This window comes from Oculina patagonica, chromosome 4 (assembly GCF_052425735.1).
Source record: "Oculina patagonica isolate OP01 chromosome 4, crgOcupat, whole genome shotgun sequence".
Lineage (NCBI taxonomy): Eukaryota > Metazoa > Cnidaria > Anthozoa > Scleractinia > Oculinidae > Oculina > Oculina patagonica.
In genome coordinates, this window is record NC_135761.1 from 10,825,819 (window position 1) to 11,114,176 (window position 288,358).

Genomic DNA, 288,358 nt, shown 5'->3' on the forward strand with positions numbered 1-288,358 from the left:
TATAAGTTTAATTACTTTTCCAGAAGGTAAATGACATAAATATTTATTATCAAAAGAGCCTAGCACCAGGAGACAGATCCAGAGGTTGTCAAGCGCGGGCGCGCCTAAATTTTAACGGTCCCAAAATGTTCAAAATGCCGGCCCTTATTCGTTGATCCATTTTCATAAGGTCAAAGCATAAAGACGTCAAAATAGGAAAACCGTTTGCTTATATCTTTTACAGGTTGAATAAATTGTCTCTTTTTCGGATTAAGCGAGCAATGAAAAATAAGTTTTAATGACTGCAGTCCTCCAGCAAGGCATCAATAGTTTCATGCAGGTGAAAGCTACACAAAGTAATGTTTAGACAGTACTTACAATTTGTGGCAGCTTAATTAAAATTTACCGTTATACGCCACTTGAATGATCTTGAATGTACTTGAATAACTTGCGTATTTTTTACATCACATTGTGCCGGCGGGCTGCAAAGTTAAACACGAGATTTTATACATCAAACGCCTCTCAAACTGCTCAAGGCTACTAAATCGACGGAAAAAAGCCGCTTAATACTCACCTGTTCAAATCACTCTGAATCATTCACAAGCTGGTATTACATACAGAAAAGGAAACAGATCTGTTTTTCTCTTCAGTGACAGAAGAACAAGCGACAAAAACAATAGAAAAAAGTTAACAATTACTTTTTGCTATATTTACATCAAGTTATAGTTAATTATTAAATTATATTTTTGCCGTGCGTCGTTTTCTTCTGTTTATAAAGATTTTGGTTGAATTTTTCCTGACCAGGTAAACAAACTTCTTCACCGGGGAGAAATAAAATTGACCAGGGATTTTTCAGATAATCACCAGGTACCAGGGAGGTCAAATTTCCACCAGGGAGGGCAAAATAACCCACCAGGTAGGGTTTCACCAGGTCTGTTACAGAGGGGTGTTTCTTACAAGGACACAATTTAGCGCCGGAAGATGTTTTGTTTCATAACCGAATAAGCCGCCATGCTTCCTGAACTACATCCCATGGCCAATTGGTCGGTTTTGCAAATAATTTTGGGTTATTGTCGTCTTTAGTTAATCCGCTAGTTTCCTTGGTGAATGTTGTCTGTTTGCATCCTTGTTTTCCGGCATTCTCGGCTGTACTGTGGTATATTTTATCCTGTATTCTGTCGATCAACCTGGTTGACTTGACCATTTGCTGACAGATCGGTATTCGAGTATGTTGATCTCTGGCGAAGAGGCGTCAAGGAATTTCATTCATACGTGTCGAAAAATCTAGACCCCCTGCTAATTTTCTGCAGTAAAACTGCAGAACAACGGTAGGGGTCCACGATTTCAAAGTCGCAGAAATACCTTGATAAATTAATAGATCTGTCAGGGCTTGACCCTCCTCCAGCGCTCATGGTAAATTATATCTCTTTTAAATAAGCTTTTACGTGCATTAACCCTGATCTGCAATGCCCTTCAAGTGTCCAATTAAAAACCGCCATATCATGAGTCACTGTAATGTTCAATTATTATTTTCTTAGAAGACTTTGTACAGTTTTTTGTTGTTTTATGTAGTTTTGATTATAGGATGTGATAAGTACTAGCGGAAAGTGATTCCATTGTACTTTTCAACGGTAAAGGAGACACTTCGCTTATTTCGTGATAAAAAGTTGTTGTTGGAATTGTTCTCTAAAGTAAGTATAACATGACCTGTAAATAAGCTTTGAACTCAGTAAATAAGTCTTTTAGTTCAACAAATAGCACATGCCAGTCATTTTGTCTGTTAAGATTTATATGCGAAATAGATAGAAAGGCAACATATATGGGGAAGCAAGTACTAGACCGGATTTCATTGTACTTTTCACTACGTGAAGTGAGTTAGAAGTCGAAAGTACGTTGATGTACAATTCTCTGTGATAATAGTCTTGGTCATTTCGTGTTTGAAGCTGCTGGAATTAGTTAGCGTCTACTGATAAATCCGCTTCAAAGTAGACTTTAAGCTCCCGCAATCATTAAAATTAGTAAGATCCTTTTTGTCAGGTCAGATACTGTGTGAAAACAAAAACGAATTTAAAAGTCCCGGCCCGCCCTCAGCTTAAATTAGAACGCAGAGCAAAGTACTCTTATGGTTTTTTGAGGAAACAATTAAAGCTGTGTCCTATTCAGAAATCACTTTCGAGAGCTTCGAATAAAAATTTAACTACGGTATAGCTCGGTATTGTCAATTGTCAAAGCGTGCTGACAGTAATCTCACGTTTTCTCACTTGAACCACAGGTACCCCATTTTGATGTTTTGTGCGTGCTGTACAGTGGCTTGGAAGTTTGTCAGAAGTCAAGCGATTCTTACTCACTTCGTGATACAATTTGAAACCTGACATCTCCAGTGTGATTTTAACCTGACCTGTAAAAATCCAGTTGAAAACAATGTGTTTGCTAAGAAAGGCAATATTTCTGCTTACGTATGAGACCCATTTGAAGAGATATAAATTAAGACTCTGACAGGCCCAGAGAACAGTGCACCTTCTGACTCGTCAAGATGCGCTTGGCAATGTATCTTCCACCTTCGCCTTCAGTTTTGCTGCTTTTGGCCATACTGGGATGTCTCACTTTAACAGTAAATGGTAAGTCTGCTATCAGTGATCCATGTTCTGGAAAAAGTACTTTACATGAACTTCAAAGAAGCACTCAATATAACCTTTGTTCAAAAAAAATCTTACTGCTTCTTTTCAACCATAAAATAGTTTTTGCGGGTTTTATTTTGGGTTGTGCCTCCTTTAAGAAATACCTCGAAAGTTTTAAATCTATACTGATCATATATTTTCGCTTACGTTTGCATTTAAGCACTTTGTTAATTAATGAAAGCCAAAGCAAAGGGAATAGGAGACAAGTTTATACGCAGGCAGGCAAATATCTCTGCTGTTAAAGAGGTTACGAGTATTTCAAAGACATGCACGGGGCAAAGATCTTGTTCTTCAATCGTTGGCAGCTGAGAATGTTTCCCAAAACCTAAAATGTCATTTTATCAAATCGTTTTTATTCGCATTGTTTTTTAAAAAAGGCATCTAATATTTTGTCTATGCATTGGCAGCGAGTACAACTTTTTATCGCATTTTTCATATTTGTAACAGACTAAGTCGACACACCCCCTTTTAAAGGCAAAGAAAGGAGAACGCTTGCTTCAGGTTTTTCTGCATGAGGCATAGAACATTTTCCAAAATAAAATTGTATTATGTGGTTTATTTTCTGTATAAGTTCGTAGCGCAGGCATTTTTTTCCTATTACTGACAACAGGCACCAGGCTCGTGTGTTAAAGGAGAGATTTGATTTGAAAATAGCACTATGATTGGTAAGCGGACATGACCCAATGATTTTGCTTTCTAACTAAAAAATTCCTTTTCTGAAGACGAAACCTACTGAAACTTCTGACGCAGTAAAGGTCACAAGCTTCGCATCTTATTACTTTGTTTTAGCTGCGTTACTGATGACTATTCAAATATGTTTTGTGTCTTTGTCAATGGACAGTTCACGTCTAAGAATTAAGGAAACGTTCAACAAGTAGCTAATCACATTATTTTCAGTTTATAGGGGGAACTGCATGAGGTGGTCGAGGGTGGGGCGCGGGAGGTAACGTTAGCGGAGATTTTTGCAAAAAACTGTATGTTCTCGCTCCCCATTTGGGTGTTTTGGAGGTAACTGGATTAATGTTGAACGTTTTGAGTCGCACATCAAAGCCAGATAAACGAGTCGAAGTGCATGCATCACGTGAAATATCTTCGGACGTGCAAGAACGCACCATGTGAGTACAAAACCTTTGTCTGCCCTGATCTTTCTGAAAATCGTTGAGTGATTTTGTTGGATTAGTGGATACTTTAGTGTGGAATCCTTTTATCGGCTACTTATAAATGTTTTTTCTGGAGGCTTATATGTGAACGTGTATCACTAAGCCCTCTCAAGGACAGTTTAGTTGTGCATTGTTTTTCTTTGGTATCATTCCAATTTCAAGATTTGTACTGAGCGCCATGCAAGTAGCTTGAACTTGTCTTTTTAATTCGTTAAGTGGACGCCAGTGAATAACCTACGATCAACATTAAATGTCGCAATCTTATTTTCTCTTGAATTGGTTGCGTACTGTGACAGTATTAAATTAAAAGCGCGGGAAAACTGATAAGCTAATAAATTAACAACTGATAAATTAAAAGCGCGGGAAATGATAAGCGTGATCTCCGACTAGAACTTAAAACCTCGGATGTCTTTTGGCCTTTGCAAACTGTCGTAACACAACAGATCTGAAACATATCATTTCGTGACAATGTGAAACTTATTTATATCACTACAAATAGCTGTGAGATATTTTATTGTAAGCTTTTGCTTGCTCGCGTACGAATCTGCTTTGCTTGAGAACTAAACATAAATGGTTTAGTCTTATTCAGTCGCAAATCCATTTAACAGTGGAATTGGTTTTTAAGTTGTTTCCTAGCTATTTGCAGCAGTCTGTTTAAACACGTTTATAAAAGTCACAGAAATGAGTTAATCCATCAGGGAGAGATCGCACGCTGCAGATTATTTTTGTCACAGAGATGACTGATTTGGCTTTTTAAACTAATCTTGCACCTTTAAAAATCGTGTTTCACCCGCACACATTCTCTGTTATTCTATCAATATGTTGTAGTATATATTAAAATTTTATTAAGTTTTAAAACAAGTTACGTTGATGTGCGATTCTCAGTAAATATTTCAGTTAACAGACGTTTGTCGTTCTGTCTGTACATGAATGAACTTTGCTTTCTAGCTACAAATTCCTTTTTCGAAGACCAAACCTACTTAAGCTTCTGACGCAGAACGTTGCCCATCTTGTTACTTTGTTTTAGCTGCGTTACTGATGACTATATTCACGCCTCTGAGAACGACCTGGATTTGCAAATGTAGTTTTAGTCTTTGTCGATGGAAAATTTAAAGGAAACGTTCAACAAATAGTTCCTCACATTATTCTTTATGGGGAACATTGCATTTTGGAAGTAAAGTTAACAGGAGTCTTTTCGCAGAAAGCTGTACGTTTTCCCCATTCGAGTGTTTTGGAGGTAACTGCATTAATTATGAGTGTTTTGAGTCGAACGTCACATCCAGAGAAACAAGTCCAATTGCCACTTCTGCGTGTGTGAGTATCATGTGAAATCTGTAAGGACGTGCGAGAACGCATCATGCGAATACAAAAATAGAAAACCTTTGTCTGGAGTGAGGTCGCCGAAAAGCCTTAAAGGATTTGGTTGGATTAGTGAATACTTAAATGTGCGGAATCCTTTTATCAGCTACTTATAAATGATTTTTTGGAGGCTTATATGTAAACGTGTATCACTAAGCCCTCTCAAAGACAGTTTAGCTGTGCATTGTTTTTCTTTGGTGTCAGCCCAATTTCAACACTGCGCGCCATGCCGCAAGTAGCTTGAACTTGTCTATTTTAATTTGTTAAGCGGAAACCACAGAGTAACCTACGATCAGGCTTAAATTTGGCAATCTTATTTTTTCTTTAAGTGGGTCGCGTGCCGTGAAAAGCGCGGGAAAACTGTAAGCGTGATCACTGTCTGAAGCCTGCCTGTCGGAACACACTGTAAATGGCTGTGTGAGATATTTAATTGGAATTAAAGCTGTTGCTTGTTCAGGTACAAATCTGCCTTGCTCGACAACTGAATATATTAAATGGATTTGCCTTAGTCATTCACAAATTTATTTTGCAGTGGAATTTGTTTTCAAGTTGTTTTATCATTGCTGGCTACCTTCAAAGACTTTAAAAGCGGTCAAAGTGCCTTTGACCTTTAATAATGACGGCCGAGTATCGTATAATATATGTCACGGTTCAACATAACGCACTTCTTGTTGAACAACAATAAAAGGAAATGTAAACGCAAATGGGTCCGTGTAAAAGCCTGAGGCTTTCTTGTTAGCCAAAGAAGTGGTTAATCATGGACCACCTGTATTCAAGCTATTTTCAGTAGCTTTTTGTTTGGGAACGAAGTTGAACCTAACCAAGAATGCACTTTTATAAAAAATGTTTCACCTGCATACATTCTTTATTATTTTATCAATATGTTGTAGTATATACTAAATTTTATTAAGTTCATGATACAACAAACTACGTTGATGTGCGTTTTTCAGTATGCTAAATATTTCAGCTAACAGACGTTTGTCGTTCTGTCTGTACAGGGCTTTCACTGCAGCAAAGTGGCAAGCTCAATATGTCAAGAACGCTCAAAGACTGGACCTGCAGCAGTGGATGTTCACCTCCTATAAATTGTCGACTGCCTATTTGCACAAATGTTGCATTTCCTCGTGCGTTCACTGGATTAGGAAAGGTTAGTGCGTTAGTGCAGAACAATTGAAAATCAATTCGAGAGTGAAACAGTGGGCATTAAAAAGAATTTATAGGCAAGTTTGAACGGTCTTCTATGCCGCAATATACACTGGATATCTTTAGCTTCCAAATAGTGGTGTGTCCTGCGTCTAAATATATGGCAGGGCTCAGCAGGTTTACGGAATTTAAAAATTTTTCTACTTCAGTTCCAGACTTAACACAACTGTTTACGCTGGCTGCATTATGCACTGAAGGCCAGAATTAAGCGAATCAAAAGATATAAAATGTGCTTTTGTCGAATTGGGCAGAGTTTTATCTCGACATAAACGGGAGTTTCCTTTATGAGGTAGTAACTAAACGCCATCCGGTCACTTCGTTCCAAAGTCACTTTTTTCCATGCTGATCGTTTTACATAACATAGTAAGATCGTTTTAGAAAGAAATATTAATTTAGTTAGAAATAGTTAGAAACAATGTCAAACTAGTGAAAATGTTCCCCTTTGCCTCGTCATTTCCGTGCTGGAAATTTGTGCGCATGTTTTGTAGTGTGAAGTTTGTTTATATCGTGTTCGGTGAATGAGGACTCACCCATCTGCACCCGCAACTGAATGCATGTGGTTTTCGGGCTTTTAATCCTCCGAAATTTCTCTAAATAAAATGTTTGTTGTTAATGTTAGTTTTATTTTACGTCCTTTAGGTTCAAGTGCACGTGTCATTGAGCCATGGTGAAGAGTTTTCACGTGTTCACTCTCCTTCTGCTGTGTGGGTTCAATCCGTCAGTACACGTGGATTTGAGGTGTGTGCACGTGAGTCAGGCATTGGATCAAATGGAACTGGAATCATCAACTGGCTGGCTTTCCAAGATCAACCACAAATGACACATGGTAGTGTTACTTTTAATGGAATATGGACAACAGAAAGCAAATGCGAGAAAGTTACGTTTTCACAGGTTAGAAAACAATATCGTTAGAAGGGAGAAAACTGTTTAAAAATCAGTAAGGCTTTTTGATAGAAGAAATAGAAAAATAAGTTGTAGTTTCTTTCGTCTGTTTTGATAGCTAAAGTTATAACGAAATTCAATTACTTCTTATTGGAATAAGGTGGAAACTGAATAAATGCACAAAATTTTTTTTTCACGTTTTCCTTTTTGAGTTATTTTTTATTCCATCCTTTTCATCGAGTTGTTCCCATCATCAGTTCTATCAGCCGATCCTAGAAAATGTCAGAATATAGTGGCAATTTAAAAGAAAAAGGGGATGAAGGTGGCAGGGGGTGCAAGCCAAACCCTCGTCACACAATTTTAAAGGGATTGTTTAGTGCTTTTATTCGATTTAAATAAATTATGCACGGGAAATTTCGCAGGCCTCTGTTTTTCTTCCTTCCCTGCTTATAATTCAACTACATCAATCAAATCTTGGACTCTCATTATATAGTTTTGTTTAATTATACAGAGCTTTAGTGGAAAGCCTTCTGTGTTTGTCTCAGCTAAGTACACTCGTAGTACAAAGCCTGATGACGCCATGTATATCTGGCTGGAGAATGTGAAGCCCGGATCCTTCGAAGTTTGCATCCGCGAGTTTCTACAGTTCGACGGGAAACACCAGGATGCAATTGTGGTGAGTAAAATTATTTGGACATTTTTGAGAGTTGCATAGATTTAACTGAAAATAACTGTTAGAATGGGAATGGAAGTTAACACAGCACTTCACTATAAAATGACTCTTTTTGCTGCAGCTCAAAATGCTACACGATGCCTGTTTAGCAAATGTTTTGGGTGGAGCAGTGGTTATTTATACGAACCTTAGTTTCAATTTTTACAACTTCCTAGAATTCGGTAGTTTATCGCCAGGGCTCGTTGTACTTTGTTCCTCATCAATGGTACTCATTTGGAATAAGCTGAAATAAGAGATATTGATATTTTTTCTATCAATTTTTCTTAATTTCCCCACAGGATTGGTTTGCTTTCCATGGCAACGGTTCTGATTTGAATTTTACGCTGGCAGGAGAATCGTTCTTCCCTAACACAGGAAATCCAACCGCTGAAGACAACTACGGCTTCTGTCAAGTGAGTGTATTTGATAAGCAGGTGTCAATCACGTCATCGTGTATAGGCTTATCTCAGTAAACAAAAATAAACACCTTAGACGTTTTGTTTAATTTTTTGTATGTCTCAAATTATGAGCTTTTGCCAATTAGTATAAGATCCAACAAACAAGTTAATGTCTTCAACCAATGATTTCATAAACGTGATGGTTTCAAGATTGTCGTGTGTTTTTTTTTGAGAGTAAAATTTCACCATAGAGGAAAATATTGCGACTTTAGTGCACTATGTATCGTTTCTTTGCATCAAATGACGCCTTTTTTGTCTATTTCTGTTCACAGGAAGTGCAGTTCAACACAACATTCTATACATCGCCAGTTGTCCTTGTGTCTGTCAATCACTATTACGGTCGGAAAGTTAAAAACTACATTTTACCAGAACACAACATTATCACGGCATGGGTTGAGGTAGGACATAGCTTTTTATTGCATGTATTTATGGCAGTTTGGCCCTCATTGCTGTTTTGTACAACTACACGTTAACACCCAAGAGACACTTTTGAGCCTGTAAGGAATGCATTACAACTACTTATAAAAACATTGATAAAAATTCACAATACTTTCATTTTCATTTTAGGAAGTTGGACTCACATCCATGCGGATGTGCGTGAAAGACCTGAGTGGAACGGGAGCCCAACACGACCCTTTGTCTGTTAGTTTTATTGTAATTGGAGGTTAGTTATTATGCTATCTTTAATCTAAAACTTGGCTAAAACTAAGGCATACCTCTGATTAATCAAGTGATCACCTTGTAAAAAAGTTGGAGCGATCTAAAAATTAACAATGAATTATTTATAACTGATGATGCTCAGTCGTGCACCTATCCTCCAGTTCTAAAAATAGATCGTTCAAACTTGATCACGTCAGTATATTATCTGTTTTAGTTAAATAATAAAATGGAATTGTAATGCAGCTAGTCTTGAAAGCGGTAAAAGTACAACTTGTTTTTTTACCAATACTCTTTTGTTTAACAGATCTCGATCGATCCATTTCGTGAAGTGCATTGTCCATCTTCTGGGGCAAATATAAGACTCAATCTTGTACTCCTTTGTTTTACAGATCTCAATCCATGTCTGGGCGTACATTGTCCTTCATTTGGTGTTTGTAAAACTTACAGCGCCCATGAAGCTCGCTGTGTGTGTTTTGAAGACTGTCCTTCCTATCAGGACCCAGTGTGCACCGCGAATGGTACAACATACGACAACAAATGCTGGCACGAGTTGAACTACTGTAGAGGACTTGAGAATAATCTTGTGTACCACCCAGGAAGCTGTGAGGGTAAGTCAGGGTGTCTGTAAAATTCTGCACAACCTCATGAATCGCAAAAGCCAATTGACTTATTGATGCAAACGGGTAAGTGGGGGTTTTGCTGTGTAAAAAGACTAGTAGTACTTTTGTTTTCTCCTTGGATAGGATAGCCCATTTGCCCAGAGGGATGAATTATAAGAGTAACGTTTATCCTTGCTCAAAAACTCAATGCAAATTTTGTCATCTTTATCTTATGCATCGCTTGTTCACTGATTTACACATTATTCAATTGAAGTTGAATTGAAAGCCAAAAGAAATGGCTTAGAAAATGCCCACTGTCTCTTTTAAAATCCTTTTATCATGTTTTCTCGGGCCCGTAGGGAGGGAGGTGCGATGGGTGCGTCCGCACCACCCCCTCCCGCCCCCCCCCCCCCCACGAGCCTTGGATGTCCGCTCATTGTGAAATTTTTGTGAAGGGAAATGGTATATCTGTACTTCGACTATTTACATTCAATATAATCTTTTGGGTTGAAGGCCCACCATTTGTAAAGTCGTGTCGTACGTTTTGGACCACATTGTGTGATTCTAGGTTAATTTCAACGATACGTTCCACTTAATGTCCTTCCTAGTCGAGAGAGACTGGGTACTTGTTCATTGGGCTCGGAAGCACCCAAGAAGGTTGGAGCTTGCCACAGTGCTAAAAGATAAAAAACCCCGACTCTGGCTGATTTATGTAATTACCATTTGACACAGAAATGATGAAAGCTATCTTTTTCCTGTCTTCCTTCTATGTACTGCCGTCATTGTTAGCTAAATAAATTGTAAGTTACGTTTTCAAGTTTCTGTTTCGAAAAATATGATTTGATTTTTAAAGTGTACCAGAATTATTGTCGTTGTTACCTTTACTTTTACCTGCCTTTTTTCCCTAACAAACTGCCTTCAAAACGCATGAAATGCTGTCTCTGATCTCATTTCCTAGGGAAGGATACCCCTAGAACACCCCTACGTTATCGCACCTGCGGCGCTCAAAAGCACCCCCCCCCCCCCATAAAAAATCCTGGTTACGGGCCTATTGTTACTCGAGCTTTAAAAACCACAGCAAATGATTAAAATAAGTCTTTATTTTTTAAACAGGTTTTCCAATTGAGCGTGGTCGTGTGGAACTTCTTCGTGTTCCAAAGTGGTCTGATTCAAGCTGTCAGACGGTCGCTTTCCCGCCATACCGGTTTTATCCGGACAAGCAAGTTCATGTACAGATAACAGTCAATCATATGAATCTGAACGATTCTGAAACAGTGCACGACGCCATAACTTCCTGGACTGAAAATATCAATACGAATAACTTCACAGTTTGCGCAATGCAATCTGGGAGAAAGAGCAAGAACTTCAATCCATTTGCAACAGTTGGTTGGCTGGCGTATCAGGGAGCACCGCCCAAAGGAATGACGGGAAACATCAAGATCAAGAAATGGTGGTCTGGAACAAATTGCGCAGATGTGACTTTTCCCAAGGTTGGATTGTTTTTATGTTTTTTTTTTTCTAAAATGTAATAAATTTTGTAAGATTTCAACATACTCCTTGAAATCTTGAAGCTCTAGTATCCCAACTTCAAAATAGGAACAGTAAAAGCATAAGGTTTTGTATGGGAGAAACAGTTGTATTCTTTAACCTAAAAAGCACAATTGAGTATATCCTTTCCAAATTGACTACATTCTTCCTTGGTCTACACTCTTAAAAAAAACAACAACAAAACAAGACTAGTTTTACAAAAATTAAAAAGTTTTGCATTAAAAGTTCACGCGTCGCTCGTGGTTTAAATAGACATCTCATGACGTCGTTTCTTCACCGCAGTAGAAGAAGCCATTCTTCCCATTATGAGTAAAAAAGATGTCATATAATTTCTTATTTCATCTATCTTATTGTTTCTTAACGCAGGACAAGTTTAAGGAGGAGCCTTTAGTTCTCGTGACGTCAGAACATTTAAGGACCGGAAAGGAGTATGATGCCGCGCTGATCTGGACAGAGGATGTAACCAAGGACTCATTTAAAGTCTGTCTCCGAGAGTTGCAAAACTTTGATGGAAAGCATGAAGATATTAGCGTGGTACGTACTTTTAAAAAATAACACGACCAATAGTTTAGTTAAGTTATATGTGAAGAGAAAGGTTAACCATTTAAACACCTACAACTTGTTACAAATTGCTTTAAAAATTAAATAACCGACTTTCATTCTGACCTCTCTCTTTCGCAAATTGTTGTTTAAACTCTTTCTTGTAAATGGTAGTTGCACATCGAGTTCGTAATGTTGCAAAACAGGGCCTGATTGTTCTAAAGCCGAATACCGCTAGTCCAGGAATTAAAAACAAATCGAGGTTTCAAATTATTTCGTATGAAAGTGTTCCTCTGGTTTAAGTTAAAAAGAAATCAACGTTAAAACTGAAGGAAAGCAAAAATATAGACAGAAAATCTTGTTGAAACTTTGCACTAATCTAAGACTAGCTTAATTATGTGTTACTGTAATTTGTAAGAAGCGGTATTGAAGAAAAACGCGAAGCTTTTAGTGGTAGACATGAACTTGTATCTAAAAACGGGTTGCATTCAGAAACCCCAGTCATCACGTTTAGATCAACTTTAGTTGCCAGCTCCATATAAATGTGATTAAAGAAAATATAGAAACCTTTTATAACGGACTTCTGTTTATTTAAACCAAAACCGTTGCATTTTATTACAGAACTGGTTGGCGTTTTCTAAGCTACACAAGCCGCTCTTTACTGAATATGGCTCTGTTAAGTTTCCAAACACCAACCCACCAACAGATGAAAATAACAACGCTTACTGCGAGGTAAGTTTACTGAAAAGTGCATGGAAAGAAATCAACAGGCTGAGTGGGAGGCAGAATAAAAAGAAACTTTATCAGTGAAGTTGTTTACTTGGTTAACTCGGACTAATTATATTATTGGGAAACAAATGATGTATGAAGTTGTCAGAAATAATTCCCTGTCAATTACAGAAACTAACTCAGCCTCTATACAGACCAATAAAATGTCATTAGATAATAAACACTCAAATAACAGCTTATTGACGTTTTATTATTTGTTATACAGTAAAAACCCGCGTATAAGAACCTAACATTTAGGCAAAATTTTATTTTTAAGCACCCTTCATATAAGAACCATTTTTGGCTTAAATTCTTAAACAGGTTCTTATTTTCAAAAAAATAAAAAAACATTTTCTCACAAATATAGAATTAAAAAATCGTCTCAAAAATATATTTATTCACAGTCTGTACACATTATAGTTACAGCATTAATTAAGTTACATAAAACTTGTCCTCCTTGAATTTAATTATTAACTGAGATGAACAGATGAATCTTATGAAATCACAGTACATGAATTCAAAAATAAATCTGCATCCATGCAGAACAAAAGCAACTTCCAGATAGTATTTTGCTTACCGAAGCCTCCAAGAATACTCTTATTGGACATTAAAGACCAGATCATTTAAAAATTCTACTTTATTTCTTGACCAAAAGTTAAGAAGCTAATTAAGAACCTAGTTAGCCTAATTTTACACTAAATACCATTTATATAAGAACCTGTTTAGGCTAACTTGAAAAAAAGTAGGTTCTTATACACGGGTTTTTACTGTATTGCAGTTTGTGCAGTTTAAACGAAGTTATAATACAACACCATCCGTTCTTGTATCAGCCAATCACAGCACAACAGCAAGTGGAAACTCGGCACCAGTTCATAACGGTATCACGGCATGGATTGAGGTAAAACTTTGTTTCATTTTACGCGTACACTGGCAAAAGGCTAGTTTCGAATTACGCTTTACTGTTCCTAAACAAAGGAGCGAAGTCGAGGTTGAGGTGAATAAAACAAAAGAAAATTCTTCCCCTGAACCTCGACTTAATTCCTTTTTTTGTGATCAGTGAAGCGTAACTCGAAACTAGCTTGTTCTGGGAAAAGCTGTCGATAATGAAGCTTTAGACAGTAGCAGTTAAGTGGTAACAGTAGTAGTAGCAACAGCAAGTTGTGGCAGTGTTTGTGGCAATGGTGTTGGACAGGTGTGGTAATGGTAGCAGTCACTTAGTGTTAACTTTACATTTGCAGAACATGAACGCCTCTGGATTCAGGGCCTGTGTCAAGGAATTGTACGAAACCAGATATGATCCTGTGTCAGTTAGCTATGTGATCCTTACAGGTTAGTGAATACTGAGGGCCACACAGGGGAAGGGAGGGGGCCTCTGTTTCCATGTTCGCAGGAACATTTCCTCTTTGTTCCCTTGTTCCCTTAAAGTATTTTGTCGATATTCAGCATTTTTTTGTTTTGAGTTCCCTTGTTCCCAATTATTTTATAGGGATATTCCCTTGTTCCATGGAACCTGCGGGGAGAGCCTCACTATTACTCTTTTACTTTAAACTGAATAACTAAGAAATAACCTCCTTTCACTTAGTAAGACAAAACGCAAACAGATGTTTTCTATTTTTTTTGCAGATATCTGTGATCCTGGATGGGACTATTTTAATGGCTTTTGCTACTTTACCAGTCAGACATGTGCCAATTGGACCACAGCATTGCAAAAATGTCGACAAGAAGACTCCGTCCTTGTTGATGTCAGCAGCAATGAAGAGAATGTGTACTTGCAGCATCGACACAATGCTGCAAAGTCTTGGCTGGGGTTGAATGATCGGTTTGTGGAAGGCAACTTCACTTGGGCGGATCGAGGAGAAGGAAACTTTACGGCTTGGGCTCAAAATCAGCCAAATAATTTCAGAGGAGAAGACTGTGTTCACGCACTTGGTGTGCAACACAGCTACGAGTGGAATGACGTGCCGTGCAGCGATTGTCATCAGTACACTTGTAAGAAAGGTGAGATGTCAATCAGTGTTTCAATGACGAGCTTAGTCCTCAAAAAAAATTATGCAAATTAGATCTTAATCCCCTTAGTGGAGAATATTTCTCCATTAAGGGGATTAAGATCGGTAACATAAGATCGTAGTTCGCACGTTGAACTGCCGCAATGTACAGTGAGGTGTCAGTCATAATAGCCGCGGCTTCTCTGTGGAGAAAGAAAAAGCAGATATTAGCCGGATTTGGGTTTTAATGTTCATGTCTTAAAACAGCTCAATAAAATTTCAATCGCGGATTGAAAAAAAAAATAACACAAGATAAATATTGAACTAACCAACGAAGCAAGAAAGAAAAATTTAGCGTGAGGTTAATATTCTGCCCACAGATAACAAGAGCTCAGTAAAGAACTCAGCTCACTACCCCAGTAAGACAGAATAATTTAGCGCGAGGTTATATTCTGCCCACAGATAACAAGAGCTCAGTAAAGAACTCAGCTCACTACCCAAGTAAGGCAGAATTTAGCGCGAAGTTAATATTCTGCCCACAGATAACAAGAGCTCAGTAAAGAACTCACTACCCCAGTAAGACAGAATAATTTAGCGCGAGGTTATATTCTGCCCACAGATAACAAGAGCTCAGTAAAGAACTCAGCTCACTACCCAAGTAAGGCAGAATTTAGCGCGAGGTTAATATTCTGCCCACAGATAACAAGAGCTCAGTAAAGAACTCACTACCCCAGTAAGACAGAATAATTTAGCGCGAGGTTATATTCTGCCCACAGATAACAAGAGCTCAGTAAAGAACTCAGCTCACTACCCAAGTAAGACAGAATAATTTAGCGCGAGGTTAATATTCTGCCCACAGATAACAAGAGCTCAGTAAAGAACTACCACCCAAGTAAGACAGAAAAAAATAGCGCGAGGTTAGTAGAGCGAAATAAGTCAGCGCGCGATTAGCCAGGTTTAAGCACCGCAAGCTGATTATTATTACAGCGCTTGACATAAGCGACCGTAGTGAAACTAAAAACCCAAGCTCAAGTTTATATTCCACAAATAAAAAAATACAACTTACCATTGTGCTGCGGTGTTTGCCTTGCTTCTTTCTTGGATGAACGGCGGCGAGCCGCGCTGCTTGCGAATTGCGTTACCTCGTATTTCCCGCCAGAATAAATTAACCCGGCAACAGTAACTATTAGACGAAAATGCCGAATCTCTTTTCGTTTATTAGACGAAACCCTTGCACAATCTTGCATGGCTTTCCTGTTTCGCATTCACCCATACGAGTTTTGCAGTGTAGCAAGGAATATGTCACAAAAATGCGATAAAAACACTTTTGAAAATTGGTAACAATGCTACTCAATTCATGTCGTGAAGACTACAACAATCGACTCCTTGAAAGCCCCAATCTTCATACATTCAACTTGTTTCCGCGGCAAAAATTACTTTTGATTTCGCTTTTACTGATATTATTTTCGTTGACTCGCTTTTACATTTGTAACTTACCACAATCCACTTATACGTTCGGCTGTCCGTCGGATATCCAATGTCGTATAGCTGATACAAAAACACCAAAACGCCGACTCAAACTTGACCGTGTTGCCCGGAAAACTTATGAAACATTTATCATCGATTTAAGGTCGCAAACGATGCCGATATCGACAATTTAGCAAATAATATTCTTAAAGAAGATTCACCGGCACGTTTCAAAACCGCGAAAGCAGAAACTGCGTGACACAAGAAACAGATTACGTACACATAACTAGGACCGGTTTCATTTCACATTTCCTGGCATGCGGTGACAAGTTATGTACAAGATTAAAAGACCTCCTGGACAGAATTTTTTTTGAGGGCTAAGCTCGTCATGCGGGCGGAGAGTAGGCCGAATCAAAAATCTTAGACAGTGTTTAATCTTATCAATGTAACAACCCTGGCAAAATTAATCCATGCAACCACTATAAAGGAGCATCGATGGTTGAAATACTTACTATTGCCCAATAATCTTATACGTTATAATCAAACACAATTTACATGACAGAAGATTGGCGTGTCCAGGAACAATTTGTAAAATTTAACGCATTGTTATTTAACCCTTTGATTTCAAGAATGATCATCCTCTAATTTCTCCTTACAAACAGACTGGTGATTAGTTAAGGAAATCATAAACTAAGTGATAGACTGTCAATTGATATTGTCTTGATCTAACACTAAATTCTCTCTACTAACTTTAAAGGAAATGTATGACACTATCAGTTTTTTCTACTCGCTTTTGGGCACCATTACACATAATCACGTCTCTTTGATTATATTATTTCTATTGTTGAGCTTAGTTAAATTCATCTTGTCTGTTCAACAGACCTAAATGAATGCAAAACAAAGACACACGACTGTCGTCACATGGACACCTGCACAAATGAACGTGGATCATATTCGTGCAAGTGTATCCACGGTTACCTTGGAGATGGCTTGAAATGCCTTCATGGTTCTTGTTCTGTAATTAGGAAATACGTCAGCAGCGTCAGCGGAAACTACGTTATTGATCCAGATGGCGCGGGAGGCCTGGCACCATTTACAGTTTACTGTGACATGAGTGACAAGAGTGGCGTTGGCGTGACAGTGATAAGTCACGACAGTGAAAGCAGGACACACGTGCAGGGATGTGAAAGTTATGGTTGTTACTCGCGTGACATTCATTACGCAGGAGCAAGCCTGTCTCAACTGGCAAGTCTCACCAGAGTCTCCTCACACTGTGAGCAGTTTATCAAGTATGAGTGTTATGATTCGGCAATTTTTGGGTTTGGAGGACTTGCTTGGTGGATTTCACGTGATTCTAGCAAGATGACGTATTGGGGCGGAGCATCACCTGGCAGTGGTAAGTGCGCATGCGGGATGACCAACTCATGTGCAAATCCCAGTCTTTCTTGTAACTGTGATACGAATGACTCTGCATGGCGTGAAGACAGCGGTCTCCTCACTGACAAGACACATCTGCCAGTTAAACAGCTGAGGTTTGGGGATGTATCCAGTCCCGAGCAAGGTTACCACACACTGGGAAAACTGAAGTGCTATGGCATAGCATAAACACTCTTATCGTGATGTAGTTTTCCAAACAAGCACAACCAACATTAACTTTTCAGTTGCAAAAATGTTTGGCTAGGCTGCAGTATTTGTAGTAATCAGTAGTAATTTAGCCAGGTACAAATGAACTCATACAGCGAATTTGATTTGTTCAAGTTATTGTAAGGAAACGAGCTTTTTGCTGTTATTTACTGAACAAATCTTCTTTTATAACAAAAAATAATTAACAACACTCGAAGCTCGAAGCGACGATGCGCATATGACGTCACGGACCAACTCATGCGTAAATCCGCTTTTCAGTACAGTCGCTGGCTCACTTTAGACGTCCGAGTAATGGCGGACGGGTTTTCCACGATTTTCGGCAAGCTATTTCAAGGCTTATATTGCTCGCAACGTTCTAAATTCTAGCGCGCTAGTTAAATATAGACTTATTAAAAAACAAATTGACTTTAGAAAAAGACGAAAAGAAAAAAAAAATTTTGGTCATAGTAGCACTTTAACTTGTTACGCTTTTTCGGGGGCGGGGTCATAAAAAAATTTAAGATAACGAAAGTGGGGGCGGGGGGGGGGGGGGGTGGCAGGGAAAAATATCTGATGATCAGGGAGGTCCATTACATTTCACAGGCACTGTCGATCAAATTCCACCTCCACCCCATAACAAATGAACGGTCACTTAATTTAGGCAATAGGGAATAATGAATAGTAAGAAAAATCTAAAAAATGAATTATAGATGAATGAATAGTGAATAAGTCAGTTTCAATAATTCCTCTTCCACACCCGAACATGAAAATCGTAAATTTATATTCTATGGAATAAAACCATCACTTTTTAATTCCATGTGTAATTTAATGCCTGTTCCTACGATAAAGACATCTTAGAAAAACTGTTTCAAGTTTGTAATAACAAAAATAATTCAGTATTAATTTGATTCTTTCTTTTGTCAGAAGAAAATAAAAAGTTATGCAAATACTTCCTCGGCAAACTCTCCCTTTATGTGACACTTTCTTTTCTATTTTAATTTCTTACCTGCAGAACAAACATTAGTAACATTGCTCCTTGTGGTCAAAACAAAAAAGTGAGCTTCGAAAAAGAGCCCAGGCAAAAAAAAAGTACCGTAATGATTCGACTTAGCGAACGGGCACTTATTTACTTTTGGCAGCCCAAGGGAGGGCGCTTATACGGGACAGGGAGCTTATTTAATTTTTTTGAGAAATAACCAAATGTTCGAAACAAAACTTTAATAAATATTAAAATAACTAACAAGAACAGAAACACTAACAGTAACAAATTGTTGAAAGTTCAGTTACTTTTAAAATAATTTTTCATTTTAGCAGTAAATATATACATGTACGGTGCGGTGATCATGAGTTTATCTAGTCGACGTCGATGACTTCATTAGGGGCAGTTTTCTACAATAGGCCGGACGCTTACTAGAAAAGGGACCTCATAAAAATGGGAGGGGGCGCTTATTGACAAAAACACATCTGAAGGGGAGCACTGGCGCTAAATCGAAACATTACGGTAATAAAAAATATAACGCATGGTACGTTTTGGGCTGCTTGTGAATATTGGTGGTTGATCTCTCGATTGCTTTGTTACCCACGATAGCCGGCTGTTTCGTTGTGCTGATCGAGTTAGAAAGAAAGGTAAACTGAAGCTGTGAAATTATCTTTCAGTGGAGTCAGTTTACTATTGATAGAGTTGTGTCTAAATTTCTCCGCTTATGCGTTTTTTCTTTTTGTTACGAACGCGATTTACGTCAGACATTTTGCCCATAAAAACTATTAATGAACCGGAAAAATTAAATGAGCTGGGAGAAATTCAACTATTCTAAAGGATAAACCAATATTTTATTGGAGGGGAGGGGGGTATGAAAAATTTTCCTCTGCAAACGTTTGTTTTTTAGTTTTTGCACATCTGCACCCTTTTTTTGAATTGTTATACATGTCGTGTTTGCAAATAAATTAATTTTGTCGTTTTAGGCCCTGCAAACATCTTTTTCAATATTTTTCAAACTCCCCTCCAACAAAATAGTGGTCTGTCCCTAACAGAGGTCTGCAAGACCTCTGTGAACGAGACCCATGGGCTAGACTGAAAGCCCGCCAAATAGACAGCCATAACTGAAATGTACCTTTTATAACGATTCAAATGAAAATAAATCTTCCTTCACGGCCACAAATGATCCTTCAACTCTATCCTGTTTTTAGTAAGCCGTTAGTTGTAAAATATTCATTTACCCACCCCTCCCCAGAACATCGTATCGTAATATTATCGCATGCTGTGGTAAATAAATCTGACCTCAGTTAGTCGATAATATACTTCCTGTGATACTGAATCTTCATAATAAGCCCAGACAAGTAAAGCTGGTTTTACTTCATATCGGTTGACGCAAGATTCATGTTACACTTCCATCGGTGAAACTCGGACACAACAGCTTTCTATCGTCTTTACACCGATTAAACCCGCAGTGAACTGATCTGTAAGCAGCTCAAAGAGGAAAGAAAACGTCTTCAGCATCAGTTTGATATCTTAATTTTGTGGTAGCAGCCGTTACGATGAAGCAAGATAAAAAAGAGAAGCGGACGAACAGAAGACAAACACTGAACAGCTTGTGTTCCGCGTCAGGCTTGCTGTTGTCTGTTGTGTGTTGTATCGCGCTAATTATTCACGTGGAACTCAGAATACAAGAACATCATCGACTGATATCACACTCAGTAACATTCTGTGATAAGATGGAGACAGAAATCCTTCGAAAAGTACAACAAAATTACGGTAGATGGCAAGTTATGGCTACAGGCCGCCATAATTGGCAAGGTACCAAAGGTGAGCATTGTTTCGCCAAAGAACGGTTTTTGCAATAGTATTCTATATCTTGGCTTCTTCTTATTAATAATCGTTGACAATAATTGTCACTGTGCCCCTGACAAGAATGGCAGACGTTCTGAGCTTTCATGACAATATACTCCGATCCAAGAAAACTTATTAGTGAGCTCACTATTATAACACCCCTCTGTAACAGACCTGGTGGAACCCGACCTGGTGGGTTATTTTGCCCTCCCTGGTGGAAATTTGACCTCCCTGGTACCTGGTGATTATCTGAAAAATCCCTGGTCGATTTGTTTTCTCCCTGGTGAAGAATTTTGTTTACCTAGTCAGGAAAAATCAACCAAAATCTTTCTGCTGGCTTAAATAAACAAAAAAACGACGCGCAGCAAAAAGATAATTTAATAATTGACTATAACTCGATGTAAATATAGCAAAAAGTAATTTACTGATTGTTTTCGTCGCTTGTTCTGCTGACATGCACGTCACTGAAGAGACAAAACAGATATGTTTCCTTTACTGTATAATTTACGAGCTTGTGAATGATTCAGAGCGATTTGAACAGCGCGCGCGGCCCAAGATAAATGTGTGGAAGTATTTTTGACCCGGCTTTTTACAGCGTTTTATCGAATAACTACGCAGAGGATAATCAGCTTGACCCACATAATTCTTGGTGAGTATTAAGCGGCCTTTTCCCTTCGATAAAGCAGCCTCGAGCAGTTTGAAAGGCGCCTAATGTATAAAATATCATGTTTAACTTTGTAGCCCGCCGGCACAATGTGATGTAAAATATACGCCAGTAATTCAAGTACATTCAAGATCATTCAAGTGGCGTATTACGGTAAATTTTAATAATAAAGCTGCCTTAAGATGTAAGTACTGTCTAAATAGAACTTTGTGTAGCTTTCACCTACATGAAACTATTGATGCCTACGGCTGGAGCCCGGGGCTGGGGGACAGCAGTCATTAATTTAAAACACATATTTTTCGTTGCTCGCTAACTCCAAAAAAGAGATATTAATTTATTCGACATGTAAAAAATATAAGCAAACGGTTCTCTTATTTAGATTTTTTTATGCTTTGACCTTCTAAAAATGGATCAACGAATAAGGGCCGGCATATTGAACATTTTTCAACTTTAAAAGTAAACGGATGGCACAGTTTAAATTTAGGTGCGCCCGTGCTAGGCAGTCTCTGGATCTGTCTTTAGCCTGCGAGCAGGCTCACCTTGGGGCACGCGCGAATATATCTTGGCGCTGATTCTGTCTCTTGACGCTAGGCTCTTTTGATAATAAATATTTATGAAAAAATTTAAATTTAATTTACCTTAAAAATTTAAAATTTAAAATTTAATTTACCTTCTGGAAAAGTAATTAAACTTGTATTCAGATTAGCAGGGCTAGATAGACGTTCAAACTAGGAAGTCGAGAAAATAATTATAATCCCACGAAAAAATCTCCCAATTTCTTTGAAAAACTGTCGAATATCTGGCTGAATTACCGCTTACCTAGACTTTCTCAAAGTCCTTCGAGTAGTATAGGAGTTGGGGGTACGAAATCATTTTTGCAAAAATGATCTTGAACTCCCCAACTCCTATACTACTCCCAGTGCTGGATCCAAAATGGAAATCAAATATCAGATCCCAGTGCTGGATCCAAAACTGAACAAAATCTGGATCCAAAATGGAAATCAAAATCTGGATCCAAAACTGAACAAAATCTGGATCCAAAAATGGAATCAAAAATGGATCCAAAACTGAACAAAATATGGATTCAAAAATGGAAACAAAACTGAAATCAAAACTGAAAATCAAGCCTTAAAACAATCACTAACTCAACCCTTTAATCTGAATGAAAAAAACTTCTTATACTCTTTTTCAAAATTTTAGATACAGTGCGTTTAAACAAGCCTTGATATCATAACTGAAATATCAATCTGGAAAACCAAGCGAAGCCGAGTTTTATGATGTTTTTGAAATTTATTTCAAAATCTCTTATACTCTTTTTCAAAATTTTATATACAGTGCTTTTAAACTGAACGTCTTATATTATATTTTCAATATAATATTTTTGTATTTTTATCAGATTTTTGAACATGTTTTTATGTAGGATCATATTTGATATAATACCGAGATCAGTACAAATGTTAGCTAATCTATCTGATTGTTCCTTTTCACTTAATTGTAAGAAATGTATATTGTCTTTAATGCAATGTTTTTCTATAATATTCATCATATCAACAAATTTTTTTTTGATGTAATTTGATGTCATTATAATATTTATTATACATTATTTTTTATATCATTTATAAAGTGCATTTAATCTGATTTTTTGTTGTAAATGATGCTGTTATTAATATGCTTTTGTGTTAAAAGATGTCTCCATTTACCGGCTAGTTTATAGTTATAATTATTACAAATGACACAAAACCATTCCTTTTTAGAAGCATATACTCTTTTCGATCTTCTTTTTGCATTCATTTTGTCCTTTTCAGTAAAATATCTCCGGACTTCAACCATTTATATATATATATATACTTTAGAAATTTTTATATGGTTTTATGCGTTTTTTACTAAAAGTTATATCAGTAATATTCATACTAATTTAAAATATAATTTAAAATCATTAAGGAAAAAACGCATAAAACCATATAAAAATAAAATCTCTTTGTAATATATATATATGAATGATAAAAGATTTATAATCGGTTTAACCTCGGATAAAAATGATAGATCGAATGATATTAAAATAATTGCTAAAATCTTAGAAGATGAATTTAATTTCAAGCACATGGTATTTAATCAGCCAAAGAGTGTAGTTGTTATGGATGGTGGTGCTAACCCATGGGCTGATTATATTGAAGCATATTTTGATAATTATAAAGATACTAATTACGTAATATCAAATTTGTTTAATTTAGATATTGTCGAAATGCTTTTTGATAACGGCTGTAGTATTATAAATATTGATACCTTTTTTTATAATGAAGATCAATTGGATGAAAAATTAGTTGTTGATAAATTCAATGTTTTTTTAAAATGAATGTATGTCCTAAAATATTTTTTGTAATCAAATACTGATTTATAAAAATATTATACTTAATATTTTTATTTGCATGTGTAATACTTGATAATTGATTTTAAGGCACTCTTAACATATACTCCATAAATAAAATTAAAAATTGTTTATATATCTTTCAAATCCTTGATTGGAATCCAACTGTTGAAGTCATCACTGTATCCTTTCCACTTAACTAAAGCTTGTTTCTTCTTATAATCTCTACGGATCACTTTATCAATTCTGAATACATCCTGTTTTGCTTTTAATAATTCAGGTTCATAAAAGCTTCCTTGTATGTCTTCATTATTGAGATCTTTCAATTTGTATGTAATGGGATTAGTATGTTGGATCTTAGTAATTACGAACATTTCTTCACTCCAATTCGGTGTATAACCCTTATCGAAAACAATTCGTTTATACTTTGATATTCGGACCTTGTCACCAACCTTAAATTTTGGTTTAGTTGATAATGACTCCATATCGCCGTATAGGTTAAAGTAAACAGTTCCTTCATTCTTTTTATTTGAAGCTTCTATGGGTGTCATTTTGATAGAGCTATGTTTTGTATTATTATATTCTTTTACTATTTTTGGTAGCATTTCAAGATACTGTGTATTACCTTGAATAGTAAACTGTTTGTACATTTTATTTTTCAAAGTTCTATTAAATCTCTCAATAACAACAGCTTTACCTTCATTAAAAGTAGAATACATGTTAATATCATTTTGCTTTAGCCATTCCTTGAATGTTTTGTTATAAAATTCAGATCCCTTATCGACCCAGAGATATTCAGGTTTACGCTTGTCATTAATGACAATATTGTTGAAAGCGTTAGTTATTGATGCACCTTTCTTATCTTTCAATTGTATAGCCCAAGCGAATTTACTGAATACGTCAATTATAGTCAATAGATATTTATAACCTTTATTCCATTTTGAAAGTTTATCCATAAAAACTAAATCAGCAGACCATATGTCGTCAATTCCATTTGATATTACTCTTCTAGTTTTAAATTTTCGTCTGATTGGTTTATGTAACTCATCGGCTAATTGTTGAGACCAATCATTTTTACTCAACGCCGTTTTCCGTTTTTTGGCTTTTTTAACACCCATACCTATTTTAGCCTTGGTTGCAATGGTATTACGAGCAATAGCATGACCCCATTGTCTGTCCTTCCATGGGATAGCATCAAGGGCTTTTACCATCTTTTTATCAGCTTCGTTTTTGCATTTAACCTGATCTTTTGATGGTTTGTCAGTACATACAGAATAATCTACATCATGTTGCATGCTAACAGCGTCTGTTTTGCCAGTTGGTTGCTCATATATTTTTAGTATTTTACCTGTTTTTGGATCCCATTTTACCTGTTTTTCAAGAGGATTTCCAGGTCCGGTATATTTATGCCCTGGAATAACAAAACCCTTTTTGGGTGCTACTTTCAGAATAGCTTTATGGATATCGATACCTTTTCCCTTTCTGTAGTAATCAACATTGTCTTTCACTCCTTTGAAAGCTTGCCCAGCTAAAAGTCTAGCCATAGCACCAAAACTTGGTGCTGGGGTAACAAAATTTGAAGCCATGTATGCTATTTTATCAGTTGTAGATGGTCCTTTATAACGAGCAAGAGCTCCACCACTTTGACTTTTGACAAATTTAGTTTTAGTGATTCCACATTCAACACATTTACATTTAAGCATTAAACGTCCATTTTTAGCCATTACAAATTGTTCAGACTCTGGTATACACTCAGTCTGTTTCTTCTGTTTTACACAATATGATTTAACCATTATATATATATTGATTAGATATTAATCGCAGTATGTGTTTCGCCATTTTTTAGATTTCTTATCCCAAATAGTAGCAGAGCATGACGGATCTTGATGCTCACTTGGGGATGTCCAGAACTTTTTTGAAAATAATCCATTTTTATTGTTAAAAGCCCCTTTAGCAATTTCACCACTCCAGTATTTATCAAACAATTTTTTATCACCTCCGGTAGCGCCCATGATGAAAGATGCTACGTCTTGAGCTTGTTGAAATCCCGGAATTTTATCGCCGATCTTTTTGTTGATGGTTTGACCAACTCCCCGACCTTGTGTCTTTTTTTTATTGCTTACAAAACGGGTTTTAACGCTTTTACATTCAGAGCAAATGCATCTCATCATAAGTCGCCCATTTTTGGTTTGAACATATTTTTCACTTTCTGGTACGCATTCTGTCTGTTTTTTCTGCTTTACGCAATACGATTTAACCATTATATATATAAGTTATATATTTCTGAAATAATGTTGAATGAATTTCTCATTCTTCATTGTGTCATATATGTCAAACACTTCCAACAAATTAGAATACGTATTCCCATTGTTCATCTCATTCAAAAAGTATAAACAGAAGTATCCACAGGTGGTAGTCTTTATGCTCTGTATCTGATTGTTTTGATGTATCAATGTTAAATTCTTCTTTTTTTGCGTGATCGACTATTTCTTGAAATGGAGGCATACCAAAACTATCAAAATAATTGATTACCTTATCTTTTACATAAGTAGCAACCCAATGGCTTCCCCTCATATATGAGGGTTGAAGATTGTATATAAATAATGCTTGTTTATGGTTATGTGGTACAGTCTCGTCTCTCATTAGTACGTTTTTTATTGGTATATTCAAATATGAACACCATTTTATTAGATCAAAATTACTCATGGGAATATTCTTATGGAATTTTGGCTTGTTTACTTTTTGGGTATTAAAATCTTTTTTTTTGGAACAATCAGACCTCCCGATTTGAGGAACCTATTATACTCATTCCATGATCCTATTACTGGAGGACTCCTATAAGATAATATCTCTTTCTTACTTGGTAGTTTAATTTTTCCCCCATCCTTCTTTGTTGTGTTATCAGTTGTTGATTTGTTAGTTGTTGACCTTCTTGATCTTGTTTGCGTTTTCGGAGCACTAATTCCAATCATTGGAAAACCAATTCGCGGTGCCCCATGACCGACCCTAATGACCTTTCGAATTTGTGTCTTTAAGATGTTTAAATCAGATCCAACACCTAACTTCTTAGCCTTATTCAATTTATTGATTTGTCGTTGAGTTAGCATTAAACTGTCATTGCCAGTCAGATCTGAATTGCTTAAGCGAATTGTAATTTCACTTTTATTTCTATAAGCAGTCAAAAGCTTCCTTCGCTGTCCTTCTGATAGATTAACTTTATGAGAGTGATAAGTTGTCATTACTTGTATATATACTACGTTATATAATTTCTTGTTTATAAAACGTATACAAAATAAAATGGTTTATACATAATATTCAATTGATTGATTTATACAATAACCAGCTCATTACCCACCTTGTCAATGACGATTGTCTCATCATAAAGAACGATGGCATGGACGTTGAAAGGACTATCTCCCGCACTATTAGCGTTTAGTTTATATCTGAATATCAACTGCTTTGGGTCTCTAGTTACTCGCTCTGCTTGATATGATAAATCAAAAAAGATAATAGGATAGAGAGAGTTGTAATTTGCCAAGTTGAGTTGTGTACCGCTGTTGTAATCATTCTTTCTCATACCATAAGACATCAAATCATTGAAGATCCTAACTTTGGACTCACTATCATATTCGGTCTCAGGATAAAACACTCCGTTGCCGTATTCCAATCGGCATGTTGTCAAATAACTACCATTCCCACGGTCAAGATTGATATTGTAGGTATCAAATTCATAGGGATTTTCATCTGCATTGTTTGATTTAGCTCGTTGTAGATATACAAAGATAGCCTTAACATTATCAATACTGGATGATATCTGGAAGAATCCACTGCTATTCGTTGGTGCGGAAACCTCATACATTTCGCGCATATACGTCCAAGTGTTCTTTACCAAGAAGGAACTAACAAACTTATCATATAGGCTGTCCTTTGGAGTCAATTTTGGGACCCATAGAAGGAATCTATTAAGGACCACTCGTCCATCAGCTACATCATCGGCCTTTTTAAGTAATTCGGCGTCATTCTGTAACTGTATATTGAATTGGAGTTGCATTGGGAGTAACATTCGACCTTCCAGCTCTTCAAAGAAACTGTAACGATTTAGAGGTATAACAACATTGACATCATTGAGACCTGTCGTCAAAAGTCGCCTAGCCTCAAACCCTGCATTCTGATTAGCATTTGCTATCCTATGGTCGGTATCTAGATACCAAAGACTATTTTTTGCTACTGAGCGACTAAAATCGTCACTATATTCGAGGAGGTTCTTAACGAAAGTAACTTTATGGAGATTATCGGTATCATAAACGATTTTTCCTGCTGATTTAATCATCATGTGGGCAATCAATGAATGTGCTCCATTAATAACTGTGATACGATTCGCCCCCGTGGTTGCTCCATCAGCTAACATTTGCACCTGAAATTGCACCTCGAAATACGCATTATACCAATCGTAGAATGAACTTCTATCGTTAATCGTGAATTTATACCCATTTTTCAGTTGATGCTGACCGTTAGCTGGGGCTCGAATAACATCATCGAGTTGAAATCGAACCAACTCATATCTCTGTAAGTATTCACTTGTTCTGAAAGACATTATATTATTATGTTACATAATTTTGCAATTATGTACCAATTTTTTTAATCATTTTATTCATTTTACTCAACGCCTTCTTTTTACACCTGATCCTGATATTAATCTATTGATGATCATATCAGTACTTTCATTTTTCTGTTGGTGTCTGACAGGTGAGGCATTTACTTTCTGTAAGATTGGGGATAGTGCCTTTTGCCCTGCATTCCCCTTCCTCATATTCCTAAGCCTTTCCATTATAAGGTCTCCGGCTTTTTCTGATGCCCTTTTACCCAGTTTATCACCTGCATGAGAAATACCTGATTTTATCGCCTTCTTACCTAAGGGCTTGACAATTTTTTTAACAACAGACGACATAACACTCTTCATCGGTTTGAAAATGTTATCAACGATAATCCCTGACCCTTTGTGCTTATATACAAATTTACCAAATTTTGGATGGTAAAACCTCTTGAATTCATATGGTTTCATTATATACTATTATGTTATATTATTCTATCCTTTTCAAAATTAATGAAAAAGACGTATCCGCTCCATTCAGGTTAATTAACCGTCTCTTCCCATCTGTGATGTATATTCGAATGCTACTTATCTGTTGCTTATTAACCGGGTTATATGTGACCCTACGAGGCTCGATTGTAAACGAATAACTCGGCTGTAGTACGCTGGTCGAAAAAGTATAAATGATATCCGACTCTTCGCCATCGACTAAAGAAGTATTGACTAGATCGCAATGTACATTTAATATATCGGTATCTTGGCTTAGATTTGGGACTCTTGGACCAATATTAACCGCATCCTTTAATACCTTTTTATCAAACCCTATAAGGTCGTTGAAATTGCTATGCGTCAAATCAAGTTGATAATTTTGAGATAAAGTGATTGTTACTCGGAATGTTGTTGAATCAAAATCAATAGAGATGGGATATATAGTGTTATCATCATCTCCCGTCTTAGTAATCTCTTTAATATATTCATCAAATTCAGAATAATTCCAAACACCTGCAGGAAAAGTTATATCTTCAAATTTATTCCCATTATCAGAACTATATTTAATGAGCTGATTACCATATGAGGGATTTACATTAAACCATGTAAATGACATGTTAATAATACGATTGAGGCCTATCATATATTGGTAATTGCTATCCAATGTTATAGGCCTGTTGAATTTAGTTGTAAAATTTTGAGGAGTGTTATTCCCTTGATTTTTAACACTATATGATGATAATACTAACTCGCGATCCATATATATAATACAGTTACATAAATTAGACTTTAAAGTACTGATTATACAATTTATTATATTGCGGTCTATTGATTGTCGACATTTTCAATAACGTGTCCAATATATTAACTCCCGTATTCCGCATTTCAACTGACGTATTTCCAGCCATTGTTTCACCGATGATCAATTCTAATATCTTGAGAAGCTGATTTACATCACTGAAAAATATAACGTTCCCACCTCTATGCTTTCTTCTAATCCCTGAACCTTTTTTTTGAATAGTTTGAAGAAGCTTTTTGTTATCATTAATATAAGCTGTTAAAACTTTATTTGAATTATCCAACTGATAACCAGTTTCCTTAGCTTCTTTAGCACTAATTTTTTTTGCTGATAATTTCTTCGTATTGCTTGCTTTGAAACCTTTTAATCTGTTTCGTTCATGGGTTGCTTGTGCAATGATACTCTTCAAATATGTTGTCTTATTCTTTTTATCAACTAATTTTGTTTTGATATCGTCTATAGAAGGTAGATAAAAATCTTCGGGTGTTATTTCATCTTCTGATTCATCTTCAACTTCTATATCATCATCAGCGTCTTCTTCACTTTCTGCTTCTACAATCTCACCTTCATCTTCAGTAAAAGTCCCATAATCAGGCCCTTCTTTTCCAAAAACATCTGAATATCTAGGTGGTTGCTTTGGAATTTGTTTTTGTTGTTGAGGTTCAAAGATATTATCTACGTCCATTTCCTCAAAAGGATCAACCTCGGGGGCGTAATCTGGACCTTCTTGTTCACCTTTCATCACCTTTTTGACACGCTTTTTTGGTACTTTGGGAATCTGCAAATTACTTTCTATTACCTCATCTAATTTACTTGTAACTGGTTTGAATACCTTCGCTAATGACTGTTGGCTTGTCTGCTGACCGATATTATTTTGTGTGATTGCATTTTTAACATAATTGATTTTATCGCCCAAATCAGATTTACTCTTTGCAAGATCTTTCCATCTAAGTAAACTCATTTTATTTTATATTATTACGTTACATAAAAAATGAAAATTGAATATAAAAATCAACATTTAACATAGCGTTTAACACCTTGATGTACACCGTGTTGAACACCATGTTGAACTGAAAATAATATACCCATATAATATAATGAGAATACCGAATTATGACACTAAAGACGATATGGCCTCAAACTTTAGACAACTATACGATTTCATGCCAAATCAATGTTTCAGAATGTTGATTTCTTCTCCCTCGGGTGGGGGTAAAACCAACCTTTTACTTGATATGATATACCGGCTTTTGTTTTATGATAAAATATATCTTTATGGGAAAAATCTTCAGCAATCGAAATATCAACATCTTTTCAATACCTTTGAACCCATTAGTCAAGAGGCTGGTTATTCTGTTATTGAAGCAAGTAATGATAAAATAATACCGCTTGAAAAAATATCAGATGAAGGCCAAAAACTAGTCATCTTTGACGATTATCTCAATACGGGATCAAAAAATGATAGCGAAATACGCAACTATTTTACAAATTCAAGAAATAAAAATTGCAGTTGCATTTATTTATCTCAAAGCTATTATAATACCGATAAAACAATCAGATTAAATTGTACTCATCACTGTATTTTTGAATTCCCATCTAATAATGAACAAGGAATGATTTGCAGAGAACTTGGAATCAGTAAAAACGACTATCTCAAAGCAACTGCAGACCCATTTAGCTTTTTATATATTGATAAGCCACGAAAATTCGTAACTAAGAATTTCAATGAAAAAATATAATATAATATAACTGATTGATATAATATGAGTTACTCAAACGGTTTATTACAATCAAATAACACTAATATTACACCAATTAAAGGCCCTCGAGGTGAAAAGGGTGACCCAGGAGTCGGCTTTGATGTTACGCCTGAAGGTAATTTCAATTTGAACAAAAAGAGAGTAATAGGGCTAAAAACGCCTGATGACGTTGCGATCGATGATTCAATTGAAAATTATTCAAGGGATCTCGAGACGGCCGTAAATAAACGATATCTTAACCAATTCTTCCTTAAAAAGAACAGAAATGAAACAGTGTTTGATTGTGCCGGCCTTTCATTGCAAAATACCGAAGTGTATTATCCAAGTTTATATAACGATCGATCTGTACCAAACGTAGGCTATGTTAGTGTTGAGGATAACAAAGTAAGGACTGAAATTGATACCAAACTTGCTACTAAGGCTGACAAATCGTACGCTGATAATACATATTTAACGAAGAAATCAGGAGGTGTCTTAGCTCAAAGCCTTCAAAACAAAGCAGACAAATCGTACGTTGATAACAGTTTTTTAAAGAAGGTCGTAGGACGCGTTTTGACTCAAAAAATTCAAAGCAAGCTTGATATTCACGGTAGTAACATGATGCAGGCAAATCTCCATATGGGTGGGTATAATATAACCCATCTAAAAAACCCAACCAATGATACAGACGCTGTAAACAAAAAATATATGCTTGATCATGTTGATAGCAGTCATATAACTTCCGTTGGCCAAGAAAACACGTTTGCCCATATAATGGCCGATAGTATCAATCAATTAAGCGAGGAAGATGATATAAAGTTAGGCAGTTTAATCGATCATCCGAATTCATACCATAAGATCAATACGAAAGTTGTAGACAGTAAGCTGGTACTTGACAGCAATAAAGGATACTACTCAAGCAGATTAGGTATCAATGTATATAGTTTACCAATCAATCGATACACAATGGTTTTCGAGCTATTTTTTCCAGCTGAAATAGATCATGATAGTCTAGATATCGATATTGTATCATCAATCGACAACATCGACAAATCAACTACGCGAGTTTATGATGGATATAGTCGAACAATAGCACAAATTAATAAATATCAGCAACATCCTAATAATTATCTCTATGTTGATATCGTTTTAAAGATGAAATCAGGGAACGCATATGTCCCAAAATTACAAACATATATCGTGATTTATGGAATAAAAGGTTATCAGAGTAACGTTGATCCTAGGATATACGATCAGCTATATTATGTTGAAAATGATAGAATAGCTTTCAATGCATCGATTGATATGAAAACAAAGGCTATTTATGGTATTAAACCAGCTACTACTAATGACCAAGCTGTTAATTTTGAACAGTTAAAAAATTTTCGGGACAATTTGAAGTCTGATCTTGAATTAAAAATGGATAAAAAAAGAAACATCAGCTATTACCATAAAATTTTCGAGTATTTTTATGATCTAACAGATCCATCTGAATTCATCATGTCAGATAGTAACGGTGCTGTAGTGTCTGGATTAAATGGCAATCTTGTCTTTAATCCCACAAAATTGTTATCAGATTTTGATCCAAAAAAGGGCTTTATGAGTGGTTTCGAAATTAATTTAAATGAAAATGTCACTGAATCCGATGACTGGACTATATATATGGTATTTAAATATGACTATAAATCCGCTGAAAGAATTAAAATTAACTTCGACAATGTTAGTAGTTTTTCCTATCCATGGGTGAAAGTAGAGTCTAATAAGTTATCACTCGATTATGATTTAGATGTATCTTATGAGCAAATTAGAGCTGGTTATATAGGTAAATATTTGAATCTCTGGTATACTAAAATAGGTAATCAATTTAGAATAGGTATTTGTAATAACGGCATTAGTCTCGATAAAATTTTCTCGGGGTATACGCTGAATGCATCTAGCCTTCAAATTTCTTCAGGTTACTATATACAAAGAATCGGTTTTAGTAAAAATACATACCCGATAAATGGGCCCATCTATCATAAAATTCAATTTTTAGATAAAACATACGATGTATTCTTTGAATAAATTATCTAACTCCAACGATTTTATCTAATTCACTTATATGAAAACAGTGAAATTGGTTAGCAATATTATTGATTCTATTGATAGATTAATTCAAAACATAAGGAAGCTGTATTACACAATAAAGAACAAGCGCAATGGTAAAATAACAAAATGATAAAGCAAAAAAATCATATATAACTAATATATATGACTAAACATCGAAAATGCATATTTACATGGAACCATATATCAAGCGAACTGACTGAAGAACAAATTATAGAATTGAAAGCTTATTATCAAACATATCATCGAAAATGTTGGGCTTATAAGCAGGCTGTTAAACGTTTCAAAAAATGGAAATTATTAGGGAATTCATTGTCTATTCTCTTTGCATCCGGCTCCATTTCATCAAGTATTGCTACAGGAGGTGTTAGTTTGGTTGCAATTAGTACAATAGCGCTTTTAATACAAGGCTGGATGCATCATCAAAATCTCGATTTAAAAATTCAAAATAGTACATATGCATATCAGAGCTACCAGCATTTACTCAACTCAATTAAAAACACGATGAGATGCGGTGATTACAATCCGTCTAGCGTCATAATTTCAATGAAGAACATTGACGATTATGTGACGGATACCTGTCCGATAATCGACAAGTACCTACGAAAATATGATAAGAAATTTATTGGATGATCCGATTTATTTCGCCAAAATTTAATGACAAAATCTCATTCCAATACAATCGATAATAGGCTAACGTTTTCTTGCTTTTGCTAATTTTGATAAATTCACAAGGTAGATTCATCATCAAAAAAAGCTGTTTAATTATGAATTTGGTTGATATAAGTCTTTTTCTACCTTTGTTTACAACAGGAATAGCGCCGGATTCGATAATATCAAACACTTTATAAATTCGATTCCTTTGATCACTAGTCAATTGTACCCTATTTTTAATACATAAATCGTTTAAAACATTCTCAACGTGATACTTCCGATGATATACCGATTCTCGCCGTATTCTATGCATATTTTCATAAAAATCAATGTACTCACTGACATAATCATAACTATTAACCAAACCGCAATTTAGACAGACATCCATACCATTTATATTTTCTATATCCTGCTTACTACAGCATTGCTCAGCATCCTTGATACCTTTTATCAATAGTTGATCACAGAAAGGGCATATAGGTTCTTTTAAATTTTTTAATTCATCGTGGATTTCAGAATTACAAACCATTATATATATAACACACATAACTTCACGGCACAGCTGTGTTTGGCAGTAAATTTCAGAATAAACTTTTTGAGTAAACTTTTGAGTAAACTTTTGTGTAAACTTTTGTGTAAACTTTTGTGTAAACTTTTTGAGTAAAATTTGTTGAAATATGATTGGTCAATAGAAATCACACCAGATTAAAATACCTGCTGACGCGTCAGCAGGTTTTTTCGGTCAATGGTTTAGTCATTAATCATTTATAACTTATGGCTAAAACCGTAAACTGAATAATTATTTATTTAATGTTGATCTTTACGAGGTCTTCCACGTCGTCTTTTCTGGTCTTCAGGTATACACTTTAAACGTACATGATTTTTGTCTTCATTTGATATGTCTGAAGATAGCATTTTAATAATACAAATATTTGTTTTAAGGATGCTCTGAATACAATACATTTTATTAATGAAGGCTATATCATTCGAGCTTTGATCAGATTCTAAAAGGTGTTTGATATTTAATGTTATATCAGTCATTCTATATATATATTAAAGAAAATAATTATCTGTTTATATCTAAACGCACTATAACAGTCACATATATAAAGACAAGTTATGTAACATATATTGAAGAAGGCTATAAGGCTGGTTACACAGTATTGATATGATACTGTTATTGTTGTTGATGACAACCAATAATATTTTATTACTGGTTATTTTTAAACGCACAATATATTTATAGTAAAAGATATAAAGAAATATCATTTATAGTATAATAAGAGAAAATGGGAAGAAATTTAAAGTATGATAACGACGCTGATAGAATAAACGCTATCAAAAATTCAAAGACTAAGTATATGTTAAATAAACGATGGAAATGCGATATATGTAATTACGATAGTTCATTAGCAGCTAAATGGACACATTTGAAGTCAAAAAAACATATCAAAAATGCTGTTATCAAAGCAATAGAAGATGATGATAGATTTGAAATAATTGATAATAACAATACACAATAAAACACTTTCATGCACTTTAACAATGACTAAATATATAAATATATCTAGTTATTCAAAAACATGAAATTAAAAAAATAAAAAAAAATAATTTTACTATAAGACACTTAAAGAAATAATAATTTCATATAGTATAAAAAATGGAAAAAAAAATTTTAAAAACCCGCTAAAAACTCAAGATGTGATCTCATCAGTACTCACATCTAAAAACGCTATTAAAAATAATATCTCTAATTATAATATGAACGAATCAGATCTAGCTAAGCTATCGAAAACCGATCTTATAAAAATGATATTATCACTAAAAGCAAACCAACCTAATATTTACAAACCCCGACCTCCAAAAGCAACCCCACGAAGAAACGTCAAACAAATGATTAAAGATTATGAGGAAAATATCATTCAGCCACCTCCTAAACCCATGCCACGGACTATAAAAACAGCCCCACTACCATTACCAAGGACAAAGATAGAGGAAGTTGCTAAAGCTATGAAAGGCTACACAAAGTCTTTTGAAATTAGTATAAAAAATAATAAAGACCCGTTATTACAGCTTCAAAACACAAGAAAAGCTGTAGAAAATCACATAATAAAAGAGCTATCAGTAATGAAAGGTGTTAAGTTCATTGAAACGCTCAAGGTGAAATTCACTAAAATGTCTGGGGATAGTGTAATATATAAAACCGCTTATTTCAACAGTAAAGCACAGACCATAATTAATAATCTGGAAATCGTTGAATCACTACAAGCATCTAAACAACAGATATTAAATTTCGTAGCTCAATGGATATCTGAAGGCTCAGGATGGACTATTGAATCAGTTGATGGTCATTATATAAATTTAGTTAAATATGAACCAATGAAAGGCGAATCTTATATTCAGCTACCACCAGAACTTAGAAACAGTGCTAAAGGATTAATAAACATGAAAAATGAAGATAATGAATGCTTTCGGTGGTGTCATATCAGATACATAAATCCTCAAGATAAATATCCTCAACGAATTAAAAAATCTGATAAGGCATACATCGAGAGATTAGATTACTCTAAAATTGAATTTCCAGTAACAATAAAACAGTACAATAAAATTGAGAAGCAAAATGAGATTAATATTAATGTTTTCGGTTATGAAAACAAACAACCATATCCCATCTATATATCAAAAGAAAAGTATGACAATCAGATGAATTTATTATTGATAACTGAAAATGAAAACAAGCATTATGTTCTAATAAAAGATTTTAATAAATTCATGTATAACCAAACTAAACACAAAGAGAGGAAGCACTTCTGTATGCACTGTTTACAATGCTTCAGTTCTGAAAAAGTATTAAATAATCACAAAGATAATTGTATTCAAATAAATGGAGTACAAGCAGTAAAAATGCCTGATAAGGATAACAACATACTAAAATTCAACAACTTCCATAAACAGCAACAAGTGCCATTTGTCATTTATGCCGATTTTGAAGCTATAACAGAAAAGATATCCGGCTGTAAGCAAAATAATGATAAATCATATACTGAAGCCTATCAAAAGCATACTGACTGTGGATATGGTTATAAGGTTGTTTGTTGCTATAATGATAAATATTCCAAACCGATACAAATATATAGAGGAGAAAAAGCTGTTTACAAATTCATGGAAAAGATGCTAGAAGAAGTTAAATATTGTAAAAATACAATGAAAAAATACTTCAAGAAACCATTAAAGATGACTAAAGATGATGAAAATGAATTTCAAAAAGCAGAAGCATGTCATATCTGTGATATAAAATACATAGATGAAGATATTCGGGTTAGAGACCATTGTCATATTACTAGCAAATACAGAGGGAGCGCTCATACAGAATGCAATCTGAAATTAAGAATAGAACCCGATAAAATAAAAATTCCAGTAATTTTTCACAACTTAAGAGGTTATGACAGCCATTTCATAATGCAAGAGATAGGAAAAATTGTAAAAAATCATACATACAAAAATAAAAAGGGAGAAATTAAAGAAATGAATATCAATGCTATACCAAATAATACAGAAAAATATATGGCCTTCATGCTCGGTAATCATTTAACCTTTCTAGATAGTTTTCAGTTTATGAGTTCAAGTCTTGAGAAGCTGGTTAGTAATCTACCTAAGGAATCCCTAAAATATACTTCTGAAATATTCGAGAGTAAGCAACTCAATCTGATGTCAAGAAAAGGAATATATTCGTATGACTATATGGATAGCTTTGACAAATTTAATGAAAAACTACCCAAAAAAGAAGACTTTTACAGTATATTAAATGATGAGCATATATCAGATGATGACTATAAGCATGCTAAAAATGTGTGGAAAACGTTTAAGATCAAAAATATGGGTGAATATCACAATTTATATCTTAAAAGCGATGTACTTTTACTTGCTGATGTATTTGAAAGCTTCCGCAAGACCTGTCTTAAGTATTATAAGCTAGATCCATGCCATTATTTTAGCAGTCCCAGCTTGTCTTGGGATTCAATGCTTAAAATGACAGATATCAAACTAGAGCTTATGACAGACATTGATATGTACCAATTCATTGAAAAAGGAATGAGAGGAGGTATTAGTTATATAGCCAATCGATATGGTAAAGCAAACAATAAATATATGAAAGAATATGATGAAAATTCAGCCTCAAAGTATATCATGTATCTTGATGCTAATAATCTCTATGGTTGGGCTATGAGTCAATATTTACCAACAGGTGGATTTAGATGGTTAACACAAAAACAGATAGATGAAACAAACTTAGCTAAGTACAAAGAAGATTCTAATAAGGGTTTAATTTTAGAAGTTGATCTAGAGTATCCTAATGAACTACATAACCTTCATAATTCATACCCACTGGGGCCAGAAAAAGTTAAAGTAACTAATGATATGTTATCAAATTATTGTAAAAACATAGCAACTAAATACAATATATCAACAGGATTAGTTCATAAGTTGATTCCAACTTTAAACAACAGAGAAAAGTATGTACTACATTATAAAAACCTTAGATTGTACTTAAATCTTGGATTAAAGCTAAAAAAAGTTTACAGAGTGCTTGAATTCAATCAATCTCCATGGTTAAAACAATACATCGATTTTAATACCGAAAAACGTAAAAATTCTAAAAACGCTTTTGAAAAAGACTTTTTTAAATTGATGAATAATTCAGTATACGGCAAAACCATGGAGAATTTGAGGAAGCGAGTCGACGTTAGGTTAGTGACTAATAAAAATAAATTATTAAAGTTAGCTTCAAAACCAACATATGTCAGTAGCAAAATATTTAATGAAAACTTAGTAGCTGTCCATAAAATCAAAGAAACATTAACCCTCAATCGACCTTCATATGTAGGAATGGCTATATTGGATTTAAGCAAAACACTAATGTATGATTTCCATTATAACTATATAAAAGAGAAGTATGCAAACAAAGCCAAACTGCTATTCACAGATACAGACAGTTTAACTTATGAAATTCAGGCTGAAGATGTATATAAAGACTTTTTTGATGATAAAGAGAAATTCGATAACAGTGACTACCCTGAAAAATCACCATTCTTTGATAAAACAAACAAGAAAGTCATTGGTAAATTCAAAGATGAAGCTTCTTTTATTCCTATTTTAGAATTCATCGGTCTGCGATCAAAAATGTATTCTTATATTAAAGACAATCTACAAGTAGGAAAGACAGCCAAAGGAATCAAGAAATCCGTTATCAAAAAAGATATCACACATGAAAACTACAAAGAGACCTTATTCAATAAAACACAGATGCATCATACTATGAAAACCATCAGAAGTCAAGGCCATCAACTTGGAAGCTATGAGATTAATAAAATATCACTGAGCTGTTTTGATGATAAACGGTATATACTTGATGATGGCTTAACAAGTTATGCTTACGGGCATTATAATATAAAGCAATAATTTTCATTATGATTTCAAGTATAAGAGATTTTTAAACGCACCTTGATTTCAAAATTTTAAAAAGAGTATAAGAGATTTTTTTATTTTGATTAAAGGGTTTAGCAAGGGTTGGTTTTTAAGGCTTGGTTTTTTCATTTTGGTTTTCAAACTTGATTCCATTTTGGTTTTCAGTTTGGCTTCGAGGTTTGGTTTCATTTTTGATTCTATTTTTGATTTCATTTTTGATTTCATTTTTGATTCCATGTTTGATTCTATTTTTTGATTCTATTTTTGATTCTATTTTTGAATCCAGTGCTGTGAGTAGTATAGGAGTTGGGGATGTAAGAGATAATAAAAATTTTTATGATCTCGTACCCCCAACTCCTATACTACTCCTTCGACGCGCAGTTGAGGAATTTGGTAGTCGTTAATGTATGTTTTGGCAGGTGTAATTCGTCGAGTGCAAAGTTGATTGCCTGGTGAAGTGCGTCCAGTTTCCCTTCCAAAAATAAGACGCTTTGATTTTAACTAAAAAGGTCTAGAAATAATCGTGTTTTTTTAAGTTTACTTTTAGGTGCCTATTTGCATATGAAACTCCCTTTAAAACGCACGAAAAGTGATTTCAGCCTGTCTATTTTTTTTCAAAATTTCCCAGGGAGGACCTAGAGTAGCTAGGCTGTGAATAGGCTCTCGAGAAGGATTACGCGAGCGAAGTGAGCGGAAGAGCTCCCGAGTAGCTTACATCTTCGGCGTTCACACGATTACATCTTTCAGATCCGTCGTTTCGTCGTTTGCATATTTCAGAACCGTCGTTTCAAATCCTGCCTGCAATCCTGCTAAGACCTGGAAAAGTAACATGCATCAAAAGGAAGTGTAATCATTTTCCGGCGATGATGTCAGTCCATCACCTTATATCATAAGGTTATTGGCGGAATTTGTTCTTCTTTGTCATCGCCTCTGCATGCATTGCGTGCCTTGTTTGATGCCCTGATGGACAAAAACGTGCATGCGAGAATTTCAGAGGTTTTTAGGAATATAACCCCGGCGACTGCTTCAAGCCCAAGGGTAGACTTTTTAAAAGTCGTTCGCTTCTCGTTTCTCGTTTCCGCGCTCTGTGTGCTCTTCTCTCTTTGCGCTTGCTGAGCTCGACTTGTAGGCAAGTCTAGTCCAAGGGTAAACTAACCCTGTCAATAGTAGGGCGACTCGTTGGCTCATTGCGACAATTATTTGCTAAATTTGACCCATTGCGGATCTAGTGGCGGTAATTCACTGTTCGATACAAAGAACTCACGGGGATCTCAAAACGGCCCGTTTGCCGTTTCTATGTTACTTCAGTTGTTTACGTACAAGCCGAAAAAAAGCGACGGTGTCATCTACAGCCCTTAGACAACATCGGTGCGAAAAATCGTGCATGATAACCCCGCTAAGTTTATTGCATACTGGCTCACAGAGTTTGCATCAATAATTGGTTAGATTTAATATATCAACACCCTCCCTGGTGAACAAAAGTAATCAACCTGGTGGATTTTTGACTGCCCTGGTCGATTTTGTGTTGAAAACCTGGTGGAAAATCAGGTGTCACCAGGTCTGTTACAGAGGGGTATATTATAATAATGGTAATTTACGTAAGCGATAAAATTAAATAAGGACAACGGATCACTAGCCAGTCATTGCGTCTGTTACATACACAAACATAACTATTAGGACTTTTCTTTACCATCTAGTCAGTCAGTCTTATAGATGGTTTTCTGCACTTTCGACCTTCGTCTGCTCTGTCTGTTTGTTCAGACCTTTCATGTGCTTATGCACATGTTGGGCTGTTCATTCAGCGGTTTTTCCGGATCGTTGTTACTGCAGTCTTCATATCCGTTACTTACATAAACAGTAAAAGCTCCGAAACTTTTTGGTGCAGGGATATGAAGCAAAAGGTAGTTACACACGTGACATTCATTACACAGGAGCAAGTCTGTCTCAGCTTGCGAGTCTCACCAGAGTCTCCTCACACTGTGAACAGTTTATCAAGTATGAGTGTGTTGGTTCACGCTTAACTAATGGAAATGGCTTTTGGGTGTCACGTGATTCAACTCAGATGACATACTGGGGCGGAGCATCACCTGGCAGTGGTAAGTGCGCATGCGGGATGACCAACTCATGCCTTGACTCCCGGGGTGCTTGTAACTGTGATAAGGAAGAGTATGTATGGCGTGAAGACAGCGGTCTCCTCACTGACAAGACACATCTTCCAGTTAAACAGCTGAGGTTTGGCGATACAGGCGATAGCGGCGAGGAAGGTTACCACACACTGGGAAAACTGAAATGCTATGGCATAGCATAAACGGTGACTTCGTTATGTACAGTCCTCTAATGTAGTAGTATCACCTTCGTACTAAAAAATACAAGTTTTGTATTTGTAGTGACAATATTGATATGTTGAAGTTATTTGGGTACATAACACAACTGTTTGAAAAAGGCGACCTTTAGATTGGACTGCGAGAACGAGATTGAGTACGAGTACGAGTTTTCAAAGCAAATTCGTGTTCCTCATATAATTGCTAATTCTAACGTTTATTTATGTGTTAGTCACCAACAGGATGGAGTTATGGTTCGTTTTGTGAGGGAAGTAAATGTAGGGAGAATAATTAAAAAATAGAAAAATGGAAAAGCCGACGTAGAAAACATTTCTCTTAACCACTACCCGTTGTTTTGCTGTCGATTAGACTTTAATTAGCGTTGAAGTGTTAACAGTATCGTGAAGAAGCCTTTTGTTAAACTGTTATCCACCTGTATAATTTTGAAAGCAATTAATTTTGCAAAGCTTAGATTCCGTTTTTTCCAAAAGAGTTTTAGAAGTATGCGTTTTTACTTTATAATTATCCTTTTCTTTGGTTATGCTGTAATCTCGCATCGCGTCCATTGTTGGTCTTAAATAGAGTTGCACTGCAAAATGTTTTATGGCTACAGATTAAAGTTAACGTTGGACCCAAGTTTACCCTCGGTAACCGATTTAGCACAAATGCTACTGGGGCCGACCATTCAAACATTAGATACAACTGAACATTCCAAATTAAACATTACAAAGTTAAAAATACCAACTGGTAGGAGGCAAGCCAGTGGGCTATTTACAAGCGCGGCTGAGGAGTTGAACTCGCGTGTACCATGAAACAACTCATGGCAGTGGTCAGAACGGGACTCAAACCCGGGACCTCCGGATTTCAAGTCCGACGCCCTAACCATTCGGCCATGCTGCTTCCAATAGTACTCCGAAGATTTTGTTTGCTCTAACAGATCCCGGAGTTCCCGAACTTCCCAAGTTGACACTGCTAGGCAAAAAATAAATAAATAAATAAAAAATATCGCGGAAAATTGATCGGGGGAGGTGTGTGTGTGTGTGTGTGTGGGGGGGGGGGGGGGGGGGGGAAATAGACCAGAAAAGAAATGTTTTTCACCCTTTTCGCGGTCTCTCATTCGCTCTTTCTTGCAAGCTCGCTTCGCTCACACTCTCGCAAAACGTATTAAAATGAGGACTGAGAATCCCATTATACAACCTCACCGACCGAGTCAAAACTCGGAGCTACGCGCCTCACTGGCTATCTACCATCTTATATCCAACGCGCAATATCGGTCACTGGGTTATGCTAAAACTCGATAGACAGAAAGCTCGACGCACAGTACGGTCGTTAATGTAAATTGACCTAATTTGATAAAAGCAATTTTAATTTGGCGCGTCATGGTGTCTCTACCTTGACATTTATTCTGTTAGTTTAACACGAAATGGTTTTCTTAAATTCGTAAAACTCCTTATCATGCAATTGTTAGGCTCAGTAAACCTGGACTGTGGTGTTTACAATTAAATTCTATTCACGACTTAATGTCAAACAGGACGCTAAAACAATAACAATGAGACAACAGAAGGGAAGTAAGACAAAGCAAACGTAAGGAACGAAGGGAGGATACAGGATAAGAAAAGAAAAATTAAGCGTGACTTGTGCTAGCTTTCATGCACATCTGATGAAATGATACTTCCAAGCCACGACTGACTGTTGTCGAGCTGCCGGGAAAAAAATGGAACGTGTCGTGCCCAGCCTGGCTGTGAATGTATGAAATACCTTGATAAATTAATAGATCTGTCAGGGCTTGACTTTCCTTTAGCGCTCATGGTAAGTTGTATGTCTTGTTAATAAGCTTTTACGTACATTAACCCTGATCTGCAACGCCATTCAAATGTCCAATTAAAAACCGCCATATCATGAGTCACTGTAATGTTCAATTATTATTTTCTAAGAAGACTTTGTACAGTTTCCATTGTTTTGATGTAGTTTTGAATGAAGGATGTGATAAGTACTAGCGAAAAGTGATTCGTTTGCATTTTTCAGCGGTAAAGGTAATTCCGTGATAAAAAGTTGTTGTTGGAATTGTTCTCTAAAGTTAGTATAACATGACCTGTAAATAAGCTTTGAACTCAGTAAATAAGCCTTTTATTTCAACAAATAGTACATGCCAGTCATTTTGTCTGTTTAGTCTTATATGCGAAATAGCTAGAAAGGCAACAGATATGGGAACGCAAGTACTGGACCGGGACTTAATTGTACTTTTCACTACGTGAAGAGAGTTAGAAGGGGAAAGTACGTTGATGTACAATCCTCTGTGATAATAATCTTGGTCATTTCGTGTTTAAAGCTGCTGGAATTAGTTAGCGCCTATAAATCCGCTTCAAGGTAGACTTTAAGCTCCCGCAATCATTAAAAGTAGTGAGATCCTTTTTATCAGGTCAGACATGTGTGAAAACAAAAACGAATTTAAAAGTCACGGCCCGCCCTCAGCTTAAATTAGAACGCAGAGCAAAGTACTCTTATGGTCTTTTGCGGAAACGATTAAAGCTGTGGCCTATTCAGAAATCACTTTCGAGAGCTTCGAATAAAAATTTAACTACGGTATAGCTCGGTATTGTCAATTGCCTCACTTTCTTACTGAATTGGATCAAAGTGTGCTGACAGTAATCCCACGTTTTCTCACATGAACCACAGGCACCCCTTTTTGATGTTCTGTGCGTGCTGTACAGTGGCTTGGACGTTTTGCAGAAGTCAAGCGATTCTTACTCACTTCGTGATATAATTTGAAACCTGACATCTCCAGTGTGATTTTAACCTGACCTGTAAAAATCCAGTTGAAAACAATGTGTTTGCTAAGAAAGGCAATATGTCTGCTTACGTATGAGACCCATTTGAAGAGATATAAATTAAGACTCTGACAGGCCCAGAGAACAGTGCACCTTCTGACTCGTCAAGATGCGCTTGGCAATGTATCTTCCACCTTCGCCTTCAGTTTTGCTGCTTTTGGCCATACTGGGATGTCTCACTTTAACAGTAAATGGTAAGTCTGCTATCAGTGATCCATGTTCTGGAAAAAAGTACTTTATATGAACTTCAAAGAAGCACTCAATGTAACCTTTCTTTAAAATAATCTCACTGCTTCTTTTCAACCATAAAAGAGTTTTGCGTATTATATTTTGGGCTGTGCCTCCTTTAAGAAATACCTCGAAAGTTTTAAATCTATACTGATTATGTTTTCGCTTACGTTTGTACGCTTTTAAGCACTTTGTTAAATTACTGAAAGCCAAAGCAAAGAGAATAGGAGAGGAGTTTATACGCAGGTACTAGGCAAATCTGATCTCTGCTGTTAAATAGGTTACGAGTATTTCAAAGACATGCACGGGCAGAGATCTTGCTCTTCGATCGTTGGGAGCTGAGAATGTTTCCTAAACCTAAAATGCCATTTTATCAATTCAATTTTATTAGCGTTACTTTAGAAAATATAAGGCATCTAATATTTTGTCGACACAGTGGCAGCGAGTGCAACTTTTTGTCAAAATTTTCATACCGTATTTGTAACAGCCTGAAGTCGACACGCCCCCTTTAGACGAAGGAAAGGGGACCGCTTGCTTGTTTTTCTGCATGAAGCATAGAACATTTTCCAAAATAAAATTATATTATATTTATATGGGTCGATTTCTATTAAAGATCTAGAGCTCTGGCAATTTTCGCTTCACTGACAACACACGACAGTCTCGTGTAAAAGGAGAAGTTTGACTTGGAAAGATATTGTTGAAAAAATCACGTTAATGATCTAAGAGCATTGTTGAAAAGAAGACACGATCCATTGACTTTTCTTTCTAGCTACAAAATTCCTTTTCCGAAGACTAAACCTACTGAAGTTTCTGACGCAGTAAAGGTCACAAGTTGCGCATCTTATTACTTTGTTTCAGCTGTGTTACAGTTAACTATTCGCGTCTGAGAACGGCTGGATTTGCAAATATGTTTTGTCTTTGTCAATGTACAATTTACATCTAAGATTTAAGGAAACGTTCAACAAGTAGTTCATCACATTATTTTCAGTTTATAGGGGGAACTGCATGAGGAGGTCGAGGGTGGGGTGGCGATTTTTGCAGAAAACTGTATGTTCTCGCTCCCCGTTTGGGTGTTTTGGAGGTAACTGGATTAATGTTGAACGTTTTGAATCGCACGTCAAAGCCAGATAAACGAGTCGAAGTGCATGCATCACGGGTGAAATCTCATCGGACGTGCAAGAACGCACATGTGAGTACAAAACCTTTGTCTGGCCTGAACTCGCTGAAAATCTTTGAGTGATTTTGTTGGATTAGAGGATACTTCAGTGTAGAATCCTTTAATCAGCTACTTATAAATGTTTTTTTTGGAGGCTTATATGTAAACGTGTATCACTAAGCCCTCTCAAGGACAGTTAAGTTTTGCATTGTTTTTCTTTGGTGTCAGTCCAATTTCAACACTGCGCGCCATGCAAGTAGCTTGAACTTGTCTTTTAACTCGTTAAGTGGAAGCCACAGAGTAACCTACGATCAGGCTAATATTTCGCAATCTTATTTTCTCTTTAAGTGGGTCGCGTGCCGCGTATTAAATTAAAAGTGCGGGAAAACTGCAAGCGTAGTCTTCGGCTGGAGCCTAAAACTGCGCATGTCTTTTGATCTTTCCAAACTGTCAAAAAAACAACAGATCTGAAATGTATCAGGTCGTGACAATGTTAAACTTACTTGTATCACTACAAAAAGCTGTGAGATATTTTATTGTAAGCTTTTGCTTGCTCACGTACGAATCTGCTTTGCTTGAGAACTAAACATGAATGGTTTAGCCTTATTCAGTCGCAAATCCATTTAACAGTGGAATTTGTTTTCAAGTTGTTTCCTAGCTATTTACGGCAGTCTGTTTTAACACTTTTATAAAAGTCACAGAAACGAGTTAATCCATCAGGGATGATCGCACGCTGCAGTTTTTTCTGTCACAGAGATGACTGATTTGGCTTTTTAAACTAATCTTGCACCTTTCAAAATCGTGTTTCACCCGCACACATTCTCTGTTATTGAAGTATAACACAAATATTTGTCTGTCGCTGACTAATAACAAACGTTTTAAACAACGTTTGTTTGAAACTCTTAAAAAGACGTTTCGGTCGAGAATCTTCGGCCTTCCTCGGTTTTGAAAAAAGGCAACGGCGGTTACATCACGCGCGTGCGAGAGTGTCTCGTAGAACACGCGTGTCATGGCGAAAGCGCGCAATCACGCTGCGCGAGATTTTAAATGTCACACTAGCGATTTGAAAATGTCGGGAATGTCTATATGTTCATTCCCCGCGTCCTGGTCCCTTAGAGAATGCCATGCCTCAAGGAAGAGCCTCTTGTGGTAGCCTCTTGTTGAAGTATATATTAAAATTTTATTAAGTTTGATGTGCGATTTTCAGTGAATATCTCAGTTAACAGACGTTTGACTTTCTGTCTGTACAGGGATTAACTTCGCTTTCTAGCTACAAATTCCTTTTTCGAAGACCAAACCTACTTAAGCTTCTGACGCGGTAAAGGTCACAGGTTGCGCATCTAGATATTATTACTTTGTTTCAGCTGCGTTAGTGATGACTATATTCACGCCTCTGAGATCGACTGGATTTGCAAATAATTTTTTTGTCTTTGTCGATGGAAATAGTTCATCACATTATTCTTTATGGGGAAAATTGCATGAGGTAACGGCTTGAGGTAACGTTAACGGAAGTCTTTTCGCAGAAAGCTGTTCGTTCTCCCCATTTGAGTGTTTTCGATGTAACTGGATTAATTTTGAACGTTTTGATTCGAACTTCATAGCCAGGGAAACGAGTCGAAGTGCTTCTTTTGTGTTTGTGTGTGTGAGAGTATCAGGTGAAATCTGTAAGGACGTGCAAGAACGCATCATGCGAATTCAAAAATAGAAAACCTTTGTCTGGTCTTAAGTCTCTGAAAATACTTGAAGGATTTAGTTGGATTAGTGAACACTTCAAGAATGCGGATTCTTTTTTTTAGCTCCTTATGAATGTTTTTTTTAGGCTTATATGTTAACTTGTATCATTAAGTCCTCTCAAGAACAGTTCATTTGTGCATTATTTTTCTTTGGTGTCAGTCCAATTTCAATACTGCTCGCTATGCAAGCAGCTTGTCTTTTTTAATTCGTTAAGCGGAAGTCATAAAGTAAGCTACGATCAGGCTAAAATTTCGCAATCGTATATTCTGTCTAAGTGGTACGCGTGCCGCGTATTAAATTAAAAGCGCGGGAAAATTGCAAACTAAATCTTCGGCTGGAGCATCCTCGTTCCCAGAGCCCGCCGGTCTAGGGGGACGCGGGCTCTGGGAACGAGAATGCGGCTGGAGCCTAAAACTGCGCATGTCTTTTCCAAACTGTCGTAACACAACTGAAACGTATCATTTCGTGACAAAGTTAAACTTATCACTGCAAATGGCTTTGAGATATTTTATTTGAAGCTATTGCTTGCTCACGTACGAATCTACCTTGCTCGATAACTGAATATAAATGGTTTAGCCTTAGTCAGCCACAAATCCATTTTACAGTGGAATTTGTTTTCAAGTTGTTTTCTCATTGCTGGATAGCTATTTGCGGCAGTTTGTTTAAACACTCGTATGGAAGTCACAGAAACGAGTTCATCCATCAGGGAGAGATCGCACGCTGCAGATTTTTTTCCGTGAGATGACTGATTAACCGAGTGTTGTCTGGTGCCTTCTGGTTCATAACCTTGCTTCCCACTAGAGGGATTAAACTTCCGTGCGTTACATAGGCGTTTTTCATGTATTTAACTCAACAAGGAATCCTCGCTTATACCACAGAGCAAAATAGAATTGCTGGGTAGTACGAAATGACCAGAACGAGATATAAATGAAAGAGACACGTTATATGTTATGAGTTTTAGAAAACAACTCTGACATCTCTTCCTTCAAAGTATTCAAAAGCGATCAAATTGCCTTTGACCTTTAATACTGACAGCAGAGTATCGTATATTGGATGTCACTCATCAACATAACGCACGTCTTGTTTAACAACAACAAAATGAAATTTAAACGCCTTAGGCTTTCTTGTTAGCCAAAGAAGGGGTCAAGCTATTTTCAGTAGCTTTTTGTTTGGGAACGAAGTTGAACCTAACCAAGAATGCACTTTTATAAAAAGTGTTTCACCTGCATACATTCTTTATTATTCTATCAATATGTTATAGTATATACTAAAGTTGTATTAAGTTATACAACGAATTACGTTGATGTATGTTTCTCAGTAAATATTTCAGTCAACAGACGTTTGACGTTTTGTCTGTACAGGGATTTCTCTGCAGCAAAGTGGCAAGCTCAATATGTCACGAAATTTTCAAGACTGGACCTGCAGCAGTGGATGTTCACCTCCTATAAATTGTCGACTGCCTATTTGCACAAACGTTGCATTTCCTCATGCGTTCAGTGGATCAGGAAAGGTTTGTGTGTTAGTGCAGAACAATTGAAAATCAAATTGATATTGAAACAGTTGGCATAAAAAAGAATTTATAGGCTAGTTGGATTGGTCCAATTTGATGCTGTTTTTTTATTTCTGAAATTGCCAGTTTTTAAAAGAAAATATATCTTCTATGCCGCAATATATGAGTCCAGCGAAGGAAACCTCAACATCCTGGATATCTCTAGCTTTCAAATAGTGGTGCATACTGCGTCTAAATATAAGGCTCAGCAGGTTTACCGAAATTGAAAATTGTCTTCTTCAATTCCAGAACTAAAACAACTGTTTACACTGGCTGCCTTATGCACTGAAGGCCAGAATCAAGCGAATCGAAAGATAAAAAATGTGTTTTCATCGAATTGGGCATAGCTTTAACGCGAAATAAGCAGGCAGGATTTTGCTTTATAAGGGGACTTAACTAAACTTCGGATAAAAATTGTTTATTTTGTCCTTGTGTACAGGAAAAACTCAATTGCTAACTAGATATATACCCAGTTCACATCAAGACTTGAAAATGTTTTGAAAGCTGTTCTCAGTTTTTAACGCGCGGATTCAGTTGCTTGTTTAGGAATCATTTCGCGAAAGAGGATATGGAAAATACAAGTGTAAAACGTTTAGTTGCCAGCCATGCGATTTTCGGGTTTTAAACCACCGAAATTTTTCTAAATAAAATGTGTGTTGCTAATGTAAGTTTTATTTTACGTCCTATAGGTTCAAGTGCACGTGTCATTGAGCCATGGTGAAGAGTTTTCACGTGTTCACTCTCCTTCTGCTATGTGGGTTCAATCCGTCAGTACACGTGGATTTGAGGTGTGTTCACGTGAGTCAGGCATTGGATCAAATGGAACTGGAATCATCAACTGGCTGGCTTTCCAAGATCAACCACAAATGACACATGGTAGTGTTACTTTTAATGGAATATGGACAACAGAAAGCAAATGCGAGAAAGTAACGTTTTCACAGGTTAGAAAACAATATCTTTAGAAGAGAGAAAACTGTTTATAAATCAGTATGGCTTTTTGATAGAAGAGTAAAATGGTGTTTCTTTCGTCTGCCGGTTTTGATAGCTTAATGTTTAATAAAATTCAACTAATACGTATTGGAGTAAGGTAGAAAATAAATGCACAAAAATGCTCCTTTTAGCGACTCATTGCAACAAAATTTCTCGTAACCCCTTTCGAATTACTTTTTATTCCTTTCCATTGAGTTGTTCCCAGCATCAGTTCTATTAGAAAATACTATAAAAAAGACAGATTATAAGGACAATTAAAAAAAGAAGAAAAAAAAAGGGGGGGGGGGGGGGGAAGAGGGGAGCAGGTGCAAGCAAAACTGACCCTTGTTATACAATTGAAAAGGGACGTTTTAGTGCTTTAATTCGATCTTTACTTTTTTTTCTGTTATTACTGTCAACATGCCAAAAATAAACCATGCACCGGTAATTTTGCGGGCTCCTATTTCTTCCTTCACTGCTTATAACAGAACTACATCAGTTGAAATCTTTGACTCTCATTATTATAAATTCTTATATAATTCTGTTGAATCCATACAGCGTTTTGGTGGAAAGCCTTCTGTGTTTGTCTCAGCTAAGTACACTCGTAGTACAAAGCCTAATGACGCCATGTATATCTGGCTGGAGAATGTGAAGCCCGGCTCCTTCGAAGTTTGCATCCGTGAGTTTCTACAGTTCGACGGGAAACACCAGGATGCAATTGTGGTGAGTAAAATTATTTGGACATTTTTGAGAGTTGTATAGATTTAACTTTAAATAAATGTTAGAATGCATGGGAGCTGCATTGGAATGGAAATTAACACACCACTCCACTATAAAATAATTCTTTTTGCTGCAGCTTAAAATGCTACAAGATGCCTTTTAAGCAAATGTTTTTGGTGGAACAGTAGATCTTTTAGTAAGAATCTCAGTTTCAATTTTACAATTTGCTAGAATTAATTTATACCGCTAGTTTATCACCAGGGCTCGTTGTGTCTCGTTCATCATTTGGTTTTCATTGAATATTTTACATTTCATGTATTTTTTTCATTTTTTCTTTATTTCCCCCCAGGATTGGTTTGCTTTCCGTGGCAACGGCTCTAATTTGAATTTTACGCTGGCAGGAGAATCGTTCTTCCCTAACACAGGGAATCCAACAGCCGAAGACAACTATGGCTTCTGTCAAGTGAGTGTATTCGATAAGCAGGTGTCAATCACTTCATTGTATATAGAAAGGCCAGGACAACAACCACGTGGTCGTTTTTCAACTCAGTTAACAACAATAAACACTTCACACATTTTGCTTAATTTTTTCATAAGCCTTGCATTATGACTGAGCTTTTGTCAATTGTAATATCCAACAAACACGTTAATGTTTTCAACCAATGATTTTAATAAGCGTGTTGGTATATGGGTGTCAAGACTATGGTGTAAAATCTCACCATAGAGGAAAATATTGTGCACTATGTATCGTTTCTTTTAAATCAAATGACGCCTTTTTTGTCTATTTCTGTTCACAGGAAGTGCAGTTCAACACAACATTCTATACATCGCCAGTTGTTCTTGTGTCTGTCAATCACTATTACAATCGTAAAGTTAAAAACTACATTTTACCAGAACACAACATTATCACGGTCTGGGTTGAGGTAGGTCAATTATTGCATGAATATATGGCAGTTTGGCCCTCATTACTCTTTTAAGCACCTACGCGTTAACAACCAAGAGACACTTTTGAACCTTAAGGAATGCATTACAACTAAACCCTTATAAAAACAATGATAAAACCTCACAATACTTCAGTTAAAATTTTATTTTCATTTTAGGAAGTTGGACTCACATCCATGCGGATGTGCGTCAAAGACCTGAGTGGAACGGGAGCCCAACACGACCCTTTGTCTGTTAGTTTTATTGTAATTGGAGGTTAGTTACTATGCTGTTTATAACCTAAAACTTGGCTAAAACTAAGCCAGATTTATTAATCAATTGATCACCTTGTAAGGAAGTAGTAGTGATCTACAAATTAACAATGAGTTAATAATACTGATGATGTTCAGTTGGGCACCTATCTTCCAGTGTTAAGATTAATTCGTTTAAAAAGTAAAAGTCGTGTAAAAATCGAATTGTTATGCAGCCAGTCTTGAAAATGTTACAAGTAACACTAGGTTTATGACCAATACTCTTTTGTTTTACAGATCTCAATCCATGTCTGGGCGTACATTGTCCTTCATTTGGCGTTTGTAAACCTTACAGCGCCCATGAAGCTCGCTGTGTGTGTTTTGAAGACTGTCCTTCCTATCAGGACCCAGTGTGCACCGCGAATGGTACAACATACGACAACAAATGCTGGCACAAGTTGAACTACTGTAGAGGACTTGAGAATAATCTTGTGTATCACCCAGGAAGCTGTGAGGGTAAGTCAGGGTGTCTGTTGAATAGTAAAAAAGTAGCATTTTAAAACGACTGGGAGTATTTTTGTTATCTCTTGGGTAGGATATCAGCCCACTGCCTGTTGCCCTCTGCACTTTTAACAATTCGAGAATACCCGTTTTCTTTCTAAGCGGAGGGAGGAATTATAAGAGTATCGCGCATCCTTACTCAAAAACTCAATGCAGGTTTTGTCATCTGTAACTTATCCATCGCTTGTTCACTGATTTAGACAATGTTCTATTTGAAGATGATTTGAAAAAGATATGGTTCAGAAAATGTCAACTTTCTTTTTTAAAATTCTTTTATCATGTTTGCAACTCGAGTTTTGACAACCAAAGCAAATGATTAAAATGAGTCATTTTTAATTTCTTAAAAGGTTTTCCATTCGTGCGTGGTCGAGTGGAACTTCTTCGTGTTCCAAAGTGGTCTGATTCAAGCTGCAAGACGGTCGCTTTCCCGCCATACCGGTTTTATCCGGACAAGCAAGTTCGTGTACAGATAACAGTCAATCACATGAATCTGAACGATACTGAAACTGTCCACGACGCCATAACTTCCTGGACTGAAAATATCAATACAAAAAATTTTACAGTTTGCGCAATGCAATCTGGGAGAAAGAGCAAGAACTTCAATCCATTTGCGACTGTTGGTTGGCTGGCGTATCAGGGAGCACCGCCCAAAGGAATGACGGGAAACATCAAGATCAAGAAATGGTGGTCTGGAACAAATTGCGCAGATGTGACTTTTCCCAAGGTTGGATTGTTTTTTTTTTTTATTCTCTTTTTCTAAGATGTTTATGTAAAAATTCAACATATACATCTAATTTAAGTGACTGTGCATTGTTTGAAAGTTATGGTTGACGAACAGCATATTAAACCATTAAAATTTAAAGCAACGCAACGCTAGGCAAGTTTTCCAAAAGACATTTAATTTTTTATTTCATCTATCCTATTGTTTCTTAATGCAGGACAAGTTTAAGGAGGAACCTGTAGTTCTCGTGACGTCAGAACATTTAAGGGCCGGAATGGAGTATGATGCCGCGCTGATCTGGACAGAGGATGTAACCAAGGACTCATTTAAAGTCTGTCTCCGAGAATTGCAAAACTTTGATGGAAAGCATGAAGATATTAGTGTGGTACGTACTTATATCACGACCAATAGTTTAGTAAAGTTATACGTGAAGAGAAAAGTTAACCATTTAACCACCTACAACCCGTTCTGACCTCTCTCTTTCGCAAGTTGTTGTTCAACTCTTTCTTGTAAATGTATATGGTTGTAGCACTTCGACGTCATAATGTTGCAATGCATGACCTGATTGTTCTAAAGCCGACTATACCTAATCCAGGATTTAAGAACAAATCGAGGTTTTAATTCATCTCATACAACAATACAATACAATACAATACAATTTTATTGTCCATACGTGGGACGAGGTCTCCCTCAATGTGTTTCTCTGGTTTAAGTTTGAGATCAATCAACTTTAACTTTAAAACTGAAGAAAAGCAAAAATATAAACAGAAAATCTCCCTGAAACTTTGCGCTAATCTAGGATTAGCTTATCAGGTGTTACTGTAATTTGTAAGAAACGGTATTGAAGAACAACGCGACGCTTTTAGTGGGTTGACAAACTTAATCTAAAAACTGATTGCATGACAATAACTCCAGACATCACGTTTAGATCGACTTGAGTTGCCAGCACCATAATTATATATTTGATCAAAGGAAATATAGAAACTTTTACAATGGATTTCTGTTTCTGTTTTGCAGAACTGGTTGGCGCTTTCTAAGCTACACAAGCCGCTCTTTACTGAACATGGCTCTGTTAAGTTTCCAAACACCAACCCACCAACAGATGAAGATAACAACGCTTACTGTGAGGTAAAGTTTACAAGAAAGTGCATGAAAAAAATCAACAGGCTGCGTGGAAGATAGAGAAAAAAAAATTATCAGTGCAGTTGTTTACTTTTGATTAACTCGGACTAAGTATTATTATTGGGAAACAAATTATGAAGTTCTCAGAAATAATTCCCTATATAGCATGCTAAAGTGCACTGAACGTATTAGGGCGCGCATTTGCAAGAACTTACTCAGCCTCTATACAGATAAATAAAATGTGGTTAGATAAAAGTCACTAAAATAACAATGTATTGAGATTTAATTATTTGTTTATATTACAGTTTGTGCAGTTTACACGAAGTTATAACACAACACCATCAGTTCTTGTATCAGCCAATCACAGCACAACAGCAAGTGGAAACTCGGCACCAGTTCATAACGGCATCACGACATGGATTGAGGTAGTTCTTTGTTTCATTTTACACGAACACTGACAATTATGGATAAAGCTGTCGATAATAATTATAACACTGAACGAAAGACATTCAAAACAAAAGGTAACATTTTAACATATTTTTTTTTAATCTCGTCGATAAATTTAATTATCAGTATCCCAGATCCCCCTGCGGAAATCTACAGTAGCAGTTTAGTAGTAACAGTAGTAGCAGCAGCAAGTTGTGGCGATGGTGTTGGTGTGGTAGCTGTAGTGGTAGCAGTCACTTAGTGTTACCTTTACATTTGCAGAACATGAACGCCTCTGGATTCAGAGCCTGCGTCAAGGAATTGTACGAGACAAGATATGATCCTGTATCAGTTAGCTATGTCGTCCTAACAGGTCAGTAAATACTACATTTTTGACTTTGTACCGGTTAACTTGATATAGCAACCCCTTCCATCTATTAACACAAACAGCTATTTTTGCAGATATCTGTGATTCTGGATGGGACTATTTTAAACATGTGCCAACTGGACCACAGCATTGCAAAAATGTCGACAAGAAGACTCTCTCCTTGTTGATGTCAACAGCAATGAAGAAAATGTGTACTTGCAGCATCGACACAATGGTGCAAATTCTTGGCTGGGGTTGAATGATCGATTTGTGGAAGGCAACTTCACTTGGGCGGATCGAGGAGAAGGAAACTTTACGGCTTGGGCTCAAAATCAGCCAAATAATTTCAAAGGAGAAGATTGTGTTCACGCACTTGGTGTGCAACACGGCTACGAGTGGAATGACGTGCGTTGCAGCGATTGTCATCAGTACACTTGTAAGAAAGGTAAGATGTCAATCAGTGTTTATTTGGCCGAATTAGAAATCATAGACAATAGACAATGTTTAAATATTTCAAATCAATGAGGTACAGTAACTTTGCTGTATCACGCTGCCTTCGTTCGTGTTTCGGAAGAAGGTAGGCTTAAAATATAGAAGAAGCCGTGGTAGAGACGATTTTAATATTAACACAACAATAGGGACCCTCAGATCGGCGTACGAGTATACCAGATCGAGAACGACTACGACTTTCGAAATTCCATCAAGCTACGTTCCCAGAGCCATCGCTCCTCCAGTTCAAGACTGGGTGTAAATTAAAATTTGCTTATAGAAAGCATAGGCACTAGGTTTGATAAGTCGTACTGTGGTTGAAACTATTTACAATTGCCCAATAATTGCATAAGGTTGGAGCGTTCAGAAACAAACTGGAAAATTTAACACATTGTTATTTATCTCTTTTAATTCTCTAATTTCTCCCTACAAACAGAATGGTGATGATAATTAACGAAATCATCAACTAGTTGATAAACTGTCAGTTGATATTGTCTTGATCTAACACCAATTTCTCTCTACTAACTTTAAAGGAAATGTACGACAATCAGTAAGGAGAATTACTGTTATCAATTTCTTCGACTCGTTTCCAGCCTTGGTTTTCTGTGCCGTGTTACACATAAACACACGTCTTTGATTATATTTATTGTTAATCTTAGTTTAAACGTAACTCATCCTGTCTGTTCAACAGACCTAAATGAATGCGAAAGACAGACAAATGAGTGTCATCAGCATGCCAGCTGTACAAATGAACGTGGAACATACTCGTGCAAGTGTAACCAAGGTTACATTGGAGATGGCTTGTATTGCCATCATGGTTCCTGTTCTGTGATCAGGAAATACGTCAGCAGTGTTAGCCGAAATTACGTCATTGATCCAGATGGCGTGGGAGGTCAAGCACCATTTACAGTTTACTGTGACATGAGTGACAAGAATGGAATTGGCGTGACAGTGGTAAGTCACGACAGTGAAAGCAGAACCCACGTGCAGGGATATGAAGGTTCGGGTAGTTACTCACGTAACATCCATTACACAGGAGCGAGTCTGTCTCAGCTGGCGAGTCTCACCAGAGTCTCTTCAAACTGTGAACAGTTCATAAAGTATGAATGCGTTGGTTCACACTTAAGTAACGGAGTTGGCTTCTGGGTGTCACGTGATTCAACTAAGATGACTTACTGGGGTGGAGCATCACCCGGAAGTGGTAAGTGCGCATGCGGGATGACCAACTGATGCATAGCCTCAGGGTATAGCTGTAACTGTGATAAGCAAGAGTATGTATGGCGTGAAGACAGCGGTCTCCTCACTGACAAGACACTCCTTCCAGTTAAACAGCTGAGGTTTGGCGATACAGGCGATAGCGGTGAGCAAGGTTACCATACACTGGGAAAACTGAAATGCTATGGCATAGCATGAACACTGTCACCTTGATATAGTTTTCTCGTCAAGCACAATCAACATTAACTACAGCTTAAATTAGTTACAAAAAATCACACACTGGGGAAACTGAAGTGCTGTGAAACATAAACACTATTTTCTTGATGTAGTTTAATATACAAGCACAACCAACATTAAGACTAACATTAGCTTCTCAGTTTCAAAAGCTGAGCTGACCAAGCACAGTATTTGTAATAGCCAAGCGGTGGGGTATCTTTGTAGGAATGCACGGAATACAAAAATGAAACCCTCCTTAACCAATCTTTAGTAGGACGAAAGGCAAAAAGAAAAAAAATGAAAACGAGAATAAGAAATCATAGGTTTATAAATGTCTGTTTAATATGTTTAGAGGCTTTCACTTGGTGGCCAGAGTAGAAACGTTTGGAACTCTGTGCCATTTAATGACAAATGTGAAAAGTGACAGCTGCGTGAACAACTGTAGGCAACCAGACACAAATGAACTAATAAAGCAGTCCTATCTTCAAGTTGTTGTATTTTCATTTGATTAAATTGTTTATCCGCCAAATTTATTGATAGGCTTGCAATAATGTTGTCTTGATTAAGAGCCAAATTCTCCTAAAGGGAATAAAGTTAAATTTACAGAAGCAGTAAGGAGAATATTTATCTGATCTCGGCAATTGTAAAACTTTGCAGCATTTCTAATGAACATAGAAGCTCCATGAAATGGTCTGGATTCTTGCTGCCTTTGATTGTTGTTTACTGAACAAAAGTTTTCTATTTTACAACAAAAATAATCAATATAATGAAATTTATCTACTCCGTTTTGTAATGTAATAAAGTTGTTGTTGTGCAGGTTTATTGTAAAAGTCGTGATTTTAAGCATGAAAGAAATTAACGAACACGCAAATGATTATTTTTGGAGTTTCTGCGAGTATTATCCATCTACTTTAAACCTTCGTTTCTTACTCCTTCCTCCCTTCCAAACTAGGGTGGGTCCAAGTTACTTCTTTCTTTTGCACAATATTTTGACAAAGCATGTAGTTGACATTCATTCTTCAGCAGTCCAGGTGTCTTATCAGTCCGTATTGTAAAATTTAGAACTTTTCAACTTTACAAGTATGTCATATCGAATGCGCTAGGTTTTTATGTGTCACAAACGTTTTATTGCTTTTAAAACACGTTAAGAATTTTACGCCTCACGCAGTGCAGTGTTATTTAGATCAAAGGAACCAGTTCGATAGTTCACGGTTTTTAAAAATGTGTTCATCACGGTATTCAGTTGCCTACTGAATGAAAATTATTCACCGAAAACGCTTGCAGCGTTTAACCTATTCGGATAAAAAAAAGAATAAGGAAGTAGACACAACTCTTTAGTAGCGGAAGTTTCGGCCTTTTTTAGCTCCCTATATTTAAAACGTCTAATTTTTGCTGTAAAAGCTATTAAAATCGTATGGTAATTACATGATGTTCACCTTTACAGTAATTTTTGTTTCGTCTTTAGGCCTTTATTTTTTAGGCAACTAACTTTAGCGATTACAGTGAATTCTGTAGGTCTACATATCTAATTCTGGCCTTAATGGGTATCTCGTTTAACTGTTTAAATTAAGGTTTTTTAATTAACCGCGCCGCAAAACCCCGAAACTCGATTTCGTTTGGTATCATAGTAACTGATGTGACCACATTAGGATTGAGCAGTCAAAATAGAGGCAGTACATGAACTTAAAACTTGAGCTTGTTGATGTAAACTAAATAACTGGCCATAAATATACGACAAGGTGCCATGCAATGACCCCTTAAACAAATTCATTTTGGACTTACATAAATTTAAATCTATTTTGTATAGAATGAAACTCCTATAAATCACTTCGTAATTCCGAGTGCAATTTAAGGCCTGATCCCTGACGAATAAAGCATGGTATCAAGGCTATTTCAAGTTTCAACAAAAAATAATTTAGTCACTATCTCTTCTGATTAGAGTTACTTTATAGTCAAACTGAAAGATAAATTACAAGTTGTTTGAGGCTTTATGCCGTAATTATTCGTAACTGTCTTGAACGGATACAAACTGAAATTAAACTATATTAAACTTACAATTCTTGTGATCGTTTTCCCGGTCGTAGCCTTGTGTTAGGTTATTTCTCCTTCCCTGAGTTAACTTAGCGTCTCTTTCCCTGATTTAACTTAACATCTTTTACAAGATTGCGTCGCTACTGCTCGTCTCATACCGCGTGTTGGTTTATATATAGATATCCCCCTAGGGACTAAGCATAACCACGATAGGACTTAACATAATTTCGTGAACGTGCAAAACATTAGTATCATCTTGATTATTTTATTCAAAAAGAAAATAGAGCGTTATGCAAATACTTGTTTGGTGAACTGTCAGTCATTACAATGTGACATTTTTTTCTACTGTTTTGCTCATGCAGAACCAAAAGAAAAAAGATTGTGAGCTTCGTAAAAGAACCCTGTTAATGATAATAATACATAGTACGTTTTGGATTAAAAAAATATCGGTGCTCGATTTCTCGAGTTCTGTATTATCCACCATAGCCGGCTGTTTTGTTGAGTCCCCAGCAAAGGCTGATCAAATTAGTAAGAAATAACTATTCAAAGTGGCTATGAGCCACTAAACTCGGAAAATTTATTATGAAACAAGAATCGAAAACAACAAACTGACAAATAGAGATTTGCTAAAACAAATGATGTTAAACTTTCCACAATTCAGTTCACTTCACTTAGTATCATTGTCATCTAGCTGCTCATCGAGAGCAGGCCGAAAGGGCTGAGTGATAGAGTTCCCAACGGTTGCAAATTGTTTTCTTTCTTTTTATTTTTCCTTTTTGTTTTTTGAAGGTTAGGCAAAATAATAATATCATTAGAAAAAGTAAGTTTTGGTCTATTTCAAGAAAACTGACATTAATACAATATTTCGGCTGGTAGTTAAGCATGTATGTACCGTATTTATTCGGCTATAAGCCGAGACCCTAGTCTTTTAATTTTTGGAACCAGTTAGACTCTGACAAAAAATAAACCCCAATCACTCGGCTATAAGCCGAGACACTATTTTTCCTTTAAACTATAAAACAATCCACGTGCAGCGAATCAACATTTTCGTTAAATCACAACTATGTAATTGAAAAACAACAAATCACTGATAAAGAATGAATTTATTTATAGAACCGTACACAAGCGTGACAAAACATTCACCTGAGTTCAGAATCCCATCTCAAATCACGCATTCTTCTGCAGTTATCGATCATAATGCCAAAAGCTACTGGTTTTCAAACAACAAAACCTTTAAATTAAAAGTTGTTGCCGAAAAAAAAAAAACAGTTCAGAACAACTGCAAAATCGCCAGAGAATACGGGATGATTCCTGATGATTCAGTGAATCTTCAGCTCGTCGCAATTGGATGCTACTAAAAGTGGTAACGGGGAACGAGGAACCGGGAACGACCGGGAACAGGGAACCGGAGTCTGGGAACGAGTGTACAGCGGTAATCCGTATAAGAGTTCAAAATGGCGGACGAAAAGACAGAAACAAATGCTTTATAGTGTTACCAGACCAGATAATCCCAATATATTTGAACAGGGCCAACTGTCCTTTCAACAATTCGGAAGCCGCCTTTTGGTTCACCGATCGTGTATAAAAACACGCAGACAGAGCGATGGTTTTCGAGTTGTAATGCGAACTTATGGACGTGTATTAGAAGAATACGAATGTTTGTTTCTTTTCTAGAAGGAATCTTTCAAGCAAGGCCAGTATTCGAATCTACATTTACACACGACGCAACGCAAAGGACGGCTCTGGGAGCAAGGAGCTTGCACGCTGATCAACAGCTTCGATCGAAATAGCACATTTCGAAAATCAAATTGTTTTATTGAAATGCAGTCGAATAGTAGGGTAAGTCATAATATGCTGTATTTTCCACTACAGTTACGGGATTGGTTTCATTTGACAGGATGGAACCTATGCGTTGCGTAACATTAGCAGATATATATTTGCTTGGTTTGTTATCCGATCGATCATACGTTCGTAAATTGTCGAGTCATATTTATGCATTGTCCAACTCTCGTTAACGAAGTTCCCAAGTACATCTATCTCTTGACTTAAAAACAGTTTTTTCTGGCATTTGTAGGTTGTTAGATAGTAATATGAATGGTGAGTTTTGTTTTGCTTTTGAACCAAACAATATTTGTAGGCCACACTGAATATTTGTAGCATTTCCAAGATGCTATTCAGTATAATACAGTGTTCATCATTGTCCCTGAAAATCACTTTTTCTTCGTACACATGGTATTGCATAACAAGAAAAATTTAAATTTAACATGTGCTATCAAAGCTGTACTGTAAATTATAAAGAACGGTTCTCCAGGGGTGTCTAATTGTACTGATTTACCCTTTTTGCAACATCCACGGAGTGTTAGGATGGACATTGAAATAAAGACAATTTTGCAATGTTGTGATTAATATTAATTTTCTGTATTTGTCTTTCCCCAACTGCATGCATTCATTCCGAATTCATATCACAGTGAAAAAAATTAAACTGGATGCCTGCCATAAATATCAAACTGCTTACCAATGATGTGTTGTGTTGTCCCACTGCATGGTCATTTTTACAAGACACATAGTGTTTTGAATTCATTTACAGATTCACAAAAACATATCATAGTTATGACACAGAAATATATTGTAATGACACTGAGCTTTGCACGAGGCCGTCAAAAGGTGTGGGCTGGAAAGAACATCCCCAGTCACTTGTACAAAACACAAAATGATCAGCAGACAGAATGAGAAAAAGAGAGTTTCCAATTTATTTTCATTTTGCAGTAGATAAACACTGGTATCTATTTGTTGTCCTTTAGCCAACTGCCGAACCTGCAAAAATGAAATTCAGCTATGATCAGTGTGCTGAAATATAACAGCAAACAATAAACTGGTGAAAAGCCATCACCAAATAGTTATTTTCTTTTCAATAATGGAACAAATTGACATGCAAAGTCCAAGATACCATCTGTTGTGAGAAGTACACATGATCACTTTGTATCATGATTGCAATAGGAGTTATGGCATCACAGCTATTGGTTAAGTCTGCGTTTGATCCCAGTGGCCCATCAAGCCTGAGCTTAACTCGGTTTCCATAATCAGTTATAGCATAAGAGACTGGTGGTTCGGGGAGGGGTGTTGGAAATTTTCAGAAAATATTGCATGGCCTTATTAAAAGTTTTGTCTTTTCTATTACTAGCCACAAGATAAACATTAATTGACATCGTAAAAGTATTTCAACAAGTAAATTGGTGATTTCCAAGTGAGGAATTGTGCTTGAACTTGGTTAAGCATTCCTCAAGATTCAATGTGGTTCACAACTGCACTTGCCATAGTATGAATAAAAAAACACAAAAATTCTCCCATTGCCGAACTGTCTAAAAAAAATTCTTATACACAGTTGCATGTCCTGCTGACACGAGGTTTACAACCTAGTCAGTGTTTGTGACAGAAGTTCTCTATTATCTCTATTATTGTTACTTAACAACAGCAGCTGATATCAGCATGCATCAGTAAGATTTGGTGAAAATATATAGTCTTTGTGTACTTCATATATGCGCATGCGTTCAGCACAAAATTCCGTGTGCTTGGGTCTACGCCTGGAAGAATGCATACCACAAGGAGAACATTGGGTTTTCAGAAACAAATATATAGCCTTTGTGTACTTCAAATAAAGTAATACAGATAAAGGTTGTATTTTAGGTAACCCCCTACCCACTTCACAAGATTAATTGATTAATTCAATTTGACATTAATTAATTAATTAATTAATTCAATTAAAATGTTTACAGGAATCGAGTGAAGGAGGGAAGGAGTGAAGGAGGGAAGGAGTGAAATCGGCCCACTCACCAAAACTCGAAATTTTCCGAGTTAAAAAGTGTATACTACAACAGTGATCGAGAATTTATCTTTTAGTGATTTTCACGGTTTGGTTTGCGAACGCACTGAATTTGGCCGGCTGATTTGAGAGACCGAGCACGAAACTGCATGGTAATCTGAGAGAATAGATTATTTTTATCTAGTGTAAAGAAAATCAAGATTTTGCTCAGGTTTTCCTGACCGAATGGTTTTAAATAATTTTCTGAATCGGCAACTGTCCGAGTTTACTATCAAGACGCCACATGCAAACAATGAGGAACTGAAGAAATTTTAGATGTCAATTCGTCGCATCCAATGCGTTAGGATTCCATTTTGTCACAAGCAAATATTCTGGTGATTGGAATATTTAAAAAAAAATCTTCTTTACAAGCGGTGTAAAAGCGGTAAACGGAGCACTCCATACATAGTACACGGAAGAAATTCGATGTCACTCGCATCGAATGCGCTAGGATTCCGTTATGTCAAAAGGAAATAGTTTTATTCCTAATCACGTTTTAAAGATGCCACATCACACGCAGTGTCAATTTAGATGACGAAATGAGCCAGCTTGCATTGAAAGTACACGAATAAAGTTGCAATCGCAAACAGTGTGCCGTAATTTGTATAATATTTATCGTTGACCGAAATCGCTTGTAGCTTAATAAAAGAGTACGTACTTTGAAAAGGATTAAAACTTGGCGTAAACACAACGAGTAAGAAGAGGCGACGTTTCTGCTTTTTTTACTTCCCATCATATAAAACGTTTGTCGAGAAAGCTATCGAATCGAATCGAATTGATAAATGACGATGAATAGATAATATTCATCCTTACAGTAAATTTTGTTCTGTCCAAGTATATAATTATGTAGGATCCGATTGCCATTGATTTATTTTTCACTCAACCACACTAAACATGAATGCTTCAGTAAGTTTAGGCTACCATATTTAAACCGAAAAAGGGCTTACAAAATCTTTTGAGCTTGTTGATTTGAACTGAATTACCTGCTATAAAAATAGGCCAAGGTACCACTGCCCTCATGAACATTTCAGTTCGGTCTGAAATTTATTTGTATGTACTTGATGTATAAATTAACGCTGAGAACGGCATCGCTTATAAAAGGCTGTTTCAAGCTTGCGAATCGCAAAAGTAATTCAGTATTAATTTAATTATTTTATATAAAAAGAAAATAAAACGTTATGCAAATACCATCTCGGAAAACCGTCACTCAATGTGACATTTTCCTTTCTGTTTCATTGCTCATGTGGAACCAACGTTGCTCCTTATAGACAAAACAAAAAGAATTGCGAGCTTCGCAAAACGGCCTTAGTAAAAAAAAAAAAAAATAAACGCAAGGTACGTTTTGAATTATTTTTCAAAAAATTTTGTTTTTTTTCCTTTGTCACAGACTGGCCGGTTGTTTCATCGACTGCTGATCGAGTAAGTAAGGAAACATTTTCTTTTTCTTTCATCAAATTGTGCGATTTTGTACAAATTCTGTGAATTTTTATAAATTATGCAAAAAGTTGCGATTTTGAATCAATTATGCGGAATCGTACCATCGCATGATATCAGAAGCTCTGTACAAAATGGTCACCTGAATTAGCTTGAGTCTCGGCAATTTTCGGCCAAGTCTCGCTTTTAAAAACGAGGTCTCGAAATCCCGCATTCATTTGAATTATAAGTGTCTCGGATTCTCGAATTTTGAAAATCTCCGGCTGGAAGGCTCAGAATTGTGCTAGCATTTCTTATTAGTACGAGGGAACATCCAGTGGAAGCTGAACAAGTGAAGAAAATGCATAATAACGAGTTCAATTTGGTTTCTCATGTTTCTAAATCTTTTGATTTATTCTCTGTTTTGGAAAATATGGTCGAAGCGCTATCAGTTACTGAAGGTTAGCTAAGATTACGAAGCATTATGAGTCTCTGGCTTGGATTTTTTGACACAAGATTCTCGGGCTCCGAAATGTTTTAGCCTTAAAGTCTCGGTCTCAAATTTCAAGGATCTCGCCTTCTCGCAGGGTCTTGGATTTATCATTCTATTTCAGACTGCGCCGGCGGTTTGCGAACGGCGTAATTAAATCGGCGAAATAAATCGGCGAGCGAAGTGAGCTGAGCTTTTTACCCCCTTCTCCCCTTGGGAGCCTGTTCGCAGGCTAGATTTTAGCACGAAAACGAATTTTCTATGATGTAATGATCTATGGCGGAAACTACTTCTTTTCTGACAAATAACTATTAATAAGCTGCAAAACGAGAGAGATGTTTTTTCAACTAGTCTACTGAAATAAAGATTTTGCTTGGGTTTTCCTGACTGTCGCGAATGCCAGGTTTGACAAATGACCAAGTTAAGTTCGCTATCAAGACGGTGATGACGCCACATGCCAACCAAGAATTTTGTTACTTCGTTTTTCTGAAAGAAAAAGGGTTGGCGCACTTCGAAACGGTTTGTTGTCTCACTTGTAGTCTACTTTACTTTCTTTGAACTCACATCAAACGCGCTACGATTCCATTATGTCACAAGAAAATATTCTACTAAGTGTTTGGACACGTTTTTTTATTTAACTGAAGCAGTGTTATCGTTAGGCAAACGACACACTTGATAGAACACGAAAGAAATATCGCATGCGCTAGGTTTTCATGGTGTCAGGCCTACATGGTTCGATTCGAAGTAGCCTTCTTAGTATTTAATAGTTAATATTTACTTTATTGACCAAAATCGGCTGCAATGTAAAAGTATTATTTTGATAACAAAATTGAGTTGACAATAACGCCACGTAGACACAACGAAAATTAAGCGGCCGGCAATATTTCGACTTCTTATCAGAATATCCAGTAAAACCTAATAAATTGCCACCCTATAAAACACACATTTTCATTTTTTGTTAAAGCTATCGAATTCGAAATTTTTTCATGATGTTTACCTTAACTGTAATTCTTGTTCCTTCCCAGTATATATTCTGGCTAGATGCGATGACAATTCAAATGATTTCAGTTTACCCAATAAAACCGACAGTTGATGTATAATCATGTGTTTATGTAGCTTACCTACCACTATTTCGGCAACTGTAATTGTTATTGTTTTTCTTCAAATATCAGTACCTGTAGTAATTTTTAAAGGCTAAAACTATCTTTTTTCCTCAGTTTATTGTCAAAAATATTGTTCGAAATTAATGATCCCGACCCAGACTTTAAATCTGGTCTCCGTTTGCCTATTTTAGTTTCAAAAAATCGTTAGGGGCCTAAATTTGGCGTTTTTTCTCTTGCTTGATATTCCTTTAACCAAAGCCAAAATAAATTGGTGGCTGAATAAAGTAATTTGAGGACCATAAGATTTTAGATTAATAAACAACAAAAGATAGCCTTGAAATATTCCACATTGGCTTGAACATGTTTTTACGCCTCGATCAAAAACGCGAATTTTGATTCGATCGTTTTGTGTCGTTGTTACTGATGCGACAACAGAAGCGGCTCGAGTGGCAGCGAAAAAGAGTTTCTAATAATTTTTTGAGCGCGTTGTTTTGATCTGAATCTCCGCCGGCCGGCTCTAAAAACTACTAGCTGTGGACCAAATTTCGGCCTTACATGAATTTAAATCTATTATGTACGGAATTAAAACAATCATTGCGTTATCATTTAATGGGTAAAATGCGTCGTACAAAAGTGTTCAAATCTTACTAATGGGGACATCAGTTGATTATTTTTATCAGTTGATTATTATTTTGAGAAAAAGATAATAGAGCGTTATGCAAATACTTTCTCGGCAAACTGTCACTCACTGTGACATTTTCCTTTCTATTTTATTGCTCATGCAGAACTAACATTGTTCCTTGTTATACAAAAAATAAGAACTTCACGAGACTAGGTAAAAAAGCAGTATCACATAATACTTTTCGGGTTATCTCTGATTTTCCAGAGTTGTATTACACACCCTGACCGACTGTTTGATCGAGTCTTTGACAAATGTTTGTAAGAAAAAAAGAAAAACTCGGCGGAGCACACGTCAGTGCCTACAGTCGTGTTGAAAATTCATGCGCTCGTATCTCGTCGTAACTCGTTTTTTCTATACATAAATTATGTTGTTTTTGACGTCCTTGCTCAGTAGCAGTGAAGAAACGAAGTCAAACACTCTACTTTTAAGTCTTATCAGACTTACTTCCCCTGGAAAACTTATTAAACTTTCTTCGTTGGAAACGGACGAAGGATGAGGCATTTTGCGTGTTTCCTGATTTTCTTCAGTAGCTTAACAGCTACATCAGGTCAGTAAACAATAGCCGTTTAAATATGTCCAGTCTCAAATAATCTACAGCGCGTCCATGAAGATGTGGTTGAAATTCGAACATAAGTCGTGTTTCCTAATCTACAAATTCGACCGATTAGTTTTTTAGATTGGCCGCACTCAGTTAAAATAAAATGGCAGTCTACAAAATCAGATAACTTCGACTGAGAATATAATTGTGTAACAAATATCGAAACAAAGAGAAAATCAAAACTCAAAACTAAAAGTAAGTTTATAAAAATAACTTCAAAAGCAAAAAATTCACAGCCGGTTATCAAGTTTCGTCTTCTGGGTCAAAATAAAAGATCGACAAACAATTGCAGTTACTTATAATTTCTCTTTCCGTTTTATACGAAATCAATCACAAAAAAGAAAATCGCTACCTTTTGTTGAGCACAGGCTCACACTTTCGTTGAGATCATAAGTTTTATATACAAATTGAATAAAAATTTGGACACGAAAGCAAACGAAATTAATATTGTAGAGAACGGGTCATTCCCTGAAAATTCATTGATTGCCATGAATTTTACGTTTTCCTTGACACCCTATGTTTCATGTATTTCTAACGTTTGCTGTACTCCTAGCGCACCGCACTACATCCAGTGTTCCCTGTATATCAAGTGTACCCTGTATATCCAATGTCCCTGTATATCAAGTGTTCCCTGTATATCCAGTGTTCCCTGTATATTTAAGTGTTCCCTATTTATTCCCTGTATATCAATTGTTGTCTGAATATCTAGTGTTCCCTGTATATCAAGTGTTCCCTGTACATCAAGTGTTCCCTGTATATCCAGTGTTGCCTGTATATCAAGTGTTCCCTGTATATCCAGTGTACCCTGTATATCTAGTGTTCCCTGTATATCAAGTGTTCCCTGTACATCTAGTGTTCCTTGTATATCAAGTGTTCCCTGTATATCCAGTGTTGTCTGTATATCAAGTGTTCCCTGTATATCTAGTGTACCCTGTATATCTAGTGTTCCCTGAATATCAAGTGTTCTCTGTACATCAAGTGTTCCCTGTATATCCAGTGTTGTCTGTATATCAAGTGTTCCCTGTATATCCAGTGTACCCTGTATATCTAGTGTTCCCTGTATATCAAGTGTTCCCTGTACATCTAGTGTTCCCTGTATATCTAGTGTTGTCTGTATATCTAGTGTTCCCTGTATATCTAGTGTACCCTGTATATCTAGTGTTCCCTGTATATCAAGATTTGTCTGTAAATCACGTGTTCCCTGTATATCAAGTGTTGTCTGTATATCACCTGAACCCTGGATATCAAGTGTTGTCTGTATATCACGTGTTCCCTGTATATCAGGGGTTCCCTGTATATCAAGTGTTCCCTGTATATCAAGTGTTGTCTGTATATTAAGTGTTCCCTGTATATCTAGTGTTCCCTGTATATCAAGTGTTCCCTGTATATCAAGTGTTGTCTGTATATCAAGTGTTCCCTGTATATCTAGTGTTCTCTGTATATCTAGTGTTCCCTGTATATCAAGTGTTCCCTGTATACCTAGTGTCCCCTGTATATCAAGTGTTGTCTGTATATCACCTGAACCCTGGATATCAAGTGTTGTCTGTATATCACGTGTTCCCTGTATATCAGGGGTTCCCTGTATATCAAGTGTTCCCTGTATATCAAGTGTTGTCTGTATATTAAGTGTTCCCTGTATATCTAGTGTTCCCTGTATATCTAGTGTTCCCTGTATATCAAGTGTTCCCTGTATATCAAGTGTTTCCTGTATATCAAGTGTTCCCTGTAAATCAGGTGTACCCTGTATATCTAGTGTTCCCTGTATATCAAGTGTTCCCTGTATATCAAGTGTTGTCTGTATATCAAGTGTTCCCTGTATATCTAGTGTTCTCTGTATATCTAGTGTTCCCTGTATATCAAGTGTTCCCTGTATATCTAGTGTTCCCTGTATATCTAGTGTTCCCTGTATATCAAGTGTTCCCTGTATATCTAGTGTTCCCTGTATATCAAGTGTTTCCTGTATATCAAGTGTTTCCTGTATATCAAGTGTTCCCTGTATATCTAGTGTTCCCTGTATATCAAGTGTTCCCTGAATATCAAGTGTCCCCTGTAAATCAAGTATTCCCTGTATATCAGGGGTTCCCTGTACATCTAGTTTTCCCTGTATATCAAGTTTTGTCTGTATATCACGTGTTCCCTGTATATCAAGTGTTGTCTGTATATCAAGTGTTCCCTGTGCATCCAGTGTTCCCTGTATATCTAGTGTTCCCTGTATATCAAGTGTTCCCTGTATATCAAGTGTTCCCTGTATATCAAGTGTTACCAGTATATCTCGTGTTTCCTGTATATCTAGTGTTCCCTGTATATCAAGTGTTCCCTGTACATCAAGTGTTCCCTGTATATTCAGTGTTGTCTGTATATCAAGTGTTCCCTGTATATCAAGTGTTCACAGTATATCAAGTGTTCCCTGTATATCAAGTGTTCCCTGTACATCTAGTGTTCCTTGTATATCAAGTGTTCCCTGTATATCCAGTGTTGTCTGTATATCAAGTGTTCCCTGTATATCTAGTGTACCCTGTATATCTAGTGTTCCCTGTATATCAAGTGCTCCCTGTACATCAAGTGTTCCCTGTATATCCAGTGTTGTCTGTATATCAAGTGTTTCCTGTATATCCAGTGTACCCTGTATATCTAGTGTTCCCTGTATATCAAGTGTTCCCTCTAAATCTAGTGTTCCTTGTATATCAAGTGTTCCCTGTATATCCAGTGTTGTCTGTATATCAAGTGTTCCCTGTATATCTAGTGTACCCTGTATATCTAGTGTTCCCTGTATATCAAGAGTTCTCTGTACATCAAGTGTTCCCTGTATATCCAGTGTTGTCTGTATATCAAGTGTTCCCTGTATATCTAGTGTACCCTGTATATCTAGTGTTCCCTGTATATCAAGTGTTCCCTGTACATCAAGTGTTCCCTGTATATCCAGTGTTGTCTGTATATCAAGTGTTCCCTGCATATCTAGTGTACCCTGTATATCTAGTGTTCCCTGTATATCAAGTGTTCCCTGTACATCAAGTGTTCCCTGTATATCCAGTGTTGTCTGTATATCAAGTGTTCCCTGTATATCCAGTGTACCCTGTATATCTAGTGTTCCCTGTATATCAAGTGTTCCCTGTACATCTAGTGTTCCTTGTATATCAAGTGTTCCCTGTATATCCAGTGTTGTCTGTATATCAAGTGTTCCCTGTATATCTAGTGTACCCTGTATATCTAGTGTTCCCTGTATATCAAGAGTTCTCTGTACATCAAGTGTTCCCTGTATATCCAGTGTTGTCTGTATATCAAGTTTTCCCTGTATATCTAGTGTTCCCTGTATAATCAAGTGTTTCCTGTATATCAAGTGTTTCCTTTATATCAAGTGTTCCCTGTATATCTAGTGTTCCCTGTATATCAAGTGTTCCCTGAATATCAAGTGTTCCCTGTAAATCAAGTGTTCCCTGTATATCAGGGGTTCCCTGTACATCTAGTTTTCCCTGTATATCAAGTTTTGTCTGTATATCACGTGTTCCCTGTATATCAAGTGTTGTCTGTATATCAAGTGTTCCCTGTGCATCCAGTGTTCCCTGTATATCCAGTGTTCCCTGTATATCAAGTGTTCCCTGTATATCAAGTGTTCCCTGTATATCAAGTGTTCCCAGTATATCTCGTGTTTCCTGTATATCTAGTGTTCCCTGTATATGAAGTGTTCCCTGTACATCAAGTGTTCCCTGTATATCCAGTGTTGTCTGTATATCAAGTGTTCCCTGTATATCAAGTGTTCACAGTATATCAAGTGTTCCCTGTATATCAAGTGTTCCCTGTACATCTAGTGTTCCTTGTATATCAAGTGTTCCCTGTATATCCAGTGTTGTCTGTATATCAAGTGTTCCCTGTATATCTAGTGTACCCTGTATATCTAGTGTTCCCTGTATATCAAGTGCTCCCTGTACATCAAGTGTTCCCTGTATATCCAGTGTTCCCTGTTTTTAAGTGTTCCCTGTATATCAAGTGTTCCCAGTATATCTAGTGTTCCCTGTATATCAAGTGTTCCCTGTATATCCAGTGTACCCTGTATATCTAGTGTTCCCTGTATATCAAGTGTTCCCTGTACATCTAGTGTTCCTTGTATATCAAGTGTTCCCTGTATATCCAGTGTTGTCTGTATATCAATTGTTCCCTGTATATCTAGTGTACCCTGTATATCTAGTGTTCCCTGTATATCAAGAGTTCTCTGTACATCAAGTGTTCCCTGTATATCCAGTGTTGTCTGTATATCAAGTGTTCCCTGTATATCCAGTGTACCCTGTATATCTAATGTTCCCTGTATATCAAGTGTTCCCTGTACATCTAGTGTTCCTTGTATATCAAGTGTTCCCTGTATATTCAGTGTTCTCTGTATATCCAGTGTTCCCTGTATATCCAGTGTTCCCTGTATATCTAGTCTTCCCTGTATATCAAGTGTTCCCTGTATATCTAGTGTTCCCTGTATATCTAGTGTTCCCTGCATATCCAGTGTTCCCTGTATATCTAGTGTTCCCTGTTTATCAAGTGTTCCCTGTATATCAAGTGTTCCCAGTATATCTAGTGTTCCCTGTATATCAAGTGTTCCCTGTCTATCTAGTGTTCCCTGTATATCCAGTGTTCCCTGTATATCTAGTGTTCCCTGTATATCAAGATTTGTCTGTATATCACGTGTTCCCTGTATATCAAGTGTTGTCTGTATATCAAGTGTTCCCTGTATACCTAGTGTCCCCTCTATATCAAGTGTTGTCTGTATATCACCTGAACCCTGAATATCAAGTGTTGTCTGTATATCACGTGTTCCCTGTATATCAGGGGTTCCCTGTATATCAAGTGTTCCCTGTATATCAAGTGTTGTCTGTATATTAAGTTTTCCCTGTATATCTAGTGTTCCCTGTATATCTAGTGTTCCCTGTATATCAAGTGTTCCCTGTATATCAAGTGTTTCCTGTATATCAAGTGTTCCCTGTATATCAGGTGTACCCTGTATATCTAGTGTTCCCTGTATATCAAGTGTTCCCTGTATATCAAGTGTTGTCTGTATATCTAGTGTTCCCTGTATATCAAGTGTTCCCTGTATATCAAGTGTTTCCTGTATATCAAGTGTTCCCTGTATATCAGGTGTACCCTGTATATCTAGTGTTCCCTGTATATCAAGTGTTCCCTGTATATCAAGTGTTGTCTGTATATCTAGTGTTCCCTGTATATCAAGTGTTCCCTGTATATCAAGTGTTTCCTGTATATCAAGTGTTCCCTGTATATCAGGTGTACCCTGTATATCTAGTGTTCCCTGTATATCAAGTGTTCCCTGAATATCAAGTGTTCCCTGTATCTCAAGTGTTCCCTGTATATCAGGGGTTCCCTGTACATCTAGTTTTCCCTGTATATCAAGTGTTGTCTGTATATCACGTGTTCCCTGTATATCAAGTGTTGTCTGTATATCAAGTGTTCCCTGTGCATCCAGTGTTCCCTTTATATCCAGTGTTCCCTGTATATCAAGTGTTCCCTGTATATCAAGTGTTCCCTGTATATCAAGTGTTCCCAGTATATCTCGTGTTTCCTGTATATCTAGTGTTCCCTGTATATCAAGTGTTCCCTGTTTATCAAGTGTTCCCTGTATATCAAGTGTTCCCTGTATATCAAGTGTTGTCTGTATATCAAGTGTTTCCTGTATATCAAGTGTTGTCTGTATATCGAGTGTTTCCTGTATATCAAGTGTACCCTGTATATCAGGTGTTCCCTGTATATCCAGTGCTCCCTGTATATCCAGTGTTGTCTGTATATCAAGTGTTCCCTGTATATCAAGTGTTCCCTGTATATCAAGTTTTCCCTGTATATCTAGTCTTCCCTGTATATCAAGTGTTCCCTGTATATCAAGTGTTCCCTTTGCATTTAGTGTTCCCTGTACATCTAGTGTTCCCTGTATATCTAGTGTTGCCTGTATATCTAGAGTTCCCTGTATATCAGGTGTTCCCTGTACATCTAGTGTTCCATGTACATCCAGTGTTCCCTGTATATCCAGTGTTCCCTGTATATCCAGTGTTCCCTGTATATCCAGTGTTCCCTGTATATCTAGTGTTCCCTGTTTATCAAGTGTTCCCTGTATATCAAATGTTCCCTGTATATCTAGTGTTCCCTGTATATCAAGTGTTCCCTGTTTATCTAGTGTTCCCTGTATATCTAGTGTTCCCTGTATATCTAGTGTTCCCTGTATATCAAGTGTTGTCTGTATATCACGCGTTCCCTGTATATCAAGTGTTGTCTGTATATCAAGTGTTCCCTGTATACCTAGTGTTCCCTGTATATCTAGTGTTCCCTGTATATCAAGTGTTGTCTGTATATCACGTGAACCCTGTATATCAAGTGTTGTCTGTATATCACGTGTTCCCGGACGTATACAAAACATGGACCCGGGTCCATGGACCACCCCTGTGGACCCGGTCCATGGACCACCTTGTGGACCCGGTCCATGGACCACCCCTGTGGACCACCCGTAATTTTCGAAAGAAAATCAAAGTGTAGAATGGGGAAAGGGTATGAATTGACGGCAGGTACTAAAACACAAAACAACGAAATGAAACAAAACCAAATTAGCGAAACCACTGAAACGACCAAAACGAAACCGCCGAAACGGTTTAAGCGAGCGAAACGAAACATAATCAACTAGGACTCCGGTTAGTCTTTTTACGGTTAGCTGGTAAAGGTTTTGCTTGTTTAGGTGATTTTGTCTTGTTGTCTAGCAGAGTATTTTACTAAGCAAAAGGCAATTATGAAGGCTTTAGGTCGGGTAAAAATATTTGATTTAAAAAAACTGTTCATTCGGCGGATACATGCAATGTAATCACGTAATCAAACGTAAATATTCTTACGGCAGATTCTCTGTTTTTAAACATCGTTATTCGTTTGAAATAGCTTTATAATGCTACAAAGAACTAAAACGAAATCTTCTTGTCTTTTGAGGCCGACTGTAAACAACGAAACGTACCAAAAGTGAATATATTATGATTGCGTGCATGATCTATAATTTGCATAAAATACAGATGAATTCCCTTGGGGCCGCATCGCACGTTCAAATTTTAGCGCTGTGACAGCCATGCTTTGAAAGAGCCAATAAAAAAAAATGAATTTTCTTACTTGGCCAGTCTCGCCTTCCGGCTTCGTCTACCCGCGAGATGCGGGAACGAGATTACTGTTTCAGTTGTTTCGGCGGTTTCGTTTTGGTGGTTTAGCTTGTTTTGGTTGTTTCGTTTCGGTGGTTTCATTTCGTTGTTTTGGGTTTTGGTACCTGCCGTCAATTGATTTTCTTTCGAAAATTAGGGGTGGTCCACAGGGGTGGTCCATGGACCGGGTCCACAAGGTGGTCCATGGACCGGGTCCACAGGGGTGATCCATGGACCCGGGTCCATGTTTTGTATACGTCCCGTGTTTCCTGTATATCAGGGGTTCCCTGTATATCAAGTGTTCCCTGTATATCAAGTGTTGTCTGTATATTAAGTGTTTCCTGGATATCTAGTGTTCCCTGTATATCTAGTGTTCCCTGTATATCAAGTGTTCCCTGTATATCAATTGTTCCCTGTAGTAGTAGTTGCCTTTATTTAAAAACACGATATGGATAAAAGCTTACAGCTTGTGGGGTCGTGTAAATTAAGTATTTAAAGTTAAAAATATTTACTTACAATTAATTAGGCCATTTACATTTGTATTTGATTTTAAAATTATTAAAAGTTAAAAATATTTAAACTTATAAAACTATTTACATTTGAATTAATTTAAAAACTAGCGCTAAAAGTAGGTAAAATCTTTTTGTTTAAAGTTCGTGGTTGATACAGATAAAACATTAAAATTGAAATCAATAAAAGCATCCGAAGTTTTCAGCATGCGGACAAGGTCCTTTCGACGTGTTACATAAGCCAGATCTTTGTGTTTTGTTGATAGCGTGTTCCAGAGCACGGATCCTCGGTATTTTAATGAGTCTTTCATGTATCGCGTGTTGAAACGCGGCACTATCAAAGATTCGCGTGCCCTAGTTGAAATCATATGATCTCGCTTGACAATCATGCATCTACTTAAGATGGTGGGTAGTGTGTCATTATATGCATTTTGCACGAGCTTCAACACGGCGAATTTGTAATGGAAATTAATATTTGTCCACGCAGACCGTTCTAGTACTTCGGTAGAAGCCATATCTTTAGGCAGATTATAGATAATTCTAGCGGCTCTACAGTGCAGTCTTTCAATGGAATGAATAAGTTCTGTATTGCAGCACGATCCCCACAGAACTAAGCCGTAGTTCACAGAGGGCAATATGACTTTAAAGTAAAAATCTTCAAGGACGTCTTTTGGTAGAAACCTTGATCTCTTAAGCAAGCTTAATTTGTTCGCAAAACTCTTTTTCAGCTCCTGTGTGTGTGGGACCCAGCTGAGATTCTCATCCACTGTTATTCCTAGCAAGCGTGTTTTGTTGACCCACTGAATGGCAGATTCGCCAATGATAATTGGCGCTAGAGACTTCGTAATGTTTCCTCTATAAATGAGCATCGCCTCGCTTTTACCTGGGTGGGGTGTAAGCCTGTTAGCAAGACACCACGAGTGTAACTCACTCAATGCCGTGTTGAGTTTTGTAATGGCCCCATCTGCCGTGTCACTTATGCAGTAGATTGTTGTGTCGTCAGCGAACATATAGACTTCTCCGGTTTCTACAGATGATGGTAGGTCGTTTGTAAACTGGGTGAAGAGTGTTGGACCCAGAACAGACCCTTGTGGGATGCCGAATGTGACTGGGAGAAAGTCTGATTTGGTTCCGTTGACAGTTGTGTATATCAGCCTTCCTTTTAGATAGCTCCTAAGCCAATCTAGAATTTGGCCCGTAATACCAAAGTTCTTTTGCAATTTCATTTCTAGGACGGTGTAAGATACGCTGTCAAACGCTTTTTTAAAGTCTATAAAGGCGACTGCTACAACCAGTCCAGAGTCAACAGCTGTATATCAGGTGTACCCTGTATATCTAGTGTTCCCTGTATATCAAGTGTTCCCTGTATATCAAGTGTTGTCTGTATATCTAGTGTTCCCTGTATATCAAGTGTTCCCTGTATATCTAGTGTTCCCTGTATATCTAGTGTTCCCTGTATATCAAGTTTTCCCTGTATATCTAATGTTCCCTGTATATCTAGTGTTCCCTGTATATCAAGTGTTCCCTATATATCTAGTGTTCCCTGTATATCAAGTGCTTCCTGTATATCAAGTGTTCCCTTTATATCAAGTGTTCCCTGTATATCTAGTGTTCCCTGTATATCAAGTGTTCCCTGTATATCAAGTGTTCCCTGTATATCAAGTGTTCCCTGTATATCAGGGGTACCCTGTACATCTAGTTTTCCCTGTATATCAAGTGTTGTCTGTATATCACGTGTTCCCTTTATATCCAGTGTTGTCTGTATATCAAGTGTTCCCTGTATGTCACGTGTTCCCTGTATATCAAGTGTTCCCTGTATATCTAGTGTTCCCTGTACATCTAGTATTCCCTGTATATCCAGTGTTGTCTGTATATCAAGTGTTCCCTGTATGTCACGTGTTCCCTGTATATCTAGTGTTCCCTGTATATCAAGTGTTCCCTATATATCAAGTGTTCCCTGTATATCAAGTGTTCCCTGTATATCAGGGGTACCCTGTACATCTAGTTTTCCCTGTATATCAAGTGTTGTCTGTATATCACGTGTTCCCTTTATATCCAGTGTTGTCTGTATATCAAGTGTTCCCTGTATGTCGCGTGTTCCCTGTATATCAAGTGTTCCCTGTATATCTAGTGTTCCCTGTACATCTAGTATTCCCTGTATATCAAGTGTTGTCTGTATATCACGTGTTCCCTGTATATCAAGTGTTCCCTGTGCATCTAGTGTTCCCTGTGCATCTAGTGTTCCCTGTACATCTAGTGTTCCCTGTATATCAGGGGTTCCCTGTCAATCTAGTGTTCCATGTACATCCAGTGTTCCCTGTATATCCAGTGTTCCCTGTATATCCAGTGTTCCCTGTATATCCAGTGTTCCCTGTATATCCAGTGTTACCTGTATATCAAGTGTTACCTGTATATCAAGTGTTCCCTGTATATCAAGTGTTGTCTCTATTTCAAGTGTTCCCTGGGCATACAGTGTTCCCTGTATATCCAGTGATCCCTGTATATCAAGAGTTCCCTGTGTATCAAGTGTTCCCTGTATATCTCGTGTTTCCTGTATATCTAGTGTTCCCTGTATATCAAGTGTTCCCTGTATATCTAGTGTGCCCTGTATATCCAGTTTTTCCTGTATATCTAGTGTTCCCTGTATATCCAGTGTTCCCTGTATATCAAGTGTTCCCTGTATATCAAGTGTTTCCTGTATATCAAGTGTTCCCTGTATATCAAGTGTTCCCTGTATATCAAGTGTTCCCTGTATATCAAGTGTTGTCTGTATATCAAGTGTTCGCTGTATATCTCGTGTTTCCTGTATATCTAGTGTTCCCTGTATATCAAGTGTTCCCTGTATATCAAGTGTTCCCTGTATATCTAGTGTTCCCTGTATATCAAGTGTTCCCTGTATATCAAGTGTTCCCTGTGCATCTAGTGTTCCCTGTACATCTAGTGTTCCCTGTATATCTAGTGTTCCCTGTATATCTAGTGTTCCCTGTATATCAGGGGTTCCCTGTACATCTAGTGTTCCATGTACAACCAGTGTTCCCTGTATATCCAGTGTTCCCTGTATATCCAGTGTTCCCTGTATATCCAGTGTTACCTGTATATCAAGTGTTACCTGTTTATCATGTGTTCCCTGTATATCAAGTGTTCCCGGTATATCAAGTGTTCCCTGTATATCAAGTGTTCCCTGTATATCTCGTGTTTCCTGTATATCTAGTGTTCCCTGTATAGTATCAAGTGTTCCCTGTATATCAAGTGTTCCCTGAATATCTAGTGTTCCCTGTATATCAAGTTTTTCCTGTATATCTAGTGTTCCCTGTATATCCAGTGTTCCCTGTATATCAAGTGTTTCCTGTATATCAAGTGTTCCCTGTATATCTAGTGTTCCCTGTATATCAGGGGTTCCCTGTACATCTAGTGTTCCATGTACATCCAGTGTTCCCTGTATATCCAGTGTTCCCTGTATATCCAGTGTTACCTGTATATCAAGTGTTACCTGTATATCATGTGTTCCCTGTATATCAAGTGTTCCCTGTATATCAAGTGTTCCCTGTGCATCCAATGTTCCCTGTATATCCAGTGTTACCTGTATATCAGGTGTTACCTGTATATCAAGTGTTCCCTATATATCAAGTGTTGTCTGTATATCAAGTGTTCCCTGTATATCCAGTGATCCCTGTATATCAAGAGTTCCCTGTGTATCAAGTGTTCCCTGTATTACAAGTGTTCCCTGTATATCTCGTGTTTCCTGTATATCTAGTGTTCCCTGTATATCAAGTGTTCCCTGTATATCAAGTGTTCCCTGTATATCTAGTGTTCCCTATATATCAAGTTTTTCCTGTATATCTAGTGTTCCCTGTATATCCAGTGTTCCCTGTATATCAAGTGTTCCCTGTATATCAAGTGTTTCCTGTATATCAAGTGTTCCCTGTATATCAAGTGTTCCCTGTATATCAAGTGTTGTCTGTATATCAAGTGTTCGCTGTATATCTCGTGTTTCCTGTATATCTAGTGATCCCTGTATATCAAGTGTTCCCTGTATATCAAGTGTTCCCTGTATATCTAGTGTTCCCTGTATATCAAGTGTTCCCTGTATATCAAGTGTTCCCTGTGCATCTAGTGTTCCCTGTACATCTAGTGTTCCCTGTATATCTAGTGTTCCCTGTATATCTAGTGTTCCCTGTATATCAGGGGTTCCCTGTACATCTAGTGTTCCATGTACAACCAGTGTTCCCTGTATATCCAGTGTTCCCTGTATATCCAGTGTTCCCTGTATATCCAGTGTTACCTGTATATCAAGTGTTACCTGTTTATCATGTGTTCCCTGTATATCAAGTGTTCCCGGTATATCAAGTGTTCCCTGTATATCAAGTGTTCCCTGTATATCTCGTGTTTCCTGTATATCTAGTGTTCCCTGTATATCAAGTGTTCCCTGTATATCAAGTGTTCCCTGAATATCTAGTGTTCCCTGTATATCAAGTTTTTCCTGTATATCTAGTGTTCCCTGTATATCCAGTGTTCCCTGTATATCAAGTGTTTCCTGTATATCAAGTGTTCCCTGTATATCTAGTGTTCCCTGTATATCAGGGGTTCCCTGTACATCTAGTGTTCCATGTACATCCAGTGTTCCCTGTATATCCAGTGTTCCCTGTATATCCAGTGTTCCCTGTATATCCAGTGTTACCTGTATATCAAGTGTTACCTGTATATCATGTGTTCCCTGTATATCAAGTGTTCCCTGTATATCAAGTGTTCCCTGTGCATCCAATGTTCCCTGTATATCCAGTGTTACCTGTATATCAAGTGTTACCTGTATATCAAGTGTTCCCTATATATCAAGTGTTGTCTGTATATCAAGTGTTCCCTGTATATCCAGTGTTCCCTGTATATCCAGTGTTACCTGTATATCAAGTGTTACCTGTATATCAAGTGTTCCCTATATATCAAGTGTTGTCTGTATATCAAGTGTTCTCTGTGCATCCAGTGTTCCCTGTATATCAAGTGTTCCCTGTATATCAAGTGTTCCCTGTATATCAAGTGTTCCCTGTATATCAAGTGTTCCCTGTATATCAAGTGTTCCCTGTATATCAAGTGTTTCCTGTATATCTAGTGTTCCCTGTATATCAAGTGTTCCCTGTATATCTAGTGTTCCCTGTATATCAAGTTTTTCCTGTATATCTAGTGTTCCCTGTATATCCAGTGTTCCCTGTATATCAAGTGTTCCCTGTATATCAAGTGTTCCCTGTATATCAAGTGTTCCCTGTATGTCAAGTGTTCCCTGTATATCAAGTGTTGTCTGTATATCAAGTGTTTCCTGTATATCAAGTGTACCCTGTATATCAAGTGTTCCCTGTATATCCAGTGCTCCCTGTATATCGAGTGTTGTCTGTATATCAAGTGTTCCCTGTATATCAAGTTTTTCCTGTATATCTAGTGTTCCCTGTACATCTAGTGTTCCCTGTATATCTAGTGTTCCCTGTATTTCTAGTGTTCCCTGTATATCAGGGGTTCCCTGTACATCTAGTGTTCCATGTACATCCAGTGTTCCCTGTATGTCCAGTGTTCCCTGTATATTCAGTTATCCCTGTATATCCAGTGTTACCTGTATATCAAGTGTTACATGTATATCAAGTGTTCCCTGTATATCAAGTGTTGTCTGTATATCAAGTGTTCCCGGTGCATCCAATGTTCCCTGTATATCCAGTGTTCCCTGTATATCCAGTGTTCCCTGTATATCAAGTGTTCCCTGTATATCAAGTGTTCCCTGTATATCAAGTGTTCCCTGTATATCTCGTGTTTCCTGTATATCTAGTGTTCCCTGTATATCAAGTGTTCCCTGTATATCAAGTATTCCCTGTATATCTATTGTTCCCTGTATATCAAGTTTTTCCTGTATATCTAATGTTCCCTGTATATCCAGTGTTCCCTGTATATCAAGTGTTCCCTGTATATCAAGTGTTCCCTGTATATCAAGTGTTCCCTGTATATCAAGTGCTCCCTGTATATCAAGTGTTGTCTGTATATCAAGTGTTTCCTGTATATCAAGTGTACCCTGCATATCAAGTGTTCCCTGTATATCCAGTGTTCCCTGTATATCAAGTGTTCCCTGTATATCCAGTGTTGTCTGTATATCAAGTGTTCCCTGTATATCAAGTGTTCCCTGTATATTAAGTGTTCCCTGTATATCTAGTGTTCCTTGTATATCAAGTGTTCCCTGTATATCAAGTGTTCCCTGTATATCCAGTGTTGTCTGTATATCAAGTTTTTCCTGTATATCAAGTGTTCCCTGTATATCAAGTGTTACCTGTATATCTAGTGTTCCCTGTATAGCAAGTGTTCCCTGTATATCTAGTGTTCCCTGTATATCAGGTGTTCCCTGTATATCTTGTAAAAATTTTACCGCGATCGCGCCGCGACTGACGCGATCGCGCCGCGATTTGTTGTCATCGCGACGCGATCGTGCGTGACGCGATTGTAAATGAACGCGAACGCGCCGCGATAGTTGCGATCGCGCCGCGAATGTCGCGATCGCGCCGCGATTGCCGCGATAGTCGCGATCGCGGCGTGATGAGTGCGATCGCGGCGCGATTGATTACCACCGCACCGCGATTTGGGGGGCTGGAATAAATCTCGGGAAGTGTTCCCGGCGAGAACTCACTTCTCAATCACCGGGAGAAAGTCAATATGCTTTGAAACTCTCACAAATCATGCTGTGGTCGTAACGCAAATCATGACTTGTATTGATGAAATAAACTTTAAGTACTAATCAAAGTAGTTATAAAACTAGTTTGATTTAAAATGTCGAAAAACATTTTATTACGTGACGGTGAGCCGTGAAGACGTGATTCCCACGAGAAAAGTTTTATTTAGTTTTAGTCTAGACGAACTGGCGCGACAAAGCGGCGCGTGATAATGAGTAAAGATAAATTAAAAGATAAGAATTTTTATTTCTTAACAGTCCGTTTTTTAATCTTTTCAAACACTTTGTTTCTTTCTTTTCTTATCTTTGAGGAACCTTAATACCTTTGAGCAATCCAATGACAAATGTCTCTCGGCCATTTTCTTCAAATGCAAATACAATCAGGAATTCGCTGCAATTTGCGTCTTTTAATGCATTGAAAAATCCTCTATATGGCATTTAATTTAATTGTGGCTCCGAAGAGGCTGTCAGAATGAGCTTTTTTTAGAGCTTTATAATTTACCTTCCCGTAGATCACGATCGTAGACCACACACATCGAAGTCCTTTCCCGCCTTTTGCCGCAAGGTGTCGTGAACTGAGCGTTACGATTGGCTGAGTTAGGTCACGTAGTGCATAGTACACGCAATCGCGACGCCATCTCAAGCAGAAAAGAAATTTTATTTCGAGAAAGTTATGTTTTCTCTTCACAATCAGGACTGGAAAAATGTGTTCTTTTTTAGCTGCTTCTGTTAATAACAAGAGTTTAGAAGCGACCTAACTTGAGGGAAAAGCGTCTCTGTGAAAACTGCTAGAATTTGTTTTGTTAATTCGAGCGACAGCTTGTTTATAATTTCAACAGCGCTTCGTCATGGACTTTGTTGAATTGACTGAACTACAGCTGAACTGTGATTTTTTTAAAAAAATGCAAAACTCGAACAGTGGAAAGAGGAAAACATTTTGACGGTAAGGACCATTCAATGCGAAGTTGTACCTGTTGATGCTTGGGACTTAAATGTTGTATTATTTAAAAAAGCTTCGGGGAAAAGAAAGCACATCTTCGACGGTTGGGCTTCTTCGCAGATGCATGACCAAGAGATAGTTCGCTCGTTTGGTAGATCACATCATTGCATCTTCCTTCGCTTGAGCACGAGTAAAAGGTTAGTTGCCGTTATGTATGTGTTGTTCACATTTCACAGAAGAACTGTTCACTTATTTGCTTGTAAACTAAAGACTCAATCACGCTCTCCGGCTTTGCGAAATATAATTGTGCTCGGCAGCTTAACTGGCCGTCTTTTTCTGTAAGCTTCTGTAAATAAATGATGTTGTTTCGATACAGTCTGTGTGTTTGTTTTGTCGGTATGCAAAACGCCAAGATAATTGTTTTTAAATTTAAAGATTTAGGCGCGATCGCGGCGCGATCGCGGCGCGATCCAAGCCAAATCGCGGCGCGATTCCCGACCCATCGCGCCGCGATGCGAGAATCGCGGCGGCCAAAAACGCGGCGCGAATCGCGGCACGAATCCCGGCACGAATCGCGGCGCGATCCAAGCCGATCGCGGCGCGAATCGCGGCGCGACCGCGCCAATCGCGGCGGCCAAAAACGCGCCGCGAATCGCGGCGCGTTCGCGGCGCGATCGCGGTAAAATTTTTACAAGGGAGTGTTTTCTATATATCAAGTGTTCCCTGTATATCAAGTGTTGTCTGTATATCACGTTTTCCCTGTATATCCATTGTACCCTGTATATCTAGTGTTCCCTGTATATCAAGTGTTCCCTGTATATCTAGTGTTGCATGTATATCAAGTGTTCCATTATATCTAGTGTCCCCTGTATATCAAGTGTTTCCTGTATATCAAGTGTTCCCTGTATATCTAGTGTTCCCTGTATATCCAGTGTTCCCTGTATATCAAGTGTTCCCTGTACATCTGGTGTACCCTGTCTATCAAGTGTTCCCTGTATATCCAGTGTTCCCTGTATACGCAGTGTTCCCTGTATATTAAATTTTCCCTGTAAATCAAATGTTCCCCTGTATCTAGTGTTCCGGTATAAGCAATGTTCCCTGTATATCCAGTGTTCCCTGTATACCCAGTGTTTCCTGTATATCAAGTATTCCCTGTATATCAAGTGACCCCTGTATATCAAGTGTTCCCTGTATTTTAAGTGTTCCCTATATATCGAGAGTTCCCGGTATATCCAGTGTTTCCTGTATATCAAATGTTCTCTGTATATCCAATGTTCCCTGTATATCAAGTGTTTCCTGTATATCCAGTGTTCCCTGTACATCTAGAGTTTCCTGTATATCAAATGTTCCCTGTATATCCAGTGTTTCCTGGATATCAAATGTTCCCCTTAATATTAATTATATTATTTGACAATTTGTCCATATAGGGATTTCTCTTCAAGCTGGAAAACTCAACGTATCGAAAACGTTTCAAGACTGGACCTGCAGCAGTGGATGTTTGCCTTCACAGCATTGTCGTTTACCACTCTGCACAAATGTTGCATTCCCCAAAACCTTCAGTGGATCAGGAAAGGTGAGGGTTGTTGCGCAAAATCACCTCCAATAAATTTCTTATGAGCTTAGTTAGTTACACGCACCATTAACATATCGAAACATATGCTTTAGGGCAACGAATATTCAGAACTCACCGAGAGACTTTGTTAATATATCATACTATGTACACAATATTTATATGATAAAGCACCCTTGGACACAAAAGTTATGTTTGGAAAAATAAAGCTACTACTTATAGTTTATTTCTGTTTGACGTCCTTCAGGTTCGAGTTCACGTGTCATTGAGCCATGGTGAAGAGTTTTCACGTGTTCACTCTCCTTCTGCTGTTTGGGTTCAATCCATCAGTACACGTGGATTTGAGGTGTGTGCACGTGAATCAGGCATTGGATCAAATGGAACTGGAATCATCAACTGGCTGGCTTTCCAAGATCAACCACAAATGACACATGGCAGTGTTACTTTTAATGGAATATGGACAACAGAAAGCAAATGCGAGAAAGTTACGTTTTCACAGGTTAGAAAACAATATCATTAGAATGGAGAAAACTGCTTTTTGTTAAAAGAATAAATTGCAGTTTCTTCCGTCTGTTTTAATAGCTAAATCAGGGATCGCGCAGGAAGAATTTGAGTGAGGGGGCTTAATTATAAAGTCGAATTGGAACGCGGAAGCGTGAGCCAACTAGGATGTGGGGGGAGGGGGGTCTGGGAGCATGCTCCCCCGGGAAAATTTGGATTACAATTTCTTTTTGATACCGGAAAATGTATTAGAAATTAAAAAATCAAACGTTTAGCGCTTAAATGTTTTTGGTAAAAGTACCGCTTAAAATGACAAAACGTTGCGATAAAGAGACGTTGCTCCACAAAACTTTCGAAAAAAACTGTACTCAATGACCCTTAAAACCTAACATCAAGACACGAACCTTTCTTACCATGTTGAAGTACCGGCAACTAAGATGTGACCAGAACGAATGAATACGTAAAAGACAATTTGACTTTCATTGTTAAAAAAGGAATTACCTTCAGCATGAACTCGGAAACAAACCGTACTTTCTCATAAACTTAACCCATTTGTTTGGATCGAAACTGAGAAGTCCACTCGACCTTAAAAAAGCCAATTTTAAATAAAGGGCATGATCATGTAGTAGACTAACTTTTTTCGATAATAGCTGAAAACCTTGCATTGTTTATTTTAATGTATTTAAGTTGAAGGCGAGTCTATTTTGGTAATAGTAACTGCTGTTACGTTCGTTCTTTACAAACTGATGGGGGGTTGGGGGCTAAAGCCCCCCTAGCCCCTCCTTCTCCGCGGTCCCTGTGACCCCGGGTATACAATTGTAAAGGGACTGTTAATGCTTTTATTCGATTTTTACTGTTTCTTTTTTCTGTTATTGCTGTCCGACGTGCTAAAAATAAATAATGCACGGGTAATTTCGCAGGCCCAAATTTTCTTCCTTCACTGATAATGATTCAACCACCTCAGTTGAAATCTTTGACTCTCATTATTATTAATTCTCATATAATTCTGTTGAATTCATACAGAGCTTTGGTGGAAAGCCTTCTGTGTTTGTCTCAGCTAAGTACACTCGTAGTACAAAGCCTAATGACGCCATGTATATCTGGCTGGAGAATGTGAAGCCCAGATCCTTCGAAGTTTGCATCCGCGAGTTTCTACAGTTCGACGGGAAACACCAGGATGCAATTGTGGTGAGTAAAATTATTTGGACATTTTTGAGAGTTACATAGATTTAACTTGAAATAAATGTTAGAATGTGAGCTACCTTAAAATGGAAGTTAACTTTCCACGTCACCATAAAATGACTCTTTTTGCTGCAGCTTAAAATGCTATACGATGCCTTTTAGCAAATGTTTTGGGTGGAACAGTGGATCTTTTAGAACGAATCTTAGTTTCAATTTTACAATTTGCTAGAATTCATTTATACCAGCTAGTTTATCGCCAGGGCTCAGTTGTGCCTCGTTCTTCATAAATGTTTCTCATTTGGAATGAGCTAAAAAAAGATTATTGAATATTTTTTTATTTTTTTATTTTTTCTTTATTTCCCAATAGGATTGGTTTGCTTTCCATGGCAACGGCTCTGATTTGAATTTAACGCTGTCCGGAGAATCGTTCTTCCCTAACACAGGAAATCCAACTGCTGAAGACAACTATGGCTTTTGTCAAGTGAGTGTATTTGATAAGCAGGTGTCAATCACTTCATTGTTTGAATTTTTTGCATTATAACTGAGCTTTTGCCAATTGTAATATCCAACAATCATAAGCGTGATGATCCCAAGACTGTCGTGTGATATTTGTTTGTAAAATCTTACCATAGAGGAAAATATTGCGACTTGAGTGTACTATATACCGTTTCGTTGCACTGGAATGACGCTTTTTTGTCTATTTCTGTTCACAGGAAGTGCAGTTCAACACAACATTCTATACATCGCCAGTTGTCGTTGTGTCTGTCAATCACTATTACGATCGGAAAGTTAAAAACCACATTTTACCAGAACACAACATTATCACGGCCTGGGTTGAGGTAGGACATAGCTTTTTATTGCATGTATTTATGGCAGTTTGGCCCTCATTGCTGTTTTAAACACATATGCGTTAACACCCAAGAGACACTTTTGAACCTGTTAGGATTAATGCATTACATCTGAAAGCCAAATAAAAACAATGATAAAAACTCACAATACTTCAGTTAACATGTTATTTCCATTTTAGGAAGTTGGACTCACATCCATGCGGATGTGCGTGAAAGACCTGAGTGGAACGGGAGCCCAACACGATCCTTTGTCTGTTAGTTTTATTGTAATTGGAGGTTAGTTATTATGCTGTTTTTAAAAACTCATTAATAATTCATAAAGAAAATACAAAAGAAATTAATGTTTAATGAGTGTCTTTATATCTGATAAAGACACGGCTAAACTTTATGTCTAATTTTCTGGGCCAAAATAACCCCAAATCTAAATATTAGTGCAAGAATGATTTTATCTACATCAGAAGATTTTTAAGCCGTTCAATAAATTCGCAGTTCGCGTTTTATCAAGTCTAAAACACTCGGCTGCGCCTCGTGTTTTTAACTTGATGAAACACTGCTGCTCATTTATTAAACATTACATAATCTAAAACTTGGCTAAAACTAAGGCATACCTATTAATCAAGTGATCAGGTTGTAAAACGGTTGCAGCGATCTACAAATTAACAATGAATTATTTATAATGATGTTCAGTTGTGCACCTATCCTCCAGTTCTAAAAATAGATCGTTCAAACTTGATCACTCCAGTATATTATCTGTTTAAGTTAAATTATAAAATGGAATTGTAATGCAGCTAGTCTTGAAAGCGGTATAAGTACAACTTCTTTTTTTAACTCTTTTGTTTAACAGATCTCGATCGATCCATTTCGTGAAGTGCATTGTCCATCTTCTGGGGCAAATATAAGACTTACTCTTATACTCCTTTGTTTTACAGATCTCAATCCATGTCTGGTCGTACATTGTCCTTCATTTGGCGTTTGTAAAACTTACAGCGCCCATGAAGCTCGCTGTGTGTGTTATGAAGACTGTCCTTCCTATCAGGACCCAGTGTGCACCGCGAATGGTACAACATACGGCAACAAATGCTGGCACGAGTTGAACTACTGTAGAGGACTTGAGAATAATCTTGTGTACCACCCAGGAAGCTGCGAGGGTAAGTCAGGGTGTCTGTTGAATGGTAAAAAGTAACATTTTGCTCAACCTCATGAATGGCAAAAGCTAAATGGCTTATGGATGCAAACGGGTAAACTGTGGTTTTTGCTGTTTAAATCGACTGGGAGTACTTTTGTTATCTCGTGGGGAGGATGTCAGCCCACTGCCTGTTGCCCTCTGCACTTTTAACAATTCGAGAATACCCGTTTATTTTTCTAAGCGAAGGGAGGAATTATGAGAGTATCGCGTATCCTTGCTCAAAAACTCAATGCAGGTTTTGTCATCTGTAACTTATTCATCGCTTGTTCACTGATTTACACAATGTTCCATTTGAAGATGATTTGAAAAAGATATGGTTTAGAAAATGTCAACTTTCTCTTTTAAAATACTTTTAACATGTTTGCAACTCGAGTTTTGACAACCAAAGCAAATGATTAAAATGAGTCATTTTTAATTTCTTAAACAGGTTTTCCAATTGAGCGTGGTCGTGTGGAACTTCTTCGTGTTCCAAAGTGGTCTGATTCAAGCTGCAAGACGGTCGCTTTCCCGCCATACCGGTTTTATCCAGACAAGGAAGTTCATGTACAGATAACAGTCAATCACATGAATCTGAACGATACTGAAACTGTCCACGACGCCATAACTTCCTGGACTGAAAATATCAATACAAAGAATTTCACAGTTTGCGCAATGCAATCTGGGAGAAAGAGAAAGAACTTCAATCCATTTGCGACTGTTGGTTGGCTGGCGTATCAGGGAGCACCGCCCGAAGGAATGACGGGAAACATCAAGATCAAGAAATGGTGGTCTGGAACAAATTGCGCAGATGTGACTTTTCCCAAGGTTGGATTGTTTTTTTTATTCTCTTTTTCTAAGATGTTTATGTAAAATTTCAACATATACATTTAATTTCAATTTTTGAAGTGACTGTGCATTGTTTAAAAGTTATGGTTGACGAACAGCATAAACCATTAAAATTTAAAGTTACGCAACGCTAGGCAAGTTTTCAAAAATACATTTAATTTTTTATTTCATCTATCTTATTGTTTCTTAATGCAGGACAAGTTTAAGGAGGAGCCTGTAGTACTCGTGACATCAGAACATCTAAGGACCGGAAAGGAGTATGATGCCGCGCTGATCTGGACAGAGGATGTAACCAAGGACTCATTTAAAGTCTGTCTCCGAGAATTGCAAAACTTTGATGGAAAGCATGAAGATATTAGTGTGGTACGTACTTTTAAAAAATATCACGACCAATAGTTTAGTAAAGTTATATGTGAAGAGAAAAGTTAACCATTTAACCACCTACAACCCGTTACAAAATTGCAAAAATGCAATAACCGACTTTTATTTTGACCTCTCTCTTTCGCTAGTTGTTGTTCAACTCTTTCTTGTAAATGGTTGTAGCGCTTCAACTTCATAATGTTGCAATGCATGACCTGATTGTTCTAAAGCCGACTATACCTAATCTAGGATTTAAGAACAAATCGAGGTTTTAATTCATCTCATATTAAAGTGTTTAAGTTTGAGATCAATCAACGTTAACTTTAAAACTGAAGAAAAGCAAAAATATAAACAGAAAATCTCCCTGAAACTTTGCGCTAATCTAATCGTTGCTAATCTAACGGTATTGAATAAAAACACGACGCTTTTAGTGGGTTGACAAACTTAATCTGAAAACTGATTGCATGTCAATAACTCCAGGCATCACGTTTAGATCAACTTGAGTTGCCAGCACGATAATTATATATATGATCAAAGGAAATATAGAAACTTTTACAATGGACTTCTGTTTCTGTTTTTTTGCAGAACTGGTTGGCGTTTTCTAAACTACATAAGCCACTCTTCACGGAACATGGCTCTGTTAAGTTTCCAAACACCAACCCACCAACAGATGAAAATAACAACGCTTACTGCGAGGTAAGTTTACAGAAAAGTGCATGAAAAGAATCAACAAGCTGAGTGGAGGGTAGAGAAAGAAAGAAACTTTATCATTGTACTTGTTTACTTTTGGTTAACTTGGACTAAGTATTATTATTGGGAAACAAAATATAAACTTCTCAGAAATGATTCCCTTTATAGCATGCTTAAGTGCACTGAACGTATTAGGGCGCGCATTTGCAGGAACTTACTCAGCCTCTTTACAGATAAATAAAATGTGCTTAGATAAAAGTCACTAAAATAACAATGTATTGAGATTTAATTATTTGTTTATGTTACAGTTTGTGCGGTTTATACGAAGTTATAACACAACCCCATCAGTTCTTGTATCAGCCAATCACAGCACAACAGCAAGTGGAAACTCGGCACCAGTCCATAACGGTATCACAGCATGGATTGAGGTAAAGCTTTGTTTCATTGTAGATGTACACTGACAATTATGGATAATGCGGTCGATAAAGAAACTTTAAGAAAGTCATTCAAATCCAAAAGTAATATTTTGAAATATTTTTTAATCTCGTCGATAAACTATCAGTATCCCAGCTCCCCCTGCGGACATCGACAGTAGCAGTTTAGTAGTAACAGTAGTAGCAGCAGCAAATTATGACAGTGGTGTTGGTGTGGTTCTGGTAGTGTTAGTGAATGAATGAATGAAATGAAAAACTTTATTAGAGTGTCAAACCCACATAGCTAGGGACGATTCCCTTATTAATTTGCGAACACATGACTGAAAAATACAAAAAATGAAAATTAATAATATTAAAAACTGTGTAAATTACCAATAGTGATATGAAAATCTAATACTAATCTAATAATTCAAAAAATAGTTGGTCTAAAAGTGTAAAAATCGAATTATAATCGCTAAAAATGATATGATACTGAATAAAAATTTAAGATGAGTAGAAGGAACAGCCCTTGCAGCCATCGTCAACTATTGAGTGATTTTGGTTTTGGTGTTGTAAGTTGTAGCAGTCACTTATTGTTTACTTTATGCATTTGCAGAACATGAACACCTCTGGATTCAGAGCCTGTGTCAAAGAATTGTACGAGACAAGATATGATCCTGTGTCAGTTAGCTATGTGGTCCTTACAGGTTAGTGAATACTGAGGGCCACACAGGGGAGGGGAGGGGGGTCCCTGTTCCCTTGTTCGCAGGAAAATCACTTCTTTGTTCCCTTGTTCCCTAAAAGTATTTTGGCGTTTTTTTGCTTTGTTTTGTTTTGTTTCCTTGTTCTCAGTTATTTTACGATGATCTTCCTTTGTTCCATGAAACCCCTGGGGAGCCTCAATACTACTTTATTTACTTTGTACTGGCTAACTAAGAAATAACCCTCTTTTCACCTACAGCAAACAGGTGTTTAATATTTTGCAGATATCTGTGATCCTGGATGGGACTATTTTAATGGCTTCTGCTACCTTACAAGTCAAACATGTGTCAACTGGACGACAGCATTACAAAAATGTCGACAAGAAGACTCCGTCCTTGTTGATGTCAGCAACAATGAAGAGAATGTGTACTTGCAGCATCGACACAATGGTGCAAAGTCTTGGCTGGGGTTGAATGATCGATTTGTGGAAGGCAACTTCACTTGGGCGGATCGAGGAGAAGGAAACTTTACGGCTTGGGCTCAAAATCAGCCAAATAATTTCAGAGGAGAAGATTGTGTTCACGCACTTGGTGTGCAACACAGCTACGAGTGGAATGACGTGCAGTGCAGCGATTGTCATCAGTATACTTGTAAGAAGGGTAAGATGTCAACCAGTGTCTATAAGGCCGAACCAGAAATTATAGACGATAGTCAATGTGTTAAAAGAGGGCTGCAGTAATTATGTCAGATTATTTGACATAAAGATGCTCCATCACGCTGTTTTCTATTGTTAATATTAAGGGCTAAAATAAGCTAAAAGCCGTAGTAGAAACATTTTTAATCAATATAAAAGCAACAAAATATGCCATGCAGAGGTTATAGATCAGAAGAGCATCGAAGACATAGGGAGATAGGGAGAAACCAAATGTCAAGAGTTTCAAAAACAGTATTTGGATCGAGGTGAAAATGTGCATATGCTGCTAGGCCGCTATAAATGTTTTAATTTTTTAATAACATTTTACATTTTACACTTCTTATATTTTAAAGCCTATTATATTCTCATTAATTTATTCATTTATTTATCTATTTATTTATTTATTTATTTATTTATGTAGTAAGGTTTGTTCCTAGAATTAAAGTGTAAATATTTTTGACTTTATGTAGCTAAGGTATATTTTTAAAGAAATAGTGTTCGCAATTAGTTTTTATAAGCTAAATACTATTGACACTTAAATAATTACTACCTACAATTGCCCAATTATTGCACACAAATATTTTAATTAACGTTGTCGGATGAAGCGTGTAAGTCTACGAGACAGTACCGAATGGTGGTCTGGGTGCTCTTAAACTTTGCATATTGAAAATATACAAGTTTGTATTTTGCATGTGATGTATTTGTTTCTCCTCTCTAGCGACCTTTTTCTGCAGCATAACTTTCTCTGTCAATTGCATATGTCTGTGAGTCTTAAAGATTCTTCCGACATGAAAATAACAGTAGAAAATCATGTTTACCATCAGGTTGTAATATATCAGTAGTTGTCATCCTGTGTAGTAGCTATAGCTTTCTTGTACCAATACAACATTTCGGTCTCGCTTGTCGTTTAAGCTGTAGCTTTGATCTACCAACGTTAATTGAAATAGTTGTATCTTAGAATTCACTTGACAGAAGGTTGGAGTGTCCAAGAACAATTTGAAGTTACTATCATCAGTTTTTTAGCTCAATTTTGTTCACCATGAAATATAAACACGCCTCTTCGATGATATTATATTTACTGTTAAGCTTAGTTTAAATTCATCTTGTCTGCTCAACAGACCTAAATGAATGCGAAAGACAGACAAATGAGTGTCATCAGCATGCCAGCTGTGCAAATGAACGTGGCTCATATTCGTGCAAGTGTAACCAAGGTTACATTGGAGATGGCTTTGAATGCTATTATGATACGTGTTGTTTCCTGTTCTGCGATCAGAACAAACGGCGGTGATGTAAGCGGAAATTACGTCATTGATCCAGATGGCGCGGGAGGCCTGGCACCATTTACAGTTTACTGTGACATGAGTGACAAGAGTGGCGTTGGTGTTACAGTGGTCAGCCATGACAGTGAGGTCAGAACGCACGTGCATGGGTTTGGCAGTAAGGGTAGTTACTCACGTGACATTCATTACACAGGTGCGAGTCTCTCCCAGCTGGCAAGTCTCACCAGGGTCTCCTCACACTGTGAACAGTTTATCAAGTACGAGTGTTATAATTCAGTGATGTTGGGGTACGGGGTATTTGCCTGGTGGGTGTCACGTGATTCTACTAAGATGACGTACTGGGGCGGAGCATCACCTGGCAGTGGTAAGTGCGCATGCGGGATGACCAACTCATGTGCAGACCCCAGTTATCCGGTTGTAACTGTGATGCAAATGACAATGTATGGCGTGAAGACAGCGGTCTCCTCACTGACAAGACACATCTTCCAGTTAAACAGCTGAGGTTTGGAGATGCAACCGGTAGCGAGGAAGGTTATCACACACTGGGGAAACTGAAGTGCTATGGCATAGCGTAAACACTGTTATGTTGATGTATGTCTCTAAACAAATTAAACACAACCGACTTTGCTTTATTATAATAATTAGTTCAGTTGTGTGAAAATGTATGGCCAAGCACATTATTTGCAATAATCACTAGGTTAGCTTTCTATGTAGGAATGTACGTATTACAAGAAATGAAAGTTCGGGAAACCAATTCGTAGTAGCAAAACGATAAGAAAAGCAAGTGAGGATAAGAAGTTAAGGGTTAATTTGTTTAAAAACTGTTCACTTTGTCTTCAGATTGTTAAACGTAGGAACTCTGCGCCATCTAGTGACAAATGTGAAGAGTGACAGCTTCGTGAACAACTGTAGTGTAACCAGGCAAAAATGAAGTAATAAAATGAGAGACGCATTGATCAATTTGTTTTATTTTCTTTATTGTGCATCCGTTTACTGTTACAGAATCACTTAACAACATTGAAACAGTTTCGGTGATCGCTTATATGTAATCTTACTTATGACTGAAACTAGTTATAACTTTTGTTAAGACTTGCAGCAGTTTAAACCCAAATTTTAGAGTTTTGTCAAGTGTCATATAGACTTGACATTGAGTGGGGATCACGAGTTTCTAAAACAATGTAATTACACAAAAGTCAAGCGAGTCTGATCCGTGTTTACACAGGGATGGCGAAGTCGGGGGGCTAAGAGGGAGGGGGTGGGGGAGCTTTAGCCCCCACACCCAGAATTTCTGAAAAAAGATAAAATAAATATAAAGACTTATAAAGAGAAGAATTTTTAAGCCCATCAACTTCAAGTCACTGGTCACTGGTTAACCGCCCATTTGGGGGGTTCATTTGTTTTCTTTACGGTTAACATACGTGAAAAAAGTTAATTTCCATTGATTAATTGAACAGAGTTGAAAATCAATGTTTATCATTGTAAACATATAATTTTAAGGCCTTTGGACCATTCTGGGATATTTCGCAGCCCAGACTGGGCCTTTCTCAGTACCGACAAACATATAAGGCAAGACAGAAACATCTTCACAAGAGATTTTAAGACTCTCACTTTCGCGGTCTCTCGTTGCTAGACATTTTTAAAGATAACATTTTGTACGGATAAGGGTTAATATGTTTAAATTTTTACGCCTAGCACCTAAGTTTTTGGCCGGTCTTACGGTAAATAGTTAATCCCATTGAGACCCTCAACTAAAAGCTGACCACTAACCCGCCATCGCTTTGATAATGCTTGCCCTTCCCCTCTCTCGGGATTGTTTTCTCGTGTTTATAAACATTCGAATGAGAATACAAGGCATCATGAACAATAATAATAAAGGACTATGAACATTCCAGCACTGATTCTTAAAATTTCCCTAATCAGTTATTCCCCTCTGGTGGCGTGTGTAAAAATCATTTCCGAGCCCACGAAAACTTTCCTGTTGGTGTCCCGGCCAGGGAAGAAAATGTAAATGTTGCTTTAATTTCATGGTCATTTATGCCAACTTCGGGGGGAAATTTAAGTGGTTCAATCAGAAGAAGGTTGGGATTCGGCAATAATCCCTGGCTGAACTGTTCAATTACAAAAGGATGTTAAAATCTTCCTTTAATTATTAATTTACTTCACGCTGATACAATGATCTTTTACATAACTTTCATTCCCAATAAAATCTTCCCCCTCACCTCCCCTGCACATGTACACCACCTCACCAGCCCAGAGAAATATTCTTGCATGCCTGCTGTGGTAAATAAATCTGACCCCAAGTGCGATAAGTACGTAATATGCTTCCTGTGATACTCAATCACCATACCAAGCACAAACAAGTCAAGATTTTTAATTCACATGGGTTAACGTGGTTGAGGTCAAGGTTCTTGTTACATATTCGTCGGTAAAACTCAGACAAAACAGCTTTCTGTCTGTCTTCCTTGCTCACAGTGTAGAAAAAATTCCTTAATCCAGCTTAATCTTAGTATCAGTTTGGAATCACAAGTTTCTGATAGGAGCCGTAACGACAGTGTAACGATGAAACAAGATAAAGAAGGGAAGCGGACGAACAGAAGACAAACACTGAACAGCTTGTGTTCCGCGTCAGGCTTGCTGTTGTCTGTTTTGTGTTGTATCGCGCTAATTCACGTGGAACTCAGAATACAAGAACATCATCGACTGATATCACACTCAATAACATTCTGTGATAACATGGAGACAGAAATCCTTCGAAAAGTACAACAAAATTACGGCAGATAGCAAGTTAAAGCTGCAGGCCGCCATTGGCAAGGGATCAAAGCTAAGATTCGCCATGTTATCATGTGGCGCGCCTTCTTTGCAGTCTTTGCAGTCTTTGTCTTCTCTTAACCCTCAAGTCATTTATTTTTAGTTACATTTTTTACCAACACGAATGAAAACGAAATAAGGAGGCTGACAGCATGTTACGGATGCCCGGGGTCAAATGGAAGCGCAAGTCTCCTCTACTGCTAAAGCCGCATTATAGCATCCGTTGAATTTCTATGAATAACTGGTTTAAATTTTTTAGATGGACAGGAGACATTCTCAAGACAGAAACGCTCTTCGTCCGATGATTCAAAACAGGAATCAACCCTGACAGCTTCCGAAGTACAAGTATTGATCAAACAAGAACTCCGTCTGCTGCAAAACTAAGTCTGTGCTAAAGATCACACGCTTTGCCGTGCAGGACCAAAAGGTAACACGGGACGACGAGGAAGACCGAGAACCCGAGGGAGACCAGGTCCCCCAGGGAGACCCGGGTCAACCGGACTTCCTGGTAAACACGGGCCAGTAGGAGCTCAAGGAACGAAGGACATAAAGGGGGACGTTGGGATACCGGGGGCCCCTATTCCCGTGGGACCTAGAGGCCCGCCGGGTATGAAAGGCGTCAAAGGTGAACCGGGCCAGTCCTTCTCGGCTCCATCTTTGCTGCAGCGTCCTGCTGGAATGACAGTCAATGAAAGTCATCTTGAAATATACAGTGGATGGCAACCCAAGTCCAAAAGTCACGTGGTCCAAGGTGAATTCATCGCTTAGCTTCCGGTCTGTTGATCACTAAAAAAAATGCAGGTCAACCCACGGTAATTGTTTTGTACGATAAAGTTTCGCCACATGAAATATACATCGGAAGGCATCTACCGAAGATGGGCTATAGGCAGGCTATATATAGATTAATAAAATATAAATGCGAAATAACTTTAATTTCGTTTTTATAATATCCAATGTGCATGATAAAATCTTGTATTTTTGTCACGTTATGCATGGTCAAAGAAATACAGTTCTCTTTTTCTCGACAGTTGCTCCTCAACTTTATTGTCATCCAATCGATTGATGGCTGAAGAGAAACAAAACGTCACCATCGCCTGCACTACTACTGGTCAGCCGCTTCCCAGTGTCACGTGGTCCAAGTCAGTTGGTAGTTTGCCTGAAAACAGAACTGAAGTGATGAGTGGAACCCTGACAATCAAAAGTGTGACAAGAAAGGACGCTGGAATATACATCTGTAACGCAGAGAACATTCTGGGATCAGCTACAAACACTGCTCATGTCATGATATTTTCTCCTCTGCGCTTCAAAGTCCGTCCTCCTCAAAAGGTGACTCCTGTGATGGGTTCAACTGTTCATCTGCCGTGTGTGGCCGAAAGTGACCTGAGGACTACAATCGCTTGGACAAAGGATGGTAAGTCTTTACTTCCTGTAGAATCCAATGTTCTACAGAATGGAACACTGCTTATTGCAAACATCAAAAAATCTCACGAAGGATCTTACACCTGTAGAGCGACTAATGCTCTGTCAACAATAGAAGCCAAAGTCAAAATCAATTCTCCATTTATTATGACTTCCTGTTCTGTGATAAGAAAAAACGTCAGCAGCGTAAGCGGAAATTACGTCATTGATCCAGACGGCGCTGGAGGCCTAGCACCATTTACAGTTTACTGCGACATGAATGACAAGAATGAAGTTGGCGTGACAGTGATAAGTCACGACAGTGAAAGCAGAACGCACGTGCAGGGATATGAAGCTGCGGGTAGTTACTCACGTGACATCCACTACACAGGAGCGAGTCTGTCTCAGCTGGCAAGTCTCACCAGAGTCTCCTCTCACTGCGAACAGTTTATCAAGTACGAGTGTTATGGTTCATCGATTATCGGAAATGCCTGGTGGGTGTCACGTGATTCTACTAAAATGACGTACTGAGGCGGAGCATCACCTGGCAGTGGTAAGTGCGCATGCGGGATGACCAACTCATGTGCAAACCCTAGTCAAGGTTGTAACTGTGATAAGAATGATTATGTATGGCGTGAAGACAGCGGTCTCCTCACTGACAAGAAACATCTTCCGGTTAAACAGCTGCGGTTTAGCAATACAGGCCATAGCGGCGAGCAAGGTTATCACACACTGGGAAAACTGAAATGCTATGGTATAGCGTAAACGTTGACATCTTTATGTATTCTCTCCAAATACTAATTTAAAACCCTTTAACTGAAAATCAAGGGGAGCTTCGTATTTGTAGTGATAACAACAATGATAATGATGACAGTTTGTTTGATCGAGAATATTCTGTTCACAGACCTTCTAATTTCTCTTAAGACCGTCGAAAGTGCGAGCAAGATAAAAAGTGCGTGGGATAAGGCGAACGCAAACGCAAGGTAGTGGGTGTGTGTAGGATAGTGTTGGCTCGTTTGCATGTTCTTTTCAAATAGATTTATTAAAATAAACAAGGGTTTACATGCCATAATGGACATCTTCGTAAACAGCTTCAGCATAAACCAGTCTCCATTGAGCTAGTTTAAACTATAATGGATTCCCGCCTTGCGACGTTCATCCAGTATAATAACGGCCGATTGATTGATTGATTGATTTCGTCACAAGGCTTAAAAAAATAAAATTGCTATATTTAGAGAGGAAGCCACATCAGCGCTTGCTGGTTTTCATGCGGGTCCTCTGTCCAGGTCGAATTGGAATTTGGAATACCGGAGAACCCGGAGAAAAACCCTCGGAGCAAGGCGAGAACCAACAACAAACTCAACCCACATAATTATGGCACCGGGCCGGAATCGAACCCAGGCCACAATGGTGGGAGGCGAGCACTCTCACCACTGCGCCATCCCTGCTCCTAGGAAGAATAAGTAAACATATTCAATACTTATGTAACTAGTTGATCAAAGACCATCCTCGGAGACCCAGGGGCAGTTAGTGGGGCGAGGAAAACGCGAAAATGCGGGTAGAAAATAGCGCGAAAAGGCGAGGGAAAAAATCAGCATATAAAAGTTGTATTGACTGAAAGTGCCCCTATCGTAACACTTGCATGCTGTTTGCGAGTTTTAAAAGTTTGTGTGCGATATGCTAGTTGCACTGCTGTAATGATATTTTCTGGGAAGATCAATGACAGCTTATCGCGAAACTTTTCCAAACAAGAGTAGTTTTTTATGAACAAGCCCGACAGATGTGTCAAGCGGCCGTCTAGCTACGCGTGCAAGGCGTGCAGCAGCGATTCCCACGTTTTTTATAGGTGAGATAATAGAAGATCGATCGCAGCTGGAAGCGAAACTACAACAACAACAACAACAAAAAGTTTTTCTAAACAATCATATTATTTACAATATTTTTCACCTCCCGCAATTAGCCTAGTTATTAGAGGCGGGAGGTAAGAAGAAAAGGAAGAAGAAAAAATAAATCAATAAAGTTACAAAAGGGTAATACCTTATCTATATTAAAGAAAAGATAGTAATAAGAAAGATAACTTTGAATATCATAGTAATAAATTAAAATAATAATGTGTTTTAAGTTACATTAAGCTAAAGATCTAAAGATAAACTATTTCCAAACAAACTTTCAAGACCTTACATTTTGTAAAATTTTTCCGTCGATCGACCGATTAGCTACGCGCGCGTGTAATGCGTGCAGCACCAATTGTAGCACTCAAATGACGGTCATATTTCCCGAAGACAAAATTTTCCCGACACTTCACATCCAAGTTGAGGAGGCACTAGCCGAAACTTTTCCTTCCCGAGCAAATTCTTGGCGAACAAGCAAGACAGATATGGCGAGCGAACTGGAGAACACACCAAAAGGACTGTAGTCAGGCTGGTCGCCGATTGGGCAGAATAATACAAAGGAAATACAAAAGATTTTTCTGCCCAATCAGGAGGCAGTATTCAGAGAGCTTTTTGAACTGGTCTGGTAAGACTCTTTCCCCAGGGGCACTTTCAGTCAATACAAATTTTATATGCTGATTTTTTCCCTCGCAGTTTCGCGCTATTTGCTACCCGCATTTTCGCGTTTCCCTCGCCCCACTAACTGTCCCTGGGTCTCGGAGGATGATCAAAGACTAAAACAAGCGAGTTAGGTATGCTGTATAAGTATTTTCATAATAATTCTCATTACCTTAAAGGTAAAATCAGCGCGCATTCAAGTTAAACAAAATGGACTATTTTTTTTCGAAAACCTCTAACTTCTATGGCTGGCAATAACGCCAATAACAGGTTTAAATTTAGCAATCGGGCTGAATTTTAGAGCTAAAATGGAAAATTGACACACGTATCTTGTTCACTTATAATCTTAAGACGGTTCAGTTTCGATGTTGCAGCACAGGTACTCGAAGTTCGATACATGAGAGCCGTACTGTGCGACGAAATATGAGGATTCCTTTGGGAAAACGGTGTTTCTGAAACCTCTAAATATGGACGAATTAAAAATATGCTTATCTTCTTCATTTGTATGTGTCTTTATTTTTGTGGGGGCTTTGGGATGATTACTGGTTTTAAGTTATAGGGGAGCAGGGATGGCGCAGTGGTGAGAGCGCTCGCCTCCCACCATAATAGAATTCAATAAAGAATATTTCTAGCACGTAACTTTGCTGGAGCTAAAAGATCGCTAGTGTTTTAAAGGAGATTAACAGGTCAGGTTATTTATACTCACTTTAATTTTATTTCCCGGGTTCGATTCCCGCACCCGGCGTCGTATATATGTGGGTTGAGTTTGTTGTTGGTCCTAGTCCTTGCTCCAAGGGTTTTTCTCCGGGTTCCCCGGTTTCCTCCCCTCCCCAAAAATTCAACACTTCTAAATAATTCGATCGGGAATCCGAGGGCCACAGGCTTGTTAGTCGAAAGACTACTACGTGCTACCCTCGTAAAATAAAGACGATTTATTTATTTATTTATTTATTTTTCTAGCTTTTACTGTTTTGCCTTTCATATATATTTTTTAGCATACGCCGTTAGAGTGTACGTTGTGTAAGGCTTCTGTGGATTTTTTAATAGCACTCTATGGATAACGGGACCCAGAACACGATTCAGCCCGCCATACATAATAGAGTAAGTAAACATTGCAACCTGCCCAGCCTTGTGTAAGTGTATGAGCCATTTAGTTGGGTAGGCTTGACCCTCTTTCAGCTCGTGATAATTGTTAAATCTTGCATAACCTTTTACATTAAGTAGTCTTAGGTTCAGCCATATGCATCTTATTGAATTTTCATACTTTTGTTGCATTTTAAGTGATAAAGTAAATCCTTTGCTCATTTCGTGAGAAAAGTTGTTGCTGTTGGAATTAAAATTAAAGTGAGTATAAATAACCTGACCTGTTAATCTCCTTTAAAACACTAGCGATCTTTTAGCTCCAGCAAAGTTACGGGCTAGAAATATTCTTTATTGAATTCTATTATGTGAAATGTTTAAAAAGGCAAAAGATACAATAACACACTGGGCACGGTGCTTGTGTTTTTTACTTAAAAAAAAACGTACTTGTATCAAAGTCATAAGTATTATGAACTATCATTGTCTGTGATAATTCTTACTCATTTCGTAATAAAACTTGACGGAATTACAAACCCTTATAAACCACTTTAAGGTAGCCTTTTGGCTTTCAAGCACTGAAAGATAATCAGACATTTCATTTTAAGCCTAATATGTTTAAAAACAAAAAAGAATCCAGCCGGTCGCGTACCGCCCTCCCCTTTATTTAGTTGGAAAACAAAACAGAATATTCTTGTAATCTTTTGGGATAAAAATTAATCCTCCTGTCTTAAATTTAAAAGTCACCTCTGCAATCTGCGAATTTAAATTTAGCCATTGTCAATTGCATACATTGTCAATTACATCAGTGAGTGAATTGGGGCACACTTGTGCTTACAGGACACCCACGTTTGATTTTAAATACCACAGGTACCTAGTTTTGAAGTCTGAGCATGAGATACAGTGACGGCACAATTTTCGAATGGTTCCTGCTTATTCTTTACTCGGTTCGTGATAAAATTTAAGGTCTTATTTTATACTTGATATCTTCAGGGTGATTTTAACCTGACCTTCAAAAGTCCAGTTGAAAACAATGCTTTCTTGAGGAAACATTATATTTCTGCTTAGCAAGTTTATTGTATTTTTAGTGTTGATATAAGTACTTCCTTCCTTTCGTAAGAAAGAGTGTTGCTGTTGGAATTAAAATTGAATATAAATAACCTGACCTGTAAATCTACTTTAAAACATATGTTTTATCTCCAGCAATGCTACGTGCTTAGTAATGCTCTTTATTGAATTGAGTATGTGAAATGTTTAAAAAGGCAAAAGATGCAATAACACACTGGGCAGGGTGCTTGTGCTCTTGACTTAAAAACCAAAGTCATAAGTATTTTGAAGTACCATTGGCTGTGATAATTCTTACTCATTTCGTAATAAAACTTGACTGAATTACAAACCCTTATAAACCACTTTAAGGTAGCCTTTTGACTTTCAAGCACTGAAAGATAATCAGAAATTTCATTTTAAGCCTAATATGTTAAAAAACAAAATTGAATCCAGCCGGTCGCCTCCCACCCTCGTCCCCTTTATTTAATTGTAAAACAAAACAGAATATTCTTGTAGTCTTTTGGGATAAAAATTAATCCTCCTGTCGTAAATTGAAAAATATCTTCTGCAATTTGCGAATTTAAATTTAGCCATTGTCAATTGCATACATTGTCAATTACATCAGTGAGTGAATTGGGGCATACTTGTGCTTACAGGACACCCACGTTTGATTTTAAATACCACAGGTACCTAGTTTTGAAGTCTGAGCATGAGATACAGTGACGGCACAATTTTCGAATGGTTCCTGCTTATTCTTTACTCGGTTCGTGATAAAATTTAAGGTCTTATTTTATACTTGATATCTTCAGTGTGATTTTAACCTGACCTTCAAAAGTCCAGTTGAAAACAATGCTTTCTTGAGGAAACATTATATTTCTGCTTAGCAAGTTTATTGTATTTTTAGTGTTGATATAAGTACTTCCTTCCTTTCGTAAGAAAGAGTGTTGCTGTTGGAATTAAAATTGAATATAAATAACCTGACCTGTAAATCTACTTTAAAACATATGTTTTAGCTCCAGCAATGCTACGTGCTAGTAATGCTCTTTATTGAATTGAGTATGTGAAATGTTTAAAAAGGCAAAAGATGCAATAACACACTGGGCAGGGTGCTTGTGTTCTTGACTTAAAAACCAAAGTCATAAGTATTTTGAAGTACCATTGGCTGTGATAATTCTTACTCATTTCGTAATAAAACTTGACTGAATTACAAACCCTTATAAACCACTTTAAGGTAGCCTTTTGACTTTCAAGCACTGAAAGATAATCAGACATTTCATTTTAAGCCTAATATGTTTAAAAACAAAAAGGAATCCAGCCGGACGCGTACCGCTCTCCCCTTTATTTAATTGGAAAACAAAACAGAATATTCTTGTAGTCTTTTGGGATAAAAATTAATCCTCCTGTCGTAAATTGAAAAATCACTTTTGCAATCTGCGAATTTAAATTTAGCCATTGTCAATCGCATCGCTTTCATAGTGAGTGAACTGTGGCAGACTTGTGCTTTCAGCACACAGGACACCCACGATTTATTTTATATACCACAGGTACCTAATTGTGATGTCTGAGCATGAAGTGCAGTAACTTCACAATTTTTGAATGATTCCTGCTTATTCTTAATCAATTCGTGATACATTTAAAGGAATTATTTTATACCTGATATCTTCAGTGTGATTTTAACCTGACCCGTGGAAATTCAATTGAAAACAATGCATTCTTGTGGAAACGTAATATTTCTTCTTACGTATGATACCAGTTTAAAGAGTTGCTATAAAATAGTTCTCTGACAGGCCCAGAGAACAGTGCACCTCCTGACTCGTCAAGATGCGCTTGGGAATGTATCTTAAACCTTCGCCTGTATTTCTGCTGGTTTTGGCCATCCTGGGAAGTCTCACTTTTACTGTAAATGGTAAGTATACGATCAGTGAACCATTATCTGGAAAAAAGTACTTTACATGAACTTCAAAGCAACACTATGCAACCTTCCTTTAAAATAATCTCTCTGTTTCTTTGAAACCATCAAGAAGTTTCGCGGTTTCATTTGGGGCTGTGCCTCAAAATTTTTAACTCTATACTGATCATATGCTTGCTTACGTTTGCACGCTTTTCACTGAACACTTTTTGAGATAACAAAAACGTTAAGAAAATGAAATAGGAGATGTTTGTACGTAGGCAGGCAAATATCTATGCTGTTAAAGAGGTGATGAGTATTTCTGCACGGGCAGAGGTCTTTTTCTTCGACTCGTTGGAAGCCGAGAATGTTTCCCACACCCAAAACTAATGTCACTTATCAAGTATTTTTAAATTGCGATGTTTCAGAAAATCAAATGCATATAATATTTTGTCGACACAACGACAGTGAGTACAATTTTTTATCGAACGTTTATATTTGCAACAGACTGAAGTCGACACGCCCCCTTAAGACTTAGAAAGGAAAACGGTTGCTTGTTTTTTCGCATGAAGCAAAGAACAGTTTTGAAACTAAAATTACATTATGTGGGTAATTTTCTGCAAAAGATCTAGAGCTGAGGTATTTTTTCTTGTCAATGACGACACATACCAGTCTTGTGTAAAGGAGCTGAGAGATTTAATTTAGAAAGATATTGTTGAAAGGATCTTGTTAATGATCTCAAAGCACTGTTTAAAAGAAGACACGACCCATTTACTTCACTTTCTCGCTCAGTACAAATTTCCTTTTCCGAAGACGATAACTACTAAAGTTTCTGATGCAGTAAAGGTCACATGCTGCGCATCTTATTACTTTGTTTCAGCTGCGTTACTGATTACTATTTTTACGCCTCTGAAAACGACTGAATTTGCAATTGTAATTTTTGGCTATGTTGATTGAAAATTTACCGTCTACGATTTTTAAAGGAAACGTTCAAGAAATAGTTCATCACATAATTCTTTATGGAAGAAATTGCATGACGAGGTCGTGGGTGGGGCTGGAGATAACGTTAACGGAAGTCTTTTCGCAGAAAGCTGTACGTTCTTCCTATTTGTAATGAGGGTTTTGGAGGTAACTGCATTAGTTTTGAGTCAAACGTCACAGCCAGAGAAACGAGTCGAAGTGCTTCTCGTGTGTGTGCGAGTGTCATGTGAAATCTGTAAGGACGTGCAAGAACGCATCATGCCAATACAAAAATAGAAAACCTTTGTCTGTGGCTTAAAGTCCTTGAAGGATTTGGTTGGATAAGTAATTTTTTTTTCAATGTGGAATCCTTTTATCCGCTACTTATAAATATTATAGAGGCTAATATATCACTAAGCCCACTCAAAAACAGTTTAATTCTGCATTGTTTTTCTTTGGTATCATTCTAATTTCAACAGCTTTTCTTTTTAATTCGTCAAGCGGAATAATCTCGTTAATGAATTTCAGCTGAAAATTAAAACTGTGCATGCTTTTGATCTCTCCAAACACAACAGATCTAAAACATATCAGTTCGTGACAATGTGAAACTTATTTGTATCACTGCAAATGGCTGTGAGATATTTAATTGGAAATTAAGCTGTTGCTTGCTCAGGTACGAATCTGCCTCGATCGATAACTGAATATAAATGGTAAAGCCTTAGTCAGTAGCAAATGCAATAATTGGAATTTTTTCAAGTTGCTTTCTCATTGCGGCTAGCTATTTGTGGCAGTTTGATTAAACACAATGTATGGAAGTCACAGAAACGGATTAAACGATCGCGAGTGTGGTCTGGTGCCCGCCGGTTCATAATCTTGCTTCCCACTGGAGGGATTAAAATGTCGTGCGTTACATACGCGTTTTCCATGTATTTAACTCAACAAGGAATCCTCTCCTAGACCACAGAGTTAAATAGAACTGCTGGGCAGTAAGAAATGACCAGAACGAGATAAAAATGAAAGAGACACGTTATATTTAATGAGTTTTAGTAGTAGAAAGAAAACAACTCTGACATCCCTTCCTTCAAAGTCTTCAAAAGCGATCGAATTGCCTTTGACCTTTAATGCTGACAGCCGAGTATCGTATATCGGATGTCACGCTTCAACATAACGCACTTCTTTTATCTATCTTAATGGAGAACTACAAATGGAAATTCAAACGCTTCTGGGTCCGTCTAAAAGCCTTAGGCTTTCTTGTTAGCTGAAGAAGTGGTTAAACATTTGTCTGGGAACAAAGTTGAAACTAACCAAGAAAGCACTTTTTATAAAAAGTGTTTCACTCGCATACATTCTTTATTATTCTATCAATATGTTGTAGTGTATACTCAAATTTTATTACGTTATACAGCAAATTACGTTGATGTGCGTTTCTCAGTAAATATTTCAGCTAAAAGACGTTTGTCGTTCTGTCTGTACAGGGATTTCTCTGCAGCAAAGTGGCAAGCTCAATATGTCAAGGACGTTTAAAGACTGGACCTGCAGCAGTGGATGTTCACCTCCTATAAATTGTCGACTGCCTATTTGCACAAACGTTGCATTTCCTCATGTGTTCAGTGGATCAGGAAAGGTTAGTGTGTTAGTGCAGAACAATTGAAAATCAATTCGATAATGAAACAGTGGGCATAAAAAAAGTATTTATAGGGAAGTTTGATTGGTTCAATTTGATGCTGTTTTTATGAAATCGCCAGTTTCTAAAAGACAATATGTCTTCCGCTATGCCGCAATATATGATCATGAGTCCAGCGAAGGAAACCTCAACATCCTGGATATCTTAAGCTTCCAAATAGTGGTCCGTACTGCGTCTTAATATATGCAGGGCTCAGCAGGTTTACGGGAAATTGAAAATTGTCTACTTCAGCTCCAGACAATGCTGGCTGCATTATGCACTAAACCAGATCAAGCAAATCGAAAAAAAAAAAAAAAAATGTTTTCATAGAATTGGGTATAGTTTTAACTCGAAATAATCAGGAGTGTGCTAAATGAGGTGGTAGCTAAACTTAAGACAAGAATTGTTTTTTTTTTTTGTCCTTGTGTTCAGGAAAAATACAATTGCTAACTAGATATATACCCAGTTCACATCAAGACTTGAAAATGTTTTGAAAGCTGCTTTTTAGGCAAAATTAGTTGCTTGTTTAGATATCATTTCGTGAAAGACGTTATTGAAAATACAAGTTTAAAACTTTCAGTTGTCAGCCATGTGATTTTCGGGTTTTAATCTTAGATGAAAGATGAATCCGAGATTTTTCTCAATATAATGTGTGTTGCTAATGCAAGTTTTATTTTACGTCCTTTAGGTTCAAGTGCACGTGTCATTGAGCCATGGTGAAGAGTTTTCACGTGTTCACTCTCCTTCTGCTGTGTGGGTTCAATCCGTCAGTACACGTGGATTTGAGGTGTGTGCACGTGAGTCAGGCATTGGATCAAATGGAACTGGAATCATCAACTGGCTGGCTTTCCAAGATCAACCACAAATGACACATGGTAGTGTTACTTTTAATGGAATATGGACAACAGAAAGCAAATGCAAGAAAGTAACGTTATCACAGGTTAGAAAACAATATCGTTACAAGGGAGAAAACTGTTTATAAATCAGTATGGCTTATTAATAGAACAGTAAATTGCAGTTTCGTTTGTTTGTTTTGATAGCTAAATATTTAAAAAGAAATTCAGCAACTATTTATTGGAGTAAGGTGGAAAGTAAATGCATGTAAATGCACACAAATGCTCCTTTTAACGATTGCAACAATTTTAAATAACGCTTTCGAATTATTTTTTATTCTTTCCTTTCGAGTTTTTCTAGCATCAGTTCTATTAGACAATCCTACAAAAATGACAGATTATAGATGTAATTGAAAGGAAATAGGGGATGAAGTGGGGAGGAGGTGCAAGCGAAATCTCGTCATTCAATTGAAAAGGGACTGTTTAGGGCTTTCATTCGATCGATCGTTACCATTTTGAACGTGCTAAAAAATAATGCACGGGTAATTTTTCAGCCCCTATTTTCTTCCTTCACTGCTTATAATAGAACTGCATCATTTGAAATCTTTGACTCTCATTATTATCAATTCTAACACAGTTCTGTTGAATTTATACAGAGTTTTGGTGGAAAGCCTTCTGTGTTTGTCTCAGCTAAGTACACTCGCAGTACAAAGCCTAATGACGCCATGTATATCTGGCTGGAGAATGTGAAGCCCGGATCCTTCGAAGTTTGCATTCGCGAGTTTCTACAGTTCGACGGTAAACACCAGGATACAATTGTGGTGAGTAAAATTATTTGGACGTTTTTGTGAGTTGCATAGATTTAACTTTAAATAAATGTAAGAATGGGAAAAGGGAGTAAAATGACTTTTTGAGGGAATATTGTTCATTTGCGCCCGCGTAGTGTCATTTGTGGCCCGATCGCGAAGCGCAAGGGCCACAAAAGACACTGTAGTCTAAAAGAGCTAGTTGCAGTGCCTCTGAAAATAATGTGCAATGCGTTGATTCATGGATAATAATACTTTACAAACTTACATTTTCCTATTGAACTTCGGCGTAAAATTCCTGCAACTTCTTTAGCTAAATTAGCTCGACCGGAGATACACAATTCAAGTGAACAATGTTTCGTTTCTCGCAAGACAACAAGGAGTTGCTCTTTTTGTCTCTTTGCCTTGTGCATTTACTTCTAAATCCGATTTTTTTTTGCTGTATTTTGTCCCATTTACATCAAGTAGACATTGATTTTTCCTACCGAACACAATTCGCTTCGCAAAAAACTGTTCGAGACTCTTGCGTACGCACCTGAATGGTTTTCCCGCGTCAGCGACGCTGATTGGTTAAAGTTATAATTAATCGGATGATGAACTGAGAACCAATCAGCTGCAGGGCCGTTAATGCATTAATGCACTAGGAGTCATTTGCGGCCCGCAAAGCGCGTGTTTTCAATAGGGCGGTTTTCAATTTGGCCGCATGTATTGATAATAACGGAAGTTAACACACCACTCCACCATAAAATGACTCTTGTTGCTGCAGCTTACAATGCTACACGATGCCTGTTTAGCAAATGTTTTGGGTGGAACAGTGGATATTTAATAAGAACCTTAGTTTCAATTTTTACAACTTCCTAGAATTCGGTAGTTTATCGCCAGGGCTGGTTGTACTTTGTTCCACACTGATGGTACTCATTTGGAATAAGCTGAAATAAGAGATATTAAATATTTTTTCTATCATTTTTTCTTTATTTCCTCACAGGATTGGTTTGCTTTCTATGGCAACGGCTCTGATTTAAATTTTACGCTGGCAGGAGAATCGTTCTTCCCTAACACAGGAACTCCAACTGCAGAAGACAACTATGGCTTCTGTCAAGTGAGTGTATTTGATAAGCAGGTGTCAATCACTTCATCGTGTATAGGCCTATCTCAGTAAACAAAAATAATAAACACCTTACACGTTTTGTTTAATTTTTACCTCATGGTAATGAGGTTGTAGGGATCATTCGCGAAGTCACGTGTTTCCCTCACTCACTCGATCGCGCGATTCTGATATTAAACCGCAATTAATTCATGCATTTAACGGTGAACGTGCTGACAGAAAGGTTCTTTAAAACGTTATTCAGCGCATGTCAAAACAAATTATTCTCCAACCTCGTACCCAGGGTCTCTCTCATTCAGGGAACTAAATTGAATTTTCACAAAACAAATCGAAAGAGGATCAGTTACACTTATCCTCTGGTGACAAAAGAGAATAGAATTCGCTCTACGAAGCCTCAGAGCATAGCCTATCAATGTCCCATTCACGTAAGAAAACATTCAAAGACGCGTTTTAGTAAACACAACATTCATGTACGTTTTTGTTTCGCGTCACATCATCTTCGTGTCACGTCATCCGTTCTTCATCTTTTTGAGTCGTGCAGAAACGCTCATCTTTCTCTCAAATTTTATTCGCTCGTAAAATAACGCTATACGTGCTGGCAGAAAAGTAAACATATTCACAAAACAAATTTACTTAATGCTAAAAAGGATCAAAGGTTACACTTAAATATTTTTGTGATGGAATAGAATTCGCGCTAGGAAGCCTGAGAGCACGAACCATCATGACGCAATTCCCATGGAAAAATAAAACATTCACAGGGAAATAAAGTGAGATTGTGTTACATTATTGAACGCTTATTTGAAGAAAAAAAACTACCAATGACCCATTCACGCAAGAAAACATTCAAAGGCAAATTAAGTGAGGTTGTGACCTTACTGAAAGCAGCTATGAACTACATATAGTTACGCTTAAATTGTTATATGAAAAAAATATTACATTCGCCATGTGACGTGTTTTAGTTAACACCACATCAACGGCACGTTTTTGTTTCGCGTCACGTCACCTCGTGTCACGTCATCCGTTTTTCATCTTTTTGAGTCGAGCATATACACGAAGTGCTCGGGCGTATCTTTTCTCTCAAATTTTATCCGCTTCTCAAAAAATAACGCTATACGTGTGACAGAAAAGTAAACATATTCTCATAGCGCTACGACGCCCGAGAGCACGAGTCATCAATGACGCAACTCACGTGGAAAAATAAAGCAAAGTGAGATTGCTTTACTTTATTGGTCACTTATTTAGCAAAAAATGCGGAGGTCGGCACTACATTCATCGAATTACCATGAGGTTGCTCGAAGTGCCTTTGATTTGTATAAGTCTCAAATTATGAGCTTTTGCCAATTAGTATAAGATCCAACGAACAAGTTAATGTCTTCAACCAATGATTTCATAAATGTGATGGTTTCAAGATTGTCGTGTGATATTTTTTGAGTGTAAAGTTTCACCATAGAGGAAAATACTGCGACTTCAGTGCACTATGTACCGTTTCTTTGCATCAAATGACGCCTTTTTTTTGTCTATTTCTGTTCACAGGAAGTGCAGTTCAACACAACATTCTATACATCGCCAGTTGTCCTTGTGTCTGTCAATCACTATTACGATCGGAAAGTTAAAAACTGCATTTTACCAGAACACAACATTATCACGGCATGGGTTGAGGTAGGACATAGCTTTTTTTGCATGAATTTATGGCAGTTTGGCCCTCATTAATGTTTTGAACAACTACGCGTTAACACCCAAGAGACACTTTTGAGCCTGTTAGAAATGTATTACAACTGGACCCACATAAAAACAATGATAAAAACTCGCAATACTCCAGTTAACATTTTATTTCCATTTTAGGAAGTTGGACTCACATCCATGCGGATGTGCGTAAAAGACCTGAGTGGAACGGGAGCCCAACACGACCCTTTGTCTGTTAGTTATGTTGTAATTGGAGGTTAGTTACTATGCTGTTTATAATCTAAAACTTGGCTAAAACTAAGGCTGACTTATTTAAATGTTCATTCCTCTATTCATTAATTGATTACCTTGTAAGCAAGTTGCAGTGTTCTACAAATAAACAATAAATTATTTACACTGATGTTCAGTTGCGCAACTATCCTGCAATGCTAAAAATAGATTGTTCAAACTTGATCACGAGAGTTATAACCTGTATATTATTGGTACTAAGTTTAGCTATAAAACTAATTGTAATGCAGCTAATCTGGAAAGTAGTAAAAGTACAACTTGGTTTTTCACCAATACTCTTTTGTTTTACATATCTCAATTCATGCCTTGAAGTGCATAGTCCATCATTTGGGGCCTGTAAGACTTACTCTTATACTCTTTTGTTTTACAGATCTCAATCCATGCCTGGGCGTACATTGTCCTTCATTTGGTGTTTGTAAAACTTACAGCGCCCATGAAGCTCGCTGTGTGTGTTATGAAGACTGTCCTTCCTATCAGGACCCAGTATGCACCGCGAATGGTACAACATACGACAACAAGTGCTGGCACGAGTTGAATTACTGTAGAGGACTTGAGAATAATCTCGTGTATCACCCAGGAAGCTGTGAGGGTAAGTCAGGGTGTCTGTTGAATGGTAGAAATAAAAGATTCTTTGCTCAACCTAATGATTTGCAAAAGCCAAATGGCTTATCGATGAATACGGGTAACTGCGGTTTTTGCTCTGTTAAACTCCTAGAAGTACTTTCGTTATCTCCTTGGAAAGTATATCAGCCCATGGCATGTTGCCCTCTACTCTTTAATAAACCGCTCAAGAATACCCGTTCATTTTTCTGAGAGGAGGGAGGAATTATAATGTGTATCCTTGCTCAAAAACACAGTGCAGATTTTGTCATCTCTAACTTATTCATCGCTTGTTCACTAATTTACATAATATTCAATTTGAAATTAAATTGAAAACTAAACGATTCTGGGTAAAAAGTGCACTTAATCTCTTAATCTTTAAAATGTTAGTTACTTGAATAAAGTTTGGAAACAAAAGCACTTTATTAAAATGAGTCAATTTTAATTTCTTTAACAGGGTTTCCACTTGAGCGTGGTCGAGTGGAACTTCTTCGTGTTCCAAAGTGGTCTGATTCAAGCTGCCAGACGGTCGCTTTCCCGCCATACCGGTTTTATCCAGACAAGCAAGTTCATGTACAGATAACAGTCAATCACATGAATCTGAACGATTCTGAAACTGTGCACGACGCCATAACTTCCTGGACTGAAAATATCAATACGAAGAACTTCACAGTTTGCGCAATGCAATCTGGCAGAAAGAGTAAGAACTTTAATCCATTTGCGACTGTTGGTTGGCTGTCGTATCAGGGAGCACCGCCCGAAGGAATGACGGGAGACATCAAGATCAAGAAATGGTGGTCTGGAACAAATTGCGCAGATGTGACTTTTCCTAAGGTAGGATTGTTTTTTTATGCTCTTTTTAAGAGATGTATGTAAAACTTCAACATAGACAGGGCGTAAAATTAACTTTTTTTCCCAGTAGCCACTTGGCTCCTAAATATACCAAAATGGTAGCCAATTCCAAAAATTTGGTCGCCATTTTTTTTAAAAAAGAAATAAAACACTTCTCATTGTTTCATTTTACTAGATAGGCTATGGGGTGCCATTACCGCCAAAATTATTGTTTATTATTGTTAGGCATTAGTGTGTTATTATTAGGCACCAGTTTATTATTATTAGGCACAATGTTTTATTATTAGGCACCAGTTTATTATTATTAGGCACAATGTTTTATTATTAGGCACCAGTTTATTATTATTAGGCACAATGTTTTATTATTAGGCACCAGTTTATTATTATTAGGCACAATGTTTTATTATTAGGCACCAGTTTATTATTATTAGGCACAATGTTTTATTATTAGGCACCAGTTTAGTATTATTAGGCGCAATGTTTTATTATTAGGCACCAGTTTATTATTATTAGGCGCAATGTTTTATTATTAGGCACCAGTTTAGTATTATTAGGCGCAATGTTTTATTATTAGGAACCAGTTTAGTATTATTAGGCGCAATGTTTTATTATTAGGAACCAGTTTAGTATTATTAGGCACAATGTTTTATTATTAGGCACAATGTTTTATTATTAGGCACCAGTTTAGTATTATTAGGCACAATGTTTTATTATTAGGCACCAGTTTATTATTATTAGGCACAATGTTTTATTATTAGGCACCAGTTTATTATTATTAGGCGCAATGTTTTATTATTAGGCACCAGTTTAGTATTATTAGGCACAATGTTTTATTATTAGGAACCAGTTTAGTATTATTAGGCGCAATGTTTTATTATTAGGAACCAGTTTAGTATTATTAGGCACAATGTTTTATTATTAGGCACAATGTTTTATTATTAGGCACAATGTTTTATTATTAGGCACCAGTTTAGTATTATTAGGCACAATGTTTTATTATTAGGCACCAGTTTATTATTATTAGGCGCAATGTTTTATTATTAGGCACCAGTTTAGTATTATTAGGCACGATGTTTTATTATTAGGCACCAGTTTAGTATTATTAGGCGCAATGTTTTATTATTAGGAACCAGTTTAGTATTATTAGGCACAATGTTTTATTATTAGGCACAATGTTTTATTATTAGGCACCAGTTTATTATTATTAGGCACAATGTTTTATTATTAGGCACCAGTTTATTATTATTAGGCACAATGTTTTATTATTAGGCACCAGTTTAGTATTATTAGGCACAATGTTTTATTATTAGGCACCAGTTTATTATTATTAGGCACAATGTTTTATTATTAGGCACCAGTTTATTATTATTAGGCACAATGTTTTATTATTAGGCACCAGTTTAGTATTATTAGGCGCAATGTTTTATTATTAGGAACCAGTTTAGTATTATTAGGCACAATGTTTTATTATTAGGCACCAGTTTAGTATTATTAGGCACAATGTTTTATTATTAGGCACCAGTTTAGTATTATTAGGCACAATGTTTTATTATTAGGCACCAGTTTAGTATTACTAGGCACAATGTTTTATTATTAGGCACCAGTTTATTATTATTAGGCACAATGTTTTATTATTAGGCACCAGTTTATTATTATTAGGCACAATGTTTTATTATTAGGCACCAGTTTATTATTATTAGGCACAATGTTTTATTATTAGGCACCAGTTTATTATTATTAGGCGCAATGTTTTATTATTAGGCACCAGTTTATTATTATTAGGCACAATGTTTTATTATTAGGCACCAGTTTAGTATTATTAGGCACAATGTTTTATTATTAGGCACCAGTTTAGTATTATTAGGCACAATGTTTTATTATTAGGCACCAGTTTAGTATTATTAGGCACAATGTTTTATTATTAGGCACCAGTTTAGTATTATTAGGCACAATGTTTTATTATTAGGCACCAGTTTATTATTATTAGGCACAATGTTTTATTATTAGGCACCAGTTTATTATTATTAGGCACAATGTTTTATTATTAGGCACCAGTTTAGTATTATTAGGCGCAATGTTTTATTATTAGGAACCAGTTTAGTATTATTAGGCACAATGTTTTATTATTAGGCACCAGTTTAGTATTATTAGGCACAATGTTTTATTATTAGGCACCAGTTTAGTATTATTAGGCACAATGTTTTATTATTAGGCACCAGTTTAGTATTATTAGGCACAATGTTTTATTATTAGGCACCAGTTTATTATTATTAGGCACAATGTTTTATTATTAGGCACCAGTTTATTATTATTAGGCACAATGTTTTATTATTAGGCACCAGTTTATTATTATTAGGCACAATGTTTTATTATTAGGCACCAGTTTATTATTATTAGGCGCAATGTTTTATTATTAGGCACCAGTTTATTATTATTAGGCACAATGTTTTATTATTAGGCACCAGTTTAGTATTATTAGGCACAATGTTTTATTATTAGGCACCAGTTTAGTATTATTAGGCACAATGTTTTATTATTAGGCACCAGTTTATTATTATTAGGCACAATGTTTTATTATTAGGCACCAGTTTAGTATTATTAGGCACAATGTTTTATTATTAGGCACCAGTTTAGTATTATTAGGCACAATGTTTTATTATTAGGCACCAGTTTAGTATTATTAGGCACAATGTTTTATTATTAGGCACCAGTTTATTATTATTAGGCACAATGTTTTATTATTAGGCACCAGTTTATTATTATTAGGCACAATGTTTTATTATTAGGCACCAGTTTATTATTATTAGGCACAATGTTTTATTATTAGGCACCAGTTTAGTATTATTAGGCACAATGTTTTAATATATAGATTTAGGCTAGCCTAAAAGCGGAGCACCCCGTTAATTATTTTGCACTTTATTGAAACCTGAATTCAAGCCATTGTACAATTTTAAGGCTAAGAATATAATATTCGTTTTATTTTTTTTTTATAAATATTAATATTGTTACTTACTTTTTTTTTACCGTGTCCCGGGGGGGGGGGGGGGGAAGAGGTACTCCCTAAAATTTTCTAAAGGGGTGTGCCACTGAGTCGCTGAGACTCTGGACCTGTTCCAGAGAAAAACGGCTCAATTTGCGACCCTGTTCCAGACAATATCCACAATGAAAAATATATGAAGATAGATATAAAAACACTAGCATACATCACAAAGCGCTCACTTGACTTTGTCTGTGGCTTGGAGAAAAACCAATGAGAGGAGCGGAGTTTCATAGCTAAACTTGATAGTGTTCCACAGTCAAAAGGGTGATTTGTATACCCTGTTTCAGAGTCAGAGAGGCAAAAGGCACACCCTGTTGAGCAGCACATACCCGTATAGCCCTTATATGGGAGTACCGTATACAGCAACACCAAATAAGCCGAGAACAAACAAAATCAATCAAAACGTTTTAATTCCACCGACAGCATTATGATCCAGAAGTCTGGATGGGAAATTATGCTGCAAAACGGGTAATTATGTAACCTTCGTGTAGATAAGGAGGGGGTAGTAGGGCTGCATGTTGGGGTAGATAGGCATATCACGTGGTAAATTAGCAAATCACTTAACATTTAGAGTATAAAGGAAATAATATACATCTACATTAAGAATATGGTTAATTTTCTTTTTTTCATTCATTCGTTTTTATTTTCACTATTTGCCTATATTTTAATTTTGAATGGAAATGGCAGAGGTCATACATGTAGCAAAGGGTTTACAGCATATTGCCATAAGCTAATGCCAAGCAAACCGGAGTGAAAGCTAACCACAAGCAAACTAGAGTAAAAGCTAATCCCAAGCACACCGGATGAATAAAGCTAACTGCGAGCAAACAGGGGTGAACCTAACTACAAGCAAACCGGAGTGAAACTAACTGGAAGCAAAGAAGGGACATTCTGTAACCCCATCCCACCCCCCCCCCCGCCCCCCAAAAAAGGATGATAGCACCTTTTTTACTTTTACATGTCTTTTTGAGTCCCCTTCCTCTTAAGGGGTTTCACTTCACTTACAGAAATAAAAAAACAAAAATTCTGGGAAGATAGAATATTGTTTGTGAGTCTCAAACTCAGTTTTGTTCTTTGATTACGCAGAAAAAATAGAATCATGTTTGCTTGTGTATAAAACTATGCAAGAAAAAAATATAGCATCAATACTTTAACTGCTCTTTTAAAAATTTGTATGCTTTATTGTACACATTTTTGTGGAGTCATGTTACCCATTCGTCATGGAGTTCACAAAGTAAGCAAATGAGTCACAATTTGGTTGCTTCATGGTACCTAATGGATACTGCAAATTTTATCTGGCTTTAGAATATTTCACTAATTTTAACATTATAGCTGTTCTTATAAATTGTACACAGCATACAACACATAAGAATGAAATTGGTATTGCATATTGCTTGCAATCACGATTTTAACGTCTATACTTTAGAATTACAGTACCACCAGTTTCAGCATTACCAATCCAAATTCAAATTATTACATTGCTTTTTAACTCCACTACCTCCCCCAAGGTCAACCAAAGATCTTATGATATACAGTAGTTAGACAACTACATGTAAGTCCTGTGTAGTCGAGGGCTCAAAATATTTGGACACTTACAGGTCATGTTAACCGGCCAAAGAGATTTTAGCTTGGTCACATGTGGTTTCTTACCAGCCAAAACATTGAAAATAGAAATTTTAAACTCCCATTCATTTCTGCTGTTACTGTTTTGGCTGCATATTCTTAAAAAGATCACTTCATAATGCCCTTGTTACATCTAAAAAGATGTGAAAGAGACAGGTCAATCAAGAAGTTGTTTTCTGAAGTACACTGTAAATACGTTAACATTTAAAATATAAACTTTGCTCATTTGCAGCTTTTCTTGATTTCAATTTACATGTAATTTACTAGTCTCTTGAAAATGGCATCATGAAGACACCCAAACATCAAGCTGGATAATCTTAATCCTTCCTGTTTTCTTTTGATGTCCTTGTCCACATTCTGTTTTTGTGTCTCTGAAACTCATGTTAACCCTGAAAAAAGTCAAATGCCACAGATTAAATTAAAATTGATTAATTGGCATGAATATCAATAATTTATAAAACAAAACACTTAACGCAAGCTTGTATAAAGTGAAGCAAAACTACTGGATGCGAAAGGATACCTTATATATTTAACAGAGATGTATCAGCACAGACTATTTTTTTTTACTGATAACTGCGAAGTCAACTACAGAAAAAAACCCTGGTAACTCAAACTCGGATAACTCGAACAACCTTGCTAACTCGAACTCACTTCCATTTCCCTTGGATTTGACCCCACTTTTCAGTCATTTTTACTCAGTTAACTCGAACTCGGATAACTCGAAAACCCCGCTAACTCGAACTAAATTTTGTTTCCCTTTAACAAAATTTGGGTCAAACTTTTTACCCTGATAACTCGAATTCCGGAACTTGCAACTCGCAACGGTTGCCCATTGATTATAGCAATGAACAGATCATGTATTTGACAGTCATTTTCCACTCTTAACAAAAGAATGTGTGGTCGCTTTAGAGTTTCTGGCAAGATAAGTTCAATTTGCACAGTACTGTATACTGAAGTGCTTAAAAATCAGTAAACTATCAATTATTAACTTGGCAAATAAAATATTCAATCAACCCCGCTAACTCGAAAAACCCCGCTAACTCGAACTCATTTTCGTTTCCCTTCAGAGTTCGAGTTAGCAGGGTTCTACTGTAAATATTTTAATAAACTCAAAGCATCACTGCAAACCCTTACACCCCCTCTTAATTAAAAAGTTTGGCCTTTAAATACTCCCCCTCCCCTCTACCCCTATATATACATGTACATGCATAGGAAAAACATTGCCACATCTTAAAAGCTTTTCTCTTAACAGTAATACTAAGATTTTTAAAGATACACATTTAATTAATAATAAGTTTGCATGCACAGCTGCATACAGTGTCTAAAATGGCATGAATTTACTCACAAAGATTCCAGTTTTCCAGTAGTCATTAACCTTTGTTGTGTGCATTTTCCAAATTACACAACAAGATTGTGATTTTTTTATGACAAATATAACATTTACTGTTGACATTCTGAATGAAACCAGCAAAACAGACCTCAAAATCTCAAAATTGTTGACATTGTTATGTAATCCACATGAACGCTCAATAGTGAACAGAACTACATGACAAGTGGATTATTTAATATATTTGGGAACGAAAGAGCTAAGTAATAAAGCTGAAGTTTATTTACTCTGACTAAATGAACAGTAATTTTACCTCCATCCATGAATATCAATAAACTGCATACACTGAATCGATCTATTTCACTCGGAGTTAACGAAATTCCAGGTGCTTCGTGCAAACTGACATCACTTTCATTCTCATCTCAGCTGCTCTTCCAGCACTGTAAAACAAAATAATCATATCACAAGCATTTAAAAATCGTAAGCTTTATTTTCTTCGAGATGTGTTGAAGTAATATTCTTTGTGAATTCGTTACTCGAAGGCCCAACAATTATTTGTTTACATAATCAAATCCTCCTATTTGATCAGTAAAACCTGGTAAAACTGAATTTTAACGAATAGTATTTTTCAACATTGTTCATGTCACAAGCAAATGCTTAGTGGCGAAAGCAAGTAAAATGTGCCGTAAATATAAGCTTACAGCTTTGCGTATAAATGACGGAAACACTGCAGTTTTGTACTCACCTTCACCAGTTGGCCGCAGTAGGTACACTCGTCTGCTCGTTTTATCTCCGTTCCCTTGTTCTCCGCTATTTCTTTGCCTGTTTTCTCGGCACCTCTCTTGCTATTTTAGTCGCTTTTCTTCGCAACTTTGCTACCAGGTTCGACAGGCGCTTTGCTATACTTTTTCGCCTGCTTTCTGTCCGGGTTTTCTGGATCTCTCGCGATCTCTTTCCCGTCGCAAATCGCTTAAACCCTGTTTCCTCGAAGTTAAGTTTACCCTGCTCTCGTTTGTAGTCATCGGCATAACAAGGAGCCAAAATAAATATGTTTGTCTCAAGTTCTAACTTTCAGACTAGCTGAATAGGATTTAAAAATACGTAGTAATTTTGAAAATTTCTTTGCCAATAGACCTCACACTGCAAAATTATTTCGCGCCAGTACTGCGCGAGTTGTCAAGACCTTTCAAGATCCCGGATGTGCGCAACACCGTACGTACGCCGCCGTACGCGCCCGCGAGTCATGCCGCTAGCCATGATGACCATGAAAACTCGGATGCATGGTTTCCTATTTTTTTTCATGTGTTTTTTTTTATGGGTATGGTGCTCCGCTATTATTAGGCACCAGTTTATTATTATTAGGCACAATGTTTTATTATTAGGCACAATGTTTTATTATTAGGCACCAGTTTAGTATTATTAGGCACAATGTTTTTTTATTAGGCACCAGTTTAGTATTATTAGGCACAATGTTTTATTATTAGGCACCAGTTTAGTATTATTAGGCACAATGTTTTATTATTAGGCACCAGTTTATTATTATTAGGCACAATGTTTTATTATTAGGCACCAGTTTATTATTATTAGGCACAATGTTTTATTATTAGGCACCAGTTCATTATTATTAGGCGCAATGTTTTATTATTAGGCACCAGTTTATTATTATTAGGCACAATGTTTTATTATTAGGCACCAGTTTAGTATTATTAGGCACAATGTTTTATTATTAGGCACCAGTTTATTATTATTAGGCACAATGTTTTATTATTAGGCACCAGTTTATTATTATTAGGCACAATGTTTTATTATTAGGCACCAGTTTATTATTATTAGGCACAATGTTTTATTATTAGTCACCTTGTTGCATTATTAGGCATTGATTTTCATTATTAGCACTTTTCCCGCCTTTTTTCGTCTCGACCAATGAAAATCACAGCAGCTCGGCAGCAGCTCCAGTAGTCACGGCACAGTAAATAGGTTGACATGACATGGCGGAGAAGAACGTTTTCGTGGTAAAGGATCTGCTTTCAAAAGCCGTTAAGGTAATCGAAGGGCTTGCTAGCCCTGATGAAGGAGAAACCTCAACAGAGTAGTAATGTACTACACTCTGAGGCAAATTTGCCTTAGAGATGTAGTACATCACTACTTCCAGTGCTGGATACAAAATATGGGACAAAAATGGATTCAAATATTGGAATCAAATATTAGAATCAAAAACTGAAATTCAAACCCTAGAAAACCAAGCCTGTAAAACCAAGCCTGAAAAACCAACCCTAACTCAACCTTAGGATCAAAATAAAAAAATCTCTTATACCTTTTTCAAAATTTTGGATACAGTGCGTTTAAACAAGCCTTGAAATCATAACTGAAATATGAATCTGGAAAAACCAAGCGAAGCAGATTTTAATGAGTCCGGCACCGCAGATCGTAAGATCGAGGAGGGGGATGGGACGAATGTTAAAAAATCACAAGGCCTTGGTGGGTAAAAAAGCTTCGTAAGAAGCTTTTCGGGCCTTGTTTTATGATGTTTTTGAAATTTATTTCAAAAATCACCTTATTTAAAAAATGCTCTTATACTATTTTTAAAATATGGAAAATCAGGTATATACCCCGCTGAGTTGTCTCATTATTAATATTTAAACACCTTGAACATCTGCCCTATGTTTAGTATGTCAACCAATCATAACTTTCATTTTTTAGTCAAAATTGTTTCTTAAATGTATTATTTTTTCAAATTGGTTTCAAAGTTGGTTTTAGATTTGCTTATCATAAAAATAAAAATAGGTCTAATAAAAATGCTGATTAAAACGCACTATTAAAAGTTATATAAAATTATAATGTTTTATTATTATATAGAAAAGTTATGTTAGATAAATTTAATTATACTGAAATGTGGGATCTGATGACAACAAATCGTATGAGCGTTGAAAAATGGAATGAATTAGAACGTGAAATGAATAAAACATATAAAAAAAAACTGAATAATAACCTTTACCATATCAATAAAATAATTGATAAATTAAGCACTGAGAATAAAATTTTGATTAGTGATAATCAAAGGGAAAAAATAAATAAAATCTATCAATTAATTTTTGTAAATCGTAGTGCTATAAATAAATTTATAACAAAAGACAGAAATATGAAAAAAGAAAGACATAGGCTTATAAGTATTCGTTATTTGTTAAAGAGGATATTTCAACATCTAGATATACCAAGTGATTATATTGAAGTTAGTAAACAACAAAAAACACAAGAATTTAATCAAAGATACTGGTCTGATATATGGTTCATATTGGGCGAAAATATATGTGATATTACTGCCAACTAAATTCTTGTTTTTATATTTTGATTGATATATAAATATATTTAATATATATTTATATATTAAATCCTTCATAGAAATCCAGTTGTTAAATTCATTAGCTATTTCTTTTTATTAGTTTTCTTTACTTGACGGTTTTTTGTCCCAAGGCCAACTTTTCTTTTACCAGCTATCATAGCTTGAACAGCTGTAGTGCGTTTAAATATGTTGTAAATCCTTGATTGGTATCCAACTATTAAATTCATCACTATAACCTTTCCACTTCACTAAAGCTTGTTTCTTCTTATAGTTCCGCCGAATTACTTTATCAATACGAAATACTTCTTGTTTTGCTTTCAATAGTTCGGACTCGTAAAAGCTACCTTGTATTTCTTCATTATTCAAATCTTTTAATTTATAAGTTATTGGATTAGTGTATTGGATCTTATCAACGATGAATATCTCTTCTGACCAATTAGGAGTATAGCCTTTGTCGAACACCTTTCGTTTATATTTAGATATTCGGACCTTATCACCAACCTTAAATTTGGGTATTGCTGATAATGGCTCCATATCACCGTATAGGTTAAGATATACAATTCCTTGATTTTTTTCCTTTGAAGCTTCTGTTGGTGTCATCTTTATTGAACTGTGTTTTGTATTATTGTATTCTTTTACCAGTATGGGTAGCATTTCAAGATACTGTGTGTTACCTTGAATAGTAAACTGTTTGTACATTTTATTTTTCAAAGTTCTATTAAATCTCTCAATAACAACAGCTTTACCTTCATTAAAAGTGGAATACATCTTAATATCATTTTGCTTTAGCCATTCCTTGAATGTTTTGTTATAAAATTCAGATCCCTGATCGACCCAGAGAAATTCAGGTTTACGTTTGTCATTAATGACAATATTGTTGAATGCGTTAGTTATTGATGTACCTTTCTTATCTTTCAATTGTATAGCCCAAGCGAATTTACTGAATACGTCAATTATAGTCAATAGATATTTATAACCTTTATTCCATTTTGAAAGTTTATCCATAAAAACTAAATCTGCAGACCATATGTCGTCAATTCCATTTGATATTACTCTTCTAGTTTTAAATTTTCGTCTGATTGGTTTATGTAACTCATCGGCTAATTGTTGAGACCAATCATTTTTACTCAACGCCGTTTTCCGTTTTTTGTCTTCTTTTGTTTTACACCCATACCTACTTTAGCCTTGGTAGCAATAGTGTTCCTTGCAATAGCATGACCCCATTGTCTGTCTTTCCATGGGATAGCATCAAGGGCTTTTACCATCTTTTTATCAGCTTCGTTTTTGCATTTAACCTGATCTTTTGAGGGTTTATTTGCACAGACGCTGTAATCTACATCATGTTGCATCGATACAGCATCTGTTTTACCAGTTGGTGACTGATATATTTTTAGTATTTTACCTGTATTTGGATCCCATTTTACCTGTTTTTCAAGAGGATTACCCGGGCCGGTATATTTATGGCCGGGCATAACAAACCCTTCTTTTGGAGCTACTTTCAGAATAGCTTTGTGGATATCAAAACCTCTCCCGCTTTTCTTTTTAATGAATTTGCTTTTATTTTTTCTGCATATTGAGCAAATACTTTTTTCCATCAGCTTGTTATTTTTACTTTTGACTGTCTTTGGATTGATTGAATTAGTTTTCATTTTACACGAAACACAGTATGACTGACACATATATATATATTGATTAGATATTAATCACAGTATTTATTCCTCCATTTCCCTGCTTTTTTATCCCAAACGGTTCCAGAGCATGACGGATCTTGATGCTCACTTGGAGATGTCCAGAATTTCTTTGAGAATAATCCGGTTTTCGTGTTGAAGGCACCTTTTGCGATGTCTCCACTCCAATACTTTTTGAACAGATCTTTATCACCTCCTGTAGCACCCATGATAAAGGATGCTACGTCTTGAGCCTGCTGAAACCCTGGGATCTTATTGCCGATTTTATTGTTGATCGATTCTCCGAGTCCTTTACCAGATTTGTTGCTTACAAAACGGGTTTTAGTGATTTTGCATTCAGCGCATATGCATTTCATCATAGTTCGGCCATTTTTGGTTTTTACATATCGCTCGCTATCAGGTATGCATTCAGTCTTTTTTTTCTGTTTTACACAATACGATTTGACCATTATATATATTGATTATACAATTTCATCAAAAATTTTTTTACAGCTTCTCTTTTCTTTATCAATGAACAAAAATTCGAAGGGCATCAGTTTGTCAAATAAATTGGGATCTATTCTGTTTTCTTTGCCGATCAGATTGGAATGGTTTTTTGTGGCTGGTGGATATAATAACATATGTGAACTGTTCAGTCTTATTTTCTGAGGCACATCATAGTAACTTTGACTCAAATAAATGGGAGTTATATTATGATGTCTTCCGTCAGTGAAATGATTCGCTATTTTGGATTGAATTTTGTCACAACAATTTATCAAATCATCGAAGACCACTATTTTTCTGTTATTGTTGGGATATTCTTCAGTATCCATTATTTTATCAGCAGTCTTAATCTCTAACACATCATAACCAACCTTTTTTGATATGTCATCCATCAATGATTCGAGATCTTTTATTTTGTCTTGATGTCTATTCGGAGTATAAAATATTATCTTGTCATAAAACACGAGCGGTTTTCTCAATATGTGCATCAGAAGGTTTGTTTTACCACAATTGCTTTGACCGCAAATGAGCATTCTGAATTCTTCATTCAAGAAGTTATTTAAGCTTCGTTTTTGGGCTTCTTTTTTGATGTTGTCATAGTTTGGAATCTTCATCAATATATATATTGTGTACATTAAAATATCTGTCTTCCAGCATTTATGTCAATTGATATATTAATTTTGTCATTTATCTAAACTATTATATATGGATATCGAAAAATTCAGAGAGAATCAGAAGAAGCATTATGAGAATAATCTTTTGAAAAGACAAATCAGAAAACAAATAAAAGACACACTGGATGAAAAACAATCAAGACAATTTGAAAGCAAGGAATTATTTAAACCCGTTATAACATCTCAGAAAGAGGTGAAAGAAACCATCGATAAAAAACAAGACAAATTAATTGAAAACTTGAATGAAAAACAAGAAAAATTAATTACAGCTGTTGATATGTTGAATGAAACAATGTCATCATCTGGTTCAAAAAGTGGGGTTCAAAGTTGGTTAAGTGATTTACCATCAAAATTTGAACCTTTAGACATATTACCTGAAGAAGATGAAGAAGAAGATGAAGATGAAGAAGTCCCAAAAAAAGAAGTCGTTGAAGAACATATCTTTAACCAAGGTGAAAAAACCATCATAAGAAAATATGGATTTGATCCTGATTTGAATGATATTCCAGATGAAAAAGAAGTTAGATCAGCAATATCTCATCTTACTGGAAAAAGACGATCTTCAAATCGGATTATTAAAAATAACGCAAGGAAAGATCAAGAGATATTGAGTAAATATCGCACTGTTATAAAAGGAATCAATTTCAGGGAAAAAACAGGCGATGGTATCAGGTCTTACAAACAGCCAAAGCGAAATGCTTACAAGATAAACAATGGACAGTTTGGTGGTTTACTCATAAATATGCCAAGATTAATCAATGAAATGGTCATCGAAGCCGTGAAAGATGGCAAAATGGTTTATGAAGACATTGCTGACAAATCACTCGTTGATCTCATTACAAAGAGGTTTGATCCGAAGAAAAAGTATTCATCAAAAGCAATCAAAATATTCAATAATCTCAATTTGTTATCAAACATCCCAAAACATAGATCATCAGGGAAATCAAAACTGATTGGAGGTGCAATGATATACTCAGACCCAAACGATTTGATGAAAAGATTGACTTTGTTGACTGGAAGCAAAAGGGCTGGTAATACAAGTATTGTTCTCAGAAATGAAATGTGGCAGATCATTGATTATTTACTCAAACAAGGTGTGATAGCTAAAACACAATACGATAAATTTGTCAGGACTCAATTAATGTAATCTAATGATATAATGGAAATCCCGATGTTTTTGGATAGCAATGATGGAATAAGAGATTCAATGTCTCATGATTTCACCATCAATCATGTGCCTGAAATAGTCTTAGACAGGAATAAAACATATTATTTGGCTCTTTACAGTGCTGAAATGACTTATAGCTGGTTCAATGTGTCTTCAAAGTATGGAAATAACAAAATAAAATACAGCAAGGATTCTGGAGCGAATTGGGTTGAAATTGTTTTCCGTGATGGTAATTATTCTTATTCAGACATCAATGAGTATATTTCACAAATACTCGAAGTGAATGGCGATTTAAACGATAAGGGGAAAGGTATCTCACTTGAATTTTCATCATCATTATTGAAGGTGTATATTGAATTGGAAGAAAAATATCAATTGGATCTCAGAGAAGGTGATTTCTCAAAACTGATTGGTTTCAATAAAGAAATCATCACATCAACAAAATACGGATCCAATGCTCCAAACATAACTAGAAATGTTGATAACATTTTCATTCATTGCAATCTTCTGAGCGACTCACTTGTTTCTGGGACGCAAGGTGATGTACTTTATCGTTTTAGTGTTGCCAATTTGCAGATATCTTATCCATTTGAAATAAAAGAAACAATACCTCGTCCCCTTTTCAACAAAATCAATACCAACATCATCAAAGAATTGAGGATATATATCACTGATGGATTGAACAACCCTATCCATCTCAATAATATACCAATTAACTTGACTTTGCTGTTGAAAGAAGTGTGATATTATATATCGTATTCGTATATGAGCAGAATCAGAAAAGTGAGAGATATGAATACCGGTATGTCATACTACATCGACATTGAAACCGGTGACCCAGTTGATGATCACCAAAAAGGAGGTGGTATTATGAACAGTTTGATTTCCACTGCAAAAAAATCATTGACAAGTAAAACCACCAAAGATTTGGCAAAAAAAGCTGGTAAAAAAGGAGTACAACATGTTGCACATAAAACTGGCAACATCATCAAAAATAGACTGAATAAAGCAACCAAGAAAGAAACAGAAAAACTGAAAAAATACACTGAATCAGAAAATAAGGGAGACATGATCGTCAGCTTATTACAATCACATCCTGAAAACAAAAAATTCCAACCAGAAAGAACGAAAAATACGGAAGAACAATTGAGGAATGATATCCTCAGTCTGGAATTCGACAAATTAACCAACATGTAAAATAATGTAAACCATTATTATATAATGTCTTTCAGAAGTTCGAAATATTGCAAACGATACGAATATGTCTCATTTGAATTACAAAATCCAATAACATTACCTGCAAACAACCAGTCTCAAAAAAAGAGTGGATACAGGTTCGTTATTGATAGCAGTAGTGAGACTCACCCTTTTGACTTGTATAATTCATACCTTTCTGTTGATTTTAAAATCACAAAGATGGATAACACTGGTTATGCTGTAGCTGATCGGGTTGCAACCGTCAATTCCGGTTATTCACTTATCAATCAGTTGAAGGTTGAATTAAGCGGAGTTAATGCTCTCGATGCACCAGGGGTTAATCATGCTATCAATGTGAAAAATCTGACTGAATTATCATCAAGTTACACTGAAACAGTCGGACCAAGCATGTTTAATTACCCTGATACAGCCGTCGGAGCCGTTATTCAAAAATACACAACATTAGTACTGGATGGAAATGCTCAGAATATTGCACCAACAGATATGGCAACATATAATGAAGGTTTTGCAAAAAGAAAAGCATTACTCACGCAAGCTGTTGAAAATAACATCATACTACCATTGAACAGATATGGTTTCTTCAACTCTTTTGAGACAGAAATAGCACCGAATGGTAAAGTCACCATTGATGTCAGTCTTGAAACTGATAACAATGTGATATTTCGTGCTGGGGGTGACCCAGGAAGGTTTATTGTCACTAGGCTTGTTTTATGGGTACCGAAAATGATATTCAATGCTGAGGGTGAGCAGATTTTTCTTCAAACATATTTAAAGCCACATACATGGTCATATCTCAAAGAGAGAATTGAGATTTCTCCATCAACAACAGCACGTCAAGGTACATTCAGGATTACTTCTTCAATTCGAAAACCGAGGCATGTTTTTATATGGGCTCTTAATGATGCAAAAATGAATGATCAAACACAGAATCCGTTTCTATTTAATACATATAACATCGCGAATAACCGAACATTTTCAAATGCAAGGCTTGAACTAAGCAACGGTATTTTTTATCCAAACGAAGAACTGAAACCAGATACAGAGATCGTACAAGCATACAGGACATTGATGGAATATCAAAAAGATTTTAATGCTTATTACAGTTCTCCAACAATAACACTGAAATCATTTCAAGAGTTATATGGGCTCATCTATTTTGATCTGAGAAACCAGGAAGAAGAAATCAAAAGTGGATCGACCAAAATCCAGTTCAGTTATAAACTATCTGGGATTCCAAATGCAAATTACAGTCTTTATGCTCTCATTCTCCATGAAGAAGAGCTTGGTGTTGATATCGTCAATGGTAAAGTTCTCCTCAAAGCTTGATTCGTTAATCAAATGTATTTTATGTAACGTTAATATATATGACTGAATACAAACCATACACTATATCACTCAGCGGAAACCAGAAATTGAAGCTTACAAAAGCCATCATGAACAAATCTCCAATAACACTGAGATTGTCATCTGCTGATTTATCTGGAAGTGACAGAATCTTCCTGACTAAAACGCAGATAAATAAGATCAAAAAATCCAAAAGCCTCAATAAGGGTGTTGACATTAACATTTCAAAAACGCTAATATCCAAAATGAGATCGATGACAGGCCTGGGTCTTCAAAACAGACCACCGACTCCAATCAAAAAAATAGGCCAAGGGCTACGAAATAGACCTTTTAATATACATGATTATGCACAGTACAGGCCACCTCCTTTCATCGGAAGTTGGCAAGATCAGAAAGGCTTGGGAATTAAAAAAAAAAGAAAAGTGAAAAGAAAAGTAAAAGAACCAAGAATTCCCATAATCGGTATGAAACTATGAAATTCCTCAATGAACCTTTGAACAGCATTGATTTGATGAGATGGTGTGAATTACTTGGCATAAACATAATTGGAATTTTCAGCAGAGATGAACATATGCCGAAGAAACATAGTCCTTGTATCATCAATCTTGATGATTTGGAAGGTGCTGGTACTCATTGGGTTGCGTGTGTAAATGGTCATAAGAAAGGAACGCTATGGTACTTTGATTCTTTTGGGATGAGTTACCCCCAGGAGTTTAAAATGAGAGCAAAAAGAGATGGTATCACCAATATTCTTTTCAATAATTCTCAATATCAAGACCTCAAGTCTGTTTTATGTGGTTATTATTGTCTTTATTTTTTACACCAAGCACTTGTATTCAAAAAAGGATATTTTGACATCTTGAAACCATTATCAATGACAAACACCAATCACAATGAAAAATTCATCAAGAACTATTTTGAAAATATATAACATAATTACATATGGGATTTTTTGACGGCAATCATACTGCGAATGCAATAACTGGAAGTGTTGGAAAAGAAGGACCAGCTGGGGTTGGGTTCAAACTAACAGAATCAGGTGATTATGACATGGATAAAAAGAAAATATTTGGGTTAAAGACTCAAGATGACGTAGCATTTGATGCTGATCTTGATACATATGCAAAAGACTTGAGTAGTGCTGTTAACAAGAGATATGTCAACCAATTTTTAATGAAAAAAAACAGTGATGAAACCCATTTTGATTGTGTTGGACTTTCACTTCAGAACACTGAAGCTTACTATGATGGGTTGTATAACGACTTATCAATACCGAATGTTGAATATGTAAAATTAGAAGACAATAAAGTCAAAACAGAACTAAACAACAAACTCACTGATAAAGCCGATCTTAGTACCAATAACGAACAAACTTTTAACAGCATAATAAACGTCCCGAAATTCGATTCAGGATATAGTAATATGTCAAATGTGATGAATAAAGAATATATTGACTCCAGAGACGCGCTTAAAGCTGATAAAACATATGCCGACAATACTTTTCTAACGAAGAAAACAGGTGCTATTTTAACTAATACCCTTCAGAGCAAGGCTTCTAAAATATATGCCGACAGTACTTTTTTAACAAGAACTCAAGGAAATGTCTTGGCGAATAGTCTTCATACAAAGCTTGATATTAACGGTAAAAATCATATGAATGCAAATCTTAACATGGCCAATAACAAAATAATTAATATAAAGGAACCATCTAGTTTAAATGATGTTGTTACTCTCAAATACATGCAAGATCACGTAAGTCAAAGCCATGTTCAATCTGTTAATAGTGAAAACAAATTCAAATATATAATGGAAAAACCCAGTGAACAAGTAAGTCAAGAAAACGATATCGAATTAGGAGATGAAGTATACCTTGACAAATCACCGCATCAGATTAACAAAAAGGTGATTGACATGAAATTACTACTTGATGCTTCAAAACGGTATTATAGTTCAAGAGTTGGATTAAACCTCTATCTTCTTTCCAATGATCAATATACCTTATGTTTTGAGTTGATATGGACAAATAATGATATTGATCCTAGTTCTATACATATCGATGGTATATCTTCAATTGAAACAATTCATAACATAAGCACAAAGGTATTCGGAACGCAACTATATGCTCGATTAATATGCCAATTCACCAAATCTCAGCAAATCGGTAACAATTATATCTATATTGATATCGTTATGAAGATGAAACCTGATCAAAATTATGATCAAAAACTACAAACTTACTTCACAGTGTATGGAATATCTTCACATCAATCCAATATCTCACCAAGCATATATGACCAACTATATCGCGTGGAGAATGATCAAATATATATCGAGGGAGCTGTAAATATGTCCAATTATTCCATCACTGGCTTAAAAGAAGCTTTAAATAACAACGATGCAATCAATCTAGGCCAGTTGACAAGCTTGAATAATGCTCTCAAACTAACTCTTGAAAACCAGATCAAAACATTGCAACCCAAAAGCTATTATTATGAATTGTTTGGGAAATATTATTTCGATTTAATGGATCCATCTAAATTCATCATGTCAGATAGCAACGGCGCTGTTGTTTCAGGATTAGATAATCTTGTTTTTAATCCAACAAAATTGTTAGCAGATTTTGATATAACAAAGGGTTTTAAAAATAGTTTCATAATTAATTTAAATGAAAACATCACTGGATCTGACGACTTTACCTTTTATCTGACATTTAAATATGAGGCAGGGCCTAATAAAAGAATTCTTATAAAATTGGGCGATGATAGTAGTTTTCATTACCCTTGGATTAAAATTGAAAATAAAAAAATTAAAATTGAATATGATTTAGATGAATATATAGAGCAGATTAGAACTGCTTATATAGGGAAATATCTGAATCTATGGTATACTAAAATAGGGCCCCTATTTAGAATCGCTGTATGCAATAATGGTATGAGTATTAATCGAGCATTTTCTGGTTTTAATATCAATGCATCCAACATTAAAATCAGTTCAGATTACTTTGTACAAAGAATCGGTTTTAGTAAAACTGCGTATCCGATAAATGGTAAAGAGTATCATAAAATTCAATTTTTAGATAAAACAAAGGGTGTATTCTTCGAATAAATTATCTAACTCCAACGATTTTATCTAATTAAATTATATGAAAACAGTGAAATTGGTTAGCAATATTATTGATTCTATTGAGAGATTAATTCAAAACATAAGGAAGCTGTATTACACAATAAAGAACAAGCGCAATGCTAAAATGACAAAATGATAAAACAAAAAAAATCATATATAACTAATATATATGACTAAACATCTAAAATGCATATTTACATGGAACCATATATCAAGCGAACTGACTGAAGAACAAATTATAGAATTGAAAGCTTATTATCAAACATATCATCGAAAATGTTGGGCTTATAAGCAGGCTGTTAAACGTTTCAAAAAATGGAAATTATTAGGGAATTCATTGTCTATTCTCTTTGCATCCGGCTCCATTTCATCAAGTATTGCTACAGGAGGTGTTAGTTTGGTTGCAATTAGTACAATAGCGCTTTTAATACAAGGCTGGATGCATCATCAAAATCTCGATTTAAAAATTCAAAATAGTACATATGCATATCAGAGCTACCAGCATTTACTCAACTCAATTAAAAACACGATGAGATGCGGTGATTACAATCCGTCTAGCGTCATAATTTCAATGAAAAACATTGACGATTATGTGACGGATACCTGTCCGATAATCGACAAGTACCTACGAAAATATGATAAGAAATTTATTGGATGATCCGATTTATTTCGCCAAAATTTAATGACAAAATCTCATTCCAATACAATCGATAATAGGCTAACGTTTTCTTGCTTTTGCTAATTTTGATAAATTCACAAGGTAGATTCATCATCAAAAAAAGCTGTTTAATTATGAATTTGGTTGATATAAGTCTTTTTCTACCTTTGTTTACAACAGGAATAGCGCCGGATTCGATAATATCAAACACTTTATAAATTCGATTCCTTTGATCACTAGTCAATTGTACCCTATTTTTAATACATAAATCGTTTAAAACATTCTCAACGTGATACTTCCGATGATATACCGATTCTCGCCGTATTCTATGCATATTTTCATAAAAATCAATGTACTCACTGACATAATCATAACTATTAACCAAACCGCAATTTAGACAGACATCCATACCATTTATATTTTCTATATCCTGCTTACTACAGCATTGCTCAGCATCCTTGATACCTTTTATCAATAGTTGATCACAGAAAGGGCATATAGGTTCTTTTAAATTTTTTAATTCATCGTGGATTTCAGAATTACAAACCATTATATATATAACACACATAACTTCACGGCACAGCTGTGTTTGGCAGTAAATTTCAGAATAAACTTTTTGAGTAAACTTTTGAGTAAACTTTTGTGTAAACTTTTGTGTAAACTTTTGTGTAAACTTTTTGAGTAAAATTTGTTGAAATATGATTGGTCAATAGAAATCACACCAGATTAAAATACCTGCTGACGCGTCAGCAGGTATTTTCGGTCAATGGTTTAGTCATTAATCATTTATAACTTATGGCTAAAACCGTAAACTGAATAATTATTTATTTAATGTTGATCTTTACGAGGTCTTCCACGTCGTCTTTTCTGGTCTTCAGGTATACACTTTAAACGTACATGATTTTTGTCTTCATTTGATAGGTCTGAAGATAGCATTTTAATAATACTAATATTAGCTTCAAGGATGTTCTGAATACACCAAACTTTATTAATGAAGGCTATATCATTCGAGCTTTCATCAGCTTCTGGTAGGTGTTTGATATTTAATGTTATATCACTCATTCTATATATATTAATAAAGAAAATAATTATCTATCACTTAAACGCACTATAAAAAACATATAAAGAATTATATATATAGTATATAATAAATGGGAAGGAACAAAATTTATACAACCGAAAAAGACCGATTAGAAGCTATTACTAGATCAAAAACGAAATACATGCTTAATAAGCCTTGGTATTGTGATATTTGTGAATATCACACTTGCCTTGCAGGAAAATGGAGCCATATGAGAACTAAAAAACACATTAAAAATGCTGTCATTAAAGGCATTCAAGAAGATGATCGGTTTAATATTATACCTGATGAATAACATATAAAGAAAAATTATATAATTATATATTGTATAGCACAGTATATATAAATTGCTGTTTTCTGTTACCTTAGGTGACCAAAAATATATTATTTCTGGTTATCTTTAAACGCACCAAAAATCTCAAAAATAATTTTTACTATAAAATGACTTAAAGAAATATTTTTATATAGTAATAAAATGAAAACAAATAATTTTAAAAACCCGCTAAAAACTCAAGATGTGATCTCATCAGTACTCACATCTAAAAACGCTATTAAAAATAATATCTCTAATTATAATATGGAACAAAATACCATTAATCATAATGATAAACAATTTTTTATAAATAGTGTTGATAACACTCTTGGTGCTACTTCGGATGGAGATATACTCAATATTCCAAAAATGAAAGTAGTAAAACCGGCTATTGATAAAGATGGATATCCTTATATATATATCGCAGAAAAAGACTATGATAACCCTTATAATCTCAAGAAAAAGATATTAGTGAAAGACTTTATATTTAGAACATTTTATAACGAAATTCCTGATGATAAAGTCGTTGTAAATGAAAATGGTGACAAAAATAATAACAGTATTGGTAATTTAGTGTTGATTGATAGCATCACAAAGGCTGAACCCAAACTCGTAACCAAACCAAAACCCCAAAACAAACCAATAGTTGAACCAATAAAGAAACCAACAAACAAACCCAAACCCAAAACTAAAACAATAAGCTTTATAAAAAAATTATCCAATGATTACCTTGCTGATGCTAAAAAAATGGGCTTTTCATGGATGGATTTGGTGAAAAAGATTAGCCGACAAACAGTGATTAACAAAGTACATAAATATCGAAACGATAAGACTTTGGATAAGGCTATACGGGACAAAAACGATAGTTTAATACGTGATGCACAACTCAGTCAAATGGAAGATTCAATTAGAGAAGCTCACTTTAAACAGATGATGAACAAAATTAAACAACAACACAAGAAGCTGATTAGCAGTCAAAATCCAATTTCAAGAACTAAACTCACAAATGAATTTAATTTCGATGACAGCATTTATGATACAACATCCAATGACCAGCCTCTATTTAAAATAACTGAAATTGGAAATACCGAAAATAAAAAATTCAATGCTTACACTAATGAGTTCAAAATAAATGTACGTAAAAATGCTATAAGCAATAAAAATGAAATTTTTAGTGTTTTTGAAAAAATAGTTGAAATGGCAATAAAGAAAAGACAGTTAAAAGGTAATGACAGACTCAGATTGGTAATTTTAAATGATGAATTAAATAATCCTATATCAACAAAAATGATAAAAATTTCTGATTTCAAGTTAAATCAACTCTCAGACATAATCAATACTTTAGAATATAAAGAGATAGATTTAGAAAATTGCATAATAATTATTCAATCTGTCAAAATACCCAGTGGTAAAGGAAGATTGTATTTATCAATACAAACAGTGAATAGAAAGCAATGTATTATCACCATAAAAAACACCGACTCAATATGCCTTGCTAGGGCCATTGTAACAGCTTATGCTAATTTACACCCTGAGAATTACACCACAACTCAGTTGAAAGATGGGTTCAATAAAAGCAGAAAACTACAAGAAATTCAAGCCAAAGAACTTCATAATAATGCTAATGTTGAAATTAACGATTATGGAAATTCTTTAGAAGATGTAAATAGCTTTGCATCACATTTAGATATTGAGATTAACATTATCGATTCTGAGCAGTTTAATGAAATCATATATACAGCTAATAATGGTAAAATTAACAAAATTTATTTATACAAAACACGGAATCATTTTGATGTCATAAAATCAATGACAGCTTTTCTAAATGTAGCATATTACTGTCATAGTTGCAAAAAAGCTTATACAAGACGTGATAAACATAAATGCCCCCAAAAATGCCTTTCTTGCTTTAAATATTTCCCAGACGGTAATAAATGCAATGGTAAAGACGTTACCTGTAAACACTGCAATCGTGTTTTTCATGGTAAAAGTTGCTTTAAAAACCATACAAGAAATCGATCGAAAAAAGATGATGATGATTCAGTGTGTAGCAGTGTAGCAAAATGTTTAAAATGCAATCAAATCATCCTAAAACCATATATTAAAATACATAAATGTGGTTACAAAATGTGTAATAATTGTAATAGCTATTGTGAAAGCAAACATAAATGTTTCATGAAAAAGATCAAGTGTAAGGGTGGAAATTGCATCAAAGATAACAAAAATCCTTGCAGATTAAATAAAAACATAAAACGAAAAGATTATTGCTACTCATGTAGAACGTATAATGAAAAATATTTATTTTTCGATTTCGAATGTACACAAAACACTGGAACACATGAAGTTAATTTAGCTATCGGCCATGATTTCAATGGTAATGAATCAATCTTCAATGATATTAATAGTTTTTGTAGTGGTATTCTTAATGAAAAATATAAAGGATACACACTTCTGGCTCACAATTCCAAAGGGTACGAATCCCATTTTATTCTTAAATGGTGTATTGATAATGGTTTTAAACCTTACTGTATTTACAATGGTGCAAAAATTATGATGATGGAAATTCCACAATTAAGAATCAAGATAATCGACAGCTTAAATTTTATTCAGCAACCATTATCATCGTTTCCTAAAACGTTTGGTTTAAACGAGCTGAAAAAAGGATATTTCCCACATTATTTCAACAAAATTTGTAATCAAAACTATATAGGAAAAATACCTTCTAAAAAGCATTATGGGTATAATCAAATGAAAACCCATGATAGACAAAAATTTTTACAATGGTATAATGATCGTGTTAATGAAAATTATGTTTTCGATTTCAAAAAAGAATTAATTGAATACTGTAGGTCAGATGTTGATATATTAAGAAGATGTATGTTAAAATTCAGGCAAGATTTCATTAAAGAGGAAAATATTGACCCACTAAAATACATTACAATAGCCGGTGTTTGTATGGCTATTTATAGAGGGAATTATATGCCAAAAAATACCGTAGCTGTGGTTGATAATGTTGTTCAAACAGAAAACCATAGTGCAGTCAGTATTGCATGGCTTGATTACATAAGTAAGAAAAATAAAATTAAAATTCAACATGCCTTGGAAGGTGGTGAAAAAGTTATCAAATGCAACAATAACAAATTAAAAGTAGATGGTTTTTGTGCATCTACAAATACTATTTATGAATTTCAAGGTTGCTTCTGGCATGGATGCCCAGATTGCTACAAGGCCGATGTTATCAATAATAAGAATCAAAGTGATATGGGTACTTTGTATAATAAAACACAAGATAAAAACAAAAAAATAACAACTGCTGGTTACAATCTTATTGAAATGTGGGAATGTAAATTAAAAAAGGATAAAAGTTTTCAGAAATATTATAAAAATGATTGGTATAGAGAAGTGGTTGGGCAACTAAACCCTAGAGATGCTTTCTACGGGGGGCGTACAAATGCTACCAAATTATTGTACAAATTCAAAGAAGGCGAATGTGGTAAATACGTTGACTTTTGCTCCTTATATCCTACGGTTCAGTTCTACAAAAAATATCCCATTGGTCATCCTAAAAAAATAATATCACCAGAAAAATACGATACAAAATGGTATGGATTCATAAAATGTAAAATTTTAGCTCCAAGAGAATTATACCATGCTGTTCTACCTCAGAGAATCAAATGTGAAAAGGCTGAAAAGCTAATGTTCCCTCTGTGTATATCATGTGCTAAATCAAAACAACAAGAAAGATGCCAACATAGTGAAAATGAACGAGCATTTATTGGTACATGGACAACAGATGAGGTCAATAAGGCCATTGAAAAAGGCTATAAAATTATAAAAATATATGAGGTTTGGCATTTTGAGAACTCATCTGATGATCTATTCAAAGGTTATATAAAAAAATTCATGAAGCTAAAACTTGAATCAACAAAATATAATTTTAAAAATAACAATGACGAGATGATTTTTAGAAATAAAGTTAAAAAGAATTTAGACATTGAATTAGGTGAATTACATGAAAATTCAGGTTTACGAGCAATTGCAAAAATGTGTTTAAACTCACTTTGGGGAAAATTTGGCCAACGAAATAACATGAATCAATGTAAATACGTGACTGATATAAATGAATTTTATCAAGTAGTTCTCGATGATACAATAGATAATTTAAACATAAACTTCATAAATGAAGAAATGGTACAGATGAGTTATACTTATAAAGATCAGTTTGTTGACAATAGCTATAATACAAATATCTATGTAGCATGTTTTACGACTAGCAGTGCACGGCTAATGTTGTATGAAAAACTAGACTATTTAGATAAACAGGTATTATATTTTGATACAGATAGTATTGTGTATATCGAATCCAAAAATGGTAAGACAATAGAAACAGGTGATATGTTAGGTGATTTAACAGATGAGTTAGACGGCGAATCTATAAATAATACATTCGTTTCAGGAGGACCAAAGAATTATAGTTTCATATATGGTAATAATAAGCAGAAATGCGTTATCAAAGGTTTCAGCCTTAACCACGAAAATTCCCAAATACTAAATCACACAAATATGATTAAAATTGTAAAAAACGAGATCAAAGAACTCACATTAGTAAATGAAAATAAAATAACCAGACAGAATAAACAAATTGTAAACAAATATGAAGAAAAGGTATACAGCTTTGGATATGACAAGCGCGCAATAAAATACATATCGGAAAGATGTATTGAAACATATCCTTATGGATATTAAAGACAAACTCATATGTTTATCCTTGGTTATGATCCTAGGTTTTGATCCAAGTTTTGTTTAAACGCACTAAAATAAAAATTTTGAAAAAGTATAAGAATTTTTTTGATAACCAAATCTAAAACCAACTTTGAAACCAATTTGAAAAAATAATACATTTAAGAAACAATTTTGACTAAAAAATGAAAGTTATGATTGGTTGACATACTAAACATAGGGCAGATGTTCAAGGTGTTTAAATATTAATAATGAGACAACTCAGCGGGGTATATACCTGATTTTCCATATTTTAAAAATAGTATAAGAGCATTTTTTAAATAAGGTGATTTTTGAAATAAATTTCAAAAACATCATAAAACAAGGCCCGAAAAGCTTCTTACGAAGCTTTTTTACCCACCAAGGCCTTGTGATTTTTTAACATTCGTCCCATCCCCCTCCTCGATCTTACGATCTGCGGTGCCGGACTCATTAAAATCTGCTTCGCTTGGTTTTTCCAGATTCATATTTCAGTTATGATTTCAAGGCTTGTTTAAACGCACTGTATCCAAAATTTTGAAAAAGGTATAAGAGATTTTTTTATTTTGATCCTAAGGTTGAGTTAGGGTTGGTTTTTCAGGCTTGGTTTTACAGGCTTGGTTTTCTAGGGTTTGAATTTCAGTTTTTGATTCTAATATTTGATTCCAATATTTGAATCCATTTTTGTCCCATATTTTGTATCCAGCACTGGAAGTAGTGATGTACTACATCTCTAAGGCAAATTTGCCTCAGAGTGTAGTACATTACTACTCAACAGGTAAACCAATTCCTTCCACGACGAACCAGGGCGCTGGCACTGGTTTCAAAACAGAAATGGAGCGGCTTTTCCCGAACGTTTACGGCAAGAAGAGACCATCAAATACAAACTTCTCCACTGTCAAAAGGCGACGTGGCAGCTCGGCGAAGAGGAAGGAGAAAACCGTGACACGAAAGTTTGTATGCCTGGCAGATAAAAGTCAGGCCGAAGTCCCTACCGTACAAGAAAAGAGAGAACTATTTCTTTGTGGTTTGGGAGAGAAGAAAATTGCCCTTCCCGTAGACGGCACATTTGCTCGCCTATATTCTGTTCTCGTGGATTCCATGTCATGTCATGTCAACCTATTTACTGTGCCGTGACTACTGGAGCTGCTGCCGAGCTGCTGTGATTTGATTAAAAATATAACACAAACAGCGGTGATAAACATTATGAAAAATCGCATTTTTATAAACTTGACGTTTCGTATGCTAAGCTACATACATTTTCAAAAGTATGACCGTTAAAATTTTTGGCAACTATTTATATATTGTATGAAAGGGGTCTGGAACCGAGACTGTGACAATTGATCTACAGCAGTAACTTAATATTTACATTTTGGTTAATAAAGTAACAACCTCTCACTGCCGACATTGGCATTTAAAGAAGGTTGTAGTTCATTAATGTATAAGGTCTCTTTAATCTTGCAGTGGAGGTCAGTTTTGCCTGACGCGAGGATTTCAAAATGATCCCATTTGATGTTATGGCCTGTGGTTTTTATGTGATTAGCAATAGCTGATTGATGGTCGCATTTAGTGAGGGCCTTAAAGTGTTCAGTTTTTCTGTCATGCAATCGTCGTTTTGTTTTCCCAATGTTTTTTCCCCTGTTGCGACAGTTCCTAAAAAAGATGTCATAATCCTATTACCCTACTTAGGTCTTCCGAGCATCCAAATCACTAAACGCCTTAAATCCTGTGTATCCAACTTCTACTCTTTCGTCAACCTCAAGATCATTTTTCAGAACACACGCCGCATCAAATCCTTCTTTCCGTACAAAGACCGCCTCAACCGTTCTCAACGATCTAAGGTCATCTACAAAGCTAGCTGCTGGGACTGTGACGATGTTTACATTGGGAAAACAAAACGACGATTGCATGACAGAAAAACTGAACACTTTAAGGCCCTCACTAAATGCGACCATCAATCAGCTATTGCTGATCACATAAAAACCACAGGCCATAACATCAAATGGGATCATTTTGAAATCCTCGCGTCAGGCAAAACTGACCTCCACTGCAAGATTAAAGAGACCTTATACATTAATGAACTACAACCTTCTTTAAATGCCAATGTCGGCAGTGAGAGGTTGTTACTTTATTAACCAAAATGTAAATATTAAGTTACTGCTGTAGATCAATTGTCACAGTCTCGGTTCCAGACCCCTTTCATACAATATATAAATAGTTGCCAAAAATTTTAACGGTCATACTTTTGAAAATGTATGTAGCTTAGCATACGAAACGTCAAGTTTATAAAAATGCGATTTTTCATAATGTTTATCACCGCTGTTTGTGTTATATTTTTAATCAAGTTACGATGGCCTAAAACCAAGAGTCTATATGATGCTGTGATTTTCATTGGTCGAGACGAAAAAAGGAGGGAAAAGTGCTAATAATAAAAATCAATGCCTAATAATGCAACAAGGTGACTAATAATAAAACATTGTGCCTAATAATAATAAACTGGTGCCTAATAATAAAACATTGCGCTTAATAATAATAAACTGGTGCCTAATAATAAAACATTGTGCCTAATAATAATAAACTGGTGCCTAATAATAAAACATTGTGCCTAATAATAATAAACTGGTGCCTAATAATAAAACATTGCGCTTAATAATAATAAACTGGTGCCTAATAATAAAACATTGTGCCTAATAATAATAAACTGGTGCCTAATAATAAAACATTGTGCCTAATAATACTAAACTGGTGCCTAATAATAAAACATTGTGCCTAATAATAATAAAACAATAATTTTGGCGGAAATGGCACCCCATAATAGACCCTTTAAACTAAATTATTTTCATCACATTTGCATTTATTTCAATCTCGAATGGCTTTTTGTGCACAAGAACTGGGAAGACTTTTTGGTGACATTACATGAAGTACCAGAGGACACCGCTGACCGTATCAAAATAGGCGCACGTGCCACGAACGCATCGAAGACTACACGATGTTTGACAGTCATTTGGCGATGTTTTTGACTTCATCTATGGATTTAAACATTTCAAGTTGAACAATTTTGCCTTGTAAACTTCAATACAGTACAAAGAGCAAGGATAGAAAGCAAATTTATTGTGTGGCTGTTTTGTGTGGCTAAGTCGAAACTGAATAACCGGCACGCATACATGCATGACGCTTTACAATGATCCCAGAAATTGCATTTTTCTTATTCATTTTAATTTTTATTTGCCTTGACTACAAAACGAACCTCCAATACATTACAAACCTACAGTATGATAAGATAAATACATTAAATCATTATGAACTTCGTCATTTAGCAACAGAAAGGCCCAGGATTGATTTCCACATCTAGTGCGATACTGAAGATTGTGTGACATTTCCGTATTGAAATGGTCTGAAATGTAATGAAGTCAACACCGCTTACTAGAATCACTTACATGTATTTATGCATTCGGGCGTGTTTAAAACACGAAATGGCGAAATGGCGAAATGGCGAAACGGCGAAATGGCGAAATGGCGAAATGACGAAATGGCAAAATGGCAAAATGATAAGATAAATACACGTAAATAATATAGTTTGGTTTCCCTTTGAACTTCAAGGCAGTTCTGCTTACATGTCTAGACTGAAGTATTTCAAGGGAACATTTCAATGTTCTGGCCCAGGAATATAATGAATACTTGTCACTTATCACAACGCCAAATTGAATGTATTGCTGAAAGGTCGCAGCAAACCAGGATATTTTTTTCATTTAGTACTTGCCAAGTTGCCTATCAGTATCTGCACTGCACTACAGAGCATAGACATCGAACGTTACTCCGTTTCTGTACAAAGAACATTTGCCACTGATATCGTGTATAAACTTTATCGCGAAGTAGGTTCGGTTTTGTTAATCCATTTCTTGTGAATGTTGGAGCTCAAAGCATTACTTCATAGCCGAGACTCGGTGGCAAATACGAGATAAACAAATCATTTTCTTCCGATGTCTAAACGAAACGCCGACATCTCGATCAAGAATGTCCTAGGCACATCAGACAGCGCCCTGTTAACAGGGAGAGACTGGAATCCAAATTACCCATAGGTTCGTGACGGGTCTACGTGACGGAGAATTTGTGATTGCAGTTTCTTTTATTTTTCGGGACTTATCTACAAGGATAAATTCGGCAACATATGAAAATTCCAGTAGAACGGTAATATCGTATAACTTTGGCTTTTATCTTCAGTACCATTTCGTCATTTCGCCATTTCGTCATTTCGCCATTTCGTGTTTTAAACACGCCCTATGCATTCTTATCAAACAAAACATTTTAGATCAGCTAAATCCGCAATACGATAGTTCTTTCTGAACTCTGGCTTCTCGTACAAATAGGAATACGGATACCGTCACTGTGTTATTTTTAATGGCTTGAGATAAATACCCGAATAAATATTATCAAAAGTAGTAAAAGGAAGATGGCGAGTCGCGAAGGGAAAAAAGGAAAATTAACTTAAAGTTAAATATTATCGACAACAATGCACGTCAAAGCAAACAATGATTTCAGATAGCTCACCTTTGCAATCTAATCAAGATACTGCTGCCACCGGTCTCCCTTTTGGAAAGGTTTCAAAAGTTATGACACTAACCGGCCTTCACTCGTCAAATTCAACATCAGTCAACTTAGTCTTCCATCACGTATGCCGACTTCGAATACACGTACAACGCGACGGTAAAAAAGTTCTTTAAGCGAGCTCACAATTATCCAGTACATAATTCTCCCCCTGACCCCAAAACTCCGTTTAACTCATGGTACGTTAGAAATCAAACGCGTTTTGCCGATGGATGCTCTTAAAGTTGATTCTTATACTCTTATACTCTTATACTCATTGACAATCAAAGATGGCGTACCGAAACTGAGTAAACAACAAAGTGCCTAGTTCCCAGTGCTACTCGGTTGGAGTAATCTCTCACACGCCCTCACACGGCCTACCACCGGGCGATAACATATAGGCGTCACCGCCTAAAAATGAAGTTGCCGGCCCAAAATATCAACGCTCGATTGCAAACCATATCAGAGGTTTTTTTTACAGTTTTGGACAGGTAAATAACCTTCAAAACTAATATATTTAGCTGAGATGAAAGATCTTTAGATGAAACAAGAAGTTATTGTGTACTTTGCTCACCCTGTGCGATTTTTTTACGAGTTATGCAGTTTTTGATGAATTAAGCGATCCGATGCGATTTGAGGTCGATTGTGCGAATTCTAGTCGCCAATATTGGCGACCAACTTTCAGGATTTGGTCGCCAAAGTGAAAAATTTAGTCGCATTGGCGCCTGTATTAGGCGCAATTTGACGCCCTGATAGACATCTAATTTCAATTTTTGTAGTGACTGTACTTTGTTTGAACTTATGATTGACGAACAGCATAAATCATTAAAATTAAACTGTTGTATTCTTAAACCTTAAACCTTAAAAGTACGACACTACGCTGGGCAAGTTTTCAAAAAACATTTTTTGTAATTTTTTCGGAAAACGGATACACGAATTGTAAAAAATTTTGTAAGATTTGGACCTACTTCGTGAATCCTTGAAGCTCAGGTATCCCAACCTCAAAATAGGAAGGTCTGTTATACATGTATGTTACGCAATAGTAAAAGCATAAGGTTTTGTATGGGGAGAAACAGTTGTATTCTTAAACCTTAAAAGTACGATTGAGTATATCTTTTCCAAATTGACTACATTTTTCCTTGGTTTGCACAACCAATAAAACTTAGCGCTACAAAATTTGGAAAGCTTTGTAGTAAAAGTTCACGCATCGCTCGTGGTTTAAATTGACATCTTATGATGTCGTTTCTTCACCGCAGTCGGCATTCTTCCCATTAAGTAATAAAAATATGTCTTTCAATTTTGTATTTTATCTATCTTATTATTATTTCTTAATACAGGACAAGTTTAAGGAGGAGCCTGTAGTGCTCGTGACGTCAGAACATTTGAGGACCGGAAAGGAGTATGATGCCGCGCTGATCTGGACAGAGGATGTAACCAAGGACTCATTTAAAGTCTGTCTCCGAGAATTACAAAACTTTGATGGAAAGCATGAAGATATTAGTGTGGTACGTACTTTTAAAAATAACACGACCAATAGCTCAGTAAAGTTAGACGTGAAGAGAAAGCCTCAGAAAGGTTAACCATTTAACCCCCTGCGACAAGTTACAGAATTGCAAACATTAGATAACCGAATTTAATTCTGCCCTGTCTCTTTCGCAAGTTGTTGTTCAACTCTTTCTTGTAAATGGTTGTAGCACTTGTTGCAATGCATGAACTGATTGTTCTAAAGCCGAATATCGCTAATCCAGGACTTAAAAACAAATACAGGTTTCAATTCATCTCATATGAAAGTGTTTCTCTGGTTTAAGTTTGAGATCAAGCAACGTTAACTTTTAAACTGAAGAAAAGAAAAAATATAAACAGAAAATCTCGCTGAAACTTCGCGCTAATCTGGGATTAGCTTAATCATGTGTTACTGTAACGGAATGGGTAGAAAAACTTGCATCTAAAAACAATAACACCAGTCATCGCGTTTAGATCAACTTCAGTTGCCAGCGCCATAATTATGCTCATCATCATGATCAATGGAAATATAGAAACTTTTACAATTGTCTTCTCTTCATTCAAAACTAAATTTATTGCATTTTATTGCAGAACTGGTTGGCGTTTTCTAAACTACACAAGCCGCTCTTTACTGAACATGGCTCTGTCAAGTTTCCAAACACCAACCCACCAACAGATGAAAATAACAACGCTTACTGTGAGGTAAGTTTACAGGAAAATGCATAAAAAATCAACAAGCTGACTGAAAGGTAGAGAAAAAAGAAACTTTATTAGTGTACTTGTTTACTTTTGGTTAGCTCGGACTAAGTATTATTACTGGGAAACAAATTATCTCAGAAAAAATTCCCGGTCTATAACATGCCAAAATGCATTGAACGTATTATGGCGCGCATTTGAAGGAACTAACTCAGCCTCTATACAGTAAATAAAATGTGCTTAGATAATAGTCACTAATAGTGTATTGAGGTTTATTTATTTGGTTATATTACAGTTTGTGCACTTTACACGAAGTTATAACACAACACCATCAGTTCTTGTATCAGCCAATCACAGCACAACAGCAAGTGGAAACTTGGCACCAGTCCATAACGGTATCACGGCATGGATTGAGGTAAAACTTTGTTTCATTGTACACGTACACTGACAATTATGGATAAAGCTGTCGATAATAAATCTTAAAGAAAGACATTCAAAACCAAAAAGTAACATTTTAAAATATTTTTTAATCTCGTCGATAAATTATACTATTAGTATCCCAGCTCCCCGTGCGGACATCAACAGTAGCAGTTTAGTAGTAACAGTAGTAGCAGCAGCAGGTTGTGGCAGTGTTAGTGGTTTTGGTGTTGGTGTGGTAGTTGTAGCAGTCACTTAGTGTTAACTTTATGCATTTGCAGAACATGAACGCCTCTGGATTCAGAGCCTGTGTCAAGGAATTGTACGAGACAAGATATGATCCTGTGACAGTTAGCTATGTGGTCCTAACAGGTCAGTGAATACTACTTCTCTTTACTTTGTACCGGTTTACTTGACCGGTTAACTTACTCATGGCTACAACACTAAAGCTACAACAAAGAACAACGTAGTTCTTCCTAAATACAAAAGAATTTCAGGTGGCAGGACCTTTCACGCCAGCGCAACCCGCCTCTGGAACAATGTCGACGTTTCCATTCGTAATGCTGCATCGCAAAAACAGTTTACAGGAAACCTACACCAAACGCTACTAAAACAAAATGCTGGACTTGAACATTTTAAAATCAGCAGCACTTTTTAGCTCTTATTGTATTAAATTAAGTTTAAATTTTTATCACTTAAGTATATAATATGTAGTTAGGTTTATATAGAACATTTTAAAATCAGCAGCATTTTTTTAGTTCTCATTGTATTAAATTAAGTTTAAATTTTTATCACTTAAGTATATAATATGTAGTTAGGTTTATATAATATGTAGTTAAGTATGTAATATGTAATTAATTAGGGAGGGCCATATTGTAAACTACTGGGCCACTAGTAAACTATGTTACCCTCGTTAAATAAAGTCTTATTCTTCTTCTTCTTCTTCTTCTTCTTATTATTATTATTATTATTATTATTATTATTATTATTATTATTATTATTATATAGCACCCGTCCATCTATTAACACAAGCAGCTAACAAACCATTGTTATTTTTTGCAGATATCTGTGATCCTGGATGGGACTATTTTAATGGCTTCTGCTACTTTACAAGTCAAACATGTGTCAACTGGACCACAGCATTGCAAAAATGTCGACAGGAAGACTCCGTCCTTGTTGATGTCAGCAGCAATGAAGAGAATGTGTACTTGCAGCATCGACACAATGGTGCAAAGTCCTGGCTGGGGTTGAATGATCGATTTGTGGAAGGCAACTTCACTTGGGCGGATCGAGGAGAAGGAAACTTTACGGCTTGGGCTCAAAATCAGCCAAATAATTTCAGAGGAGAAGATTGTGTTCACGCACTTGGTGTGCAACACAGCTACGAGTGGAATGACGTGCGATGCAGCGATTGCCATCAGTACACTTGTAAGAAAGGTAAGATGTCAATCAGTGTTCATTAGGCCGAAGCAGAAATCATGCATAATGTTTAAACCTTATCAATGCAACAATCGTGGTAGAACAATTTAAAGAATCAATCCATGCAACGGCTATAGAAGAACACCGATGGTTTAAACCATTTATAATTGCCCAATAATTGCATACGTTATAATAAAACACAATTTACATGGTAGAAGATTGGAGTGTCCAGGAACAATTTGGAAAATTTAACATATTGTTATTTATCCTCTTGATTTCAAGAATGATCATTCTTTAATTTCTCTTTACAAACAGACTGGTGATGAGAATGAAGTAAATCATCTACTAGTTGATAGACTGTCAGTTGATATTGTCTTGATCTAACAGCAAATTCTCTCTACTAGTTTTAAATGAAATGTATGACAATCAGTAAGGAGAATTACTATTATTAATTTTTCTACTCGTTTTTTCCTCAGTTTTCTGTGCACCACGCCTCTATGATTATGTTACATGCATCCATCGTTATTATAAGCTTAGCTTAAATTCATCTTATTCGTTCAACAGACCTAAATGAATGTGAAAAACAGATAAATGAGTGTCATCAGCATGCCAGCTGTACAAATGAACGTGGATCATACTCGTGCAAGTGTAACCATGGTCTCATTGGAGATGGCGTTAACTGCGGTCCTAAAAATAATTATTCCTGTTCTGTGATACGAAAATACGTCAGCAGTGTCAGCGGAAATTACGTTATTGATCCAGATGGCACGGGAGGTCTGGCACCATTTACAGTGTACTGTGACATGAGTGACAAGAATGGAGTTGGCGTTACTGTGGTCAGTCACGACAGTGAAAGCAGAACGCACGTGAATGGATATGAAGCACAAGGTAGTTACTCACGTGACATCCATTACACAGGAGCGAGTTTGTCTCAGCTGGCGAGTCTTACTAGAGTCTCCTCACACTGTGAACAGTTCATTAAGAGCGAGTGTCGTAATTCATACATGTTAAAAGGCGGTTTTGACTGGTGGGTGTCACGTGATTCTAGTAAGATGACGTACTGGGGCGGAGCATCACCTGGCAGTGGTAAGTGCGCATGCGGGATGACCAACTCATGTGTGAACCCCAGTTATGGTTGTAACTGTGATGCGCTTGGATCGGTATGGCGTGAAGATAGCGGTCTCCTCACTGACAAGACACATCTTCCAGTTAAACAGCTGAGGTTTGGCGATACAGGCAGTAGCAGCGAGGAAAGTTACCACACACTGGGAAAACTGAAGTGCTATGGCATGGCATAAATGCTATTGTGTTGATATATGTCTCTCACTAAACATAACCAATAACCTTAAGGTTAATTAGGTTTCTATGCGTGAACGTAGGCTGGCGAAACTAGTTTATATTAGCTGAGAGTTTCTTCGGTACAGGTTTCTTGTGATACTGGCTCACATGGAGGATAAGAAATCATGGGATCATTTGTTTTAAAGCTTTTCACTTCGTCAGCAGGATTGTTAAACGTAGGAACTCGGTGTCATTTAGTGACAAATGTGAAACGTGACGGCTTCGTGAACAACTGTAGTGTAGCCAGACACAAATGAAGAAATAAAATGAGAGGCGCATTGATCAGATTGTGTTATTTTCTTTATTTTGCACCCGCTTACTGTCACAGTAATTTCTTTACATCATTGAAGCAGTTTCGGTGATCGCTTAGGTAGTCGCACTTATAATCGAAACGGTTTAGTATCGGAAGTTAATAACTCTACTACAGCATCTACTACTTTGCTGAATTCTATAATTCCTGAAAACAGTTATAATTTTTGCTAAGACTTGCAGCAGTTTGAAACGAAATTTTAGAGTATTGTCAAATGTCATATAGATTTCACATTGACTTGAGATCGCGAGTCCCTAAAGCAATGTAATTACACAAAAGTCAAGCGAGTCTGATCTCTGTTTACACAGGGAGGGCGGAGCCGGGGGACTACGAGCCCCCACCCCCAGAATTTCTGAAAAAAAAAAAAAATAAGGACTTACTCACTAGTCAGCCCCCAATTTGGGGGTTAATCTGTTTCCTTTACGGTTAACAGACGTGATAAAAGTTAATTTCCATTGTTAAAAAGAGTTAAAAATCAATGTTTATCATTGTAAACATGTAATTTTAAAGTCTTAGGACCATTCTGGGATATTTCACAGAAATTCTGGGCCTTTCTCAGTACCGACAAACATATAAGGCAAGACAGAAACATCTTCACAAGAGATTTTAAGACTCTCACTTTCGTGGTCTCTCGTTGCCAGACATTTTTACAGTTAACATTTTGTACGGATAAGGGAAAAAAAGGGTTAAACTTTTACACCTAGCACCTAAGTTTTTGGTCGGTTTTACGGCTAATAATTAACCCCATTGAGACCCTCAACTAAAAGCTGACCACTAACCCGCCATCACTTTGATAATGTTTTCAATCTCTTGACCTTCCCCTCTCTCGGTTTTTTTTTTCACGTGTTTATAAACAATCGAATGAGAATACAAGGCAAGAAAAAAATAATAACGTACTATGAACATTCCAGCACTGATTCTTTTCGTGATCAGTTTTATTCCCCCCTGGTGGCGTGTGTGGAAATCGTTTCCCACGAAAACTCTCCTTTTGGTGTCCCGGCCAGGGAAGAACTTGAAAATGTAAATGTTGCTTTCATGGTCATTTGGGCCAATTTCGGGGCGAAGTTTCAGTGGTACAATCAGAAGATGCTCGGGACTCGGCAATAATCCCTGCCGTGACCTGATCTGTTGCAAGAGGGTGTTAAAATATTCCTTTAATTATTAATTTACTTAACGCCGATACACTGTCGTGACCTGATCTGTTGCAAGAGGGTGTTAAAATATTCCTTTAATTATTAATTTACTTAACGCCGATACACTAATCTTTTACATAACTTTCATTTCCAAAAAAATCTTTCCCTTCCCTCCCTTGCACATGTACTCCACCTCACCAGCCCAGGGAAATATTCTTTAAGTACGTAATCAGATAATATACTTCCTGTGATACTTGATCTCCATAACAAGCACAAAGTAAAGATTTAAAGTCAAGATTTTTACTTCAAGATTCCGGTTACACGGTTTCTTCGGTGAGATCGATGAAGCTCAGACAAATCAGCTCTCTGTCGTCTTTAGGTAAATTGTAAGCAGCTCACAGAGGAGAAAAACGTCCTAAGTATCAGTTTGAAATCAAAAGTTTCAGATAGGAGCTGTAACGATGATACAAGATAAAGAAGAGAAGCAGACGAACAAAAGACAAACACTGAACAGCTTGTGTTCCGCGTCAGGCTTGCTGTTGTCTGTTGTGTGTTGCATCGCTCTTATTCACGTGGAACTCAGAATACAAGAACATCATCAACTGATATCACACTCAGTAACATTTTGTGATAAGATGGAGACAGAAATCCTTCGAAAAGTACAACAAAATTACGGCAGATGGCAAGTTATGGCTACAGGCCGCCATTGGCAAGGGACCAAAGGTGAGTTGCGTTATGTAACTGATCATTCTTTATATACATCCGCCGTCTTGTGTTCAGTTCAACCTCATGTCATTTATCCTTAAATAAACTTTTTACTCTCTTTTAACCAATACAAATGAAAACGAAAAAAACGAGGCTGACAGCATGTTACTGAACCCCTTTCTTAAGGAAGCGAAAGTCTCCTCCACTGCTGCTGAAGCTCGATCATAGCTTCTGTTGAGTGTCTAACAATATTTCGAGGGGTGCGATTTTAACTTGAATAACTGTTTTAAATTTTTCAGGTGGACAGGAGACAGTCTCAAGACAAAAACGCTCTTCGCCTGATGATTCTAAACATAAATCAATTATAACAGCCTCTGAAGTACAAGTAATGATCAAACAAGAACTTGATCTGCTACAAAACCAAGTCTGTGCTAAAGATCACACGCTCTGCCGCACAGGACCAAAAGGCAACACGGGAAGACGAGGAAGACCGGGAACGCGAGGGAGACCAGGTTCCTCAGGGAGACCCGGGTCAAGCGGACCTCCCGGTAAACATGGACCAATAGGAGCTCAAGGACCAATGGGCATAAAAGGGGATATTGGAGTGCCGGGGGACCTCGGTCCCGTAGGACCTAGAGGCCCGCCGGGTATGAAAGGCGTCAAAGGTGAACCGGGCCTGTCCATCTCGGCTCCATCTCTGCTGCAGCGTCCTGTTGGAATAACAGTCAATGAAAGTCAGACAGCCATCTTAAAATGTACAGCGCGCGGATGGTAATCCAAGTCCAAAAGTCACGTGGTCTAAGCTGAATTCGTCGCTTCCTGTTGATCGCCATGTAGTAGTGTCCAGTGGCGCTCTGATTGTGAAAGACGTTAGAGTTGGAGACGACGGAGTTTACAGCTGCCAAGCTGAAAATTTGCTGGGACAAGTGAATGCCTCGGCGAAATTAACTGTGCAGTGTAAGTTGTATAATTTATACATTTACCTTCCAGACGTTGCAGTTAATGTTGTGAAAAAATCCTTTCTAAAAAAAAACAGGTTAACCCAACGGTATTCATCGGAAGGCATCTAAGCGCAGGCTATATAGTGATTAATGAAATATAATATAAATGTGAAATAACATTTATGTACATTTTTTGTAATACCCTATCAGTATGATAAAATCTTGTTTATCAAAGTGCATTCATCTTGTGCTTGGTCAAAGAACTTGACAGTTCTCTTGTTCTCGACAGTTCCTCCTCAACTTTCATTGTCATCCAATCGATTGATGGCTGAAGAGAAACAAAACATCACCATCGCCTGCACTGCTACTGGTCAGTCGCTTCCCAGTATCACGTGGTCCAAAGCAGTTGGTAGTTTGACTGAAGTCAGAACTAAAGTGATGAATGGAACCCTGACAATCTACAATGTGACACGAAAGGACGCTGGAACATACATCTGTAACGCAGAGAACATTCTGGGATCAGCTACAAACACTGCTCTGGAAATGATATTTTCTCCTCTGCGCTTCAAAGTCCGTCCTCCTCAAGAGGTAACTCCTGTGATGGGTTCAAGTGTTCATCTGCCGTGTGTGGGCGTGAGTGACATTAGAACTACAATCTCTTGGACAAAGGATGGCAAGTCTTCAATTCCTGTAGAGTCCAATATTCTACAGAATGGAACACTGCTTATTCAGAACATCAAGAAATCACACGAAGGATCTTATACCTGTAGAGCTAACAATGCTCTGTCAACAATAGAAGCCAAAGTAAAAATCAATACTCCATTTATTATGACTTCCTGTTCTGTGATAAGAAAAAACGTCAGCAGCGTAAGCGGAAATTACGTCATCGATCCAGATGGCGCTGGAGGCCTGGCACCATTTACAGTTTACTGTGACATGAGTGACAAGAATGGCGTTGGCGTGACAGTGATAAGTCATGACAGTGAAATCAGAACGCACGTGCAGGGATATGAAGCTGCGGGTAGCTACTCACGTGACATTCATTACACAGGGGCGAGTCTGTCTCAGCTGGCGAGTCTCACCAGTGTCTCTTCAAACTGTGAACAGTTCATTAAATATGAATGTGTTGGTTCACAATTGAAGGGCGGATATGGCTTCTGGGTGTCCCGTGATTCAACTAAGATGACGTACTGGGGCGGAGCGTCACCTGGCAGTGGTAAGTGCGCATGCGGAATGACCAACTCATGCCTAGACTCCTGGCGTGCTTGTAACTGTGATAAGGAAGAGTATGTATGGCGTGAAGACAGCGGTCTCCTCACTGACAAGACACATCTTCCAGTTAAACAGCTGAGGTTTGGCGATACAGGCGATAGCGGCGAGCAAGGTTATCACACACTGGGAAAACTGAAATGCTATGGTATAGCGTAAACGTTGATTTCTTTATGTATAGTCTCCAAATGTAGTAGCAACACATTTAAGTTTTATGTTTGTAATGACAATATTGATATGTTGAAGTTATATAGGGTACATAGCACAAATGTCTTATAATCATAGACACACGAAAAAACGTTTCTTTTTCTTTGATAGCTCGACGCACAGTACGGTCGTTATGTACATTGACCTAATTTGATAAAAGCCGTTTTAATTTGGCGCGACATGGTGTCTCTACCTTGACATTTATTCTGTTAGTTTAACACGAAATAGTTTTCTTAAATTCGTAAAACTCCTTATCATGCAATTGTTAGGCTCAGTAAATCTGGACTGTGGTGTTTACCATGAAAATCCATTCACGACTTAATGTCAAACAGGACGCTAAAACAATAACAATGAGACAACAGAAGGGAAGTAAGACAAAGCAAACGTAAGGATCGAAGGGAGGATACAGGATAAGAAAAGAAAAATTAATTAAGCTTGACTTGTGCTAGCTTTAATGCACATCTGATGAAATGATACTTCCAAGCCACGACTGACTGTTGTCGAGCTGCCGGGAAAAAATGGAACGTGCCGTGCTCAGCCTGGCTGTGAATGTATGAAATACCTTGATAAATTAATAGATCTGTCAGGGCTTGACCCTCCTCCAGCGCTCATGGTAAATTATATCTCTTTTAAATAAGCTTTTACGTGCATTAACCCTGATCTGCAATGCCCTTCAAGTGTCCAATTAAAAACCGCCATATCATGAGTCACTGTAATGTTCAATTATTATTTTCTAAGAAGACTTTGTACAGTTTTTTGTTGATTTTATGTAGTTTTGATTATAGGATGTGATAAATACTAGCGGAAAGTGATTCCATTGTACTTTTCAACGGTAAAGGAGACACTTCGCTTATTTCGTGATAAAAAGTTGTTGTTGGAATTGTTCTCTAAAGTAAGTATAACATGACCTGTAAATAAGCTTTGAACTCAGTAAATAAGTCTTTTAGTTCAACAAATAGCACATGCCAGTCATTTTGTCTGTTAACTCTTATATGCGAAATAGCTAGAAAGGCAACAGATATGGGGAAGCAAGTACTAGACCGGATTTCATTGTACTTTTCACTACATGAAGGGAGTTAGAAGTCGAAAGTACGTTGATGTACAATTTTCTGTGAAAATAGTCTTGGTCATTTCGTGTTTAAAGCTGCTGGAATTAGTTAGCGTCTATAAATCCGCTTCGAAGTAGACTTTAAGCTCCTCCAATCATTAAAATTAGTAAGATCCATTTTGTCAGGTCAGATACTGTGTGAAAACAAAAACGAATTTAAAAGTCCCGGCCCGCCCTCAGCTTAAATTAGAACGCACTTTTGAGAGCTTCGAAAAAAATTTAACTACGGTATAGCTCGGTATTGTCAATTGTATCACTTTATTACTGAATTGGAGCAAAGCGTGCTGACAGTAATCCCACGTTTTCTCACTTGAACCACAGGTACCCCATTTTAATGTTTTGTGCGTGCAGTACGGTGGCTTGGAAGTTTGTCAGAAGTTAAGCGACTCTTACTCACTTCGTGATAAAATTTGAAACCTGACAACTCCAGTGTGATTTTAACCTGACCTGTAGAAATCCAGTTGAAAACAATGTGTTTGCTAAGAAAGGCAATATGTCTGCTTACGTATGAGACCCATTTGAAGAGATATAAATTAAGACTCTGACAGGCCCAGAGAACAGTGCACCTTCTCACTCGTCAAGATGCGCTTGGCAATATATCTTGCACCTTCTCCTTCAGTTCTGCTGCTTCTGGCCATACTGGGATGTCTCACTTTTACAGTAAATGGTAAGTCTGCTATCAGTGATCCATGTTCTGGAAAAAAGTACTTTACATGAACTTCAAAGAAGCACTCAATGTAACCTTTCTTTAAAATAATCTCATGCACCGTTTCTTTTCAACCATAAAAGAGTTTTGCGGGTTTCATTTTGGGCTGTGCCTTCTTTAAGAAATACCTCGAAAGTTTTAAATCTATACTGAACATGTTTTCGCTTACGTTTGCACGCTTTTAAGCACTTTGTTAAATTAATGTTAGACTTTCAATAAAGTCGATCTCGCGACTTCGTCACTCGCACGGCCGCTTTGCGGCCTAAAAGGCTCGCTTCGCTCGCTTATTTATTGTGAAAACTCGTGAGGTCGACTTGTGGCAAGTCTAAATTAATGTAAGCCAAAGCAAAAGGAATAGGAGACTTTCATACACACGCAGGCAGCAGACTTCTTTGCTGTTAAAGAGGTCACCAGTATTTCAAAGACATGCACAGGGCAAAGATCTTGTTCTTCAATCGTTAGCAGCTGAGAATGTTTTCCAAAACCTAAACGGTGATGTCATTTTATCGAATCATTTTTATTCGCAATGTTTTTTAAAAAAAGGCATCTAATATTTTGTCTATGCATTGGCAGCGAGTACAACTTTTTATCGCATTTTTCATATTTGTAACAGACTAAGTCGACACACCCCCTTTCACAGGCGGAGAAAGGAGAACGCTTGCTTTAGGTTTTTCTGCATAAAGCATAGAACATTTTCCAAAATAAAATTGTATTATGTGTTTTTTTTTTCTGTATAAGTTCGTAGCGCAGGCATTTTTTTTCCTATTACTGACAACACGCACCAGGCTCGTGTTAAAGGAGAGAATTGATTTGAAAATAGCACTATGATTAATAAGTGGACACGACCCATTAATTTTGCTTTCTAGCTAAAAAATTCCTTTTCTGAAGACGAAACCTACTGAAGCTTCTGACGCAGTAAAGGTCACAAGCTTCGCATCTTATTACTTTGTTTTAGCTGCGTTACTGATGACTATTCAAATATGTTTTGTGTCTTTGTCAATGGACAGTTTACGTCTAAGATTTAAGGAAACGTTCAACAAGTAGTTAATCTATTATTTTCAGTTTATAGGGGGAACTGCATGAGGTGGTCGAGGGTGGGGCGGGAGGTAACGTTAGCGGAGATTTTTGCAAAAAACTGTATGTTCTCGCTCCCCATTTGGGTGTTTTGGAGGTAACTGGATTAATGTTGAACGTTTTGAGTCGCACATCAAAGCCAGATAAACGAGTCGAAGTGCATGCATCACGTGAAATATCTTCGGACGTGCAAGAACGCACCATGTGAGTACAAAACCTTTGTCTGCCCTGAACTTTCTGAAAATCGTTGAGTGCTTTTGTTGGATTAGTGGACACTTTAGTGTGGAATCCTTTTATCTGCTACTTATAAATGTTTTTTCTGGAGGCTTATATGTGAATGTGTATCACTAAGCCCTCTCAAGGACAGTTTAGTTGTGCATTGTTTTTCTTTGGTATCATTCCAATTTCAACACTCGCCGCGAGGTGTACTGCCAGTGAATAACCTACGATCAACATTAAATGTCGCAATCTTATTTTCTCTTGAATTGGTTGCGTACTGTGACAGTATTAAATTAAAAGCGCGGGAAAACTGATAAGCTAATAAATTAACAACTGATAAATTAAAAGCGCGGGAAAACTGATAAGCGTGATCTCCGACTAGAACCTAAAACCTCGCATGTCTTTTGGCCTTTGCAAACTGTCGTTACACAACAGATCTGAAACATATCATTTCGTGACAATGTGAAACTTATTTATATCACTACAAATAGCTGTGAGATATTTTATTGTACGCTTTTGCTTGCTCACGTACGAATCTGCTTTGCTTGAGAACTAAACATAAATGGTTTAGTCTTATTCAGTCGCAAATCCATTTAACAGTGGAATTGGTTTTCAAGTTGTTTCCTAGCTATTTGCAGCAGTCTGTTTAAACACGTTTATAAAAGTCACAGAAACGAGTTAATCCATCAGGGAGAGATCGCACGCTGCAGATTTTTTTTGTCACAGAGATGACTGATTTGGCGTTTTAAACTAATGTTGCACCTTTAAAAATCGTGTTTCACCCGCACACATTCTCTGTTATTCTATCGATATGTTGTAGTATATATTAAAATTTTATTAAGTTTTAAAACAAGTTACGTTGATGTGCGATTCTCAGTAAATATTTCAGTTAACAGAGGTTTGTCGTTCTGTCTGTACAGGGATTAACTTTGCTTTCTAGCTACAAATTCCTTTTTCGAAGACCAAACCTACTTAATCTTTTGACGCAGAAAGTTGCCCATCTTGTTACTTTGTTTTAGCTGCGTTACTGATGACTATATTCACGCCTCTGAGAACGACTTGGATTTACAAATATAGTTTTAGTCTTTGTCGATGGAAAATTTAAAGGAAACGTTCAACAAATAGTTCCTCAGATTATTCTTTATGGGGAACATTGCATGACTAGGTCAAGGGGAGGGGGGTGGGGGGGGTGGGGCTGGAAGTAAAGTTAACAGGAGTCTTTTCGCAGAAAGCTGTACGTTTTCCCCATTCGAGTGTTTTGGAGATAACTGCATTAATTTTGAGTGTTTTGAGTCGAACGTCACAGCCAGAGAAACAAGTCCAATTGCCACTTCTGCGTGTGTGAGTATCATGTGAAATCTAAGAACGTGCGAGAACGCATCATGCGAATGCAAAAATAGAAAACCTTTGTCTGGAGTAAGGTCGCCGAAAAGCCTTAAAGGATTTGGTTGGATTAGTGAATACTTAAATGTTCGGAATCCTTTTATCAGCTACTTATAAATGATTTTTTGGAGGCTTATATGTAAACGTGTATCACTAAGCCCTCTCAAATACAGTTTAGCTGTGCATTGTTTTTCTTTGGTGTCAGCCCAATTTCAACACTGCGCGCCATGCAAGTAGCTTGAACTTGTCTATTTTAATTTGTTAAGCGGAAGCCACAGAATACCCTACGATCAGGGGGTAAAAGCGCGGGAAAACTGTAAGCGTGATCATCGTCTGAAGCCTGCCTGTCGTAACACAACAGATCTTGCAGATCTGTCGTAACACAACAGATCTGAAACATATCAGTTCCTGACAATGTGAAAGTTATTTGTATCACTGTAAGTGGCCGTGAGATATTTAATTGGAATTAAAGCTGTTGCTTGTTCAGGTACAAATCTGCCTTGCTCGACAACTAAATATATATATTAAATGGATTAGCCTTAGTCAGTCACAAATTCATTTTGTTGAGGAACAAATCTGCCTTGCTCGACAACAGAATATATTAAATGGATTAGCCTTAGTCAGTCACAAATTCATTTTACAGTGGAATTTGTTTTCAAGTTGTTTTATCAGTGCTGGCTACCGTCAAAGACTTCAAAAGCGGTCAAAGTACCTTTGATCTTTAATAATGACGGCCGAGTATCGTATAATATATGTCACGGTTCAACATAACGCACTTCTTGTTGAACAACAACAAAAGGAAATGAAAACGCAAATGGGTCCGTGTAAAAGCCTGAGGCTTTCTTGTCAGCCAAAGAAGGGGTTAATCATTTACCACCTGTATTCAAGCTATTTTCAGTAGCTTTATGTTTGGGAACGAAGTTGAACGTAACCAAGAATGCACTTTTATGAAAAATGTTTCACCTGCATACATTCTTTATTATTCTATCAATATGTTGTAGTATATACTAAATTTTATTAAGTTATACAACAAACTACGTTGATGTGCGTTTTTCAGTATGCTAAATATTTCAGCTAACAGACGTTTGTCGTTTTGTCTGTCCAGGGATTTCTCTGCAGCAAAGTGGCAAGCTCAATATGTCAAGAACGTTCCAAGACTGGACCTGCAGCAGTGGATGTTCACCTCCTATAAATTGTCGACTGCCTATTTGCACAAACGTTGCATTTCCTCATGTGTTCAGTGGATCAGGAAAGGTTAGTGTGTTAGTGCAGAACAATTGAAAATCAATTCGATAGTGAAACAGTGGGCATTAAAAAGAATTTATAGGCAAGTTTGAACGGTCTTCTATGCCGCAATATACACTGGATATCTTTAGCTTCCAAATAGTGGTGCGTCCTGCGTCTAAATATATGGCAGGGCTAGCTCAGCAGGTTTACGGAATTTAAAAAATTTTCTACTTCAGTTCCAGACTTAACACAACTGTTTACGCTGGCTGCATTATGCACTGAAGGCCAGAATTAAGCGAATCAAAAGATATAAAATGTGTTTTTGTCGAATTGGGCAGAGTTTTATCTCGACATAAACAGGAGTTTCCTTTATGAGGTAGTAACTAAACGCCATCCGGTCACTTCGTTCCAAAGTCACTTTTTTCCATGCTGATCGTTTTACATAACATAGTAAGATCGTTTTAGAAAGAAATATTAATTTAGTTAGAAATAGTTAGAAACAATGTCAAACTAGTGAAAATGTTCCCCTTTGCCTCGTCATTTCCGTGCTGGAAATTTGTGCGCATGTTTTGTAGTGTGAAGTTTGTTTATATCGTGTTCGGTGAATGAGGACTCACCCATCTGCACTCGCAACTGAATGCTACTTACTTTATCGCCCGGGGGGCTACTCAAAAAAGTTTTATACGGGGAGGCTCCGCCCCAAGTTCTAACCCCTTACCCTTTTATATACCATTTTTTTACAGAAATTGTACCCCTTTCGTATACCTTTAACTGAAAAAAAAGTACCCCTTTCATATACCTAAGAGACATGGCGTGGACGTGAAATAGGACGTTTTCTTGTCATTTTTATGTAGCGCTTAATAAATTAAAATAATACAACCATAAATTGCGTCCGTTAGAAATATTTTAATTAAAGGCCCTTTTAAATAGCCAAATGACAGATTTCCATACCCTTTTGTATACTTAACCTCGTGAAATCCCTACCCTTTTATATACCTGAAGCCTGAAAAAGGTACCCCTTTCGGGCGGAGCCTCCCCGTATAGGCTATTATAGTGAGTACCCCCCCGGGTTTATCGATCAAAAAGGAAACCCGATAAAAAATTAGACGTCTTTTAAAATAAGAATTATTTATTTTGTCCTTGTGTAGAGGAAAAATGTAATTGATAACTTGATATATACCTAGTTCACATTAAGACTTAGGTATAATTACGTGAAAGAAGTTATGAAAAACAAAAGTGTAAAACTTTCAGTTTTCAGCCATGTGGTTTTCGGACTTTTAATCCTCCGAAATTTCTCTAAATAAAATGTCTGTTGTTAATGTTAGTTTTATTTTACGTCCTTTAGGTTCAAGTGCACGTGTCATTGAGCCATGGTGAAGTGTTTTCACGTGTTCACTCTCCTTCTGCTGTGTGGGTTCAATCCGTCAGTACACGTGGATTTGAGGTGTGTGCACGTGAGTCAGGCATTGGATCAAATGGAACTGGAATCATCAACTGGCTGGCTTTTCAGGATCAACCACAAATGACACATGGTAGTGTTACTTTTAATGGAATATGGACAACAGAAAGCAAATGTGAGAAAGTCACGTTTTCACAGGTTAGAAAACAATATCGTTAGAAGGGAGAAAACTGTTAAAAAATCAGTAAGGCTTTTTGATAGAAGAAATAGAAAAATAAGTTGTAGTTTCTTTCGTCTGTTTTGATAGCTAAATTTATAACGAAATTCAATTACTTCTTATTGGAATAAGGTGGAAACTGAATAAATGCACAAATTTTTTTTTCACGTTTTCCTTTCGAGTTATTTTTTATTCCTTCTTTTTCATCGAGTTGTTCCCATCATCAGTTCTATCAGCAATCCTAGAAAATGTCAGAATATAGTGGCAATTTAAAAGAAAAAGGGGATGAAGGTGGCAGGGGGTGCAAGCCAAACCGTCACACAATTTTAAAGGGATTGTTTAGTGCTTTTATTCGATTTAAATAAATTATGCACGGGAAATTTCGCAGGCCTTTATTTTTCTTCTTTCCCTGCTTATAATTCAACTACATTAATCAAATCTTTGACTCTCATTATATAGTTTTGTTAAATTCATACAGAGCTTTAGTGGAAAGCCTTCTGTGTTTGTCTCAGCTAAGTACACTCGTAGTACAAAGCCTAATGACGCCATGTATATCTGGCTGGAGAATGTGAAGCTCGGATCCTTCGAAGTTTGCATCCGCGAGTTTCTTCAGTTCGACGGGAAACACCAGGATGCAATTGTGGTGAGTAAAATTATTTGGACATTTTTTAGAGTTGCATAGATTTAACTGAATATAAATGTTAGAATGGGAATGGAAGTTAACACAGCACACCACCATAAAATGACTCTTTTTGCTGCAGCTCAAAATGCTACACGATGCCTGTTTAGCAAATGTTTTGGGTGGAGCAGTGGTTATTTATACGAACCTTAGTTTCAATTTTTACAACTTCCTAGAATTCGGTAGTTTATCGCCAGGGCTCGTTGTACTTTGTTCCTCATTAATGGTACTCATTTGGAATAAGCTAAAATAAGAGATATCAATATTTTTTCTATCATTTTTTCTTAATTTCCTCACAGGATTGGTTCGCTTTCCATGGCAACGGTTCTGATTTGAATTTTACGCTGGCAGGAGAATCGTTCTTCCCTAACACAGGAAATCCAACCGCTGAAGACAACTACGGCTTCTGTCAAGTGAGTGTATTTGATAATCAGGTGTCAATCACGTCATCGTGTATAGGCTTATCTCAGTAAACAAAAATAAACACCTTAGACGTTTTGTTTAATTTTTGTATGTCTCAAATTATGAGCTTTTGCCAATTAGTATAAGATCCAACAAACAAGTTAATGTCTTCAACCAAAGATTTCATAAACGTGATGGTTTCAAGATTGTCGTGTGATATTTTTTGAGAGTAAAATTTCACCATAGAGGAAAATATTGCGACTTTAGTGCACTATGTATCGTTTCTTTGCATCAAATGACGCCTTTTTTGTCTATTTCTGTTCACAGGAAGTGCAGTTCAACACAACATTCTATACATCGCCAGTTGTCCTTGTGTCTGTCAATCACTATTACGATCGGAAAGTTAAAAACTACATTTTACCAGAACACAACATTATCACGGCATGGGTTGAGGTAGGACATAGCTTTTTATTGCATGTATTGATGGCAGTTTGGCCCTCATTGCTGTTTTTAACAACTACACGGTAACACCCTAGAGACACTTTTGAGCCTGTAAGGAATGCATTACAACTACTTATAAAAACATTGATTTTTTTTTTTACATTTTTATTGCAATTACAAAACAGATTATTTACAAACACACTACTAACACTACATACTTATAACAACAGACGTATTACCACTAACTAACACTAATTACAAGCAATATTTCACAGTCGGCTAGACTTAATTGTTTTAAACCTAATTGAATTTAACCTACTAGCACCTAGAACTTTTATTTTGACTAATTAATTATGTGTAGATTTCCTACTACTTAACTTAAAGATGCCATAATTAACAATAACAATTTACAATAACATTTTTTGCCACTTACTGTAATGAAAAGCTTCTTTCTTATTCTTTTTCGCAATAAAAAGCTCTAGCTTTCGAATTTGTAGTGTTTTGGCTTTCAGTAAGGATAACGATGGTTTGATATTTTTGTTACGACATATATAAATGGTATATTTCCCTAACAGAATTATATGGTTTAACAAATTGCTATCTGGAATGTTGTCGAAACAACCAAAAAGGATGGTTATTTCGTCAAACTTGTCAACTTGCATGTTTTGATTGTTTAGCCAAGAAATAACGGCAGACCAAAAATCTTTCGTATACACACACTTTACCAAAAGATGCTCCAGAGTTTCTTCGTGATCTCCACAAAAGGTGCATAACGGAGAAGGAATGAATTTCATTTTATATAAAATACTATTTGTGTAAAGGATTCGATTTAAAATCTTGTATTGAAAGGCTCGCGTTCTGGTGTCAAGAGTGACTCGACCAGGCAATTGATATATATATTTCCAGTCTAAGGAGTTGGAAATATTATATAAAGACTCAAACTTAGATTGAGCAGTTGGGGGAATTTGGACCCGTTTAACCAGGGCCGAATAAATCGATTTCGAACTCATACTAGTCATATCTTCAAGGTCATTTTCCGAGACCGTTTTGTCGATTTGGTTTGCATCATCTCCAGTTTTTAGAAGAAGTTTCCACGCAGGCGGGATAGCACTAAAAACGCCGAGAAGGAGAAGATAATCCGACGAGGAGAGGTTTTTCTCTTTAAAAACTTCCCAATTTTTTAGCTTCCCGTCATTTGAAAGGATGTCTCCCAAATGTACAAAACCTGCCTCCTTAATTTTCTTATTAAATATTGATTGTTTATTGATCAAAAGGTTTTGGTTGTTCCAGATAATCTCATTTAAAATGTCCTGTTTTGAAACAGGTTTGCAGCTTTTAAAATCAGACCAGGCTTCGAGGCATTCTTTGTAAAAAATTGGTATCTTGCAGGGAAGACACGATAATTTGAAATTGCATTTGAAGAGAAATTCTGATCCTGCATTCTTAAGATAATGAGATAAGAAGGTTTTCCATGGGCTAACGCTATCATCAAAGTACCTTTTGACACATACAATTCTCTGTGTTGCAATCAAGGATTCAGTGTGAGGCATCTTAAGGCCACCATCTTCATATTCACTGATTAAAGCCAGTCTCTTAATTTTGTCTTTGCCTTTCCACACAAAATAAAAAAATCACCGAATTTATGCTTTTAATTATATCCTTGTCGAAAGAAATAAGAGAGGCTCGCACATGAATTTTGGCATAGCGAAAGTTTTAACAAGTTGAATCTTTTCGATCAGTGTTAAATTTCTCCATTGCCAGCAATTCAAAGCCTTTTTGATAGATTTTAAGGTTAAGTCGAAGTTAAGTTCTTTGCTTTTATCCTGATCGTAAGTAAAATAAATACCCAGTATTTTGATTGGTTCGTTTACTTTATTTATATCGAGAGTTTCATGATGTCTGTGAGAGCTTCCTAGCCAATAGGCTTCTTTTTTCTCTTTGTTGACTTTGAGGCCAGAGCAATCGCCATATGTATCTAATAATGAATTCAGCGCTTCATACGATTTTTTATCTCTTAGAAAGTTAGTTAAATCGTCTGCGAAGGCAGTACACTTAATTTCTTTGCCTTCTACTTCGATTCCTGTAATGTCTTAATTGTGTTTGATGGCAGCGAGAAGGGACTCCAAAGCTAAAATAAATAAATAGGGCGATAGAGGATCCCCCTGTCTAACCCCTCTTCCGACTGAAAAAAGCGGAGTTGCTATTCCATTATTCATAATACAGCTCGATATGTTTGTGTAAAAAATGCGTACCCACTTTATAAAGGACTGTCCAAAATTGAACTTTTCCAAGACCTTAAATAAAAAACTCCAACTTAAAGAATCGAAAGCCTTCTCGAAATCGATGGTGACCATTAGTCCGGGAAGATTGCGTGATTTTGTGTAATCCATAATGTCGCTTATAGTCCGAACAGCATCAAAAATGTTCCTTCCTTTTACATATGCGCATTGATCAGCACTGATTAAATCTGAAAGAACTTTTTCTAGTCTTAATGTTATTGCTTTTGATGCGATCTTTACATCAACATTTAGCAGAGAAATAGGTCTCCAGTTGGCGATATATCTTTTATCTTTATTTTTCTTCTCAATAAGTTTGATAATACCTTGTTTTTGCGAGTTCGCCAGTTCTCCATTTTCAAAGGAACAGTTTAGAGAGTCGACTAAAAGGTGACCCAGGGTTGGCCAAAAGACTTTATAAAATTCTGCTGTCAACCCATCATTACCGGGAGACTTTCCATTACTAAAGGTTTGCAGAGCTTTGAAGCACTCTGCGTTTGTAAGGGCGCCTTCGCAGTTATTCTTGGAGTCTTCACTAAGACTTGGTAGGAGACAGTGGTCGAGAAATGCGTCGCTTAAAACGTGATGGTTTGGAAAGTCACGGTTAGAATACAATTCGCTGTAAAAATCGTGCAAATCGGACAGAATTGATTTAGGATTGGTAATTAACTTACCATGTTTATCAAAAATTCTGCGGACACATGAATTGCTCATCTTTCGGCTTTCTAGATTTAGAAAGTATTTGTTATTTTTCTCACCATATTCATACCAATTGACTCTAGACCGGATAGCGTGGCCTTCGGTAATATAGTCGTACAGAGAATTATATTCGCATGTAAGCGTTTCAAGCTCTATAGAGTTGTCCTCCGTCGGATTTGCATCAAATATCTCTTGGCGTTCTTTTAATTTTCTTTCAATTTCACAAAGACGGCTTCTCCTTTCTCGTGCCTTTGTTTTACTATATTTCATTGTTAATTGTCTTATTTTATATTTAATTAAATCCCACAAAAGACTTTTGTCGAAGACTTCTTTAAATTCTGTCAACCACAAGGGAATGTTATCTTTTATAAGGTCAATATATTTTGGGTCGTCTAGAAGACTAGAATTTAACTTCCAATAAGATGGGCCTGGTGGTTGTTTTTCAATACTATTAATGTGAAGCGCTATAGCAGCGTGATCCGTTTTGATTGCCGAAATTATATCTGTGTTATCAACGTCATCTTGAAAATCATCAATTATTAGCCAATAATCCAGCCTACGTTGGATTAAGGGTTTCTTTTGTTTCCATGTGTACCGCCTTTTGTCGGGGTTTCTTATTCTCCATATGTCTACAAGGTTGAAGTCTAATATTAACTCCCGAATTTTTGTAACTACTTCTTTTTTCCTGTCCGTTTTACTTCCGTAGCTATCCAGTTGGAAATTTAATGGAGCGTTAAAATCCCCTCCTATAACAATTTTGTAATCCTGATCATAGTCGCTATCAAGCAAAGTAGACCGAAGATTTTCGTAAAAGTCTGTAGCTTCGTTGGTTTTGTTAGGAGCGTAAATATTGATCAACAACACAGGACATTCTTGGACTAACGCTTCGACAATGACAAATCTACCTTGAGTGTCTTTTTTAACCGATTTCAATTCAAATTGCAAGGTCTCACGTATTAACACCAGAACACCTTTGCTATGATTAGAGCCATGTGAATAATACATGTCCCCTGGCCATTGGTATTTCCAACTATCAATCACATCGGACGTACTGTAGGTTTCTTGCAAGAAAATAATATCGGCTTTTCGGTTCCGAACCCATGTGAAAATTGATTTGCGTTTGGTGAGATCACGAATTCCTCTGACATTTAAAGATAGAATGTTAAAGCATACGTTATTGTTCATAAGGCTAATTACTTTTTAAAATGCATTCATCATAGCAGATCTTAAATTTACTAATTCGCAATAATGCCAACTTGTGATTAAATTGCCGCCGTGAAACAAAAGGGACGAATAACAGCAAAATTACACATGCAAATACAACTAAAACGAACACATAGCCAAAGGACAAACTTAATATACATAACAAACAAAAAAAATACCTTGCACTGATCACAGAAAAGAAAAACAAAAGTTCTTTGACTATTGTACTATGCGAAAAGCTACACATAAAACAAAACACAAGAAAAAACTGGGGGAAGGGAAAAATTAAGACCCTTACCTCCTGCTCCTCAGTGAACTGTAATCGAGCTTTATCCATCAACCAAACCTTGCCAGTGAACAACGCTGAGCTCATAAGCTCCTACACCATAATTTACGTTAATAATATGAAGCGAACGGTGACGGGAAAAGCTTTACAGAGTTGTTAAATAATTCAGATTGAACACTACCAGCAAACAAAAGTTTTGGCACCTAATAGTTGTTAATTTAGACGGCAGCGTGATTTTTGACTTCGATTTCGGTGCTGCAAGAACTTATGGCAAAATATGTTAATTAAACAGTCTTGGCTTATAATGTTTTACGTTTCAACATATTTACCGTCGATATACAGTTTATCCGTTTGCGATTTGCTGAAGTTAGCACGTTTGCCCTCTTCTCTTGCCTTCTTCAGTATTTTCACTTGTGGTTTTCTCAGTTCTCTTGGAATATCTTCATACATCTTGTAGTTGGTATCCTTGAGTTTCCGACCACACTTCAAGACTCTTTCCCTGTCAGGAAATCTAAGAAAACGAGCAATAATCGTTCGGCAAACGTTCCCTCCAACCACCTTTGGCTTGCCCATTCTGTGAACTCTTTGGAATTCGACGTTCTGAGTGTCTTCGATGCCGAGTACCCTCTCCATAAAGTCAACAAGGACTTGTCTCGTGTCTTCTCTCTGTAGCTCAAGGGATTCTGATGTTTCTGGTATTCCTTCGAACTTTAAGTTCTCTCTTCGAGAGTAGGCTTCGAAGTAAAGGATCTGCTTGTTGTTATTACTGATTTCTTCTTTCCTTTTGTCCATATCACTTCGAAGCACTTGTATGTGTTGGTCCACGAACTTAGCATTGTTTTCGAAATGCGTACACTTCTCGTCCACGGCTTTCTGCTTGTTTTTAACAACGTCAACATCTATTTCAAGAGAGGAGACTTTAGCCTGTAAGTTTTTGACAGTTTGGTTGAGTTCCTCCATCTTCGAGTCTAAGCTTCCTACTCTTGCGAGTATCAGGTCCAATTTCTCGGTGACCTCATTTGCGAATTCCGCGGCCATTTCTTCGTTGTCGGTGTCGGCGTTGGCGTCGGGTGAGAGCGACTGCTTCCACCTTTTATCTTCGGGTGAGGTTTTAACCGGACTGATAAATGTGTTGTTGCCGGTTCTACCTTTCCTTTTCTTGCTAGACATAAGATTGATATTCAATATTTGGTGAACGGAGCGGAGCTCTAACGGACACGTCCTACATCCTCCGCAGTCTTACCCAGTCTCCTTTCATAAAAACATTGATAAAAACTCACAATACTTTCATTTTCATTTTAGGAAGTTGGACTCACATCCATGCGGATGTGCGTGAAAGACCTGAGTGGAACGGGAGCCCAACACGACCCTTTGTCTGTTAGTTTTATTGTAATTGGAGGTTAGTTATTATGCTATCTTTAATCTAAAACTTGGCTAAAACTAAAAATTAACAATGAATTATTTATAACTGATGATGCTCAGTCGTGCACCTATCCTCCAGTTCTAAAAATAGATCGTTCAAACTTGATCACGCCAGTATATTATCTGTTTTAGTTAAATTATAAAATGGAATTGTAATGCAGCTAGTCTTGAAAGCGGTAAAAGTACAACTTGTTTTTTTACCAATACTCTTTTGTTTAACAGATCTCGATCGATCCATTTCGTGAAGTGCATTGTCCATCATCTGGGGCAAATATAAAGCACAATCTTATACTCCTTTGTTTTACAGATCTCAATCCATGTCTGGGCGTACATTGTCCTTCATTTGGCGTTTGTAAAACTTACAGCGCCTATGAAGCTCGCTGTGTGTGTTATGAAGACTGTCCTTCCTATCAGGACCCAGTGTGCACCGCGAATGGTACAACATACGACAACAAATGCTGGCACGAGTTGAACTACTGTAGAGGACTTGAGAATAATCTTGTGTACCACCCAGGAAGCTGTGAGGGTAAGTCAGGGTGTCTGTAAAATTCTGCACAACCTCATGAATCGCAAAAGCCAATTGACTTATTGATGCAAACGGGTAACTGGGGGTTTTGCTGTGTAAAAAGACTAGTAGTACTTTTGTTTTCTCCTTGGATAGGATAGCCCATTTGCCCAGAGGGATGAATTATAAGAGTAACGTTTATCCTTGCTCAAAAACTCAATGCAGATTGTGTCATCTTTATCTTATGCATCGCTTGTTCACTGATTTACACATTATTCAAATTGAAGTTGAATTGAAGGCCAAAAGAAATGGCTTAGAAAATGCCCACTGTCTCTTTTAAAATCCTTTTATCATGTTTTCTCGGGCCCGTAGGGAGGGAGGTGCGATGGGTGCGTCCGCATCACCTCCTCCCGCCCCCCACGTGCCTTGGATGTCCGCTCATTGTGAAATTTTTGTGAAGGGAAATGGTATTTCTGTACTTCGACTATTTACATTCAATATAATCTTTTGGGTTGAAGGCCCACCATTTGTAAAGTCGTGTCGTACGTTTTGGACCACCTTGTGTGATTCTAGGTTAATTTCAACGATACGTTCCACTTAATGTCCTTCCTAGTCGAGAGAGACTGGGTACTTGTTCATTGGGCTCGGAAGCACCCAAGAAGGTTGGAGCTTGCCACAGTGCTAAAAGATAAAAAAACACGACTCTGGCTGATTTATGTAATTACCATTTGACACAGAAATGATGAAAGCTATCTTTTTCCTGTCTTCCTTCTATGTACTGCCGTCATTGTTAGCTAAATAAATTGTAAGTTACGTTTTCAAGTTTCTGTTTCGAAAAATATGATTTGATTTTTAAAATGTACCAGAATTATTGTCGTTGTTACCTTTACTTTTACCTGCCTTTTTTCCCTAACAAACTGCCTTCAAAACGCATGAAATGCTGTCTCTGATAACCTATTTTTTTTTTCAAAATAACCTATTTTTTCAACATTTCCTAGGGAAGGATACCCCTAGAACCCCCCTACGTTATCGCACCTGCGGCGCTCAAAAGCACCCCCCCCCATAAAAAATCCTGGTTACGGGCCTATTGTTACTCGAGCTTTAAAAACCATAGCAAATCGTTAAAATAAGTCTTTATTTTTTAAACAGGTTTTCCAATTGAGCGTGGTCGTGTGGAACTTCTCCGTGTTCCAAAGTGGTCTGATTCAAGCTGCCAGACGGTCGCTTTCCCGCCATACCGGTTTTATCCGGACAAGCAAGTTCATGTACAGATAACAGTCAATCATATGAATCTGAACGATTCTGAAACAGTGCACGACGCCATAACTTCCTGGACTGAAAATATCAACACGAAGAACTTCACAGTTTGCGCAATGCAATCTGGGAGAAAGAGCAAGAACTTCAATCCATTTGCAACAGTTGGTTGGCTGGCGTATCAGGGAGCACTGCCCAAAGGAATGACGGGAAACATCAAGATCAAGAAATGGTGGTCTGGAACAAATTGCGCAGATGTGACTTTTCCCAAGGTTGGATTGTTTTTATGTTTTTTTTTTTCTAAAATGTAATAAATTTTGTAAGATTTCAACATACTCCTTGAAATCTTGAAGCTCTAGTATCCCAACTTCAAAATAGGAACAGTAAAAGCATAAGGTTTTGTATGGGAGAAACAGTTGTATTCTTTAACCTAAAAAGCACAATTGAGTATATCCTTTCCAAATTGACTACATTCTTCCTTGGTCTACACTGTTAAAAACAACAACAACAAAACAAGACTAGTTTTACAAAAATTAAAAAGATTTGCATTAAAAGTTCACGCGTCGCTCGTGGTTTAAATAGACATCTCATGACGTCGTTTCTTCACCGCAGTAGAAGAAGCCATTCTTCCCATTATGAGTAAAAAAGATGTCATATAATTTCTTATTTCATCTATCTTATTGTTTCTTAACGCAGGACAAGTTTAAGGAGGAGCCTTTAGTTCTCGTGACGTCAGAACATTTAAGGACCGGAAAGGAGTATGATGCCGCGCTGATCTGGACAGAGGATGTAACCAAGGACTCATTTAAAGTCTGTCTCCGAGAGTTGCAAAACTTTGATGGAAAGCATGAAGATATTAGCGTGGTACGTACTTTTAAAAAATAACACGACCAATAGTTTAGTTAAGTTATATGTGAAGAGAAAGGTTAACCATTTAAACACCTACAACCTGTTACAAATTGCTTTAAAAATTAAATAACCGACTTTCATTCTGACCTCTCTCTTTCGCAAATTGTTGTTTAAACTCTTTCTTGTAAATGGTAGTTGCACATCGAGTTCGTAATGTTGCAAAACAGGGCCTGATTGTTCTAAAGCCGAATACCGCTAGTCCAGGAATTAAAAACAAATCGAGGTTTCAAATTATCTCGTATGAAAGTGTTCCTCTGGTTTAAGTTAAAAAGAAATCAACGTTAAAACTGAAGGAAAGCAAAAATATAGACAGAAAATCTCGTTGAAACTTTGCACTAATCTAAGACTAGCTTAATTATGTGTTACTGTAATTTGTAAGAAGCGGTATTGAAGAAAAACGCGAAGCTTTTAGTGGTAGACATGAACTTGTATCTAAAAACGGGTTGCATTCAGAAACCCCAGTCATCACGTTTAGATCAACTTTAGTTGCCAGCTCCATATAAATGTGATTAAAGAAAATATAGAAACCTTTTATAATGGACTTCTGTTTATTTAAACCAAAACCGTTGCATTTTATTACAGAACTGGTTCGCGTTTTCTAAACTACACAAGCCGCTCTTTACTGAATATGGCTCTGTTAAGTTTCCAAACACCAACCCACCAACAGATGAAAATAACAACGCTTACTGCGAGGTAAGTTTACTGAAAAGTGCATGGAAAGAAATCAACAGGCTGAGTGGGAGGCAGAATAAAAAGAAACTTTATCAGTGAAGTTGTTTACTTGGTTAACTCGGACTAATTATATTATTGGGAAACAAATGATGTATGAAGTTGTCAGAAATAATTCCCTGTCAATTACAGAAACTAACTCAGCCTCTATACAGACCAATAAAATGTCATTAGATAATAAACACTCAAATAACAGCTTATTGACGTTTTATTATTTGTTATAAAGTAAAAACCCGCGTATAAGAACCTAACATTTAAGAACCCGTTAGGCTAAAATTTTATTTTTAAGCACCCTTCATATAAGAACCATTTTTGGCTTAAATTCTTAAACAGGTTCTTATTTTCAAAAAAATAAAAAAACATTTTCTCACAAATATAGAATTAAAAAATCGTCTCAAAAATATATTTATTCACAGTCTGTACACATTATAGTTACAGCATTAATTAAGTTACATAAAACTTGTCCTCCTTGAATTTAATTATTAACTGAGATGAACAGATGAATCTTTTGAAATCACAGTACATGAATTCAAAAATAAATCTGCATCCATGCAGAACAAAAGCAACTTCCAGATAGTATTTTGCTTACCGAAGCCTCCAAGAATACTCTTATTGGACATTAAAGACCAGATCATTTAAAAATTCTACTTTATTTCTTGACCAAAAGTTAAGAAGCTAATTAAGAACCTAGTTAGCCTAATTTTACACTAAATACCATTTATATAAGAACCTGTTTAGGCTAACTTGAAAAAAAGTAGGTTCTTATACACGGGTTTTTACTGTATTGCAGTTTGTGCAGTTTAAACGAAGTTATAACACAACACCATCAGTTCTTGTGTCAGCCAATCACAGCACAACAGCAAGTGGAAACTCGGCACCAGTCCATAACGGTATCACTGCATGGATTGAGGTAAAACTTTGTTTCATTGTACACGTACATTGGCAATTATGGCAAAAGATGTCGATAATAAAACTTTAATAAAGTCATTCAAATCCAAAAGTAACATTTAAATTTTTTTTTAATCTCGTCGATAATCTATCATTATCCCAGCTCCCCCTGCGGACATCGACAGTAGCATTTAAATAGTAGTACACTGTAAGAGTAGTAGCAACAGCAAGTTGTGGCAGTGTTTGTGGCAGTGGTGTTGGTGTGGCAATGGTAGCTGCCACTTATTGTTAACTTTATGCATTTGCAGAACATGAACGCGTCTGGATTCAGAGCCTGTGTCAAGGAATTGTACGAGACAAGATATGATCCTGTGTCAGTTAGCTATGTGGTCCTTACAGGTTAGTGAATATTGTTGGCCTCACGGAAGTGGGTAGGTCCATGTTACCCTGTTCCCAGAAAACTTTTCCGTGTTCCCTAAAAGTGTTTTGTCAATTGTAATGATCCCTGTTCCCTAAAATTATGGTCAGAGACAAAGCTTTTGTTCCCGAGTTCAAGGCTTTATTTTTCTTTTGTTCCCATGTTTCCTTTTTCCCTGAAAACCCTGGGGGAGCCTCAATACTCATTTTACTTTGCCTTGTACCGGTTAACTAAGATATAACTCCCTTCCATGTATTAACACAAAAAGCTAACAAACGTTTGCTATTTTCGCAGATATCTGTGATCCTGGATGGGACTATTTTAATGGTTTCTGCTACTTTACCAGTCAGACATGTGCCAACTGGACCGCAGCATCGCAAAAATGTCGACAAGAAGACTCCGTCCTTGTTGATGTCAACAGCAATGAAGAGAATGTGTACTTGCAGCATCGACACAATGGTGCAAAGTCTTGGCTGGGGTTGAATGATAGATTTGTGGAAGGCAACTTCACTTGGGCGGATCGAGGAGAAGGAAACTTTACGGCGTGGGCACAAAATCAACCAAATAATTACAGGGAAGAAGATTGTGTTCACGCACTTGGTGTGCAACACAGCTACGAGTGGAATGACGTGCGGTGCAGCGATTGTCATCAGTATACTTGTAAGAAAGGTAAGATGTCAATCAGTGATTATAAGGCCCATAGTTAGTAGAGGATATGTTAGGCCGAATTATAAATCATAGACAATAGACAATGATTAAATAGTACATGTATTTCAAATGGATGGTACAATTAGTTGACTTCCAATCTGACGATACAATACAATACAAAACAACACAACACATTACACAGAACTTTAATAACGTGGTGAAACACTTAGCTCGATGTCGGGCGTGGCAGCTATTTTTCAGGTATTACCACAAATAAAATCAATAACATAAGAAAAAGTTTAGTAGAAAATACAGCTTTTTCATAAAATACAAAAAATACAAACATTATTATATACAAAAGATATACATAAGATAAAGGTATTTCATTTTTAAGCTAAGTCAAAACTCGTTACAAAAAATAATAAACTGAACGCACGCATGCAGAGTCGATGACGTTATACAACGATCCAAGAAAGTGCGACTTTTTGTATTTTAATTTTTTATTTACTTAACCCTTTCACCAGCGATTTTTTTTTAAAAAACGCGCATTTTTAACCGTTAAACTGAATTTTTGGTGCTACGGTACTACATCTCCCTTAACTTTTCGCACTGTAGCAACAATTTGATATAGATTCCGTGTAAAATGTATTATATTTTACTTTGCCGCATGCGCATAGGCCAAAATTTGGGCGTTTTTATTTTATTTTTGACTGAAGCGTTCCTCTCCGTTTCTACTCTTCATATCTTTCTTTCTGACCGAATTTTTTTTTTGACGTAATCATTGGTTAACCCTCAAAAGGAGAATTGGTCTGTTTAAGCACCGATTTTGTACAAAAAAACTGACCGTGTTTTTTCTATTACCTATGTCAGAATGCAGTCGAAATAGGAAAATTATTAGTCCTGTTAAAAGACCAATCATAGATGTATCAGTTTCTTAACAAAATTCGCTGACGTGCAAATGAATGACGTCACAAGTGGTTCAATGACGAGCGTGGGGAAGGAACACGTGACAAGCCTAAAGAGCGTCTGCGTAGGAAGCTAATATAAAAGTCGAAGTTCTTTGTTCCCATTGCTCTTCAGCTCGATTCATGGACCATATGCGCCTCACACCGTAACATTAATCCTCCATCGCCTGCCGGCATAAGGCGAATAATAATAATAATAATAATAATAATAATAATAATAATAATAATAATAATAATAATAAAATAAAAAAATAAATTTTTAAATAATAATAATAATGATAATAATAATTTTATATTTTTATTTTTTGTTTGTTTTTATTTTTGATTATTTTTTTAGATTCATATTTCGCTATTATATACTATTAATTACTCTGTAATAGACAACCAAAAATAAGTCGTATTTGTAATGTACGCTCAAACTTAAGTCAGAATGTATTTTTAGCCATTGTAAATATTTGCGACAGCGAACAAGCACCAGCGCAGTTCGCTGGAGCAACTCTAATGTTGGTGAGGAAAGATTTCTTTGACGCTGACTAGTGATTCCGTCATATACTCCTAAAATTCGCGGGCGCTTGTATTGTTCTCGAGCTATATTTGGCATTTAGCACGTGAACAAATGTTCCTGCTCATATGATTTTAATTAAATTAATCCATATTTGGTGCAGCGAAACATGCGCACGTTCAATAATTCGGTATTCCTTATTTGGCGTGTTCGTACGTGCCCGTATTTTCACGATGTCAACATGTTTTCACATCGCTCATGAGTTTTCTGAGCAGTTAGTGTAAAACGAAGACTAAAATGCAGATTGAGGGTAAAATGAAGACTGCAGACCGGGAGAAAAATGCAGACAGAGAGGGTAAAGTAACGAAAGGCTTCCGCCGACTCCAAAGTTCGACGAAATGTATGTCAGATTACGTTTCGCATGAGCGAACACGTGAATGGACTGACGGTATAAAAATGTTTATATGCCGACACAAAATGAGTTCAATTTTTTACTTTTAATACGGACTTGACCTTGTGAGAGTTCAAGTCTTCGTCACCAGTAAACTGGATGAAACTGAACGGTTAACAGCCCTTTCAGCTGTTTCAGGCTGTGCCCTTTCGGAAATTATTTTTTTACACACACGAACTCATTGACTCAATTCATTTGTTTATCGCTCCTTGTGTTGCAGCCGGACGTGTCACGAAATCCTCGATCGTCTGCAATTCTCAACGCAAGCAAGCAAGTTAACCGCTCTAAACATAAAAGTGTTGTACCTTTTATTTTTTTATATAGCGTTTTATTACGACGTTTAGCGAAGCAAAGCCATTATTTATAACTTTACTGCGGAAGCGTTTAATCTGCGCCAGTTAAAAACACTTGAAAGAGCTGTTGCGGTGGAGTAATTTGATGGCTGAACGTGACCTTGCTGTGTCGGCATGGTATAAAAGAGAATTATTTTTTCTAAATTATCCTTAAACCGTCCAGTTAAATGAGTTAAATCGGGCTTTCAAACGTATCAAAAAGTTAATTTGATAGCTTTTGATCAAATTATCTATTTTGTATGACATTTATCACCAGTTCATTTTCATGATAGCTCATGCGAAGCGTTGTCTGGCGTACATTTCTTCGAAATTTGGAGCAGCTAGCCGGCAGGGAAAAATGGCTTTGTGACTCATATTTCGTTACTTTACCCTCGGTCTGTATTTCACCCCTGGTCTGCAGTCTGCATTTTACACTGACCGGATTTAAAAACAATAATTCACATAAAACATAACTTATTTCTAGAATTCACATTCCTGTAGTTTATTTTATTTCACAACATTTTTAATAGATTATTCTATACAAAATACACGTGGTCGCACTACTTAACGTATCGTTATTACTAGTTTAGAAATAGAGAAATAAAGTTGTTGAATTTTCAAAAAAAATAATAATAATAATAAATAAATATTTCTATAGCGCCTATCCAGGTCTGCTCCAGGCGCTTTACACTTATGTTAAAAAATTAAAGAAAACAATACTGAAATTACAATATAATAAAAAATATAATAATAATAATAATAAATGTGCATTTAAAGTATAAAAATAAAAAGTTTTTTTACAAAGATTAGTTTTGAGTTAAGATTTAAAAGAAATTAAATTGTCTAATATTTAACACGTTTGTATTTTACCCAAGAGCGATCAGCATCTTGTTTCTTTAAAATATACAGGTGACGAGCTCAAAAATAAAGTAAGATCATAAACTTGGAAATATTGTCCTGATAAAACACTAATTCTCAGAACTAACATTTCAAAAAAAGAAGTGTGTAAGTAATGTGAGCAATATAATTATCATTTTTCTACTCGTTTTCTTACATTTTTTTTATTGCCTTAGTTCTCGTGTTTCTCTTTGATTATACCATCCCGATTTGTTGCTAAGCTCGGTTAATGCTCATCTTGTCTATTCAACAGACCTTAATGAATGCGAAAGACTGACAAATGAGTGTCATCGGCCTGGCAGCTGTATAAATGAACGTGGATCATATTCTTGCAAGTGTAACCATGGTTACATTGGCGATGACTTGATATGTTATCATGGTTCCTGCTCTGTGATCAGGAAATACGCCAGCAGTGTAAGCGGAAATTTTGTCATTGATCCAGATGGCGCAGGAGGCCTGGCACCATTTACAGTTTACTGTGACATGAGTGACAAGAATGGAGTTGGCGTGACAGTGATAAGTCACGACAGTGAGAGCAGAACGCGGGTGAAGGGTACTAACAATTACTTGCGCGATATTCACTACACAGGAACAAGTTTTCCACAGCTGGCGAGTCTTACCAAAGTCTCCTCGCACTGTGAACAGTTTATCAAGTACGAGTGTCATAATTCTGCGATGTCATCGGCATGGTGGATGTCACGTGATTCTACTAAGATGACGTACTGGGGCGGAGCATCACCTGGCAGTGGTAAGTGCGCATGCGGGATGACCAACTCATGTGCAGAGCCCAGTAAAGGTTGTAACTGTGATAAGAATGACAATGTATGTCGTGAAGACAGCGGTCTCCTCACTGACAAGGCACATCTTCCAGTTAAACAGCTGAGGTTTAGCGACACAACCGGCAGCCCGGAGGAAGGTTACCACACACTGGGAAAACTGAAATGCTATGGTGTAGCATAAATGCTATTATGTTGATGTAGGTCTCTCAACAAACAGAACCAACATTAGCTTTAGCTTTGCCGTCGCAAAAATATATGGCTTAGGGAAGAATTTGTTGTAATGTTAGGATTCTATGTATGAATATAGGGAGTACAAGAAATTAAAGATTGCGAAACAAATTCGTAATAGCAAATTGATTAAAAAAGCAAGTGCATGAGGATAAGAAATTATGGGTTTATTTGTTTTAAAACTGTTCAATCACTTCGTCGTCAGATTGTTAAACGTAGGAAACAATTCTGTGCCATTTAGTGACAAATGTTTAAATTGACAGCTTTGTGTACAACTGTAGTGTAACCAGACACAAAGGAATAAATAAAATGAGAGACGCATTGTTCAAGTTGTTAATTGTAAATGCACTTTTAAAACTTCTTTGTGGCGTTTTATAAGCTGCAACTTTTTCGGTGATTACTAATGCAATTTCACTTTCGATCGTAACGGATTCCTATCTCACTATCGCAAATAAGTAAGTCTACTTAACTTCTATGCTTATTTTTTTGTTATTCCCGAAAAGAGTTAAAATTTATATTTAGACTTTCCGTATTTCAACTAAAAAATTCTGAAATTTTGCCAAAATAGCATACAAAGTTAGTTGAACATGTTGAAAAATGCATGTTAGTCCTAAGGCATTCTCCTGTTTGGGCGGTTTTTGTGTGCATAATGAAGCATCTTTATTGTTCCTGTCGAAAAAAAAATTAGAGGAGGGGACTCCGCCTTAGCGTTTCCCAGAGCTCTTATGCCATAGTAAAATTAACTATGCAAAACAAAAGGATTGATGCGAAAATTTTAATTAATAACTTGTAAACGCACAACAAGAGCGAGTGAATAAAGTAGAAAAGCAGCAAATAATTTATCAAAAAAGAACGGCAAACTGACACAGTTTCATTCAGTGTACGTCATAAAATTAAGCTCAGCACTTAAGTTTGTTACCTTTCGATCTTGGTCTTGTCTTTTTAAACTTAAATAAACCTGTTCCACTTTGTGCTCAATTTTGCTTCAAATAATATAGCAGTCTTGATGACAGCCGTGGAGCCGTAAACAAGTACAATGTAAACACTTGCTTCGTTCGACTTGCACAAGACGTAAAGTTTCTAGAAAAGCTTTTGCTTCGGATCTTCTCGTAAATCTTAACTTTCGTCACAATTTCCAGCATATATAGACGACTTTAGAGGAGATTGTTAGAGGAAAATCTTGGGAAGAAAACTCTCTCGCTCGCTTTCCTCGTGTGTTTCATTCAACACAAGAAATGAACACCGCGCCACAAATTTTCCCGCCTCCTCATACCATCACTTCGTTCACATCAAAATGAACTGTCTAGTCGATTTAAACTTAAAGAAGAATTTAATAAAATAATTATTTCATTCGCCCCTGTTGAATACGAGTCGTTATAGCCAACGCAGGCTCATAGAATAATTGTTAATTATTAGCACAATAACAATGTCGAATCTACACATCGCCTGCACACACATGAATACGCGCGATTGAGTTCAAGGATCATGTAAGGATCATGAAGATGGAATCAGACTTTATTGACCAAATCCCCCGGGGGGTGGGGGCGGGGAATCCCATATATGGGCTATATAGGTATCAGGGTATGGTTTTTGAGGTTCTCGGTCCTTAAATAGGGATGATTTTTGCTTCTTTTGGCATTGTGTTTCCGGTTTGATCCTTAGATAGGGTACGTAAAATCTATCAACTAAAATAAACGCCCAGCTAAACGAAAAATAAAAAGGGATCTTAAAAATTAACTAACCGTTCAAGTATTGGTAAAGCGATTTTATTAAGATTTGATTTGTGTTTTGCCGTGCGCGGTTAGCCGTTATTTTGGTCGTCACGGGACGCTTCTCCTCTCCTTGAATAGGGTGTCATTTTTTGGTTTTGGGCCTTAAAAAGGGTATCAATTTTTGCTTTCTTTATCCTTAAATAGGGTCGATATCAAAGAAATGCCGGACATACTTGCAATTCTAAGAGAAAAGAAAGCACATTGTTTCATTAGTTAAATTAATAATAAAAAACTAGGCTCTGAGGACTTGGTCTTATAGCGTGATCGTCCGGGTGGGAGTAGTTCCGAAAAGAACTGTTGTTGGTGACTGACGTTTCGACAACCTGAGCAGAAGTCATCTCCAGAGTCAAGTCAAATCATTTACTGAATAGAAAAAATATATATATATAATTACGCAGGTCAAATTCTTCTTAAAAGAGGGCATTGTATTGCACATCGATGGAAGTGAAAACACATTGAGTGTGATGTTTATTCAGTAGTATATGTTGTTGCCTGTTCCATTTAGGGGGAAAACAAAACGACGAGGTTCAGTTCTTCGCGCTCCTTCCCATCTAACCAAACGCCTGGAAGAAGCTATAATATGTCGTATATCACGACTATGTTGGAGTTCCGTAGACACGTGTAGACGTTGAAAATAATCCCGTTGTTATCTTAAGAGTTTCCCCCAGTGTTGTTAAAACAAACCTTCTAAATGAGATTACTTAATAGAGGTCGTAATCTTTTAGTCCGTTTTGCTTCGATTGAATGCACACTTGACAAATACTATTGAAATCGAATTTAAAGGATTTAATATCAACACGAACATTGTTGGAGAAGTAAAAAGTCCGTAAAGGTTGATTTTTCCTCGGCCATTTAACGAGTTAAGTCCATTGCCGCATGGTAGAAGCTAATTATTAAGCAAATTCCTTGGATTCAAGTTTCTATTCAATCTACGTAAACTGTAACAGTCTGTCGAAATCCATTAGTTCGGGACGCAAACATAATCCAAATTTATAACCCGATATACAAACAAATCCACTTGAAAAGTGGCTCTCCGGCGTCGCAAATCGCACCGTGCCAGTAATATAACTTATTGTAACTCTTATCATCTTTAAACCTAAAGCTAATTGATTTGAACCTTCATTGCCTAAAGGCGGTGTTAAACGGGACAATTTTTTGCGCAACATTTTACTCGGCAACACGTTGCGAGTTTTTGAACCCAAGTCAAACTGAAAACTCGAAATTCAAGATGACGAATATTTAGAAAGCTGGCTCGTGTAACGGGGTCGCAGTCGATTAATTTTTGCGCAACACCTTCCCAAAATTCTATTCAACATGGACACAAATGTTATGTGGACACGTGTTATGCGAGTCGACGTTGCGCTGAAAATCGTCTCGTGTAAGATGCATGTTGCCAAGTACGTTTTGTACGATGTTGCACGAAAAATTGACTTGTTCACATACCATGACGCGGTGTTGCGAGTTGTCCCGTATAACACAGCCTTAAAACCCTAACACTTTCTGCATGAGATAAATGACAATCATTTACGCACAGACAAGTACAGTAGCCGTCCGAAAATGTGTGAATTAAGTTGTTATTTTTGTTTCCTGCGTTCTCTTTTCTCGAATAAATGTTAATTTTCAGGACAATTTGCGTAGTGTGAATAGCAGTAATAGCTAGTTTTTTTTCTAGAAAAGTGTTATAATTTTTTAAAAGTACTTTTGGCGCTTTGGCGCGACATATTGTCTCTGACTTGACAGTTATCCTGTAAATTTAACAAAAAATGTTCTTTAAATTTTAAAACTCCTTTTAACATGCAATTAGTTGGTTTCGGTAAATCATGGGATTGTGGCATTTACCTGATTCGTTCAAAGTTATTTTAACCTGACCTGTAAAAATCCAGTTAAAAAAACAATGTATTGTCTAAGAAACGTAATATTGCTGCTTGCGTATGATACCACTTTAAAGAGAAGTAATAAATAAATATAACTTATTGTAACTCTTATAACTTGAATCAAACACTAATGGATTTGAACCTTCATTGCGTAAAGGCGGTGTTACACGGGACAATTTTTGCGCAACATTTTACTCGGCAAAACGTTACGAGGTTTTGAACCCAAGTCAAAAGCTCGAAATTCAAGATGACGAATATTTAGAAAGTTGGCTCGTGTAACGGGGTCGCCGTCGATTTTTGCGCAACACCTTCCCAGAATTATATTTAACATGGACACATGTTATGTGGACGGATGTTGCTTGGATACGCGAAATGTTGCGAGTCGACATTTCGTCTCGTGTAACATGCATGTTGCCAAGTACTTTTTGTTTCGTTTCCTCAGAAACGATACGGTATTATTTTGGCTTCGATGTGAACTATTTACACAGTGGGGGCTACTATCCAATCAGAAGAACGGTCGTAACCACAAAGTAAATACGTTAGACCGATGGCAATTAATTTTGTAAAAACATGTTCTTCAAATATCGGAAAGATATTCCTCAGCATGATAAAAAAATATTGAGATTCGTTGCAAACAGAAATATCTGGCGACTGCAATGGTTTTAAGTTTGATTAAAGGGATGTATTGTAAGAAAACTAGAGAAAGCTCTCGCAGCGTTTAATTGTTAAGTAAACATTCTAGCGATTTTCTGAAACGGAAGTAAATTTCCACCAATCAGTGTTTGAAAGCGAAAACAAAAACGGGATGACTTGTCGTGTTTGCTCGCACGGGTGGCTGCTATCCAATCACAAGAACGGTCGTAACCACAAAGTAAATACGTACGACCGATGGCAATTAATTTCGTAAAAACATGTTCTTCAAATATCGGAAATATATTCCTCAGCATGACCAAAAATATTGAGATTCGTTGCAAATAGAAATATCTAACGACTGAAATTGTTTTAAGTTTGATTAAAGCGATGTATTGTAAGAAAACAAGAGAAAGCTCTCGTAGCGTTTAATATTATTCTGAAACGGAAGTAAATTTCCACCAACCAGTGTTTGCAAGCGAAAAAAAAAAACGGGATGACTTGGCGTATCTCGTGTTTGCTCGCATATTTACAGGCGAGTTACAAAGTTAATTTCACTTCATGTAACAGAGGAATGTATAAATGTGGGAAATTGCCCTACTCTATTTGTACAGGAAAATTCACGGCATCGTCGACGTCACAAACAGCGCGAATACACGCAAAATTGCGTGGGTTCTCGCGTGGATGTACCCGGAATTGCGTGATCAGTGTCACGTGCGTCGCAAAAACATTCGAGTCTGCACGGAAAGTTGAGAACGAAAAAGAAGACAGTCAAGTTCTGTTCAAAGTTTAAATTTTGTATGGACAGTATCGTATAGCAAGGTGTGCAACTGCCGTGTCGAACTACATTCGTCTCCTTAGTTGATGTAACGCTCAACATTAACTACCGTTGCAACTGCTGGAGCAGATTTCTGAGATTAAATTATTGATATAAACATTATTTGGATTATTCAAAGCCATCGCGGTCTGATCGAAACTCCACAGTATCGCCAAAAATGCAAATCGTTATTATCAGTGTTACACTGACAACAGAAGCAACTTGGCTGTGTCTTATTAGCTCTTATTCTGTGGAGATAATTTTATATTTGCCGGGAGAGCGTGCAGCGCGGATCAACCAAAATACAATCCTGGTATGACTACATAAAACATATAACATAAAACTTTCTTTAAACTTCAATTTTGCTTAATTAAAAATCCCGGTTAAAAATCTGTGTATGGTAGCTTTTTTACATTAATTTGCCCTGGTTGTTTACGTGTCTTTGTAAAGTGACAACAGGCATTTGATTCTGAAGAAATGGCTTCGAAACAGTGTGCTTATCTCTGTTCTTGTCGACCGGGGTTATGGTTTGTCTTGAATTTGGCATTTATTTGAGCCAGGGGGGGGGGGGGGGAAGCAACTTCCCATACATTCTCTTAAATGAAATCTGAGCGATGCTCTCACAACTTGCAAAGCAATCATCGGGGCGGTAGTCAGCGGATGTCTCTAAGGCGCATGAGCAGCTCCTTTCTTTGTGAACTTGCCAAAACAAAAGCAACATGGGACCAGTGAGAGAGTTCGATTTTTTTATATATGTAGTAATAAAAAAGACTTTCTAAGTTTTGTCTTTAAAGCAGCGAAAATTTCTCCGGAAAGGTTCTTGGTGTCAATATGTGGTGTTTGTTGTGAAATAAAACCATCACGGGAATGGTAATGAAAACGTGGCGATCGAATATTCCCGCGCTGGTCGGAGCTATTGTTCTTGCTCTATTGTTTGAGGTTGTTTGTTGACTTGGTCTTTCTTTGTTTTACTTCATTTACAATCCCCATGTGGGCCAGCTGAAAATCGTGGTACAAACATGTCAAACATTTGCATTTCAGCACTGAAAAGTAGCACGGCATCAAAATTCTGCGTTCTTAAAACTACACGACGATGACGAAATTTTCGGATTTAAACACGCTGCTTTTAGATTTTTAGTTAAGAGAATTGAACCCCTTTATTATAAGTGAATCCACGACATAGCAGCTTCCATTTTGCGGGAAAAGATTGCCTGTTGCATCATCGTCCAAAAACCGCTGACTACATCGTGAATTGATCGCTTTGCAAGTTGTGACAGCATCGCTACTCGGTCCCAGACCTCGTTTCTTCCCCCCCCCTGATTTGAGCATTTGATCAACTCAGAGAAGTATATACCTCAAGCTTTTTGTCAAAAGGTAATAATTTAATCTACGATTAAAGTGTTGTTTTACATTTTATCAGCGATCAGTAGTCACAAAACACTTTATTTATGTAACTGATTTGTTTTAGGATTGTTTGTTTTAAAAAATAAACCATTCCCCACATTGATAGGAATATTTAACAATTATTCTTTGAAATCGAGGTGAATAGTGGTAGAATATTCACCGAGCCGCGGCACTAACCGACATGCGCGAAACAGTTTACAGAATCTTCAAACATGGCAAATCTAGTTAATCTTCGATAAAATCCTCGTCACAATCTAGCAAAATGGTCCTTTAACACCACTCAAACCTGCAATCTGAATCAAAAACCTGCTTGCAAAACATTTTGACCGTTGAATCAAAGCTTTTGAAGTTCACTTGAATTGAAAATTGAAAGAGCAGTTGGCGAAGGATCCACCTGAAAGTTTGGATTATACTGAATGCCGGTGTGCAGACTGTGGTGAAAACTGGATGTTTTCTTGCACAAAGACGTTTTCCTGAATATTCGTGGAGGATCTTGGTTGAATAACACTTGATGTTGCTGCCGATAAATCTGCGGTATTCATTTCTGCCGTTGCCGGGCGAAGAACGACTTGACGGTAAGCAATTGTTTATCGTTTTAGTACTCGAGTTGTGTGGACATTGTGCTGCAAATTGCGAAATATGTAGTTTTCTCTTACTTTGAAAACCATCAGGCCAAGTTTCTTAGCCTTTTTTTGTCTTTTCTGGTTCAGCATCTTCTTGTATTCTTAGTATTTGCGATTCAGAAACGCCGGCGAAACGCGAGTTTACGTAGCCTGCGAAAACAGCCGCCTTTCACGCTCCGATCCGCTTGCTGCGTTATCGGAGCGTGAAAGGCGGCTGTTTTCGCAGGCTAGCAGCAAACGGATCGGAGCGTGAAAGGCGGCTGTTTTCGCAGGCTAGAGTTTACGCCGGCCATTTTGTTTCAGTTTGGATCAAGCATTATTCACTCCGTAGGGAGTGAATAATGCTCATTAGCCCGAGATAGCGAACCAATCAGATTGCTTGAAACACCAAGATCACTGAGTGTGTATATACTGAATTTAAATATTTTCTGTAAGTTATTTTTCCATTCATGTAACATTCAAAGTTATGCTATCAGGTGCCATTTTTAAGCAAAAAGTGTTCTGCAGAAATAAAAAAAATCATTTTAATTTTCACTGGATGAGTAAAAACGATAAAGACAAGCTCCTTTCACTTAACTTAATTTGGAGAGAAAGACACATGCTATTTCTATAAAGAGAAATATTTGTGTGTTACTTGAACTCTTGAAAGCCAAACTGCATCAGGACGTAGTTTATGTCTCCTTTACATAAAATGGACAGTAGGTGTTAAACTGAATATGAAGTTCTTCTTTTCATTCTTCACTCGTGCATAAATTCGGCAAATTCAACATACACTAGGACTTTCTCCAAATTAAAGTAAACCACAAACCCATCTCTCCTTAGTGTTACACTATTCTCACCCTTCCGCAATCTGGAAACGAAACACTATTTCTTTTTGAAATAGCTGCTTGTTGAGTCTAATGCTTGCGTGCGCTTTGCGCATGCGCATTAGACTCTTTGTTATATGAAAAAAGCTGTTAGCAATCCCAAGGGAATGGTTCGGGATCGATAATCGTTCGCTGTAATGTAGAAAACAATGATCAGCTGCAAGAACGGACTCCGTACGGACACGCACGATTAGTTTCAATTAAAAACAGCCAATCAGCGACACGTGTTCCCACGCATAATTAAAAGTTCTTTCTCAAGTCACGATTATTCAACACTTGAACAGGACGTAATAATTTTCCAGTTAAGACATTTGTAAGCTTTTTGTGAAAATAAATCTTCGTTTTCAGTTCAGTTAAGCACTTGTGTTTTCGTCTTGCTTAAAAAGCAAGACGTCTTTGAGAAAAAATATTTCGACGGCGACTCGCGTTTATTTACACAATGCGACCAAATATTTATTTTGTTTTAAAAAAGAGAAAACTTTACCTCGTATTTTGTATTTAAGTCATTCGAATTTTGACCAATTTTTTCTTTACAGTGCAAACAAAAACCTTCAAAAATAAAAGATGTTCATGGATAAATGTAAATCAAGTTACGCGACTAAATCAAAATGCGTTTGTTTGGCCGCTTTGCAGTATAACACTGTCCCGCCCGGCCTTTGCCATACACTGAAATCGAATTTCATGCTTTTACGACTCTCAGAGATCTTAAGTTCCTCTTACAGCTAGAAAAATCATAAAATGGTTACATTGATATGGAAGTGATGATTCGCGAAATTTGTACATCATGATAAACAGTCTTCGCTCCTGTGTATGGTAGCTCGATAATAATTGCCTAGTTTCCAGCGTTCAAAAGGTCATCATTATATTGACGTGAGCATTTACACCCGTTTTTAGGAAAATCTGTCACTAAGTGCTTACAGTACAATGGAGTAACAGTCACTATTTCAAGTGCTTTTATTGCAAAATCTGTTTCAAGAGTCATCATCAAAATGGTGAAAAATCTGAAAGAAAACGATGTGAAGTTCTTCAACCCTTGTTGTAATGAACATGCTTTTTGTAAGTCGTCACGCAATCTTGTCCAAATGTTTAATCGTTTCTGCTTTTACGGACAATACGGAAGAAGTAACATCAACTCCTGTACATACTTTAAATTTTGTGAAGCATATAACATTTATGACTGTTTCGTTTTCATCCATAATCATCCACGATGCCCCTAGCTTGCTATAAGCATTTTAAATTAAACTCCCGAACACAAACCTCTAAACAATTTTAACCGGCTTACGAAAACCGCGCAATCTGTATCACTATGCCATACGGCATTAGACTCATGTCACCCTTGGTGACCTATTTTTTACGTTGTTGCGCGAAAAGATGACTCGTTTAACATACCACGAAAAGTTGACGCGAAAAAAATCGTTGTTGCAAGTTGTCCCGTGTAACACAACCTTAAAACCTTAACCCCCCCCCCCCCCCAGTCTGCATGAGGTAAATGACGATCATTTATGTACAGACAAGTGCAGTAGCCGTCCGAAAATGTGTTTATTTAGTTGTTATTTTTATTTCCCGCGTTCTCTTGTCTAGAAATTTTCAGGACGATCAGTGCGAAGTGTGTATAACAGTAATAGCTAGTTTCTTCTCGAATAGTGTTTTAATTTTTTTAAAGTACTTTTGGGCTTTGGCGCGACATATTGTCTCTAACTTGACAGTTATCTTGTAAGTTAAACAAAGGATGTTCTTTACATTTTAAAACTTCTTTCATCATGCAATTAGTTGGTTTCGGTAAACTTGGAATTTAGCATTTACCTCGAATCCTTTCACGACTTAATGTCAAAACGGGAGCTGTCACTTGTCTACCTTTTTCATTAAACAGTCGAACGTTTCATTTTTTTTGTACTTTGAAACAATTTCATTAAAATTTTATTCTGATAAAAGACTAAGAATAACTTTAATAGATAAAATTTGCCGATCAAAGTTTGTTAAAAGTAATTGCAACTGTTACTTGAACCCTTGCGTGCAAACATTGATCATCAACCCGCATAAAGGACGTAAAAATCCATTAGTTGTTAAGAAAATAACATAAGAGCACAAGTAAATAACACTTTCAAAACCAATTTAGTACTGATTTTTTTTAACTAAAAACGTAGAAAAAAGCTGAAGGATATGAAAACCATAGGAAAAACAGAGACACAAACTTGTGATCATTGAAGAAAGTCGGGAGAGAAGAAGAAAAGCGTTATTTAATAAAGTGTTCTGCTTCGATAGTTGTGTGCTGTTATTTTCGCACACGATCGTGCCTTGCTTGATTTCTTTAAAGTTATTTTAACCTGACCTGTAAAAACCCAGTTGAAAAACAATGTATTGTCTAAGAAACGTAATATTTCTGCCTACGTATGAGACGCATTTGAAGAGATGATATAAATTAAGACTCTTACAGGCCCAGAGAACAGTGCACCTCCTGACTCGACAAGATGCGCTTGGGAATGTATGCTCGTCCTTCGCCTGCAGTTCTGCTGGTTTTGGCCATCCTAGGAAGTCTCACGTTTACAGTTAATGATAAGTCTGCCATCTGTGATCCATGTTCTGGAAAAACGTACTTTACATTAACTTTAAAGGAACACTCAAGGTAATCTTTCTTTCAAATAATCTCACTGTTTCTTTCCAACTTCGAAGAAACTTAAATTTTGTGTGTTTCATTTTGGGCTGGCCTCATTTTATGACAAACCTCGAAAGCTTTAAATCTCTACTCATCATGTTTTCGCTTACGTTTGCAGCATTTAACACTTTGTCAAGTAAATTTAAGCTAAAGCAAAAGGAATAGGAGACTTCTATACACAGCCAGGCAAACATCTATGCTGTTAAAGAGGTTACGAGTATTTCAAAGACATGCACGGTGCAAAGATCTTGTTTTTCAATCGTTAGGAGCTGATAATGTTTCCAAACCTTAAATGTCATTTTATCATATAGCTTTTCGTGATGTTTCAGAAATTCAAAGGCATATAATAATTTGCCGACACAACGGCAGCGAGTACAGACTAAAGTCGACACGCCCCCTTTCAGAATAGCGCGTTTAATTGTTTTTCTTTTCGCATGAAGCATAGAACATTTATCAAAGATAAAATTATATTCTGTGGTTCATTTTCTGTAAAAGATCAAAGCTCAGGCATTTTTTCCTGTTATTAACAACACAAACCAGGCTCGTGTTAAAGGAGAGATTTGATTTGGAAAGAGTACTTTTGGTAAGCGGACACGCGTACACGACCCATTAACTTTGCTTTCTAGCTACAAAAATCCTTTTCCGAAGAGTGGCGAAACCTACTAAAGTTTCTGACGCGGTAAAGGTCGCAAGTTTTACATTTTATATTACTCTGCTTCAGCTGCGTCACTGATGACCGTATTCACTTCTCTGAGTACGACTGCAATGAGCGCCAAAAGTGTTGAGACATTCGGAATTTTTTTAGTACCGTGGACAAATTTTCCCTTTCACCCCTTCGATATACCCCCTCTCCCCGAAACAATGTTGGATTTACTGGCTGCAAGACTAGCCGCGTTTGTGTACAACTTTGGAAAGGGGGAGGGGAAGTGGTTCACAAGCTGCAACCGATTTGAAGTGGGAAAATGAGATTGTTAAATTTAGAATACATTCCAACCAACTCTCTCAAGGACTTTTGACGCTCATTATTGTGGATATTCAAATATAGTTTTTGTCTTCACGGTCGATGGAAGATTCACCGTCTAAGCTACTTAAAGGGAACGTTCAACAAATAGTTCATCACATTATTCTTTATGGGGGAAATTGCATAACTAGGTCGAGGGTGGGGCTGGAAGTAACGTTAGCCTTTTCTAGGAGTCTTTTCGCAGAAAGCTGTACGTTTTCCCCACTTGAGTGTTTTGGAGGTAACTGCATTAATTTTGAGTGTTTTGAGTCGAACGTCACAGCCAGAGAAACAAGTCCAATTGCCACTTCTGCGTGTGTGAGTATCATGTGAAATCTGTTCGAACGTGCGAGAACGCATCATGCGAATACAAAAATAGAAAACCTGTCTGGCCTAAGGTCGCTGAAAGTCTTTGAAATATTTGGTTGGATTAGTAAATACTTCAATGTAGAATCCTTTTATCAGCTACTTATGAATGTTCTTTTGGAGGCTAATATTTTTACGTGTGTCACTAAGCCTACTCAAGAACATTTTAGTTGTGCATTGTTTTTCTTTGGTCTCATTCCAGTTTTAACAGCTTTTCTTTTTAATTCGTCAGCGGAAACCTACGATTAGGCTAAAATGCTCTCTTTAAGTGGGTCGCGTGCCGTGTATTAAATTAAAAGCGCGGGAAAACTGATAACCATGATCTCGTAAATGAATTTTAGCTGAAACTTAAAACATCGCATGCTTTTGATCTTTCCAAACTGTCGTAACACAACAGATCTGAAACATATCAGTTCGTGACAATGTGAAACTTATTTTTATCACTGTTAATGGCTGTGAGATATTTAATTGGAAGCTGTTGCTTGCTCAAGTACGAATCTGCCTTGATCGACAACTGAATATAAATGGTAAAGCCTTAGTCAGATGCAAATGCAATAATTTGTTTCAAGTTGCTTTATCATTGCTGGCTAGCTATTTGTGGCAGTTTGCTTAAACACAGTGTATGGAAGTCACAGAAACGGATTAACCGAGTGTGGTCTGGTGCCCTCCGGTTCATAATCTTGCTTCCCACTGGAGGGATTAAAATTTCGTGCGTTATAAAAATAGTTGGTCTAAAAGTGTAAAAATCGAATTATGATCTCTAAAAATGATATGATACTGAATAAAAATTTAAAATGAGCAGAAGGAACAGCCCTTGCGGCACTCGTCAACTATTGAGTGATATTGGTGTTATTGTGGTAGTTGTTGTAGTTTTAGCAGGCACCTATTGTTAACTTTATGCATTTGCAGAACATGAACGCCTCTGGATTCAGAGCCTGTGTCAAAGAATTGTACGAAACAAGATATGATCCAGTGTCAGTTGGCTATGTGGTCCTTACAGGTTAGTGAATACTGAGGGCCACACAGGGGAAGGAAGGGTGCCTCTGTTTCCATGTTCGCAGGAACATTTCCTCTTTGTTCCCTTAAAGTATTTTGTCGATATTTAGCATTTTTTGGTTTTTAGTTCCCTTGTTCCCAATTATTTTAAGAGGATATTCCCTTGTTCCATGAAACCTGTAGGGGAGCCTTAATATTACTCTTTAACTTTGCACTGAAAAACTAAGAAATAACTCCCTTTCACTTATTAAGACAAAAGGCAAACAGATGTTTTCTATTTTTGCAGATATCTGTGATCCTGGATGGGACTATTTTAATGGCTTCTGCTACTTTACAAGTCAAACATGTGCCAACTGGACCACAGCATTGCAAAAATGTCGACAAGAAGACTCCGTCCTTGTTGATGTCAACAGCAATGAAGAGAATGTGTACTTGCAGCATCGACACAATGGTGCAAAGTCTTGGCTGGGGTTGAATGATAGATTTGTGGAAGGCAACTTCACTTGGGCGGATCGAGGAGAAGGAAACTTTACGGCTTGGACACAAAATCAGCCAAATAATTTCAGAGGAGAAGATTGTGTTCACGCACTTGGTGTGCAACACAGCTACGAGTGGAATGACGTGCGATGCAGCGATTGTCATCAGTATACTTGTAAGAAAGGTAAGATGTCAATCAGTGTTTATTAAGCTGAATCAGAAATCGTAGACAGTAAGTAGTGTTTAAATATTTCAAGTCAAGAAATACAGTGATAAGTTGAATTGAAGTTGCTCTATCACGCTGTTTTCTTGCGCGTTTTGGAAGAAAGTAGACCTAAAATTAAGGCTTTGGTAGAAAACATTTTAACTTAGTATTGAAACAACGAAATAAGCCATCCAACGGTTAAAGAGAGGCATAAATGACTGAAACTATTTACAACTGCCCAATAATTGCACACCTTACAATCGAACACAAATTATTGACGGACGTTTTGAGTGTCCAGGAACAAGGTGGAAAAATTTAACACATTGTTATTTAACCTATGATTTCAAGAATGATTATCATTTGATGTTGTCTTGATCTAACACCAAACTCTCTATACTTACTTTTAAGGAAATGTATGACAACCAGTAAGGAGAATTACTAACATCAATTTTTTCGACTCGATTTAAACCTCAATTTTCTGTGCACCATTACAAATAAACACGCCTCTTTGACGATATTACATTCATTGTTATGCTTAGTTTTAACTCATCTTGTCTGTTCAACAGACCTAAATGAATGAGAAAGACAGACGAATGAGTGTCATCAGCATGCCAGCTGTACAAATGAACGTGAATCATATTCGTGCACCTGTAACCATGGTTACGCTGGAGATGGCTTGGAATGCTATCGTGATCGTGTTTCCTGCTCTGCGATACGAAAATACGTAGCAGTGTAAGCGGAAATTACTTTATTGATCCTGATGGCCCGGGAGGCCTGGCACCATTTACAGTTTATTGTGACATGAGTGACAAGAATGGAGTTGGCGTTACTGTGGTCAGTCACGACAGTGAAAGCAGAACGCACATGCAGGGATATGAAAATCCAGGTAGTTACTCACGTGACATCCATTACTCAGGTGCGAGTCTGTCTCAGCTGGCGAGTCTCACCAGTGTCTCCTCACACTGTGAACAGTTTATCAAGTATGAGTGTTATCATTCATATATCATATATATATGTCACGTGATTCTATTAAGAAGACGTACTGGGGCGGAGCATCACCTGGCAGTGGTAAGTGCGCATGCGGGATGACCAACTCATGTGCAGACCTCAGCCTTCCTTGTAACTGTGATAAGAATGACCAGGTGTGGCGTGAAGACAGCGGTCTCCTCACTGACAAGACACATCTGCCAGTTAAACAGCTCAGGTTTGGTGATACAGGCACAAGCGGCTACAACGAGCAAGGTTACCACACGCTGGGAAAACTGAAATGCTATGGTATAGCATAAACTTTTACATCTTGATGTAGGTCTCTGGACAAGAACAAGCCACAGCAGCTTTTATTTGGCTTTTCAGTTAGAAAAATGTTTGGTTAAACTCAGTATTTTAAAAATTGTAATTGGTTTTTATGTAGGAAAGTGCGATGACCTAAGATACAAATTTGTAGTTACAAAAATGACCAAAAAGCAAGCAAGGATACGAAGTTGTGGGCTTTACTTGCTAAAGGATTTTAATTTTTTCCCAAATGTGTTATAAACTATAGGAACTCTGGGCTACTTAGTGAAAAATGTGAAAAGTAAGAGCTTCGTGGACAACTGTAGTCTACCTAGCACAAAAGGACTAATAAACTGGAGTCTAAGTTTTTCAAGCTGTTGATTTATCAGTTTAATTTCATTCTACATCCTTAAATTTCTTAATAAGGTTGCAAGCAAGCTGCGACGGTTTTAGTGATCGCTTCTGTCAGTAATCTCTTTAAATTCTCTTTTAACCGAGAGAATGTTTGCTTTCACTTACTGACACAGGATAGCGACTCTATTGGCGCGTTGTAATTTTTTTAGGATCCTATTGTCCGTAGCGGTGTAAAATAGTCTACGTTGCGGCAATTGCCTTACACAGACATCCTAAGAGAACTGCCGCTGTTTGTTGAGTTATTTCTTTGTTTCTCTGTTTGGGAGCTAGGTCCCCACATCATGTCAAACGAGTTATAAAAGTTTTTTTGCTTATTGCTCGAACCTACTCGCTAATCATTGACACATGTTTAACGGTGGAGCCCAGCCCACAATTAAAATGAAGTTAATATAACACCACTTTTAGTAAACTGTATGCCTGTTGTCTGTTTAACAAATAGATTCCATTTTGCCGTGCGTCTGTTCAGTTATAGATCACAGATGACGTCAAAATGTGGTATGAACAGAGAAGTGGCCCACGAGGCGCTAGCCGAGTGGGTCACTGATGTTCATACCACATTTTGACGTCTTCTGTGATCTATAACTGAACAGACCCACGGCAAAATGGAATCTATTTGTTTTATATAATAACACAAGACTTCAGCACACTTCAGTGTGAGCAATGCCGCCGTAAAGATGAGCTAAGTTGTTTTGATTTAACTATTAAGTTTTCGTTAACACGAAGCACTGTTATAATCCGATTAACTAGTAATACGTGACTCGCAGGGCCTCGCGAAGCTCTGGCTTGGGGAGGCGGGGGGGGGGGGGGGGGTGGTGTTATAAATAAGGAGTGGATTATTTGAAGTTGAACATTGTACATATTCAATTTTCCACAGTAGGCAGGAAGATATATTTGTTAAAAATTAGTAACGGGCATGGCCGCGACACCCTCGTTCCCAGGGTCTACTCCGCTTTGAAGATGGCGGCTCTTTCAGGTTCGTAAAGAGGTATAAAGCGTTGGGAAGCGCAGGCTATTTTCAAAATCATCGACAAATTATTGGATAGTCGCATTTTGGACATTTATTTGAGGGCATTAAAAAAAAAAGAAGAACGAACGGCAGGAGGATTCGAACCCTCCGCCCGCGCGCCCCTGATGGCGATGAAAGGTTTATAGCCTGAATACCTTTTTCAGGGAGTATTATGTGGAAATCAGTGTTATTTTAATCCGAAAAGAAAAACGATAAAAATGAAAGGCTCAGGATTCGAACCCACCAAAAAAAAATAAGGAAAAAAAAAAAAAAAAAAAAAAAACCTAGCCGGATTCGAACCCGCGCCCTCAGTCCCGAAGATCTGATTTCAAGTTCGACGCCTTACCATTATGCCACCAGCGCGCGGCGGTCGTGTGACGTCATTTCCGCCACACACCAAGCTCACAAATAAATAAATATATATATATGACCGTAAACTCCACACGAGATTTCATCCCGCCTGAGCCCTTTGAGGGACAAAATTATACACCCCGCTACGCTCGGCCTTCGGCCTCGCTTCGCGAGGAATTAAATAAACAGAAAAATGGTCAATTGAAAGTCAATGAAAACTCTAACCTTTATTCCGATTTGGAAAGTTGTTCAAATCTGTAAACATAACCGAAGCGTTCAACCACAATTCGTTTGTTCACTGTTTGTTTCCCGTGGCGTCGTCCAATTGCACAACATCGGCCAAACTTTCATAAAGATTTCGGATAATTTCTCGAATAATTCACTGTCTTCTTCAAGCTTGTTTCGCCCAGTTAAATGCTTCGAAAGGTGAACGATGATTGGCGTATTGTTTCTCACTGGACGTTTGTAATTAAGCTGAACTTTTTTTGCTTTGTTGTGGCCTCGCAAGTTTGAAAAACTTTGCCGACAACTCTGATCTGGACTATGAACTCTAATCACGCGCGCGAGTCACACCACCGCGTGACGTCATCCATGTGTCTGTACTCTGATAGATCATAAGTAAGAACCAATCAAAATGCGCGTAGAATTCAGGTTATTATATAATTGTGGGAGGTGCGTTGGCCTAATAGTTAGTGCGTTGGACTCCGGGTCGAACGGGAAGGAAGTAAATACCTCCTTACGATGGAACATTAAATGCCTGAAAAGTAAAGTAGAAACGGTTAGGGAACCAACTGCTCCGTTATGTACCCATTAAATACTTGGAAAACACGAAAGGGAACGACGATTCTTACATGTTCTAGAAGCCAACGTAAACACATACAAAGAGCAGAAGCACAAGTGCAAGAAGGCTATAAAGTTATCAGAAGTAATTTTTGTGTTTCGTTTTACATTTTGCCCGTATTTCGTCTCTTTGGTTACACTGAATTGCAATGAGGAATGTTTCCAAGTAAGGAATATTAATTGCTTAGTCGGCGGAGCAGGGAGGGGGAAAGAACCCCCCCCCCCCAAACCGGCAAATATTTGGGGGCTCAGCCCCCGATATTTCAGTGCTAAAAGTATCGCTATTACAGCACAAAATAGATAGTCAGTCTCGTGATCTTTGCACAAATCGTTTCATCAGGATCGCGCTTGTCGCGTGGCATGACTTTGTGTGACTTTCAACGAAACTCCTCTCTGCGTTCCCCAAAACGCTACTAGGAGAGGTCCGCAATCTGTTAAGAAGATTGTATTTGACATTACCTGTGGCATCGGCGACTTCAGAGCGTACATTGTATGCGCTCCGACGATTAAGATTTTTCCAAAAAGCACCAAGAAGCAGGATCGTCTGAATATCCTAGTTACGCACCGGACACTATTAAAGACCTTCTGGAAAATTTGAGTAGGGGATTTCCCCCTCCCCCCCCCCCCTGGGGGAAGGTATGCGCTTGGCTTGGAGTACGATGAGCCCCCCTATCCCCCAACGTTTCAAAACGCTCCGCTGCGTCTAAATATTTTATCGTATTCTTGTTATCGCACCCCTTTGCCTATTTGAAGTAACGATAAGTTAATCAGTAAAGCAAGTGTAACAACGTAACGACAACAACAACAACAAAGAAATGCATATATCTTATTAGACACTTTAGTGTGTAGTATAGTAAAAACTATACTAGTTAACAGTAGTTAACACAAATTTAGGCTATCTAGATTCTTAATAGGTTCTTATTTTCGAAGAAAATTTACATTGATGCTTATATGCTTCAGGTGGTATTCGGCCTATTCCTTGTATAAAATTTGCATACCACTAAGTGCTTATGTAAAAATGAAGCACTAATCATTTAGAAGATAACGTTATATAAAGGCACAGTAATGCTTTGTCCAACTTATTTCCCAAAGGTAGCCTTTTTTAATCAACTTTAGAAAAAAAAGAACCTGTTTCCAAATTTTAGGCTAAATAGGTTCTTATAAAAATGGGGTCTAATTTGTAAATTTTAGTCTAACGGGTTCTTAAATGTTAGGTTCTTACTCGCGGGTTTGTACTGTATTGCTGCATATTTTTCCGAGTCTTGCAGTATTTTGGGAGTGAAAATACAAATGACGAGTAAAAATTGTACAGCGGTACTACAAACCAATTTCTTTATCCAACGATTTCTTTCCCCAAAATCCTGTCTTGCCACGTTTGTTAATCTATCGCGCGGTCGGGAGGAATGAGTCGAGTACAAATATCGTGAGATAATTGTACTCGTTTTGCTCGTTCTTTCACTTATTTGTACTATACGAAGCAGAGTTGGATAATAATAATAATCTGTCGTTGTTGTTTATGGCAAATTCAAGTTGACAAGCCAAGACAATAAAGAAACGTATGACCTCAAGAAGGATGTCTTGATTACGAACCAAATTCACCCAAAGATCATAACACAGAATGTACAACAATACTAAGGAGAATATTTATTCTGATCCTAGCATTTATGAAATCGCTGCAGCATTTTAATCTATATAGACGTCCCATGAAATAGTCTAAAATCTTACTATTTGCTGTTTTTTTTTTTGAACAAATTAACGTTTTCTTTTATAAAAATATTTAAAATAGTGCATAATAAGCTATTCCGTTTAATGATGTAATAAAGTTGCTGTTGTGTATTCTCTATGTTATACTTGGGTATTACTGGAGATTTTTTTAGTGGCATGGAAATTTACGTAACGCGAAAGTGATTATTTTGTGCTCCTTTATGCGTTACTCAACGAAAATATTCCTATTCTGCGCCCATTGCCTTGGTTGAGCTCGGTTTGCTGGGAAGAGATATGACGTGACACATTCTGCCATCTTTTGGCCACCGAGATGGCCGTTTATTTTCAAATGAAGTTCAGTCTAAATGAAACTTTTCCCAGCAAAGGTGAGGGGATACCTGAACACATGCTAATAATATTTTTCTGTGGAAAACAGAGAGGGTGTAAAATGTTGACTTCGCCTTGAATGCTTTGATGCCAAGAGGCTGAAGATAGCTCCTCTCTGCCTTATAACGAGGGTTAATGCTACACCACCTGACCGGAATCCCGAACAGATTCATTTTCATAAGGTGCATGAAACCATTTATTTGGTTAATAAATTGTCTTTAAGAGTTTTTACTGGCGTGACAGTGATAAGTCACGACAGTGAGAGGATTGCAGTCGTCAGATATTTCTCTTTGTAATAATTCTCAATCTCTTTTTGTCGTCATGACGATTATCTTTTCGATATTTTAAGAACATGTTTTTACCCTCTTTTTGCCTTTGTTAAAACGTGTTGACATTGTGGTTACGAGTGTTCTTCTGATTGGATAGTAGCCCCCACTGTGTAAATAGTTCGCATCGAATCCAAAACAATACCGTTTCGTTTCTCAGAAAACGAAACAAACAAAAAAAAGTTGGCTGCAAATTTTGTCTTCCGGGTCACAATACAAGCCCCCCACACAATTGCAGTTTTAACGTTCCGTTTTTTTTTTTTTTGAAAATGATTCACAACCCAAACTACTGTTCTGTGCAATGCCCGTAAAGATTGTAGCGTGAGGAAAAAGACAATGTGGATCTCAGCTGTTCCTCTTAAACAAATATACTTAAATCCAATAACAAGCAGAAGATAATGGCCTACTTAAAGTCCAAAAGTATTAACGTGACAAACAAACACTTAAATGGCACGAACTCAAACATTCATGATCAAGTGACACACAGCTGCTGTGCAAAGATCCACCAGAGACTTCTAAGGTGATTTTAGACCGAGACTGGAGATTTAAACAAGAAACAAGAAGAGCAAACCTAGCTATGCAAGGCTAAAATGGCTTGTTGCCAAAGTCAGTAAAACATTATGTAATCTATTTTCGTTATTTAGTTTTTAGTAGTACTGGACTCGTGCATCCAATTGAGGCTCCAATTACATGTAATTTTTAAGGGGGCTACGTCACGGACAACACATTTGTATTTTTAACAAATGGCAAATTTGTCCTCCGTTATTTGTCTTAATTTTCATCAGTCGAAACCATTCTTGGTTATTTTTGCCTTTTTATTACTTGTTTCAGTGTTTTTCTATGTTAGAAAACTATTATATATTTTGAGGCCAGTTTCCTTCAATTTGAAAGGAATCAAAAAAGTGACTTGATATACCGCGACATTGCTCCTTTAACTACAAGCTGACCAAGAATCAGTCTGTGTTTCGCTTGTTCATATTGGTTTTCTTAGAAATAATAGCATCCCACTGGAAACCGGCCGGTGCTTGGTTCATATAAGATAACAAAATTTATCTCCTAACCAACGTAAAACTAAATTTAATGCTTAATAATATGTTCTCAATGACAGAATTTACTCGGGCAAACGTGCTAATTCACATTCACAAGAAGGAAAGGGTGTCACAACTTGCAGCTGAATTCATGCACAACGACAGCAACCAAAAAGATGACATTCCGTTTGACATATTAATGGAACTAAGCAAAACATTCTAACCAACGCCATTGCCAACAAGAAGAAAATAGATAACATAATATAGGCTAGTGTGATTTTCGGTCTCACAAATCTAATTAAGAAAGGGGCTGAAAATAGTTTCACCTTGAAAAAATATTGTAGGCGAGAATCGTGATAACGTATTGGTGTAAGTGCTAGTTTTGTTTTTGTTTCGATAAATATAGACTGTGTGTAGCCAGGCATATAAACACAGCCTGTTTTGAAACTCATCGTTAAAAGCAATTAGCGCCTAATTTTGCTCGATAAATACAGGCGCATTATTCTCAAAGTTTTTAAAGGAAAGTTTGACAGTTTAATTTATCACTCAAATAAGGCAATAGCGATGTTTCTTGCAATTATGAGGCTTTTTCATTTTCTTTTTACCATTAATTGGTCTTCTTTAACGTACTTCGATGTTTAGCATTGTAGATAATGGAAAAGAATGTAGTCCGGTTGTTAACACACCAAATCTCCTCAAGAACTTCTAAAATAATTGTTAAACTAGAATAAATCAATCTAGTATCCAGGAGTATCACTATCTGTTAGGTCTAATGTCTTTTGACGTTTATCTTTGTTCAGGTGTAATCTCACACAGAAAATCTGTCGTGATGATAACTCTGCGAGCTATTTCTGGGAAAAATGTGACAACAAGTCAAAAGACGAATGTTTGGCTTCATGCCATTGGACAGATTTAAAACGGAAAAAACTCGTTCTAGCGAACAAATTCGATCATTATTCAAGGAAGGAACTCATTCAGCTTTGAACAGCAAGAAGTAAGTATAGTTGTCTTGTTGTTTTTAAAATCGTTTTGATGCAGCATCTAATTATAACGTGTTCGATATCCCGTTTTCTTATATGTTCTAGTTTCTGCTTTCGTTCTTACAACCCAGGCGCTGAGTTCTTGGCAAGGTAAGTTATATACATATCTATTCAAAGTTTTTTTTGTATTTTACATTTGCAACTGAAAATTTCAAAAAGCCAGGAAAACGCCCCACTCATTACCTGATGCGAACAGGCATTTGGGGAAGTAGAAAGAAAGGCTTTTAAGGAATCTTAAACTCCATGTTAAGGAAATAAAATTATCTTTATTTGAGTCAGAATCGTTTGAAAAAATTTCCATGTTAAACAGGGATACACTTAGTTACTGCCTCTCGATATTTTCTAATAAAAGTTAAAAAAATTCATGTTCACAATTTTTAATAGCTCAGAAAATAATACCTCTGGTTGATATTTTATCTGCTTTTTAATGTTATTTCATTTGCAGACTTTCATACCACACGAAGAATTATGGACTTCAAGTTTATTTTAGGTGTTATGATGCTGTTGGCACTCCGCCCTATCAGCGTAGAGTCGGGTAAGAGTATTCTTTATTTCTGTTCTCAGTCAACCTAAAACTACGTCACAGGGATTTTGCATTTTTTTTTGGTCTTAACTGTTCTGAAATTAGTGGTAGGCATCAACCTATGAAAAACATAATCTTGCCTTCATTTGCGGATAGAAATTAAGCTACGGCTATAAAAATTGATTTTTGAGTCTAATGCTTGCGTGCGCTTTGCGCATGCGCATTAGACTCTTTGTTATATGAAAAAAGCTGTTAGCAATCCCAAGGGAATGGTTCGGGATCGATAATCGTTCGCTGTAATGTAGAAAACAATGATCAGCTGCAAGAACGGACTCCGTACGGACACGCACGATTAGTTTCAATTAAAAACAGCCAATCAGCGACACGTGTTCCCACGCATAATTAAAAGTTCTTTCTCAAGTCACGATTATTCAACACTTGAACAGGACGAAATGATTTTCCAGTTAAGACATTTGTAAGCTTTTTGTGAAAATAAATCTTCGTTTTTAGTTCAGTTAAGCACTTGTGTTTTCTTTAAGCAAGACGTCTTTGAGAAAAAAATATTTCGACGGCGACTCGCGTTTATTTACACAATGCGACCAAATATTTATTTTGTTTTAAAAAATAGAAAACTTTACCTCGGTTTTTGTATTAAAGTCATTCGAATTTTGACCAATTTTTTCTTTACAGTGCAAACAAAAACCTTCAAAAATAAAAGATGTACATGGATAAATGTAAATCAAGTTACGCGACTAAATCAAAATGCGTTTGTTTGGCCGCTTTGCAGTATTACACTGAAATCGAATTTCATGCTTTTACGACTCTCAGAGATCTTAAGTTCTTCTTACAGCTAGAAAAATCATAAAATGGTTACATTGATATGGAAGTGATGATTCGCGAAATTTGTACATCATGATAAACAGTCTTCGCTCCTGTGTATGGTAGCTCGATAATAATTGCCTAGTTTCCAGCGTTCAAAAGGTCATCATTATATTGACGTGAGCATTTACACCCGTTTTTAGGAAAATCTGTCACTAAGTGCTTACAGTACAATGGAGTAACAGTCACTATTTCAAGTGCTTTTATTGCAAAATCTGTTTCAAGAGTCATCATCAAAATGGTGAAAAATCTGAAAGAAAACGATGTGAAGTTCTTCAACCCTTGTTGTAATGAACATGCTTTTTGTAAATCGTCACGCAATCTTGTCCAAATGTTTAATCGTTTCTGCTTTTACAGACAATACGGAAGAAGTAACATCAACTCCTGTTCATAATTTAAATTTTGTGAAGCATATAACATTTATGACTGTTTCGTTTTCATCCATAATCATCCACGATGCCCCTAGCTTGCTATAAGCATTTTAAATTAAACTCCCGAACACAAACCTCTAACCAATTTTAACCGGCTTACGAAAACCGCGCAATCTGTATCACTATGCCATACGGCATTAGACTCATGTCACCCTTGGTGACCTATTTTTTGAAAACGCGCGAGAAAACAACTTTAAAAGCCTTGATTATTCAAGTTGGAATCCATTTACATCCGAGCGATCTTGTGTTTCCTGTACAGATATTGTTCCCTGTATATCCAGTGTTTACTGTATTTCTTGTGCTCCCTGTATTTCCAATGTTCCCAGTATATCTAGTGTTCCCAGTATATCTAGTGTTCCCTGTATATCCAGTGTTCCCTGTATATCTAGTGTTCCCAGTATATCTAGTGTTCCCTGTATATCTAGTATTCCCTGTATATCTAGTGTTCCCTGTATTTCCAATGTTCCCAGTATATCAAGTGTTCCCTGTATATCCAATGTTCCCTGTATATCTAGTGTTCCCTGTATATCTAGTGTTCCCTGTATATCTAGTGTTCCCTGTATTTCCAATGTTCCCTGTATATCTAGTGTTACCTGTATATCTAGTGTTCCCTGTATATCCAGTGTTCCCTGTATATCTAGTGTTACCTGTATATCCAGTGCTCCCTGTATTTCCAATGTTCCCTGTATATCCAGTGTTCCCTGTATATCTAGTGTTACCTGTATATCCAGTGTTCCCTGTATATCCAATGTTCCCTGTATATCTAGTGTTCCCTGTATATCCAGTGTTCCCTGTATATCCAGTGTTCCCTGTATATCCAATGTTCCCTGTATATCTAGTGTTCCCTGTATATCCAGTGTTCCCTGTATATCTAGTGTTCCCTGTATATCCAATGTTCCCTGTATATCTAGTGTTCCCTGTATATCCAGTGTTCCCTGTATATCCAGTATTCCCTGTATATCCAATGTTCCCAGTATATCTAGTATTCCCTGTATATCCAGTGTTCCCTGTATATCTAGTGTTCCCTGTATATCCAATGTTCCCAGTATATCAAGTGTTCCCTGTATATCTAGTGTTCACTGTATATCTAGTGTTCCCAGTATATCAAGTGTTCCCTGTATATCAAGTGTTCCCTGTATATCCAATATTCCCAGTATATCTAGTGTTCCCTGTATATCTAGTGTTGCTTGTATATCAAGTGTTCCCTGTATATCCAATGTTCCCAGTATATCTATTGTGTCCCGGTATATCTAGTGTTCCCTGTATATCTAGTGTTCCCTGTATATCCAATGTTCCCAGTATATCCAGTATTCCCTGTATATCTAGTGTTCCCTGTATATCTAGTGTTCCCTGTATATCAAGTGCTCCCTGTATATCTAGTGTTCCCTGTATATCCAATGTTCCCTGCATTTCTTGTGCTCCCTGTATTTCCAATGTTCCCTGTATATCCAGTGTTCCCTGTATATCCAGTATTGCCGGTATTTCCAGTGTTCCCTGTATATCCAATGTTCCCAGTATATCAAGTGTTCCCTGTATATCCAATGTTCCCAGTATAATTACCTAGTGTTCCCTGTATATCTATTGTTCCCTGTATATCCAGTGTTCCCTGTATATCCAGTGTTCCCTGTATATCCAATGTTCCCTGTATATCTAGTGTTCCCTGTATATCTAGTGTTCCCTGTATATCCAATTTTCCCTGTATATCTAGTGTTCCCTGTATTTCCAATGTTCCCTGTATTTCTTGTGCTCCCTGTATATCTAGTGTTCCCTGTATATCCAGTGTTCCCTGTATATCAAGAGTACCCTGTATATCTAGTGTTCCCTGTATATCTAGTGTTCCCTGTATATCAAGTGTGCCCTGTATATCTAGTGTTCCCTGTATATCCAATGTTCCCTGTATATCTAGTGTTCCCTGTATATCCAGTGTTCCCTGTATATCAAGAGTACCCTGTATATCAAGTGTGCCCTGTATATCTAGTGTTCCCTGTATTTCCAATGTTCCCTGTATTTCTTGTGTTCCCTGTATATCAAGTGTGCCCTGTATATCTAGTGTTCCCTGTATATCCAATGTTCCCTGTATATCTAGTGTTCCCTGTATATCTAGTGTTCCCTGTATTTCCAATGTTCCCTGTATTTCTTGTGCTCCCTGTATATCCAGTGTTCCCTGTATATCCAGTGTTCCCTGTATATCCAATGTTCCCTGTATATCTAGTGTTCCCTGTATATCTAGTGTTCCCTGTATATCTAGCGTTCCCTTTTTTCCAATGTTCCCAGTATATCAAGTGTTCCCTGTATATCTAATGTTCCCTGTATATCAAGTGTGCCCTGTATATCTAGTGTTCCCTGTATATCCAATGTTCCCTGTATATCTAGTGTTCCCTGTATATCTAGTGTTCCCTGTATATCTAGTGTTCCCTGTATTTCCAATGTTCCCTGTATTTCTTGTGCTCCCTGTATTTCCAATGTTCCCTGTATATCCAGTGTTCCCAGTATATCAAGTGTTCCCTGTATATCCAATGTTCCCAGTATATTTAGTGTTCCCTGTATATCTAGTGTTCCCTGTATATCTAGTGATCCCTGTATATATAGTGTTCCCATTATATCAAGTGTTCCCTGTATATCCAATGTTCCCAGTATATCTATTGTGTCCCGGTATATCTAGTGTTCCCTGTATATCTAGTGTTCCCTGTATATCTAGTGTTCCCTGTATTTCTTGTGCTCCCTGTATTTCCAATGTTCCCTGTATATCCAGTGTTCCCTGTATATCCAATGTTCCCAGTATATCAAGTGTTCCCCGTATATCCAATGTTCCCAGTTTATCTAGTGGTCCCTGTATATCTAGTGTTCCCTGTATATCTGGTGTTCCCTGTATATCCAGTGTTCCTTGTATATCCAATGTTCCCTGTATATCTAGTGTTCCCTGTATATCTAGTGTTCCCTGTATATCCAGTGTTCACTGTATATCTAATGGTCCCTTATTTTCTTGTGCTTCCGGTATATCCAATGTTCCCTGTATATCTAGTGTTCCCTGTATATCCAGTGTTCTCTGTATATCCAATGTTCCCTGTATTTCTTGTGCTTCCTGTATATCCAATGTTCCCTGTATATCTAGTGTTCCCAGGATATCAAGTGTTCCCTGTATATCCAATGTTCCCTGTATATCTAGTGTTCCCTGTATATCTAGTGTTCCCTGTATATCTAGTGTTCCCTGTATTTCCAATGTTCCCTGTATATCTAGTGTTACCTGTATATCTAGTGTTCCCTGTATATCCAGTGTTCCCTGTATATCTAGTGTTACCTGTATATCCAGTGCTCCCTGTATTTCCAATGTTCCCTGTATATCCAGTGTTCCCTGTATATCTAGTGTTACCTGTATATCCAGTGTTCCCTGTATATCCAATGTTCCCTGTATATCTAGTGTTCCCTGTATATCCAGTGTTCCCTGTATATCCAGTGCTCCCTGTATATCCAATGTTCCCTGTATATCTAGTGTTCCCTGTATATCCAGTGTTCCCTGTATATCTAGTGTTCCCTGTATATCCAATGTTCCCTGTATATCTAGTGTTCCCTGTATATCCAGTGTTCCCTGTATATCCAGTATTCCCTGTATATCCAATGTTCCCAGTATATCTAGTATTCCCTGTATATCCAGTGTTCCCTGTATATCTAGTGTTCCCTGTATATCCAATGTTCCCAGTATATCAAGTGTTCCCTGTATATCTAGTGTTCACTGTATATCTAGTGTTCCCAGTATATCAAGTGTTCCCTGTATATCAAGTGTTCCCTGTATATCCAATATTCCCAGTATATCTAGTGTTCCCTGTATATCTAGTGTTGCTTGTATATCAAGTGTTCCCTGTATATCCAATGTTCCCAGTATATCTATTGTGTCCCGGTATATCTAGTGTTCCCTGTATATCTAGTGTTCCCTGTATATCCAATGTTCCCAGTATATCCAGTATTCCCTGTATATCTAGTGTTCCCTGTATATCTAGTGTTCCCTGTATATCAAGTGCTCCCTGTATATCTAGTGTTCCCTGTATATCCAATGTTCCCTGCATTTCTTGTGCTCCCTGTATTTCCAATGTTCCCTGTATATCCAGTGTTCCCTGTATATCCAGTATTGCCGGTATTTCCAGTGTTCCCTGTATATCCAATGTTCCCAGTATATCAAGTGTTCCCTGTATATCCAATGTTCCCAGTATAATTACCTAGTGTTCCCTGTATATCTAGTGTTCCCTGTATATCCAGTGTTCCCTGTATATCCAGTGTTCCCTGTATATCCAATGTTCCCTGTATATCTAGTGTTCCCTGTATATCTAGTGTTCCCTGTATATCCAATGTTCCCTGTATATCTAGTGTTCCCTGTATTTCCAATGTTCCCTGTATTTCTTGTGCTCCCTGTATATCTAGTGTTCCCTGTATATCCAGTGTTCCCTGTATATCAAGAGTACCCTGTATATCTAGTGTTCCCTGTATATCTAGTGTTCCCTGTATATCAAGTGTGCCCTGTATATCTAGTGTTCCCTGTATATCCAATGTTCCCTGTATATCTAGTGTTCCCTGTATATCCAGTGTTCCCTGTATATCAAGAGTACCCTGTATATCAAGTGTTCCCTGTATATCCAATGTTCCCAGTTTATCTAGTGTTCCCTGTATTTCCAATGTTCCCTGTATATCCAGTGTTCCCAGTATATCAAGTGTTCCCTGTATATCCAATGTTCCCAGTATATTTAGTGTTCCCTGTATATCTAGTGTTCCCTGTATATCTAGTGATCCCTGTATATCCAGTGTTCCCATTATATCAAGTGTTCCCTGTATATCCAATGTTCCCAGTATATCTATTGTGTCCCGGTATATCTAGTGTTCCCTGTATATCTAGTGTTCCCTGTATATCTAGTGTTCCCTGTATTTCTTGTGCTCCCTGTATTTCCAATGTTCCCTGTATATCCAGTGTTCCCTGTATATCCAATGTTCCCAGTATATCAAGTGTTCCCCGTATATCCAATGTTCCCAGTTTATATAGTGGTCCCTGTATATCTAGTGTTCCCTGTATATCTGGTGTTCCCTGTATATCCAGTGTTCCCTGTATATCCAATGTTCCCTGTATATCTAGTGTTCCCTGTATATCTAGTGTTCCCTGTATATCCAGTGTTCACTGTATATCTAATGGTCCCTTATTTTCTTGTGCTTCCGGTATATCCAATGTTCCCTGTATATCTAGTGTTCCCTGTATATCCAGTGTTCCCTGTATATCCAATGTTCCCTGTATTTCTTGTGCTTCCTGTATATCCAATGTTCCCTGTATATCTAGTGTTCCCAGGATATCAAGTGTTCCCTGTATATCCAATGTTCCCTGTATATCTAGTGTTCCCTGTATATCTAGTGTTCCCTGTATATCTAGTGTTCCCTGTATTTCCAATGTTCCCTGTATATCTAGTGTTACCTGTATATCTAGTGTTCCCTGTATATCCAGTGTTCCCTGTATATCTAGTGTTACCTGTATATCCAGTGCTCCCTGTATTTCCAATGTTCCCTGTATATCCAGTGTTCCCTGTATATCTAGTGTTACCTGTATATCCAGTGTTCCCTGTATATCCAATGTTCCCTGTATATCTAGTGTTCCCTGTATATCCAGTGTTCCCTGTATATCCAGTGTTCCCTGTATATCCAATGTTCCCTGTATATCTAGTGTTCCCTGTATATCCAGTGTTCCCTGTATATCTAGTGTTCCCTGTATATCCAATGTTCCCTGTATATCTAGTGTTCCCTGTATATCCAGTGTTCCCTGTATATCCAGTATTCCCTGTATATCCAATGTTCCCAGTATATTTAGTATTCCCTGTATATCCAGTGTTCCCTGTATATCTAGTGTTCCCTGTATATCCAATGTTCCCAGTATATCAAGTGTTCCCTGTATATCTAGTGTTCACTGTATATCTAGTGTTCCCAGTATATCAAGTGTTCCCTGTATATCAAGTGTTCCCTGTATATCCAATATTCCCAGTATATCTAGTGTTCCCTGTATATCTAGTGTTGCTTGTATATCAAGTGTTCCCTGTATATTCAATGTTCCCAGTATATCTATTGTGTCCCGGTATATCTAGTGTTCCCTGTATATCTAGTGTTCCCTGTATATCCAATGTTCCCAGTATATCCAGTATTCCCTGTATATCTAGTGTTCCCTGTATATCTAGTGTTCCCTGTATATCAAGTGCTCCCTGTATATCTAGTGTTCCCTGTATATCCAATGTTCCCTGCATTTCTTGTGCTCCCTGTATTTCCAATGTTCCCTGTATATCCAGTGTTCCCTGTATATCCAGTATTGCCGGTATTTCCAGTGTTCCCTGTATATCCAATGTTCCCAGTATATCAAGTGTTCCCTGTATATCCAATGTTCCCAGTATAATTACCTAGTGTTCCCTGTATATCTAGTGTTCCCTGTATATCCAGTGTTCCCTGTATATCCAGTGTTCCCTGTATATCCAATGTTCCCTGTATATCTAGTGTTCCCTGTATATCTAGTGTTCCCTGTATATCCAATGTTCCCTGTATATCTAGTGTTCCCTGTATTTCCAATGTTCCCTGTATTTCTTGTGCTCCCTGTATATCTAGTGTTCCCTGTATATCCAGTGTTCCCTGTATATCAAGAGTACCCTGTATATCTAGTGTTCCCTGTATATCTAGTGTTCCCTGTATATCAAGTGTGCCCTGTATATCTAGTGTTCCCTGTATATCCAATGTTCCCTGTATATCTAGTGTTCCCTGTATATCCAGTGTTCCCTGTATATCAAGAGTACCCTGTATATCAAGTGTTCCCTGTATATCCAATGTTCCCAGTTTATCTAGTGTTCCCTGTATTTCCAATGTTCCCTGTATATCCAGTGTTCCCAGTATATCAAGTGTTCCCTGTATATCCAATGTTCCCAGTATATTTAGTGTTCCCTGTATATCTAGTGTTCCCTGTATATCTAGTGATCCCTGTATATCCAGTGTTCCCATTATATCAAGTGTTCCCTGTATATCCAATGTTCCCAGTATATCTATTGTGTCCCGGTATATCTAGTGTTCCCTGTATATCTAGTGTTCCCTGTATATCTAGTGTTCCCTGTATTTCTTGTGCTCCCTGTATTTCCAATGTTCCCTGTATATCCAGTGTTCCCTGTATATCCAATGTTCCCAGTATATCAAGTGTTCCCCGTATATCCAATGTTCCCAGTTTATATAGTGGTCCCTGTATATCTAGTGTTCCCTGTATATCTGGTGTTCCCTGTATATCCAGTGTTCCCTGTATATCCAATGTTCCCTGTATATCTAGTGTTCCCTGTATATCTAGTGTTCCCTGTATATCCAGTGTTCACTGTATATCTAATGGTCCCTTATTTTCTTGTGCTTCCGGTATATCCAATGTTCCCTGTATATCTAGTGTTCCCTGTATATCCAGTGTTCCCTGTATATCCAATGTTCCCTGTATTTCTTGTGCTTCCTGTATATCCAATGTTCCCTGTATATCTAGTGTTCCTGTATATCTAGTGTTCCCTGTATAGCCACTGATCACTGTATATTCAATGTTCCCTGTATTTCTTGTGCTTCCTGTATATCCAATGTTCCCTGTATATCTAGTGTTCCCTGTATATCTAGTGTTACCTGTATATCCAGTGTTCCCTGTATATCCAATGTTCCCAGTATATCTAGTGTTCCCTGTATATCCAGTGTTACCTGTATATCCAGTGTTCCCTGTATATTTAATGTTCCCTGTATATCTAGTGTTGCCTCTAATTATTCTGTTTTCTCTGCATACCCAGTGCTGCATAATAATATATTATTATTTTTGTCTGTTTTACCTGGGTGTTTGTCATTTTTCCTTGTATTTGTAGACTTTTTACCTTGTAAATCCAGTGCTCTCTGCATGCATAGTAGACACTGTATACCCAATGTTTCCATTGTGCTAAGTTTTGGTTTAAGGTCTTTGTTTATCTGCGAGGTGAGCACTGAAAAAAGTATAGAAAGATCTTGTTTTGGGATAGCAACCTAGGATTGTTTTCCATGTTTATATCTTGATACTCATGCTTCTTGCCTTTGGCATAAAATATCTGATTAGATGAGGTTTGACCATTTGTCCTTATAGAGATTTCTCTACAAGCTGGGAAACTAAACGTATCAAAAACATTTCAAGACTGGATCTGCAGCAGTGGATGTTTGCCTTCACAGCATTGTCGTTTGCCACTCTGCACAACTGTTGCATTCCCTAATACGTTCAGTGGATCAGGAAAGGTGAGCTTTGTGGTGCAAATCACCTCCAATTAATTTCATATGAGCTATTTTAGCTACATGCACAATTAATATAGGCTTTAGGTTAAGGAATATTCAGACCTTGCTGAAACTTTCTTTAAAAATTTATAAAAACACAGCGTCTACTTGACGAAGCACCTTAAGTCATAGAAGTAAAACTTATACTTTATTTTTATTTGATGTCCTTTAGGTTCAAGTTCACGTGTCAATAAGCCATGGTGAAGAGTTTTCACGTGTTCACTCTCCTTCTGCTGTGTGGGTTTAATCCGTCAGTACACGTGGATTTGTGGTGTGTGCACGTGAGTCAGGCATTGGATCAAATGGAACTGGAATCATCAACTGGCTGGCTTTCCAAGATCAACCACAAATGACACATGGTAGTGTTACTTTTAATGGAATATGGACAACAGAAAGCAAATGCGAGAAAGTTACGTTTTCACAGGTAAGACACCAAGAATTACTCGGCTTAAAAACAAAAACTAAAACTGCAAAAATGGCAAAAACGGTCGATTTTATATCAAATATAGTGGACGTTATTTACTCGTTTTATTTGTTTTTCGTTACTAAATTGGCCAAAAGAAAGGATATGAGAAAACTAGTAACATTGTTTACGAAACTGTAGAGAAATTTCAGTATTTTCTCTTTCAATCTTAATGATAGTGCAGTTAAGTTCCTGCTTATTTGAAACGAGGTGAAGATGCCTTCGAAATATCACTTGAAGGAATTGCTTTATAAGTATATTATGCTGAGAAACTTTAAGCAAGAGACTAAAAAATTTAAAGAAATTCTAATTCTAACATAATTTTGTGAAATTATACAGAACTTTGGTGGAAAGCCTTCTGTGTTTGTCTCAGCTAAGTACACTCGTAATACAAAGCCTGATGATGCCATGTACGTTTGGCTGGAGAACGTGAATTCCGGAAGTTTCCAGGTCTGTATTCGAGAATTTCTGCCATTCGATGGAAAGCACCAAGACACAATTGTGGTGAGGGTCGAATGATGCTTTTATAACAAAAAATGTGTTTTTTTAGGATCACTATAATAAAAAATATAACTACCATAAGAACATGTAAAACGTACGTAAGAAACATTACATCATAAACGAGATTTAAAGGTGCACTCCATGTAAAAAAACTCTTAAGTTAGAGAAATCAAGCGAAATGTTCTAAGAAGGTGGCGATAAAATTACTAACAAACATTTAAGATTTCGATCATTTGCATGTGTTTGAAAATCATTCCAAAGTCTTCGTTTTTTGACGGAAACAATCAGTCAATTGTTTCTTTATTTCACTTCTGCAGGACTGGCTTGCTTTTCATGGTAACGGTTCTGATTTTAACTTTACGCTGGTAGGAGAGGCGTCTTTTCCCAACAACGGAGCGCCAACAGCTGAAGACAACTATGGCTTTTGTCAAGTGAGTTCATTTGACATGAACCTGTCAATCACCTCTTAAGTGTTCTTTTCTCTTTTAACAAAAATTGAGGGGAATGGAGGTGAGGCGAAGATTTGGTTAAGCTTATTCTGATTGGAGGATTAAGCTTAATTGGCAGAGCAAAAGTCATTTATTGGAAATATCACGGCTACATAACAAACAAGGATGATTTTCAAGCATTTTAAATGACAATTTCATACAAATAAACTTGAATATAATCTTGAAAGTAAACTTGAAAAAAGTCGAACCTACGCTTTTCAAGTTTACCCGAACGCAAACCGTTTTAATCTCGCCCATCCATGCCCCTTTTTGGCCTTTCTGTGTTTCTTTTGAGTTATTCTTCGGTTTTAAGCCGTTCATTGTGATATTTCAGTTAATTATATGACCGTATTCCCAGAATTGGCGGACGTGCACAATGCGCATGTGCGAAATTCAGTTCCAATATGTCCATAAAGCTATACAAAGCGTTGTATGGAGATAAATAATTACATGGCAGAAATACTAATTTACTTTACTTTTTGATTATTTGCCCAATCACGGCATTAATCTTAAATACATTGTTCCTTCTATGCATGTTTCGTCTGCTCAAAAACATTTATACTCGCTCTCCTTTTCACGATTAAAATTTTACGTACCAGGTATCCAGTGTTCTTCTGTAATCGGGGCTCCACAAAACCCTGTTTTTAATAGTCCTCATCTGAGATTTCAGAGCGTGATAGCTCTCTTCTATGAGCGATATCTGAATTTGCCCAATTCGTCTCTAAGAGTGTACCGACCGGACAGTTTACTCGATAAATTTTGTCTTGAAAGCAATTTTCGTGGCCCTACTTTCTGCTTTCAAAAACCATAAAAATCGCATAATGAAACACCAGGCGGCAGTCCACGTTGAAATCCAAAAATCCGCTGTCTTTGAACTGCGATATTTCAGCCGTCTATGCTCCAATTTTGCTGCAAAAGCCATCGTTTGAAAGCTCTTTTCCTTCCAGTTTTATTAATGTGCAATATATTTGATCAGTGGTTTCCCTACTACACAAAATATTCCTTTATGTGGGCCTCATTTTGTGTATCATCGTCGGATGTATATGAGCCCAAAGTCAGGCTTTCGAATCAGCGGCTATTACCAACTTTCGTGACCGCTTAATGTACGATGCATCAAAATTCGCCGACTCCAATGTCCGCGATTTCTGGCCATGGGTTGGTCAGTGCCGAAACTGCCCAAAATTAAGGGTGGGCTTTAGAATGAGCGAGGCTGCGTGCCCTCTAGGCTAGGGTGGCCATGTATTCTCCCCCAGGAAATTTTGCAGTATATCGATTCCTCCTAGATCTGTTTTCCGCGATTCTGAGCAACAAAATAGCCCTTCGCATATCGAGAACGCCATTTAGACCACTGTTGTTTTGAGCTATTTATAACGGATAAAAGAAGGTAACAAAATGAAACTAAAATGTAGTGATATGTTTTGGGACGATCATTGATTAGGTGTACTTTAACTTCCTGCCTTCAAAATGAACTGTTAAATTAAAGATTATTTCATGCTGGAAATAATTGCTTCAGTGTAAGATTGCATCTGAGTCTCAAGTAGGCCTTTCTCGATTATGCTAGTAAAACTGGCATTTAATGCTACTAGAAATTCTCGCATAAAGCCAAAAAAATGCTAAAATAATGCCTGATTTCTTTAAAAAATGCCACTTGAATTCAAAAAGAATGCTTTGTTTTATTTCAAACAAAACGTACAAACTCTTACATTATATGCTCAAATCAACAACAGGTGATACTTAATAATTGTTTGTTTATAAAAAAAAAAAAATTATTTAAAAAAAAATAAATAAATATATTTTTAAAAAAATTAAAAAAAAAAACACACACAAGTAACAAAACACAAGTAAACAAGTAACACAACGCACAAACAGTCGAAACAGACAGCAAACAATCAAATTAAGTAATCAAAATTGTGAAACTTTAGGATTATTCTGAGTTCTGAGTGCTGAAATCTGGATCACAGTCATGAAAAATGACAGAAAATGCTAGCAATTCTTTTTAAAGAAAAAACGAAAAAAAAAATGCTCGTTTTCCCAAAAAATGCCGAAAAAAATGCTAGCATAATCGAGAAAGGCCTAGTCTCAAGCGTGAGGCCCAAGAAGCCTATACTCAAACAGCTCAGTTTCACACAACACAAGGACGTTTACAGGAGTTCGGGGGCATGCTCCCCCAGGGAAAATTGTTTATTTTACGTCTTCTAAAATTACAAGAAATTTAGTCAAAACTGTCAAAAAATGAAAAGTTTTTCAATTTATACCAGTGATAAACACCTGTTATTTAAGGTACAAAGCATTCAATACCTATTGCAACTTACTAGTAAAATAGGCACTATTGAAAAAAATTGTTTGACTGTTGCCGAGGGCAAAAGACAATATGTAATAAGGCAAAGAGGTAAAGCAAAGTCAAAATAAAGTCTTCGAAAAGAGAAAATTAAAGCTCATTACTGGCCATATTTGAATATTGTCTGAATTCTTTAGTCAACACCATTGTTCGGGCATCACGAGAAAGGGCAAACATCAGTTTCAAAATTAAGAACTTGATATTCAAATCATTTGAGACACTTGGAGTTTTACGCTTAAAAAAAGTCAGAGCCCCCCCCCCCCCCTAAATACAGTTTACAAAGTTATGGCCTTCCTCAAACTGGCGCTCAAAAAGTAGTGACCCTCCCCCCAAATAAAGTGCCCCCCAATAAATAATGACAGGTCCCTTAAGCAAAGCCTACGAACTGGGACAAAGAAGTATTAGAAAATTGACTCGTTTGCTCATTACAGTCGATAGTTAACTGCTTCTGAAGAGTGAGCAGTACATGCATTTTGCGTACTGTAACATGTCAGTTTGTACTCGCTTGAGTTCAAGCAAACGTTCACGGCTTCTAATCTATAAACATTGCAAACTGGAACAAGACTAAAGTAATGAAACGACTGTATTCAATTGTTGAAGCAAGAGTTAAGAGATTATTTAACCTGTAATACTGTAAGTAGAAAACGACCTATTTTGTACCCATTTACATCAGCAGAGAAGGTAATCCGTTATAGCGGGTTGTTTTGGTGAGTAAGTTTGGCGTTCTCAAGGCACTGACTAACTTTGCTTTATGTCAACAAGAAGTTTTGAAGAATTATTTACTGAAAACTGACACCTTTTAAGTGTCCGCTGACGGTTTTTAAAGTGTCTTCGTCCGTCTTATAGACGTTGCCGTCTTATAGGGAGTTTAGTTACAGTAAAATGACTCAAAAACCGCAGGGACCGTCACCAGGTGTCAGTCTTACGGAGGTGTCCTTTTTTAAGAGGTGTCTGTTAAGAGAGATTTAGCTGTAATTTATTAATTGAAACGGCTGTTTTATTTCTTTTCCAGAAAGTTCACTATAACACCACCTTTTACGCGCCACCAGCTGTACTTGTGTCTGTTCATCATTATTACGACCGAAAAGTGAAAAAACATATTCCTCCAGAACATAACATAATCACGGCTTGGGTGGAGGTAAGATATTACTATTTATCGCATTCATGCATGAGCGTTTGGTCCACATTGTTTTATTCGAATGTGAGCCTGTGAAAAGCATTAACAGATCACCTGATTAGTTTTAAGGATTTTTATCTTCTCTTTAGGAAGTTAGACTCACATCCATGAGGATTTGTGTCAAAGATTTGAGTGGAACAGGAAGCAAGCACGACCCTCTCTCAGTCATCTATGTTGTGATTGGAGGTTAGTATTATATACTTACCTTCATCATGGGAGCTGCGACGGCCTAGCGGTTAGAGCGCTGCACTCTGGATCGAGAGGTCTGGGTTCGAGTCCTGGCCGAAGTCACTGTGTTGTGTTCTTAGGCAAGACACTTTACTCTCACGGTGCCTCTCTTCACGCTGGGTACCGGCGAATCTATTGCTGGGGGTAGCCCTGCGGTAGACTAGCATCCCATCCAGGGGGAGTAGAAATACTCCTAGTTGACCAGAAATAAAATACAAACAGCGGCAACAAACATAACACATGGACTACGCATGGTCTGTAAAAAGAATCTAAAATTTACTCGACGTTTCGCATGCTACAGCACGCATCTTCAGAAGTGACGGTTACAAAAAGCGAAAGATTTTAAAACTTAAAAACGAGGTACTGGTAACGAGCTAAACAATAATTAACAACACTGATAACAATAGGTGAAAGCTAATAAAGCCACAGCTTTTCACTGCCAACGTTGTCATTGAGGGTGGGCTTCAAGTCCAGTATTCGTATCAAGAAATGGTCTATTGTTGTGTTTCAACTTTTTGGATTAAGCACTAAACAATAGTCCCTTTGTTCTTGGTTGCGCTTAGGGACTCATGGTCGAAGCTAACCGGAAAAGCTCGTGACTAATCGGAAGATTGTCGGTATGACAATTTAGCTACACTGGGGGAGTAGGCAGCGTCAAATTTGTACTCGTCAGGACAGGTTTCCGCGCCTGAAACTAACCAACGCTATGAACGTGAAATTAAACCACGCATAACTTATTATTCATACTTATAAAGACGCGAACCAACGTTTCAAAATGAGACCTTCTTCTTGCGAAGACGCGAACTCACGTTTTGAACTCAAACTCTTGTTAAGATCTTATTCACACTTGTGAAGAAACAAAGCGACGCTTTGAACTCGAAACCTTGCTCGAAACTTTCAGTCACACTTGCAAAGACGCGAACTCACGCTTTGAACTCAAACTCTTGTTAAGATTTTATTCAGACTTGTGAAGAAACAAACCGACGCTTTGAACTCGAAACCTTGCTCGAAACTTTTAGTCACACTTGCGAAGACGCGAACGCACGCTTTGAAATCTAACTCTTGTTAAGATTTTATTCACACTTGTGAAGAAACAAACCGACGCTTTGAACTTGAAACCTTGCTCGAAACTTGTGGCGCCCACGGTCATTGAGCCTGGGGCTTCGCCAAGCGCAACAAGATTCCCGCTGGTTTAACCGTCGCGTAAACAAAATGATCAGATAACCAGCAACCAGGGCGGGAGAAGCGCTACGAAATAGATCGAACATTTTAATATTTACAAAGGTCAAATTTGGTTCCTCTGCTCCCTGTGCTCCTAGTTGCTTCATACTACGGAAACCGGGATATATAAGATTCGGCCTGATGGGCCACTAGGCTCGTATGCAGACTTTACCTACCTACTTATGAAGGAAATCCATTATTATTGAGTTACATATAAAAACAAACCGTTCGACCATAGTATTGGTTGTTACTATTATCAAGAATGAGTGAAAACCAATTTTAATTATATTGGAGAACCGGAAATCAATTATCCCTTCAAACAGCTTTACTTTACTTCGAACATTTGATCTATGAAAAACGTAAACTGCGGGGTTTTTTTAACTTTAGCATGGTATCATGATCAGTTTTTGTAAAATTTCGTTCTTGAAACGATTTTTCGGTTTGGCTCAGCTGACCTCAGCTGAATGTTGTGAAAGTATTAACCACAAAGGAAAGTTTTCACGAGCAAAGTGACCCACAACTGGCCGTGCGTAATTCCGGTTTTCACTGCCAAGAAGCGGCTAGGAGTATAACTTCATTTCCATGGAGGAAAAGCTAATCCATCAAATATTATTCCCATCATTCAGTCCGGTTGCTTTAAGAGATAACTGGAACCCCGTACTCCTGGATGGTGAAGGGCACTGTGAGGGTAAAGTACCTTACAAAACAACACAACACAATTAATGACCTAGCAATCGCTCGAGCTCGAGCTCTTCCATTAATTTTGGGTCAAATGCGCCAAATATAAAAGGTCATCACTTCTCTCGCAACTGAACTAAATCCAATTCCAAAACACTCTTTTGTTTTCTAGATCTTAATAAATGAATGAATGAATGAATGAAATCTTTGTTTTATCACGGTTAAAATATCAGTAATGTACAATAGAAATATATAAAAAAATAAATTTCGTTTAATATTTATTTAATATTTGTCGTGTGGAAGTCCTATGCAGAAAACCACCCATGAATGCCTCTCTCTTGACATGCGTTGTCTATCATTTGCCGCCTGTAAGACTAACTCTTATACCCTTTTGTTTTATAGATCTCGATCCATGTCTGGGCGTGCATTGTCCTAGATTTGGCGTTTGTAAAACTTACAGCGCCCATGAGGCTCGCTGTGTGTGTTATGAAGACTGTCCTTCCTATCAGGACCCAGTGTGCACCGCGAATGGTACAACATACGACAACAAATGCTGGCACGAGTTGAACTACTGTAGAGGACTTGAGAATAATCTTGTGTACCACCCAGGAAGCTGCGAGGGTAAGTCAGGGTCCCTATGCCAGGCTTTCATTCAATTACAAAAGTACACAGTAGGTACTCTAAGTATTCTATTGTTACAACAAAATTGAGAGGTCATTCCATGCGCCCTACATCTACATATAACATGTGTAGTAAGAGTGTACTGGAGCAGCACTCCATACGTGAGGTTGGACGATAAATTGAATGGGGTCTCCCCCTAAAAGGGTGATAACGTTACAAAATCCATTACGTTGGAAACTCACTCGACTATAAGATACTGGAAACTTTATCACTGTTGACTGTTTCTTACGATATTTGTCATTTTACTGTCACAATAAGCCAGAAAATTAATTTCAATTTTTTTTTTTTACAGGTTTTCCACTTGAGCGTGGTCGAGTGGAACTTCTTCGTGTTCCATTTTGGTCAGATTCAAGCTGCCAGAAGGTTGCTTTTTCGCCATATCGGTTTTATCCGGACAAGCAAGTTCATGTACAGATAACAGTCAATCACATGAATCTGAACGATTCTGAAACTGTGCACGACGCCATAACTTCCTGGACTGAAAATATCAATACGAAGAATTTCACAGTTTGTGCAATGCAATCTGGGAGAAAGAGAAAGAACTTTAATCCATTTGCGACTGTTGGTTGGCTGGCGTATCAGGGAGCACCGCTGAAAGGAATGACGGGAGAAATTAAGATGAAGAAATGGTGGTCTGGAACAAATTGTGCAAATGTGACTTTTCCCAAGGTTGGTGACAATAAAAATTCCAGGCATCGCTCGTTTGCTTAGGGATTCAACACATCTAGTCCTTCTTGTCCCATGGGTGGCATTGGGAGTCCACAATTGCTTTTTACTTCTAACCCTGACGGTCTCGAGCAGCTCGTTTGGCTTCTCACCAAGTCATGTTGATCTTCATATCAGGTCTTTCTGGATGCTTCTACGCCATTTTATTTCTGTTTTTTTCACGTTTACGTGTGCTTTCCTGTTTCCAATCCATCGCATGGCGTGCTATGTTCCTCAGTGTGCCTTTTAGGTTGGTATTGAGAATTCTAATTTTATTTGCGGCTCGCAGGGCTTTGCTTCTCCATACTAGCTTAAACATGCTTTGCTTTCTTTCTTCTCTTTTGTCTCCACCGCGCTGCCGAGGTAGGTAAACTCTTCAACCTCTTCAATGTACAACTGTTCAAGGTTAACCCCTCTTTTGGGTGGCATTGATTCGCATCACTCTGGTTTTGCCAGGATGGATCTTGTGGCCTGCTCTTTGTGTAGCGGTGTTCAGTCGCTCCATTTGGCTATTGGCATCGTGGAGCGTTTGCGATAGTATGCAAATATATGTCATCAGCAAAGTCAAGGTCCTCTATAGCTAGTCTCCAGATCGTCGTCCACCGAATTTGCCTAGGTCTTTCAAATGTTGTTTACGTCACCCAGTCTAAAACTTCTAAGAATAGCAGAGGTAAGAGTAGGCAGCCCTAGCTCACGCCTGTAGTCCTTTTGATACTCTATAAGCGATCTAACCTGAACTACTTGAAATCTGAAGTTCTTTTAGAAAATTTGAATAATAGACCATTTGCATTATGACGTAAAAGCGCAATGTCTTCTGGTAGTTGTAGTTAGTTTCGCGGGAAAAAACATTTCTGCCTTATGATTGGCTAAGGGCAGCCAAGCGTGAAGGTGGACATCCAGGACTTTTATTTTGATGTGAAGTTGAGCTGCTAAGTTTACGCTCTTGTCGCTTCGAAATTTGTCTATACATTTATTTTTTCAGTTACCTGTCAAAAATATAGAAAACAGGGTGATAGCTTTGGAATGAAAAATGACTGAGTTCTGTGTTTTAACCAAGACAGACAAACAATTGTTGTTCGTGTTCAAGCAAGTTTAATATGTACGTTGTGCGGCGGAGTTGACTTGGTTGAAATTCATTCATCGCGGCCGACAACTTCTCTTCGTAAATAATTTTAGCCTAATATCACAGCTTTTAAACATCGCGCACTGGAAACAGATTGCTTGAAAGGACGAGTCTAGGATATAACTAAATTTGTGTGGAATCAAGTGAAAGCAAGGCAAAGATTGACTTTGTTCATCATCTATTTGCAGACGTTCAACAAACGATCGCTTCCATCGATCGCAGGTGAATAAATTCTTCACTGAAAAGCTTAGAAAATTTACCATATATCATGATTATTTGGCGGGACAGTGAGACAGAGAAACGAGTCGAATAATTTTCCTCGTTCAATCGAGCTTCATCGATGAATCATGAAGGATCAATCATAAACAGTTTTAAGCTGATCAATCAAAACTACCCTGTCCAGATGAATACAGATTATTTGTTTTTTATCTTAATATTGCATTTCTGTTTTCGTCAAATTTATATTCTTTACCAAAGAAGTTTTCTTGTTTTTGTGCTGGAAATGTCAACGCGTCGAGTAGCAGTTGTGACAGCTGTGGTTTCAATCCGAGCGAGGGCCGTGCGAGCAAATATAATTTTATTTCCATAATCTTGTTGATGAACGATTACTTGTGAGACTTGAAAGGTGAGCCTCAAAGATTTTTACGAGTGAAGACATCATGTACTGTACTCCCCCATGTTTAGAAAGGGTAAAATATTGCGTCTTCGTATATTATTTGAAAATACCTGGCAAGCAAAAGTTTTTAGGAATTTAATTAAATAACCGCGCGGACTCGAGTGGAGGAAACACTCGTTGAAACTTCACTAAAAAATGCAACCCAGAAAATATAAAATTTCTTGCATAACTTTTATTTTATTTTAACGGACTTGGTTTTATACTGAGAGGTTGCTTTTTGCGCTTTAAATGTCGCCCCAGGGACGTCTTCTTCGGTGAGAGTATTTTTCTTTACCTCCATCACGATTTTCTTGGGCAGGCGGGCTTGATGACGATTCAAAATTTCCCGCGAACATAACTACAACTACCAGAAGTCTTTGCGCTTTTACGTCATAATGCAAATGGTCTATTGTGATGAATTTTTCTGAGATTTTCTTTCGGAGATCATTTGCCAGCGGTTGTTTTCGACTTATGAAAAAGAGGGGGGGGGGGGGGGGGGGGGGGGGGAGGAGGGTCAAAGGGATGGAAAAGTAGAGATGTAAATATTTGTTGGCCAATTTCAGCTTAGAATGAAGTTTTGTATCAACAAACATGTAATGTGGAATTTAATTTGTCTCATACTTTTGTTCTAATTTTTCACATAATGGTGTCTAAATACAGGACAAATTTAAGGAGGAGCCTGTAGTTCTCGTGACATCAGAACATCTGAGGACTGGTAAGGAGTATGATGCCGCGCTGATCTGGACAGAGGATGTAACCAAGGACTCATTTAAAGTCTGTCTCCGAGAATTACAAAACTTTGATGGAAAGCATGAAGATATTAGTGTGGTACGTACTTTAAAAAAATAACACGACCAAACGTTTAGTAAAGTTATACGTGAAGAGAAAGTTTAACCATTTACCCACCTACAACCCGTTACAAAATTGCAAAAATTAAACAACCGACCGTCATTCTGACCTCCCTCTTGCACAAACGTTGTTGCTCACCGCATTGAACTAAATAAACACATGTTTTTATTTTTAAACTAATCTAGAATGACCCCCGTAGATCCAGAATATCTCAACTCGCTTTTATTTACGATTTAAAAGCTTGTGTGAAAGTGTTTTGCATGGCTATTGTCTTTAAATTATAGTTTGAAATAAATCAAATTCAGAATTGAAGAACAGAAAATACAAACAGAAAATCTCACTGAGAAGGTACTTAACTGCGTAAAATCAAAATTCGAGCGAATCCAGGATTAAGTCAATGGTGCTTTGAACAATCAGGCTTAGGTGTAACAGCACTTTTTGGTATTTAGAAAAAACGTCAGGCTTTTAGGGCCAGGATAGACCATCTTGCTTGTAATAATGATTACATGGCAATACCTCCCGCCGTCATCGTGTTCAGGTCAACTTTAGTTGCCAACTCCATTATTATGACGAGAGGGAATCCAGAAACTGTTACAATGGACCTCTTTTAATTCAAACCACATCCATGAAATTGTATTACAGAACTGGTTGGCGTTTTGTAAACTACACAAGCCGCTCTTCACTGAACATGGCTCTGTAAAGTTTCCAAACACCAACCCACCAACAGATGAAAATAACAACGCTTACTGCGAGGTAAGTTTACAGACGAAGTGCATGACAAAAAAATCAATCAGTTGAGTTGAGGGTAGAGAAAAAAGAGTTCATTAGTGTTCGTATTCGGACTACGCATGATTCTAGATCTCTGATTAGAACATGTACACTGTAGTCCTCAGAAATAATTCCTTGCCTAAATATTTAACAAGGCTTTCCCTTATAAGGGTGCACATATGTACAGTTAAGGAATCACGGAAGGAAAATTGGCGTTTCCTTTCAAGTTAAATTGTGTGCCAACCCTTCAATGGTAACCCCAACAAAGTATATATTTTCTGAAAGCTTACTGAATAGCAATTGTAATGTTTGATTTTGTTTTGATCATATAGACCATAATAAACAACGTCAGCATTTTGTTTGCATTTATGATGTTGCTCAACGTTAGGTTTATTTGAGAACACATTTACGAACGCCATTTTAAAGTTTAAAAATTTATAAAAAAATAATGGAGCATGTGAAGAAAAATCTGAGACAGCTTTTTTAGACCAATATATGTATATCAAATTCCACATAAAAGTTTAGGCTTTATTATGATGTTGTACAACATTAGGTTTATTTGAGAATACATAATTGCAAACAAAATGCTTATGTTGCTTATTATGGTCTATATGATCAAAACAAAATGCAATAATACAATCTTTATTCAATAAGCTTTCAGAAAATATATACTTTATTGGGGTTACCATTGATGGTTTGCACAAAATTTCACTTGGAACGAAAACGCAAATTTTCCTTCCGTGATACCAGAAGAGTCAAATGAGCAAAGATAAAAGTCAACAATGCAATGAAAAGTATTATTTTTTGTTTCATAATACAGTTTGTGCAGTTTACACAAAGTTATAATACAACACCATCAGTTCTTGTATCAGCTAATCACAGCACAACAGCAAGTGGAAACTCGGCACCAGTACATAACGGTATCACGACGTGGATTGAGGTAAAACTCTGTTTCAATACTACATTGTACACTTACAAACGATTAAGAATAAAGCGGTCGATATTAATATTTTTGGAATGTCACTTTAAAAAAACAAGTTATTTTTTGTAATGTTTTGTTATCTCCTCGATAATGTCTCAGTTTACCCAACTCACCTAACAGACATCGAGGAGAGCACCTGTGTAGTAGTAATAGAAGTAACAGTAGTAGCAGCAGCAAGTAGTGGCAGTGGCAGTGGTTTTGGTGTGGTAGTGGTAATAGCAGTAGTAGTTGCAGCAATCACCGAGTGTTATCTTTATACATTTGCAGAACATGAACGCCTCTGGATTCAGAGCCTGTGTCAAGGAATTGTACGAGACAAGATATGATCCTGTATCAGTTAGCTATGTGGTCCTAACAGGTCAGTAAATACTACATTTTTTACTTTGTACCGGTTTACTTGATATAGTTCCTTTCCATCTATTTAAGGAAACAGTATTTTTTGCAGATATCTGTGATCCTGGATGGGACTATTTTAATGGCTTCTGCTACTTTACAAGTCAAACATGTGCCAACTGGACCACAGCATTGCAAAAATGTCGACAAGAAGACTCCGTCCTTGTTGATGTCAGCAGCAATGAAGAGAATGTGTACTTGCAGCATCGACACAATGGTGCAAAGTCTTGGCTGGGGTTGAATGATCGATTTATGGAAGGCAACTTCACTTGGGCGGATCGAGGAGAAGGAAACTTTACGGCTTGGGCTCACAATCAGCCAAATAATTACAGGGAAGAAGATTGTGTTCACGCACTTGGTGTGCAACACAGCTACGAGTGGAATGACGTGAGATGCAGCGATTGTCATCAGTACACTTGTAAGAAAGGTAAGATGTCAATCAGTGCTTTATCACATTGTTTTTGTTTGTGTTTCGGAAGAACGTAGGGTTAAAATAAAGACAAGGCTGTAATAGAAAACATTTTTGATCAGTATAAAAAAACGAAATAAGCCATGCAAAGGCTATTGATTTAAGAAGCGTGGATGGCTGAAACTATCTACAACTGCCCAATAATTACGTACAGATATTTCAATTAACGTTGTCGGATGAAGCATTTACGACTACGGGAAAGGACCGAATGGCGGTCTTGCTACTCTGAAATTTTGCATATAGGAAATATACAAGTTTGTATTGTTGCACGCGAAGTATTTGTTTTAATTTCCTGTTAGGAGACCTACAGCTTAACTTGCACTGTCACACGTCTTTGAGTCTTGAAAATTCTTCCTTAATTCGCTTAAAGTAGCTTTTTCCACGTCTAAAGAGAAAGAAACCTTAGAAGACCATGTTTGCCATTAGGTTTTTATGTCTCACTTGACAGAACGTTGGAATGTGTCTAGGAACAGTTTGCAGAATTTTTTTTTCCTTTGATTTCAAATTTCCCTAATTTCTCCATACAACTAAAACAGACTGATGATAAGAATTAAGCAAATCATCAACAAGTTGATAGACTGTCAGTTGACATTGTCTTGATCTAAGACCAAATTCTCTCTACTTACTTTGAAGGAAATGGATGACAATCAGTAGAAAAAATTACTATTATCATATTATTTTTTTACTCGTTTGTAGCCTCAGCACCATTAAATATAAACACGCAACTTTGATCACATTACATTAATCGTTAACCTTTGTTTAAATATATTCATTTGTCTGTTCAACAGACCTAAATGAATGCGAAAGACAGACAAATGAGTGTCATCAGCATGCCAATTGTACAAATAAACGTGGATCGTATTCGTGCAAGTGCAACCAAGGTTTTGTTGGAGATGGCTTTGAATGCGGTCCTAAAAGTAATTATTCCTGTTCTGTGATAAGACAATACGTCAGCAGGATAAGCGGAAATTACGTAATTGATCCAGATGGCGCTGGAGGTCTGGCACCATTTACAGTTTACTGTGACATGAGTGACAAGAGTGGAGTTGGCGTGACAGTGATAAGTCACGATAGCGAGAGCAGAACGCACGTGCAGGGATGTGAAAATGCTGGTTGTTACTCTCGTGACATTCATTACATAGGAGCGAGTTTGTCCCAGCTTGCTAGTCTCACCAGAGTCTCCTCACACTGTGAACAGTTTATCAAGTACGAGTGTTATGATTCAGTGATCTACGGGGGATACGCTTGGTGGGTGTCACGTGATTCTACTAAGCAAACGTACTGGGGCGGAGCATCACCTGGCAGTGGTAAGTGCGCATGCGGGATGACCAACTCATGTGCAGATCCCAGTCATGGTTGTAACTGTGATAAGAATGACGCGGTATGGCGTGAAGACAGCGGTCTCCTCACTGACAAGACACATCTTCCGGTTAAACAGCTGCGGTTTGGAGATACAGGCCATAGCAGCGAGCAAGGTTACCACACACTGGGAAAACTGAAGTGCTATGGCATAGCGTAAACACTGTTATGTAGATGTATGTCTCTAAACAAATTAAACACAACCGACTTAGCTTTATTATAATAATTTTCAGTTGTGTGAAAATGTATGGCCAAGCACATTATTTGCAATAATCACTAGGTCAGCTTTCTATGTAGGAATGTACGTATTACAAGAAATGAAAGTTCGGGAAACCAATTCGTAGTAGCAAAACGATAAGAAAAGCAAGTGAGGATAAGAAGTTAAGGGTTAATTTGTTTAAAAACTGTTCACTTTGTCTTCAGATTGTTAAACGTAGGAACTCTGCGCCATCTAGTGACAAATGTGAAGAGTCACTGTGACAGCTTCGTGAACAACTGTAGTGTAACCAGGCAAAAATGAAGTAATAAAATGAGAGACGCATTGATCAATTTGTTTTATTTTCTTTATTGTGCATCCGTTTACTGTTACAGAATTACTTAACAACATTGAAACAGTTTCGGTGATCGCTTATATGTAATCTTACTTATGACTGAAACTAGTTATAACTTTTGTTAAGACTTGCAGCAGTTTAAACCCAAATTTTAGAGTTTTGTCAAGTGTCATATAGACTTGACATTGAGTGGAGATCACGAGTTTCTAAAACAATGTAATGACACAAAAGTGAAGCGAGTCTGATCCGTGTTTACACAGGGATGGCGAAGTCGGGGGGCTAAGAGGGAGGGGGGGGGGAGCTTTAGCCCCCACACCCAGAATTTCTGAAAAAAGATAAAATAAATATAAAGACTTATAAAGAGAAGAATTTTTAAGCCCATCAACTTCAAGTCACTGGTCACTGGTTAACCGCCCATTTGGGGGGTTCATTTGTTTTCTTTACGGTTAACATACGTGATAAAAGTTAATTTCCATTGATTAATTTAACAGAGTTGAAAATCAATGTTTATCATTGTAAACATATAATTTTAAGGCCTTTGGACCATTCTGGGATATTTCGCAGCCCAGACTGGGCCTTTCTCTTTACCGACAAACATATAAGGCAAGACAGAAACATCTTCACAAGAGATTTTAATACTCTCACTTTCGTGGTCTCTCGTTGCTAGACACTTTTAAAGTTAACATTTTGTACGGATAAGGGTTAATATGTTTAAATTTTTACGCCTAGCACCTAAGTTTTTGGCCGGTCTTACGGTAAATAGTTAATCCCATTGAGACCCTCAACTAAAAGCTGACCACTAACCCGCCATCGCTTTGATAATGCTTGCCCTTCCCCTCTCTCGGGATTGTTGTTTATAAACATTCGAATGAGAATACAAGGCATCATGAACAATAATAATAAAGGACTATGAACATTCCAGCACTGATTCTTAAAATTTCTCTAATCAGTTATTCCCCTCTGGTGGCGTGTGTAAAAATCATTTCCGAGCCCACGAAAACTTTCCTGTTGGTGTCCCGGCCAGGGAAGAAAATGTAAATGTTGCTTTAATTTCATGGTCATTTATGCCAACTTCGGGGGGAAATTTAAGTGGTTCGATCAGAAGAAGGTTGGGATTCGGCAATAATCCCTGGCTGAACTGTTCAATTACAAAAGGATGTTAAAATCTTCCTTTAATTATTAATTTACTTCACGCTGATACAATGATCTTTTACAAAACTTTCATTCCCAATAAAATCTTCCCCCTCCCCTCCCCTGCACATGTACACCACCTCACCAGCCCAGAGAAATATTCTTGCATGCCTGCTGTGGTAAATAAATCTGACCCCAAGTGCGATAAGTACGTAATATGCTTCCTGTGATACTCTATCACCATACCAAGCACAAACAAGTCAAGATTTTTAATTCACATGGGTTAACGTGGTTGAGGTCAAGGTTCATGTTACATATTCGTCGGTAAAACTCAGACAAAACAGCTTTCTGTCTGTCTTCCTTGCTCACAGTGTAGAAAAAATTCCTTAATCCAGCTTAATCTTAGTATCAGTTTGGAATCACAAGTTTCTGATAGGAGCCGTAACGACAGTGTAACGATGAAACAAGATAAAGAAGAGAAGCGGACGAACAGAAGACAAACACTGAACAGCTTGTGTTCCGCGTCAGGCTTGCTGTTGTCTGTTTTGTGTTGTATCGCGCTAATTCACGTGGAACTCAGAATACAAGAACATCATCGACTGATATCACACTCAGTAACATTCTGTGATAACATGGAGACAGAAATCCTTCGAAAAGTACAACAAAATTACGGCAGATAGCAAGTTAAAGCTGCAGGCCGCCATTGGCAAGGGATCAAAGCTAAGATTCGCCATGTTATCATGTGGCGCGCCTTCTTTGCAGTCTTTGCAGTCTTTGTCTTCTCTTAACCCTCAAGTCATTTATTTTTAGTTACATTTTTTACCAACACGAATGAAAACGAAATAAGGAGGCTGACAGCATGTTACGGATGCCCGGGGTGAATTTCTATGAATAACTGGTTTAAATTTTTTAGATGGACAGGAGACATTCTCAAGACAGAAACGCTCTTCGTCCGATGATTCAAAACAGGAATCAACCCTGACAGCTTCCGAAGTACAAGTATTGATCAAACAAGAACTCCGTCTGCTGCAAAACTAAGTCTGTGCTAAAGATCACACGCTTTGCCGTGCAGGACCAAAAGGTAACACGGGACGACGAGGAAGACCGAGAACCCGAGGGAGACCAGGTCCCCCAGGGAGACCCGGGTCAACCGGACTTCCTGGTAAACACGGGCCAGTAGGAGCTCAAGGAACGAAGGACATAAAGGGGGACGTTGGGATACCGGGGGCCCCTATTCCCGTGGGACCTAGAGGCCCGCCGGGTATGAAAGGCGTCGAAGGTGAACCGGGCCAGTCCTTCTCGGCTCCATCTTTGCTGCAGCGTCCTGCTGGAATGACAGTCAATGAAAGTCATCTTGAAATATACAGTGGATGGCAACCCAAGTCCAAAAGTCACGTGGTCCAAGGTGAATTCATCGCTTAGCTTCCGGTCTGTTGATCACTAAAAAAATGCAGGTCAACCCACGGTAATTGTTTTGTACGATAAAGTTTCGCCACATGAAATATACATCGGAAGGCATCTACCGAAGATGGGCTATAGGCAGGCTATATATAGATTAATAAAATATAAATGCGAAATAACTATAATTTCGTTTTTATAATATCCAATGTGCATGATAAAATCTTGTATTTTTGTCACGTTTTGCATGGTCAAAGAAATACAGTTCTCTTTTTCTCGACAGTTGCTCCTCAACTTTATTGTCATCCAATCGATTGATGGCTGAAGAGAAACAAAACGTCACCATCGCCTGCACTACTACTGGTCAGCCGCTTCCCAGTGTCACGTGGTCCAAGTCAGTTGGTAGTTTGCCTGAAAACAGAACTGAAGTGATGAGTGGAACCCTGACAATCTACAGTGTGACAAGAAAGGACGCTGGAATATACATCTGTAACGCAGAGAACATTCTGGGATCAGCTACAAACACTGCTCATGTCATGATATTTTCTCCTTTGCGCTTCAAAGTCCGTCCTCCTCAAAAGGTGACTCCTGTGATGGGTTCAACTGTTCATCTGCCGTGTGTGGCAGAAAGTGACCTGAGGACTACAATCGCTTGGACAAAGGATGGTAAGTCTTCACTTCCTGTAGAATCCAATGTTCTACTGAATGGAACACTGCTTATTGCAAACATCAAAAAATCTCACGAAGGATCTTACACCTGTAGAGCGACTAATGCTCTGTCAACAATAGAAGCCAAAGTCAAAATCAATTCTCCATTTATTATGACTTCCTGTTCTGTGATAAGAAAAAACGTCAGCAGCGTAAGCGGAAATTACGTCATTGATCCAGACGGCGCTGGAGGCCTAGCACCATTTACAGTTTACTGCGACATGAATGACAAGAATGAAGTTGGCGTGACAGTGATAAGTCACGACAGTGAAAGCAGAACGCACGTGCAGGGATATGAAGCTGCGGGTAGTTACTCACGTGACATCCACTACACAGGAGCGAGTCTGTCTCAGCTGGCAAGTCTCACCAGAGTCTCCTCTCACTGCGAACAGTTTATCAAGTACGAGTGTTATGGTTCATCGATTATCGGAAATGCCTGGTGGGTGTCACGTGATTCTACTAAAATGACGTACTGAGGCGGAGCATCACCTGGCAGTGGTAAGTGCGCATGCGGGATGACCAACTCATGTGCAAACCCCAGTCAAGGTTGTAACTGTGATAAGAATGATTATGTATGGCGTGAAGACAGCGGTCTCCTCACTGACAAGAAACATCTTCCGGTTAAACAGCTGCGGTTTAGCAATACAGGCCATAGCAGCGAGCAAGGTTATCACACACTGGGAAAACTGAAATGCTATGGTATAGCGTAAACGTTGACATCTTTATGTATTCTCTCCAAATACTAATTTAAAACCCTTTAACTGAAAATCAAGGGGAGCTTCGTATTTGTAGTGATAACAACAATGATAATGATGACAGTTTGTTTGATCGACGATATTCTGTTCACAGACCTTCTAATTTCTCTTAAGATCGTCGAAAGTGCGAGCAAGATAAAAAGTGCGTGGGATAAGGCGAACGCAAACGCAAGGTAGTGGGTGTGTGTAGGATAGTGTTGGCTCGTTTGCATGTTCTTTTCAAATAGATTTATTAAAATAAACAAGGGTTTACATGCCATAATGGACATCTTCGTAAACAGCTTTAGCATAAACCAGTCTCCATTGAGCTAGTTTAAACTATAATGGATTCCCGCCTTGCGACGTTCATCCAGTATAATAACGGCCGATTGATTGATTGATTGATTTCGTCACAAGGCTTAAAAAAATAAAATTGCTATATTTAGAGAGGAAGCCACATCAGCGCTTGCTGGTTTTCATGCGGGTCCTCTGTCCAGGTCGAATTGGAATTTGGAATACCGGAGAACCCGGAGAAAAACCCTCGGAGCAAGGCGAGAACCAACAACAAACTCAACCCACATATGGCACCGGGCCGGAATCGAACCCAGGCCACAATGGTGGGAGGCGAGCGCTCTCACCACTGCGCCATCCCTGCTCCTAGGAAGAATAAGTAAACATATTCAATACTTATGTAACTAGTTGATCAAAGACCATCCTCGGAGACCCAGGGGCAGTTAGTGGGGCGAGGAAAACGCGAAAATGCGGGTAGAAAATAGCGCGAAAAGGCGAGGGAAAAATCAGCATATAAAAGTTGTATTGACTGAAAGTGCCCCTATCGTAACACTTGCATGCTGTTTGCGAGTTTTAAAAGTTTGTGTGCGATATGCTAGTTGCACTGCTGTAATGATATTTTCTGGGAAGATCAATGACAGCTTATCGCGAAACTTTTCCAAACAAGAGTAGTTTTTTATGAACAAGCCCGACAGATGTGTCAAGCGGCCGTCTAGCTACGCGTGCAAGGCGTGCAGCAGCGATTCCCACGTTTTTTATAGGTGAGATAATAGAAGATCGATCGCAGCTGGAAGCGAAACTACAACAACAACAACAACAAAAAGTTTTTCTAAACAATCATATTATTTACAATATTTTTCACCTCCCGCAATTAGCCTAGTTATTAGAGGCGGGAGGTAAGAAGAAAATGAAGAAGAAAAAATAAATCAATAAAGTTACAAAAGGGTAATACCTTATCTATATTAAAGAAAAGATAGTAATAAGAAAGATAACTTTGAATATCATAGTAATAAATTAAAATAATAATGTGTTTTAAGTTACATTAAGCTAAAGATCTAAAGATAAACTATTTCCAAACAAACTTTCAAGACCTTACATTTTGTAAAATTTTTCCGTCGATCGACCGATTAGCTACGCGCGCGTGTAATGCGTGCAGCACCAATTGTAGCACTCAAATGACGGTCATATTTCCCGAAGACAAAATTTTCCCGACACTTCACATCCAAGTTGAGGAGGCACTAGCCGAAACTTTTCCTTCCCGAGCAAATTCTTGGCGAACAAGCAAGACAGATATGGCGAGCGAACTGGAGAACACTCCAAAAGGACTGTAGTCAGGCTGGTCGCCGATTGGGCAGAATAATACAAAGGAAATACAAAAGATTTTTCTGCCCAATCAGGAGGCAGTATTCAGAGAGCTTTTTGAACTGGTCTGGTAAGACTCTTTCCCCAGGGGCACTTTCAGTCAATACAAATTTTATATGCTGATTTTTTCCCTCGCAGTTTCGCGCTATTTGCTACCCGCATTTTCGCGTTTCCCTCGCCCCACTAACTGTCCCTGGGTCTCGGAGGATGATCAAAGACTAAAACAAGCGAGTTAGGTATGCTGTATAAGTATTTTCATAATAATTCTCATTACCTAAAAGGTAAAATCAGCGCGCATTCAAGTTAAACAAAATGGACTATTTTTTTTCGAAAACCTCTAACTTCTATGGCTGGCAATAACGCCAATAACAGGTTTAAATTTAGCAATCGGGCTGAATTTTAGAGCTAAAATGGAAAATTGACACACGTATCTTGTTCACTTATAATCTTAAGACGGTTCAGTTTCGATGTTGCAGCACAGGTACTCGTAGTTCGATACATGAGAGCCGTACTGTGCGACGAAATATGAGGATTCCTTTGGGAAAACGGTGTTTCTGAAACCTCTAAATATGGACGAATTAAAAAATATGCTTATCTTCTTCATTTGTATGTGTCTATTTTTGTGGGGGCTTTGGGATGATTACTGGTTTTAAGTTATAGGGGAGCAGGGATGGCGCAGTGGTGAGAGCGCTCGCCTCCCACCATAATAGAATTCAATAAAGAATATTTCTAGCACGTAACTTTGCTGGAGCTAAAAGATCGCTAGTGTTTTAAAGGAGATTAACAGGTCAGGTTATTTATACTCACTTTAATTTTATTTCCCGGGTTCGATTCCCGCACCCGGCGTCGTATATATGTGCGTTGAGTTTGTTGTTGGTCCTAGTCCTTGCTCCAAGGGTTTTTCTCCGGGTTCTCCGGTTTCCTCCCTCCCCAAAAATTCAACACTTCTAAATAATTCGATCGGGAATCCGAGGGCCACAGGCTTGTTAGTCGAAAGACTACTACGTGCTACCCTCGTAAAATAAAGACGATTTATTTATTTATTTATTTATTTTTCTAGCTTTTACTGTTTTGCCTTTCATATATATTTTTTAGCATACGCCGTTAGAGTGTACGTTGTGTAAGGCTTCTGTGGATTTTTTAATAGCACTCTATGGATAACGGGACCCAGAACACGATTCAGCCCGCCATACATAATAGAGTAAGTAAACATTGCAACCTGCCCAGCCTTGTGTAAGTGTATGAGCCATTTAGTTGGGTAGGCTTGACCCTCTTTCAGCTCGTGATAATTGTTAAATCTTGCATAACCTTTTACATTAAGTAGTCTTAGGTTCAGCCATATGCATCTTATTGAATTTTCATACTTTTGTTGCATTTTAAGTGATAAAGTAAATCCTTTGCTCATTTCGTGAGAAAAGTTGTTGCTGTTGGAATTAAAATTAAAGTGAGTATAAATAACCTGACCTGTTAATCTCCTTTAAAACACTAGCGATCTTTTAGCTCCAGCAAAGTTACGGGCTAGAAATATTCTTTATTGAATTCTATTATGTGAAATGTTTAAAAAGGCAAAAGATACAATAACACACTGGGCACGGTGCTTGTGTTTTTTACTTAAAAAAAAACGTACTTGTATCAAAGTCATAAGTATTATGAACTATCATTGTCTGTGATAATTCTTACTCATTTCGTAATAAAACTTGACGGAATTACAAACCCTTATAAACCACTTTAAGGTAGCCTTTTGGCTTTCAAGCACTGAAAGATAATCAGACATTTCATTTTAAGCCTAATATGTTTAAAAACAAAAAAGAATCCAGCCGGTCGCGTACCGCCCTCCCCTTTATTTAGTTGGAAAACAAAACAGAATATTCTTGTAATCTTTTGGGATAAAAATTAATCCTCCTGTCTTAAATTTAAAAGTCACCTCTGCAATCTGCGAATTTAAATTTAGCCATTGTCAATTGCATACATTGTCAATTACATCAGTGAGTGAATTGGGGCACACTTGTGCTTACAGGACACCCACGTTTGATTTTAAATACCACAGGTACCTAGTTTTGAAGTCTGAGCATGAGATACAGTGACGGCACAATTTTCGAATGGTTCCTGCTTATTCTTTACTCGGTTCGTGATAAAATTTAAGGTCTTATTTTATACTTGATATCTTCAGGGTGATTTTAACCTGACCTTCAAAAGTCCAGTTGAAAACAATGCTTTCTTGAGGAAACATTATATTTCTGCTTAGCAAGTTTATTGTATTTTTAGTGTTGATATAAGTACTTCCTTCCTTTCGTAAGAAAGAGTGTTGCTGTTGGAATTAAAATTGAATATAAATAACCTGACCTGTAAATCTACTTTAAAACATATGTTTTATCTCCAGCAATGCTACGTGCTTAGTAATGCTCTTTATTGAATTGAGTATGTGAAATGTTTAAAAAGGCAAAAGATGCAATAACACACTGGGCAGGGTGCTTGTGCTCTTGACTTAAAAACCAAAGTCATAAGTATTTTGAAGTACCATTGGCTGTGATAATTCTTACTCATTTCGTAATAAAACTTGACTGAATTACAAACCCTTATAAACCACTTTAAGGTAGCCTTTTGACTTTCAAGCACTGAAAGATAATCAGAAATTTCATTTTAAGCCTAATATGTTAAAAAACAAAATTGAATCCAGCCGGTCGCCTCCCACCCTCGTCCCCTTTATTTAATTGTAAAACAAAACAGAATATTCTTGTAGTCTTTTGGGATAAAAATTAATCCTCCTGTCGTAAATTGAAAAATATCTTCTGCAATTTGCGAATTTAAATTTAGCCATTGTCAATTGCATACATTGTCAATTACATCAGTGAGTGAATTGGGGCATACTTGTGCTTACAGGACACCCACGTTTGATTTTAAATACCACAGGTACCTAGTTTTGAAGTCTGAGCATGAGATACAGTGACGGCACAATTTTCGAATGGTTCCTGCTTATTCTTTACTCGGTTCGTGATAAAATTTAAGGTCTTATTTTATACTTGATATCTTCAGTGTGATTTTAACCTGACCTTCAAAAGTCCAGTTGAAAACAATGCTTTCTTGAGGAAACATTATATTTCTGCTTAGCAAGTTTATTGTATTTTTAGTGTTGATATAAGTACTTCCTTCCTTTCGTAAGAAAGAGTGTTGCTGTTGGAATTAAAATTGAATATAAATAACCTGACCTGTAAATCTACTTTAAAACATATGTTTTAGCTCCAGCAATGCTACGTGCTAGTAATGCTCTTTATTGAATTGAGTATGTGAAATGTTTAAAAAGGCAAAAGATGCAATAACACACTGGGCAGGGTGCTTGTGTTCTTGACTTAAAAACCAAAGTCATAAGTATTTTGAAGTACCATTGGCTGTGATAATTCTTACTCATTTCGTAATAAAACTTGACTGAATTACAAACCCTTATAAACCACTTTAAGGTAGCCTTTTGACTTTCAAGCACTGAAAGATAATCAGACATTTCATTTTAAGCCTAATATGTTTAAAAACAAAAAGGAATCCAGCCGGACGCGTACCGCTCTCCCCTTTATTTAATTGGAAAACAAAACAGAATATTCTTGTAGTCTTTTGGGATAAAAATTAATCCTCCTGTCGTAAATTGAAAAATCACTTTTGCAATCTGCGAATTTAAATTTAGCCATTGTCAATCGCATCGCTTTCATAGTGAGTGAACTGTGGCAGACTTGTGCTTTCAGCACACAGGACACCCACGATTTATTTTATATACCACAGGTACCTAATTGTGATGTCTGAGCATGAAGTGCAGTAACTTCACAATTTTTGAATGATTCCTGCTTATTCTTAATCAATTCGTGATACATTTAAAGGAATTATTTTATACCTGATATCTTCAGTGTGATTTTAACCTGACCCGTGGAAATTCAATTGAAAACAATGCATTCTTGTGGAAACGTAATATTTCTTCTTACGTATGATACCAGTTTAAAGAGTTGCTATAAAATAGTTCTCTGACAGGCCCAGAGAACAGTGCACCTCCTGACTCGTCAAGATGCGCTTGGGAATGTATCTTAAACCTTCGCCTGTATTTCTGCTGGTTTTGGCCATACTGGGATGTTTCACTTTTACTGTAAATGGTAAGTATACGATCAGTGAACCATTATCTGGAAAAAAGTACTTTACATGAACTTCAAAGCAACACTATGCAACCTTCCTTTAAAATAATCTCTCTGTTTCTTTGAAACCATCAAGAAGTTTCGCGGTTTCATTTGGGGCTGTGCCTCAAAATTTTTAACTCTATACTGATCATATGCTTGCTTACGTTTGCACGCTTTTCACTGAACACTTTTTGAGATAACAAAAACGTTAAGAAAATGAAATAGGAGATGTTTGTACGTAGGCAGGCAAATATCTATGCTGTTAAAGAGGTGATGAGTATTTCTGCACGGGCAGAGGTCTTTTTCTTCGACTCGTTGGAAGCCGAGAATGTTTCCCACACCCAAAACTAATGTCACTTATCAAGTATTTTTAAATTGCGATGTTTCAGAAAATCAAATGCATATAATATTTTGTCGACACAACGACAGTGAGTACAATTTTTTATCGAACGTTTATATTTGCAACAGACTGAAGTCGACACGCCCCCTTAAGACTTAGAAAGGAAAACGGTTGCTTGTTTTTTCGCATGAAGCAAAGAACAGTTTTGAAACTAAAATTACATTATGTGGGTAATTTTCTGCAAAAGATCTAGAGCTGAGGTATTTTTTCTTGTCAATGACGACACATACCAGTCTTGTGTAAAGGAGCTGAGAGATTTAATTTAGAAAGATATTGTTGAAAGGATCTTGTTAATGATCTCAAAGCACTGTTTAAAAGAAGACACGACCCATTTACTTCACTTTCTCGCTCAGTACAAATTTCCTTTTCCGAAGACGATAACTACTAAAGTTTCTGATGCAGTAAAGGTCACATGCTGCGCATCTTATTACTTTGTTTCAGCTGCGTTACTGATTACTATTTTTACGCCTCTGAAAACGACTGAATTTGCAATTGTAATTTTTGGCTATGTTGATTGAAAATTTACCGTCTACGATTTTTAAAGGAAACGTTCAAGAAATAGTTCATCACATAATTCTTTATGGAAGAAATTGCATGACGAGGTCGTGGGTGGGGCTGGAGATAACGTTAACGGAAGTCTTTTCGCAGAAAGCTGTACGTTCTTCCTATTTGTAATGAGGGTTTTGGAGGTAACTGCATTAGTTTTGAGTCAAACGTCACAGCCAGAGAAACGAGTCGAAGTGCTTCTCGTGTGTGTGCGAGTGTCATGTGAAATCTGTAAGGACGTGCAAGAACGCATCATGCCAATACAAAAATAGAAAACCTTTGTCTGTGGCTTAAAGTCCTTGAAGGATTTGGTTGGATAAGTAATTTTTTTTTCAATGTGGAATCCTTTTATCCGCTACTTATAAATATTATAGAGGCTAATATATCACTAAGCCCACTCAAAAACAGTTTAATTCTGCATTGTTTTTCTTTGGTATCATTCTAATTTCAACAGCTTTTCTTTTTAATTCGTCAAGCGGAATAATCTCGTTAATGAATTTCAGCTGAAAATTAAAACTGTGCATGCTTTTGATCTCTCCAAACACAACAGATCTAAAACATATCAGTTCGTGACAATGTGAAACTTATTTGTATCACTGCAAATGGCTGTGAGATATTTAATTGGAAATTAAGCTGTTGCTTGCTCAGGTACGAATCTGCCTCGATCGATAACTGAATATAAATGGTAAAGCCTTAGTCAGTAGCAAATGCAATAATTGGAATTTTTTCAAGTTGCTTTCTCATTGCGGCTAGCTATTTGTGGCAGTTTGATTAAACACAATGTATGGAAGTCACAGAAACGGATTAAACGATCGCGAGTGTGGTCTGGTGCCCGCCGGTTCATAATCTTGCTTCCCACTGGAGGGATTAAAATGTCGTGCGTTACATACGCGTTTTCCATGTATTTAACTCAACAAGGAATCCTCTCCTAGACCACAGAGTTAAATAGAACTGCTGGGCAGTAAGAAATGACCAGAACGAGATAAAAATGAAAGAGACACGTTATATTTAATGAGTTTTAGTAGTAGAAAGAAAACAACTCTGACATCCCTTCCTTCAAAGTCTTAAAAAGCGATCGAATTGCCTTTGACCTTTAATGCTGACAGCCGAGTATCGTATATCGGATGTCACGCTTCAACATAACGCACTTCTTTTATCTATCTTAATGGAGAACTACAAATGGAAATTCAAACGCTTCTGGGTCCGTCTAAAAGCCTTAGGCTTTCTTGTTAGCTGAAGAAGTGGTTAAACATTTGTCTGGGAACAAAGTTGAAACTAACCAAGAAAGCACTTTTTATAAAAAGTGTTTCACTCGCATACATTCTTTATTATTCTATCAATATGTTGTAGTGTATACTCAAATTTTATTACGTTATACAGCAAATTACGTTGATGTGCGTTTCTCAGTAAATATTTCAGCTAAAAGACGTTTGTCGTTCTGTCTGTACAGGGATTTCTCTGCAGCAAAGTGGCAAGCTCAATATGTCAAGGACGTTTAAAGACTGGACCTGCAGCAGTGGATGTTCACCTCCTATAAATTGTCGACTGCCTATTTGCACAAACGTTGCATTTCCTCATGTGTTCAGTGGATCAGGAAAGGTTAGTGTGTTAGTGCAGAACAATTGAAAATCAATTCGATAATGAAACAGTGGGCATAAAAAAAGTATTTATAGGGAAGTTTGATTGGTTCAATTTGATGCTGTTTTTATGAAATCGCCAGTTTCTAAAAGACAATATGTCTTCCGCTATGCCGCAATATATGATCATGAGTCCAGCGAAGGAAACCTCAACATCCTGGATATCTTAAGCTTCCAAATAGTGGTCCGTACTGCGTCTTAATATATGCAGGGCTCAGCAGGTTTACGGGAAATTGAAAATTGTCTACTTCAGCTCCAGACAATGCTGGCTGCATTATGCACTAAACCAGATCAAGCAAATCGAAAAAAAAAAAAAAAAAATGTTTTCATAGAATTGGGTATAGTTTTAACTCGAAATAATCAGGAGTGTGCTAAATGAGGTGGTAGCTAAACTTAAGACAAGAATTGTTTTTTTTTTTTGTCCTTGTGTTCAGGAAAAATACAATTGCTAACTAGATATATACCCAGTTCACATCAAGACTTGAAAATGTTTTGAAAGCTGCTTTTTAGGCAAAATTAGTTGCTTGTTTAGATATCATTTCGTGAAAGACGTTATTGAAAATACAAGTTTAAAACTTTCAGTTGTCAGCCATGTGATTTTCGGGTTTTAATCTTAGATGAAAGATGAATCCGAGATTTTTCTCAATATAATGTGTGTTGCTAATGCAAGTTTTATTTTACGTCCTTTAGGTTCAAGTGCACGTGTCATTGAGCCATGGTGAAGAGTTTTCACGTGTTCACTCTCCTTCTGCTGTGTGGGTTCAATCCGTCAGTACACGTGGATTTGAGGTGTGTGCACGTGAGTCAGGCATTGGATCAAATGGAACTGGAATCATCAACTGGCTGGCTTTCCAAGATCAACCACAAATGACACATGGTAGTGTTACTTTTAATGGAATATGGACAACAGAAAGCAAATGCAAGAAAGTAACGTTATCACAGGTTAGAAAACAATATCGTTACAAGGGAGAAAACTGTTTATAAATCAGTATGGCTTATTAATAGAACAGTAAATTGCAGTTTCGTTTGTTTGTTTTGATAGCTAAATATTTAAAAAGAAATTCAGCAACTATTTATTGGAGTAAGGTGGAAAGTAAATGCATGTAAATGCACACAAATGCTCCTTTTAACGATTGCAACAATTTTAAATAACGCTTTCGAATTATTTTTTATTCTTTCCTTTCGAGTTTTTCTAGCATCAGTTCTATTAGACAATCCTACAAAAATGACAGATTATAGATGTAATTGAAAGGAAATAGGGGATGAAGTGGGGAGGAGGTGCAAGCGAAATCTCGTCATTCAATTGAAAAGGGACTGTTTAGGGCTTTCATTCGATCGATCGTTACCATTTTGAACGTGCTAAAAAATAATGCACGGGTAATTTTTCAGCCCCTATTTTCTTCCTTCACTGCTTATAATAGAACTGCATCATTTGAAATCTTTGACTCTCATTATTATCAATTCTAACACAGTTCTGTTGAATTTATACAGAGTTTTGGTGGAAAGCCTTCTGTGTTTGTCTCAGCTAAGTACACTCGCAGTACAAAGCCTAATGACGCCATGTATATCTGGCTGGAGAATGTGAAGCCCGGATCCTTCGAAGTTTGCATTCGCGAGTTTCTACAGTTCGACGGTAAACACCAGGATACAATTGTGGTGAGTAAAATTATTTGGACGTTTTTGTGAGTTGCATAGATTTAACTTTAAATAAATGTAAGAATGGGAAAAGGGAGTAAAATGACTTTTTGAGGGAATATTGTTCATTTGCGCCCGCGTAGTGTCATTTGTGGCCCGATCGCGAAGCGCAAGGGCCACAAAAGACACTGTAGTCTAAAAGAGCTAGTTGCAGTGCCTCTGAAAATAATGTGCAATGCGTTGATTCATGGATAATAATACTTTACAAACTTACATTTTCCTATTGAACTTCGGCGTAAAATTCCTGCAACTTCTTTAGCTAAATTAGCTCGACCGGAGATACACAATTCAAGTGAACAATGTTTCGTTTCTCGCAAGACAACAAGGAGTTGCTCTTTTTGTCTCTTTGCCTTGTGCATTTACTTCTAAATCCGATTTTTTTTTGCTGTATTTTGTCCCATTTACATCAAGTAGACATTGATTTTTCCTACCGAACACAATTCGCTTCGCAAAAAACTGTTCGAGACTCTTGCGTACGCACCTGAATGGTTTTCCCGCGTCAGCGACGCTGATTGGTTAAAGTTATAATTAATCGGATGATGAACTGAGAACCAATCAGCTGCAGGGCCGTTAATGCATTAATGCACTAGGAGTCATTTGCGGCCCGCAAAGCGCGTGTTTTCAATAGGGCGGTTTTCAATTTGGCCGCATGTATTGATAATAACGGAAGTTAACACACCACTCCACCATAAAATGACTCTTGTTGCTGCAGCTTACAATGCTACACGATGCCTGTTTAGCAAATGTTTTGGGTGGAACAGTGGATATTTAATAAGAACCTTAGTTTCAATTTTTACAACTTCCTAGAATTCGGTAGTTTATCGCCAGGGCTGGTTGTACTTTGTTCCACACTGATGGTACTCATTTGGAATAAGCTGAAATAAGAGATATTAAATATTTTTTCTATCATTTTTTCTTTATTTCCTCACAGGATTGGTTTGCTTTCTATGGCAACGGCTCTGATTTAAATTTTACGCTGGCAGGAGAATCGTTCTTCCCTAACACAGGAACTCCAACTGCAGAAGACAACTATGGCTTCTGTCAAGTGAGTGTATTTGATAAGCAGGTGTCAATCACTTCATCGTGTATAGGCCTATCTCAGTAAACAAAAATAATAAACACCTTACACGTTTTGTTTAATTTTTACCTCATGGTAATGAGGTTGTAGGGATCATTCGCGAAGTCACGTGTTTCCCTCACTCACTCGATCGCGCGATTCTGATATTAAACCGCAATTAATTCATGCATTTAACGGTGAACGTGCTGACAGAAAGGTTCTTTAAAACGTTATTCAGCGCATGTCAAAACAAATTATTCTCCAACCTCGTACCCAGGGTCTCTCTCATTCAGGGAACTAAATTGAATTTTCACAAAACAAATCGAAAGAGGATCAGTTACACTTATCCTCTGGTGACAAAAGAGAATAGAATTCGCTCTACGAAGCCTCAGAGCATAGCCTATCAATGTCCCATTCACGTAAGAAAACATTCAAAGACGCGTTTTAGTAAACACAACATTCATGTACGTTTTTGTTTCGCGTCACATCATCTTCGTGTCACGTCATCCGTTCTTCATCTTTTTGAGTCGTGCAGAAACGCTCATCTTTCTCTCAAATTTTATTCGCTCGTAAAATAACGCTATACGTGCTGGCAGAAAAGTAAACATATTCACAAAACAAATTTACTTAATGCTAAAAAGGATCAAAGGTTACACTTAAATATTTTTGTGATGGAATAGAATTCGCGCTAGGAAGCCTGAGAGCACGAACCATCATGACGCAATTCCCATGGAAAAATAAAACATTCACAGGGAAATAAAGTGAGATTGTGTTACATTATTGAACGCTTATTTGAAGAAAAAAAACTACCAATGACCCATTCACGCAAGAAAACATTCAAAGGCAAATTAAGTGAGGTTGTGACCTTACTGAAAGCAGCTATGAACTACATATAGTTACGCTTAAATTGTTATATGAAAAAAATATTACATTCGCCATGTGACGTGTTTTAGTTAACACCACATCAACGGCACGTTTTTGTTTCGCGTCACGTCACCTCGTGTCACGTCATCCGTTTTTCATCTTTTTGAGTCGAGCATATACACGAAGTGCTCGGGCGTATCTTTTCTCTCAAATTTTATCCGCTTCTCAAAAAATAACGCTATACGTGTGACAGAAAAGTAAACATATTCTCATAGCGCTACGACGCCCGAGAGCACGAGTCATCAATGACGCAACTCACGTGGAAAAATAAAGCAAAGTGAGATTGCTTTACTTTATTGGTCACTTATTTAGCAAAAAATGCGGAGGTCGGCACTACATTCATCGAATTACCATGAGGTTGCTCGAAGTGCCTTTGATTTGTATAAGTCTCAAATTATGAGCTTTTGCCAATTAGTATAAGATCCAACGAACAAGTTAATGTCTTCAACCAATGATTTCATAAATGTGATGGTTTCAAGATTGTCGTGTGATATTTTTTGAGTGTAAAGTTTCACCATAGAGGAAAATACTGCGACTTCAGTGCACTATGTACCGTTTCTTTGCATCAAATGACGCCTTTTTTTTGTCTATTTCTGTTCACAGGAAGTGCAGTTCAACACAACATTCTATACATCGCCAGTTGTCCTTGTGTCTGTCAATCACTATTACGATCGGAAAGTTAAAAACTGCATTTTACCAGAACACAACATTATCACGGCATGGGTTGAGGTAGGACATAGCTTTTTTTGCATGAATTTATGGCAGTTTGGCCCTCATTAATGTTTTGAACAACTACGCGTTAACACCCAAGAGACACTTTTGAGCCTGTTAGAAATGTATTACAACTGGACCCACATAAAAACAATGATAAAAACTCGCAATACTCCAGTTAACATTTTATTTCCATTTTAGGAAGTTGGACTCACATCCATGCGGATGTGCGTAAAAGACCTGAGTGGAACGGGAGCCCAACACGACCCTTTGTCTGTTAGTTATGTTGTAATTGGAGGTTAGTTACTATGCTGTTTATAATCTAAAACTTGGCTAAAACTAAGGCTGACTTATTTAAATGTTCATTCCTCTATTCATTAATTGATTACCTTGTAAGCAAGTTGCAGTGTTCTACAAATAAACAATAAATTATTTACACTGATGTTCAGTTGCGCAACTATCCTGCAATGCTAAAAATAGATTGTTCAAACTTGATCACGAGAGTTATAACCTGTATATTATTGGTACTAAGTTTAGCTATAAAACTAATTGTAATGCAGCTAATCTGGAAAGTAGTAAAAGTACAACTTGGTTTTTCACCAATACTCTTTTGTTTTACATATCTCAATTCATGCCTTGAAGTGCATAGTCCATCATTTGGGGCCTGTAAGACTTACTCTTATACTCTTTTGTTTTACAGATCTCAATCCATGCCTGGGCGTACATTGTCCTTCATTTGGTGTTTGTAAAACTTACAGCGCCCATGAAGCTCGCTGTGTGTGTTATGAAGACTGTCCTTCCTATCAGGACCCAGTATGCACCGCGAATGGTACAACATACGACAACAAGTGCTGGCACGAGTTGAATTACTGTAGAGGACTTGAGAATAATCTCGTGTATCACCCAGGAAGCTGTGAGGGTAAGTCAGGGTGTCTGTTGAATGGTAGAAATAAAAGATTCTTTGCTCAACCTAATGATTTGCAAAAGCCAAATGGCTTATCGATGAATACGGGTAACTGCGGTTTTTGCTCTGTTAAACTCCTAGAAGTACTTTCGTTATCTCCTTGGAAAGTATATCAGCCCATGGCATGTTGCCCTCTACTCTTTAATAAACCGCTCAAGAATACCCGTTCATTTTTCTGAGAGGAGGGAGGAATTATAATGTGTATCCTTGCTCAAAAACACAGTGCAGATTTTGTCATCTCTAACTTATTCATCGCTTGTTCACTAATTTACATAATATTCAATTTGAAATTAAATTGAAAACTAAACGATTCTGGGTAAAAAGTGCACTTAATCTCTTAATCTTTAAAATGTTAGTTACTTGAATAAAGTTTGGAAACAAAAGCACTTTATTAAAATGAGTCAATTTTAATTTCTTTAACAGGGTTTCCACTTGAGCGTGGTCGAGTGGAACTTCTTCGTGTTCCAAAGTGGTCTGATTCAAGCTGCCAGACGGTCGCTTTCCCGCCATACCGGTTTTATCCAGACAAGCAAGTTCATGTACAGATAACAGTCAATCACATGAATCTGAACGATTCTGAAACTGTGCACGACGCCATAACTTCCTGGACTGAAAATATCAATACGAAGAACTTCACAGTTTGCGCAATGCAATCTGGCAGAAAGAGTAAGAACTTTAATCCATTTGCGACTGTTGGTTGGCTGTCGTATCAGGGAGCACCGCCCGAAGGAATGACGGGAGACATCAAGATCAAGAAATGGTGGTCTGGAACAAATTGCGCAGATGTGACTTTTCCTAAGGTAGGATTGTTTTTTTATGCTCTTTTTAGGAGATGTATGTAAAACTTCAACATAGACAGGGCGTAAAATTAACTTTTTTTCCCAGTAGCCACTTGGCTCCTAAATATACCAAAATGGTAGCCAATTCCAAAAATTTGGTCGCCATTTTTTTTAAAAAAAGAAATAAAACACTTCTCATTGTTTCATTTTACTAGATAGGCTATGGGGTGCCATTACCGCCAAAATTATTGTTTATTATTGTTAGGCATTAGTGTGTTATTATTAGGCACCAGTTTATTATTATTAGGCACAATGTTTTATTATTAGGCACCAGTTTATTATTATTAGGCACAATGTTTTATTATTAGGCACCAGTTTATTATTATTAGGCACAATGTTTTATTATTAGGCACCAGTTTATTATTATTAGGCACAATGTTTTATTATTAGGCACCAGTTTATTATTATTAGGCACAATGTTTTATTATTAGGCACCAGTTTAGTATTATTAGGCGCAATGTTTTATTATTAGGCACCAGTTTATTATTATTAGGCGCAATGTTTTATTATTAGGCACCAGTTTAGTATTATTAGGCGCAATGTTTTATTATTAGGAACCAGTTTAGTATTATTAGGCGCAATGTTTTATTATTAGGAACCAGTTTAGTATTATTAGGCACAATGTTTTATTATTAGGCACAATGTTTTATTATTAGGCACCAGTTTAGTATTATTAGGCACAATGTTTTATTATTAGGCACCAGTTTATTATTATTAGGCACAATGTTTTATTATTAGGCACCAGTTTATTATTATTAGGCGCAATGTTTTATTATTAGGCACCAGTTTAGTATTATTAGGCACAATGTTTTATTATTAGGAACCAGTTTAGTATTATTAGGCGCAATGTTTTATTATTAGGAACCAGTTTAGTATTATTAGGCACAATGTTTTATTATTAGGCACAATGTTTTATTATTAGGCACAATGTTTTATTATTAGGCACCAGTTTAGTATTATTAGGCACAATGTTTTATTATTAGGCACCAGTTTATTATTATTAGGCGCAATGTTTTATTATTAGGCACCAGTTTAGTATTATTAGGCACGATGTTTTATTATTAGGCACCAGTTTAGTATTATTAGGCGCAATGTTTTATTATTAGGAACCAGTTTAGTATTATTAGGCACAATGTTTTATTATTAGGCACAATGTTTTATTATTAGGCACCAGTTTATTATTATTAGGCACAATGTTTTATTATTAGGCACCAGTTTAGTATTATTAGGCACAATGTTTTATTATTAGGCACCAGTTTAGTATTATTAGGCACAATGTTTTATTATTAGGCACCAGTTTATTATTATTAGGCACAATGTTTTATTATTAGGCACCAGTTTATTATTATTAGGCACAATGTTTTATTATTAGGCACCAGTTTAGTATTATTAGGCGCAATGTTTTATTATTAGGAACCAGTTTAGTATTATTAGGCACAATGTTTTATTATTAGGCACCAGTTTAGTATTATTAGGCACAATGTTTTATTATTAGGCACCAGTTTAGTATTATTAGGCACAATGTTTTATTATTAGGCACCAGTTTAGTATTATTAGGCACAATGTTTTATTATTAGGCACCAGTTTATTATTATTAGGCACAATGTTTTATTATTAGGCACCAGTTTATTATTATTAGGCACAATGTTTTATTATTAGGCACCAGTTTATTATTATTAGGCACAATGTTTTATTATTAGGCACCAGTTTATTATTATTAGGCGCAATGTTTTATTATTAGGCACCAGTTTATTATTATTAGGCACAATGTTTTATTATTAGGCACCAGTTTAGTATTATTAGGCACAATGTTTTATTATTAGGCACCAGTTTAGTATTATTAGGCACAATGTTTTATTATTAGGCACCAGTTTATTATTATTAGGCACAATGTTTTATTATTAGGCACCAGTTTAGTATTATTAGGCACAATGTTTTATTATTAGGCACCAGTTTAGTATTATTAGGCACAATGTTTTATTATTAGGCACCAGTTTATTATTATTAGGCACAATGTTTTATTATTAGGCACCAGTTTATTATTATTAGGCACAATGTTTTATTATTAGGCACCAGTTTAGTATTATTAGGCGCAATGTTTTATTATTAGGAACCAGTTTAGTATTATTAGGCACAATGTTTTATTATTAGGCACCAGTTTAGTATTATTAGGCACAATGTTTTATTATTAGGCACCAGTTTAGTATTATTAGGCACAATGTTTTATTATTAGGCACCAGTTTAGTATTATTAGGCACAATGTTTTATTATTAGGCACCAGTTTATTATTATTAGGCACAATGTTTTATTATTAGGCACCAGTTTATTATTATTAGGCACAATGTTTTATTATTAGGCACCAGTTTATTATTATTAGGCACAATGTTTTATTATTAGGCACCAGTTTATTATTATTAGGCGCAATGTTTTATTATTAGGCACCAGTTTATTATTATTAGGCACAATGTTTTATTATTAGGCACCAGTTTAGTATTATTAGGCACAATGTTTTATTATTAGGCACCAGTTTAGTATTATTAGGCACAATGTTTTATTATTAGGCACCAGTTTATTATTATTAGGCACAATGTTTTATTATTAGGCACCAGTTTAGTATTATTAGGCACAATGTTTTATTATTAGGCACCAGTTTAGTATTATTAGGCACAATGTTTTATTATTAGGCACCAGTTTAGTATTATTAGGCACAATGTTTTATTATTAGGCACCAGTTTATTATTATTAGGCACAATGTTTTATTATTAGGCACCAGTTTATTATTATTAGGCACAATGTTTTATTATTAGGCACCAGTTTATTATTATTAGGCACAATGTTTTATTATTAGGCACCAGTTTAGTATTATTAGGCACAATGTTTTAATATATAGATTTAGGCAAGCCTAAAAGCGGAGCACCCCAGTTAATTATTTTGCACTTTATTGAAACCTGAATTCAAGCCATTGTACAATTTTAAGGCTAAGAATATAATATTCGTTTTATTTTTTTTTTATAAATATTAATATTGTTACTTACTTTTTTTTTACCGTGTCCCGGGGGGGGGGGGGAAGAGGTACTCCCTAAAATTTACTAAAGGGGTGTGCCACTGAGTCGCTGAGACTCTGGACCTGTTCCAGAGAAAAACGGCTCAATTTGCGACCCTGTTCCAGACAATATCCACAATGAAAAATATATGAAGATAGATATAAAAACACTAGCATACATCACAAAGCGCTCACTTGACTTTGTCTGTGGCTTGGAGAAAAACCAATGAGAGGAGCGGAGTTTCATAGCTAAACTTGATAGTGTTCCACAGTCAAAAGGGTGATTTGTATACCCTGTTTCAGAGTCAGAGAGGCAAAAGGCACACCCTGTTGAGCAGCACATACCCGTATAGCCCTTATATGGGAGTACCGTATACAGCAACACCAAATAAGCCGAGAACAAACAAAATCAATCAAAACGTTTTAATTCCACCGACAGCATAATGATCCAGAAGTCTGGATGGGAAATTATGCTGCAAAACGGGTAATTATGTAACCTTCGTGTAGATAAGGAGGGGGTAGTAGGGCTGCATGTTGGGGTAGATAGGCATATCACGTGGTAAATTAGCAAATCACTTAACATTTAGAGTATAAAGGAAATAATATACATCTACATTAAGAATATGGTTAATTTTCTTTTTTTCATTCATTCGTTTTTATTTTCACTATTTGCCTATATTTTAATTTTGAATGGAAATGGCAGAGGTCATACATGTAGCAAAGGGTTTACAGCATATTGCCATAAGCTAATGCCAAGCAAACCGGAGTGAAAGCTAACCACAAGCAAACTAGAGTAAAAGCTAATCCCAAGCACACCGGATGAATAAAGCTAACTGCGAGCAAACAGGGGTGAACCTAACTACAAGCAAACCGGAGTGAAACTAACTGGAAGCAAAGAAGGGACATTCTGTAACCCCATCCCACCCCCCCCCCCGCCCCCCAAAAAAGGATGATAGCACCTTTTTTACTTTTACATGTCTTTTTGAGTCCCCTTCCTCTTAAGGGGTTTCACTTCACTTACAGAAATAAAAAAACAAAAATTCTGGGAAGATAGAATATTGTTTGTGAGTCTCAAACTCAGTTTTGTTCTTTGATTACGCAGAAAAAATAGAATCATGTTTGCTTGTGTATAAAACTATGCAAGAAAAAAATATAGCATCAATACTTTAACTGCTCTTTTAAAAATTTGTATGCTTTATTGTACACATTTTTGTGGAGTCATGTTACCCATTCGTCATGGAGTTCACAAAGTAAGCAAATGAGTCACAATTTGGTTGCTTCATGGTACCTAATGGATACTGCAAATTTTATCTGGCTTTAGAATATTTCACTAATTTTAACATTATAGCTGTTCTTATAAATTGTACACAGCATACAACACATAAGAATGAAATTGGTATTGCATATTGCTTGCAATCACGATTTTAACGTCTATACTTTAGAATTACAGTACCACCAGTTTCAGCATTACCAATCCAAATTCAAATTATTACATTGCTTTTTAACTCCACTACCTCCCCCAAGGTCAACCAAAGATCTTATGATATACAGTAGTTAGACAACTACATGTAAGTCCTGTGTAGTCGAGGGCTCAAAATATTTGGACACTTACAGGTCATGTTAACCGGCCAAAGAGATTTTAGCTTGGTCACATGTGGTTTCTTACCAGCCAAAACATTGAAAATAGAAATTTTAAACTCCCATTCATTTCTGCTGTTACTGTTTTGGCTGCATATTCTTAAAAAGATCACTTCATAATGCCCTTGTTACATCTAAAAAGATGTGAAAGAGACAGGTCAATCAAGAAGTTGTTTTCTGAAATACACTGTAAATACGTTAACATTTAAAATATAAACTTTGCTCATTTGCAGCTTTTCTTGATTTCAATTTACATGTAATTTACTAGTCTCTTGAAAATGGCATCATGAAGACACCCAAACATCAAGCTGGATAATCTTAATCCTTCCTGTTTTCTTTTGATGTCCTTGTCCACATTCTGTTTTTGTGTCTCTGAAACTCATGTTAACCCTGAAAAAAGTCAAATTCCACAGATTAAATTAAAATTGATTAATTGGCATGAATATCAATAATTTATAAAACAAAACACTTAACGCAAGCTTGTATAAAGTGAAGCAAAACTACTGGATGCGAAAGGATACCTTATATATTTAACAGAGATGTATCAGCACAGACTATTTTTTTTTACTGATAACTGCGAAGTCAACTACAGAAAAAAACCCTGGTAACTCGAACTCGGATAACTCGAACAACCTTGCTAACTCGAACTCACTTCCATTTCCCTTGGATTTGACCCCACTTTTCAGTCATTTTTACTCAGTTAACTCGAACTCGGATAACTCGAAAACCCCGCTAACTCGAACTAAATTTTGTTTCCCTTTAACAAAATTTGGGTCAAACTTTTTACCCTGATAACTCGAATTCCGGAACTTGCAACTCGCAACGGTTGCCCATTGATTATAGCAATGAACAGATCATGTATTTGACAGTCATTTTCCACTCTTAACAAAAGAATGTGTGGTCGCTTTAGAGTTTCTGGCAAGATAAGTTCAATTTGCACAGTACTGTATACTGAAGTGCTTAAAAATCAGTAAACTATCAATTATTAACTTGGCAAATAAAATATTCAATCAACCCCGCTAACTCGAAAAACCCCGCTAACTCGAACTCATTTTCGTTTCCCTTCAGAGTTCGAGTTAGCAGGGTTCTACTGTAAATATTTTAATAAACTCAAAGCATCACTGCAAACCCTTACACCCCCTCTTAATTAAAAAGTTTGGCCTTTAAATACTCCCCCTCCCCTCTACCCCTATATATACATGTACATGCATAGGAAAAACATTGCCACATCTTAAAAGCTTTTCTCTTAACAGTAATACTAAGATTTTTAAAGATACACATTTAATTAATAATAAGTTTGCATGCACAGCTGCATACAGTGTCTAAAATGGCATGAATTTACTCACAAAGATTCCAGTTTTCCAGTAGTCATTAACCTTTGTTGTGTGCATTTTCCAAATTACACAACAAGATTGTGATTTTTTTATGACAAATATAACATTTACTGTTGACATTCTGAATGAAACCAGCAAAACAGACCTCAAAATCTCAAAATTGTTGACATTGTTATGTAATCCACATGAACGCTCAATAGTGAACAGAACTACATGACAAGTGGATTATTTAATATATTTGGGAACGAAAGAGCTAAGTAATAAAGCTGAAGTTTATTTACTCTGACTAAATGAACAGTAATTTTACCTCCATCCATGAATATCAATAAACTGCATACACTGAATCGATCTATTTCACTCGGAGTTAACGAAATTCCAGGTGCTTCGTGCAAACTGACATCACTTTCATTCTCATCTCAGCTGCTCTTCCAGCACTGTAAAACAAAATAATCATATCACAAGCATTTAAAAATCGTAAGCTTTATTTTCTTCGAGATGTGTTGAAGTAATATTCTTTGTGAATTCGTTACTCGAAGGCCCAACAATTATTTGTTTACATAATCAAATCCTCCTATTTGATCAGTAAAACCTGGTAAAACTGAATTTTAACGAATAGTATTTTTCAACATTGTTCATGTCACAAGCAAATGCTTAGTGGCGAAAGCAAGTAAAATGTGCCGTAAATATAAGCTTACAGCTTTGCGTATAAATGACGGAAACACTGCAGTTTTGTACTCACCTTCACCAGTTGGCCGCAGTAGGTACACTCGTCTGCTCGTTTTATCTCCGTTCCCTTGTTCTCCGCTATTTCTTTGCCTGTTTTCTCGGCACCTCTCTTGCTATTTTAGTCGCTTTTCTTCGCAACTTTGCTACCAGGTTCGACAGGCGCTTTGCTATACTTTTTCGCCTGCTTTCTGTCCGGGTTTTCTGGATCTCTCGCGATCTCTTTCCCGTCGCAAATCGCTTAAACCCTGTTTCCTCGAAGTTAAGTTTACCCTGCTCTCGTTTGTAGTCATCGGCATAACAAGGAGCCAAAATAAATATGTTTGTCTCAAGTTCTAACTTTCAGACTAGCTGAATAGGATTTAAAAATACGTAGTAATTTTGAAAATTTCTTTGCCAATAGACCTCACACTGCAAAATTATTTCGCGCCAGTACTGCGCGAGTTGTCAAGACCTTTCAAGATCCCGGATGTGCGCAACACCGTACGTACGCCGCCGTACGCGCCCGCGAGTCATGCCGCTAGCCATGATGACCATGAAAACTCGGATGCATGGTTTCCTATTTTTTTTCATGTGTTTTTTTTTTTTCATGTGTTTTTTTTTATGGGTATGGTTCTCCGCTATTATTAGGCACCAGTTTATTATTATTAGGCACAATGTTTTATTATTAGGCACAATGTTTTATTATTAGGCACCAGTTTAGTATTATTAGGCACAATGTTTTTTTATTAGGCACCAGTTTAGTATTATTAGGCACAATGTTTTATTATTAGGCACCAGTTTAGTATTATTAGGCACAATGTTTTATTATTAGGCACCAGTTTATTATTATTAGGCACAATGTTTTATTATTAGGCACCAGTTTATTATTATTAGGCACAATGTTTTATTATTAGGCACCAGTTCATTATTATTAGGCGCAATGTTTTATTATTAGGCACCAGTTTATTATTATTAGGCACAATGTTTTATTATTAGGCACCAGTTTAGTATTATTAGGCACAATGTTTTATTATTAGGCACCAGTTTATTATTATTAGGCACAATGTTTTATTATTAGGCACCAGTTTATTATTATTAGGCACAATGTTTTATTATTAGGCACCAGTTTATTATTATTAGGCACAATGTTTTATTATTAGTCACCTTGTTGCATTATTAGGCATTGATTTTCATTATTAGCACTTTTCCCGCCTTTTTTCGTCTCGACCAATGAAAATCACAGCAGCTCGGCAGCAGCTCCAGTAGTCACGGCACAGTAAATAGGTTGACATGACATGGCGGAGAAGAACGTTTTCGTGGTAAAGGATCTGCTTTCAAAAGCCGTTAAGGTAATCGAAGGGCTTGCTAGCCCTGATGAAGGAGAAACCTCAACAGGTAAACCAATTCCTTCCACGACGAACCAGGGCGCTGGCACTGGTTTCAAAACAGAAATGGAGCGGCTTTTCCCGAACGTTTACGGCAAGAAGAGACCATCAAATACAAACTTCTCCACTGTCAAAAGGCGACGTGGCAGCTCGGCGAAGAGGAAGGAGAAAACCGTGACACGAAAGTTTGTATGCCTGGCAGATAAAAGTCAGGCCGAAGTCCCTACCGTACAAGAAAAGAGAGAACTATTTCTTTGTGGTTTGGGAGAGAAGAAAATTGCCCTTCCCGTAGACGGCACATTTGCTCGCCTATATTCTGTTCTCGTGGATTCCATGTCATGTCATGTCAACCTATTTACTGTGCCGTGACTACTGGAGCTGCTGCCGAGCTGCTGTGATTTGATTAAAAATATAACACAAACAGCGGTGATAAACATTATGAAAAATCGCATTTTTATAAACTTGACGTTTCGTATGCTAAGCTACATACATTTTCAAAAGTATGACCGTTAAAATTTTTGGCAACTATTTATATATTGTATGAAAGGGGTCTGGAACCGAGACTGTGACAATTGATCTACAGCAGTAACTTAATATTTACATTTTGGTTAATAAAGTAACAACCTCTCACTGCCGACATTGGCATTTAAAGAAGGTTGTAGTTCATTAATGTATAAGGTCTCTTTAATCTTGCAGTGGAGGTCAGTTTTGCCTGACGCGAGGATTTCAAAATGATCCCATTTGATGTTATGGCCTGTGGTTTTTATGTGATCAGCAATAGCTGATTGATGGTCGCATTTAGTGAGGGCCTTAAAGTGTTCAGTTTTTCTGTCATGCAATCGTCGTTTTGTTTTCCCAATGTTTTTTCCCCTGTTGCGACAGTTCCTAAAAAAGATGTCATAATCCTATTACCCTACTTAGGTCTTCCGAGCATCCAAATCACTAAACGCCTTAAATCCTGTGTATCCAACTTCTACTCTTTCGTCAACCTCAAGATCATTTTTCAGAACACACGCCGCATCAAATCCTTCTTTCCGTACAAAGACCGCCTCAACCGTTCTCAACGATCTAAGGTCATCTACAAAGCTAGCTGCTGGGACTGTGACGATGTTTACATTGGGAAAACAAAACGACGATTGCATGACAGAAAAACTGAACACTTTAAGGCCCTCACTAAATGCGACCATCAATCAGCTATTGCTGATCACATAAAAACCACAGGCCATAACATCAAATGGGATCATTTTGAAATCCTCGCGTCAGGCAAAACTGACCTCCACTGCAAGATTAAAGAGACCTTATACATTAATGAACTACAACCTTCTTTAAATGCCAATGTCGGCAGTGAGAGGTTGTTACTTTATTAACCAAAATGTAAATATTAAGTTACTGCTGTAGATCAATTGTCACAGTCTCGGTTCCAGACCCCTTTCATACAATATATAAATAGTTGCCAAAAATTTTAACGGTCATACTTTTGAAAATGTATGTAGCTTAGCATACGAAACGTCAAGTTTATAAAAATGCGATTTTTCATAATGTTTATCACCGCTGTTTGTGTTATATTTTTAATCAAGTTACGATGGCCTAAAACCAAGAGTCTATATGATGCTGTGATTTTCATTGGTCGAGACGAAAAAAGGAGGGAAAAGTGCTAATAATAAAAATCAATGCCTAATAATGCAACAAGGTGACTAATAATAAAACATTGTGCCTAATAATAATAAACTGGTGCCTAATAATAAAACATTGCGCTTAATAATAATAAACTGGTGCCTAATAATAAAACATTGTGCCTAATAATAATAAACTGGTGCCTAATAATAAAACATTGTGCCTAATAATAATAAACTGGTGCCTAATAATAAAACATTGCGCTTAATAATAATAAACTGGTGCCTAATAATAAAACATTGTGCCTAATAATAATAAACTGGTGCCTAATAATAAAACATTGTGCCTAATAATACTAAACTGGTGCCTAATAATAAAACATTGTGCCTAATAATAATAAAACAATAATTTTGGCGGAAATGGCACCCCATAATAGACCCTTTAAACTAAATTATTTTCATCACATTTGCATTTATTTCAATCTCGAATGGCTTTTTGTGCACAAGAACTGGGAAGACTTTTTGGTGACATTACATGAAGTACCAGAGGACACCGCTGACCGTATCAAAATAGGCGCACGTGCCACGAACGCATCGAAGACTACACGATGTTTGACAGTCATTTGGCGATGTTTTTGACTTCATCTATGGATTTAAACATTTCAAGTTGAACAATTTTGCCTTGTAAACTTCAATACAGTACAAAGAGCAAGGATAGAAAGCAAATTTATTGTGTGGCTGTTTTGTGTGGCTAAGTCGAAACTGAATAACCGGCACGCATACATGCATGACGCTTTACAATGATCCCAGAAATTGCATTTTTCTTATTCATTTTAATTTTTATTTGCCTTGACTACAAAACGAACCTCCAATACATTACAAACCTACAGTATGATAAGATAAATACATTAAATCATTATGAACTTCGTCATTTAGCAACAGAAAGGCCCAGGATTGATTTCCACATCTAGTGCGATACTGAAGATTGTGTGACATTTCCGTATTGAAATGGTCTGAAATGTAATGAAGTCAACACCGCTTACTAGAATCACTTACATGTATTTATGCATTCGGGCGTGTTTAAAACACGAAATGGCGAAATGGCGAAATGGCGAAACGGCGAAATGGCGAAATGGCGAAATGACGAAATGGCAAAATGGCAAAATGATAAGATAAATACACGTAAATAATATAGTTTGGTTTCCCTTTGAACTTCAAGGCAGTTCTGCTTACATGTCTAGACTGAAGTATTTCAAGGGAACATTTCAATGTTCTGGCCCAGGAATATAATGAATACTTGTCACTTATCACAACGCCAAATTGAATGTATTGCTGAAAGGTCGCAGCAAACCAGGATATTTTTTTCATTTAGTACTTGCCAAGTTGCCTATCAGTATCTGCACTGCACTACAGAGCATAGACATCGAACGTTACTCCGTTTCTGTACAAAGAACATTTGCCACTGATATCGTGTATAAACTTTATCGCGAAGTAGGTTCGGTTTTGTTAATCCATTTCTTGTGAATGTTGGAGCTCAAAGCATTACTTCATAGCCGAGACTCGGTGGCAAATACGAGATAAACAAATCATTTTCTTCCGATGTCTAAACGAAACGCCGACATCTCGATCAAGAATGTCCTAGGCACATCAGACAGCGCCCTGTTAACAGGGAGAGACTGGAATCCAAATTACCCATAGGTTCGTGACGGGTCTACGTGACGGAGAATTTGTGATTGCAGTTTCTTTTATTTTTCGGGACTTATCTACAAGGATAAATTCGGCAACATATGAAAATTCCAGTAGAACGGTAATATCGTATAACTTTGGCTTTTATCTTCAGTACCATTTCGTCATTTCGCCATTTCGTCATTTCGCCATTTCGTGTTTTAAACACGCCCTATGCATTCTTATCAAACAAAACATTTTAGATCAGCTAAATCCGCAATACGATAGTTCTTTCTGAACTCTGGCTTCTCGTACAAATAGGAATACGGATACCGTCACTGTGTTATTTTTAATGGCTTGAGATAAATACCCGAATAAATATTATCAAAAGTAGTAAAAGGAAGATGGCGAGTCGCGAAGGGAAAAAAGGAAAATTAACTTAAAGTTAAATATTATCGACAACAATGCACGTCAAAGCAAACAATGATTTCAGATAGCTCACCTTTGCAATCTAATCAAGATACTGCTGCCACCGGTCTCCCTTTTGGAAAGGTTTCAAAAGTTATGACACTAACCGGCCTTCACTCGTCAAATTCAACATCAGTCAACTTAGTCTTCCATCACGTATGCCGACTTCGAATACACGTACAACGCGACGGTAAAAAAGTTCTTTAAGCGAGCTCACAATTATCCAGTACATAATTCTCCCCCTGACCCCAAAACTCCGTTTAACTCATGGTACGTTAGAAATCAAACGCGTTTTGCCGATGGATGCTCTTAAAGTTGATTCTTATACTCTTATACTCTTATACTCATTGACAATCAAAGATGGCGTACCGAAACTGAGTAAACAACAAAGTGCCTAGTTCCCAGTGCTACTCGGTTGGAGTAATCTCTCACACGCCCTCACACGGCCTACCACCGGGCGATAACATATAGGCGTCACCGCCTAAAAATGAAGTTGCCGGCCCAAAATATCAACGCTCGATTGCAAACCATATCAGAGGTTTTTTTTACAGTTTTGGACAGGTAAATAACCTTCAAAACTAATATATTTAGCCCTGAGATGAAAGATCTTTAGATGAAACAAGAAGTTATTGTGTACTTTGCTCACCCTGTGCGATTTTTTTACGAGTTATGCAGTTTTTGATGAATTAAGCGATCCGATGCGATTTGAGGTCGATTGTGCGAATTCTAGTCGCCAATATTGGCGACCAACTTTCAGGATTTGGTCGCCAAAGTGAAAAATTTAGTCGCATTGGCGCCTGTATTAGGCGCAATTTGACGCCCTGATAGACATCTAATTTCAATTTTTGTAGTGACTGTACTTTGTTTGAACTTATGATTGACGAACAGCATAAATCATTAAAATTAAACTGTTGTATTCTTAAACCTTAAACCTTAAAAGTACGACACTACGCTGGGCAAGTTTTCAAAAAACATTTTTTGTAATTTTTTCGGAAAACGGATACACGAATTGTAAAAAATTTTGTAAGATTTGGACCTACTTCGTGAATCCTTGAAGCTCAGGTATCCCAACCTCAAAATAGGAAGGTCTGTTATACATGTATGTTACGCAATAGTAAAAGCATAAGGTTTTGTATGGGGAGAAACAGTTGTATTCTTAAACCTTAAAAGTACGATTGAGTATATCTTTTCCAAATTGACTACATTTTTCCTTGGTTTGCACAACCAATAAAACTTAGCGCTACAAAATTTGGAAAGCTTTGTAGTAAAAGTTCACGCATCGCTCGTGGTTTAAATTGACATCTTATGATGTCGTTTCTTCACCGCAGTCGGCATTCTTCCCATTAAGTAATAAAAATATGTCTTTCAATTTTGTATTTTATCTATCTTATTATTATTTCTTAATACAGGACAAGTTTAAGGAGGAGCCTGTAGTGCTCGTGACGTCAGAACATTTGAGGACCGGAAAGGAGTATGATGCCGCGCTGATCTGGACAGAGGATGTAACCAAGGACTCATTTAAAGTCTGTCTCCGAGAATTACAAAACTTTGATGGAAAGCATGAAGATATTAGTGTGGTACGTACTTTTAAAAATAACACGACCAATAGCTCAGTAAAGTTAGACGTGAAGAGAAAGCCTCAGAAAGGTTAACCATTTAACCCCCTGCGACAAGTTACAGAATTGCAAACATTAGATAACCGAATTTAATTCTGCCCTGTCTCTTTCGCAAGTTGTTGTTCAACTCTTTCTTGTAAATGGTTGTAGCACTTGTTGCAATGCATGAACTGATTGTTCTAAAGCCGAATATCGCTAATCCAGGACTTAAAAACAAATACAGGTTTCAATTCATCTCATATGAAAGTGTTTCTCTGGTTTAAGTTTGAGATCAAGCAACGTTAACTTTTAAACTGAAGAAAAGAAAAAATATAAACAGAAAATCTCGCTGAAACTTCGCGCTAATCTGGGATTAGCTTAATCATGTGTTACTGTAACGGAATGGGTAGAAAAACTTGCATCTAAAAACAATAACACCAGTCATCGCGTTTAGATCAACTTCAGTTGCCAGCGCCATAATTATGCTCATCATCATGATCAATGGAAATATAGAAACTTTTACAATTGTCTTCTCTTCATTCAAAACTAAATTTATTGCATTTTATTGCAGAACTGGTTGGCGTTTTCTAAACTACACAAGCCGCTCTTTACTGAACATGGCTCTGTCAAGTTTCCAAACACCAACCCACCAACAGATGAAAATAACAACGCTTACTGTGAGGTAAGTTTACAGGAAAATGCATAAAAAATCAACAAGCTGACTGAAAGGTAGAGAAAAAAGAAACTTTATTAGTGTACTTGTTTACTTTTGGTTAGCTCGGACTAAGTATTATTACTGGGAAACAAATTATCTCAGAAAAAATTCCCGGTCTATAACATGCCAAAATGCATTGAACGTATTATGGCGCGCATTTGAAGGAACTAACTCAGCCTCTATACAGTAAATAAAATGTGCTTAGATAATAGTCACTAATAGTGTATTGAGGTTTATTTATTTGGTTATATTACAGTTTGTGCACTTTACACGAAGTTATAACACAACACCATCAGTTCTTGTATCAGCCAATCACAGCACAACAGCAAAAGGAAACTTGGCACCAGTCCATAACGGTATCACGGCATGGATTGAGGTAAAACTTTGTTTCATTGTACACGTACACTGACAATTATGGATAAAGCTGTCGATAATAAATCTTAAAGAAAGACATTCAAAACCAAAAAGTAACATTTTAAAATATTTTTTAATCTCGTCGATAAATTATACTATTAGTATCCCAGCTCCCCCTGCGGACATCAACAGTAGCAGTTTAGTAGTAACAGTAGTAGCAGCAGCAGGTTGTGGCAGTGTTAGTGGTTTTGGTGTTGGTGTGGTAGTTGTAGCAGTCACTTAGTGTTAACTTTATGCATTTGCAGAACATGAACGCCTCTGGATTCAGAGCCTGTGTCAAGGAATTGTACGAGACAAGATATGATCCTGTGACAGTTAGCTATGTGGTCCTAACAGGTCAGTGAATACTACTTCTCTTTACTTTGTACCGGTTTACTTGACCGGTTAACTTACTCATGGCTACAACACTAAAGCTACAACAAAGAACAACGTAGTTCTTCCTAAATACAAAAGAATTTCAGGTGGCAGGACCTTTCACGCCAGCGCAACCCGCCTCTGGAACAATGTCGACGTTTCCATTCGTAATGCTGCATCGCAAAAACAGTTTACAGGAAACCTACACCAAACGCTACTAAAACAAAATGCTGGACTTGAACATTTTAAAATCAACAGCACTTTTTAGCTCTTATTGTATTAAATTAAGTTTAAATTTTTATCACTTAAGTATATAATATGTAGTTAGGTTTATATAGAACATTTTAAAATCAGCAGCATTTTTTTAGTTCTCATTGTATTAAATTAAGTTTAAATTTTTATCACTTAAGTATATAATATGTAGTTAGGTTTATATAATATGTAGTTAAGTATGTAATATGTAATTAATTAGGGAGGGCCATATTGTAAACTACTGGGCCACTAGTAAACTATGTTACCCTCGTTAAATAAAGTCTTATTCTTCTTCTTCTTCTTCTTCTTCTTCTTCTTCTTCTTCTTCTTATTATTATTATTATTATTATTATTATTATTATTATTATATAGCACCCGTCCATCTATTAACACAAGCAACTAACAAACCATTGTTATTTTTTGCAGATATCTGTGATCCTGGATGGGACTATTTTAATGGCTTCTGCTACTTTACAAGTCAAACATGTGCCAACTGGACCACAGCATTGCAAAAATGTCGACAAGAAGACTCCGTCCTTGTTGATGTCAGCAGCAATGAAGAGAATGTGTACTTGCAGCATCGACACAATGGTGCAAAGTCTTGGCTGGGGTTGAATGATCGATTTGTGGAAGGCAACTTCACTTGGGCGGATCGAGGAGAAGGAAACTTTACGGCTTGGGCTCAAAATCAGCCAAATAATTACAGAGGAGAAGATTGTGTTCACGCACTTGGTGTGCAACACAGCTACGAGTGGAATGACGTGCGGTGCAGCGATTGTCATCAGTATACTTGTAAGAAAGGTAAGATGTTAATCAGTGTTAATTAGGGCGAATTAGAAATCATACATAATGTTTAAACCTTATCAATGTAACAATCGTGGTAGAAAAATTTAACGAATCAATCCATGCAACGGCTATAGAGGAACACCGATGGTTTAAACCATTTATAATTGCCCAATAATTGCATACGTTATAATCAAACACAATTTACATGGTAGAAGATTGGAGTGTCCAGGAACAATTTGGAAAATTTAACACATTGTTATTTATCCTCTTGATTTCAAGAATGATCATTCTTTAATTTCTCTTTACAAACAGACTGGTGATGAGAATGAAGTAAATCATCAACTAGTTGATAGACTGTCAGTTGATATTGTCTTTACCTAACACCAAATTCTCTCTTATAACTTTAAATGAAATGGGCATGTATGACAATCAGTAAGGAGAATTACTATTATTATTTTTTCTACTCGTTTTTTCCTCCGTTTTCTGTGCACCACGCCTCTATGATTATATTACATGCATTCATAGTTATTATAAGCTTAGCTTAAATTCATCTTATCTGTTCAACAGACCTAAATGAATGCGAAAGACAGACAAATGAGTGTCATCAGCATGCCAGCTGTACAAATGAACGTGGAACATATTGGTGCACCTGTAACAAAGGTTACGTTGGAGATGGCTTGAAATGCAATCGTGATCGTGTTTCCTGCTCTGCGATACGAAAATACGTCAGCAGTGTCAGCGGAAATTACGTCATTGATCCAGATGGCGCGGGAGGCCTGGCACCATTTACAGTTTACTGTGACATGAGTGACAAGAATGGTGCTGGGGTTACTGTGGTCAGTCATGACAGTGAAAGCAGAACGCACGTGCAGGGATATGAATCTACTGGTAGTTACTCGCGTGACATCCATTACACAGGAGCAAGTCTGTCCCAACTTGCAAGTCTCACCAGGGTCTCCTCATACTGTGAACAGTTTATCAAGTATGAGTGTTATCATTCATATATGAGGGCGTACGGGGATATGTCGTGGTGGGTGTCACGTGATTCTATTAAGATGACGTACTGGGGCGGAGCATCACCTGGCAGTGGTAAGTGCGCATGCGGGATGAGCAACTCATGTGCAGACCCCAGCCTTCCTTGTAACTGTGATAAGAATGACCAGGTGTGGCGTGAAGACAGCGGTCTCCTCACTGACAAGACACATCTGCCAGTTAAACAGCTCAGGTTTGGTGATACAGGCACAAGCGGCTACAACGAGCAAGGTTACCACACGCTGGGAAAACTGAAATGCTATGGTATAGCATAAACGTTTACATCTTGATGTAGGTCTCTGGACAACAACAAGCCACAGCAGCTTTTCTTTGGCTTTTCAGTTAGAAAAATGTTTGGTCAAACTCAGTATTTTAATAATTGTAATTGGTTTTTATGTAGGAAAGTTCGATAACCTAAGATACAAATTTGTAGTTACAAAAATGACCAAAAAGCAAGCAAGGATACGAAGTTATGGGCTTTACTTGCTAAAGGATTTTAATTTCTTCCCAAAAATGTAATAAACTATAGGAACTCTGGGCTACTTAGTGAAAAATGTGAAAAGTGAGAGCTTCGTGGACAACTGTAGTCTAACTAGCACAAAAGGACAAATAAAACTGGAGTCTAAGATTTTTAAGCTGTTGATTTATCAGTTTAATTTTATTCTACATCCTTAAATTTCTTAATAAGGTTGCAAGCTAGCTGCGACGATTTTAGTGATCGCGTCTGTCAGTAATATCTTTAAATTCTCTTTCAACCGAGAGAATGTTTGCTTTCACTTAGTGACACAGGATAGCGACTCTATTAGCGCGTTGTAATTTTTATAGGATCCTATTGTCCGTAGCGGTGTAAAATAGTCTACGTTGCGGCAATTGCCTTACACATCACTATGTAGACATCCTAAGAGAAATGCCACTGTTTGTTGAGTTTTTTCTTTGTTTTTAATTTCTATATTGTCCCTGTTTGAGAGCTAGGTCTCCACATCATGTCAAACGAGTTATAAAAGTTTTTTTGCTTATTGCTCGAACCTACTCGCTAATCATTGACACATGTTTAACGGTGGAGCCCAGCCCACAATTAAAATGAAGTTAAATTAACACCACTTTTAGTAAACTGTATGCCTGTTGTCTGTTTGTGGGAGGTGCGTTGGCCTAATATTTAGTGCGTTGGACTCCGGGTCGAACGGGAAGGAAGTAAATACCTCCTTAAGATGGAACGTTAAATGCCTGAAAAGTAAAGTAGAAACGGTTAGGGAACCAACTGCTCCGTTATGTACCCAATTAGTTACTTGGAAAACACGAAAGGGAACGCAATTCTTACATGTTTTAGAAGCCAACGTAAACACATACAAAGAGCAGAAGCACAAGTGCAAGAAGGCTATAAAGTTATCAGAAGTAATTTTTGTGTTTCGTTTTACATTTTGCCCGTATTTCGTCTCTTTGGTTACACTGGATTGCAATGAGGAATGTTTCCAAGTAAGGAATATTAATTGCTTAGTCGGCGGAGCAGGGAGGGGGAAAGAAGCCCCCCCCCCAAACCGGCAAATATTTGGGGGCTCAGCCCCCGATATTTCAGTGCTAAAAGTATCGCTATTACAGCACAAAATAGATAGTCAGTCTCGTGATCTTTGCACAAATCGTTTCATCAGGATCGCGCTTGTCGCGTGGCATGACTTTGTGTGACTTTCAACGAAACTCCTCTCTGCGTTCCCCAAAACGCTACTAGGCGAGGTCCGCAATCTGTTAAGAAGATTGTATTTAACATTACCTGTGGCTTCGGCGACTTCAGAGCGTACATTGTATGCGCTCCGACGATTAAGATTTTTCCAAAAAGCACCAAGAAGCAGGATCGTCTGAATTGCCTAGTTACGCATTGTTACAACTCGATTCCAGACACAACGGACACTATTAAAGACCTTCTGGAAAATTTGAGTAGGGGATTTCCCCCCCCCTGGGGGAAGGTATGCGCTTGGCTTGGAGTACGATGAGCCCCCCTATCCCCCAACGTTTCAAAACGCTCCGCTGCCTCTAAATTTTTTATCGTATTCTTGTTATCGCACCCCTTTGCCTGTTTGAAGTAACGATAAGTTAATCAGTAAAGCAAGTGTAACAACGTAACGACAACAACAACAACAAAGAAATGCATATATCTTATTAGACACTTTAGTGTGTAGTATAGTAAAAACCCGCGAGTAAGAACCTGCCTTTTTCCAAGTTAGCTTAAACAAGTTCTTACATAAATGGTAGTTAACACAAATTTAGGCTATTTAGATTCTTAATAAGTTCTTATTTTCGAAGAAAATTTTCATTGATGCTTATAGAACTTCAAGTGGTATTCGGCCTATTCCTTGTATAAAATTTGCATACCACTAAGTGCTTATGTAAAAATGAAGCACTAATCATTTAGAATATAACGTTAACGTTATATACAGGCACAGTAATGCTTTGTCCAACTTATTTCTCAAAGGTAGCCTTTTTTAATCAATTTTAGAAAATAAGAACCTGTTTCCAAATTTTAGGCTAAATAGGTTCTTATAAAAATGGGGTCTAATTTGTAAATTTTAGTCTAACGGGTTCTTAAATGTTAGGTTCTTACTCGTGGGTTTGTACTGCATTGCTGTATATTTTTCCGAGTCTTGCAGTATTTTGGCGAGCCCGAAGGGTGAGTCAAAATACAAATGACGAGTAAAAATTGTACAGCGGTACTACAAACCAAAATATCCAAGAGATTTGTTATCCAACGATTTCTTTCCCCAAAATCCTGTCTTGCCACGTTTGTTAATCTATCGCGCGGTCGGGAGGAATGAGTCGAGTACAAATATCGTGAGATAATTGTACTCGTTTTGCTCGTTATTTCACTTATTTGTACTATACGAAGCAGAGTTGGATAATAATAATAAACTGTCGTTGTTGTTTATGGCAAATTCAAGTTGACAAGCCAAGACAATAAAGAAACGTATGACCTCAAGAAGGATGTCTTGATTACGAACCAAATTCACCCAAAGATCATAACACAGAATGTGCAACAATACTAAGGAGAATATTTATTCTGATCCTAGCATTTGTGAAATCGCTGCAGCATTTTAATGTATATAGACGTCCCATGAAATAGTCTAAAATCTTACTATTTGCTGGTTTTTTTTTCTGAACAAATTAACGTTTTCTTTTATAAAAGTATTCAAAATAGTGCATAATTAGCTATTCCGTTTAATGATGTAATAAAGTTGCTGTTGTGTATTCTCTATGTTATACTTGGGTATTACTGGTGATTTTTTAGTAATATGGAAATTTACGTAACGCCAAAATGATTATTTTATGCTTCTTTATGCGTTACTCAGCGATATTTATTCTTTCTGCGCCCATTGCCTTGGTTGAGCTCGGTTTGTTGGGTAGAGATATGACATAACATATTCTGCCATCTTTTGGCCACCGAGGTGGCCGTTTATTTTCAAATGAAGCTTAGTCTAAATGAAACTGTTCCCAGCAAAGGTAAGGGGATACCTGAACACATGCTAATAATCTTTTTCTGTGAGAAACAGTAAGAGTGGAAAATGTTGACTTCGCCTTAAATGCTTCGATGCCAAGAGGCTTAATATAGCTCCTCTCTGTCTTATACCGAGGGTTAATGCTGAAAGATGTTATTTCTATCACCTGACCGGAAGCCCCAACAGTTTCATTGTTGCGTTCGACGAAGGAGGGCGCAAGCCTAATTTTGTTTTTGCGTCCTGTGTCTTTTGAGTTGGTATGCCTGTGTACTGTTATGCGGAATGAATTGAGCCGCTTGCGCGCGCAGATGTAAGAACGCCAGATTGCCCCCCCCCCCCCCAAACTTGATTTTTGCAGGGGCAAATCTCGGCGGGGAAACTGGTAGCCACAGATAGCCTCGATCTCATGCAAAACAGGATGGCGCCCCAAACTGAGCTCAGAAACATTATTTTGCTTGGAAAAAGGGCTAAAAACGTGTGCCCAAAGTTGTAATTTTGCCGAAAATGTCGTGGAGAACATTAAAGGGTTATCATCCAAGGCAGCAGAGTTGTTTTCAGCCAACGAACATCATAAAAAGAGTGGAAATCGAGTAAGTCGATGCGTTGTTTTGTACGGAGATCGTTCGTAGGTAAACCAGCGTGTTTTCCGGCAATTCATGTTGCACAAAACTACAAATTCTTAGAATTGCATGCATCAAGAGTGGGTATAATGCGGATAATAATTGTTTTATTACTGCTTTGAATTTTGTGATATTTCGTTTATCCTAGAAACACTAGTCGTTTTGACGAGGAAATCGTTGTATATTGAATGTTCAGCATGCGTGTAGTGGATTACTGGTGAATTATGTCTGTATTTTTAAGTACTTTGTGACATTTTGTGGAACTTCGTGAAATGAAAATATTTCCCGAAGTTTGTGGAAGTTTAAATCTCGTTTAGTGCTAAACGATAACAAGTCAAGTGAAATAAATAAATAGTTTTGTGTACATAATTATGCTATTCATTCTATGTTCTTTTGGCTCGTCACACAATCTTTCTCACACATATACTCCTCGCGTTAAGTGAGGTATAAGCATAGTAATTAACTTTGGTATAAGGCATACTACTTGTAGGCCGACCATGTCAGTTTTTTGCCACTACCTGCTTACCTTGGTCTATTTTACCTATAGGTCGAACGCACTCCCCTAATCTCTGATCACTACTAGTTCATAAGGTGCATAAAACCATTTATTTGATAAATAAATTTCTTTTATAAGAGTTTTCACTGGCGTGACAGTGATAAGTCACGACAGTGAGAGCCCTGCAGTTGTCAAATATTTCTCTTTCTAATAATTTTCAATTTCCTTCTTTTGTCTTTATGACGATTATCTTTTCGATATTTTAAGAACATGTTTTTACCATCTTTTTGCCTTTGTTAAAACGTGTTGACATTGTGGTTACGAGTGTTCTTCTGATTGGATAGTAGCCCCTGCTGTGTAAATAGTTCGCATCGAATTTAAAACAATACCGTTTCGTTTCTTAGAAAACGAAACAAAAAAAGTTTGCTGCAAATTTCGTCTTCTGGGTCACAATACAAGCTCCACAAACAATTGCAGTTTAAGCTTTCCGTTTTTTTTCGAAAATGATTCACAACCCAAACTATTGTCCTGTGCAGAGCCTGTGAAGATTGTAGCGTGAGGAAAAAGACAAAATGGATCTCAGCTGTTCCTCTTAAACAAATATACTCAAATCTAATAACAAACAGAAGATAATGGCCTACTTAGCGTCGGTCCAAAAGCATTAAGTGACAAAAAAACACATAAATGGCACGAACTCAAACATTCGTGATCAAGTGACACACAGCTGATGTGTGTCCACAAGAGACTTTCATCATGATTTTAGATCGTGAGTGGAGAACCAAACTAGAAATAAGAAAGAGCAAACCTAGCTATGCTATGCTGGCTTTGGCTTGTTACTAAAGTCAGTAAATCATTATGTATTCTTTTTTCGATGTATATATATATATTTTTAGTAGTACTGGACTCTTATCCAGATGAAGCCTCATTTTTAACTGTGTATCGCCTGTTCATATTGGTATTCTTAGAAAAATAGCATGCCACCGGCAAACGGCCAGTGCTTGGTTCAAACAAGACAAAAAAAATATCTCCTGCTAAGGTAGACCTTTATAACTTAATTTAATGCTTATATTCTCAATGACAGAATTTACTTACGCGGACGTGCTAATTCACATTCACGAAAAGGAAAGCGTGTCACAACTTGCAGCTGAAATCATGCACAACATTATAGCAAAGCTAAAAGATGACATTCCGTTTAACGTATTAATGAAACTAAGGAAATATTTCTAACCAACGCCATTGCCAGCAAGAAAAAAAATAGATAAAATAATAAGCTAGTGTGCTTGTTGACTCACAAATCTGATTAAGAAAGGGGCTGAAAATAGTTTCACCTTGAAAATATTGTAGTCGAGAATCGTGATAACGTATTGGTAAAAGTGCTAGTTTGGTTTTGATTTGATAAATATAGACTGTGTGTAGCCAGGTTTATAAACACAGCATGTTTTGAAACTCATCGTTAAAAGCAATTAGCAGGCTCAGTTTTGCTTGATAAATACAGGCGCATTGTTCTCGCAGCTTTTAACAAGAAGTTTTGGCAGTTTAATTAATCGCTCAAATTATGACAATGGCTAAGTTTCTTGCAATGGCGAGGCTTTTTCATTTTCTTTTTTACCATTAATTGGTCTTCTTTAACGCACTTTGATGTTTAGCATTGTAGATAATGGAAAAGAATGTAGTCCGGTTGTTAACACACCAAATCTCTTCAAGAACTTCTAAAATAATTTTTAAACAAGAATAAAACAATCTAGTATCCAGGAGTATCACTATCTGTTAGGTCTAATGTCTTTTGACGTTTATATCTTTGTTCAGGCGGAATCTCAAATAAAAATGTGACAAAAATCAAAAGACGAATGTTTGGTTTTATGCCATTGGACAGATCTACAACGAAAAAAAAGTCGTTCTAGCGAACAAAATCGATCATTGTTCAAGGAAGAAATTCAGTTCAGCTTTAAACAGCAAGACGTAAGTATGGTTTTTGTTGTTTTTAAAATCGTTTTGATGCTGCATCTAACGTGTGCGATATCCTGTTTTATATATTTTGTAGCTTTTGCTTTCGTTATTACGACCCAGGCGCTGAGTTAACGTTCTTGGCAACGAAAGTGATATACACATCTATTCAGAGATTTTTTTGTATTTTACATTTGCAACTGAAAATTTCAAAAAGCCAGGAAAACGCCGCACTCATTACCTGATGCGAACAGGCACTTGGGGAAGTAGAAAGAAAGCCTTTTAAAGAACCTTAAACTCCATGTTAAGGAAATAAAATTATCTTTTTTTGAGTCAGAATTGTTTGAAACATTTTCCATGTTAATTCAGGGATACACTGCCTCTCGATATTTTCTAATACAAATTAAAAAATTCATATTCACAATTTTTAATAGCTCAGAAAATAATACCTCTGATTGATATTTTATCTGCTTGTTAATGTTATTCATTCGCAGACTTTCATATCACGCGAAGAATTATGGACTTCAAGTTGATTTTGGGTGTTATGATGCTGTTGGCACTCCCGCTCAGCGCAGAGTCGGGTAAGAGTATTCTTTATTTCTGTTCTTAGTCAGATTAAAACAATGTCACAGGGATTTTGTAATTTTTTTGGCCTAACCTGTTCTGAAATAAGTGGTAGGCAGCAACCTATGAAAAATATAAACTTACCTTTAGTTGCGGATAGAAATCAAGCTACGGCTATAAATATCGATTTTAATTTATGAAGACGCGCGGAATCAACTTGAAAAAATAACCCTTAGATATTTCAAGTTGGAATCCATTTCCATCCGAGCCATCCGCAGCCAAAGACGCTTGTTAATAGTTTCAGCGCTCTAATATAGCAATTAAGTTAATAAATGGACTATTATTTTTTTGGTTTCCTGCGACACAATCATAAATGTTGACGTTCAAAACAAAACTCGTTCAAAACTCTGGTAATAAACGTGAGAAAGCCCCTTTAAGATCGTAGACAAATCGCAATTCCATATTTTTATATGGTACAAACAGGCCGTGGAATTAGGTGCCATACTTAATTTTTCACAACTTTTGCGCTTCTGTGCGTTTTGGCATATTACATATTAATAAACAGTTACCGTATTTATTCGATTAAGCGCCCAACCTCGAATAAGCGCCCACCTTAAAGGTATGAAAAGTTTATAAGCGCCCAGCCTCGAATAAGCGCCCACCCATACCTCCTAGAAAAAAACTGAAGTGCACAAGAGGACTATTGATTGACTAAGTACTACTAGGAGACTTCCCCAAAGACCGAGTGATCTTAGCATTTTATAGAAACTTTCAGAAAATTCTGCTTTGATACATCTTCTTGTATTATTATTATCTATTATTTTGTTGCAAAATAAACTTACTACTTGATGAAAATGGTAAAAATTTAATAAGCGCCCAGTCTCAAGGTCCAAAAATTTAATAAGCGCCCAGACTCAAGGTCCAAAAATTTAATAAGCGCCCAGGGCGCTTAAACGAATAAATACAGTAATCCTTGTTTTGGAATTGCGAGAATCTGTTTCGTGTTGTGGCGCATTAGGAATATCTGACAAAGGGGATCACGCCACTCTTAACTCCCTTATATTTTAGATCCCTGTGGTTCCTGCAAGGTTAAATTGTAAACCCTACAGTAAAATACAAAAATATTATGCGACAAAAATACATACGTTCAATGCAGCAAAGGGAAGTTTAAAAGAGACATCAAAAACAAAAAGTTTGAAGAGACCTTACGTTCGATTAAGAAACAACGGAGGGTTGTTTGGTAATAAAAAAAATTAATGCAAATGTTTTATCGCCGTTTAATCCAAAGCAGCTGCGTTCCCTATACATTCTGCTCCTGTATATCCAGAGTCCCTGTATATCAAGTGTTCCCTGTATATCCAGTGTTCCCTGTATATCCAGTGTTCCCTGTATATCAAGTGTTCCCTGTATATCCAGTGTTCCCCTGTATATCCAGTGCTCCCTGTATATCCAATGTTCCCTGTATATCCAATGTTCCCTGTATATCCAATGTTCCCTGTATATGCAGTGTTCCCTGTATATCCAATGTTCCCTGTATATCCAGTGCTCCCTGTATATCCAGTGCTCCCTGTATATCCAGTGCTCCCTGTATATCCAGTGCTCCCTGTATATCCAGTGCTCCCTGTATATCCAGTGCTCCCTGTATATCCAGTGCTCCCTGTATATCCAGTGCTCCCTGTATATCAAGTGCTCCCTGTATATCAAGTGCTCCCTGTATATCCAGTGCTCCCTGTATATCCAGTGCTCCCTGTATATCCAGTGCTCCCTGTATATCAAGTGCTCCCTGTACAACCCAGTGTTCCCTGTATAGTGCTTCCTGTATATCCAGTGCTCCCTGTATATCCAGTTGACCCTGTATATCTGGTGTTCCCTGCATATCCAGTGTTCCCTGTATATCCAGTGTTCCTTGTATATCCAATGTCCCCTGTATATCTAGTGTCCCCTGTATATCTCGTGTTCGCTGTATGCCCACTATTGCCTAGATCTTTGTATATCCTGTGTTCTCTGCATATCCTGTGTTCGCTGTACAGCCTGTGTTCCCTGTATACCCAGTGTTCCCTGTATATCAAGTGACCCCTGTATATCCAGTGTTCCCTGTATATCCAATGTTCCCTGTATATCCAGTGTTCCCTGTATATCCAGTGTTCTATGTATATCCAGTGTTCCCTGTATATCCAATGTTCCCTGTATATCCAGTGTTCCCTGTATATCCAGTGTTCCCTGTATAACCAGTGTTCCCCTGTATATCCAGTGTTCCCTGTATATCCAGTGTTCTATGTATATCAAGTGTTCCCTAAATATCCAGTGTTCCCTGTATATCCAATGTTCCCTGTATATCCAGTGTTCCCTGTATATCCAATGTTCCCTGTATATCCAGTGTTCCCTGTATATCCAGTGTTCCCTGTATATCTAGTGTTCCCTGTATATCCAGTGTTCCATGTATATCTAGTGTTCCCTGTATATCCAGTGTTCCCTGTATATCAAGTGTTCCCTGTATATCAAGTGTTCCCCTGTATATTTAGTGTTCCCTAAATATCCAGTGTTCCCTGTATATCTAGTGTTCCCTAAATATCCAGTGTTCCCTGTATATCCAGTGTTCCCTGTATATCCAGTGTTCCCTGTATATCTAGTGTTCCCTGTATATCAAGTGTTCTATGTATATCCAGTGTTCCCCTGTATATCCAGTGTTCTATGTATATCCAGTGTTCCCCTGTATATCCAGTGTTCCCTGTATATCCAGTGTTCCCTGCATATCCAGTGTTCCCTGTATATCCAGTGTTCCCTGTATATCCAGTGTTCCCCTGTATATCCAGTGTTCCCCTGTATATCCAGTGTTCTATGTATATCCAGTGTTCCCTGTATATCCAGTGTTCCCTGTATATCCAATGTCCCCTGTATATCCAGTGTTCCCCTGTATATCCAGTGTTCTATGTATATCCAGTGTTCCCCTGTATATCCAGTGTTCCCCTGAATATCCAGTGTTCCCTGTATATCCAGTGTTCCCCTGTATATCCAGTGTTCACTGTATATCAAGTGTTCCCTGTATATCAAGTGTTCCCTGTATATCCAGTGTTCCCTGTATATCAAGTGTTCCCCTGTATATCCAGTGTTCCCTGTATATCCAATGTTCCCTAAATATCCAGTGTTCCCTAAATATCCAGTGTTCCCTGTATATCCAGTGTTCCCTGTATATCCAGTGTTCCCTGTATATCTAGTGTTCCCTGTATATCAAGTGTTCTATGTATATCCAGTGTTCCCCTGTATATCCAGTGTTCCCTGTATATCCAGTGTTCCCTGTATATCCAGTGTTCCCTGTATATCCAGTGTTCCCTGTATATCTAGTGTTCCCTGTATATCCAGTGTTCCCTATATATCTAGTGTTCCCTGTATATCCAGTGTTCCCTGTATATCCAGTGTTCCCTGTATATCCAATGTTCCCTGTATATCCAGTGTTCTATGTATATCAAGTGTTCCCTGTATATCCAGTGTTCCCCTGTATATCCAGTGTTCCCTGTATATCCAGTGTTCTATGTATATCCAGTGTTCCCTGTATATCCAGTGTTCCCTGTATATCCAATGTCCCCTGTATATCCAGTGTTCCCCTGTATATCCAGTGTTCTATGTATATCCAGTGTTCCCCTGTATATCCAGTGTTTCCCTGTATATCCAGTGTTCTATGTATATCCAGTGTTCCCCTGTATATCCAGTGTTCTATGTATATCCAGTGTTCCCCTGTATATCCAGTGTTCCCCTGTATATCCAGTGTTCCCCTGTATATCCAGTGTTCCCTGTATATCCAGTGTTCTATGTATATCCAGTGTTCCCTGTATATCCAGTGTTCCCTGTATATCCAATGTTCCCTGTATATCCAGTGTTCTATGTATATCAAGTGTTCCCTGTATATCCAGTGTTCCCCTGTATATCCAGTGTTCCCTGTATATCCAGTGTTCTATGTATATCCAGTGTTCCCTGTATATCCAGTGTTCCCTGTATATCCAATGTCCCCTGTATATCCAGTGTTCCCCTGTATATCCAGTGTTCTATGTATATCCAGTGTTCCCCTGTATATCCAGTGTTCCCCTGAATATCCAGTGTTCCCTGTATATCCAGTGTTCCCCTGTATATCCAGTGTTCACTGTATATCAAGTGTTCCCTGTATATCAAGTGTTCCCTGTATATCCAGTGTTCCCTGTATATCAAGTGTTCCCCTGTATATCCAGTGTTCCCTGTATATCCAATGTTCCCTAAATATCCAGTGTTCCCTAAATATCCAGTGTTCCCTGTATATCCAGTGTTCCCTGTATATCCAGTGTTCCCTGTATATCTAGTGTTCCCTGTATATCAAGTGTTCTATGTATATCCAGTGTTCCCCTGTATATCCAGTGTTCCCTGTATATCCAGTGTTCCCTGTATATCCAGTGTTCCCTGTATATCCAGTGTTCCCTGTATATCTAGTGTTCCCTGTATATCCAGTGTTCCCTATATATCTAGTGTTCCCTGTATATCCAGTGTTCCCTGTATATCCAGTGTTCCCTGTATATCAAGTGTTCCCTGCAGGGGGGGCCAAAGACTCGCGGATTTTTCGTATCACAATCATCGCCGGTAATTTGACGTCACATCCGGTCAAAAATGGGCAAAAATGTCGAGCACATCGTCTCCGCGAATCGTCGAAAATAATTTTCAAGTGGACGTGTTTGTTTCGTTTTTTTGAAGTGGACAGCCTCAATTAATTTTGGTCCATGCAGTCGAGGGAGGTTGTAGGGACATTGCTTCGACTATTTGTGGACAGATGTCGGTAAAAGAAATAGCTTTACTACAAAATTGAGGACAAATAACGACGATGTACTTTTGTATCATGGCGGAAAAGTTTGCTTACTCCAAATAATTGTCCTGCCAACTTTTGGATCTAGCATCACGGATGTAGCAAAAGTGATTATTTAAATAGCCTATTCGGTTGACAACACTACGGATCAAACACTGGTGGTTATAGTTTACAGTGGCTATAGCGGGAATATCATTATCACAAGCCTTGAAGTTAAAATTTCGAGCGAGTTATCTCTGCAAGACGTCGAAAAGAAGTTTGTAGCAGGCATGTTTTCTTCGTATTTCTGAACTGACAGTTCTTGTGATTTTGTACTGTGGAACGGAGACAGGTTGCAGATTAATTGCTTTGACCATCGTAGGAAAGATTTTGACTTCAGATGCAGTTTAAGGGCTGTTTGAAGGGAAATGACTGAGACCTGCGGAGAGCGAAGTGCTGTGTAATGGCGGACAATTTCACATTCGCAAAACACGAGTCGCTCCAACTTTTGGACCTAGCAATAACTAATGCGCGGCAATTGTTAAGTGAAATAGCCTATTCTGTTTACTAGGCTATGTATGAATTACTGGTGGGTTTAGTTTGTAGTGTCTACCTCGGCGATATCATTATCACAGGCCTTGAAGTTTGAGAGGTCGGTATCACTGGAGATCACTGGAGGCGTTTTTGTTCTATAAACTAGTGTGCACGTGTTCAGGAAAATAGACAACTTACAAACTGCGTGCATTCTGAAGGTTGGTACTCTATTTCTTACATTTTGTATTGAACATTATATTGGTTCCAATGAGACTAATGTATGTATAATTGGTCTCTGTGGTCATCAGTTGTTTATTCTTTACTGCGGCTAACAATATGGTTTCTTTCTGACACCTGGGGGGCGACCCTGGGGGCCGAATTCGAATACTTTGTTTTGAGATTTTTTAAATCAGATCAGTTCATCTGTTAAGGTTAATTGCAGTTTTATTAACTGTGGCATTAACAATTAATTGTTGACCCCCTGGAGGCACTGGGGTGTGGAAGATAATAAGAACTAATCAAACAAAAAAAATAATTATAGAAACAGAAGCTCAGTTTAGCTTAAGTAAAGAGGATGGATAACATCATGCTATCGACAACTAGCTAGTATATAAATTATTCACCAGCTGTTAGTCGGTAGTTTAATTTGTCTTTTAATTTAACGTTAACACTCATTATAAGAGCTGGAAAGGGCTAGAAACTGTTTTGAGCCTCCTAAACAGAAATCATTATATATCCTTGGAGGCAAAACAATTGCACAAACCTATAGTAATTTAATTTAGCACTGGGCTGAAAGAGAATTAATTTTCTTAATTATTTTATTGTTGTAAATATTTGTATAATCACTTTATGTAATTTGAGATTGACATAAAGATTGATACCAAATAATTGTCACATGGCTCAGTAATTGTAGAGCTACTTATTCAAATAATTCTTGACCTGTTTCTAAAATCTACTCAAGCTGGTTAAGAGGAGCTACATTTTAATCTGTTTTGAACCATTAAATACAGTTTTCTGAAAGGGTTTCACTCTGACAAAGCAACTAACAATTATTGAGTACTTGGCCAAACTTGTCTGACCATGTCCATGGGTAATGTGCTACTAACCCATTCTGATTAAAAGTATTGTATTTTTACATAAGTGAACTTATTACATAAGTGAACTTATTTCCGTTAGAGAAACTGCTGGAAGACATTACCTGCGTTCCAACAATGGTTTACGCCTTAATTATAGCCAAAGTAAATCACTCGCAACGCTTGGGGATCGCTCTTTTCATGTGGCCGCCCCTAAATTATGGAACGATCTTCCAAGTGAAATAAGAAACATGCCATCTCTGCAAAGTTTTAAGAAAGCCATCAAGACCTTTTTATTTTTAAAAGCTTTTTAATTGTACATTTCTTTTTATAGTCATATACATTTTAATCTTTTTTAGCTTGTGAATTTAAATTTTAAATTTTTAGTTTTTTTAACTATATTGTAATGCGCAATTGAAAATTTAAACCAATGCATCAAACTTAATAAAAAATTCCAGGGTATGGGGGTGGGAGACAGGGTCATAGGGTTAATGTGGGGGGGGGGGGGATATGCATATTTTCTGGAACTACACATTGAAAAGAAATTCTTGTGTAACCTTTTCGGTTATTTTAAGTTTCATATTAAAAACTTGTGAGCAAATATTCATATCCCTTTGGTTCTTAAAATAGTCACTCTTTTGTTCTTTTAATGCATGGAAATTGTATTTCCACACCTTTCCATCAAGGTAGAACCAATCCTTTTCCTTGGCTGCATGCCTTCAATATCTTTAAACGTTTTTCTGCCTGCATTGCCTCCTTAAACATGGTTTTATCTCATGCTAACTCTCCTTTCAGCTTTTAATTCCAATACCATTGGAGTGAGCTGTACAATAAAAAATAAACTGTTTAAACAAAAGAAGGGGACTTCTGTTTGTTAAAATAAAAAAATTCACTTATATTGTTGCAGCTAATGTTTAACTCTATTACTGAGCTACCCAAAAATATCATTCACTATACATCAGGAAAATAAATAATAAATGTAACATGGAGCAGCATTTGTATTTTTGGGTTGTGTGTTGAAGGGTTGTGGTTTTGGGTTTGTAAGTCTTATGCTGTTCTATCAACCCATAAAACAAACACATGCATACACATAAATTAATAAATAAAATGAATTAATTTTGAGATTTTATATTTAGCAAAAAAAGGTCAGTCATTAAGATTTAAAAATGCACAAATAAGAACCAGGCTAGTTAATTAGGAGGTTGAAGTAGGCAACCTGCCTCTCCCCCACCTTTCTTTTTTTTTCTTTGTAACTGGATTTTGTTAGCCAAGGCCAAAGCATTTAATTTTCAATATAGCTTAAAACTTTTTTTTTGCCAAATCAATCATGACAATCAATTTATTAATGTATGTATTTATGCATTTATATCAGAAAATCCTGTTTATATTTTTAAAATTCGTTTCTTAATTTATTTTTTGTTATTTTATTTGTTATTATATCTTCCACTGGCCATACCTAAGTGCCCCAGGAGGTCAAAAATTAATTCTTATGCCACAATTAAAAAACCTGTAAATATATAGATTTAGGCAAGCCTAAAAGCGGAGCTCCCCAGTTAATTATTTTGCACTTTATTGAAACCTGAATTCAAGCCATTGTACAATTTTAAGGCTAAGAATATAATATTCGTTTTATTTTTTTTTTATAAATATTAATATTGTTACTTACTTTTTTTTTTTTACCGTGTCCCGGGGGGGGGGGGGAAGAGGTACTCCCTAAAATTTACTACAGGGGTGTGCCACTGAGTCGCTGAGACTCTGGACCTGTTCCAGAGAAAAACGGCTCAATTTGCGACCCTGTTCCAGACAAACAGTGCAAAATAGGTACCCTGTTCCAGACAATATCCACAATGAAAAATATATGAAGATAGATATAAAAACACTAGCGTACATCACAAAGCACTCACTTGACTTTGTCTGTGGCTTGGAGAAAAACCAATGAGAGGAGCGGAGTTTCATAGCTAAACTTGATAGTGTTCCACAGTCAAAAGGGTGATTTGTATACCCTGTTTCAAAGTCAGAGAGGCAAAAGGCATACCCTGTTGAGCAGCACATACCCGTATAGCCCTTATATGGGAGTACAGTAAAAACCCGCGTGTAAGAACCTAGGAATTTAAGAACCTTCTGGCAAAAATTTGCTTTGTTAATACCCTAAAATATAAGAACCTGTTTAGCCAAACAAATTCCAACAGGTTCTTATAAGTAGTGGGGTTTAACTATTTAATTTATATTTTTTTTACTAAAAAAACAGTTTTTGATGATCAATTAATGTTGTTGTACTTTTGGCAACATGGGTACATCAACAAATATTTATAATGAAGAACAGACCAGATTTTATACTATTTTCTGATAATCAACATCAATGTCTACTCTGTAGAAATTAATAACCTAATTAAGAACCTACTTAGCCTAAACTGTCAATAAGTACCCCATAATACAAGAACCTGTTTTGCCAAACTCTAAAAAAGTAGGTTCTTACACGCGGGTTTTTACTGTACCGTATACAGCAACACCAAATAAGCCGAGAACAAGCAAAATCAATCAAAACGTTTTAATTCCACCGACAGCATTATGATCCAGAAGTCTGGATGGGAAATTATGCTGCAAAACGGGTAATTATGTAACCTTCGTGTAGATAAGGAGGGGGTAGTAGGGCTGCATGTTGGGGTAGATAGGCATATCACGTGGTAAATTAGCAAATCACTTAACATTTAGAGTATAAAGGAAATAATATACATCTACATTAAGAATATGGTTAATTTTCTTTTTTTCATTCATTCATTTGTTTTTATTTTCACTATTTGCCTATATTTTAATTTTGAATGGAAATGGCAGAGGTCATACATGTAGCAAAGGGTTTACAGCATATTGCCATAAGCTAATGCCAAGCAAACCGGAGTGAAAGCTAACCACAAGCAAACTAGAGTGAAAGCTAATCCCAAGCACACCGGATGAATAAAGCTAACTGCGAGCAAACAGGGGTGAACCTAACTACAAGCAAACCGGAGTGAAACTAACTGGAAGCAAAGAAGGGACATTCTGTAACCCCATCCCACCCCCCCCCCCCCAAAAAAAAAAGGATGATAGCACCTTTTTTACTTTTACATGTCTTTTTGAGTCCCCTTCCTCTTAAGGGGTTTCACTTCACTTACAGAAATAAAAAAACAAAAATTCTGGGAAGATAGAATATTGTTTGTGAGTCTCAAACTCAGTTTTGTTCTTTGATTACGCAGAAAAAATAGAATCATGTTTGCTTGTGTATAAAACTATGCAAGAAAAAAATATAGCATCAATACTTTGACTGCTCTTTTAAAAATTTGTATGCTTTATTGTACACATTTTTGTGGAGTCATGTTGCCCATTCGTCATGGAGTTCACAAAGTAAGCAAATGAGTCACAATTTGGTTGCTTCATGGTACCTAATGGATACTGCAAGTTTTATCTGGCTTTAGAATATTTCACTAATTTTAACATTATAGCTGTTCTTATAAATTGTACGCAGCATACAACACATAAGAATGAAATTGGTATTGCATATTGCTTGCAATCACGATTTTAACGTCTATACTTTGGAATTACAGTACCACCAGTTTCAGCATTACCAATCCAAATTCAAATTATTACATTGCTTTTTAACTCCACTACCTCCCCCAAGGTCAACCAAAGATCTTATGATATACAGTAATTAGACAACTACATGTAAGTCCTGTGTAGTCGAGGGCTCAAAATATTTGGACACTTACAGGTCATGTTAACCGGCCAAAGAGATTTTAGCTTGGTCACATGTGGTTTCTTACCAGCCAAAACATTGAAAATAGCAATTTTAAACTCCCATTCATTTCTGCTGTTACTGTTTTGGCTGCATATTCTTAAAAAGATCACTTCATAATGCCCTTGTTACATCTAAAAAGATGTGAAAGAGACAGGTCAATCAAGAAGTTGTTTTCTGAAGTACACTGTAAATACGTTAACATTTAAAATATAAACTTTGCTCATTTGCAGCTTTTCTTGATTTCAATTTACATGTAATTTACTAGTCTCTTCAAAATGGCATCATGAAGACACCCAAACATCAAGCTGGATAATCTTAATCCTTCCTGTTTTCTTTTGATGTCCTTGTCCACATTCTGTTTTTGTGTCTGTGGCTCTGCAAATTCTGAAACTCATGTTAACCCTGAAAAAAGTCAAATGCCACAGATTAAATTAAAATTGATTAATTGGCATGAATATCAATAATTTATAAAACAAAACACTTAACGCAAGCTTGTATAAAGTGAAGCAAAACCACTGGATGAGAAAGGATACCTTATATATTTAACAGAGATGTATCAGCACAGACTATTTTTTTTTACTGATAACTGCGAAGTCAACTACAGAAAAAAACCCCGGTAACTCAAACTCGGATAACTCGAACAACCTTGCTAACTCGAACTCACTTCCATTTCCCTTGGATTTGACCCCACTTTTCAGTCATTTTTACTCGGTTAACTCGAACTCGGATAACTCGAAAACCCCGCTAACTCGAGATAAATTTTGTTTCCCTTGAACAAAATTTGGGTCAAACTTTTTACCCTGATAACTCGAATTCCGGAACTTGCAACTCGCAACGGTTGCCCATTGATTATAGCAATGAACAGATCATGTATTTGACAGTCATTTTCCACTCTTAACAAAAGAATGTGTGGTCGCTTTAGAGTTTCTGGCAAGATAAGTTCAATTTGCACAGTACTGTATACTGAAGTGCTTAAAGATGATTTCCAGTCCGTACTGCGCAGACTCGGGCTTTGTTTACGTTTTTGTTTTGAATTCGTTGAAACGTTACACTTCGGTGACAGCATACATGACGTTTTTTAGTCCGCCATTACAGTTCGTTTCGTTCAAGAAGTTCCGATGAGCTAAAACGTCGGTTTGAAATAGCGTCAAGGTTCTTCTACTCGTTATTATTTGTTCTGCAAGGATATCTGGCGTTAATAATGAAGAAAAAGGTAAGTTTGTCGCGGAATTTTTAGTTTTGCTTGTAAACATTCCCTTCGTGTGGGCTCACATAAACATTGCAGCCGAGATTGCACAGTACGGACTGGAATTCATCTTTAAAAATCAGTAAACTATCAATTATTAACTTGGCAAATAAAATATTCAATCAACCCCGCTAACTCGAACTCATTTTCGTTTCCCTTCAGAGTTCGAGTTAGCAGGGTTCTACTGTAAATATTTTAATAAACTCAAAGCATCACTGCAAACCCTTACACCCCCTCTTAATTAAAAGGTTTGGCCTTTAAATACTCCCCCTCCCCTCTACCCCTATATATACATGTACATGCATAGGAAAAACATTGCCACATCTTAAAAGCTTTTCTCTTAAGAGTAATACTAAGATTTTTAAAGATACACATTTAATTAATAATAAGTTTGCATGCACAGCTGCATACAGTGTCTAAAATGGCATGAATTTACTCACAAAGATTCCAGTTTTCCAGTAGTCATTAACCTTTGTTGTGTGCATTTTCCAAATTCCACAACAAGATTGTGATTTTTTTATGACAAATATAACATTTACTGTTGACATTCTGAATGAAACCAGCAAAACAGACCTCAAAATCTCAAAATTGTTGACATTGTTATGTAATCCACATGAACGCTCAATAGTGAACAGAACTACATGACAAGTGGATTATTTAATATATTTGGGAACGAAAGAGCTAAGTAATGAAGCTGAAGTTTATTTACTCTGACTAAATGAACAGTAATTTTACCTCCATCATGAATATCAATAAACTGCATACACTGAATCGATCTATTTCACTCGGAGTTAACGAAATTCCAGGTGCTTCGTGCAAACTGACATCACTTTCATTCTCATCTCAGCTGCTCTTCCAGCACTGTAAAACAAAATAATCATATCACAAGCATTTAAAAATCGTAAGCTTAATTTTCTTCGAGATGTGTTGAAGTGATATTCTTTGTGAATTCGTTCCTCGAAGGCCCAACAATTATTTGTTTACATAATCAAATCCTCCTATTTGATCAGTAAAACCTGGTAAAACTGAATTTTAACGAATAGTATTTTTCAACATTGTTCATGTCACAAGCAAATGCTTAGTGGCGAAAGCAAGTAAAATGTGCCGTAAATATAAGCTTACTTTGCGTATAAAGTAAGCTTAAGACAAAACGTAGAGATCGATCTATTTCACTCGGAGTTAACGAAATTCCAGGTGCTTCGTGCAAACTGACATCACTTTCATTCTCATCTCAGCTGCTCTTCCAGCACTGTAAAACAAAATAATCATATCACAAGCATTTAAAAATCGTAAGCTTAATTTTCTTCGAGATGTGTTGAAGTGATATTCTTTGTGAATTCGTTCCTCGAAGGCCCAACAATTATTTGTTTACATAATCAAATCCTCCTATTTGATCAGTAAAACCTGGTAAAACTGAATTTTAACGAATAGTATTTTTCAACATTGTTCATGTCACAAGCAAATGCTTAGTGGCGAAAGCAAGTAAAATGTGCCGTAAATATAAGCTTACTTTGCTACCAGGTTCGACAGGCGCTTTGCTATACTTTTTCGCCTGCTTTCTGTCCGGGTTTTCTGGATCTCTCGCGATCTCTTTCCCGTCGCAAATTGCTTAAACCCTGTTTCCTCGAAGTTAAGTTTACCCTGCTCTCGTTGTAGTCATCGGCATAACAAGGAGCCAAAATAAATATGTTTGTCTCAAGTTCTAACTTTCAGACTAGCTGAATAGGATTTAAAAATACGTAGTAATTTTGAAAATTTCTTTGCCAAGAGACCTCACACTGCAAAATTATTTCGCGCCAGTACTGCGCGAGTTGTCAAGACCTTTCAAGATCCCGGATGTGCGCAACACCGTACGTACGCCGCCGTACGCGCCCGCGAGGCATACCGCTAGCCATGATGACCATGAAAACTCGGATGCAAGGTTTCCTATTTTATTTCATGTGTTTTTTTTTGTTTTTTTTCATGTGTTTTTTTTATGGGTATGGTGCTCCGCTCTGCGGCCCTTACGGGCCGCTAAGGAGCTCCGCTATTAACCTTGAGCAAAAGATCTAAAGGAAATTATTTAAAAAAAAATCTTACAACAAGATATGATTTTTTGGCCCCCAGGTGAAAGAAACCATAATTATTTATTATGTTTCTTATAATTAGCCGCAGTTGAGATTAAACAATGGATGACCACAGGTACCGATAGTACATGGCATTTATTATAGTACATGTACAGTCTCATTGGAACCAATATAATGTTCAATACAAAATGCGAGAAATAGAGTACCAACCTCCAGGAAGCATGCAGTTTGTAATTATAAGTTGTTTATTTGAACACGTGCACACTAGTTTATAGAACAAAAACACCTCCAGTGATACCGACCCCTCAAACTTCAAGGCCTGTGATAATGATATCGCCGAGGTAGACACTACAAACTAAACCCACCAGTAATTCATACATAGCCTAGTAAACAGAATAGGCTATTTCGCTTAACGTTTTCCGTGCATTAGTTATTGTTAGGTCCAAAAGTTGGAGCGACTCGTGTTTTGCGAATGTGAAATTGTCCGCCATTACACAGCACTTCGCTCTCCGCAGGTCTCAGTCATTTCCCTTCAAACTTCCCTTAAACTGCATCTGAAGTCAAAATCTTTCCTACAATGGTCAAAGCAATTAATCTGCAACCTGTCTCCGTTCCACAGTACAAAATCACAAGAACTGTCAGTTCAGAAATACGAAGAAAACATGCCTGCTACAAACTTCTTTTCGACGTCTTGCAGAGATAACTCGCTCGAAATTTTAACTTCAAGGCTTGTGATAATGATATTCCCGCTATAGCCACTGTAAACTACAACCACCAGTGTTTGATCCGTGGTGTTGTCAACCGAATAGGCTATTTAAATAATCACTTTTGCTACATCCGTGATTGCTAGATCCAAAAGTTGGCAGGACAATTATTTGGAGTAAGCGAAATTTTCCGCCATGACACAAAAGTACGCCGTCGTTATTTGTCCTCAATTTTGTAGTAAAGCTATTTCTTTTACCGACATCTGTCCACAAATAGTCGAAGCAATGTCCCTACAACCTCCCTCGACTGCATGGACCAAAATTAATCGAGGCTGTCCACTTAGAAAAACGAAACAAACACGTCCACTTGAAAAATATTTTCGACGATTCGCGGAGACGATGTGATCGATATTTTTCCCTATTTTTGACCGGATGTGACGTCAAATTATCGGCGATGATGGTAACACGAAAAAAGTGCCAGGCGTCGCGAAGTCTTCGGCCCCCCCTGGTTCCCTGTATATCTAGTGTTCCCTGTATAACCAGTGTTCCCTGTATATCCAGTGTTCCCTGTATATCCAGTGTTCCCTGTATATCCAATGTTCCCTGTATATCCAGTGTTCCCTAAATATCCAGTGTTCCCTGTATATCCAGTGTTCCCTGTATATCCAGTGTTCCTTGTATATCCAGTGTTCCCTGTATATCAAGTGTTCTATGTATATCCAGTGTTCCCCTATATATCCAGTGTTCCCTGTATATCCAGTGTTCCCTGTATATCCAGTGTTCCCTGTATATCCAATGTTCCCTGTATATCCAGTGTTCCCTAAATGTCCAGTGTTCCCTGTATATCCAGTGTTCCCTGTATATCTAGTGTTCCCTGTATATCCAGTGTTCCCTGTATATCAAGTGTTCCCTGAATATCAAGTGTTCCCCTGTATATCTAGTGTTCCCTAAATATCCAGTGTTCCCTGTATATCAAGTGTTCTATGTATATCCAGTGTTCCCCTGTATATCCAGTGTTCCCTGAATATCCAATGTTCCCTGTATATCCAGTGTTCCCTAAATATCCATTGTTCCCTGTATATCCAGTGTTCCCTGTATATCCAGTGTTCCCTGTATATCCAGTGTTCTATGTATATCCAGTGTTCCCTGTATATCCAATGTTCCCTGTATATCCAGTGTTCCCTGTATATCCAGTGTTCCCTGTATATCCAGTGTTCTATGTATATCCAGTGTTCTATGTATATCCAGTGTTCCCTGTATATCCAATGTTCCCTGTATATCCAATGTTCCCTGTATATCCAGTGTTCCCCTGTATATCTAGTGTTCCCCTGTATATCCAGTGTTCCCTGTATATCCAGTGTTCTATGTATATCCAGTGTTCCCTGTATATCCAATGTTCCCTGTATATCCAGTGTTCCCTGTATATCCAATGTTCCCTGTATATCCAGTGTTCCCTGTATATCCAGTGTTCCCTGTATATCAAGTGTTCCCTGTATATCAAGTGTTCCCCTGTATATCTAGTGTTCCCTAAATATCCAGTGTTCCCTGTATATCAAGTGTTCTATGTATATCCAGTGTTCCCCTGTATATCCAGTGTTCCCTGAATATCCAATGTTCCCTGTATATCCAGTGTTCCCTAAATATCCAGTGTTCCCTGTATATCCAGTGTTCCCTGAATATCCAGTGTTCCCCTGTATATCCAGTGTTCCCCTGTATATCCAGTGTTCCCCTGTATATCCAGTGTTCCCTGTATATGCAGTGTTGCCTGTATATCCAGTGTTTTCTTTATATCAAGTGTTTCCTAAATATCCAGTGTTCCCTGTATAACCAGTGTTCCCCTGTATATCCAGTGTTCCCTGTATATCCAATGTTCCCTGTATATCCAGTGTTCCCTAAATATCCAGTGTTCCCTGTATATCCAGTGTTCCCTGTATATCCAGTGTTCCCTGTATATCCAGTGTTCCCTGTATATCTAGTGTTCCCTGTATATCCAGTGTTCCCTGTATATCAAGTGTTCCCTGTATATCAAGTGTTCCCCTGTATATCCAGTGTTCCCTGTATATCCAGTGTTCCCTGTATATCCAGTGTTCCCTAAATATCCAGTGTTCACTGTATATCAAGTGTTCCCCTGTATATCCAATGTTCCCTGTATATCCAGTGTTCTATGTATATCCAGTGTTCCCTGTATATCCAGTGTTCCCTGTATATCCAGTGTTCCCTGTATATCCAGTGTTCCCTGTATATCCAGTGTTTTCTGTATATCAAGTGTTCCCTTAATATCCAGTGTTACATACATACATAAATATAACCAATGAATAACCAGTGTTCCCCTGTATATCCAGTGTTCCCTGTATATCCAATGTTCCCTGTATATCCAGTGTTTTCTTTATATCAAGTGTTCCCTAAATATCCAGTGTTCCCTGTATAACCTTTGTTCCCCTGTATATCCAGTGTTCCCTGTATATCCAATGTTCCCTGTATATCCAGTGTTTTCTGTATATCAAGTGTTCCCTAAATATCCAGTGTTCCCTGTATATCCAGTGTTCCCTAAATATCCAGTGTTCCCTGTATATCCAGTGTTCCTTGTATATCCAGTGTTCCCTGTATATCCAGTGTTCCCTGTATATCTAGTGTTCCCTGTATATGCAGTTTTCCCTGTATATCAAGTGTTCCCTGTATATCAAGTGTTCCCCTGTATATTCAGTGTTCCCTGTATATCCAGTGTTCCCTGTATATCCAGTGTTCCCTGTATATCCAGTGTTCCCTGTATATCCAGTGTTCCCTGTATATCCAGTGTTTTCTGTATATCAAGTGTTTCCTAAATATCCAGTGTTCCCTGAATAATAATAATAATAATAATAATAATAATAATAATAATAATAATAATAATAATAAGAACTTTATTTAAGTGTCTATTCTTCTAGCTAGCCTTAAGCTTACTAATCGGGGACACTGTTTAAACTAAAATATAATATAAGTACAAAAACGATTCTGGTCTATTTACATTAAATTATGCTACATTTTCCAATACTCTTTGTATTTACATCTAATTCCTACAATTAAGATACTACTTTAAAATACGGAATATCGGACCTATATTTAATACTTATAGGGTGGTTTCGGCTCAAGAGTTGCAAAGGTGACACCCTTTGCATGTGTCTCCTCCGACAAGTCCACTGAGTTCCCTTCCCCTGATGTTCGCCTTGAATCGCTGCAAGGACGTTTCGTTTTTGTCCCTAATGTCTAATTTCGACCACATCAATGGCCCAAGGAAACGAAGGGAATGTTTCCCGTACTTGACAGTTCTTACTCTGGGTACGTAAAAATCTGAGTTCCTTAAGCTATAGCTCGAGGGTGATCTAGGAAAAAGCTCTACTACGTTGCTAGGCAGTAATCTATGTTTCACTTTAAACATGAAAACTGCGATCTCTTGCAATCGTTTGTTATACAAGCTGGTCATCCCCGCGCGTTTTAGGAGGTCACTATAGGAGGAGACCCGATCGCAGAATACTGTACGGAGTCCTCTCTCATTGATCCTCTCCAGTTTCCTTGTGTCGCTTGCTCGGCAGAAATGCCACACCAAGCTACAGTATGTTAGATGGGGTACTATTGCTGTCTTATAGATCTTCAATTTTGCATGTATGGGGATGAGGTTTTTCAGCCTTCGCAGGACGCCAATCATTTTGCTAGTCTTCAAGCAAACCTGCGATATATGTTCCGTAAAGTTAAGGTCTTTGTCGATGATCACGCCCAACAGCTTAAATGCATCGGTGATATCAATTTTACTGTTGTTAATTACTAACTCCGTCTGTTGTGTATCTCTCGCTATTATCATCGCTTGGTATTTGCTGTAATTGCCGGCCCTCCAGGAAGTTTGACTTGTACCAGCTAGATATCTTTGCCCCATCTTTCTCAACTTCATCCATGGCTGTTCTTAATTCCTTGTTGGAGGAATATAGCTGGTGGTCATCAGCATAAGCAGACAGTTGAGATTTTACGCCAGCGTAGAACAGATCATTTTGGTATATGTTCCACAGCAGTGGTCCCAGAGATGATCCCTGTGGGCAGCCCCGTTTAAGCGCCCCCCAAGCACTAGTAGAGTTACCTACTCTTGTTCTATTTTCTCGATTACTGAAGTACGATTGCATCAGTTTCAGTGCAGGATCTGATAGCCCGTACGCTTTCATCTTAGCAAGTAATAATTTAGGATGTAATGAGTCAAATGCTTTACTCATGTCCGTTGATAACATGACGACTGCGTGACCTTTGTCTGCCTCATGTTTACAATCTTCAGTGAGGCGTATCAGAGTCGTCTCGCAGCTAAAGTGTTTGCGATATGCTGATAGGAAAGGATTGAAGATAGGTTCAAACATCTCGCTGAGTTGTTTGCATATTAGTTGTTCGAAAATTTTGTCGACCGCGGTTAGGACCGTTACTGGTCTATAGTTGACTTTGTCCAGACGATCCTCTTTCTTGTAGACCGGGATCCACTCTCCCTTTTTCCAAGCGTTTGGCCAATGGTTATCCTCTATTGCCTGATTGAAAATGGTGGTCAGAGGTGTTGCCAGTTGTTCAGCTGCTATTTTCAGTACTCTTGGTGGTAACATATCGTACCCTGCTGCTTTATTAGGATTAATTCTTTTAAGTGCTGCGAGGACTTCTTGTCGAGTTAATTTTCTGAGCTTGAATGTGTTGGGGGTGTGCTTTGCGTTAATGGCTAGTACGCTTCGGTGAAGTTCACAATCGTTCTCAGTTATGTTACACGCATATGGTCCTCCAATGTGATCAGCTATAGAACAAAAGTAGTTTGTGAATTCTTGTGCTACAAGACCCTGATCTTGCTGTATCACTCCTCGGATATTAAGGGAAATAGCACTGTTATCCTTTGTCTTTGTATTCAGAAATGGGGTAAAGGTGTTGTAGAACTTCCTGGGATTGTTGTTCATATCTGTGGAAATTGCGTTCCAATATTCCTTTATCGCCCTCTTTCTTAGTCGTGTCGCTCTATTACGCCATGTTTTCATCAGCTCTAGGTTTTCTTTGGTTTTGTTTTTGCTGAATTTCTTTGCGTACATCCTCTTTTTCCGTATTGCTTTTTTCCATTCACTTGTCATGTAGGGGGGAATAACCAGTGTTCCCCTGTATATCCAGTGTTCCCTGTATATCCAATGTTCCCTGTATATCCAGTGTTTTCTGTATATCAAGTGTTCCCTAAATATCCAGTGTTCCCTGTATAACCTGTGTTCCCCTGTATATCCAGTGTTCCCTATATATCCAATGTTCCCTGTATATCCAGTGTTTTCTGTATATCAAGTGTTCCCTAAATATCCAGTGTTCCCTGTATATCCAGTGTTCCCTAAATATCCAGTGTTCCCTGTATATCCAGTGTTCCCCTGTATATCCAATGTTCCCTGTATATCCAGTGTTCCCTGTATATCTAGTGTTCCCCTGTATATCCAGTGTTCCCTGTATATCCAGTGTTCCCTAAATATCCAGTGTTCCCCTGTATATCCAGTGTTCCCCTGTATATCCAATGTTCCCTGTTTATCCAGTGTTCCCCTGTATATCCAATGTTCCCTGTATATCCAGTGTTCCCTGTATATCTAGTGTTCCCCTGTATATCCAGTGTTCCCTGTATATCAAGTGTTCCCTGTATATCCAGTGTTCCCTGTATATCCAATGTTCCCTGTATATCCAGTGTTCCCTGTATATCCAGTGTTCTATGTATATCCAGTGTTCCCCTGTATATCCAGTGTTCCCTGTATATCAAGTGTTCCCTGTATATCTAGTGTTCCCTGTATATCCAATGTTCCCTGTATATCCAGTGTTCCCTGTATATCCAGTGTTCCCCTGTATATCCAGTGTTCCCTGTATATCCAGTGTTTCCTGGTATATCCAGTGTTCCCTGTATATCCAGTGTTCCCTGTATATCAAGTGTTCCCTGTATATCCAGTGTTCCCTGTATATCCAGTGTTCCCCTGTATATCAAGTGTTTCCTGTATATCTAGTGTTCCCCTGTATATCCAGTGTTCCCTGTATATCCAATGTTCCCTGTATATCCAATGTTCCCTGTATATCCAGTGTTCCCTGTATATCCAATGTTCCCTGTATATACAGTGTTCCCTGTATATCCAGTGTTCTATGTATATCCAGTGTTCCCCTGTATATCAAGTGTTCCCTGTATATCCAGTGTTCCCTGTATATCCAATGTTCCCTGTATATCCAGTGTTCCCTGTATATCCAGTGTTTCCTGGTATATCCAGTGTTCCCTGTATATCCAGTGTTCCCTGTATATCAAGTGTTCCCTGTATATCCAGTGTTCCCTGTATATCCAGTGTTCCCCTGTATATCAAGTGTTCCCTGTATATCCAATGTTCCCTGTATATCCAGTGTTCCCTGTATATCCAATGTTCCCTGTATATCCAATGTTCCCTGTATAACCAGTGTTCCCTGTATATCCAATGTTCCCTGTATATCCAGTGTTCCCTGTATATCCAGTGTTCTATGTATATCCAGTGTTCCCCTGTATATCAAGTGTTCCCTGTATATCCAGTGTTCCACTGTATATCAAGTGTTCCCTGTATATCAAGTGTTCCCTGTTAATCAAGTGTTCCCTGTATATCCAGTGTTCCCTGTATATCCAGTGTTCCCCTGTATATCAAGTGTTCCCTGTATATCAAGTGT

At 37.1% G+C, this 288,358-nt stretch overlaps 7 protein-coding genes, 2 long non-coding RNA genes and 6 pseudogenes across 14 annotated transcripts in view; 13 read left to right on the forward strand and 2 right to left on the reverse strand.

The window, feature by feature from the left end:
• The first annotated feature begins 1,375 nt into the window (after positions 1-1,375).
• Positions 1,376-17,722, forward strand: LOC144651419 (uncharacterized). Its single transcript, XM_078511350.1, has 16 exons — positions 1,376-1,670; positions 2,252-2,597; positions 6,175-6,323; positions 7,019-7,270; positions 7,773-7,937; positions 8,273-8,386; positions 8,704-8,829; positions 8,999-9,095; positions 9,481-9,699; positions 10,804-11,180; positions 11,605-11,772; positions 12,400-12,510; positions 13,325-13,444; positions 13,785-13,875; positions 14,170-14,544; positions 16,879-17,722. The coding sequence occupies exons 2-16, from the start codon at positions 2,513-2,515 to the stop codon at positions 17,601-17,603; spliced, it is 3,174 nt and encodes a 1,057-aa protein (XP_078367476.1). The 5' UTR covers positions 1,376-1,670; positions 2,252-2,512; the 3' UTR covers positions 17,604-17,722.
• A 26,660-nt stretch (positions 17,723-44,382) lies between these two features.
• On the forward strand, positions 44,383-57,565 carry LOC144651427 (uncharacterized; annotated as a pseudogene). Its single transcript, XR_013570314.1, has 15 exons — positions 44,383-44,664; positions 48,950-49,098; positions 49,827-50,078; positions 50,665-50,829; positions 51,176-51,289; positions 51,624-51,749; positions 51,927-52,023; positions 52,296-52,514; positions 52,907-53,283; positions 53,498-53,665; positions 54,298-54,408; positions 54,708-54,827; positions 55,111-55,201; positions 55,291-55,640; positions 56,376-57,565. The product of XR_013570314.1 is annotated as an uncharacterized LOC144651427 (transcript).
• A 9,533-nt stretch (positions 57,566-67,098) lies between these two features.
• On the forward strand, positions 67,099-148,481 carry LOC144651426 (uncharacterized). Its single transcript, XM_078511359.1, has 15 exons — positions 67,099-67,240; positions 84,019-84,164; positions 84,409-84,660; positions 85,686-85,850; positions 86,212-86,325; positions 86,558-86,683; positions 86,872-86,968; positions 87,622-87,840; positions 88,306-88,682; positions 88,899-89,066; positions 89,649-89,759; positions 145,316-145,435; positions 145,719-145,809; positions 146,500-146,874; positions 147,421-148,481. Exons 1-15 carry the CDS (start codon positions 67,186-67,188, stop codon positions 148,152-148,154), a joined length of 3,150 nt encoding a protein of 1,049 aa, XP_078367485.1. The 5' UTR covers positions 67,099-67,185; the 3' UTR covers positions 148,155-148,481.
• LOC144651538 (contactin-associated protein 1-like) lies at positions 91,409-93,798 on the forward strand (annotated as a pseudogene). Its single transcript, XR_013570330.1, has 2 exons — positions 91,409-91,527; positions 92,681-93,798. The product of XR_013570330.1 is annotated as a contactin-associated protein 1-like (transcript).
• Positions 96,893-98,046, forward strand: LOC144651543 (contactin-associated protein 1-like). The gene has a single exon (XM_078511506.1). The coding sequence runs from the start codon at positions 96,932-96,934 to the stop codon at positions 97,577-97,579; it is 648 nt and encodes a 215-aa protein (XP_078367632.1). The 5' UTR covers positions 96,893-96,931; the 3' UTR covers positions 97,580-98,046.
• On the forward strand, positions 102,986-112,423 carry LOC144651405 (uncharacterized). Its single transcript, XM_078511335.1, has 9 exons — positions 102,986-103,627; positions 106,045-106,193; positions 106,921-107,172; positions 107,722-107,886; positions 108,857-108,970; positions 110,510-110,635; positions 110,819-110,915; positions 111,318-111,536; positions 112,005-112,423. Exons 1-9 carry the CDS (start codon positions 103,543-103,545, stop codon positions 112,421-112,423), a joined length of 1,626 nt encoding a protein of 541 aa, XP_078367461.1. The 5' UTR covers positions 102,986-103,542.
• Positions 148,482-149,969: 1,488 nt separating the features above from the next.
• Positions 149,970-153,792, forward strand: LOC144651460 (uncharacterized; annotated as a pseudogene). Its single transcript, XR_013570321.1, has 4 exons — positions 149,970-150,360; positions 150,642-151,299; positions 151,573-152,667; positions 153,545-153,792. The product of XR_013570321.1 is annotated as an uncharacterized LOC144651460 (transcript).
• Positions 153,793-154,439: 647 nt separating this feature from the next.
• On the forward strand, positions 154,440-177,329 carry LOC144651423 (uncharacterized). The gene is made up of 15 exons (XM_078511356.1): positions 154,440-154,534; positions 158,355-158,503; positions 159,822-160,073; positions 160,571-160,735; positions 161,071-161,184; positions 161,501-161,626; positions 167,381-167,477; positions 167,808-168,026; positions 169,155-169,531; positions 169,956-170,123; positions 170,751-170,861; positions 171,688-171,807; positions 172,094-172,184; positions 172,498-172,872; positions 176,252-177,329. The coding sequence occupies exons 1-15, from the start codon at positions 154,450-154,452 to the stop codon at positions 176,956-176,958; spliced, it is 3,156 nt and encodes a 1,051-aa protein (XP_078367482.1). The 5' UTR covers positions 154,440-154,449; the 3' UTR covers positions 176,959-177,329.
• Positions 177,330-189,922: 12,593 nt separating this feature from the next.
• LOC144648143 (contactin-associated protein 1-like) lies at positions 189,923-192,778 on the forward strand (annotated as a pseudogene). The gene is made up of 3 exons (XR_013569664.1): positions 189,923-190,010; positions 190,293-190,667; positions 191,461-192,778. The product of XR_013569664.1 is annotated as a contactin-associated protein 1-like (transcript).
• Positions 192,779-199,122: 6,344 nt separating this feature from the next.
• Positions 199,123-288,358, forward strand: part of LOC144651424 (uncharacterized) — a 120,865-nt pseudogene continuing 31,629 nt past the window's right edge. Inside the window, exons 1-2 of the transcript XR_013570313.1 lie at positions 199,123-199,146; positions 267,412-267,498. The product of XR_013570313.1 is annotated as an uncharacterized LOC144651424 (transcript). The remainder of the gene's footprint in view (positions 199,147-267,411; positions 267,499-288,358) is intronic.
• Positions 209,441-224,728, forward strand: LOC144651560 (uncharacterized). The gene is made up of 13 exons (XM_078511524.1): positions 209,441-209,623; positions 210,002-210,166; positions 210,481-210,594; positions 214,002-214,127; positions 214,256-214,352; positions 216,696-216,914; positions 217,267-217,643; positions 220,118-220,285; positions 220,949-221,059; positions 221,895-222,014; positions 222,324-222,414; positions 222,502-222,876; positions 223,707-224,728. The coding sequence occupies exons 1-13, from the start codon at positions 209,549-209,551 to the stop codon at positions 224,435-224,437; spliced, it is 2,769 nt and encodes a 922-aa protein (XP_078367650.1). The 5' UTR covers positions 209,441-209,548; the 3' UTR covers positions 224,438-224,728.
• Positions 227,675-229,196, forward strand: LOC144648144 (contactin-associated protein 1-like; annotated as a pseudogene).
• On the forward strand, positions 236,656-261,003 carry LOC144651428 (uncharacterized). Its single transcript, XM_078511360.1, has 14 exons — positions 236,656-237,148; positions 237,877-238,128; positions 238,678-238,842; positions 239,813-239,926; positions 241,466-241,591; positions 241,775-241,871; positions 242,274-242,492; positions 242,961-243,337; positions 256,637-256,804; positions 257,394-257,504; positions 257,794-257,913; positions 258,197-258,287; positions 258,984-259,358; positions 259,911-261,003. Exons 1-14 carry the CDS (start codon positions 237,032-237,034, stop codon positions 260,648-260,650), a joined length of 3,072 nt encoding a protein of 1,023 aa, XP_078367486.1. The 5' UTR covers positions 236,656-237,031; the 3' UTR covers positions 260,651-261,003.
• Positions 247,811-250,696, reverse strand: LOC144651567 (uncharacterized). The gene is made up of 2 exons (XR_013570337.1): positions 249,404-250,696; positions 247,811-248,447 (listed from the first exon to the last, which is right to left on the reverse strand). It is a non-coding gene; the product is annotated as an uncharacterized LOC144651567 (long non-coding RNA).
• On the reverse strand, positions 277,189-280,054 carry LOC144651565 (uncharacterized). Its single transcript, XR_013570335.1, has 2 exons — positions 279,640-280,054; positions 277,189-278,060 (listed from the first exon to the last, which is right to left on the reverse strand). It is a non-coding gene; the product is annotated as an uncharacterized LOC144651565 (long non-coding RNA).

Excerpts from the sequence above, each read along its gene's own strand:
- LOC144651419 (XM_078511350.1), top strand. The coding sequence starts at position 2,513 with ATGCGCTTGGCAATGTATCTTCCACCTTCGCCTTCAGTTTTGCTGCTT. Across the intron at positions 8,387-8,703 it reads ACAACTACGGCTTCTGTCAA|GAAGTGCAGTTCAACACAAC; the intron begins GTGAGTGTATTT and ends TTCTGTTCACAG. Across the intron at positions 11,181-11,604 it reads CAGATGTGACTTTTCCCAAG|GACAAGTTTAAGGAGGAGCC; the intron begins GTTGGATTGTTT and ends TTCTTAACGCAG.
- LOC144651426 (XM_078511359.1), top strand. The coding sequence starts at position 67,186 with ATGAGGCATTTTGCGTGTTTCCTGATTTTCTTCAGTAGCTTAACAGCT. Across the intron at positions 86,969-87,621 it reads TAGTTTTATTGTAATTGGAG|ATCTCAATCCATGTCTGGTC; the intron begins GTTAGTTATTAT and ends TTTGTTTTACAG. Across the intron at positions 88,683-88,898 it reads CAGATGTGACTTTTCCCAAG|GACAAGTTTAAGGAGGAGCC; the intron begins GTTGGATTGTTT and ends TTCTTAATGCAG.
- LOC144651543 (XM_078511506.1), top strand. The coding sequence starts at position 96,932 with ATGATATTTTCTCCTCTGCGCTTCAAAGTCCGTCCTCCTCAAAAGGTG.
- LOC144651405 (XM_078511335.1), top strand. The coding sequence starts at position 103,543 with ATGCGCTTGGGAATGTATCTTAAACCTTCGCCTGTATTTCTGCTGGTT. Across the intron at positions 106,194-106,920 it reads TGTTCAGTGGATCAGGAAAG|GTTCAAGTGCACGTGTCATT; the intron begins GTTAGTGTGTTA and ends TACGTCCTTTAG. Across the intron at positions 110,916-111,317 it reads TAGTTATGTTGTAATTGGAG|ATCTCAATCCATGCCTGGGC; the intron begins GTTAGTTACTAT and ends TTTGTTTTACAG.
- LOC144651423 (XM_078511356.1), top strand. The coding sequence starts at position 154,450 with ATGCGCTTGGCAATATATCTTGCACCTTCTCCTTCAGTTCTGCTGCTT. Across the intron at positions 160,736-161,070 it reads AACACCAGGATGCAATTGTG|GATTGGTTCGCTTTCCATGG; the intron begins GTGAGTAAAATT and ends ATTTCCTCACAG. Across the intron at positions 172,185-172,497 it reads TAGCTATGTGGTCCTTACAG|ATATCTGTGATCCTGGATGG; the intron begins GTTAGTGAATAT and ends CTATTTTCGCAG.
- LOC144651560 (XM_078511524.1), top strand. The coding sequence starts at position 209,549 with ATGACACATGGTAGTGTTACTTTTAATGGAATATGGACAACAGAAAGC. Across the intron at positions 214,353-216,695 it reads CATCTATGTTGTGATTGGAG|ATCTCGATCCATGTCTGGGC; the intron begins GTTAGTATTATA and ends TTTGTTTTATAG. Across the intron at positions 222,877-223,706 it reads TCAGTACACTTGTAAGAAAG|ACCTAAATGAATGCGAAAGA; the intron begins GTAAGATGTCAA and ends TCTGTTCAACAG.
- LOC144651428 (XM_078511360.1), top strand. The coding sequence starts at position 237,032 with ATGTCAAGGACGTTTAAAGACTGGACCTGCAGCAGTGGATGTTCACCT. Across the intron at positions 242,493-242,960 it reads TCACCCAGGAAGCTGTGAGG|GGTTTCCACTTGAGCGTGGT; the intron begins GTAAGTCAGGGT and ends TTTCTTTAACAG. Across the intron at positions 258,288-258,983 it reads TAGCTATGTGGTCCTAACAG|ATATCTGTGATCCTGGATGG; the intron begins GTCAGTGAATAC and ends TATTTTTTGCAG.